The 203,502-nt window shown below is 57.6% G+C and overlaps 2 protein-coding genes across 8 annotated transcripts; one reads left to right on the top strand and one right to left on the bottom strand.

The window, feature by feature from the left end:
* Positions 1–36,194: 36,194 nt before the first annotated feature.
* CELSR1 (cadherin EGF LAG seven-pass G-type receptor 1) lies at positions 36,195–180,876 on the top strand. Of its 2 annotated transcripts, none has more exons than XM_061418859.1 (35): positions 36,195–39,819; positions 90,070–90,708; positions 111,412–111,634; positions 117,071–117,186; positions 117,555–117,643; positions 135,110–135,267; positions 136,620–136,783; positions 137,149–137,274; positions 139,374–139,540; positions 144,569–144,754; positions 145,609–145,722; positions 146,505–146,679; positions 147,247–147,388; positions 148,901–149,021; positions 150,664–150,847; positions 151,279–151,380; positions 151,980–152,074; positions 152,453–152,662; positions 153,851–154,034; positions 155,469–155,612; positions 159,331–159,535; positions 160,547–160,714; positions 162,320–162,446; positions 164,073–164,273; positions 169,357–169,531; positions 172,860–172,972; positions 173,348–173,427; positions 174,947–175,073; positions 175,755–175,880; positions 176,242–176,336; positions 176,566–176,669; positions 176,798–176,947; positions 177,338–177,568; positions 177,822–178,089; positions 178,938–180,876. In XM_061418859.1, the coding sequence occupies exons 1-35, from the start codon at positions 36,210–36,212 to the stop codon at positions 178,945–178,947; spliced, it is 9,129 nt and encodes a 3,042-aa protein (XP_061274843.1). In that variant the 5' UTR covers positions 36,195–36,209; the 3' UTR covers positions 178,948–180,876. The 2 variants fall into 2 exon arrangements, with proteins under 2 accessions (XP_061274843.1, XP_061274842.1); XM_061418858.1 differs by having other exon boundaries at positions 178,905–180,876.
* Positions 180,877–185,055: 4,179 nt separating this feature from the next.
* Positions 185,056–200,424, bottom strand: TRMU (tRNA mitochondrial 2-thiouridylase). 6 transcript variants are annotated; one of them, XM_061418867.1, is made up of 11 exons: positions 200,283–200,423; positions 196,347–196,512; positions 195,541–195,647; positions 193,694–193,816; positions 190,438–190,610; positions 189,771–189,824; positions 189,620–189,686; positions 188,309–188,409; positions 186,704–186,848; positions 185,846–185,928; positions 185,056–185,416 (listed from the first exon to the last, which is right to left on the bottom strand). In XM_061418867.1, the coding sequence occupies exons 1-11, from the start codon at positions 200,362–200,364 to the stop codon at positions 185,264–185,266; spliced, it is 1,254 nt and encodes a 417-aa protein (XP_061274851.1). In that variant the 5' UTR covers positions 200,365–200,423; the 3' UTR covers positions 185,056–185,263. The 6 variants fall into 6 exon arrangements, with proteins under 6 accessions (XP_061274851.1, XP_061274850.1, XP_061274853.1 ...); XM_061418866.1 differs by lacking the exon at positions 200,283–200,423 and adding an exon at positions 198,250–198,870; XM_061418869.1 differs by lacking the exon at positions 200,283–200,423 and adding an exon at positions 198,151–198,243.
* Positions 200,425–203,502: the final 3,078 nt, after the last annotated feature.

The raw sequence follows: 203,502 nt of genomic DNA, 5'->3' as shown, positions 1-203,502 counted from the left end.
CCCTCTGGGCTCTGCCTTGATCGTCCCATCTGCTTTATGTGTCTTCAGCCCAGCTCCCCTGCTCCGCTGCAAACCCAGTGACAGCGGGAGTCCTCCAGGCACCTCCGAGAATCCACAGCTAACCCCACACCACACCAATGCCCTAATGCACCTCCCCACCTCCAATCCAGTCCTCGAGTCTCCCAACTCAAGTGCTCCGGAAGCATTCCCTGAGGCAAGTGTCAACTGAAAAAAATTTGCACAGCCTAAAAGTCGAGAATTATGTTCTATTTGGCAGACTCACTTAGCCTAGCATGGCAGCCTTTCAGATACCTCTGAGGGACTTGTTCCAAAGAGCTCAGGAAAGGAGCCTTGGGCTTCCCTGGTGGCTCAGCAGGAAAGAATCCACCCGCAACGCGGGAGGTGCAGGTTCAATCCCTGAGTCGGGAAGGTTAGCCGGAGAAGGAAACGGCAATCCACTCCAGTACTCTTGCCTCAGAAATTCCATGGACAGAGGAACCTGGAGGGCTGTAGTCCATGGGGCTGCAAAGACTCAGACTCAGAGACTTAACAACAAAAGGATATACACCAGTTTTGGTTTGGGGGATAGATAGAGAAAAAGTAGATGAACAACAAAAGATTACTGATAATCACAAAAACAGACATCTCAAACTAAAGATTTTAGTGCTTTTTCTTCATGGATCACAGCCTTGTCAAGGCAAAGGGGCTTGTGTAACTCAAAGAACCTCTATGAGCCAGGCCATGTAGACAAACAACTTACGGTGCAGAGTTCTGACTAAACATGGTTACCTGGAGGAGGGGGTAGTAAACCGCTCCAGGATTCTTGCCTTGAGAACCCCACGAACAGTATGAAAAGGCAAAAAGATACGACCCCAGAAGATGAGGCCCCCAGGCCGCAAGGTGCCCAGTATGCTACTAGGGAAAAATGGAAGGCCGTTTACTCATGAAGAGGCTGGGCCAAAGCAGAAACGATGCCCAGCTGTGGGTGCGTCTCGTGGTGAAACTCCAGTGCTGTAAAGAACAATATTGCCTAGGAGCATGGAACGTTAGGTCCACGCGAGGTGGATGTGGCCAAGCAGGAGATGGAAGAGAGGACACTGACGTCTTAGGAATCAGTGAACTAAAATGGACCAGAATCAGCAAATTTAATTCAGATGACCATTCTATCTACTACTGTGGGCAAGAATCCCTTAGAAGAAATGGAGTAGCCCTCATAGTCAACAGTAGTCCGAAATGCAGTACTCGGGTGCAATCTCAAAAACGACAGAATGATCTCGGTTCATTTCCAAGGCAGGTCATTCAACATCACCGTAATTCAGATATATGCCCCAACCAGTAACACTGAAGAAGCTGAAGTTGAACGGTTCTATGAAGACTTACAAGACCTTCTAGAACTAACACCAAATAAAGATGCCTTTTTCATCATAGAGGATTGGACCACAAAAGTGGGAAATCAAGAGATACCTGGATTAACAGGCAACTCTGACCTTGAAATACAAAACGAAGCAGGGCAAAGGCTAACAGAGTTTTGTCAAGAGAACACACAGGTTGTAGAAACACCCTCTTTCAACAACACAAGAGATGACTCTACACATGGACATCACCAGATGGTCGATACCAAAATCAGATTGATTATATTCTTGGCAGCCGAAGATGGAGAAGTTCTCTAACAGTCAGCAAAAATAAGACCTGGAGCTGACCATGGCTCAGATCATCAACTCCTTATTGCAACATTCAGACTTAAATTGAGGAAAGTGGGAAAAACCACTAGGCCGCTCAGGTATGACCTAATTCAAATCCCTTATGATTACATAGTGGAAGTGACAAATAGATTCAAGGGATTACATCTGATAGACAGAGTGCCTGAAGAGCTATGGATGGAGGTTCGTGACCTTGAACAGGAGGTGCTGACCAAAACCGTCCCAAAGGAAAAGAAATGCAAAAAGGCAAAGTGGCTGTCTGAGGAGGCCTTACAAATAGCTGAGAAAAGAAGAGAAGCGAAAGGCAAGGGTGGAAGAGAAAGATACACCCAACTGAAGGCAGAGTTCCAGAGAACAGCGAGGAGAGGTAAGAAAGCCTTCCTCAGTGATCAGTGCACAGAAATAGAGGAAAACAGTGGAATGGGAAAGAATAGAGATCTCTTCATGAAAACTAGAGATATCAAGGGGACAAGGATGCAAGGATAGGCACGATAAAGCACAATAAGAATATGGACCTGACAGAAGCAGAGGAGATCAAGAAGAGGTGGCGAGAATTATACAAAGAAGGTCTTAATGACCCAGATGACCACGATGCTGTGGTCACTCACCTAGAGCCAGACATCCTGGAGTGTGAAGTCAAGGTGCCTTAGGAAGCATCACTATGATCCAAGCTAGTGGAGGTGATGAAGTTCCAGCTGAGCTATTTCAAATCCTAAAAGTTGATGCTGTTAAAGTGCTGCACTCAATATGTCAGCAAATTTGGAAAACAGCCGTGGCCACAGGACTGGAAAAGGTTAGTTTTCATTCCAATCCCAAAGAAAGGCAATGCCAAAGAATGCTCAAACTACTGAATAGTTGTGCTCATTTCACATGCTAATAAGGTAGTGCTCAAAATCCTTCAAGCTAGGCTTTAGCTGTATGTGATGTCCAGATGTCCAAACTAGATTTAGAAAAAGCAGAGGAACCAAGAGATCAAATTGCCAGCATTTGTTGGATCATAGAAAAAGCAAGAGAATTCCAGAAAAACATCTACTTCTGCTTCATTGACAGTGGTAAAGCGTTTGTGGATAACAAAAAACTTGGAAAATTCTTCAAGAGGTGGAAATACCAGATCATCTCACCATCTCTGCCTCCTGAGAAATCTGTATGCAAGTCAAGAAGCAAGAGTTAGAACCAGACATGGAACAACAGACTGGTTCCATATTGGGAAAGGAGTACATCAAGGCTGTATGCTGTCACCCTGCTTATTAACTTCTGTACAGAGTACATCAAGCGAAATGCTGGGCTGGATGAAGCACAAGCTGGAATCAAGATTGCTGGGAGAAATATCAACAACCTCAGATATGAAGATGACACCACTTTAATGGCAGAAAGCAAAGAGGAGCCTCTTGGTGAAAGAGAGTGAAAAAGTTGGCTTAAAACTCAACATTCAAAAAAGTAAGATCATGGCACCTGGTCCCATCACTTCATGGCAAATAGATGGCGGAAAAGGGGAAGCGGTGAGAGATTTTCTCTTCTTGGACTCCAAAATCACGGAGCCTGGGCTCCGGCGGCTCAAACGGTAAAGACTGCAGCGCAAGAGACCCAGGTTCGATCCGTGGGTGAGGAAGATCCCCTGCAGAATGAAATGGCTGCCCACTCCAGCACTCTTGTGTGGAGAATTCCATGGACAGTAGAGCATGGCAAATAGAAGGGCAAAAAGTGGAAGCAGTGACAGATTTTATTTTCTTGGGCTCCAAAATCACGGCGGACCGTGACTGCAGCCATGAAATTAGAAGACGCTTGGAAGGAAAGCTATGATGAACCTAGACAGAGTATTAAAAGCAGAGACATCACTTCCTGAAAAGGTCTGTATAGTCAAAGTTATGGTTTTTCCAGTAGTCATGCATGGATGTGAGCGTTGGACCAAAAAAAGGCTGAGCACTGAAGAACTGATGCTTTCGAATTGTGATGCTAGGAAGGACTCTTGAGAGTCCCTTAGACAGCCAGGAGATCAGCCGGTTCATCCTAAAGGAGATAACGCTGAATCTTCATCGCAAGGATGAAGCTGAAGCGCCAATACTTTGGCCACGTGATGTGACAAGCCAACTCATTGGAAAAGCCCCTGATTCTGGGAAAGATTGAAGGCCAAAGGAGAAGAGGGCGACAAAGGATGAGACGGTTAGATAGTATCACCAACTCCACGGGCCTGAATAAGCAAACTGTCTGTGATAGTGAAGGACGGGGGAGCCTGGTGTGCGGCAGTCCACGGGGCGGCAAAGAGTCGGACAGGACTGAGCGACCGAACGACAACAGACCAAGGATTTTTCGTTTTTCTACAGAAGGAAAGATGCAAGTCTGGTCTCTTTGAAATCACTCCTTTGATATGCATCTTAATTATCTCAGATCGCTGTCCGGATTTCCTCCGTCTGAATCCCCTCAGGATACAGCATGGGAGAGGGGCTGGCTACACTGGCTGAGGGCCTGATGGTCACAGCATCCTGTGTTTATTGAAATGCCAGGGGATTTGGGGCCCCCAGTATCCTTCCCCTGCATCCTCCCCCCATCATCCTCCCCCCATCATCCTCCCCCCATCATCCTCCCCCAGCACCCTCCCCCCAGCATCCTCCCCCAGCATCCTCCCCATCCTCCCCCAGCACCCTCCCCCATCATCCTCCCCCAGCATTCTCCCCATCCTCCTCCCATCATCCTCCCCCAGCACGCTCCCCCCATAATCCTCCCCCATCATCCTCCTCCAGCATTCTCCCCATCCTCCTCCCATAATCCCCCCAGCATCCTCCCCATCCTCCCCCCATCATCCTCCCCCATCATCCTCCCTCAGCACCCTCCCCCATCATCCTCCCCCAGCATTCTCCCCATCCTCCTCCCATCATCCTCCCCCAGCACGCTCCCCCCATAATCCTCCCCCATCATCCTCCTCCAGCATTCTCCCCATCCTCCTCCCATAATCCCCCCAGCATCCTCCCCATCCTCCCCCCATCATCCTCCCCCATCATCCTCCCGCAGCACCCTCCCCCAGCACCCTCCCCCATCATCCTCCCCCAGCACCCTCCCCCATCATCCTCCCCCAGCATTCTCCCCATCCTCCTCCCATAATCCCCCCAGCATCCTCCCCATCCTCCCCCATCATCCTCCCCCATCATCTTCCCCCAGCCTCCTCCCCCAGCACCCTACCCCCATCATCCTCCCCCATCATCCTCCCCCAGCACCCTCCCCCATCACCCTCCCCCAGCACCCTCCCCCAGCATCCACGCTAGGAAGGTAGACCTGACAGGCCTGGGTCAGAGGCAAGCATTCAGGTGGGCTCCTAGCAGGCCTCAGTTTCCTGTCTGTAGAATGGGTGTGCTAAGTCACTTGAGTCATATCCGACTCTTTGTGACCCCATGGACTGCAGCCTGCCAGGCTCCTCTGTCCATGGGGAGTCTCCAGGCAAGAATACTGCAGTGGGTTGCCATGCCCTTCTCCAGGGGATCTTCCCAGGCAAACGAGATCTTCCCAACCGCAAGCTCACTATTCCTGCCCCCAGGCCTTGTTCCCGCCAGGACCATCTTCCTTATTCAGACTCCACCCAGCCTGTAGGACTTGGCTCCACAAAGGCCCCCTCCACCAGCCTGGCCAGAGGTGGTCCCAGCCTCCCTTGCAGCCAGGACCCTGGGGACCCCCTGCCTCTATCAGTCTGACTGTTTAGTTGGTGGTTGTACTCTTGGAGATTGTCAGCTGACTCGGTGGTAAAGAATCCACTTGCCAATGCAGGAGGTGCGGGTTTGATCCTTGCAGAGGGAAGATCCCCTGGAGGAGGAAATGGCAACTCACTCCAGTATTCTTGCCTGGGAAATCCCATGCACAGAGGAGCCTGGCGGGTACAGTCCGTGGGGTCGCAAAGAGTCGCTGTGACTGAGCGCACACTCACGGTTGTCTTCTTGTCTTTCCCCTCACTGTCTCCATCAACCCAGCTGCGGAAAGACCCGGGTTTTTCAGGTGTGTGTCCCTGCCCCCACCTCTGGCCCTTGGCCGGCCTCTGTAGTTGTCAGAGCCCTTTGGTTCACGTATGACAGAAATCTACCCCAAACAAGCCCCAAAGGGAACCTATTTGTTCATGAAAGTGGTAAGTGCGGTGGTTGAAGTGCTCACACGCAGTTGCACACCGCGGCCCTTCACCCTAGCGGGACGCAGAGCAGAAGCCCCGGGGTGAAGCACCAGGACTTGGGGACCAGGCGGGACGCAGAGCAGAAGCCCCGGGGTGAAGCACCAGGACTCAGGGGCCAGGGGACGCGGAGCAGAAGCCCCGGGGTGAAGCACCAGGACTCAGGGGCCAGGGGACGCAGAGCAGAAACCACGGGATGAAGCACCAGGACTTGGGGACCAGGCGGGACGCAGAGCAGAAGCCCCGGGGTGAAGCACCAGGACTCAGGGGCCAGGGGACGCAGAGCAGAAACCACGGGATGAAGCACCAGGACTCGGGGACCAGGCGGGAGCTGGAAGCACCCAGGAGACGGGAGGGAGTTGAGGCAGGTTTCTGGGGCCGCCCCGGGCCCCTGACTTTCAGCCCACCCTAGGAAATTCACTGGGCGCCCAGTCTCTACCTGACACTGCTTGCCCTGGGCTTGCGGGGGTACAGGCATGGACCAGATGCCCCCGGAGTGGGGTGCCTGATGTTACAAGACCCCCACACCCCCGTCACCCCTTTTGCTGAGGAGGACCGTTATGGGCTGAACTCTGTTCCCCAGACTTCATATGTTGGGTCCTAGCCCCCAGTTCCTCAGAATGTGGTGTATTTGGAGAGGTGATGGGGGCTTCCCTGGTGGCTCAGTGGAAAAGAATCTGCCTTCCAGTGCAGGAGACATGGGTTCGATCCCCGGTCTAGGAAGAACTCACGTGCCTCAGGACCACTAAGCCCGTGCGCCACAACTCCTGGGCCCACGGGCCGCGACTGCTGGAGCCTGCACCCCAGAGCCTCTGCTCTGCAATGAGACAAGTCCGCGCGCTGCAGCTCGAGAGCGGACCCCGCTCTGCCCAACTTAGGAGAAGCCCATGCAGCAGTGAAGACCCAGCACAGCCGAGAATAAACGCACACTTATTAAAAACAGTAATAATAATAAAGAGGTGACTGAGTTAAAATAAGGTCGTTAAGGTGGGCCCTAATCCCACAGGACTGAAGTCCTTAAAAAGCAGAGATTAGGACATAGACACACACACACACACAGGGAGAGGATGGCCGTCGACACGCCAAGGAGAGCGGCCTCGGGAGCAACCAAGCCTTGCTGACACTCTGATCTTTAACCTCCAGACTGTGGGCTTCCCAGGTGGCTCAGCGGTAAAGAATCCGCCTGCCCATGCAGGAGAGGCAGGTTCGATCCCTGGGTTGGGAAGACCCCCTGGAGGAGGAAATGGCAACCCACTCCAGTATTCTTGCCGGAGAATCCCATGGACAGAGGAGCCTAGAGGGCTATAAGTCCATGGGGTCACAAAAGAGTCGGACACGACTTAGTGACTAAACAACTGTGGACTGTGAGAAAATACACCCCAATATTTAAGCGGCCTCGTCTGCGGTATTCGTTACACCAGACCTTGCGGGCTGCTTACGAGGACACAGGCTCAGAGCAGCCACCTGGCCCTCAAGGCCACCAGGCTGAGGGTCTGCAAGGCCACCACTGGCCCCTCCCCCCGCTGCTCAGAGCTGAGTCTGCCTGCCAGTCCAGAGGGAGAAAGTCTGACCGTTCTGTGTATTCTGAGTCAATCACCACGTTTACACGCTGGCCCTGGGGACCGCTTTGCATACAGCAGGCACTTAGTACATGTGGTACTTGTTGTTGTTCAGTCGTTAAGTTGTGCTGACACTTTGTGACCCTATGGATGCTCCTCCGTCCTCCACTATCTCCCAGAGCTTTCTCAGATTCATGTCCATTGATTCAGTGATGCCATCCAACCATCTCATCCTCTGTCATCCCTTCTCCTTCTGCCCTTAATCCTTCCCAGTATCAGGGTCTTTTCCAATGAGTCGGCTCTTCACATCAGGTGGCCAAAGTATTGGAGCTTCAGCTTCAGCATCAGTCCTTCCAGTGAATATTCAGAGTTTATTTCCTTTAGGATGGACTGGTTGGATCTCCTTGCAGCCCAAGAGACTCTCAGTTTGGTACTAATGCTGGCCAAATGATGCCCAGAAACGTAATTCACGTATTTCCTTGACTCTAAAGTGCTAGGGGATGACAGAGGATGAGATGGTTGGATGGCGTCACTGACTCGATGGACGTGAGTTTGAGCAAGCTCCGGGAGTTGGTGATGAACAGGGAAGCCTGGCGTGCTGGAGTCCATGGGGTCGCAAAGAGTCAAACACAACTGAGAAACTGAACTGAACTGAAAGTGCTACCAAGTAAGATGCCGCTGCTGCTGCTACGTCACTTCAGTCGTGTCCAACTCTGTGCGACCCCATAGGCGGCAGCCCACCAGGCTCCCGTCCCTGGGATTCTCCAGGCAAGAACACTGGAGGGGGTTGCCGTTTCCTTCTCCAATGCATGCATGCCTGCTATGTTGCTTCAGTTGTGTCCGACTCTGTGCGACCCTATGGACAGCAGCCCACCAGGCTCCTCTGTCCACAGGAGTATCTAGGCAAGAACACTGGAATGGGTTGCCATTTCCTTCTCCAAGGTAAGATGCACCATCAGTTTAATAACAGATTTTTAGGGAAAAAAAATGAACGCCTACCCTACATCAGAGCTGTCCTCTGTTGTAAGTTGTGTCAGCTTCTCGCAAATGTTCAGATGATGACAAATGAGCATCTCAGTGAAGGGAGTGTGGGGATAAACGCAAGATGTGACGGCTTGTCTCTGCTTGTGGCCTTAGGGAGTGGGTGTTTCCTATAGAAGAGGGGGTCAGGATAGGATCCCTGGCTCTTGGCAGGGCTTAGCCAGGCCCCAGGGAGGCGGCAGAGCCCAGACCCCAAGTGGAGACCCCCAAGTCGGCGGGCCTGCGGTGGGGGCTTGCTGCACAAACTGGGGTTCCTGGCTTCGGAGCCTGATGGAGTGCGCCACCTTGTGGGCAGGAACCGCAGTGCAGGGGCCAGGCGCCCCGCCCCCTGGACCAGCCCCTCCACCACTCCCAGTCCTTGAGGGCACCACTTGGGTCCACGCGGTCACGCCCTCCCCCCCTCAGCAGCCTGGCCTTCTGTCTCCCTGGGGAGGAGACTGGGTCTACAAGCCTGGATCCAGGCTCTGGGTCTCAGGTGCTGCGTGACCCTGGCCGGTTTGTCAACCACTCTGCGCCTCAGTTTCTCTACTTTGCAGGCCGGTGGCCAGGCCTCATTCCTTCTCGCCCTGCTCTCTGCAGACATGCAGACCTGACCCTTACAGTCATTCTTGCGGAAGACCCGTGCCTGAGCGGCCAGCCGGAGCGCTCAGTGGCGCTGGGGAAGCAGGGGCCCCCCGACCGCACCCTGGGGTGGCCGGAGGCTTTTCGGAGGGGGGGCTTTGGAGCCGAGGTAGGAATCAGGGAGGGCCTGGCGTCGGGGACAGGGAGGAGGGCATGGAGGGGCCACGGACCTCTCTGTTCTTGGGCCCCTAGGGCTGAGTGGGTAGGGGCAGAGAGCTTCAAGAACTGTAACAGAGCAGGCTGGAGGACACTTTTTTGTGTCCAAAAGTGTGTGTACACAGAAAAAGAGCCTAAAAAAGTGTCCACCAGCGCCCCCTTGTGTCAGGGCGGAAATCAGACACCGAAGAGACCAGCAACCAGAAGAAGCTAAAACAGAGGGAACCGTCTTGGAAGTGACGGGTGCAATAGATTAAAAGCCTGTGGTTAGTACCGATTACATAGGAAGGGGCCTGTAGATCTTGAGAAATATAAGCCGGACCAAGGAACTAGCCGAAAATGAACTGACCGGACATAGCCCACAACAACACCAGAGAAAGTCCTAGATATATTTTTACTATTTTTACTATCTTTTTTTTAATTTTTAAAAATTTTAAGTCCTCTATTACTCCCTTAATGTCATTTTTATAACCCACTATTACTTTGCAAAAAAAAGAGACCCTATTTTTTAAAGCAAACTTCATATATATATATCGGAGAAGGCAATGGCACCCCACTCCAGTACTCTTGCCTGGAAAATCCCATGGACGGAGGAGCCTGGTAGGCTGCAGTCCATGGGGTCGCTAAGAGTTGGACATGACTGAGCGACTTCACTTTCACTTTTCACTTTCATGCACTGGAGAAGGAAATGGCAACCCACTCCAGTGTTCTTGCCTGGAGAATCCCAGGGACGGGGGAGCCTGGTGGGCTGCCGTCTATGGGGTCGCACAAAGTCGGATACGACTGAAGCGACTTAGCAGTAGCAGTAGCATATATATATATATTTTATATTTTTTGTGACTTTTTTTTTCTTTTTTTCTGTTCTTTAACATTGTAGTTTTGAAAATCCAACCTCTTCTCTAGGTTTTTAATCTTTGCTTTTAGGTATTTGATATCAATTTTGTACCTTTAAAGAACCCAATCTTCAGTACCCATTTTTACTTGGGCGCAAGATTACTGGCTTGACTGCTCTCTCCCCCTTTGGACTCTCCTTTTTCTCCACCAGGTCGCCTCTGTCTCCTCCCTCCCCCTTCTCTTCTCTACCCATCTCTGTGAATCTCTGTGTGTTCCAGACAGTGAAGAACACTTAGGGAACTGATTACTGGCTGGATCTGTCTCTCTCTCCTTTTGATTCCCCGCTTTTATCCTCCTGGCCACCTCTGTCTCCTTCCTCCCTCGTCTCTTCTCTGTATAACTCCGTGAACACCTCTGAGCAGTCCAGACTGTGGAGTGCACATAGGAAGTGATTACTGGCTAGCTTGCTCTCTCCTCTTTTGATTCCCCCTCATCTCATTCGGGTCACCTCTAACTCCCTCCTCCCTCTTCTCTTCTCCATGTAACTCTGTGAACTTCTCTGGGTGTCCCTCACTGTGGAGAAACTTTTCATCTTTAACCTAGATGTTTTATCAATGGTGCTGTATAGAAGGAGAAGTCTTGAAGCTACTGTAAAAATAAGACTGAAAACCGGAAGCAGGAGGCTTAAGTCCAAATCCTGAGAACACCAGAGAACTCCTGACTCCAGGGAACATTAATGGACAGGAGCTCATCAAACGCCTCCATACCTACACTGAAACCAAGCACCACCCAAGGGCCAACAAGTTCCAGAGCAAGACATACCATGCAAATTCTCCAGCAGCACAGGAACACAGCCCTGAGCTTCAATATACAGGCTACCCAAAGTCACTCCAAACCCACTGACATCTCATAACTCATTACTGGACACTTCACTGCACTCCAGAGAGAAGAAATCCAGCTCCACCCACCAGAACACCGACACAAGCTTCCCTAACCAGGAAACCTTGACAAGCCACCCATACAACCCCACCCACAGCGAGGAAACTCCACAATAAAGACAACTCCACAAACTGCCAGAATACAGAAAGGCCACCCCAAACACAGCAATATAAACAGGATGAAGACACAGAGGAATACCCAGCAGGTATTGCAAGAGGACATCAGAGGGTAGACACATTGAAACCATAATCACAGAAAACTAGTCAATCTGATCACACGGACCACAGCCTTGTCTAACTCAATGAAACTAAGCCATGCCTGTGGGGCCTCCCAAGATGGGCGGGTCATGATGGAGAGGTCTGACAGAATGTGGTCCACTGGAGAAGGAAATGGCAAACCACTTCAGTTTTCTTGCCTTGAGAATCCCATGAACAGTATGAAAAGGCAAAATGAAAGGATACTGAAAGAGGAACTCCCCAGGCCAGTAGGTGCCCAATATGCTACTGGAGATCAGTGGAGAAATAACTCCAGAAAGAATGAAGGGATGGAGCCAAAGCAAAAACAACACCCAGCTGTGGATGTGACTGGTGATAGAAGCAAGGTCCGATGCTGTAAAGAGCAATATTGCATAGGAACCTGGAATGTCAGGTCCATGAATCAAGGCAAATTGGAAGTGGTCAAACAGGAGATGGCAAGAGTGAATGTCGACATTCTAGGAATCAGCAAACTGAAATTGACTGGAATGGGTGAATTTAACTCAGATGACCATTATATCTACTACTGCGGGCAGGAATCTCTCAGAAGAAATGGAGTAGCCATCATGGTCAACAAAAGAGTCCGAAATGCAGTACTTGGATGCAATCTCAAAAATGACAGAATGATCTCTGTTCATTTTGAAGGCAAACCATTCTATATCACAGTAATCCAAGTCTATGCCCCAACCAGTAACACTGAAGAAGCTGAAGTTGAACGGTTCTATGAAGACCTACAAGACCTTTTAAAACTAACACCCAAAAAAGATGTCCTTTTCGTTATAGGGGACTGGAATGCAAAAGTAGGAAGTCAAAAAACACCTGGAGTAACAGGCAAATTTGGCCTTGGAATACGGAATGAAGCAGGGCAAAGACTAATAGGGTTTTGCCAAAAGAATGCACTGGTCATAGCAAACACCCTCTTCCAACAACACAAGAGAAGACTCTACACATGGACATCACCGGATGGTCAACACCAAAATCAGATTGATTATATTCTTTGCAGCCAAAGGTGGAGAAGCTCTATACAGTCAGCAAAAACAAGACCAGGAGCTGACTGTGGCTCAGATCATGAACTCCTTATTGCCAAATTCAGACTTAAATTGAAGAAAGTAGGGAAAACCACTAGACCATTCAGGTATAACCTAAATCAAATGATTATACAGTGGAAGTTAGAAATCGATTTAAGGGCCTAGATCTGATAGAGTGCCTGATGAACTATGGACAGAGGTTCGTGACATTGTAGAGGAGACAGGGATCAAGACCATCCCCATGGAAAAGAAATGCAAAAAAGCAAAATGGCTGTCTGGGGAGGCCTTACAAATAGCTGTGAAAAGAAGAGAAGTGAAAAGCAAAGGAGAAAAGGAAAGATATAAGCAGAGATAATATAAGCAAAGATATAAGTCTGAATGCAGAGTTCCAAAGAATAGCAAGAAGAGATAAGAAAGCTTTCCTCAGCATGGGAAAGACTAGAGATCTCTTCAAGAAAACTAGAGATACCAAGGGAACATTTCATGCAAAGATGGCTCGATAAAGGACAGAAATGGTATGGACCTAACAGAAGCAGAAGATATTAAGAAGAGATGGCAAGAATACACAGAAGAACTGTACAAAAAAGATCTTCACGACCAAGATAATCAGGATGGTGTGGTCACTCACCTAGAGCCAGACATCCTGGAATGTGAAGTCAAGTGGGCCTTAGAAAGCATCACTATGAACAAAGCTAGTGGAGGTGATGGAATTCCAGTTGAGTTATTTCAAATCCTGAAAGATGATGCTGTGAAAGTGCTGCACTCAATATGCCAGCAAATTTGGAAAACTCAGCAGTGGCCACAGGACTGGAAAAGGTCAGTTTTCATTCCAATCTCAAAGAAAGGCAATGCCAAAGAATGCTCAAACTACCACACAATTGCACTCATCTCACATGCTAGTAAAGTAATGCTCAAAATTCTCCAAGCCAGGCTTCAGTAATACATGAACCGTGAACTTCCAGATGTTCAAGCTGGTTTTAGAAAAGGCAGAGGAACCAGAGATCAAATTGCCAACATCCGCTGGATCATGGAAAAAGCAAGAGAGTTCCAGAAAAACATCTATTTCTGCTTTCTTGACTATGCCAAAGCTTTTGACTGTGTGGATCACAACAAACTGTGGAAAATTCTGAAAGAGATGGGAATACCAGACCACCTAACCTGCCTCTTGAGAAACCTATATGCAGGTCAGGAAGCAACAGTTAGAACTGGATATGGAATAACAGACTGGCTCCAAATAGGAAAAGGAGTACGTCAAGGCTGTATATTGTCACCCTGCTTGTTTAACTTATATGCAGAGTACATCATGAGAAATGCTGGGCTGGAAGAAACACAAGCTGGAATCAAGATTGCCGGGAGAAATCTCAATAACCTCAGATATGCAGATGACACCATCCTTATGGCAGAAAGTGAAGAGGAACTAAAAAGCCTCTTGATGAAAGTGAAAGTGGAGAGTGAAAAAATTGGCTTAAAGCTCAACATTCAGAAGATGAAGATCATGGCATCTGGTCCCATCACTTCATGGGAAATAGATGGGGAAATAGTGTCAGACTTTATTTTGGGGGGCTCCAAAATCACTGCAGATGGTGACTGCAGCCATGAAATTAAAAGACGCTTACTCCTTGGAAGGAAAGTTATGACCAACCTAGATAGCATATTCAAAAGCAAAGACATTACTTTGCCAACAAAGGTCCATCTAGTCAAGGCTATGGTTTTTCCAGTGGTCATGTATGGATGTGAGAGTTGGACTGTGAAGAAAGCTGAGCACCGAAGAATTGATGCTTTTGAACTGTGGTGTTGGAGAAGACTCTTGAGAGTCCCTTGGACTGCAAGGAGATCCAACCAGTCCATTCTGAAGGAGATCGGTCCTGGGATTTCTTTGGAAGGAATGATGCTAAAGCTGAAACTCCAGTACTTTAGCCACCTCATGCGAAGAGTTGACTCATTGGAAAAGACTCTGATGCTGGGAGGGATTGGGGGCAGGAGGAGAAGGGGACGACAGAGGATGAGATGGCTGGATGGCATCACTGACTCAATGGACGTGAGTCTGAGTGAACTCCGGGAGTTGGTGATGGACAGGGAGGCCTGGCGTGCTGCAATTCATGGGGTCACAAAGAGTCGGACACGACTGAGCGACTGAACTGAACTGAGGCTGGAGGAGGTCACCTGACAATATCCAGAGTTGTTATATGAAAAGGAGCGAGGCAGAGAGTTAGGATCCTACGGACCAGCTCTGTCTGGTAGAACTTTCTAGAAACACTGCAGCCCCAGGCAGTAGCCACACGAGGTTAATGAGCATTTAAGATGTGGCTGGTATGAATGAGAAGCTGCGTGTGTAACGGCATTTCATTTTAATTAATTCAAATGTAAATAGTCGAACGTGGCTAGGGCCTAATGCTGGCAGACTGCACCGCGATGAGACAGGGGCGGGCATCACAAAGCTGTGCCCGTCGGGACTCCCTGGAGGTCAGGGCTTAGGACTCCGCACTTGCACTGCTGGGCCAAGGTCCAGTCCCTGGTCTGGAAACTAAGATCCCCGCAAGCCCCACCGTGAGGCTAAGAAAATGAAATTTTAAAATGTTGTACATGAATTAAAATTAACTCACATGTAAAAAGAAAGAGAGAGAGACATGCCTACAGAACAGATGAAAACTGCAGCCTAGGATTTCAAAATGAGGCCCCCAAATTAAGAAAGATGATAGAAATCATGAAAGAACAACACAATTCACCTCACGTCTCTTTTTCTTTTACACGTGAGTTAATTTTAATTCATGTGCAACTTTTTTTATTTTATTTTTTTAGCAGAAAATAAGTGAGTGGAGAAATAGACAATTTGTGAGTTGAAAGGCTCAGGGAATAGTTAGAAATACTGGGTTGGCCACAAGGTTCATTGGGGATTTTCCATATTACCTTATGGAAAAAACTCAAATGAATCTTTTAGCCAGCCCAATAAAAGGAAAAAATAATTCTGGGAATGGAAGGCGAAATTAAAAGGGACTCAAGAAGGAGTAAACAGAAAGAACACTGCCTGGAGATAAATAGAAGATCGGAAGTAGGAAAGTTTTTTAAGTCAAAAAGGAATGATGAAGATATAAAAGGCTTTGAGAGAGAATGAGAGATGTGGACACCAGGCTGCTGCTGCTGCTAAGTCGCTTTAGTCGTGTCCAACTCTGTGCGACCGCGTAGATGGCAGCCCACCAGTCTCCCCCGTCCCTGGGATTCTCCAGGCACGAGCTCTGGAGTGGGTTAAACGGCCTAATACATGACTGGTTACAGGAGTCCCCAGAGAAGAGAACCAGATCAGTGGCCCAGAGCAAGCATCAGAACCAGAATTCCAGAAAGCAGTTTCTGAAATTTAAGACAAATGAATAACCTTGGATGACGCATTGAAAGAGCACGTCTTATACCAGGAAAGTTAACCTGGGATGGTGACTAACTAAAGTAAATGAAACTTCAAAGCGAAAGAAAATAAAATCCTTCGGACATTCAGGTTAAAACAGACAAACAAACAAACGCGTCTCTTAGGAAGGAAATGCGTCGGATCAGCCTTGGACTGTTGACAGCCTCGCGTTCCACCGGAAGGTTATATCGCTGCATATGCACAAGAGGAACGGTGAGCCCAGAACATTACATTCAGAGAACACGGCCTTGAGTGGCAGAGGCTGCGGAGAAGCCCCCTCTGCGCAGGGGGACTGCTTCCAGGAGCCTTCACTGGACTCATCCTCCAGGGAGACTGGTCAGCACAGCCCCATGCTGCCCTGAGTGCCAGAGGGGTCCAGGAAGGGGCAGGACCCTCTCCCAGGAGGGAGGGAGGCCTGACTGGAGAATAGCTTTTTTTAGTAAACTTTATTTTAGAAAAGTTTTAGGTTAACAGAAAAAATTGCAAAGACAGTTCAGAGTTCCCTCATACCCACACTCGGCTTCCCCAGTTAGCATCTCATGGTCCAGTTGCGTCCACCTCTCTGCGACCCCGTGGACTGCAGCATGCCAGGCTTCCCTGTCCTTCACCGTCTCCCGGAGTCTGCTCAAATTCATGTCCGTTGAGTCGGATGCCATCCAACCATCTCATCGCATGTCGCCCCCTTCTCCTCCGGCCCTCAGTCTTTCCCAGCATCAGGGTCTTTTCCAATTAGTCAGCTCTTCACATCTGGCGGCCAAAGTATTGGAGCCTCAGTTTATGTTAACATCTTACGTTATTTTGTTACCAGGGAACCGATATCTATGTGTCATTGATCACTCCAGTCCAGACTTTATCCAGAGCCTTGTTGTTTAGTCACTAAGCCGTGTCCGACTCTGCGACCCCATGGACTGTAGCCCTCCAGGCTCCTCTGTCCCTGGGATTTCCCAGGCTAGAAAACGAGTGGGTTGCCGTTTCCTTTTCCAGGGGATCTTTCCCATGCAGGGATGGAACCTGCGTCTCTTGCACTGCAGGCGATTCTTTACCGCCGAGCACTATCTTTACCTTTTTAGCCACTATCTTTAGCTCTGTTCTTTACCCGTGAGCCAGTGTTCTTCACTGAGAAGCCACTCTCCAGAGCCTTACTTTTATCTAATACACTTTCTCTGTTCCCCCAACCCCCGCCAGGATCCCTCACGACGTCAGTCACCCTGTCTCCTTAGCTCCTCCGGCTCTGACAGTCTCTCCCACTGCGCTTGTTTCGATGGCCTTTGCTGTCCTGAGGGGTGTTGACCAGGAACTTTGCAGGGGGCCCCTTGCCTGGGATTTGCCAGGTGTTTTTCTCAGGACTGGACTGGGGTCCTGGGTTTTGGGGGGAAGACTACAGAGGTGAAGCGCCCCCGGCCCGTCCCATCAGGGCAGATGCCTTGGCCACTGTGCCGTCGACCTTGCTCACCGGGCTGAGGTGTGGCTGGCAGGTTTCCCTACGGTAACTTCCCGCCAAGCCCCACCTACTCTGGGGAAAAGTCAGAACAGTGACATGTATCTATTTAAATCTTTCTTTACATAAAGCATGATGAGAACGTAGTTTTATTACTTTATATAGCCAATACTTACAGATTTTCCCACCTATGCATAGAACTTTTATTGTGGTAAAATATTCGTAACACAGAATTTACCGTTTTAACCGTTCTTAGGTGTACGATTCAGCAATGTTGGTGCACGGCCGTCACCACCACCGACGTCCAGAACGTTTCTCGTGTTGCAAAACCGACTCTGTTCTCCACTAAACACCCCCTCCCCGTCCTCCTCCCCAGCCCGGCACCACCATCGTCTTTCTTTCTCTGTGGATTTGACTCCTGCTTGACCTTCAGTAAGTGGAATCATACGGCATTTACCTTTTCCGTGTTGGCTGATTCCATTGAGCACAAGGTCCTCAAACTCCATCCACGGTGGCAGCAGGTGTCAGAATGGCCTTCCTTTTCAGGCTGAATGACATTCCATTGTATGCAGAGACCGCACTTGGCTTACCCGTTCACCGTCAGTGGAACTTGGGTTGTTTCCACCTTCCGTCATCTGTGAACAACGCTGCTATGAACACGGGTGCCTTCAATTCTTAGGGAATATATGTGTGCGTGTGCGCTCAGTCGTGTCCGACTCTTTGCAAACCCATGCACTGTAGCCCGCCAGGCTCCTCTGTCCATGGGATTTCCCAGGCGAGAATACTGGAGTGGGTTGCCATTCCCTCGTCCAGGGGATCTTCCCGACTGAGGGATCAGACCCATGTCTCCCCGTGTCCTGCGCTGGCAGGTGGGCTCTGCTCCACCGCGTCACCCGGGAGCCCATGGACTTGCTGGGCCGTGTGGTGATTGTGAGCTTTGCCTTTTCAGGAGCTGCCAGACTGTCCCGCAGAGGCTGCGCCCCCGTGCACGTCCACCAGCGCTTCCTGGGGGTCCCGACTCCTTCCCATGCACACCAGTGGAACGTTATTTTCCTTTGTTTTCTTTTCCTAAATAGTGGCAGCAATCCTGACGGTGTAAAGTGGCACATCTTTTTAAATTTAACATTTAACATTTAACATTTCTCTTGTTTTTTGAGCAGATGTCACGGACTAGTTCCGTTTTCTTCCCTCCCCAAATTCTTGTGCCGAATCCCTCATCCCAGCATGGTGGCGTTAGGAGACGGGGCTTTTAGAAGATGCTTAGGGTTAGATGAGCTATTGGGGGGTCCTCACGAAGGGCTTAGTGTCTACCCTACAGTCCATCTTCAGGGTGGGGGTCTCTCTCAACTGTGCCAGTGCCGGGGCACGACCCAGGTCCTCCCTGCCTCCTCCCGTGGTCTGGAGGCCAGGGCCGTGCTCAGCAGTCTCCATCCAGCAGCCCTTCCTGCACCCAAAGGCTGAACCCAGCAGCATGCCCTGAACACACCCCAAACCCTCAAACTCGCTGCCCCTCTGCCCGCAGGATGCCCACGGGCAAAGCTGTTACCAGGAGAAGGGAGGAGAGGCCCAGACCGGCTCTGCCTCTTGGGGGAGAGCTTGCTTGGCGCCTCCGAGGAAGTGTAGTGAATGGGGAGCAACCTGGAGCCCAAGGCCCTGGGCTCCTGTCTTAAGGCAGGAAGGGTCAGACCAGGAGGTGGGAGGGCTGTTTGGCCGCTGGCTGTGGGCCCTCGCCTCGTGCCTTTGCCGCCCGGTCCCTGGTGCCCCCACTGCACCCCTGGAGTGACGACGTGCGGCCTGGGGCTGAGAGCACAGACGCCGGAGAGGGACCGCCTGGACCTGGGTCCTGGCCCTGCTGCCTCCAGGCTGTGTGACTCTGGACAAGTGGCTGAGCCTCTCTGTGCCTGAGTTTCCAAACCTGTTCCAACCTGTGTGATCTGTGTGATTTGTTCACACAGATCAAACAGAACCAGGGGTCTTTTGAGGAGTCAGTGAGTTTGTATGTATAAAGCGTTTAAGACAGTGCCTGCCACATGGTGAGTGCCAGGTAATCGGACCTTCGAAGTTTTAGCCAACTTTTCATTATCCATCTAGCAAACATCTACCCATCATGTGTACTTACCAGGTCTTGGGTTGGCAGAGATGAATGAAATGAAAATACAACATAGGAACAAGTAACTGCTCCCCACGATAAGCTGGAATGGGCAATCGGTGAGGGGTCCTGGGTTCGAAGGGACATGAGAGGCAGGATGGAGGCTTTCTACCTGGGTTAGGAGAGGAAGGCTTCTTGGAGGAGGCGGCGTTTAAGCTAGGCCTGGAAGCATGGGCTGGCAGTGACAGGCGCACAGAATAGGCAGCCCGCCGATCGGCTGCCAACCTGCCAAAGTCTGAGTGCCGATGGGCTCTAAGTCTGCTGGGACCCGGGATCTGAAATGACTTCGTTGCAGAGCTGAGCGAACCCGAAAGCCCACTGGAAACCTGCGCCGACTGGTAGCACCCCACGGGGTGCCCACCGTACCGACCAAGCCGGAGGCCGGCGGGGGGCACTGTGGGCTGCTGGTCTCTGGACCGTGCTCCTCTCACGTGCCTCAGCTGAACCCTGAGGCTGGGGGTCCTGACACCAACCTGACCCATGGGGTGAGACCCCTGGGGCCTGGCCTGCCCCACCCCCGTGCAACGTTTCTGCAGTCTTACCCCGTATTCAGGCCTCCAGCTCTCGCCAAGGCCCACAGCTATCACACCGCTGCAGAGAGCCAACCTGGGGCCCGGGCCCTGCCTGGGCAGAGATGGTGCCCGGGAGGCAGCAAGCCGCGCTGACTCCTGGGAAGACGGCCAACATCTGCACCAGCTTGCCCAGGCGCACCCCTCTGCCCCCGGCTAACCATGACGCAGGCATCAGGGCCCGGCCTAGCTGTCACCTCCTCTGGGCGGGGACCAGGGCTGTCCATGCGGTCTCCAGCCTTGGTGCTTCCGTGACACGGATGGGGGAGGCGTAACAACAGGAAAAGTCAGGAAACCGACAGACTGATCTGGAAAACCGACAGGAAAACCCACTCAGACCCATCAAGAAGAAAAGGAGCTGTATCAGTGAAGCTGAAGCTCCAGTACTGTGGCGGCCTGATGCAAAGAGCCAACTCATTAGAAAAGCCCCTGATGCTGGGAAGGATTGAGGACAGGAGGAGAAGGGGACGACAGAGGATGAGATGGTTGGATGGCATCACTGGCTCAATGGACAGGAGTTTGAGCAAATTCCAGGAGATGGTGAAGGATGGGGATGCCTGGTGTGCTGCAGTCCGGGCAGTCACAAAGAGTCGGACACGACTTGGCGACTGAACATCAGAGGGCCCTTTCAGAGTTACCCTGTGGGGCGGGGACTAAGCTAGGAGGGGAAGGCCAGGGGCCGTGGCTCGTTGGAGGCCATCTTTGGAGACTGACTGCCACCTGGCAGACTCTGTGTCTGAGCTCAGGTCTCTGTATGAGACACTCAGACCATGTCTGAGCCACTGTGGCCCCTCTCCTCCTCTGGGGCCATGGCCACATTCGGGTCGACTGGAGTTGCAGTGAGATCCTGTTTCTCTGAGATCTGCTCCTGGCTCCTGTTTCTACTGTGTGACCTCAGAGCCAGTCCATACAGTGCCTGTATCAGTGAGCTGTTGCTGTGCAACAAAACTCCCTCAAGCTTGGGAGCTGCAACCACAACCACTCCTTTTTTTTTTAATTAATTTTTATTGGAGTATAGTTGCCTTAAAACACAACCACTTCTTATTCCTCCTGAATCTATAGGCCAGCTGCCCGGTTCCGCTGGTTGGAGTTGGCATATCCACAGGGTAGGCTGTGCGACCCTCCCCTTGGGCTGGGCGCTGAGGCTTCGGCAGAGGGCTCCTCTCTGGCCTTCTGCTCTCTCCCCACCTCGCAGGCCCATTCCCAGGGTTGCAGAGCTTTGCGTGCTAAGTTGCTTCAGTAGCGTCCAACTCTTTGCAGCCCTATGGACTATGGCCCGCCAGGCTCCTTTGTCCAAGGGATTCTCCAGGCAAGAATACTGGAGTGGGTGGCTGTGCCCTCCTCCAGGGCATCTTCCCGACCCAGTGGTTGATCCTGCATCTCTTATGTCTCCTGCATTGGCAGGCAGGATCTTTACCACTAGCACCAGCTGGGAAGCCCCAGCACCTTGAGAGGGAGCAGACATGCACGGGACCCTTAAGGCCCAGGCTCAGACCAGCATGGAGTGGTTTATGCCATATTCTACTGGCCAAAACCAGTCATAGGCCACTGCTGATTCGTGGTGGAAAGTCACATTGTGGACACACGGACACAGGGAAGGGAAGAGGGCTGGCCAGGTGTCACTGGTCTGCTGCTGCGCCCCGGTGAGACGGAGGGGCCCGGTCCCCGGGTCAGCACGCCCAGCTTGGCGGTGTCGGGCACTGCTTACCACTCATCGCTTGGCCGGACACCCCTGGGGACCCCTGTGACCCTGCCTGATGCTAATGCCTCCCTCAGGCTGGAGGCGTCATCTGAACCAGGCCAGCTCAGGAGCTGGATTAGAAATGTGAATCTTGGCGTCAGCATCAGCTGCCGAGTTTACCTGAGATGCGCTGAGTGCAGGAGCTGCGGCTGGTTGCCGGGTGCATGGAGGACTGGAGAAAACGGGCTGAGAAGGGAGTGAAGGCCGCGGGGGGACGCCGAGCGGGAGGACGGCGAGGCAGGGAGGGCCGTCCAGCCGCGGAGGGCCCGCGCCTCCGGCCTGTCCTTCCAGCGCTGTTTCTTCCGGGCCAGGGTGCGCTCCACTCCCCACCCGGCCACCGTACCTCCCGCACCCTCTATGCTCAGGGAGCCGCAAAGCTCCTTCAGATCCAGATCGGAATCCACGGCGGTGTCAGCCTGTGCGTGGTCAGTGTGCTCAGAGGGGCGGGGAGCCGTGGGGCCGGGCGCTCCCGGGACCCGGAGCTGGGAGGCCGGTGGGGCTGGCCGGGCCCTCGGCCGGTGGCAGGCTGACGGCTCAAGCCGGGGAGAGCGGCGGTCACGCAGGAGGAGGACGCGGGGCCAAAGCTGAAGGGCAAACGGGGGCCAGGCGGGGTCAGCAGGAAACCAGCTTCCGCCTGCCAACGCTGGTGGGAGCCCGGACAGCCGGGCATGGGGTCCTCTAGGGCGTGCTGGACTGGAAGGCGGGGAGGTGGTCACCCAGTCTCAGCATCCGCTTAACGCCCGGAGACACGGGGAGCAGCGGACGGAAGAGGGGAGGGGCTGAGGGTCTGGGACTGCCCCCTCCCCCGCCCGCCGCCCCTCCCCCACCCGGTGCCCCTCCCCCGCCCGCCGCCCCCGCCTCCTCGCCGCCCCCCTCCCCTGTCCGGTGCCCACTCTGTGCCGTGGTGGGGGGCTCCCGAGGACGCCTGGAAGTGGGGCAGCACAGACAGAACTTGCCGGTTCTCTGTGTGGTGAGGCGTAGGAGGAGATTTTTCAGATCCCGGGGAGTGTGGTGTCCAGCCCGCTCTTGGTTCCCAGAAAAGGCCCAATCTGTTACCCACGTCCACCCTTCACGCAAAAATAGGAGAGTGGTCTGGGTTCAGAAAAGCCAAAGCTCTGCCCAGCCGGGTGTGGCCTGTGCTGCCCAGAGCTGGGGGCGTCTGCCGCCTCCCCCCTGCACCCGGGGTGCCCCAGCTCTCCCCGCAGCCCGCCTCCATCCCAACAGTAAGATGGGCAGAACCTTCTGGAATGGCCTCCCTCCTGCCCCAGGCTCCCTGCGTGCTCCGGCTCCCTCTTCTCCTCCAAGAGGCCATCTCCCCCTCCAGGTTATGATCCAGACGGACCCGGAGAGAAGGGCCGCCCTGGCCTGGATCACACTGTGCCGAGCCGGGCACCCAGAGCTCACCCCTAGACGCAGGTAACTGGGCAGAGCTCATCCAGGCCAGGGCCCAGCAGGGACCTGCCATCCTGACGGGCTGCTAGCCTGTGTGGGCCCCGCGGCTTGTGGGGGTCCCTCCCCAGCCCCGCTCGGGGGCTCAGCCTGCGAGGCTGACACTCACGGATGCGCCCAAGATCCAGGGGGCTGCACTGGGGGCGCCCCGAGCCTCTCCTCTTCTCCCTGAAGCCGTCCCCACCACTTTCTCCAGGGATGGGGCGGGCCGCGGGGGCGGGTAACCCCATGGCCCCGATTCCTGAGCTCTCAAAACCCCGCTGTGCTGAAGGCGGGTGGTGAGCACAGGGCCCCCATCGCCACGTGGGGCTCACACCTGGTGGGGGTTCGGCGGATGGGGACAAACTGGATTGCTGAGGGAGTGGGGCTATCCCAGGGACACCCCAAATCGGCCTGTCAGGCAGAGAGAAGTTTCGTCGGCCCGAGGCTCTGAGTCACAGGCCGACAGGCAGGGCAAGAGAGGGCTGCTGGCTCTGTGCGGCCCCTGGGCCCCTTGTCTCAGTCCTGCTGCCTCTTGGAGCTTTTTTCTGCCCAGCTTCTTCCCCGGGCATTTCAGGCCCAGCCAGGGCATCCCCTCCCCCAAGGGCCTCCCCTAACCAGCCCTGCCACCCCCGGGCTCCGTCCCACGACTCATCATGCCCGGCGGCTCCCTCCTGACTGGCACAGAGGGTGCAGAGACCCCCAGATCCCCAGAGGATCTGGGGGTGCCCCCTTCACACCTCCATCCTGAGCCCCTCTCCTGCCACACCTGGCCCAGATGCACCCTCTGCATCCCAGACATGCTCATGGGTGCCCCTGGCTACACCCCATGGCAGCCTGGCTTCCGGAGGCAGGCCGGCCTTCTCGGACTCGGCACTCTGTGATGTCTTGGCCAGATAAGTGACTGGTTAATCTGGTGACTGGTTAGTGTACTTCTTATCTCTGTCCTTAGGATCTTGCAGGAGCTGAAGTCAGCAGTGGCCTGGGGCCTGGTGGCCCGGGGAGTGTGTGTGTGTGTGCTTCTGTGTGTGTGCGTATTTGTGTGTGTGTGTGTCTGTGTGTTTGTGCGGTTATTTGCACATAGGTGTTTGTATATGGCTGAGTGTGTATGTGTGTATTTGTGTGTGTGTACATGTATTTGGCTTCCCTGGTGGCTCAGACGGTAAAGTGTCTGTCTGCAGTGCAGGAGACCCAGGTTTGATCCATGGGTTGGGAAGATCCCCTGGAGAAGGAAATGGCAGCCCACTCCAGTATTCTTGCCTGGAGAATCCCATGGACGGAGGAGCCTGGTGGGTTACAGTCCACGGGGTCGCAAAGAGTCGGATACAACTGAGAGACTTCACTTTCACTTTCTTTCACAGGTATTTGGGCTTCCCAGGGAGTACTAGTGGTAAAGAACCCGCCTGCCAGCGCAGGGTACTCAGGAGACGTGGGTTCAGTCCCTGGGTTGGGAAGATTCCCCTGGGGAAGGGCACAGCAACCTTCTGCAGTGTTCTTGCCTGGAGAGTCCCAGGGACAGAGGAGCCTGGCGGGTCCGGTCCAGGGGGTCGCACAGAGTCGGACACGACTGCGCTCACACACACTGGCACTTGTGTGCTCAGGACGGAAGAGAGCGCCATGCCCCCCACAGCGAGGGGCAGGGGGAGGCCCAGGAGAGACCCCGTCCCGAGCCGGGGAGAGGGAGGCAACCTGAGGGCCTGGGCGCATCCTGGCTCCTCCAATTCCTGCCGCCGGTCCTCAGACGGGACACCCAGCTCCCCATCTCCCGAAGGACACGCTCGTCTTCCTCTCGGGCAGTGGGGGCTTCAGGCTGCGGCTGGTTCCCCAGATGGCAGCTCGCCCACCTTCCTGTGGGAAACCTGACTGGAGACACAGGCGCCCGGCTCACGCGGAGCCCGCAGAGGGTGAGCAGGGCGGAATCTCACCCCCGGGGCTGTGTGCAAAGCTCTCTGAGGGGCCTGTGGGCTCCGGAGTCGCCCGAGGTGAAGGGGCCAGCGAGGGCCTTGACGGGCCGCCCGGCCTCTGAGCCCCTTTCCACCGGGTGAGGCTCCCCACCAGGCAGCACCGCCAGGCTCAGGGAGCCGAGCAGCGGAAGCGCTCAGTGAGGTGCGCAAAAGCCAAACTAGACGTCATGTCGCCCCCTTTACTGAAGCAGAACCGAGAGCACCCTCTTCCCCGGGCACACGGCTGGAGGGCGGCAGGAGCGGATGCCCCCAGGCTGCTTCTTCTGCGCCCTGCTCTGTGTCCATCCCCGCCAAGCTGGCCTCTCCACGAGTTACCTTCCACAGCCCGCCAGTGAGCCAAGGTGCTAGTCAAAGGAGAGACTCTCAAGCGCTGGAATTTCTGTCTAGGAGACAGATAAGAGAGCAGGGCTCCGGGGGACTGGCTGTCATGGGGCAGGTGGCCTCATCCCTGTCGCCAGGAGACTCTCGGCTGGGGCGTGGGGACGACCCACCTGGCACCTGCTCCTGCCAGGGCCCCGTGTGTGAGTGTGGACACACCCCTTTCAGGGTGGGGACCTGTACCCTCAGCCACGCTCCCTGGGCACCACCTCACAGCGGGCACCACGTTTCATCAAGTGATCCTGCTTCTCTCACGGCCACTGCTGTTCTAAAACGCACACCTGGCCATGTCCTTTCACAGCTTAAAATCCCTCTCACCTGCAGCGAAAGGCCAGACTCCTTCATCCCATCCCTGCCCACCTCTGGGGCCTCATCTCCCACCCCTCAGTAGCACTGAATGTTGTATGTTCACTCTCCCCCAACACACACGATGCTGTCCACCTCTTTCATGCTTTTGTGTAAGTTGCTCCCTCTGGCTGGAATTCCACATTCCCATTTACCTGGTGAACTCCTATTCATGCTTCAAAGCCCAGCTGCCTTTTCTCAGACCTACCCCCTCCTAAGAGGGAGAGAACACTTTCTCTTTGGAGTGACCCTGCCCCTCAGTCTCATCTGACAGTGTTTTAACGAGTACGTGGGAGTGTCTCTCTGCCTGGCAGGCCTCGGCCAGGGCAGGCCAGCACATCTGAGTAAGTGGGCCCTGTGTCCAGCACAGGGCTGGGCAGAGGGCAGGCCCTCAGCAGCCCAGATGAGATGCAGTGCCCTCCCCACCGTCTTGGCTCCAGGAAACAAATCTATAGGAGTGGGCTTGGGGGTCGCAGTGGGGTCCTTTGGGAAGGCTCCCAGCCTCCACCCTGGATCAGAGGCCCCTGTCCTCCCGAGGATGCGTGGGTCGGCGAGGCTGTTGATGACCTGATGCTTTGGCTTCTGCTGCCAGCACCGCCTGGTTCTCACCCTTTCGCAGGCGGTGTGAGCGGAGGCTTCCCCGCAGGAGCCCCAGCGCCAGCCCTGTGTGGCAGGCAGGACAGCCCCCCGCTGGACGCCCACCTCCTACTATCCCAAACCTGAGACTCAGGTCACGCGGCAACAGGAGCTACGGTGGAAGGTGGACCCAGTGGCTGAGATGGGAAACGACCCTGGATTATCCGGGTGGCTCCAGTGTGATCGGAAGGAAACCTCACGGTGGAGGGGGGACGGGAGAGCCAGTGTCTGTGACTCAGCGTGAGAGAGGCCATCGCTGGCTGTGGACGGACAGAGGGGCCATGAGCCAAGGAATGCGGGTGGTCTCCAGAAGGTGGGAAAGGCAGGAAGCGTGTTCTCCCCCCCTGGAGCCTCTGGAAGGACGCAGCGCTGCTGACACATCAACCACAGCCTCGGGAGACCCCTGTGGACCCCTGACCCCCAGACTGTAGGGTAATAAATGTGTGTTGTTTTAAGCCACTAAGTTTGTGGGGTGTTGTTACACGGCCGCAGGAAATGGATGCACCCATTTCACAGACGAGGAGACTGAGGAGGAGGCTGAGAGAAAGGACCTGCCCAAGCCCACAGCCAGGGCACCGCCGTGCCCCCTGACTCACTGCCCCACGCTCCCTGTCCTGTCCACTCTCCTTCTCCAGCAACCCCCACGGTCCATTCCGCAGAGGTGAGAGGCTGGGAAGAGCTGGCTGCTGTCATTTTTCTGGCTGCCCTCGTGAATAAGTGAATTTTGTGGACAGAGAAGCACGTGTGCCTTTAATCATGCAAAACGACCAAGTACCCAGTTTTGACAGAAGTTGAAACTTGCAGGAGCCGAACGCCCTGCCAACAGTCCCTCCCCGGCCCCCCGCCCCGGGGCCCCTGCAGCAGGTGGCGGCGGGCCCCCGGTGTCAGCGGGCTCCGGGGTTCCTCAGCTCTGTGGGTACCAGGAAGGGAGGTGCCCACCACACCCACTGCCTCCCGGGGGCAGCCTGGTGGCTCTGGCCTATTTACAGCGTTCCCATCCATCTTCGTTCCTTTTGATCCGAGCAGGGGCTGTTGCTTTGAGGCACAGCAGATCTCAGCATGCTCACTGAGCGGGCGTGACTCACCGCCCGGCCCTGGCGAGGGCTCTCCTCTGCCAGCAGGACGGGGGCCTGGGGCTCACCTGCCGCTCGCATCAGAGTCTCTGCCCCCTGCCCCCTGTACCCGCACACCCCAGATGACTCCCGGAAACCCCCGGGACCTCAGGCCACCTGCTCCCCTGCACGGACAGGGCCTCTATGAAGAGAGTGTCTTTAGCTTGTCTTTTCTTTCTTTCCAGACTGGGGACTTGGCTTTGGGGGCTCCTCGGGGCTGGCACCTCTTCCTTCGAAGCCACTGGGGGGATTTCAGTCATGCTCCCAAACCTTGCCCCTGTCTCCAGATGGCCAAAGTCCCCATGCTCACTGGAATCTGGGGTAGCCTTCCAAACCTGAGGTCTGGGGGAAGCGCAGAGCTGGCCACTTCCTTCCTGCTTGGGGTCAGGCTTGGCCTAGAGGGCAGTCAGGGGGGCCCTGTATCCTGCTCCAGCACCCCACGTGGCCGGCTCCCTCCCTGTCCCCGGGCTGACCAGTCTGGAGGCCTGTGTTGTGTTCCTGACACGTCCATGGAGCGGACGGCTGGGCTGGGCTGGGGTGAGCACACATTCTACTGTGTGTGGCAAAAATAGTGGTGACCTTTCAGTCACTGTTCCCCGGAGTCGGGGCCTCTGCCGGCGTCATCCCCCCGCCAAGGGTCATGCGCTCATCTCCGAGGGCCCAGTGAGGGGACGCACGCGCACAGAGGAGGGGGCAGAGGGACAGGGCCGGCTCCCAGGCTTTGGACCCCAGGGTGTTTTAAGAAGATATAACTAGGACTGGGGACTGTCTTCACCTCCTCTGGGTCACTCCTGTGGCATCGTGAATGGACTCACCTCGCCCACTGTCGTGCCCATCTCCCCCACAACCTGGAAAACTTTACAAGTTCAGCGAGAGAAATATACAAAGCACGGGGTGGCCCCGGTCCCCTTCTCCCCTGCAAGAGGGAGGTGGAAGCTTCCTGAGGGAGACGCGGGGCCTTATCCACCTTCATCTCCCCGCAGCTCCCGCTTCTCATCACTCTTCCCCACGAGTGCTGCAGCTGAGGCACCGCGGCCCTTCGGTGGAGACAGAGGCTCCGTGGAGGAAGGCGCTGGTGTGTGAGGCCCACGGTGTGTCAGAGTGAGGAGGCGTGCAGGCAGGAAGGGACAGAAGGGACCTGCGTCACCCACTGCCCTGTCGCCTGGCCCAGCTCTGGGGGGCCCTGGTGCCTCTGTTTCTTTCGCTCCACTTCCACTCCACAGACAAGTCCCGCCGACTCCCCTCCAAACCCCAGCCCAGATCTGACCATCTCTCCACCCTCTGCATCCCCATCGTCCCGCTCAGGACGCCTAGGTCCTCCCCACCCACCTCCATCAGCCAGCGTGCTGGTCTGACAGCTTTCATCAGCTCTCTGCCCTCTCCTGTGCTCAGCTACATGCTGCCTTCCCATCAGACCCCAGGGAAAAGCAGAGCCCTGACGGTGGTCCACAGGACCCTGGCCACTCCCCATCCTCCAACTGCACCAGCTGCAAACCCCGGCACACACACTCCTGCTTCAGGCCCTTTGCACTTGCCGTCTTCCCTGCTGGACTCTGCTTCCCCCAGATGTTCCCAAGGCCAGGTCCTCACCCCTTCAGCCTCTGGCCCTTTGTCACCTGGCCAGGCAGCCTTTCCAGATCACTTCCCCCAAATAGCCCTCCTGCCCCTTTCTCCCCGTTATTCTACTGTTTATCCTCGGCATGAAGCATATTTCTTTGTTTTTACTGCCTGTATCCTCCCACGACAATAATCGTCCACAAGGGCAGGGCATTGCCGGCTGCGTTCACCATGGTATTGAGTGGACACTGAACGAATGCATGCATGAAGGGAAGGGAAGCCCAGGGCTGGGTACGCAGCAGCTGCAGGGTCCCCTGACATTGCTGGTCAGTGATAAGGAGGAAGGTGATGGTGATGGGGAGGGGGCAGAAAAACAGAGGCCACCAGCTGCCCAGCCTCTCCCCAGTCCTGCCTGGGGCACTCCCTTTACCCAGCAGGAACCAAGGAAACTCCCTGAAGAAAGTCCCCTGTGAGCCATTGACAACAGCATGGTTGTGGCCCTATATTTTCAAAGTATAAAAATAGAGAAAAATTTCAAAAAAGACTTTTGAGTGCAAATTTGCAGAGAGGAGTGCCTTGCTTGTACTTTTCCACTCAAAAGGAAAGGCGGTTATTCAAAATAATCAACAAAAGTGGAAGAAACCCAAACATCCATCAGGTGATGAGTGGATAAACACGCCACGGCCTAGTCGCACGATGGAACATTACTCAAGCATAGAGATGAATGAAGCGCCGACGCGTGCTGCTGCGACCCAGGCGATGCTGTGGGGACGGAGCCAGACATAAGAGGCCACGTGCTGTGTGGCCCCACTGACACGAAGTGTCCGAGACAGGCAGATCCACAGAGACAGAGAGTGGATCGTGGTTGCCAGGGGGTGCTGCGGGGAGGAGGAGAGCCAGCTAACAGGTACGGGCTCCTTTCCAGGCTGATGACAGCGTTCTGGAATTAGAGAATGGTGATGTCAGGCAGCTTTGTGCATATACTAAAAGGCACCGCGTTGTACATTTTTAAAAGGGTGATAAAATATATCTCAAGAAAAGAAGAAGAGAGGTACGGGAAAGAGAAAAATAATCAAAGAAGATAATCAGCAGTGCTCCCCTGAATTGGCTTTGTGATGGCGTGGGGGTGGGGGAGGAAGCGACAATGACGATGATGACGATAACAGGAACAGAACAAGGACGCCTGCCACGGCGACTCTGGGGAAATGCTGGATCTTCAGGTGGTCTCTGCGGGCCCCGCTCGCAGCCATGCACGGGGCGGTCTCCTGCTCAGCTCTGTTCCTGCCATCTGCGGCTTCCTCGGCCCTTGGGCGCCTCCTTCAGACCAGCCGGCTCCCTCCAGGGGCTCAGGCACTGATCTGGGCCTTCCTGTCTGCCCGCTCAGGTCACTTTCATGATGAAAGTCAAAGAGAGTGAACAAGTTGGCTTAAAGCTCAACATTTCAGAAAACTAAGATCATGGCATCCGGTCCCATCACTTCATGGCGAATAGATGGGGAAACAATGGAAACAGTGGTAGACTTTATTTTGGGGGGCTCCAAAATCACTGCAGATGGTGACTGCAGCCATGAAATTAAAAGACGCTTACTCCTTGGAAGGAAAGTTATGACCAACCTAGACAGCATATTAAAAAGCAGACACATCACTTTGCCAACAAAGATCTGTCTAGTCAAAGCTATGGTTTTTCCAGTAGTCAGGTATGGATGTGAGAGTTGGACTATAAAGAAAGCTGAGTGCCGAAGAATTGATGCTTTTGAACTGTGGTGTTGGAGAAGACTCTTGAGAGTCCCTTGGACTGCAAAGAGATCCAACCAGTCTATCCTAAAGGAGATTAGTCCTGAATATTGGAAAGACTGATGCTGAAGCTGAAGCTCCAATACTTTGGTCACCTGATGTGAAGAACTGACTCATTGGAAGAGACCCTGATGCTGGGAAAGATTGAAGGTGGGAGGAGAAGGGGATGACAGGGGATGAGATGGTTGGATGGCATCACCGACTCGATGGACATGAGTTTGGGTAAACTCCCAGAGTTGGTGATGGACAGGGAGGCCTGGCGTGTGGCAGTCCATGGGGTCGCAAAGAGTCAGACACGACTGAGTGACTGAACTGAACTGAACTGGTGACTGGACTGGATAAGAACCTGGAGTGTGAGTTCCAGCAATGCCCGCCCCGTGCTGTGCGCTATGGACTCCAGTTGGCCACGGGTCCCCAGACCTTGGCCCCTCACCCTGCAGAGTCCCCAGAGCCCCAGGGAGTGTGGTCTGGCCTGCTCAGGGCAGCAAGGTGCTACCCAGCTCAGGACTGCAGGCCCCACGTGTGCACTCACCGCCCAGAGCTCGGGCCTATTGCCGGCTGCGAGCTTGCTGGGGCAGAGGCTGTGCTTGGCCACTAGAGGCCAGTGCAGCCCGAGGTGGGCCTGAGTGGGCCTGCGCCCGGCTGGCTCAGTGCGTGCGTGCATGTGTGTGTGTGTATTAGGGGTGGGGGGACCCGGGTAGAGGCAAGGCCCATTGTCGCCGGCGTCCCCTCGTCCCCAGCTCCCCAGAGAGAGGCAATGGCAGCTTGCACGCGAAACCTGTGCGCATCACCCTGTGCTCACAGCACTTCTGGGCAGTCCATGCCAGCTTTGAGAAACTTCCAGAATCCTCCCGGGACTGAGGCCTGTTGGGGATGGGCCTGGCACACGTTGGTCAGGTGCCAGTCCCTCCCGGAGCACCTGAAGGAGTTGAGATCTTCAGAGGGGCCTTCACCCAGGGACCCCCGAGGCCACACACCCCAGTCCAAGGGCCTGGGAGCCCGAAAGAAACCCCAGCGCTTGTATTTAGAGGCTCTGCAACTTCCAAGCAGAAAAGCCATCTTCTTTTTGTCATAACGTTACGCGGGTTTTTCGGGGCAGCACTGGTAGCTAGAATGTGCTCTGTGAGGATCTAAGTTTCCTCCACCCCCTTGCTTCCATTAACCTCTAATTAAGTCAAGGTCCTGCTTTGTTCCATCTTTTAACTTTCACAATTTCCACCAAAGGTAAGGGGCACAGTGAGAGAAGAGGGCACGGCAAATTCTGCTCCCAAGAAGGTTTTCCCTCTGAATTCTTAAAAAAAAAAAAGGGCACAGTGGGGCCCGGCTTGGACTTGCTTTTCCGCTTTCACCAATAGGGTGTTTCTTTTTGCTCCTCGCTGTTTAAAGATTGGCCCAGGAATTTATTGTTAAGGAACAGATTCCAGAATTCATGTGGGCTCTGGTTCGAGCCCCTGGCAAAAAGCATTTGGGGCTGCTTCTTAGAACACGTACACCACCAGAAATCCACACCTTCTGCCTTCGTTTTTCTTAGTTATGTTTTTTATTTTTAAAAAGCATTCAGTTCACGTGAAACACCTCAGGGAGCATGCAAAATATAAACCCCGGTTACGATTCCTGAGCCCGGGAGGGGAGGGGAGGCAGCCACGCCAGGCGCACAAGCAGCTTAGGCGGGGGTCTCTTCCTGCAGCGGCTCTGGGGGGCACGGAGGAGAGGCTGCCCCCTCCAGCCACGCCTGAGGGAGAGGGCCTGGGAACCGGCCGCAGCTCCCCAGGTGGTGCTGGACAGGCCGCTGCAATGGCGCACCCCTTCCCATCGCCCCGGGCGCATGCCTTCCCGTCCTGGGCCCAGTTTCACTCTCCACGAACAGTCAGGGTGGACTGGATCAGGGACCAAGCACGGACTCCCTCACTCCTCCCCACCACCCGGCCCAGGAAGTCGGATGGAAGCTACAGCCCCTACTTCTCCAGAAGCAAGGACAGTGCACACTCTGTCTACTTGGCCATTTCCATCACACCCTGGGAGGCAGCTGTGAAGCCCCGTGGTCGCATGTTCCTTGGTGGAGATTTGACAACAGCAAAGGTGACCAGAGTAGGTTTGTACCCGAGCCAGATCCAGGCCAGCCTCCTTCTGCAGAAGATCTCATTAATCCCCCAACAACGTTAGGAATCTAGACTCCTGTTATCTCCAGTTAGATGAGGAGTTAGGTCCTGGCGAAGCCCACATTCCCAGGTAGAGGCAGAATTGGAGCTCAACTACCTCCCTGCCCCCCCCCGCAAGCATTTCAGATTCCTGAATCTGTCTCGCCGAAGCAACTGGATCGCCCGGAAGTCACATCACAAGCCAAGGCCTGTTCTTAATTCCTTCCTCCCACCCCACTCTTTAAAATTTTGGACTGCAGCATACAGGAAATAGAAAAGCACATAAAGCAGATATGTAGAGTTCAGGAGGCAGAGTGGTAAAGAATCCTCTGGAAATGCAGGACATGCAGGAGACTCAGGTTCGATCCCTGGGTCGGGAAGATCCCCTGGAGAAGGAAATGGCAATCCACTCCAGGATTCTTGCCCGGAAGATTCCGTGGACAGAGGAGCCTGGTGGACTACTGTCTGTGTCTGGGTGCATGCTATGCTGCCTCAGTCATGTCCGACTCTGTGCGACCCTGTGGACTGTAGCCTGCCACGCTCCTCTGTCCCTGGGATTCTCCAGGTGAGAATACTGGAGTGGGCTGCTGTGCCCTCCTCCCGAGGATCTTCCCAACCCAGGGATGGAACACACATCTCTTATGCCTACCTGCACTGGCAGGTGGGTTCCTTACAACTAGCACCACCTGGGAATCCCGGGGTCGCAGAGAGTCCACACGAGTGAGTATACACCCCCCCCAAAAAAAGAGTTCACTGCAAGATCATAAAGCCAATACTCCGCTAACCCTCAGGTGTAGAAGCCGTCACCCCCTGCTCCCCAGCCCTCCTCTTGACCACGCTCTCATCACGTCCTTGACTATTTTTCATCTTTTCCCTGTTTTCCCATCTTTTCCCATCTTTTCACTGTTCATTCCTAACAGTGTGGCAGGCAGCCTGCTTCTGACCTCTGTGGGAGTGGAAGCTGTCCCTGCGTCCCCCTCTGGGCCCCTGGAATCAGGAAGTGGCGCTGGGCTGTCCCTGCGGTGGCCTGCAGCTGGCAGGTGTCCTGTTCCAGGAAAGCATGTCCACGCCTAAACCCACTCACTGCATCTGAATTTTCAGAAACCAGCAAGAGCAGTGCAACACAACCTTTTGTTTATTTAAACCCAACCCACCCTATTCAAAGTCCCATTGCGAAATAAGCGCTCCAGGGCTTCTCCAGCAGGGGTCCCGGTTCCCCTAAATCCCGGCTGGGAGCTTTCCAGGAGTCTGGGATGGGGAGGGTCCCAGCCTTCCTGATCTTAGAACTCCTGCCCTCTGACCCTCCCCAGGAAGAGGAAGGGCAGTCTGGGGAGGCCCTGGACCCTCACATTTAAGGGATGGACAAGCAGCACCGACTGCATTTCCCTACCGGGCTTAACAGTGGAAACTCCCAGATTAAAAGGTTCCAAAACCCATTTACGTTTTAGGTCAATAATAACGTATTCAAATCGTTGCTGAGGGGAAGAGAATGCTGGTATTTGCCTTCAGCCTAAGCACACTGTATTCGGTAACTTTCAGCCATATGGGTTGTTTATTTTTTGTGCCCCAGCTCCACAGCTATTGGCGCTCAGCTCAGAAATGCCGCCCGGGTCCCAAAACTCCATTCTAGAGACAGGACGAGTGGGTGAGGACTCTCACCCCTACGGCTGCCTGGGGAGGGGGACGGGGGGAGTCACAAGGAGGGGACTCCGTCCGGATGCCCCCGACCGCTGGGAGGCGAGGGGCTAGAGTGTGTTCTGGGACCCAGAGCTTCGCGGACGACAAGTGCATCTCCCATCAGGAGGGGCCACAGCCCTAAAGCCCCGCGGGAGCGGGAGGGTGTCTCGCAGCACGAGCCCCCCGCCCGCAGGCTGTGCCCGTAGGAAGCGAGGCAGGTGTCAGTTCTAAAGCACCCACTCCCCATCTGCGCCCCGTAGGAGGCGGCAGTGGTGTCTCAGCCCTAAAACTCCCTTCCCGGCCTGTTCCCCGCAGGAGACGGGGTGGGGCCGGAGACTGGCCGCTGTCGTAGGGTTCTGGGGGTCCCCCCGCCTCGCCCGCGGCGGCTCTCCGCCCCCCGAGCCTGCGCTCCGGGCCGCTGCGCTGCGGCCGTAGCCTAGGGGCCTCGAGCCCGAGCGCGCGGCCGCGAACTGTGCGCTCCAGCCAGTCTCACGCGCGGGAGACGAGCTCGCCTCCGCCGACTCCAACTCCGATCCCAAGTGTCAACTCGGATTGCTTTTCTTTTCCTTTAAAAGTTCCCTTTTAAACCCAAGGGGACCCTATTCTGGTTAGTCGCCTATAGAGTTTCAAAGTCCAGGAAAATTTCTCTGGGTTAAGCACTTTAGCCTCGGGCATATGGCTGTAAATCTGTAACCCCCCACCCCCACCCCCACCCAGGCAGCAGCCGCCGCTGGAGACCTGCCCCCTCCCGGGAGCCTCCGCACCCTTCACTCTCCCCTGTCGGTCCAGCCCGGGTGGCGGTCTCCACGGATCAGCGTTGCCGGGGTGGGGAGGGGGGCTTCGGTTGCTCTCAGCCCCCGGAGAGTGGAGCCACCGCCGCACTGGTGGCCACGGCACCAGGCGCCCCCCTACGCCGCTCCGCCCGCCTTTCCCGGCCCGACTCCTTCGGCCCTGCCCCCAAGGGAGGCCGGGTGGGGAGGCCGCTGGAGAGTGGGCCCTGCCCGCAGCCCCCGCCGCCGCTGCGCCCCCGCGTCTCCATAGCGATCCTCCCGGCGCGCACCTCCGGGCCGGCTCCCCCAGGGGCCGAACAATACGCGGCGGGGCCGGGGGCGGGGCCGGGCCGGGCCAGGGGCGGGGAGAGCGCGGGCGCTGGGGGCGCTGGCCGAGCGCACCGCCCAGGCAGCAGCCGGCCGCTGGGGTCTCGGCCGAGCAGTGCGGCCCGTCCCGCTCCGGGAGCGCAGCCCTGGTCCCGCCGCGGGCCCGCCCCGCTTCCCACGCCGCCCTGTCGAGCCCGCGCAGGAGCCACCTGGAACCACCCAGATCCGCCGCCACCGCAGGTTGATGCGCGACGCCCTCCCGGGACGCGCGGAGGAGCCATCTTGAAACCAACTTCGCAAACTTTCGCAAAGTGCTCTTGAAGTGGAAGCTGCGGGGGAGACCGGGAGCCCGGCCCCCGGTGTCCCCTCCAGGGCCCCCGGGGAGGCGGGGCGCGAGCCGCCCCGAGGGCCCGGCACCGGGCGCGCGGGAGCCGCCCCCCGGCCGCGCCGGGTGGATGCGGAGCCGCGCCGGGTGCATGGATTGTGCTCGGGCGCCCGGCTCGGGCTCCGGGCCATGGCGCCGCCGCCGCCGCCGCCGCCGCCCGTGCTGCCCGCGCTGCTGCTGCTGGCTGCGGCCGCCGCCCTACCGGCGCTGGGGCTCCGAGCGGCCGCCTGGGAGCTACAAGTGCCCGGCGGGGCCCACGCCTTCGCCCTCGGGCCCGGCTGGACCTATGCGCTGGACGCGGCGCACACGCCCCGGGCGCTGCGGGAACTGCTGGACGTGAGCCGCGACGGCCGGCTGGTCGGGCGGCGGCGCGGACCTGGCGCGGGGCTCCTGGGCTGCGCGCGCCTGGGGGGACGTCCGCTGCCACTGCAGGTCCGCCTGGCCGACCGCAGCGCCCAGACGGCGTTGAGCCTCCGCCTGCGGGCACGCGCGCACGGTCCCGGTTGCGGCGCCCGGCTCCGGGGCCGACGGGCTCTCGGCGCCGAGCTGCGCGCGCGAGCTGTGCTAGCGGTGCCTGGCCCCGGCGCGATGCTGTGCTTCCCGGCCCCTGGCGGCGGCGGGGCCACGCTACACTCGGCGCTGGCCGCCTTGACCACGTTTCCCGCCTGCAGCTGCCCGCCGCGCCCCGGTTCCCGCTGCCCACGCCGCCCTGTCTGCCTGCCGCCCGGGGGCTCGGCCCGCCTGCTCCTGCTCTGTGCCCTGCGGCGCGCGGCCGGCACCGTCCGGGTGGAGCTGGCGCTGGAGGCGGCCTCGGGGACGCCTTCCCCATCGCCATCGCCGTCGCCGTCGCCGTCAGGCCTGCCTCACGCCGTGGGGGGGCCGGCGCGGCGGGCCCGGCGGGGCGCTGGCGGCAGCACCACCCCGCAGTTCCAGCTGCCCAGCTACCAGGTGTCGGTGCCCGAGAACGAGCCCGCGGGCACCGCGGTCATTGAGCTGCGAGCGCACGATCCCGACGAGGGCGAGGCGGGGCGCCTGGGCTACCAGATGGAGGCGCTGTTTGATGAGCGCTCCAATGGCTACTTCCTCATCGACGCGGACACGGGCTTGGTGAGCACCGCCCGCCCGCTGGACCGCGAGACCAAGGACACGCACGTACTCAAGGTGACTGCGGTGGACCACGGCTCGCCGCGGCGCTCCGCCGCCACCTACCTCACTGTCACGGTCAGCGACACCAACGACCACAGCCCGGTCTTCGAGCAGTCCGAGTACCGCGAGCGCGTGCGCGAGAACCTCGAGGTGGGCTACGAAGTGCTGACCATCCGCGCCACCGACGGCGACGCGCCCTCCAACGCCAACATGCGCTACCGCCTGCTGGAGGGCGCGCGCGGCGTCTTCGAGATCGACGAGCGCTCGGGCGTGGTGCGCACCCGGGCGGTGGTGGACCGGGAGGAGGAGGCCAGCTACCAGCTGCTGGTGGAGGCCAACGACCAGGGCCGCAACCCGGGCCCGCTCAGTGCCACCGCCACCGTGCACATCGTGGTGGAGGACGAGAACGACAATTACCCCCAGTTCAGCGAGAAGCGCTACGTGGTCCAGGTGCCGGAAGACGTGGCCGTCAACACGCCGGTGCTGCGAGTGCAGGCCACGGATCGCGACCAGGGCCAGAACGCCGCCATCCACTACAGCATCGTCAGCGGGAACCTGAAGGGGCAGTTCTACCTGCACTCGCTCAGCGGCAGCCTGGACGTGATCAACCCGCTGGACTTCGAGACCATCCGAGAGTACACTCTGCGCATCAAGGCCCAGGATGGGGGCCGGCCGCCGCTCATCAACTCCTCGGGGCTGGTCTCGGTGCAGGTGCTGGACGTTAATGACAACGCCCCCATTTTTGTGAGCAGCCCCTTTCAGGCAGCCGTGCTGGAGAACGTGCCTCTGGGCCACTCGGTCCTGCACATCCAGGCGGTGGATGCTGACGCGGGGGAGAACGCACGCCTGCGCTACCGCCTGGTGGACACTGCCTCAGCCTCCGTGGGGGGTGGCGGTGCTGCGCCCGCAGCCCCGGCTCCGGCCGCGGACTTTCCTTTCCAGATCCACAACAGCTCGGGCTGGATCACTGTGTGCGCGGAGCTGGACCGCGAGGAGGTCGAGCACTACAGCTTCGGGGTGGAGGCGGTGGACCACGGCTCGCCGCCCATGAGCTCCTCGGCCAGCGTGTCCATCACGGTGCTGGACGTCAACGACAACGACCCCGTGTTCACGCAGCCGGTGTACGAGCTGCGTCTGAACGAGGACGCAGCGGTGGGGAGCAGCGTGCTGACCCTGCGAGCCCTCGACCGGGACGCCAATAGCGTGATCACCTACCAGCTGACCGGTGGAAACACGCGGAACCGCTTCGCGCTTAGCAGCCAGAGCGGCGGCGGCCTCATCACGCTGGCGCTGCCGCTGGACTACAAGCAGGAGCGGCAGTACGTGCTGGCCGTCACTGCGTCCGACGGCATGCGCTCGCACACCGCACAGGTCTTCATCAACGTCACCGACGCCAACACCCACCGGCCCGTCTTCCAGAGCTCGCACTACACGGTGAGCGTCAGCGAGGACCGGCCTGTGGGCACCTCCATCGCCACCATCAGCGCCACGGACGAGGACACTGGCGAGAACGCGCGCATCACCTACGTGCTGGAGGACCCCGTGCCGCAGTTCCGCATCGACCCCGACACCGGCACCGTCTACACCATGACGGAGCTCGACTACGAGGACCAGGCCGCCTACACGCTGGCCATCACGGCTCGGGACAATGGCATCCCCCAGAAGTCCGACACCACCTCCCTGGAGATCCTCATCCTCGATGCCAATGACAACGCGCCCCGCTTCCTGCGGGATTTCTACCAGGGCTCCGTCTTCGAGGACGCACCGCCATCCACCAGCGTCCTCCAGGTCTCCGCCACCGATCGGGACTCTGGCCCCAATGGCCGCCTGCTGTACACCTTCCAGGGTGGGGACGACGGTGACGGGGACTTCTACATCGAGCCCACGTCCGGCGTGATCCGCACCCAGCGCCGGCTGGACCGGGAGAATGTGGCGGTGTACAACCTTCGCGCTCTGGCCGTGGACCGGGGCAGCCCTGTGTCCCTGAGCGCCTCGGTGGAAATCCAGGTGACTGTCCTGGACATTAATGACAACCCTCCAGTGTTTGAGAAGGATGAGCTGGAGCTGTTTGTGGAGGAGAACAGCCCGGTGGGGTCCGTGGTGGCGAGGATTCGAGCCAGCGACCCCGACGAAGGCCCCAACGCCCAGATCATGTACCAGATTGTGGAAGGCAACGTGCCCGAGGTCTTCCAGCTGGACCTGCTGAGCGGGGACCTGCGGGCCCTGGTGGAGCTGGACTTCGAGGTGCGGCAGGAGTACGTGCTGGTGGTGCAGGCCACGTCGGCGCCCCTGGTGAGCCGGGCCACGGTGCACATCCGCCTCCTGGATCAGAACGACAACCCGCCGGTGCTGCCGGACTTCCAGATCCTCTTCAACAACTACGTCACCAACAAGTCCAACAGCTTCCCCACCGGCGTGATCGGCCGCATCCCGGCCCACGACCCCGACCTCTCGGACAGCCTCAACTACACCTTCCTGCAGGGCAACGAGCTCCAGCTGCTGCTGCTGGACCCCGCCACGGGCGAGCTGCAGCTGAGCCGGGACCTGGACAACAACCGGCCTCTGGAGGCGCTCATGGAAGTGTCAGTTTCCGGTGAGTGGCCGCAGGGGCTCCTCGGGGCACACCCCTCCCCCCAGGGAGCGGCAGGGGGCTGCCAGGAGCCGCCTGGCAAGCCGGCGCACCTTCGGGCAGGGCCCCGGTGGCTCTATGGGGATCTGTGGCCTTAGGTTGGATGGTGGAATACCGCTCGCGGGAGGCAGGCCACATGGCTGCTCTCACTGAGCTTACTGGGAGCAGGCCTGGGCATCTTCAAGTTCAAGACCGGGCCTTCCCAGGCTTTTCTCAGAGGGCCTGGCTCCCTGCGTTGTGCTATTGAAACCTGGCTCTGGGGTTATCTGAGTCGTCTGGTTGGCTCGATGGTGCTCTGCAGTCAGCACTCGCCCGTTGGGAAAGATCAAAGGTCACTGCCCTCCCCAGGTGCCAATTAGTTCCCGGGTGGGACCGTTGGAAATTGCTGGATGGGTCCCTGAGTCACCCTCTAAGACGGCTGCAGTTAGCTGCCTTCGTCTCTCCTTTCTGTCTCCTCCAGATAATAACAGGCGGGCTTCTGCGTACTCGTCCCTGTGGGAGCGCTTTGAAAACGTAGCCTCGTTTGATCTTGGCTTGTGCTCCTGGACAGGGGCTTGTAATTTGTGTGTAACTGAGAGGCCTGCCCAGGTTGGTGCTGGAGCCAGTGTGGGAACCCAGCCTGCCCGCTCTGGGGCTGGAGGGATGGTGTCCCGGCTCGGCCAGCCCGACCCAGGTGGGCAAGGGTGCCCTCCCTGCTGCTGACCCCCCGGGACAAGCAGGGCGGTGGGGCAGAGAGGGGGGCAGATAGAAGGACAAGGAAGAGAGAAGGGGAGTGGGTGGGGGGGGGGGACAGTCAAGAGACCCCAGGTGGCTCCTGCAGGACGTGACCTTAACTAGGAGACGAGACCGTCATCAAGAATGGCTGCGATCTGTGCAGTTGAGTCAATATTTCAGATGAGTTGTTTAAATGATAAATTATTACAATGCAGCATACCCCTGGATGAATTAGCAAGTTACTTCTCGGATTTATTTTGTTTCCACATTTTGCTATAACTCTCCATATATCAGGGATTGTGTTGCATGTAGGTTCCAGCTGTTTGCTTATAAAAGCTGGTATCTGCAGGTCCGGTTTGGAGGCAGTGCAGTACCGCGACGTTGACTTTGGCCGCCTAGTCTACCCGCAGGTGAATATCGTGGGTTTTGTGAAGTTGTGACTGTGTGTAGAGAATATGGAATAGAGCCTTAAGGAGAATTGTCAATCAGGGTTATGGATTTTCCGAGCAACGATAATTTTTTTAAAAAGTCTCTCTCTCAAATTTCCACTTTCATTTTTTTTTCCCCCTGTATCTGCTAGGTAGAGCAGAGTGGAAAATTCAGCCTATATAAAAGTGTCTTGGCAACATCATAGAGTTTTGAACTTACGTGGGACATGGTGCTTTTGTGGGAACCGGAGCTTGCTGGGAGCGAGGGTGTTTGTGTCCGAAGCATCAGGAGTGTGGCCCTCCCCGGCCCGTGATGTCTGGTTAAGGGGTTTAGGATGGATTTCAGTCTTTGGAGGTTGGGAACTGAGGGCTGTCTTGTCTACCTGGTGGGCCCACAGCCAGGACCGCACTGGAAGGTGAGCCGGGCGCTCCGTGCTGTGTAGTGAACATCCGGTGGTCCAGCTCTGGGCTCTGAAGCCCGTGGAGTCTGCCAGGCACTGAGGCCTCGTGTCCACCTCCCAGTTGGTGGTGGTCACCTGGAGCCGGACTTCAAGCACTTTTGTAAACTCTTCTTACAGCCTTGTCGCTTATCCATCCAGTACCTGGGAGGCAAGTGGCATCATGCTGTGCCCATTATACAGATGAAGAGGCTGAGACTCAGAGGTGTAAAGTCACTTCCTTGGGGTCACTCTGCTGGCGAGCAGAAGCGCCAGGCATCCAACCGAGACCCAAACCCTCCCCTCTTACCTGAGAGAGACGTTGTGAGGAATTAGTTGCTACGGCGAATTATTGCAATGCTCTGGTTTAAAGTAGACTTGTGAGACTTTCCTGACCATCCAGTGGTTAAGACTGCTCGCTTCCCATGCAGGGGGCGTGGGTTCAGTCCTCAGTCGGGGAACTAAGAACCCACATGCCTTGGGATGCAGCCAAAGAATTAAATAAATAATAATGAAGTAGGCACCTTGGGATCCTACACAGCCCTCCAGCCGTTTGACAACTAGTTAATACTTCGAAGAACAAAATACTAGAAACTGTAAAAGCTGTAACTCCCAACAGCACGGCTGTGTGTAGAAATGGAACAAAGTTAACCGGAGTCAGAATCTTAGGTTTTCTTTCTTTCTTTTTTAAGAAACAGTGGGAAAGCTGTGGTTTCAAACTCTGCTGCTTTCATTGAAGTGTTACTGGCTTCTCCGGGTTTACAGCCTTACCCTACAGCTTCTGGCGCCCTGGAGCTGGAGTTATTAGCAGCTTATAATCTGCAGTTGTTACCGCCCTGGAGCTGCTGTCAAGAGAGCCCAGCCATCCACTAGGTTTTGTGGGAGCCCTTGAGGACAGGCTGGGTGCCTTCAGGAGAGGAGCCTGCTGGGAAGGTGCACAGGATAGGAAGGGGTATGTGGTACCCAAGATGGACACGCTTGGGAGGAGGGCAGCTCCTTGTGCCTGGATGGGGGTCTTAGTATGGTCTGGGAGCCTATAGCATTGATGGTTTTGTGTAGCCCACCAAGGACAAAACCCCGATGTTCTCTGAATTCTAAATATCGTCACATTCAAATCTCCGCCATTTTTAGAAAGCATCCGGTGATACACGGTGTTAGTTTTACATGGGACAGTTTTGAATGAGATTTAGCATTCATTGGGAGGGGAGCCATCAAACCCTGAGAGATATTGAAAGACAGGGAAGCCTGGTGTGCTGCAGCCCATGGGGTCGCACGTGGAGCCCCTTGGGTAGTTCTCCTAGGAGCTGCTCATTTAGTGAACGGACGTTTTAAATACCCACCTGGGCACGTGTGTGCCTTTGGGTGTCGAGGCGTGAGTCGCACGTTACGGAGCGCAGCACTGGGGGAAAATGACCCGTGCTTTGGGCCTGAGGGCCTTTGGGGTGGTAAGGGCATCGTTGGTGGGGTAAAAGTGGTCGGGCCGTGAATCATTCAGAGGTGTCAGCAAATCTCAAAAGTCATGAAACAATGAGACTGAATAACCTTTACCCGCTTACTTCGGTGGGGAGCCGATGGGATAAAGTCGTCTAGGCTTGATAAAGGTTTAAAATGTGTTTTCTGAGTTAAATCCAGGATATCGCAGGGACAGCGACTGCCAACAAGGAAATAGCGAGGTGGGCATAGTACCAGGCGGTGTCTGGAGGCAAGCATTATGTTTCTTTTCTGCTTCTCGCCGTGTGGAAAAGGATCAGACCAGCTTAACCACGTCAGTTGTCGAGCTGCATTCTCCGGTGACATAACCGGCCCTGGAAGACTTAGGCACCTGGGGAAGCAGTTAACCGTCTCGGGGCTTCAGTAGCCCTGGAGGTAGTGTCCTGTTAATGTACTTACTTTCAGAAACGCTGGCTCAGAAACAAGGGAGTGTTTGTTTATTGAGCACCTACTGTGTGCTAGACCTACTGTGTGCCTGGCCCTGAGTGGGAGGTTGGGTGGGGACAGTGGGTAAACAGCAAAGTGACTGCAAGGGGAGGGTGGGCTGGGGACGCCCCTAACCACAGTGAGGGTGATGCGCCCTCCTGGCGGCGGGTGGGGGTGGGTGGGGCAAATCTCCCCTTCCCCTGAACTGCTGTTGGGAACATGGCTCTAGGGTGAGCATGGTGCATGGAGGGGATTCGAGAGGCTAGATGGTCAGATGTGGGAGTGAGGTGGGGTTGATCAGCCGACTTGCCCCGCCTGCTGGGAACACCTCCCCCCCTTAGCCTCCTCCCCCCTCCGCCCCTGACCTCATGCTGCCCATCTGAGCCCTAGGCCTGCTCCTGCAGCAGCCTCATCCACAGAAGGCATCCCTGGCACAGGCTGGACCTGCCTCCAGGGCCTCCGGCTTGGGCTGCTGGCACTGGGATTTGAACTCTGGGCAGCGGCTCACGAGCTGTGCTTTTGGAAACAGGCAGAGAAAGCTGGGTGACGAGGTGTGTGCAGGGGGGCCGGACCCTGTGGACCCTGTGTGGCTGGACCCCTTAGACGTTGTCGTGAAGATGGTGGGACGTGTGGGTTCAGGCCGGGGAGAGCAGCTGGGGTCACAGCCAGAGGTGCGCTGCACGGCCTCGGGGGTGACAATCTGGACCAGCACGCCGTGGGTGGTCAGTGACCCGTTGGCAGGGCACTTGGGCTGTGATGGGGACGGGGGTCAGGTCCAGCCTGGGGGTGTGGGGGCCTGGCCTGAGTGGCCTGTCATGCAGGCTGAACCTGCCTGAGAACTGGAGCTGGAATAACCACCCCGCAGGAGGAGAGAAATCAAGGGTGCCAGGCCAGGGGGCTGAGGTAGAGCGAGCGCCGGAAAGCGGTCAGCAGTGGTCGATGCCTTTTGGTGTCCAGGGGGCCTCAGGCCAAGTCACTTTGGGTTGGCCAAGAGGAGGTCCTTGGTGGTCTCCCTGAGAGCCAGGGTGGAGAGGGGCTTGCGGGGTGGACGACTGGGTCAGCGGGCGCCGGGGAGGCTCAGAGGGGAGGCGGGATGGCCGTGGGAGTGCGGGTGGAGTTGAGGGTGGAGAGGGGTCGATGAGCTAACGTGTACCGCCCTCCTGGTACTCCACCCGCCTGTGCGGGCGCCTGTCGCAGGCGCGGGCCCCTTTGGGGAGCCGTGGACTGGACCAGGCTGGGGATCAGCGTCAGGGGCAGTTGCGGGCCTGCTGTGGCCGAGCTGCGTGCACCAGGGGCTGCGGGACTGGGGTGGGGATGGGGGCCTCTGTGTCTGCTTGAGGACCTAATGCAGGAGCGGGTGGACCCGGCTCCCCCGTCTCCGCGCTGCCCGCCCAGTGACCCGAGGTCTCCGGCCCCACCCACCAGCAAGGGTGACAGAGAAACCGCTTTTTTAAAACCTGGGAGAAGTTGCGGCCACACGAGCCCCTGGGAAGGAGGCGTGGAGCTGAAGTCACGTCGGGAAAGGTGACTGGTGCTGGCGACCTGGTGACGCTGTGGGAAGTCCCCTTTGGGCTGCGCTGATGCACGCATGCACCTGCCCACCTGGGGGACACCGGCGGGCAGAGACCCGCTGAGGAACCAGCTGGGTGGGTGCTGGGCACCCCCCCGCCCCTCCAGCAGAGGCCGTGCCCCGGGACGTGTGGTGTGGCTGGGACCACAGAGCCTGCATCTCCCCCAGCACTTATGTGCTGCGAACAGAAGTTGATTTTATCATGTGGGGCAGAGAGTGCGGAGAGTGTTCCCAGGTTCGGCTTGATTCTTTCCAGCTCACAGCCCTGGGGGAAATAGTTTTGGTTTTTTCTTCTTCTGTAACCTGAACACGTAGACTCTCCTGCGAGCCCTCTCTGAACGGTGGGTGGAGGGGGATGGTAAGGAACCCTCTTCCTTCTGCGTGCTTGGTCTGGGTGGGTCACCCTGGTAGCCTGAGGAACCGTGGGTGGGGACCCCGCTTGTGGGGACAGAGGGGATAACACGGCTGAGGACCCCGGGCCGCCCTCGGCTGTGCCCTGCGGGCCTGAGGCTCGGCGCACAGCAGGTGCTCAGCGAACCTGTGGTCCCCGGGGAGGGCCGGGGGGCGCTGGTGCGGAAACAGCGCAGCCCCTCACATCGCACTTTCAGTCTCCTCTGCTCCCCTGGAGGCTTGGCCCCAGGTGGAAGGAATGGGCTGCTTTTTTTTTTTTCCCAGGAAAACTCCAGTGTCTGGATTCTCCTGCTTTTGCTTCAGGTAAGAACTTGTGGCTCCCTGGCTAATCAGGCACCTTTTAGGGAATGAACATTCCGGAGCTGGGAAAAGCCCAACGCAAGGGCTTATCATCCTCAACATTCTGTCCATACTCTCCTGATGTCCTGAATAGAGGCGGTGGTTTTGTCTTAAACACACAGACACACATGTACACACACACACACATGTACACATGCTCACACATGGATATACATGTACACACAGGTACACATGCACACCCAGGCATACACACACGCACACAGATACTCATGTATACACTTATACACACGTATATGCAATGCACATGAACACACGTGCACACATGGCACACATATACATGCACGCAGGCACACACACCTACATGCACACACATGTGTACACATATGTACATACGTGTACACATGTGTACGTAATACACACACGTGCACACACTTACATGTGTACACACACACAATCCTGACAACTGCTTTGAAGGCAAACTGTAGAATCACCTTCCCTCAGCTAGCCCACCCTGGGTTTTCCCCTTTGCTCTCACACGGAGGCGTAGGGGCCACACAGGGGCTCCCTCATGACTGGGGGCTTGTGCAGGCGCTTGGGAGGGACAGAGGATGGGGACCCCATGCCAGGGTGTCCTTCTAGCCCTTGGCTGGTGTACATCACGATGTCGGGTCCACAGTGCCTGGCAGGTCGGCAGCTGAGGCTGTGGGGACCAGCCTGTGACCACCTTTCCACAAGCTTTTCCATTGGCGCCGCCAGGACAGGTGACCCTCGGGTGAGCAGGTGAGCTGGTGTACCTCCTCCCTGAATCTCGTGGGTGAGGCTGCGGAGCCTCCGTTTTCTAGGTGGGGATGTGAGACGAGCTGTCCGGCCCCTCTCCTGTCACTGTGTCTGCTGAAAGTGTGGGCGCTCCGGGGCCCCTGTGAGGCTTGTGCCAGCTCTGGGGAGCCGGCGGCTTGTGGGCCTCCCCGAACCATCCCCCTCGCTGGCCGTACCCGCTGGCCCCCTGCCTCCTCTCTGCTGTGGCTTCGTGGTCAGGGGTCAGAGCCCGGCCCCGAGGACCAGCAGGCCTGGGGTGCAGGAGGAGGCTGGCCTCAGAGCTGGACAGGGAGTCCGGGAGGTCACAGGAGAGCACGGTCACCACTGTTCCGGTTTGCGTGCCTGGGCCCTGCCCGCGCCATCTCGCTTGGATCTCAGAGAATGCCCATTACAGAGCAGAGAGACTGAGGCCGGCAAGCTGGTTGTGGTGGGAAGGGCCAGACCCTGGTGTCCAGGTGCTTTAACCACTGTGCTGACCACCTCCTTCGATCTCCCCCTTTGGCCAGCAGCTAGGCCCTGGACGGGGGAGTGCAGGTGAGGGGGTGCCGACGCTGGAAGCTCCGTGTGGCGGCCCGTTGTCCAGGCTGGGAGGCTGAGGCCCGCGTGTGCTCCACGCTTAGTCGTGTGGGAGCACTCCCTTGCCCCTCGGGCGAGCAGGGTGGGGAGCTGCCCCTGAGCCTCTATGGGGCCTCCTGTGGTGGAGCCGCATCGCAGGGAGCTGTGGCGTGCAGGACTGGTGTGCTCCAGGTGCAGGCAGGACCCAGGGCCGGTGCAGGGGTCAGAGCCTCGGGCAGAAGCGGCGGACACCGATGAGGAACGTGCCTGAGTAGCTGTCTGATGTGCCCCGGGAGCACAGGTTCTGCAGGTCAGGGAGCCCCCCCACCTGCCTTCCCTCCCGCCATCTGTCAATCAAGCCTTTTCTTTCTTTCCTAAAAGTCTGTTTTTACTGCCGGTTCTGTATCTTTCTTATCTTTTCAGGATTTTAAAAATACCTAATCTAAATGACACTTGGTTAAGGTAAACTGGCAGCAAGTCGTGTAAACAAAGCCGTGCTCTAAGCGTTTGGAGATAAGAGCCCTCTTGCAGGGTAATAAATTTTCATCAGTGAGCTGATGGTCGCGGGACGGTTTCTGTGAAGTGCAGTAGTTCAGCTGCTGTGCGGCCTGCGGTGGGGACGGCTGCATGCGGCTGCCATCCCAGCAGCTGTCCTTTTCGGGGCTGTGACCCGTCTCTGGTGTTGAGAGAGCACAAAGTTTCAGGGGGCAGCAGAGACAGGTGCCGACTTCTGACGCTGGTCGGGCGGCCCTCTCGGGGCCCACACTGCAGCGGGGGCAGGGGGCAGGGCGGGTTGGTCATTGCCCAGGACCCCTGCTCCCGACCCTGTGTGCTTCTAGAAACGAAGGGTCGAAAGAACAGCAGTGCAGCTTGAGCTGTGGCTTGGGAAACTTTTTTCTCTTGTACTTTCTCACCTTGCACGTGCTGAGAAATGATCACATGTAAAAGTGCTTACGAAATATTTTCATAACCTGTATCTGATAAGGGATTGCTGTTCGGAATATATTAAGCACTCTAGCAACCCAACAGCAGAGAAACAGACAGCCAGATTAAAAAGTCAGCAAAGGGCTCGACAGGTACTTCTCCCAGGAAGAGAGACAGATGGTCCACAGGCGCGGGGAGGGATGCTCAACATCACTGATCCCTCGGAAAACGCGGATCAGGGCCGCAGTGGGACTCCGCCTCCCACCTTCAGGATGACCATTGTGAACACAAAGCAAAACAGAAAATACCAATTGTGGGCCAGGACGTGGAGAAATCAGAACCCTTGTGTGCTGCTGGGAATGTAAAATGGTGCAGCTGCTGCAGAAAAGGTGTGGTAGGCAGTTCCTCAACTGCCACAGAAGCCAGGAATCCCACTTGTGGGTGCATACCCACAAGAAGCGGAAGCAAGAACTCAACAGGTATTTGAATGCCCGAGCTCACAGCAGCATGATTCACAATGGCCAAAGCTGGATGCAACCCAGGCGTCCTTTGATGGATGAACGGATAGGCAAAAGTGGCCTGTATACACCACGGAATATTATTCAGCCTTAAGAAGGAAGGAGATTCTGAAACAGGCTGCCACGGGGGTGCACCTTGAGGATATTGTGCTCAGTGAAATAAGCCAGACACCAAAGGACCAGCTTTTTTGTAGGCGTATATGAGACTCTAGGGTGGTCAAATGAGTAGAGATAAAAAGCAGGGACTTCACTGGTGGTCCAGTGGCTAAGACTCCTTATGTAGTGGCCTGGGTTCGACCCCTGATTAGGGAACTAGATTCCATATGCCACAACCAAAGATCCCGCATGCTGGCAAAAAAAGAGAAAGGAAAATGCCATGTAGCGCAACTAAGACCCAGCATAGCCAAATAAATTTAATACTTTTTTTTTTTTTTAAAGAATGAGTATTACCAAGGCTGGGAGAGAGGGATGGGGGGAGGTTTTGTGATGGGTATTAAGTTTCAGTTTTGCAAGATGAACTCTGGAAATGGATGATGTTGATGGTTGCACAATAATGTGAGTGTACTTAGTACCTCTGAGCTGTAGATTTTAAAATGACTAAAACATTAAAATTCATGTGTGCGTGCATGCTAAGTCACTTCAGTCGTGTCTGACTCTTTGAGGCCCTATGGCCTGTAGCCCGCCAGGCTCCCCTGTCCAAGGGATTCTCCAGGCAAGAATACTGGAGTGGGTTGCCATGCCCTGCTCCAGGGGATCTTCCCAACCCAGGGACTGAATACAGATCTCCTGCATTGCAGGTGGAGTCTTTACTGCTGAGCCACAGGGGAAGCCCAAATTTTATGTATATCTTACGATAATTTTTTTTTTAAGTGCCACAAAGCAGAATTATTCTGGTCACTCAGGTGCTGGCCAGATGGGAGCAGGTGCCTCTGATCTGTGGTCCCGCTGCCCGGAGGGCAGTGCCCTGATCCCTTTTGTCCTGTTTTGGGTCCTGACAGCATCCAGATGGACCCTGCAGAGCCCAGGTCTCTCATTCTGCGAGTTCCTGAACTCTTAACCTCTGTCTTGTAAACAGCAAAAGGGGCAGACATGGTCATATAATTTTGTGTCTGGCACAGGGGTAAAATCTCTTTGATGTTTAACTATATATGAGAAGCCACAAAGATGAACGTGGATCTTAAGGCCCAGGGTAAGCAGAAGGGTGCTCAGTGCCTGGGTCCCCAGGTGTCCCCAGGGGAGGAGGTCAGCTCAGGGCTGGCATCCAGACCAGAGGCCGGTGCCTTGGGGGGAGACCAGCAGAGGGGTCGAGACACTGCTGCCCCTCCCGCGTGTGGGGGGCTCTGCTCTCCCCAGCCCTGCCCTGTCCCTTGGCCCCGACCCCACCACAGCTCGGCACGTGTGCTGGTCCAGGCGTACTTGGCTGGCATTCTGACACATCTAAGCAATCAGATGTGATCTCTTCTCCGTGTTTATTGGGGTGACATTCATGTAGCATAAATAAACCATTTCAAAGTGGACGCTTCAGTGGCGTTCGGTACACTCAGGATGTCTGCAGCCACCACTGTGACTTTCAAGAGAGCTGGTGGCCCGAGGAAGAGGTTCTGGGCTTTTTCGTGAACCGCCTCCCCAAGAAAGGGGAGTCTCCAGGGGAGGCATCTGGGTCAGGATGAGACCCCCATAGGCATGGATTTCAGGAGTCACGGAGGGAGCACAGTAGTGAATGTTGTAGGGTGGGGCGGTGGGGTGAGGCTTCTCAGGAAGGTCTGAAGTGAGCTGGGGCTTGGGCAGGTCCGACTGATGGGGCTCTGGGGCCCGACGGGTGGAGGGGCGTGACTAGTCTCAGAGAGGGGCTTGGAAGCTGCCGTGTCGTGGGGATTGAGGAGCAGAGTTACCCCAGGTCTCTGGTGCTGAGGTTGACAAGTCCCAGGGTCACGTGGTCAGGACCAGCCAGAGCCTTCACCCCCGCATCCTCCCAGATCTGAGCAGGGCAGAGATTCAGGGCCAGCCGAGCCTTCACCCCCGCATCCTCCCAGATCTGAGCAGGGCAGAGATTCAGGGCCAGCTGGAGCCTTCACCCCCGTCCCCCCAGATCTGAGCAGGGCAGAGATTCAGGCAGCATCCTGGGAATGCTCTGGACTGTCCTGTGTGGGATCCCCACCGGGCACGTCCGCAGCCTCCTGTTCCCTTCAGAGCTTTGCTGGGGCTGCGCACAGACGGTTTGAGCTGTGGCTTCCTTGCTGAGCCCAGTCCTCTCTGTGTCCCTTCTGCAGGGTCCTGGCTTCACTTACAGACTTTTACAGGCTTCAGCCTGGGCTCCACACCAGCCTCGGAAGCCAAGGGACTTGTGATCGGCCGGTTGTTAGACTGAGTCGGAGGGTTGGCCGCTTCTCTTTGGACCCGTGCTTTGTGGTTAGAGGCCTGCTGAGTTGGCTTCCTGGGGCTGCTGTAACAAAGTCCAGCCCCACCCCCAACAACTGGCGCCTTCAAACAGCAGGCGTTTATCCTCTCACGGTCCGGAAGCCAGAGATCCGAAATCAAGGGGTCAGCAGGTGCTTGCTCTGAAGCTGTCAGTGGAGGGTCTTCCTGCCTCTTCCGGGGCTGCTGGGATCCAGTCTGCAGGAACATCACTCCAGCGTGTCTGCCTCAGTTGCCAACCTGGCCTCCTCCTCCGGGTGTCTCTGCGTCTTCTTCTCACTCATAAGAACTCTACTCAGCAACTCTACTTCTGCTGAGTTGTTGTTGTTTTTGGCTGAGCGGCACGCAGGATCTTGGTTTCCCGAACGCGGTCGAACCCGAGCCCTCTGCCGTGGAACTGCAGAGTCTTTACCCCGGACCACCAGGGAAGTCCCTCCAGTTCTATTGACTTCAGGGCCCACCCCACTTCTCTGGTGGCTCAAACAGTAAAGACTCTGCCTGCAGTGCGGGAGACACAGGTTCTGTCCCTGGGTCAGGAAGATCCCCTGGAGGAGAGCATGGCAACCCACTCCAGTATTCTTGCCTGGAGAATTTCATGGACAGAGCAGCCTGGTGCGCTACAGTCCACAGGGTCACGAAGAGTCGGACACGACTGAGCGACTGACACTCCCCACTCCTAGACGTGCTGTGCTGTGAGTGCTCAGTCGCTCAGTCGCGTCTGACTCTTTGCAGCCCCGTGGACTGTAGGCTCCCCTGTCATGGGAGGGAGCCTATGGCTCCCTCTGTCCATGGGATTCTCCAGGCAAGAATACTGGAGTGGGTTGCCATGCCCTCCTCCAGGGGATCTTCCCGACCCAGGGATCAAACCCATGTCTTATGGCTCCTGCATTGCAGGCGAGTTCTTTAGCAGTGAGCCCCCGGGGAAGCCATCGTCTCCTGGATGACATCATCTTAATTTATATCTTCATCACATCCTCAAGGATACTGTTTCCAAATCAGGTCACGTTCACGGGTACCAGGGGTTGGGACTTGGTCGTATCTTTCGGGGCACACAGTTCAACCCACTACAGCACCTGCTGCATACTCATGCGTGTAAGTGATTTCTTTGTGTGAAATCAGGTGATGGAACTTTCCCAGTGGAACCCACAGTTTGCCCACCGGAACACCCGAAACACAGCATGGGTCTCCTTATTGTAGTGACCCATCGGGACCCTGTGCTCTTCTCTCTTCCCCTCAAACTCCTCTAATTAGACTGAGTATCACACTGGTTGAGGTCCCGTGTTGGTTGCCATCCCACAGGCCCCGCACTGTCCATGCGCTTAGGAAGCCGTGGTGGCCTTTGGATCTCGCTTCCAGGTCCCGTTCGGGCAGCAGGGGTGCAGAGTGTGTGTTCAGCGGAGGGTGGGTGTGCGGCGGGTGAGTGTGCTTTCAATGACAGTGCCCCCAGCTCTGCCTTTTGTGCCTGATGCCAAGGGGCCCGGCTGTGGGAGTGGCCTTTCTGATCCATCCTGTCTTCTAAGCATGGAAAATTCTCTACTGTGCAATCGAAATTCCTTCCAAATCTTCAGAGAAGAGAAAATGGAAAATATGAAGGTTTATTGTTCTGGGAGGTTTCCTGTGCATCCGGCACGTGGCTGTCGGAGGTCAGGGGTGTGTTTGTGTGTGCGTGTGTGTGTATGTGTGTGTGAGAGTGTGACGGGAAGTCCAGTGCAGTGAGTTTCAGCGCGTGTGCAAGGGCACCTCACCGTGGAACAAACATGACTGAGGAAGCGGAATTGGCGGCCGACAGCTCTATGTCCAGACAGCACCACTTTCTGCTACATAGATAGTGCTGGATGGAGTCCGTTCGGGAGGGAAGCCGGGGGAGGTGGCCCCGAAGCCAGGAAGCAGAAGCCTTCAGGGTGGGGACAGCTGTCCGGCCCGGCTGGCCCGAGAAGGCCATTGTGTTTGCTGCGGGAACTCGCTCTCCCCCACCTTTGTTTCTGTCTCATCAGTCTGGCATTTTTTTTTTGAACCCAGAGTGACTTTGGGACAGTGTGAGAGCTGACCAAGCTCTTTCAGGAGCCAAACCGGTGCGTGGCAGCTCCTTTCTCTGGAGCTGGGAGGCCCTGGGAGGGGTCCTCATCCCTCTTTGAAGTGACCCCCTCAGGAAAGGGCTGCCTCCACCAGGACGCCCTCCATCCCGCTTCCCCGGAACCAGTGGGCCTCCGTGTTGGTCTCCTCTGGAGCCGGCGCCCCCAGCCTCGGGGTCCGTCCCTCCTAACCCCTGTTTGAAAACCAAAGAGGGTGTCTCCTGGCTCACCGGCCGGGACACGAGTTTGAGTCAGACCCGGGGGGTCAGCGCAGGTTCTTCTGGGCGGCAGGAGGGACTGTGCCGTGTAGCTTGGGGCACAGCTTCCTGCCGCAGGCCTGGGCTGTGGCCCGTGTCCTGAGAGTTGTTTTTAAACCCCGTGCGAGCTGGCGAGAGGCAGAGAGAGCAGAGCCGGGGTGCACAGGCCATGAGGTGGCCGTGGGGAGCCCCAGGTGGGTCACGGTGGAGAAGGGGCTTCGCGGTGGGTGCGCCCATTACCGTTGTTCTGTTACAAGGTCACCCATGCGTGATACCCGTCAGCCGGGGCCGTCTCATAGTGTCTGATAGTGTTCTCAGGGTCGACTCAACAGGCCCTTTTAGGGAGGCGGCCCTCTTGGGAGGAAGCCCTTAGTGAAAGTGAAAGTCGCTCAGTCGTGTCCGACTCTTTGCGACTGTACAGTCCATGGAATTCTCTAGGCCAGAATACTGGAGTGGGTAGCCTTTCCCTTCTCCAGGGCATCTTCCCAAGCCAGGAATCGAACCCAGGTCTCCTGCATTGCAGGCGGATTCTTTACCAGCTGAGCCACGAGAGAAGCTCAAGAATACTGGAGAGGGTAGCCTATCCCTTCGCCAGCGGATCTTCCCAACCCGGGAATCAAACTGGGGTCTCCTGCATTGCAGGAGGATTCTTTACCAGCTGAGCCACAAGGGACACCCAAGAATACTGGAATGGGAGCCTATCCCTTCTCCAGAAGATCTTCCTGACCCAGGAATCAAACCAGGGTCTCGAGCATTGCATGTAGATTCTTTACCGGCTGTGCTACCAGGGAAGCCCATATATCCTTAGCGCCACCAGCTAATAACACGGGGGAAACCGTTTGGCTGCCCGAGGCTGTGATCGCTGAGCACGGTCTTGTGTGCCGTGTACAAGCGTGCAGGCAGGACAACTTACTGAACGCGAAACCCACCAGGCATCACGCGGTGGATGGGCCAGTGGCGTGTGGAACATTCTCAGCGCTGTGCAGCCATCGCTCCTGTCTAGCTTGGGAATATTGTCTTCACTCTAGCTTGTACGCTTTTTGTTTTACTTTACTGATGTTTGACGTGAAAGTGAAAGTTGCTCAGTCGTGTCTGACTCTTTGTGACCCCATGGACTGTAGTCCATGGAATTCTCCAGGCCAGAATACTGGAGTGGGTAGCTGTTCCCTTCTCCAGGGGATCTTCCCAACCCAGGGATCGAACCCAGGTCTCCTGCATTGCAGGCAGATTCTTTACCAGCTGAGCCACAAGGGAAGCCCAAGAATACTGGAGTGGGTGGCCTATCCCTTCTCCAGGAGATCTTCCCAATCCAGGAATCGAACCAGGGTCTCCTGCATCGCAGGTGGATTCTTTACCGACTGAGCTGTCAGGGAAGCCCATGATGTTTGACAAGGTACTGTTAAGTCACTAGCATGTGTTTTGACCAGTTGCTTCTAGCGGACTATCTGGTGGGAAGGGAGACTGGTGTCCACCCTCGCTCTCGTGGGGCCTGTGCTGGGGGGCTATAGCCAAGCCTGGAGACATAGCTTTGTGTCTTGACCTTTGACCTTCTGCCTGCTGCCCCTCGCTGGCACCAGAGTTGACCCGGGGGTGTCACCATATAGGACTTCAGTGCTAATGGTGAGCATGTCCTGGGCAGAGTGGGCTGGACGGTCACCTCGATCTCCCCGAGCCTGACAGTCCTTCTTGCATGACGCCCTGGACTCCATCGGAGTCCTCAGGTCTCATCCTTCACGTCCAGCCCTGTGGTCCATCCAGGGCAGCACCAGCTCATGCTGACCAGGCCCCGTCCCCTCTGCCCACTGCTGCCCGCTGTCCCATGTGTCTTCTAGGGTTCGCTTGTCTCCGCCCTTCCCTGCCCACCCCGTAACCCACCTGCCTTGGGCTTATCCAGCGCCTGGCCCCACCCCCTTCCCCAGCTCCTGCCCCTCCACCTGGACTGAGCAGGTGTGTCTGGGCCTGAGGCTGTCTCAGCCTTCATCAGTTCAGTTCAGTTGCTCGGTCATGTCCGCCTTTTTGTAACCCCATGGACTGCAGTATGCCAGGCCTCCCTGTCTACCGCCAACTCCCGGAGCTTGCTCAAACTCACATCCGTCGAGTTGGTGATGCCATCCAACCGTCTCATCCTCTGTCGTCCCCTTCTCCTCCTGCCCTCAATCTTTCCCAGCATCAGGGCCTTCATGTTTTGTTTCTAAATGGTATTCCGTGTCTCATGCCCTACCTCAGTTCCCATCTGCTGGGGCCTCAGCCTTGGTTGCTGGAGGCCTGGCCTGGCACCATGGTGGCTGCTCAGCAAGTCCCCAGACTGAGGGTCCCCCACGAGTCACCTGGGTCACCTCCCTCGGGGCACTTTCTCCTGGGTCAGATGCCAGGTGGCGGAACTGAGCTGGTGGGGCCCCTGCTGCCCCCACGGGCACCCACGCTCTGCTCCCCCCGCCATCCCGGCCACCCAGTCACCCTTCCCAGCAGCCCAGTCTCAGCGAGGTGTCCCTCCTGTGACCCTGTGGCCCTGGGACTTGGCACACGCGCCTCCCAGCCTGCTTGTAGGAGCTGTACCCTCAGGAACTGCAGAGGCCAGCCTGGGTGATGTGTTTCCAGTGTTGGGACGGTTCGTACTTTACACAGAAAATCTGACTCTCCGGGTATTCTCCAGACTTCCCTGCTTTTAAAAAAGCTAATTTTGTTAATGAGATGAGCTGTTGGGGAAGCAGAAGCCACCCTAGGTATTTCAAGCAGGAAGGAATTTGACGCCGGGAGTTGGGCTCAGGGGGCGGAGGCGGGCATCCTGCTCTCCCCGCCCCTCGGTCTCTGCCCCTGCTCCACGGAGACAAGTGGGCACCTTCTGTGGGCTGTCCATGCCCCCCAAGGGTTGGACCGGATCAGTGACTTAGGACAATCCTTCAGCAACAGAACTCTCTGCACAGGAAATCATGGGTTTTAAAATGAATCCATTCCAGCCGGGGGCCTTGGGGCTCGACGGGGGAAGGGGGAGGCCGCAGTGCAGGAGGGTGCCCATGTGGGTCCCCGCCCTTCGGGGGCACTGAGTTCTGAAGGCGACACAGGCTTGGGGGTGTGGGGTTTGGAGTGGACACCAGAGGCCCAGAGCGGCCTAGGCGCTTGCCCAGTGGGCTGGCGGGCTGGCGGGTGCAGGCAGGCATCCCGGGGGTGGGGTGGGGCTCCAGGGCTGCGCCTGCAGTGACTTGCTCTTCTCGGAGGGGCGGGGATGACTCAGAGCCGGCACCCTGGCCCGAGGCTCTCTCTGCGGCTCAGCCCGAGCTGTGAGCAGATGTTCCTCCTCGCTGCAGCCCCGGCTTCCTCCATGGAGGGACTTTTCCTCGAGGGTTTGCTGCTCTTGACACTTGGGAGGGGGAGCACAAAGGAGTCAGTTACCGTCTGTGAGCGTGAGAGCGCGGGCAGGGAGAGTGACCCTGGTGCTCGCCTCGCAGCCGGGATCTGGCCACGTGGGGCTCTCCACGTCCCCCCAGGTCCAATCAGACTCGCTGGCAGCCCAGAGAGACGGGGCCTCCGGAGACAGGAACGTGAAGCGGGCCTCGGTGGACGGAATCCCGGGGGGCCTATTTAGATGTCGGGGCTTCTGCACCACACGGCTCAGCAGCTCAGGAGCGGCTCCCGCAGTGCAGTTTAGGAACCTTGACCCTGGCGTTGGCGCCCAGCGGGGTGGGGAAGACCCCCAGTCAAGGTTAGAGGCGGGTTCATTCTCAAGGGCCTGTTCCCGCTGCGGGGCTGGGCGATGAGAGAAAAGTGGACGAGCCCAGTACAGAGCTGGCTCAGGCTGTACACAGGACATTCGCGTGGGCTTTGTTACTCTGAGGCTGTGTGAACTTTTGCTTCTGGCTTTCGCTTCTGGGCTCGTATTCCAAGGAGCACGTGGCGGGGAGAGCTGGGCCTGGGGATGGCCCGATGGGCCGGACAGAAGCGTTGCAGGCGTGCAGGCAGCATCTCCTTCTGTAATGCCCAGTCAGCATCTCCTGACTGTAATGCCCCCCGCCCAGCTTGCTGTCTGCTTCTCGGGTTTCATGGTAGAGGACGTGGCCTGGGACTCGAGTGTGTCTGATCCCTTTCCTTTCCGTGTGGATGTTTTGTGTGACACACTGGACTTCCTGGTGTGAATAAGGATGCTGGCTAAACCCCGCAGCCTGAAAGCCTTACTTAGGACGCTCCGTGGGCCTGCCCAGGGGCTTTTGAGGTCTTAGTCCCCTGACCAGGGATCAAACCCATGACCTCTGCAGTGGAAGCAGAGTCCTAACCACTGGGGCACCTGGGAATTCCCCGTCGGGACTGATTTTGAACCTGGATCTTAATCTCCCTGCCCGGCTACTCCCCTGCCCTCTCTGCATCTCAGTGACACCCCGGGGTGCTCCGTGACTTCCTCGGGCCCCCAGGGGGCTGTGACCCTGCGGGGTGCCAGACCGGTCGACCCAGAGCTGCTGTGGGTGCTGCCTCCCTCGTGTCATCCAACGTGCAGAGAATAAAATCCTCAGTGAGATGTGTCAGTTCGTGCCCCCCGTCTGGCAGACTGGAAGCCATCGGGCGTGGGGCTGGGGTGGGGCCTGGCTTGTGCCAGCTCGGGCCTCTGCGCGGAAATGACTCGCACTTCCCTGGAGGCAGCGGGAGCCCAAGTGTGTCCTGGCGGAATGCAAACCGCTGATGCTGGGGGAAGCGAGCGGAACCTGTCACTCCACGGTTCCTCGGGCAGGCCGGGCAGTGAGGAGGGAGGCCGGGCTTGTGTCGGGTCTCCAGGAGGCTCTCTCAGGCTGGGAGTGCCGGGGGGCCGCAAGGTGGTCACCGAGGGCCTCCTCTGGTCAGTGGAGAGAGTGGCTCATCCAGGCGCTGCCCCACATTGGGTGGTGCCCTCGTGGCCCCTGACCCTCCGTCTGCTCACCTGGGCCCCCCGCCCCCTCTGCTTCTGCCCTCAGTGACGCCCTGAGGTGCCCTCTTGTGCCCAGGGGCATGTGGCACCGTGAGTGCCACCCCGCTGCCCCGAGAACTTGTGGCTGTCCGTGCTGTGGGTGCCCAGCTCGACGTGAAGGAAGGCCAGTGTTTGTTGAATGGATGTATGCTGATGCGCCAAAGACATGGAGCAGAGTTAACGTTGGGTTACAAGCTGGGACCTCAGGGAAGGTCTACCCCGTGTCGCGCTCTGCTTGGGAGACCTGTGGTGTGGCGACGCGCCGTGTCCCCGCTGGGGTTTAGCAGCCTTGGCCGGGGGGTTGTCAGGAGCCTGGGCGGTGCTTACGGGCTGTGGACCTGCCGGGCTGGCCCCCTGGTCTGCAGGGAGGGAGCACCCGGCTGCGCCTGTGGTCTTGCCTTTCCCTGTATTCGTCATGTTTCTTTTATCCCACCTACGGTGCCTGAAAAGTGAAAGTGATGGTCGCTCACTCGTGTCCGACTTTGCAACTGTAGTCTGCCAGGCTCCTCTGTCCATGGGATTCTCCAGGCAAGAGTACTGGAGTGGGTTGCCGTTCACGTCTCCAGGGCATCTTCCTGATCCAGGGATCGAACCTGGGTCTCCCGTGTTGGAGGCAGACTGTTTACCATCTGAGCCACCAGCACCTAGGAAAAGACAAAACCAGAGCAGCTTACTGAGCAGACTGAGGAGAAGGTGACGCTGTGCGTTATTTATTTGTTATTTTTGGCCACACACCGCACGTGGGCTCTCAGTTCCCCGACCAGGGATCGAACCTGTGTTGCCTGCGGCAGAAGCCCAGCGTCTTCACCACAGGACCCCTGGGGAAGTCCCAACACTGTGCTTTTTAAATCTTTTAAAGCTTTATTGTGGGCTATAAACAGAAATTGCTTTTCTGAATCAAAAGCATTCTTGGTTTGTTCAAAAAGCTCACTCAGAAAATTCTTCCAATGTTGAAAAGCAGTAAAGGAGGAAGTGGGCTTCCCTAGTTGCTCAGCGGTAAGGAATCTGCCTGCAACGCAGGAGACGCGGGAGACTCGGGTTTGTCCCTGGGTTGGGAAGATCCCCTGGAGGAGGAAACGGCAACCCATTCGAGTATTCTTGCCTGGAAACTCCATGGATAGAGGAGCCTGGTGGACTATAGTCCTTGGGGTCGCGAAGAGTCGGACGTCAGGAACAAGGGAGGGAGCAGGACCTCACCGCAGACCCCAAGCCCAGGGACAGCCCCGCCGCCCTTGTGGCTGGTCAGCCTTTCCCTGCGGCCCTTTTCTCTCTGGCTGTGTCTGCGGGGAGGAGGGTAGTGGTCCCTGCTCATCCCGCGGTCGCGGTCCGCCTGCCTGCAGCCCTGCTGGGGTTGTCATGGCGATGGAGCTCTTTGTGAGGCACCTCTGGGGCCCTTGCCCTGGAGAGCCGTCCCTTTGTCCGGGGACAATGGGGCCCTGAAGGACCGTGGTGTATCTGGCTCACTTTAATGACCTTCGAGGGGAACCCCTGGGGAGGGGGAGTCCCTGTCTCCTTGGAATGAGCTGCTCCTTTCCTCAACTGCTCACCCTCGGATCCCTCGCTTTAAACGACACGTGTGTGTTTCACGGCAGAGGCCTGAGCTGTTCTGACTTCACCGCAGTGGGCCAGAGGTGGACTCTGAGGGTGGCCCAGCGGAGGCCCGTCTGGGTCTGCTTCGTGCAGAGGGTGCAGAGACAACCAGCTCACCAGGTCTCCGGCCTCTGTGACAACCGCCCTGGGGAGCACGCTCACCCTCCTGGACTGCACTGCCTCCCGCCGTGTTCCGGACGTGGGGCTCCCCGCCACCGCCGCCTGTGTGCTGGGCACGGGGTGGCCTCTGCCAGGAGCTGTGAAGCTCCAGCTGTATCACCTGTGTCCGGGGAGGCGGTGGGCGGCGGGCTCAACGGAGGAAGCGAGAGCCCCCGGTGCTTGTGCTCCAACCAACAGCCGCTGGCTCCGGGCACGGGGCCCACCCTGCCTCCAGGGGCCACGGGCCCCCTTGCTGGGCCTCTACCAGCCGACCCCTTGTTCACCCCTAGCCAGGTGTCCCCTCCTTCCTCAGAGGGCATTCCCCAAGTCCAGTCCCTCCTGAGCACCCCAGAGGCCCTCGCCTCTGTCTCACTCCCATGCTTGCCATCTGTTGGCCCCCAGAACAGCTTCCCCCCGTCGGCACTGTTGACATCTGAGGCCTGGTCATTCTCTGTGCACTGGGGGATGGTTCAGCTTCCCCCTGTCGGCACTGTGACGTCCGAGGCCTGGTCACTCTCTGTGCACTGGGGGATGGTTTTTTTTTGGCAGCACCACTCGGAGCGGGATCTTAGTTCCTTGTCCAGAGATCGAACCTGCGCCCCCAGCTTTGGAAGCTCAAGTCTTAACCACTGGACCACCAGGGAAGCCCCACCAAACGGCGTCGCTGGCTCCCACCCTCCAGGCTCTGGGCTCCCCGCCCCCAAAGTCCCAACAACCAAAGCTGTTCCTGGACGTCAGCCCAGGTGCCCTGGCCTCTCCCCCGACCCCCTTGACGTGACCACCTAGAGCTGGGCATCCGCTCAGAGGGTCCTGCCTCTCGTGTTCGGTTTGCCTTTGATCCCCTCGCCTGATACAGCCCAGGCACCCAGGGAGTCCTCGGGAAGCCCTCAGGGGTCACGGCGTGTATGGTCTGGTAGGGCCGGCTTGGGGCTGGTTGCATGGAGGCCGTGCAGAGTGATCCGTGCAGCACAGAGCTGGGCCTGTGGGTACCAGCTGGAATAGAGGCTGGCTCAGCCCGACCCCGCCCGGCTGTGTGACCCCACCTGGCTGTCCTGGGTGCGCATCACCCTCTCTGAGCCCCAGTCTCCTCATGTAAGGGGTGTTGAGACCGCCTTGCAGATGTTGTGGACACTGGAACCCCCAGTGCAGGCCCCCCAGACCCCAGAGTCCTCCGATCCTGCCCCAGGAGCCTGCGGGAGGGCTGGGGCGCTTGCACCCTCTGACCTCCCCGCAGCAGGCCCTGGGTATGCTGGACTGGAGGGACCACCCAGCACGGAGACAGGGCACCCAGAGCCCCTTAGCTTTGTGCCAGTGGCTTTAAGATGGAGCAGAGGACGAGGCTGGTCACCACCTTGTCCTGCCTGGTCCGGGGGCTATGGTGGCAGAGTTACGGGAAGGACCCTGGGCTGGCCCACTGATCCGGAGGGTCCCCGACATGGCGCTGGCATCCCTGGTCCTTGCGGCCGGCGGCCCCCGGTCACCTCAGAGCCCCCGGCTCCCCGGCGCTGACGCCTCTCGGCCTTCCCGGCGCTTTCTCAATCTGCACTGTGTTCTCAGCGGCGCCTGCGGGAATGCGCTATTTATAACTGTGCGCAGACTCTTTCCTCGAAATCTGGCATTTCTAAATTTCACCCAAACCGGGACTTCATGGTCTCCGGAGGGGAGACGAGCTCTCAGGATGGGGTGGGCGGGAGCGGCCTGGGTGGCAGCGGCTGGGGGCCGGGCCCCTCTGTCCGGGGCAGGGGGTGTGGGGCCACGAAGGGAGGTAGGACGCTCGGAATTTGGCGAGGAAGCGAGGGAGGGGAGGCACAGGAGTGTGTGAAATGCCACACCACAAAGGACTCTTGTGGGCCGAGGGGCCCCGCGGGGGCGGGAGCCCCCAGGGCAGACAGCAAGCAGGGCCACTGGCCCGTCTGACCCCCGCGTTCCCGGCCGGCGCCCCCTCCTCCCTCCCGCACGTACATGGGCTCCTGCTTAGTGTCCAGGACGTGGAGGGGAGTCTGCCCCCACGGCCCACCCTGATGGAGACGGAGGGCTGCCTGACAGAGGGGACCTGGAGGTGCTGTGCTCGGCCGAGGCGGCCCTCGCCCTGGTGTCCCCGCTCCACGGGCAGTGCCCTGGCTGTACGCATATCCCCAGTGCTGTGGCTGTGGCAGGACCACAGGGGTGGCCAGGGCGGTGCTGGCATGGCACGATCGGACGGGATTTGGGTGACACGCAGAAGGCTCCAGAGCACCCCTGGCTGCGTCCACCCCTGACGGCTGGGTCTCAGGGGCCCTGGGCTGGTGGGTGATTGTGGACGGCCAGCGGGCCAGACCGGCCGGGCACTCTCTGAGCACTGAGTCCCCCCAGCACGTTGTCCCACTGGGGAGCCCACCACCCAGGGCAGTAGGTGGATGGCCAGGGAACTGGACGGGGGCGGGGGTAGGTGGAGGCAGGGGCCCCACCGGGCTGGCCAGCACATCCCCGGCGGGCTCCTGCAGTGTGCTGGGCTGCGAGGGGTTCTGGGCGCCTGGCAAGGGAGGAAGCAGGCAGCATGCCCCCCTCACCTCGCTCACCCTGTAGCGGGGAACCCCCCGCCTGGCTGGACAGGGCTCCCCAGCACTCAGAGCCAGGGTGGGACACCAGGTGGCATGGCCGGCCAGTTTGGGGGCAGGGAGGTTCCCAAGGGCAGCTGCAGAGGCCCAGGTGGAGGGTGAGGGGCGGTGAGGGTCAGGGGCCGATCAGCTGGGCTGAGGGGCTGAGCGGTGGGGAGTGACAGGGCAGGGTCGGCACGCCCACTGCCCACTCTGAAGGGGAGAGCAGGAAGCTGGTGAGTGTCGGGTGTTGGGGGCAGCCAGAGCCAGTGCTGGGGGGGACGTCAGCATAGGGACCCCCTTGGGCGCCCCAGAGAAGCATGCGTTTGCCCACTGGAGGAGCTCGGGTGACCGTGGTCTCTAGGGGAGCCCAGCGGTTTCCCCGACCCCCCCCAGACCGTGGCAGATGTTGGGGGTCTGGATGGAGGCAACCCCCAGCTGTGGGTGCCTGGCTGCTGCCTCGATAGGCTCTGCTGGCGTCTGTCTCAGCATCTTTGGGGTGCCCTTGGGCCCCAGCCCCCCGTTACCGCCCATCTCTCCAGGGACCTCTCGGTGCCTGTTTGCATGTAGACGATAGGCTGGAGGCCTGAAAGTCTTCTGAGAGTCAGAGTGAGCTCCTGACTCGAGTTCGCGTGTCTGCACCCCGTCAGCGTAAATGGGTTGCTCTGTGTCACTGGGGGAGAGACTTCGGTGCTGGGTGTTCTGGGAGCATCCCCCAGAGGGATGGTCTTGGCGGTGGGTGGGAGTTCCAGGGAGAGAGGTCTTTCCAGTCGTGCTGGGACTGGAGCCGGGGTAGCGGGGCCCTGGTGAGCTGGACCCCTGATCTGCAGAAGGGGCCTGGTGTGAGGGCAGGGGCAGGTGTGGAGTGGGGTCTGGAAAACGAGGGGAGTAAAGACAGTCTGAGGGGGAGGAGGGACCTCCCTCACCAGGTGCGCCTGGTCAGAGCGCCCTGGGGGCTTCTCCGCAGCTCTGCAAGTCCTTCCGGAGCCAGGCTTTGCGGGGAAAGGGGAAAGATGGGTGGAATAGATTAACTTTATCTTTTATAAAAGTTCTGAAGAATCTTGTTAAAGAGTAAAACAAGCTTGTAATAATTCAGAAGCGCACAATAGTTTTCTGTTTTCTGTGAATCCTTCCATACATTTTTCTGTGGATAGAAACATACATGGAATTCTTTTCTTCACCTCCCCATCTGCCCCCCACGTGCTCCTTCAAGTGGATTGCCATGGACGTTCCAGTCTAAACTCCTAGAAGTGAAATTATTGGTGCCAAAGGTCTGCCCCTTGCCTTTGAAAAGTTTGGCCTAAGTTGTACCCAAATCCTCTGAATTTGCATCACCATGGGAAAGATGAATCTTTTTCATCCTCTCTAATCCTGAAGATAAAAATAAGTGTCTTCCTTTTTTGATGTGTCTTGAGAGAAAGGAAATCGTTTTTCCATCAGTTTATCAACCATTCCCGCTTCTTCTGTGAATCGCCCGCCTGCTTTTTCCATTAGGCTGCTCATCTTTTACTGATTTACCTTTGCTCTTTGTATATTTGTAGGATCTCCGTATATACAGCATACCTTCTTACGTCTTGCACACGTCTTTTGTAGTTTTGAACTCTTCTCTTAATGCAGTGGTATCGTTGTAGCTCGATGGGGTGACTTGATGGAACTGCGGCCGTTCTCACTCCTGGCTTCTCTGTGTCCCAGGACACCACGTCACCACCACAGACAGAGGGAAAGGGAGCCCCAGGCTGAGTCCCTGTGCAGGCTGACTGCCAGTGGGAAGCAGACACCAGCACAGCCACAGCCCCTGGCCCGCAGGCCCAGTGTCCGCTCAGGGCTCCTGGATGCAGATGCTGGGTCTTCTGGCACGTTCTCTGGCTGACCTCCTGGCTGGAAGTAGGCAGCAGAAGGCGTCTGGTGGTTGATCGAACATCACCGGACCACCGGCAGGTTGGATTCCTGGGTGCAAGACACCATTCCTAGGGCGGGCAGGCTCTGAGCCTGCTGGCATCTTAGGTCCTGTCCCCAAGAGCTCCAGGGACCCCACGGTGGAGCTAGCTGAGCCTGTACATCCAAGACCACTTCCATCACCAGGAAAGAGCCTCACTAGGAAGAGCCGCTGGTAACCAAGCCTCTGGAGGGGGTGGGGGCAGAGAAGGGGCACAGTGCTCATCGCCTTTGGAGTGGGCATGTCCAGCTGGATCAGAGGCTAAGCAAAGAGGGTGGTCTCGCTGCTCCCAGGGGTACACCTGTGCCGCTCACCCTCTGTGGGAGACTTTGCAGTCAGTCATCCCTGGCCTGCCTCCTCTGTCTTCTTGGTTTAAAAGCATCTTGTTCCTTTCTCCTCCTGTCAGGGAGCCCATGACTGTGCCAGAGAGGATTAAACAGTATTCAGACATTCTTTTCTCAGGCAGTTACTCCCAGCTGATAGAAAGATGTGTTTAGTTCTTTCTCACGGGAGGTGTTCAAATGTCAAAGGGTGATGTTTGCTTTAAAAAAACAGCATTATAAGTTCTGCCTTTGTGGGCGGGCATTAAAGTATGATGTTACGTGTGTGTCATGCGAACAGACTGGTTTTCAGCTCTGATGGGCCACCGCCAGCCCTGGAGTGCACCCGGCCAGCTCTGCCGTGTAATGGGAGGTCATGAGCCGGCCATGCCTCTCAGCCACAGGCCAGCCGACATTCGGACCCTGGGCAGGGGTCGCGTCGGTGAGTTCCACTCTGAGGCTGCAGTTGACATCCGCTTGTTGCTGAGAATGTAGGCGGGATGGTGGTGATCCAGTCCCCTTCAGGAACGGTGACATCTGACCAAGGACCCCGGGAGGCCTTGCTGTGAATTCCCCCAAAGATCAGAGAGTGCAGGTGTGGCCCGGCCTCGGCTCTTTTGTGGCGACTATGGGGCCATTCACGCCCCCTGTGGTAGCCCTCCCGCGTCATTTTGCTAGTGGCCTTTGTCCGGGCCCCCATTCAGCCCGCCCCGCCATCTGAATGAGCACAGAGCCGCCGCTGTCATTGTCCCGAGGTTACTGATCAACCGCCCGCCTGCCTGCCCGCGCAGGGCTGCCCGTTTCCATGGTTACCGCCGCCGCGAAAGTGATCCCAGAGCCCTGGGGGAGGGGCCGGAGCAGCTCCACAGAGAGAGCGTCTCCGGCAGGCGGTTGAAACCCTGCACCAGAGTTTTACTGCGAGCTTTCCTTGTGTCCTGTGTCCCCGGGGGCTACGGGCTCAGCTCTCCTGTTAGGCCAGCGCTGTGGGCGAGGGGCTGAGATGCAGTTACAGCACGAGAGGTCCTGACCAACAAAAGTCAAACTGGGGTTGGGGGGACCATCACTTCTGGGGGTCTGGTGTGTTCCAGGGGAGAGGAGCAGGGAGGGCTTTGGCTATAGGGAGGGGATGTGCAGACAGGGGAGGGGTTTCAAGCCCACCGGTCGGAAAGATCCAGAAGGGAGCTGGTGGAACCCTTGGCATCTGGCAGCTTGGGATTTTGAGCATCAGAAACAGAGGATGCTGGGAGATGGGGGCAAGGGTGGAGGGGCGGGGGGCACAGGGCAAGGTGGCAGGGCACAAGCTCAAAAGCCCCTGCAGAATTCCCTGTGGTCGGGGGCGGGAGATCGGTGAGGTCGAGTCCTGTCTCATTCCTTGCTGTTACAGCCAAAGAGTGACTATCCTTGGGACAACGGTCTTGGGGCGTGTATTCCAAGGCGCCTTGAAAATAGATGTGCAGAAGTGGGTTTGCTGCTTCAAAGACCGAGCTTGTTTACATTTTGAATGAATTACCAAATTGTCTTCTAAAAATGCATCACTAGGTGACATCCTTGCCACCGGCTCAGAAGCTTGGTAATCTGTGTCTCCCCCTAAGCTTGATGTTATCGTTGTCTAAAACGTTTGCCAATCTGATGGGTGAAAAACAGCCGTCTGTTGAATTTTTGCCCTTCTCTGGTTCCCTGGAGATGGAGCGTCTTTTCACATGTTTATCGGCCATTTGCATTTCTGCTGGGGCCTGCCAATTCCTGGGCTCCCCTCCCTGGTTTCTGCTGCGGGTTTAGCATTCCCACAATTATAAAAATGTCCCATGTTTTATTTTTTTAATTTTTTTAAGAAAGTATTCCTGTCATGTATGGCTCTTTAATTCGTTGAGTTAAACGCGGGGCAATGGTGTAAAATCAAGGTTTACTTTTATCAGTGGTCTCAATACGCTTTATTTGCACGGTCCATCCCCCGCTCCTTGAAATGCCACTTTCCTCACAAAGCGCATGCCCACAACCAGGTAAGCAGACCTGTTTCCCACCTGCTGCCGGGGCTGTTTGCCCGCACCCAGCTCGCTGCTTTAATGACTGATGCACTGTCGGTCTCCTGAGAGCCAGGGCTGCATAATTCCTCTCATTGTTTTTGTTTGTTTTAAAAAAAATATTTGCTTATTTTTTGTTTTTCGATGCGTGGGGTCTTAGTTGCAGCATGCTGGATCTTTCGTTGCAGGGCACGAGCTTCTTTCCTCTATGGTGAGCTGGCTCAGTAATTGCGGTGCAAGGATTTAGTTGCCCTGAGGCACGCAGGATCGGGGTTCCCCCACCAGGGGTGGAACCCAGGTCCCCTGCATTGGAAGGCGGATTCTTAACCACTGGACCACCAGCAAAATCCGACTTTCATTGTTCTTTATCATGATTTTCTTGGGCTGTTCTTATGGGTTTTCTCTTCTGTGTGAGCATAAAAATACCTCATAAGGCTTCAGTGAATAATAATAATTAAAAAAAAAAACTGTAGGGATCTTGGTGGGAATTACATTGTGTATATGGATTACTTTGTGTCATGGGTTAACTAGCGGGCCCCCAGAAAATACATCTACCAGGAACCTGTAGGGGTGAACTTCTTTGGAAAAAAGGCCTTTGCGCATATAGTTAAGGGTCTCGGAATGAGATGGGCTTGAACGAGGAGGGGCCCTGAGTGCAGTGACCAGCCCCGAGGACAGCAGGGCAGGACACAGAGGGAGAAGGCCATGTGGGCTGAGGGTCACTGGCAGCACCAGAAACTGGGAAGAGGCGAAGAGCAGACGCTGTTTCAGAGCCTCTGGAAGGAGTCAGCTCCCCCAGCCAGACCCTGATTCCAGACCTCTGGCCTCCGCGGCCGTGAAGGAATAATTTCCTGCTGTGTTGACAGCACCCAGTTCGTGGCAATTTGTTGCGGCAGGTCCAGGAATCCAGTACACTTTGGTTCAAGGGGTATCTTCTAGTTCAGTCACTGAGTTGTGTCTGCGACCCCGTGGACCACAGCACGCCAGGCTTCCCTGTCCCTATCTCCCGGAGCTTGCTCAAACTCATGTGCATCGAGTCGGTGATGCCATCCAACCATCTCATCTCCTGCTGCCCCCTCTCCTCCTGCCTTCCATCTTTCCCAGCACCGAGGTCTTTTCCAGTGAGTCAGCTTTTGCTTTTCTGCCTTAGAAACATGGTATGTTTTCATCTCTTTATGTCATCTCTTATGTGCTGTGGTGAAATCAATCATCTCCTCCACATACAGGCTTCATTTTAGGCTCATTTCTAGGGATTTCATGGGTCTTGTTGCTGTGGTGAGGACTCTGTTGATTTTGATTGTATTTTTAACTGGATCTTGGTGGGTGCTGTGAAGTAATGAATTTTTGGTGATGTTGCATCCAGCCACCATCACAAGCTCTCTAATTAAAATAATTCCTGAACTGATTCTCTAGGAGAGCTGTCATATTGACTCAAACAACAAAGATTTTGCTCCTTTTGTTCAGATATATCCTCTCTCTCCTGCTTTTTTCTGTCTTACTTTGTGGTCAGGTGGCTTTTACTTGCTCAGACCCTCTGTGGCCTTGTTCATTTGCTAACAGACTGGACTGGGATCTCCTGGCATGAAGTCCAAGAGCCTTGTGGTGACACTCGGTGCCACTAATAACTTGGCTCGTATCACCCAGTCAGTATTCATTTGGTTTCTACTTCTGGAGAAGGTAATGGCACCCCACTCCGGTACTCTTGCCTGGAAAATCCCATGGATGGAGGAGCCTGGTAGGCTGCAGTCCATGGGGTCGCTAAGAGTCAGACACGACTGAAGTGACTTAGCAGCAGAGGCCAGACCTTTGATTTAGGTTCTGAATTTGCAACATTGTGCTGGAAGTCAGCCAATACAATAAGACAAGAAAAAAAAAAAACCTGTAAACATAACACTGTTATTATTATGAATAATAAAATCTATTAATAATAACATTGTTATTATTCACAGATGATGTGATTACAGAGAACATCCGAAAGAATCTGCAGGTAAATGGTTAATAATAAGGGACCTCAATAGGACTGCTGGATGCTTGGGTAATATATGAAATCAAATGTGTTCCTGTGTACAAGCAGTAAATGGTAAATGAAATAAGATGTATCGTTTTCAATAGCAGAAAAGATCAGATAACTAGAAGTAAATCTAATAAAAGATGGGCAGAAAACTCTAAAATGTTATTATGAGAAGTTCAGATAGACTTAAGTACGTGAAGAAGGGATTAACTGTGTTCTTGGATTAGAAAACTCAATACTGTAGAAATGTCATTTCCCCCCAGACTGATGTATAGATTCAGAGCAATACTAACTAAAACCCACAGGATTTTTAGGGGAAATTGAAAAAAATGGACAAGTTAGTTATGAAACGTATGTAAATACATATAAAATTTACATGTAAATACATATAAAATTTACATGTAAATACATATAAAATTTACATGTAAATACATGTAAATTTGGGCTTCCCTGATGGCTTAGGCAGTAAAGAATTCATCTGCAATGCAGAAGACCCAGGGTCGATCCTTGGGTTGAGAAGATCCCTTGAAGAAAGGAATAGCAACCCACTCTAGTACTCTTGCCTGGAGAATGCCATGGACAGAGGGGCCTGGCAGACTGTAGTCCATGGGGTCGAAAAGAGTCTGACACAACTGAGCGACTAACACACACACATGTAAATTTACACGTATAAATTGCATGTTAATTTACATATAAGCTCACAGGTAAATAAAATCATATGTAAACTTTGTTTGTACATGATACCGGCCAAGAAGATCTAAGACAACCTTGAAGGACGAGGAGGGTGGACTTAGTCGGCTACGTGTCAGGCTTGTTACAAAGCCATTGTGATTAAGAGGGTCGGCCACTAGCCAGGGACAGCTAGATAGATAGGCCAGCGGAACTGACCAGAGAGCCCGGAAAGCAGGCTCTGCATGTTCAAAAGTTTAACTGATCAAGTAACAAAGAATAAATCGAGAACACAGAAGAGCTGAGTTACTCCCTGTGAGGGTGGGTCCTGTGCCTGCCGTCGAGCTTCTGGATGTGCTGCGTCCTCAATATGCTCTTTTGACCTGTCTTAAGATGTACTAACTTCCTCATCAGCTGGGCCTATTCTGCTCCATCTAAGTTGGCAGGTGCCTTGCTCACAGGCAGGGGTCCTGCACAGAGGTTCCCCCAGGCACCCGGGCACCCCGATGGCACGTCACGTCCTCACCCAGCTTATCCTTCTGTCCCTGGAGGCCTTCGGCCCCAGCAAACTTTCCAGATAGAGGGACCTGTCCTTGGGGCTCCCCGTGGGCAAGTGAGAGAAAGGACACGGACCAGGGTCACTGTTGGGGGCTGCTGCTGACAGGCAGGGACAGGGGACAGTCCCACGCAACAAAGAAGGAGCCCACCCCAGTGTCTGTAGCGCCCGGGTGGAGAAGTCCGACTTCAGGAGATGTACCGTGCGGATTTCAGCTGAGCTCCTTCCTGCACTGGGGGAAGGGTGTCCTGACTCCCTCCTACATGCAGAGGCAGCGAGTGTGAGAAGGTCCTGGAGCCCCTGACCGGACATGGGCTTGCAGCTTCACACACCATTAGCCAGTTAGGTGACCCTGGGCAAGTCACGTAACCTCCTGACCCTCTGAGGCCTGGTCAGAGTTGCCCAGGAGGATCGCATGGAGACTTGATGACGTTCCCAGGGTCAAGCCAGACTGGGGGCTGGGTCATGGTTGGTGGATGAGGAAACCCCATCTGTGTCTGGAGCATGGGCTGCTGCATCAGTGGAAAGGCTTGCATTTTTCTGTTGTTCTCAAGGCGAACCCCAGCTCCCCAGGTCTGCAGGCTGCAGCGCGTGCCCTGTGACATGGTTGGGGAGGCCATCTGGGGTTACCTGGCGTTTCACCCCAGGTCGTACCTCAAAGGTGTTTTTTGAGTAAAATGCTTATGGCCCTAGAGTGCACAGGTGAGTTTTTATTTCTCTCTTACTGTGACATAAACCGTCGAGGCTGAGAATAGGAATGTTTAGATGGAGGCCGCAGGCAGAGTGTTCAGGGGCCCGGCTCGGCTGGAAGCTCTCCCGACGGCCCCTCCAGAAGCCATTCTCCGCCTCCTTGTCAACAGGTGCACGGCCAGGCAGGACTCCGAGCGTCTGGGGGCTCTTCTGGAGGGAGGAGACCAGGGCCCCTCTCCAGGCCTCTGGGTGGGGGTGCCCGGGTGACCCTGGAGCTCTTTGCACATTGAAAGCCTGGCCTCGGGAAGCGCCCCATTTGCTTGTGGCAAATGGAGTGAGGAAGCTGAGAACAGCAGGGGAAGGGCCAGTTCTCACGCCCACCAGGCTGGGCAGCTGCACCTCTGACCTGAAGGCTCATCCTGGGAACCCCCAGCCCCAGCGTGTTTCTTCCCAGACAGACTGAACACTGCTGTTGGAGACCTGGGCCCAGGCTCATCTCTGAGTCAGGGGAGGCCGGGCCACCGGGGCCCTTGGAATCTCAGCAGCGTCTGCCCCCTGATTACAAGGGGCAGGACGGCCACTCGGCACCTGCAGAGGCCTGGGCGCCCCAGCTTGGGCCTCCTTGTCTCCCGCGGTCATTGAACCCTTCATGGTGGTGATAAATGATGGTCTCGGTGCCCCCAGAGCCGAGCGTGGGAAAGTCAGGCCCCGGGTTAATAGTTAAAAGCGCCCTCGTCAGAAAGGCATCCACCACCCCTGCTGCTGGGCCAGGCACGGTTGCTCCTGGATCCTGACCGGCTGGCCCTTTGGGTTGTGACAAGTAGAGGAATTGGGGACAACAGCCATCTGTTGGTTAACATGTTCAAACAAAGAAAAACCACTCAGGCATCTCTGACTGGTTGCACACTGAAAGAAATGGTTTGCTTCGGGAGAACTAGCTTCCTGGCAGGTAATTTTTCAGATCAGTGTATAATCAGCAGGAAGGAGGCTGGCCCTGCCCTGGGTTGTGGGTGCTTCTGGGCACCTGAGCCCATTTATCCCTTCCTGCCTCTGAGACCCCAGGTGCCACCTGCTAAAAAGAGTACCGTCTCGGTGCAGACGAGCAGGTCCCTTGTCACCAGGCACAGTGACATACGGGGACAGGGAACGCCAGGGCCAAGGCTGTGTGGACTGGTAACCTTCACCAGCTGCCCAACTAGTGCCCGTCCTCCTGCAGGCCCCTTCCCCCCGAAGCCCATCTCACGCTGGACACCTCCCCCAGCACCCCAGTCTCACCCTGGATACCCGCTCCCACTCCACACACCCCCATCTGCACCTCGGATGCCCCTCAGGCTGCGATTGTCTGCAGTTCCTCCTGTCACCCCCACCAGACTGAGGACTCCTTGAGACAGCCCTGTGGGTTCTCCTCTCCGAGATCTGGGCTCAGAACACAGAGGGCTGCAAGGATTGGCTGAATTAATGAGTGATGACAATTTTAATTAGTTTTTTTGAGTTTAGCTTGCAGATTAGGTCGTTAAAAAGGCTTATTATCCAAACAATTTTAAATTATAAATGAGTTGTGAATGTCATGAGTCGCAGTAATTCCTGAGCGAATTGCATACATCCTTTCCAGGACCCTTGGGGGAACTAAGAGGGAAATCCAATTTGTTGTTTTTAAGTCATCTCTTAATCACTTAATAACAGGAAATCTGATATTAGATTAATCTCTTCCTTCTGTTTAGACCCATGCTAAAGGCGCCACTGGGAGAACTTGGAGCTGGTGTTCTTCAGAACCTCAGAATTGTGTGTGCCTGTGTGTGTGTGTGCGTGCCTCTGTGTGTGTCTGTGGGTGTCTGTGTGTATGTGTGTGTGTGTGTGCCTGTGTGTGTCTGTGGGTGTCTGTGGGTGTGTGTGGGTGTGTCTGTGCCTGTGTGTGTATGTGTGTATGTGTGCCTGTGTATGTCTGTGGGTGTCTGTGTGTGTGTGTGTCTGTGCCTCTGTGTGTGCCTGTGTGTGTGTGTGTGTGTCTGTGCCTCTGTGTGTGTGGAGGAGGGGAGGGCTGGAAGTCCCTGGCCCGGCACACAGCAGGTGCTCCTGGGAGCCAGGAGGTGGCCTGCGGGGCTGGGGAACACAGGTGTGACCCCTGCCTTCGGGGAACAGGGCTGGACAGGTGGGTGGGAGGGACGAGAGGCCAGAGAACATTCCTGATGTGTGACTTTACCAAGTACCTGCAACACGAGAGCGTCTTAGCAGCAGAGCAGAGTGGGCCACGGCGTGCGTGCGGACTTTTGAGTCTTTCTCGAGTATTTTCACCTTCGGATGACTTCAGAGCCGACCCACAGCTCATTAGTTTCCAGGAAAGGCAGTAAGGTGGTTGCCAACAAAGGCCGCAGGAGGAGACTCCCAGGGCACCTGTGAGGAAGGAGGACTCGTCCTCCCCTGGAGCCGAACAGAGGAGGTGGAGGCGTGGTTCCACCGTTTGAATCCTGGAACCTGGTTTCGCCATCTGGACGGAGAGGAAAGAGGCCTGAAAGCGAATTGCGAGACTCAACTCCAGAAATTTAAGATGTAATACAGACAGGAGAAGAAAGGATGCCAAAACACACACTTCTGCTGTTTGCTGAAAGATATGTTTTCACCAGGAGGACCTAGTGACTTTTCTCCCGCGCATCGTCTGGTTTCTGGTTAATTATCTAAAATGGCCAGGTCTTACCCTTCTTAGGTCATACAAAATCGGTCTCTTGAAATTTAGGGTTGGAATTTTCTTAGCAAATACTTAACCAGAAAAAAGAAAAAAATCCTGCTTTTCTGCTCTGGGCAGTTTCGATGTATCATGTAAATTAATAGATGCCTGGGCCAATATTTGATCTTTTCCCCCAAAGGAAACAAGGCTTCCCTGGTAGCTCAGCTGGTGAAGAATCCGCCTGCCATGCAGGAGACCCCGGTTCAATTCCTGGGTCTGGAAGTTCCCCTGGAGAAGGGGAACTTCAATATTTATGGGCTTCCCTGGTGGCTTAGACAGTAAAGAATCCGCCTGCAATGTGGGAGACCTGGGTTCGATCCCTGGGTTGGGAAGATCCTCTGGAGGAGGGCATGGCATCCCATTCCAGTGTTCTTGCCTGGAGGTCCATGGAGATGCAGAGTCAGCCACAAGAGCGACTAAGCCCAGGGCAGTTGCCCCAGAGAGAACGACGCGTGGGGTCTTCACTCGGTTGGAGGGCAGGGCCTCGGGAAGTAGCAGAGATGATCCCTTGCTGTTGGTGGGTGGTTGTCCCCCTGATGGGGGCCAGGCCGGGTGTTTATTGTCCCGGTAGCACGGGGGTGAGCTCATAGAGAATGTCAGTCCAGCATCTCCGAGGGCCACACGGTGTGAGGGCAGCTGCCTCCCTTGTGGGGAGCCTGAGCTGCCCCCTCAGACCTGGGGAGCTCAGGCACCAAGGGGCCAGGGCCTTAATATAACCTCCCAGTGGCATTTGTAACTCAGAAGAGGGTTCAGTGAAGTTACTCTGCCAGGGACTTCAGGGCCCTGAGGGCGTTGCTGGCAGGGGGCCTGGAGGGTAACCCTAGTCCCCGTCGGATGCTCTGCCCTGTCTCTTGAGGAAGGGTAAGCCTGCGGCGGCTGCTGCCACAGGCTGGGCTGGAGGGCTGGTGCTGTTCCGTGCTGGGGCCCTGCAGGCGAGGGGGCGGGCCGGATGGGTGGCCCGCACTCTGCCCAGGTGCCAGGCCCCCCCACCCCACCACTGCAGCTCCCTCTCTACGGCCTCATTCCCTGGGTTTCTGGACTGAGAGCCCTCTCTGCAGGGGCTCAGAGCCGGGCAGGGTCCAGGGACCTCAGGCGTGTCCCAGCCTGGCAGGGTCTGGGGACCTCAGGCATGTCCCAGCCGGGCAGGGTCCGGGGGCCTGGGAACGTCCTGGGTCTTGTCTGGCGTCACACACGCTGTGCTCAGCTCTGCACTCTCTTACCTGGAGGCAAGGGAAGTGGAATCTGAGGCGGTGGCTTCCAGCCGCCTTTGTTGTAGCCCATTTGCTCATAAATAGGTACAAATTATTGGTATTAGAAACCCTCGCAGCTCCTCTCCTCATTAAGCCTTTGCAGTTAATAATTATTTTCTCTCTGGAAAGCCTTCGTGGGAAACAGCAGAGGAGACGTGGGAGGCTGCCCTTCCTCCCGGAGGCGGGGTGTCCTGGGCGTCCCCGGGCCCCACGCCCTGGGCCCGGGGCAGCAGCCTGAGCCGTGGGAGAAGCAGAGGGGGTCACGGCTCACGAGAGCAAAGACTCGGCCCCATAGCCCTCCTGGGCCTCAGGGGGAGAGCCTGCCGTCCCGCCTTCCGTGTGGGGAGCCAGGAGCCCAGGGTCACGGCAGAGATGGGCGGCGGGGCAGGGCTGGCTGGGCAGTGTGGGATCGGGGACCGCTGTGACCCGGGGGTCACGCTGCGACAGTCTTGTCTCTTCTGTTAGTTGAAGCCGTCCGAGGCCCACCCAGATTCCAGAGGAAGGGGACACCCGTTCACCTGTGGGTGGGAGGAGGTTGCCACAGTTGTGGCTGTTTTAAAACCACACATCCCTCAATCCCATCACTGCCCAGACAGGGAAAACCTCACCTCCTTCCTGTCTGGGAACAGGATCCCCATTCAAACCTGAAACCTCGGGCCTGCCGCTTCGCCCCTTTCCATCACCCCCATTGCACTCCCATTGCCTTTACAGAACTTTCACTGTTGATTTGAAACAGTTCAAAGCTATGAAATAACAAAGGACAGTTACACTCACACGTGTGCAGTGCAGCCTTCCACGCCCCTGAAGCCCCCGGGGTGTCACCTCCCGGTCCTGTCCTGGTGTTTGTTTTGGCTCTGGGCCACGTGGTCCTAGATGTTAGGATGCCAGTCCATAGCCCTCAGCTGCTTTCCCCAAATCCCAAAGTCTGAAAATCAAAGTCATTTCGGTTCAGTTGCTCAGTCATGTCCAACTCTTTGCGACCCCACGGACTGCAGCACACCAGGCTTCCCTGTCCATCACCAACTCCCAGAGTTTACTCAAACCCATGTCAGTTGAGTCGGTGATGCCATCCAACCCTCTCATCCTCTGTCGTCCCCTTCTCCTCCCGCCTTTAATCTTTCCCAGCATCAGGGTTTTTTAAAATGAGTCAGTTCTTCACATCAGGTGGCCAAAGTATTAGAGCTTCAGCTTCAACATCAGTCCTTTCAATGAATATTCAGGACTGATCTCCTTTAGGATGGACTGGTTGGATCTTCTTGCAGTCCAAGGGACTCTCAAGAGTCCTCTCCAAGACCACAGTTCAAAAGCATCAAATTCTTCGGCACTCAGCTTTCTTTATAGTCCAACTCTCACATTCATACATGACTACTGGAGAAACCAGAGCTTTGACTAGACGGACCTTTGTTGACAAAGTAATGTCTCTGCTTCTTAATATGGTGTCTAGGTTGGTCATAACTTTTCTTCCCATGAGCAAACGTCTTTTAATTTCGTGGCTGCAGTCACCACCTGCAGTGATTTTGGAGCCCAAGAAAATAAACTCTGCCCGTGTTTCCACTGTTTCCCCATCTATTTGCCATGAAGTGATGGGACCGGATGCCATGATCTTAGTTTTCTGAATGTTGAGCTTTAAGCCAACTTTTTCAGTCTCCTCTTTCACTTTCATCAAGAGACTCTTTAGTTCTTCTTCACTTTTTCCCATAAGGGTGGTGTTATCTGCATATCTGAGGTTATTAATATTTGTCCCAACAGTCTTGATTCCAGCTTGTACTTCATCCAGCCCAGCATTTCGTGTGATATACTCCGCATATAAGTTAAATAAGCAGGGTGACAGTATACAGCCTTGATGTACTCCTTTTCCTATTTGGAACCAGTCTGTTGTTCCATGTCCAGTTCTAACTGTTGCTTCTTGACCTGCATACAGATTTCTCAGGAGGCAGATCAGGTGGTCTGGTATTCCCATCTCTTAAAGGATTTTCCACAGTTTGTTGTGATCCACACAGTCAAAGGCTTTGGTATAGTCAATAAAGCAGAAGTAGATGTTTTTATGGAACGTTCATGCTTTTTCAATGATCCAGCGGATGTTGACGATTTGACCTCTTGTTCCTCTGCCTCTTGTAAATCCAGCTTGAACATCTGAAGTTCACGGTTCACGTACTATTGAAGCTTGGCTTGGAGAATTTTGATCATTACTTTACTAGCATGTGAGGTGAGTGAAATTGTGCGGTAGTTTGAGCATTCTTTGGCATTGCCTTTTTTTGGGACTAGAATGAAAACTGACCTTTTCCAGTCCTGTGACCACCACTGAGTTTTCCAAATTTGTTGGCATATGGAGTGCAGCACTTTCACAGCATCATCTTTCAGGATTTGAAATAGCTCAGGTGGAATCCCATCACCTCCACTAGTTTTGTTTGTAGTGATGCTTCCTAAGGCCCACTTGACTTCACATTCCAGGATGTCTGGCTCTAGGTGGGTGATCACACCATCGTGGTTATCTGGGTCATGAAGATCAAAAATTCATTTGGCAGCAAAACCAGACCCAGACCAGTGGGAGGCTGTTGACAGTTTTTATCCTTGTTCGTGTGACTGTTCACACGCAGTCTGCAAGAGGATTACCCATTCAAAGGCGAGATCAGTTGTTATGTAAAATGGAATATGCACTGTTTATAACTTCCATATTAAAAAACTCCCGAATTCCAGAACCACCCGGCCCCAGGGGTTTCAGGCGGAGGACCTGGCCCTGTCTCACTGGGTCGTGTCTGTGTCTGGGCTGTGTGCACGGCGCCCGCTGCGTGACCTTACGACGGCCTGCCCCTCCACTCGGCACCGTGTCGGCATTTCAGGCTGTAGCTGGTTCCTTTCACTGTTGCGTGGCGTTTCGTCTGTGAACATTCCATTCTTTTTTAAAAATTTCATTCATTTTGCCTGTGCCAGGTGTGGGTCGCCACATGCGGGATCTTTGATCTTGGTTGTGACTTGCGGGGTCTTTAGTCGAGGCTTGCAGGATCCAGCTCCCTGACCAGGGGTCAAACCCGTGTCCCTTGCACTGGAAGGCAGATTCTTAGCCACTGGACCGCCAGGGAAGTCCCCGTTCCACTGGATCTCTTCTGCTGCTTGGACATCTGTGTACCTCCTGCCCACGGGGGCGTGGTTTCCCCAGCGGTGACTGCCTTGGGGTGATCCCCCTGGAGTGACTCCCCTGAAAGTTTCTCCCCGTCGGGCCTGAGGGTTAGGTGACTCCAGGGTTTTGCAGAGTGATTGGACTGATTCACTTTCCACCAGCAGTAAGCAGCCGTGCCTCCCTCGAATGGGCCTGCCGTCACTTGTGGGAGTCTGGCTTCTTCACTTTCGCCAGTCTTTGGGTGTAAATTGGTATCTCACTGTGGTTTGGATTTGCATTTCTCCAATTGCTAGTGATGTCGAGCATCTTTAAATTTGTTTTAGGGCCAGATATCTTCCAGTTTGTGGCTTGTCTCGTCATTAATTTTTAAAATCATATTCTTTGTAAAGTTCTTCTAGTTAATATCAAAATGATACACTTTTCCCCTTTAAGATCATGATTTACATCTTAGGAAATCCTTATCTGCCTCAGATCATAAACAGTAGTTCTGTACAGTTCCTTCTGAAATAGGTTTTCCCTTTCATACTGCTGGCCTTAATTCCCTGGAATTGCTTTTCGTGTTCAGTGTGAGACGGGGATTCAGTGTCATTTGGTCTAGGGTTTCCCTGTGAGTCAGCAGGTGAAGAATCTGCCTGCCAAGGCTGGAGACACAGGAAATACGGATTTGATCCCTGGGTCCGGAAGATCCCCTGAAGAAGGAATGGCAACCTAATCTAATGTTTTTTGCCTGGAAAATTTCATGGACAGAGGAGCCTGGAGGTCTGCAGCCCATGGGGTCTCAAGTCGGACACGACTTAGTGACTTAACAACAATAACAGATAGACGGCCCCGGGCCCACCTGTGGAATGCTCCTCTCTCCCAGCGGCAGCTCGGCCACCTGTCGTTTTCCCATGCTCGTGGGTCTGATTCTGGTTTCTATCCTGGCTCTAGCTTGCTCCGTGTCAATCCCCTCCAGTTACCGTGGACTCGGACGAGCGGTCACGTCTCCTGCAAGCTGTCCCCCTCACCCTGCCTGGCTGTGCTGGTCTGTCTGTCTTCCTTGTGGATTACAGACTGTCTTGCCAGTTCTGTGAGGGACCCTTTTGGGACCCAGACAGATAAGGCAATGATTCTTGTGTCAGTTAGAGGAGAATGGCTACCCTTTCCATGTTGGCTTTTCCTATCAATGAATATGGTTGGATCATCTTTGTTTCTGCCAATAGTTCAGTTCAGTTCAGTCGCTCAGTTGTGTCTGACTCTTTGTGACCGCATGAATCGCAGCACGCCAGGCCTCCCTGTCCATCACCAACTCCTGGAGTTCACTCAAACTCATGTCCATCTAGTCGGTGATGTCATCCAGCCATCTCATCCTCTGTCCTCTCCTTCTCCTCCTGCCCCCAATCCCTCCCAGCATCAGAGTCTTTTCCAATGAGTCAACTCTTCACATCAGCTGGCCAGAGTATTGGAGTTTCTGCTTTAGCATCAGTCCTTCCAAAGAACACCCAGGACTGATCTCCTTCAGAATGGACTGGTTGGATCTCCTTGCAGTCCAAGGGACTCTCAAGCATCTTCTCGAACACCACAGTTCAAAAGCATCAATTCTTTGGCACTCAGCTTTCTTCACAGTCCAATTCTTCATCCATACATGACCACTGGAAAAACCATAGCCTTGACTAGATGGACCTTTGTTGGCAAAGTAATGTCTCTGCTTTTGAATATGCTATCTAGGTTGGTCATAACTTTCCTTCCAAGGAGTAAGCGTCTTTGAATTTCATGGCTGCAGTCACCATCTGCAGTGATTTTGGAGCCCCCAAAAATAAAGTCTGACACTGTTTCCACTGTTTCCCCATCTATTTCCCATGAAGTGATGAGACCGGATGCCATGATCTTCGTTTTCTGAATGTTGAGCTTTAAGCCAACTTTTTCACTCTCCTCTTTCACTTTCGTCAAGAGGCTTTTTAGTTCCTCTTCACTTTCTGCTATAAGGGTGGTGTCATCTGCATATCTGAGGTTATTGATATTTTTCCCAGCAATCTTGATTCCAGCTTCTGCTTCTTCCAGCTCTGCGTTTCTCATGATGTACTATGCATAGAAGTTAAATAAGCAGGGTGGCAATATACGGCCTTGACGTACTCCTTTTCCTATTTGGAACCAGTCTGTTGTTCCATGTCCAGTTCTAACTGTTGCTTCCTGACCTGCATATAGCTTTCTCAAGAGGCAGGTCAGGTGGTCTGGTATTCCCATAATAGTAGTTTATCTTTTTATTCTTTTTGTTTATAAAGGGCTTCTGTATCTGTATCTTTTATTAGATTAGTTCTTAAGTGCAGTCTATATTTGTTCTATTGTAAATGATATTTTAAAAATTGTGTTTTATGAGACTTGTGATTTAGTATATAGGAAATGAGCTAGATTTTTCTTTTTCTTTTTTAAGGCATCCTTTGAGATTAAAAAAATTTTTTTTTTTTAAATTTTGACCGCACCATGTGGCATGCTGGATCTTAGTTCCCCAACCAGGGATTGAACCACACCACCTGCACTGGAGTGCAGAGTCTTAACTGTGGACCGCCAGGGAAGTCCAGATGTTTTTGTCTTGCTCTTTAGCTACCTTGCTATGTGCTCTGGTGCATTCTGACGGGTTGCCTGCAGAGCCTGTGGAGTTTTCTGTGTCGTTCGTCGCATGATCTGTGAGTAACGATGTGACATCTTCATTCACTCATCCATGTGCATGGCGCTGACTGGGCCTCCAGGACGATGTGGAAGTGGATGTGGTGGGCACCTCTGCTGAGTGCGCTGTTTGCTGTTGTGTTTATCATCTGAGGGAAGTGTCCGTCTCGCCGTTGTTAGATAGCACCTGTGTTAGGAGTCATTGCAATATTTTACTGACTCTTTTCCTCTATTTATTGAGATGCAAATATGCTTTTTATAAAAAAGTGTTATGTTAGCACATTTTCAAATGTTAAAGTCTTAAGATAAATCTAACTTGGTTTTGATACATTGTTTTATTTTTAATACATTATTAGATTTAATTTTCTGTTTTATTTTTAATAATTATTAGATTTCGTTTTCTGTTTTATTTTTAATAATTATTAGATTTCGTTTTCTGTTTTATTTTTAATAATTATTAGATTTCGTTTTCTGTTTTATTTTTAATAACTATTAGATTTTGTTTTCTGTTTTATTTTCAATAATTATTAGATTTCGCTTTCTGCTTTATTTTTAATAATTATTAAGTTTCGTTTTCGTTTCCTTTTTAAAGGGTTACTACATTTTGTCCATGAGTGGTGTGGCCTGTACTTTTTCTTTCCAGTGCTCTCCTTGTCTGATTTCTGTCTTTTTTTTTTATATAGTTTTGTTTGTTTATTTTTGGCTGTGCTGGGTCTTCGTTGCTTTTCTCTAGTTGTGGAGAACAGGGGCTCTTCTCGTTGCTTGACGGGCTCCTCCTTGCGGGGGCTCCTCCTTGCGGGGGCTCCTCCTTAGGGGCACAGGCTCTAGGGTGTGAGAGCCCAGCAGTTGTGACTCCCAGGCTCTAGAGCTCAGGCTCGGGAGTTGGTGGTTCACCCTCTTAGTTGCTCCACGTAGGGTCTTGGTTGCGGCACGTAGGGTCTCCCTGGGCCAGGGTTCGCTCTCCTGTCTCCTGCATTGGCAGGAGGATTCTTAACCCCTGAGCCAGGGAAGCCCTCTCCTTGTCTGACGCTGGTGTCAAGGTTACGGTAACCTCACAGGATGGAATCTTTCACGGTTTCTGTAACAAATGACCACAAGTATGGTAGCTGGAGACGACCTGGATGTATCCTTGCTCAGTTCGCTGGGTTAGGAGTCCGGCACAGTCTCACTGGGAAGAAACCGGGTTGTGGCAGGCTGCGCTCCTGTCTAGATGCCCCAGGGGGAACCCTCCGCCCGGCTCCTCCAGCAGCCAGAGGCGCCCCCACCGCAGGCTCGGGCCCCCTCCCTGAGGGGGTGCGGCATCCCTGTGCCTTTCTCTCACTGCCTTCTCTTCTGCTTCTCAGGGCCCTGTGGTCACACTGGGCCCACCTGGATGGTCTCCCTGTTCCAGGGTCAGCCTATCAGCAGCCCGACCCTTCGTGACGTAGCGTGACACACTCACGGGTTCCGGTTCCGGGCCTCTGGACTGGGCCTCATCTGGGGAGGTGAAGCATTATTTTGCCCACCACGCAAAGCCACAGACAAAGATTTACAGTGCCGAATAACAGCAGGGGGTCCCCTCCTCACCTGTCCCCCAGGATCGCCACTGGGGCCCACGTCTCCTGCCCAGAGGCTTCTTGGGTCTCCTGCTTCTTTGGAACCTCCCGGACTGCCTGTGGGCTGCTCGCTAACTGCAGTGACTGAAGAGGCCCGGGCAGCGCCCCTGGGCTCAGCAGCCTGCAGGGTTAACAGTTAACAGTTAACTGGGTTAACAGTTTCATCTTTACTGCCCACTGTAGTCTCGAGCTGACCTGCCTGGGGCCGCAGGACATGTGAGTGACCCTCAGCAGGTGCCGGGGCCATGTCACCCTGATCACCCTGGAGGCCGTTGCTCAGCTCGGAGCCAGGCAGGGCAGGGCACTCACCAGTTCTTTTTTCCCCCCAATTTTTTAAAATCAGAGGATAACTACTTTACAATACTGTGGTGGTTTTGCCGTACATCAACGTGGATCAGCATTAGGTGTGTGTGTGTGTCCCTCCTTCCTGACCCCCCCGCCCCCTGCCCACCCCATCCTCCAGGTTGCCACAGAGCGCTGGCTTTGGGTCCCCACGTCGTACATCGAGCTCCCACTGGCAGTCTGTTTTACTCGTGGTAACGTGTAGGTTTCAGTGCTGTTCTTCCGAATCTTCCCACCCTCTCCTTCCCCCACTGTGTCTAAAATGTCTGTGTCTCCTTTGCTGACCTGCAAGTGCACATACCCTGAAGAAAACCAGAGTTGAAAAAGACACGTGTACCCCAATGTGCATTGCAGCCCCGTTTACAACAGCCAGGACACAGACGCAACCTGGGTGTCCATCACCCGATGAGTGGATAAGGAAGTTGTGCTATACACAGTGGGATGTTACTCAGCTATAAGAAGGAGTGCGTTTGAGTCACTAGTTCTTTGAAATCCATTTGGACCTGAGTCTTTGTCGTGGGGGAGCTTTGGCCGATTTCCTAGGACGGGACACAAGAGTGGCCTGTCTGGCTCTGGCAGGGCAGAGTGAGGCCGGACTGACTCCACGTTGGCCCCGACGGTGGAGGGAAGCCCCACCGCACTGCTGGAAGCATGGAGCCCCTGGGCCGTCCTGCCTGACGCCCAGCTCCCGGGTCTCACCACCAATCTCAAGCCGAAGAAGAGTCCAGAAACCTCCGTGTGGTCTCCCAGAGCAGGGCTGTCACCTGGGTGTGATTCTGCCCCCGTGGACGTCTGCAGAGGTCTGGAGTCGTTTGTGTTTGGGGCTGCTCAGGGGTGGGTGACCACCTGGCCTGGGAGTGCTGTGTCGCACCCTCAGCGCCCGGGCCGGCCCCCAGCCGCAAGTTACCCACCCCTACCCTTAGTGTCCGCGGGCTGCCCACGGTGCGGGGGCCCAGCCAGATGCTGAAGGCCCTGCTTCTCTGCCTTTCTCCCCCGAAACGTAACACAGCCTCTGTCCCCAGCGAGGAGTGTGGGAGGATCTGACTGCTGGCTTCCTGTTCAGCCAGCGAGGCTACGCATTGTTCAGCCATTGCTGGAAATAAAACAAAACCCAGGAGCAACAGCGGTCCCTGACAGACGCGCCACGAGGCCCCGTCGGAGCCGGGGCTGCCGCTGTGTTTTCACTGAGGGTGTGTGCTGGTCTCTTTCGCAACGTTCAGTTGACAGTGTAAACAGCCGGCCTGGCCTGAGCGGGAACTTGTGTTTTCACCGTCACCATGGGTCAGAACGTGGCTCCCAGCTCTGTCAAAGCTTCTGCTCCCCGCTGTCGGCTCATCTCCTCTGACTCAGTTCATCAGTTAGTTTTAAGAAAATCCTTCTTACAATGCCTTTTTCTTTTTTTTGGCTGCACTGCTTGCCAGATCTTAGTTTTCTGACCAGGGATCGAACCTGTGCTCCGGGGAAGTATAGAGTCCTAACCCACTGGATTGCGAGGGAGGCTCCACAATGCCTTTTAAAATAATTTCTTTCCTTTTGGATAATCTCATGCAAGATAAAACTATACTCTTTATAGGGTGAATCCTTAACTCTTTTTTCCTTTTTAATTATTGAGGCGGCATTCACATCACGTCGTAGAATGAGCCGTTTCAAAGTGGACGCCTCAGTGGCATTTGGTACGCTCAGGGTGTTGTGCAACCACCCCTCTGTCTAGTCCCCAGATATTTCCATCACCCCAGGGACACCCACACCCACCAGCAGGCCCCACGCCCGTCCCTGGCAGCCCCATTTGTTTTCTATTATCATGGATTTACGTGTTCTGGACAGTTCATGCGTGTGAAATTGTAGTGTATGCGTCTGAGACGGGCTTCCTTCCCTGAGCGTGTTTCTGAGGTTGTCAGTTCTTTGTCTCCCTGTGTCTGAGTTCGTCATATGGAGGCACCGCATCTAGTTTCTAGTTTCTTTTCTTGGACCACATCTTGTTTAGATAGGATGCATCAGTCCATGGGCACGTGGGTTTCCACTTCCTGGCTCTTGTGAATCGTCGTCGGCTGCGCCAAGGACCACGTACAAGATTTTGTGTGGATATATGTTTTCATTTATTTTATATTTCCCCTCGGAGTAGGATTCGGGGTCAGGTGTCAATTACATGTTTAACTTTCTGAGGAACCAATCCTTGACTCTTAGGTGAAAGTGCTTATGTTGACAAGAATGCGTCTCAGCTCCCAGCTTCTGTAGCCCAGGGTCAGAGTGGCGGCTGGGAGCTGTGAGAAGCCTTCCTGGAGGTAGTGGGGCCTGGTACGATTTCAGCCTTCCAGAAGGTTCTGTCCGGCATGGACACAACGCGCTGTTTCATGGGATAACTCGATATTGTGGATGCTGAATTCGACCCTGGGACAGGAGCTTCGTTCACACACGAAATTAGGAGAGGGCGTCCCTGAATCAGAGTTATCCCGTATCAGGAAGCTTTACAGTAAAAAATAAAAGTGGGAGTGAGAGGAGAAGGCAGCTTTGGGATCTTGGCTGTTTCTTTGTTCATTTCTTCATCCTTCCTGTTTGTTTGTGTATTCATCTTTCTTATTCAAACTGTAAAATTTATAACATAAAGGCTGTCGTTCAACCATTTTTCTGTGTACAGGTCCACGGCATTAAGTCCACTCACACCGTTGTGTGACCGTCAGCCCGTCCGTCTCCAGGACGTGTTCATCTTGCGCAGCTGAGACCCTGTCCCGCTTAAACGCTAGCCGCCCCCCGGCCCCCGACACCCACCGTCTGCTCCGTCTCCGTGAGCTCGGCCGCTCTGGCTGCCCCGTGTCCCTGGGCTCACACGGCATCTGCGCTTTTGTGTCTGGTCCCTCTTGCTCAGCGCTCTGTCCTCAGGTTCCTCCGTCTCATACCTGTGCCGGGACCCCCTCCTTTGTAAGGTCTCCCCGATCCTTGTGCCTCGTGAGGCCGGGTGTTTCCTGACGAGTGTCGGGTGTGTTGGCCTCACCTGATGATCTGGTGATGTAGCTGGACCTGTGCGGGTACGATGAAGCTAAGCACGGTCAGGAGGTCCTCCTGGACTCGGGTGGGTCCCGATCCAGCAACTGGTGTCCTTTTAAGAGGGGAATCTGGACACACGACCCACAGCGTGACGTGAGGCAGAGGTGTCTGCAGGCTGAGGACTGCTGGCAGGCACCGGATGCCAGGTCAGCACCAAGGGACCGGTCATCCCTCTGAGCCCCTGGGCGGAACCAACGCTGCTGACCCTTGACCTTGGACTTCCGGCCTCCGCACAGAGAGGGTTGGTGTTTTCTGAGTCCCAGGCTGCGGGGCGGCCGTCTGGACACACCTGCGTCCTGAGGCCGCAGCCATCTGGGCCTTCCTGCCTTCTCCACACTCCGTGCTGGGAAGGCGGCTGCCCTCCACCATCTAACCCCACGCCCCGGCCTCCTGGGGCCTTCCTGTCTTACCTTTAGCCAGCCCAGCTCTGTCCCCTGCCCACTGAGGGCCCCCGGCTCCGTGGGCACTGAGACACGCGGGGCTGAGCGAGCCCAGGGTCTAGACTGTGGACGACGGCTGCCCCCTGACCAGAGCCGGGCTCGTGGACGGGCCCCTCCCTCCATGAAGACCTGCGAGGCCCCCTCGCCTGCGGTCTCTGGGGTTTGTGGGCGGTGCCCACTGGTGGGTGCACTGGCCCCGAGGCCCTTCTCCTCTGTCTCTTCTCTGTGACTCAGGGACCGCGAGGGGCCCGGCTGAGCTGGCGAAAGCCCTGCGCCCTCCCGGCTTGGAGGCCCTGGTTCTGGCGCTGTTTGCAGCTTTGGACGAAGGGCTGCAGCTCAGGCCCGGGGAGTCCTGGGGGAGTTCCCTGTTCTCCCAAACGAAACAGGCTTCTGAGTGATCAACTGGACGGCTGCTCAGGCAGGAGCAGGTGAAAGGCCCCTGAACATCAGCGACATTCCTGACCAGAGCTTCTGCAAACAGTCAAGATCATCCAAACAAGGAAAGTCTGAGAAACCGTCACAGCCGGAGGAGCAGGGGACGGGCCGCCTACACGTCTTATGCGGTCCTGGGACGCCGAGGACAGGAGGCGAAACCGAAGAAAGGACAGGGGAGTGCGGGCTCCGGTGAACAGTGTGTCCATCTCGCTTCATTCAAATACACACCCCACACAGTGTGATAATAAAATTAACTGTGGGAGTAACTGGGTCCTGAATATTCACTGGAAGGACTGACGATGAAGCTGAAATTCCAGTACTTTGGCCACCTGATGCGAAGAGCCAACTCACTGGAAAAGACCCTGATGCTGGGAAAGATTGAAGGCGGGAGGAGAAGGGGATGACAGAGGATGAGATGGCTGGAGGGCATCACCGGTTCGATGGACTTGAGTTTGAGCAAGCTCCGGGAGTTGGTGATGGACAGGGAGGCCTGGCGTGCTGCAGTCCATGGGGTCACAGAGAGTTGGACTCAACTGAGCTCCTGAATAACAGGACACTGGATGCTCGGTATACAGGACCTCTCTGCACTGTCTGCGCAATTTTTCTGTAAACTAAAGCTACTCTAAAATAAAAGTTTTCCTTAAAATTTAAAAACAAACTAAAAAAGTTTTTGATTTAAAAACAAATTCAGACAGAATCCCTGTCAGCGCTGAAGTTTTTGCTCCCCATGCTACTGGCTCTCTGGGCTTGCGTGTAAACGTGTGTTGTGTGAAGAGTGACTTGCTTTTGCCCCCTAACTTCACGTTGTCTGGGTCTGCCCTGACGCCCGTGGAGAGGGATGTCACCCAGTGGGTGTGGCTGAGCTGAGCTGCACGGTGCGGACAGCCGTCCTTTTATTTTGTGGCTCCCTGTTGATGGGCAGTCGGGTTTGTGCTCCTGGAGACTCAGAAATCCAACCCAGATGATGTAAACTCAGAGCAAATTCATTGTCTCCAGGACCTGGTTGTCCAGGATGGTCCATGGTCTTGAAATAAATTAATGATAAGATTAACAGTAAGGTGCGTATTTTACTTGCCAGCACCTTTGACGTGAGTTAATATTCAGTGCTGTTTTCTGGTCATAACCTGGCTCTTTGATCCTGGACGTTCCTTCATGCTCTGCCCTCCTGGGCTCCCTGTGGGAGGGTCTGAGCCCTGGACCCCTGGGAGGGAGAGGGCAGGACAGCTCAGAGCACATCCAGATGGCCTGAGCTTTTGAGCTTAAAAGCAGCATGACCCTCAAATCTCGGACCAGAACCCATCTGTGTGTGGTTTAAGATTAAAAGGATGTTTCATAACAAGTGCTACCAGGAAAGAATATCCTATGTCTCGTATTATTACATTGGGCCTTTGCAAAAAAAAAAAAAAAAGAGAGAGAAAAGAAACACCCGCAGAAAAATAGCTTGGATGGAAAAATGAAGTCTCTGAAACTGTTGGTGCTAATGTCAGTCTTGGGGTTAAAGAGATGCCGCTGGACAAGGTTTTTCCCTTCCCCCCTCTGCTGCCCCCTCCCACCTTCCCCCGAATGTTTGTCCAGCGGCCTCTGAGTGCCGGGGACCGCTGTAGAAGTGACAGGTGCAGCAGGAACAAGACCTACAGGTTCTTGGTCCTCACGACTTCACTGGGGGAAGAACGGACATGAACAAATAAATCAGGCCGCGGCCGCTCCTGTGCGGGAATTAAAGTGGGGGTGTGGCAGAGCATGAGTCGGGGGACGCGGAAGGCCCCTCTGATGGGGGTCTTGCCGCTGAGTCCCGGGTGGCCCAGGGAGCAGCTACCAGCGACAAGGACGCCGTGTTCCAGGCAGAAGATGTGGCGCGCAGGGGCCCTGGGGCAGGGGGGTGTCTTTAAGACAAGGGAGGGTGGTGAGGATGGACCACGCAGGACCATAAGGACCGTAATGTGTGTGGGCGCTTCCCTGGCGGTCCAGTGGTTAGGACTCCATGTTTCCACTGCCAGCGGCCTGGGTTCAGTCCCTAGTCAGGGAACTAAGATCCCGAAAGCAGAGCAGCACGGCCGAAAAGAAAAAAAGTCAGCCTTTCCAGGTTATCGTGAGGACCAGGTGGAGCCGTCAGAGGGCGTTCACTGCCTGACCTGCTAGGCGGTGGGTGTGGTTACTGGGGGAGCCGGGGGCCCCTCCACCAAGCGTGAGTTCTCAGGTGTGAGACTTGGCTTCCCAGGGTCTCAGTTTTTCTCGCCTGTCAAATGGGGTAATGCCGGCTTCTCTTAGAATCCCTGGGAGTCTCAGGTTTGCACCCGAACGTGTTGTGACTTCTGCAGCGGTTACGTTTCTCTGCTGTCTGGACAGGTTTGTGACTCAGGGTTCCCCACAAGTGGCTTCTGGCTCCTGGGTGTCTGAGGAAACCCGTCCCAGGGCAGAAGCTCCCATGCTGTGCCTGCCGTGCCTTCTAAGGGCTCCCGGCAAGCTGAGTGTGGTGGCGGCTGTGCCGGGTCCAGAGGGACAGGGTGGTCTCCAGGCCTTGTCACCTCACCGCATCCTCTCGGGGGTCTGGGGCTTCCCAGGCTTGGGCCGGAAGGTGGTCCCTGGCCCCTGACCGTCCGGGGGCACAGCCCAGCTCCAGCTCTGGGAGGGTGGGGCCCGCCGGGGGCTCAGAGCTTGCCCAGATGCCCCAGGGAACCGGGGCGGGGGTGCTCACGCAGGGCACAGGCTGCACCTGCATTGTGGGGCATCCGTCTGGGCTGCCGGGACCCAGAGCCGAGCTGAGTCACAGGGATGAGAATTTGGCCAGGTGTTTCTCGGGCCCCAGAGCACGTGGTGTGGGCGGTGGACGGGAGCAGGTGGAGGTCCCTGAGCATTGTGGCTGCACCTCAGGGCTGCCCTGGAGGTGACGGAGCTGCCCTGTGGCCATCGTGGCCGGAGCCAGTTCCTGGGGCAGCCGCTGGACAGCCCGCCTGGTTCTGGGCTGGGAACCTGGGGCATTGCTCAGCCTGGTGACCCAAACCCTCCGCCGTCTCTGGCCACCAATTCCTGAGGACCTCGCTTCGTTAGTGGTCATTTGTGTTGGCTGAGAGGCCGTGTTCTCCTGTGTCTTCCTAAAGCAACACATGGTGAGCTTCTCCTGGATGCTGGGCTTCCCAGGTGGCGCCCGTGGTAAAGAACCTGCCTGCCAGTGCCGGAGACGTAAGAGACATGGGTTCAGTCCCTGGGTCGAGAAGATCCCCTGGACAGGGGCATGGCAACCCACTCCAGTATTCTTGCCTGGAGAATCCCACGGACGGAGGAGCCTGGCGGGCTGCAGTCCACGGGGTTGCAGAGTCAGACACGACTGAAGCGACTGAGCACGCACGGGTGTGTTTAGATGAGCAGGACACAGCCAGGAAGAGAGAGGCCGTCAGCGCAGCAGAGGTCAAGGCCGTACCTGGGCGGGGACCGTGCTGGACACCGTGGGCTCTGAGCTGGGCTGGGGGGGTGGGTGGGTGGCTAGAGCAGGTGCAGAGAGAGGAGAGAGCAGGGAGAACGGGGTCTCGGTGTCCCCCCGCGTCTGGAGGAAAGTGTGTGAGGCCAGAGTCTCAGGCAGTGAGGGCTGGGTTGTGTGGTGAGGGTTGAGATGCCCTGATGAGCTGGGGGGGCGGCTCCCCTGGGGGCTTCTGAGCTTGATGGGCGTGACGGGAGCTGTCCTTTCAGAAGCCGAGTGCTGGGGGAGGAGGGAAGCAGGCCCTGGGATGTGGGGTCAAGGTCGTGGTCACGAGTGGGCAGGGGCCTGGGGCTCGGGGGTGCCGGGCGAGGGGACCGGGCAGGCGGGCTTCTGAATGACCCCCCACCTTCTGTCTCACAGACGGCATCCACAGCGTGGTGGCGCTCTGCACCCTGCGGGTCACGGTCATCACGGACGACATGCTGACCAACAGCATCACCGTGCGTCTGGAGAACATGTCTCAGGAGCGGTTCCTGTCCCCGCTGCTGTCGCGCTTCGTGGAGGGCGTGGCCGCCGTGCTGTCCACCACCAAGGACGCCGTCTTCGTCTTCAACATCCAGAACGACACGGATGTGAGCGCCAACATCCTGAACGTGACCTTCTCGGCCTTGCTGCCCGGCGGCGTCCGGGACAAGTTCTTCCCGTCAGAGGACCTGCAGGAGCAGATCTACCTGAACCGCACGCTGCTGACGGCCGTGTCCACGCAGCGCGTGCTGCCCTTCGACGACAACATCTGCCTGCGGGAGCCGTGCGAGAACTACATGAAGTGCGTGTCGGTGCTCAAGTTCGACAGCTCGGCGCCCTTCATCAGCTCCCCCACGGTGCTCTTCCGGCCCATCCACCCGGTCAACGGGCTGCGGTGCCGCTGCCCGCCTGGCTTCACCGGCGACTACTGCGAGACCGAGATCGACCTGTGCTACTCCAGCCCCTGCGGCGCCCACGGCCGCTGCCGCAGCCGCGAGGGTGGCTACACGTGCGAGTGTCAGGAGGACTTCACAGGTAGGGGGCCCCCACTTCTCCCCGGGGGGCTCGGGGGCGCGGGGAGGCCCCGGTCACCTGTGCCTCACACCAGGCTTCCAGCTCACAGGTCAGAGTGCCTGGAAGTTTCCTCCGTCCACTCCCTTCCTGAGGGACATGGCCAAAGGCTGTACCCCGGGCCCCCGGGTGTTGGCTCTGCTTCCTGACCACAGCTCCGGGGTCTCCACTGACCCGTGCCATTTAAGCCACCCTCTTTTAAGTGTCTGCCTGCAATGCAGGAGACCTGGGTTCCATCCCTGGGTTGGGAAGATCCCCTCTGGAGAAGGAAATGGCACCCCACTCCAGTATTCTTGCCTGGAAAATCCCATGGAAGGAGGAGTCTGGTAGGCTACAGTCCATGGGGTCGCAAAGAGTCGGACTGAGCGACTTCATTTTCACTTTTCGCTTTCTTTGGAAGGACAGTGGAGGAAGCTTGGGCAACCAGAGCCCACTGAAAATCTACCCAGATGAAATGACATGTGTTTTGTTTAAGTGGCTTCGTTTTCTTTTAAAGATTTTTTTTTTTGATGTGGACCATTTTTAGTCTCCGTTGAGTTTGTTACAATATTGCCTCTGTTTTATGTTTTGCCTTTTTAGGCCACATGGCACGTAGGATCTTAGCTGCCCCCCGACCACAATTAGCTGCCCCTCCCCCGACCACAAGGGTCAAACCCACATCCCCTGCCTTGGAAGGCGGGGGTCTTAACCACTGGACCACAGGGGAAGTCCCTAAGTGGCTTTGAATTTAAAGTAGTTCATTCCTGATTTCGAGTTTAATTGGTTATAGTGAAACAGCATAGGAACTTCCCTGGGGGTCCAGTGGGTAAGACTCGGAGCTCCCAGGGCAGGGAGCCAGGTTCGACCCCTGGTCAGGGAACTAGGTCCCACGTGCTGCAACTGAAGATCCTTCGGGCTGCAATAAAGATCCAAATAAATAAATATTAAAAAAATTAAAATAGCATAACTGGGATAGAAACAGTGAGCCACTAATTGTTGGGATCTGGAAAGATGACGTTGGCTTTTTCATGCCTCGTTGTCGCTGTAGAAATTACTCATCTTCCCTGCCTCCAATATACGCTTCGCTTGAGACATCCTCATCTGTCACCAAAATGAGTCTTTCTAAAGGCAGCCGATGGTTGTTTTTAAAAACAAAAATCCTACCGAAAGCAGCCGAGAAACACACACTCTTGCTGTGGTCACGTAGAATCCAGTCGCCCGTTCGAGAAACAAGTGTTCTGAGGCAGATGGTGACCGTCTGTCTTTCTGGAAAGTTCTCTGAGGTCAGGTGGGACCTGACTCGGCCCGGAGGAGGCTCTGAGAGTCTTCTGTGGACCATGTCCTCGGTGGGCGTGTTTGGTGTAGACAGTGGGGAGACCGTTTCTGCACACGTGGGGCGTGGCCCGGATGGAGCCCCGGCCAGGGCTTACGGGCACAGCAGGTGTTCCCGGAGCAGGACGAGCATGAGCCTGCGGTGGGGACTCCAGGGGCGGGAGGCAGGCAGGCCGTGCTCTGCGCCGAAGAGGAGGAACCACTGCTGGAGGAGGCGGTGTCTGGCAGCCTGGGGAACTGGCGTGCGCCCCGGCCTGCTGCGTCTGAGCCCAGCCTGGTTATAACCCGCTGGCACCTCTGTGGCAAGAGAGGCTCGATTGCCCGCCGTGGCGCCCCTCAGCCGTCTGTGTCCATCTGTCCGTCCATCTGTCACGTCCGGCCCTGCCCATCTCTTCTCCATGGTCTCCCAATTGTTAACTGTAAATTCCTGGCTGCCCTGGGATCTGGTGATGAGCAGGGAAGGTAAAGGGGACCCCGGGGCCCGAGCCCACACCTGAGTCATCAGGGCTGTCGTCGTGCCCAGGAGCTGTGCCACGGACACGCGGGTGGGGCTCCACCCCTTCCTCCCCTCCCACTCCTCGCCTGTTCCGAAGTCCCTGCCCAGTTGTGCCAGCCGTGGTCAGCCCTCCACACAGTGGGGAAATGTTCCCCGCCTCCCTGCCAAGCTGGGTGTCTCTGCCTCCCTCCCCACCGCATGGCCTAGATGGGGAGTGGGTCCACAATGACTCCTGCTTCCAGCGGAGAAGCCGTGGCCCCAGGCCCCTGGGACAGAGCCTGGTGCCCTCCAGGGAGTCAGCCAGTGAGCAGTCATTTGCTAGCTCAATGAGCATTAGTTGAGTACCTGCTGTATGCCGGTCAGCGCAGGCATCAGACCTGCCCCGCCCAGTGGGGTGGGCCACCCAAGGTTGCCATGCAATCGGCCGTCTCCCTGGTGGAGACACATGACGGTAGGGGCCACATGGGGGACACTCCAAGCACCCCCAGACTCTGGCGGCTTCATCTTGAAGATGGCCAGCGTGGGGGGTCCTCTGTCCTGATTGAGCAGACCAGCGTGGCCTCGTAGCCGCAGCCACAGACCTGGGCTCCAGAAATCCCAAATGTGAGCTTGAGGCCACGTCTGGGCAGGGTAAGCAGAGGCACTGGGGACCCGTGGACCCTGGGTCCTCTCCACAGAGGCATCAGCCTATTGGTGGGAAGGACTTCCAGACTTCTCAAGTTCCGTTTTCATCACCAGAGTCATTTCTAGAGAAATTATGCCCGGGAATGACCCGGTGTGTCATCGCTGCTGAAAGGTCCTGATGGGCAGGGGCCTCATCTGAACGTCCTTGGTACTGAGTAGTCGTACGCATTTCCCTCCGAGATAAGGCTGAGTCAGACTGATTACTCCTCCTGCATCCCCCTTCCTCTCTTTCTTCCTCTCTCCCTTTGAAGCCCTGCTCTCTCGCTGGAGGTAATTGAGCCCATTTATTCCTGGTGAAAGCCGTGCTGTCGTCACCAGCGTTTTATTACTGGCTCCCGGGTAAGGCGAGCTCCGGCCTGGCGGGAGGGAAGCTGGAAGGGGCCCAGGACCGCCGGAGGACCCTGGCTTCCTGTGTTGCCGGACGGGAGATGAGCTGGGTGAAGGAAGGTATCAGTTAATTTCAGGAAAAGCTCATGAATCTGATGCTGGAAAAATACCCCGACGGCTCCCCGGGGTTTGTTCCGTCCCTTTTGGCCTCAAGGAAGTTCCAGGGCCCCCGGAGCGAGGGTTCCCTGTCCTTCTAGGGAGGAGGCATCTCTCCTTGTCATAGCTCTGCGTGAGGGCCTGGCTGGGGTCTTCAGGGGCCCCGCTCTGGAGGGAACGGGCACAGAGGACTGCAGGCGTTGAGGTCAGCCTGGCGACCTCGCATGCCGGTTTCCTGGATCTCGGTCCCTGTCCGCTCCGGCCTGTGAAGAGCGTGGCTTTGACTTGGGTTTTGGTTAAACTCCCCACGCATGTGGCCCATCCCTCCTGCCTCCTCTCCTCCGCACCTGCCATCTCTCTGTCATCACCGCCCTTGGGTTCCAGCCCAGTGCTGTCCCTGCTCTGGGGAGCTTCCAGGAGGTCCCTGGCTTCCTGAAACAGTGACTGTTGATCTCCCTGGAAACTCCCTCTGTTTACATGTTGGTCGATCTGCTTTCATTTGGGGTGTGAGCCGCATATTTCCACGACCCTCAGGAGGGCAGCAACCTGAAGATGGTACTCGGTGGGCCCTTCTGTGTGCTGTCCTGTTCCAGACGAGTCTACCCCATTTCCCTGATCCTCCTAGCAGCTCCGTGGCCCCAGTCGAAACCTGGAGAGCCTGTGGTGCAGGACATTCAAGTGTCTCATCTAGAGGTTCTCTGTGGGGGAGATTCTGCCCCCAGGGGACACGTGACAACATCCCAGGATGGTTTGGTTGTCTTGGGGGTTGGGGTGCCCGTGGCTGGAGGCCAGGCGTGCTCCCAGTGCACTCCAGGGCATGGGGCGTCTCCCACAGAGAACGGTCCTCCCACAGAGAACAGTCCTCCCCGGAGTGTTCTGGTGGCGGCAACGGGCCTGCTCTAGAGCCGGGTGAGGGTGAGGCAGGATTTGAAGCTGGTGCTCTGGCTTCTGAGCTCAGGCTCATCCACCCTGTGGACCCCTTGAGGGCGGGATGGCCGGATTCACCTTTACCGAGTCCTTTTTCTTGCTTCATTGACGTCACAACATCTGTTCAGAAGCACCTTTTGCATGCAGGGCGCTAAGGGTTCCAAGTGAAGTGCGAAGGGTCTCTGAGCGGTGGCAGCGGGAGAATCACACTGTGTCCCCCTGTTCCCGAGGTCAGTCCAGTCGCTCAGTCGTGTCCGACTCTTTGCAACCCCATGAACCGCAGCATGCCAGGCCTCCCTGTCCATCACCAACTCCCGGAGTTCACTCAAACTCTTGTCCATCGAGTCAGTGATGCCATCCAGCCATCTCATCCTCTGTCGTCCCCTTCTCCTCCTGCCTTCAATCTTTCCCAGCATCAGGGTCTTTTCCAACGAGTCAGCTCTCCGCATCAGGTGGCAGAAGTACTGGAGTTTCAGCCTCAGCATCAGTCCTTCCAATGAACACCCAGGACTGATCTCCTTTAGGATGGACTGGTTGGATCTCCTTGCTGTCCAAGGGACTCTCAAGAGTCTTACTCAGCACCGCAATTCAGAAGCATCAGGGGGAGGCAAACTCCTCCGGCCCAGGAGGACTTGCCACTGGGCGGGGCCAGGGCAAGCCTCGGGCTGTGACTCTGAGCCTGGGTCCTGCTGCCCCTCGGTGTGTCGTGTCCCTAATTAAACAGCCTGATCGCGCCTCGCTGCCATGGGGGAGACCGTGTCCACCCAGGCTGTGGTCTACTAGGCCTGCCACAACCCTGTGAGGTGGGGACGGCTGTCACCCGGTTCAGGGACACCCAGATGCAGAGCTTGGTGGGGGGCGGGCGGACCCGGGGGTCTCTTTCCTGAGCACCGATTGCAGTGCCCGACCCAGCCTCCCCACCTGGCCTCCCCACCCTGGGTTCTCATTTCAGCCTGTTCAGGGCTCACAGTGGATGCCCCCTGCCCAACCCCATGCCTCATATTTAACCTGAAGCCAAGCCTCCCGGCCCTGCCCCTGCGATCTGCTCTTCACGGGTGCCTGGGGTGGGGTGGGTGCCCAGAGGGTCCCTTTGGTGCAGAGCTTCAGCCTCCCCCACAGCCTCGGACGCCGACCTCAGCCCAGCACACCGCCCCTTGCTGGCCTTCTAGGAGCAAGACTGGCTCCTCTCACCAGGGCAGGCGGGAGCTTTGAGGTCAGCTGGGAAGGAGGGCTTTCCCGGACAGCTCAGCCACGTGCATGTCGGGGGACGAGGGGAGGGTCCTGTTTATTCCTGAGCCTCTATGTTTAGACCCCGGGCCGCTCCTCTGCGTTCAGAGGGTTCAGCGAATAGTCCTGCTCTGTGCGTGAAGCGCCCGGCTCTCCCTGGGCTCCCGACGTCCACGCTGCCGGACCCTGTGTCATCAAAGGCGTGCCCCAGCGGACTTAGCCTGGATTGGGGATCAGAGGGTCAGGGACCACTTAGTACCGTCTCTGTGGTGCTGGGTTTGAGCTTTGTGCTAACTACCCCTGGGTGGGACGTCCCGTTGTCCTAGGGGGGCCCTTCTGGGACTCTGACTGTCCCTCAGAGTGACCTCCCCCAGGCTGGGGGCCTGGACTGTCCCCAGGGTGACCTCCCGAGGGCCAGGGTATTTTGTGTAGGTTCAAGGCCAGAGAAACTGTTAACATAAAAATTGAGTCACCTTTTCTGTTCATGGGGAAAACACTGAAGTCAGTTCTGGCGCTTCTCTGATTCTGCTGTGAAAAACGATGCTTACCCCACCTCTGAGTGTTCTCTCGGCATCTCTCATCACCATAACGGCATCTCCGCGCTCCCGGGACGCACTGACCCTGTGCCCTCGTGTTAGACGGAAAGCTCTCCGTGCGTCTGAGCTGTGCCCTCCTCCTGGGGGTGACGGGCACATGACACAAGAGAAATACGTTTGCTGCGCTTATTGCCGTTTACTGGATTAAAGCTCATTTGGAAGAGTTCGCCGTCAAGTTGAATTTAGTCCTTAAACCTGAGTGTTAAGTATCATTCGAAATGAAAATCATTATCTGGCCTATAATTAAAATCTCAAATAAAGCAGAGGCAGAATCCTTTCTTAGGAAGATGTACTTTCCAGATACTCAGGATTACTCCAGTTTTCTCTCTTTGTAGCATCTACAGCTTCCTGGTTGGGGATAGCAGGCATTTCTCGAGTGCGTTATCGTAAAGCTGGGGAATTATTGCACTTCTGGGAGACTTTGTTTTCCATTAAAATCATATTCGAGGCATTGCGGTGAGGATAAATTTGGCCAGAGAGCCCCTTTCCTCTTCCATGGAATTCTTTTCCCCAAAGCTGGGACTTTTGGCACACAGCATTAGCGTCTTCCTCACTGGTCGGGGTGTCCACGCACAGCCAGATGGTTTCTGGGGAGAAGGATGGTCCTCGGGGTCCTGTTAGCTCCCTGGGCCTGCTGTCACAGGGCCGCACACTGGGTGGTTTAAAGTAACAGAAATGTATCTGGAAGTCCAAAATCAAGGAGTTGGCGGGGACTTGCTCCGGGGGACAGTCCTTCCTGCCGCTTCTTAGCTTCTGGTGGCCCGGGTGGTCCTTGGCTTACAGCTCCATCTCTGTCTTCATATGGCCTCCCCCACCCCACCCTGCGGGGCTCTGTCCCCATGTCCAGATTCCCCTCATCTTAAAAGGACACCAGTCATTGGACTGATGCTGAAGTTCCAATACTCTGGCCACCTGATGGGAAGAGCCAACTCATTAGAAAAGACCCTGATGCTGGGAGGGATTGGGGGCAGGAGGAGAAGGGGACGACAGAGGATGAGATGGTTGGATGGCATCGCTGACTCAGTGGACAGGAGTTTGAGCAAGCTCTGGGAGTTGGCGATACACAGGGAAGCCTGGTGTGCTGCAGTCCACGGGGTTGGACACGACTGAGAGACTAAAGTGAATTGAACTGAGTCATGAGACCAGGGCCTTCATCAATCCAGTATAATCTCACTTTAACTTGATTATCCCCTGGAGAAGGAAATGGCAACCCTCTCTAGTATTCTAGCCAGGGAAATCCCATGGACAGAGGAGCCTGGTGTACAGTCCATGGGGTCACAAAAAGTCAGACACGACTGAGCAATTAAATAACAACAGCTTGATTCCATCTACAAGAACCTGTTTGAAGACTAATTCCCGAGACCAGGGATTAGGGCTTAAACGTAAGGTCTGGGGAGTGGAGGGGCGCTGTTCCACTGGCCTCAGGGCTTCTGGGGGTCGGTGTGACGGCCACTTCTTATCAACCTGCTTGTCCAGCAGCTGCTGGGCCAGAGGACACTCAGACAGGCCTCTGTGGTTTACTTTCTTTTTAGACACCGGAACACAAGCGTTCCCCACATCCACCCAGCCGGCGTCCAGGTGGGTCAGTGAGCTGGGCGCAGGGCCTGAGTTGTTGAGAAACAGAGGTCGGTACTGAAGTGTCCGACCGCAGTGAGCGAAGCGGCCTGAGGACGTTCGGGCGGAGCCTCCCTGGGCCGTCCCGCCTGCTGTCCTGGGGGAGACGGGGCTCCTTGGCCGGGTCCTGCCAGGGTCTTCCCGCATACGTGCAGGCTGTGTCGGATGTGCGTGCTTCTGCGGAAAGACCTGGAAGGCGGGCTCCACAGGAGCAAGGGCTGGGCTTGCCTCCCCCCAGCTCGTGTCCTGCAGCCGCTGTGATAAAGTCCCACACATGAGGGGCTTAAACCACACGGGTTTATTCTCAGAGCTCCGGGGCCCCGGGGAGCCCCCTCCGGGTCCGGCTTCCGGGCGCTGCCTGCTCTGCGTGACTGGTGACGCTCCCCCCCCTCACCCCAGCCTCTGCCTCTGTTGCCACCGTTTCCCCGCTGACCCCCGACCCCCAGGACCCTGGTCGTTACCTCGGGCCCCCGGGGATCCAGCTGGCCTCCCGGTGTCGAGTCTCAGGGTCCCTACCTGACCCACACCCGCCCAGTGCCTTTCGTGGGGTGAGGGCACGTGCCCACAGGCTCCAGCGGGTAGGGTGGGAGCCTCCGGGGCTCTGTGCTCCGCCACCGCGCCCGGGTCCTGGTGCTCACTTGGTGCTTGTGTGGGGATGCGCACGCGAGGCCTTTGCCGTGGGCACTGACGTGGGGGGTGGAGGGTCCCTTCTGTTTCTGTGGAGGCACCACATGGACTGAGGGCTGCCCACGAGTGTTGCTGGGAGTCCAGTCTGAGCCCCTGACCCAAGAGCGGCCACCCCGGACGTCCCCACAGAGAGCGGTCTCTGCTCACACAGCTGCCCGTCGCCCACCCTGAGCCCTGCCCTGGTGTGGACAGGCTGACGTCTCCCCGGGCCAGGGGCCTGCGGGGCTGGGGTGGCGGGGCGACTTCTCTGCGGGTGGCCGGGCGCAGCTGAGGAGGCCGTGTGTGTCAGCCAGGGCGGCGCGGCTGTCCCGACTCCAAGCGGCGACTGAAGAACGTGAGTTCTTGCTCGGGACGTGGCTCTGTCCCCAGACACTGTCCCCGCTCCTCCTGGCACCGTGCGGGAAGGGGAACCTGAACCACCGGCGGCTCAGCCGCTACTCCGCGCCGTGATTAAGGTTTTAGTGAGCACTCCGGCCGAGTCTGGACACGTCGCTCTTCCAGAGTTGGCATGCTTTCCCCACAAACTGATAATGTGCTGGGCATGCCCCTTTCCGGCTTGGCCCCCACAGCTGCGGGTTGACTGTCCACCGACAGGATCTTTCCCGTGGTCACTGGGGACCCCCAGCCCGGCCTCCAGGCCTCTCCCCTCACCCCCACGCAGCAGCCTGGGGCCAAGCCCTGCACCTCCGTCTCCCCCGGGGCGTGGGGTCTCTGCCACCCCTCCCGCACAAGCCCATCCTCTCTGCGAGAGGTTCCCGGGCCCGCCCGTGCCCCCACCCTCAGAGGTGCCCATGTCATTAGAACTGAACTGCAGGCCTGAGTCTGAGATGCTGTCCTGGGGCTGGTCCTCAGGATGTTGCAGGACAGATTCCCCGGCCACAGGCTGGCCATCCCTGGGGCTCCAAAGCGGGGACCTCTGGTCTCTGGAGAGAGGCCTGCAGAGGCCCAGGAGGACACAGGGGAGCCCTGGGCAGCCCTACTGTCAGCCCACAGGGCAGGATGAACCTGCCTCCCAGCAGGCCCCAGGGGATGTTGGCGGCGGCCAGTCTGCCTGGGGTGGGACCCTCCGCCCGGCTCTGCCTCATCCTGGGCCCCCAGCTGAGCCCACATCCCTGGCTGGGGAGGACCCTGCGTTTGCTGTTGGAGGCGGAAGCACCTGGTGAGGAGCCAGGATGGGGTTCTGTGTGCTCAGGCCCTGGTGGTCAGCTCAGTGGCACCTCCGCTGGTCGCCAGGCGCACCTTGCCTCAGGCCCTGCGTGTTCATTTGGCACCTCCTGGGTCCTTAGCAGCTGCCCGCCGGGCACCACGAGGGCCTGGGGGACACGGGGCACTCTCTCTTCCGCGGCCCTGGGTCTGCTGAGGTTTCTGGAGATGCTGAAAGGTGTCAGGTGTGCTGCTTTCTCCTGGGACTGTGCCCAGGAGGAAACTTCTGCTGAGTCAGGCTGGCCTCTGTGGTGTGTTTAGGATTTATCGTGGTTTCCCGTGGCTGCAGGAATTGAAGACCAGACGGGGCGGCCCGACACAGCAGAAATTCATCCTTTCACAGATCCGGAAGCCAGCACTCTGAATCAGGGTGTGGGCGTGGCCGCCTCCCTCCCCAGCAGGCGCTGGGGGCCCGGGGCGGGTCCGTTTGCCTCCTTCAGCTGCCGTGGGCTCGGGCTCCCTGGGCTTGTGGCCACAGTGGCCTCTGCCCCATCCTCACGTGGGCTGCAAACCCCAGCTGCTCCTCTTTCTCGACTGCAGAGGGCCCTTCTGGGTAACAAGGAGGTCTCATCTCCAGATGCTTATTTTAATCTCGTCTCGCGCCATGTGACGTGACATTCACTCGTCTGCCCCGTGGGGTGATGTTCACAGGTGCCGGGGGTCAGAATATGGACACATCTCTCAGGAGCCACCGTTTAGCTGACCTCAGGTTGGCTATTTTCTGTTCCCCCCACCCCCCAGAGGACATCAGGGGGTAGGGAGAGCACCCGTTTTCTGAACGGAGGGTCCCCAAGTGTGGCTGCGGGCCCGGCCGTCCCTGTACCAGGAAGTTGGAAAGCACAGTGACTTTTCAGGTTCTCCGGGTTCCAGCCCCTCGGGTGTGTAGGTGACTCTTGACTCACAGCCAGGAGCTGAGGGTGAGTTGGAATCGCTTTTCTTTGCTGCTGGAATGCATTTTTTAATTTATATTTTAAAAAATGGGTGTGCCGGGGTTCTGGGAATTTGCTTCAGAGACAGTAGTGAAGTCAGCCCAAGGCCCAGTCCGGGACAGGCCTGCCATGGTCTGGGCTTCCGGTTTCTGGCCTCTGGGAGGCCTTTCCCAGCTGCCTTGCCCACTGGGGGAGGAGGCTCGGGGGCAGGGCCAGAAGATGAGACAGTCCAGCAGCCCTGAAACTCAGAGTGGGAGGGGAGAGGCTGGAGGAGCGGGGAGCAGGGCTTTGGGGTGCAAGGGGTGGACAGAGAGCACCTCCAGTGTCAGGAAGCCAGTTCCTTAGCAGGTGGACATGTGTGACATGTCCACATGTGTGACACACATGACAGCCCCGCGTGCCAGGTGTGCAGCTCAGAGCTTCACAGAATCAACTCATCTCATCTGCACCCTGGCCTCCAAGGGGCCTGGATAGTTCCGGGGCCACAGACAGAGCTCCCGCCTTCAGTGGGGGGGTGGGTTTCCAGCCGGGGAAACTGAGGCAGTGGTCAGGAGTCTGCTCAGGACATCTGTCCACCTCAGCGGCCTGCGGGGGCTGGCTGGGAGGAAGGCAGGGTGGATGGGCCGATTTTCTCAGGGTTTAACCTTTGCGGGACCCTGCCCTTGTCTCCGCTCCCGCTGCTGAAGCTGCCCCCGTGAGCAGGGTGGGTGGCTTGCCGTGGGGTCTGGTTCTTTAGTTGACAGCCCTGAGCTGCTGCTTAGGACCAGGTGGCAGCTGTCTCTTTATCGAAACGCTGGTGGCCTCAAGCCTCTACTCGCCCTTCCCCTCCTGGGCCCCGTCCTGCCCTCCTTCAGGGCTGGGGCTTGGCCTGGCTACGCAGCCCCCGCTGCCGGCCCCCAGCGCCTCACCTCCTCTCGCCCCATCGGGGCAGACCCGGCCCTTCTGAAGCGCCTCTTGGCGGGACCACAGTCACATCAGCATCTCCTGGTTCCTGCCCTGCCCCTTGGCTCCCAGACCTGCCGTGACGGTCACACACACATGCACACGCCCCACATCACATGTACACGCCACACACACACACACACACCACATATACACACACGCACACCACATAATAGACACATCACACAATACACACACACGCGTGCACACACCCAACATCACATATACACACCACACACGCACATTATACACACACCACATATACACACACGCACATCACATAATAGACACATCACACAATACACACACACGCGTGCACACACCCAACATCACATATACACACCACACACGCACATTATACACACACCACATATACACACACGCACATCACATAATAGACACATCACACAATACACACACACGCGCATACACACAGTATCACATACACACACCACACACAGACACATTACACATACATGCCACACACATCACATATACATGCCACACACATTACATATACATATGACACACGTCACATATACACACAAATCACATAATAGACACACAGAGATCACAGAATACACACACATTACATATACATGCCACACACATGTCACAGATATACACACATGCACATCACATAATAGACACACAAATCACACAATACACACCCACATTATATGTACATGCCACACACACGTCATATATACACACAAACATCATATAATAGACGTAATAAACACACATTGCATATACATGCCACACACACCACATATACACACATGTACATCACACAATACACATGCACACACACCCACATTACATGCACATGCTGCACGCATCACACACACACACATTACATGCACATGCTGCACGCATCACACACACACATGTACGTCACATACACACGCATGCACACACACCCACATTACATGTCCATGCAAAGAGCATGCACACACCAACAAACACTCTGCTGGGCCTCAGTTTCCCGCCTGTAAGATGGGGGCGTGTAAGAGCTCCCACACCAGGGGCTGTGAGGCTCCCCTGTCCCCTGTCACCCTGAGCTGTCAGCACAGTTGCCTTGCACACGAGCCCATGTAAGCTCGGTGCATCTGGGGCTTCTCTCAAGGACTTAAGGCCCTCCAACCTGGGGTCTGTGGTTCTGGCACTTCGGGCTGGGGTCCAGGCAGGCAGTCCCTGGCGTCAAGCCTGGGCAGGACAGGCATCCCATGGTGGGGACGTGTGTGAGGCCATGGCAGCCAGAGGGGCCTCAGCTTTTGCAGCTAAGAATGCTTCTTTAGGAGGTGGGGATCCCACAGTGGTCTCTGTGGGATTGTGCCCTTGCCACCGTGAGCAGGAGGCTGGGTCCCAGACCCTGTGGGCAGGGGTTGCGGTGCTGTGTGCAGTATGGAGCACAGCTGTGGGTCTGCTCGGGTGAGCCTGATCCTTGTTGTGGGGTGAGGCTGGCTGTCATAGTGGACAGGGGCCGCACAGGAGCAGCAGGGGGTCTTCCCCAGGGTTAGGGAGACTTGGAGCAACATTTGAGCCCAAGCAGGGCACTGGGACGCTTGAAACAAATTTGGAAATCCAAATTTATTTTAAATGAGAATTCCTAGAAGAGGAAAACTGAAGTTAAATCTTGATAAGCAAACGTAACTGAAAACATTTATTACAGTAAAATAGTGTTTCTTGTAAGATATATATATATATATATATATATATATATATATACATATACATATAAATTAAAGATAGAGGGCTCACTGAATTTGATCCAAGTTATTTGCCTGAAGTAAGATGATGATGTTGAAGCTGAAGCTCCAATACTTCAGCCACCTGATGTGAAGAACTGACTCATTTGAAAAGACCCTGATGCTGGGAAAGATTGAAGGCAGGAGAAGGGGACAACAGAGGATGAGATGGTTGGATGGCATTACCGACTCGATGGGCATGAGTTTGGGTGAACTCTGGGAGTTGGTGATGGACAGGGAGGCCTGGTGTGCTGCAGTCTATGGGGTTGTGAAGAGTCGGACTCGACTGAGTGACTGAACTGAACTGAAGATGATTTTAAGAATTAAAAACCATCACATCATGTCTCTTCCCTACTCTGAGTTCTGTGGTGCCAAGCTGGCTGTGATGAGGGTACATCCACCATGGGAATCCGGGCTTTCCCCTGAGGGCCGGCCATTGGGATCTGCCAGGTCCCACTGCATGAGGATACAGTTAAGGAAACACGGAAGAGGATTCCTGTGTGGTTTGAACAAGTCAGCGGGAACGTCTGCCTCGAAAAGTACCCTGTTCAGGTGCCCATAGGGCCCTAGGGTTGGCCTGGGTCTCGCCCCCGGAACCCAGGGGTGAGAGCCTGTACAGGGAGCCCCATTCATCTGAAACTGGCATGCTCAGAGTTCTCACTGCCTTTTTTATTTTAAAAAAGTCATGTTTATCTGTAGAATTAATTCTTCATTCATGACATCAACATCTTTCCCGACATCATTTGAACCAAACATGTGAATTTTGCAAGTTTTATAATTCTGTACAAGCAGTCGTCACCAGCTTGCACGTGGGGAAGTCCTGGCATTTTATGACTTCATCTCACAGGCACTCGTCCAGAACCTGCTGCATGCCGGGCGTTCACCAGGTACCCTCTGTGTGCTGGGCATTCCGACTTGACCCTCGGACAGGCAGTGCCCCTCCCCCAGAGCCTGGGGAGACAGAGGCTGAGGGACAGTCATGCAGTGGGTGTCACCCTGGGGCTGGGACGGGCTGGGATGGAGAATTCTGGGCCCATCAGAGTCTGACCTGGGCGCCCTGGCCCTGCCCAGGTGGGCGAAACCTCCAGAGGAATGTGGGTGCCTGAAGTGGGTCTGCATCTGGGCATCGGAGAGTCATCTGCAGAGACTAGAGAAGACGTGCCAGGCCAGAGAAAGGCGGTGTCCACGGGGTGACTGCTGATAACAGTGAGCGTGTGCGAGTGTGTCTGGGCGATGCCAGGACAGAGAAAGGTGGTGTCCATGGAGTGACTGCTAATAGCAGTGAGCGTGTGTGAGTGTGTACGCAGATGCCAGGCCCAGAGAAGGCAGTGTCCGCGGAGTGATTGCTGATAGCAGTGAGTGTGTGTGAGTGTGTTCGGGGTCTCCTCCGTTAGTCTAGTGAGTCCCGCGGCCGCCCTTCATGGAGGGTGACCGTGCGGCTGGCCTGGGAGGTGAGGAGCTGGTGTCGGCTGGGCAGGTATGTGTCTGGCTCCCCGAGGCAGAGGGTCTCTGTGGAGCGGCAGGACTGGCTGGGAGCCAGGTGGGCTTTCTGGAAAGCTCCCCTGGGTGTTCTGTGGGGAGCCAGCATATCTATGAGGCGCTGAGCCGCTGCGGGGGTCCCAGAGGCCCAGGGGTGGTCGCGGCGGTTGTGCAGATCGGGCTGGTTTAGACTGGGGTATGACCGACAGTGGAGGCGAGTGACTCGGGCTTGGGGGGTGGCTCAGGCCCTGGGGGTGGCACGGACCCTGGGGGTGACTCGGGCCCTGGGGGTGACTTGGGCCCTGGGGGTGACTCAGTTCCTGGGGGTGACTCGGGCCCTAGGGCTGCACTGGTGAGGACAAGGCAGGAGGGGTGGGTGGCTCCAGGGCTCTTGGCCACCCTCCTCCGTGGTGGCCGCAGGACCCTCCCTGGGTGGGGGACCCAGAGAACAGACCTGGTTTGGGGAGACAGGTCTGAGGCCTGGGTTTGTGGGGCAAGAATGGGAGGAGCGGGTGGGCGGGTGTCGGCCCAGAGAAGGGGCCCGAGGTGTGGCCGTGGAGCTGCGGAGCTGGCCCCTCGCTGGTCGGCTGGGGAGGCCGGAAAGAGCATCCCGGGGGTCAGGGAAGCCAGAGCCGGTGAGTCACCGGGTCCCTGAGAAACCGGGATCACAGCCCTGCAGGCTCGGGTGCAGGCCCCTGAGGCAGCGTTTACCGGGAGAGCGGTTTTAGGGCGGACGCAGAGGCCAGCAGGGGGCTGGATGGTGTCCCCCCAGGTTCATATCCAGAACCTCAGAATGTTGGAAGCAGGGTCTCTCCAGGTGTAATCCGTAAGGCTCCCAGTGATTAGTGAACATCGTCCCGGACTCGGGGTCCACCTGAACCCAGTGACTGGAGTCCTTATAAGAGAGAGGATGGGGAGACGAGACCCAGGGAAGATAGCCACGTGACCACGGAGGCAGAGATGAGGGATGCGGAGGCCACAACCCCAGGAACAGGGGTGGGGGGGGCCTGACAGCTGGAGGAGGCGGGAAGGAGCTCCCCTGGAGCCTGCAGAGGGAGGTGGCCCTGCTGACACCCCCAGATCTATGAGAGAATTCGTTTTTGTTCCCTTTAAGCCCTCTGCTTTGCCGTATTGTCACAGCAGACCCAGGAAACAAATACAACTACCTATGAGAAAAGAAAAACCTTTTGTGCTTAAAACAAATAATTTCACGGCAACTGAGCTTTATTTGCAGTTGATTTAAAGTTGCACGATGGGTTAAGCAGAGGAATGGAGGAACCCCGCAAGGCAGCACGCCCTTTCCGCAGCATGGTGGAGGCCCTGCAGCAGCGGGCTGAGCGGCTGCGGGGCCGCGGGCAGCACACATCCTGCTGGGCTGTCCTCCCTTCCCCGGGGCCGCCTGAGGACCCAGGCTTCCCGGCAGCTGCTGGAAAACCACCTGTGAGCAGGAGTACGGCGGGCAGAGTCAAATGCAGGCCTCAGAACTGAACGGAGGGCACGCTCGCTCTCTCTGTGCAGGGCCCTCCTTCTCTGGGCCCAGGCAGCTGGGAGCCTGTTGCGGGAGGTGGAGGGGTCCAGACGTCCCGTTGGCTCGAGGGCAGAGCCCGTGAGCCGCCGCTGTGGCCTTGGTGGGGGCGGGGCTGCGCTTGCCTCCCGGTGACATTGACCACCGGGGCGAGCCCAGCAGGGCAGGGTTCCGGGTGCCGTGGGGAGGGCCGGGCCAGGCCCCCCTTTGTTTGCCGTCACGGCTTAGGGAGCGCGGCCCGCCCCGGCCTCTCACTGCCGCTTTATTACTTCAGAACACGCTGTGCTTGGCCCTCGACCCGCCAAGCTGGGACTTGGAGAGCAAACAGTCCCAGACGTCACATGGATTTTAAAAGGGGAGATTAGAGAATCTGAAGTGAATGAAGAACAAATACACCTTCGGCTAAGCATTTACAATTAATGAATAGAATTTAAGAAGGCTGCGAGCCGCCCACCTGGGAAGGGGCCAGGAGCAGGGCTTAGTGTGAGAGTGTGAGAGTGTGGGTGCGTGTGTGTGCATGTGTGTGCGTGTGGCTGAGGGCAGGTGTGAGGGTGCAAATGCGTGTGTGGGTGTGAATGCTTGTGAAAACGTGAGCGTGTGTGTGACGGTGCGAGTGTCAGCAGCGTGTGACTGGGTGTGAGTGAGGGCGCGTGTGTGCATGTGTGTGAGGTTATGCGTGCCCACGTGCGCGTGTGTGTGCACAGCCTGCCTGGCGTCTGTGGCGGGCGGGGTGGGGCGCCCTGGTGACCCCAGAGCCGGCGGGGAGACCAGAGAGTCTGCCCCGATGGTGGAGCCCAGAGTGGGGTGTGCGGCTGGGTGGGCCTCTCCTTTCCAAGCAGCGTGTGAAACCTCTGCTCACAAGTCATTTGGGGGCAGCTGCCTGCTAAGGGAGAGCAGGTGGGTGTCCTGGGTGGGCCTGTGGTCTCTCCCTTCCCTGCCTGGTGGGGAGGAAGGGGATGGAAAAAAAAATCCGCCTGACCCTGCCAGGCCCTGGGGGTGGACACAGCTCTGGGTGGGGGCTCGGCCTGGGCCCCTGGCCTGGTGGTCCGTGTGCGGTTATGAAATTCAGTAAGAGCTCAGCGGTTGAAACTCTCCTGCCTGTGTTTGAGGGGCTCAGGCTGGGTCACCTTCACTTAGCAAGTTGTGTGTCCTCAGCTGTTGCAACCTGGGGAGGAAGATACTCCGGGGAAGGAGAGGAAATTCAGATTTCCCTGGTGCCCCGCTTGTTTCCGAGGATCGTCGTGCCAATTACAGATCAGTTTCACCTGCTCCTCAAAAATAAGCTCTTGTGAAGCGTTCCCTCTCAGTGACGGATGGAGTTTTCTTACACCTGTCAGTTACCAAGCTCTCGAAAATAAGAACGTTCAGAGGTTGGCCTCCCTGAGAAACAGACCCCAAGGCCCGAGATCCGCCTTCCCAGGAGCCACGCCTGGGCAGGGGCTGGGGACAGGGGCTCACGGGGCTGCCCAGAGGAGAGGCTGGGCCTCAGCAGTGCAGCAGCAGAGGCCTCTATGACCCCACATCTCAGCTCTGGCGATGCGGTGCAGAGGAGGCTGCCCTGGGCCACGGGGCTGAGCTTCCCCATCTCCCTGTGGAGCTGTTGCTGGCTGTGAGCTGCCCCAGCGGGGGCCATGCCACTGTGGGTGAGGAATTTCGGGGGGAGGGTCTGAGTGCAGGGTCGCAGCTGTGAGTGGTCGTCACCCAGCCCTCCAGAGCCTCTGTCCTGGCGGGGCATGTGGGGTACACACAGTGGGGTACCCACTCTCCACCATATCCAAGAATTAATGATCGGGACTTCCCTCGGGGTCCAGTGGTTAAGAATCCACCTTGCAATTCAGGGAATGCGGGTTCCGTCTCTGGTTGGGGAACTAAGACCCCACATGCTACAGAGTAGCTCAGCCCATGTGCCACAACTCGAGTCCGTGCGCGGCAAGGAAAGATCCTGGATTAACACAGCGAATATCGTGTGCTGTAGCCAAGACCCACCGCCGCCGAAGTTTAAAAAGCTGATGATAAATTTTAATATCACCATCCAGTTTGTTCACATTCCCAATTGACTCATATGTGACTGCTACCGTCTGAATTGCATCCGCCCTGCCCCCAAATTCACAGGTTGCAGCCCTAGCCCCCAGTAGGACTGTAGCTGGAGGTGGGGCCCGCAGGGAAGTAGTTCAGGTAAATGATGAGGGTGGGCCCCCATCCGATAGGGTCAGTGTCCTCCAAAGAAGAGACGACAGAGACCTGTGTCTCCCGGTGCACAGCTGTGGAGGACGGGCTCTGTGAGGACAGAGCGAGAGCGCAGCCAGGAGGGAGCCCTTGGGGGAGCCCAGCCGTGCTGGGACCCCGATCTCCCTGGGACTTCCAGCCTCAAGGGCCGTGAGAAATACATTTCATCGTTTAAGCCCCTGGCCTAAGGTATTTTGCGATGGAGGCCCGAGCAGACTGAGACAGTCGGGAATGTATTCGCACAGTTCAGTGTTGAAGAGGCACAGAAGGGCACCCAGGGACACCCGTGTCTGAGGACCCTGGTGACTCCAGTTCCAGGGTGACGCTGCCTCTGTGCACCCAGGCTCCTGATGCTGGGTGCCACTGAGCTCTGAGTATCCTATCTCTTCATACCCGAGAGCTCTAGCATCACAAAGGAAAGATTGATCAGTGTGACTGCACCCAGATGTAATACTTCTGTTGCTGTTGTTGAGTCACTCAGTCACAGCTGACTCTCTGACCCCATGGACAGAGGAGCCTGGAGGGCTTGCTTCTTCCCAGGCAAGAATATTGGAGCGGGTTGCCATTTCCTACTCCAAGGGATCTTCCTGACCCAAGGTTCAAACCCACGTCTCCTGCACTGCCAGGCTTTATATTTGTATTATAAAAATGTATATTATACTTGTATTTATATATTTATATTCTTTACCACTGGGCCACCAGGGAAGCCCTATAATATTTTTATGTGCCACAAATACAAAAATAAATTGAAAGTCAAACTTAAGCCAGGAGGGAGTTGTCATAGAAATGGTAGAACATAATTTCTGAAATTTACAAGGAGCTTGTATACAGAATAAAACAAGACCAACCATCTGATCGAAAAATGAACGCAGGAATCATCGGGCAGTTCAGAGAAAGGAAAAGGATGTTGCCAGTAAAATTCGGGCAGATGTTGCACCTCAGCAAAAATTAATGCAAATAAAACACCTTGGAGGTTCATTTGTCAGAAATATAAAATATTTTACAGATTGGTCACCACCCCGTGTTGGTGAGGATATATGAGTTTGTGCATCCTTTTGTGGAGGGCAGTTTGGAAATACTTATCAAGTGCGTACCTTGATTCACCACTTTCAGGAATTTTCTCTGGAGAGATATTCTTAAAACACACCAAGGACATGTATCAAAAAGTTATCCGCGGGGGCCTCCTCAGTGGCGAAGAACCCGCCAGCCGAGGCAGGAGTCACGGGTTTGATCCCTGATCCGGGAGGCCCCCATGTGCCACGGAGCAGCGGGGCCCGTACCCCGCGACTCCCGAGCCTGTACTCCAGGGTCTGCGCTCCGCAACGGGAGAAGCTACCGAAGTGAGAAGCCTGGTGACCACGACTGGAGAAAGCCCTTGCGGCAGCGAAGAGCCAGCGCAGCCAGAGACAAATAATTAATAATTTAAAAAGTGGTCTGCAGTAAAAGCGAGTTATAAGCAGCCTACCTGTCCATCAGCAGTAGAAGGAGAAACATCGGTGATTTGGGTTCTGATGGGGTCCTCTAACAGAAGACTGTGCAGCCACTGGGAGGAAAGAGGAGAAGCTCTGAGTGCCCACAGGCAGGGTCTCCACGGTACCCCTGGCCCTGAGCCCACATGCGGGTGGCAGGGCACCCCGCTCTCCTGTCTCCTCCGGTGGGACCTGCAAGAGACTGAAGATTTTCCAGGCCTCACTGTTTACATGGTGATTTTTTTTTAGTGTGTGAATGTAATACTCTTATTTTAAATGTATTCATTAAGGGACCGCCCTGGTGGTCCGGTGGTTAGGACTCCACGCTTCCACTGCAAGGGGCGTGGGTGCGATCCCTGGTTGAGGAACTAAGATCCCACATGCTGAGTGGCACGGCCAAAAAATTTTTTTAAATGCGTTCATTTAAAACTCAGTACCTGGTGAAAATATGGGTGAGAGCTGGGGAATTTCTGGTTGTTGGAAGCGCCTGTTGGTCTGCGGGTCTGTGAGGGGCTAGCGATGCCCACCCTGTGACACGCAGGCCCGGCTGTGTTCCAGGGAGTGAGGCTCATGCAGCCAGGCCCCCGCGGCAGCCTCACCACTGATGGGCAGCCTGGGTCTGGTAGGCCTCTGGGGCAGAGACGGTCAGCCTGGGCTCCCTGGTCAGTGGAAGCTTCCAGAACTCCCCTGCCACGGGGGTAGCGGGGGTGGGGGGGTTGGGGGGGGTTGGGGGGCAGTTAGGCCACAGGGAGGCCGTTGGAGCACAGCTGGGGGCCAGTGTGCGGGACAGACTTGATTACAGGATCAGAGCCCAGCATGGTCAGGGGGGCAGTGGGTCTGCGTGGGAGGTGAGGGGCTGGGGGCACTCTGAATGACCCTGGCCGGCTCCTGGGTCTCTGACGAGCCCCGGGATGCCCAGCCGTCATGCAGACATGGGTGTGGGGAGGGCACGGGGCCCTCTCAGCATTCTCAGTCTTTCTAGGTGGGGCTCTTGGAAGAGCGCCGGGCTCAGCTGGGGGTTCAGAACGGGTGGGGTGCCCCTCCCCTCCCCCTCCCCTCCCCTCCCCCTCCCCCCACCAGGCTGCCGTGTGACCCCCTCTCCCGCTCCGTCCCCCCAGGCGAGCACTGCGAGGTGAACGCGCGCTCTGGCCGCTGCGCCCACGGCGTGTGCAAGAACGGGGGCACCTGTGTGAACCTGCTCATCGGCGGCTTCCACTGCGTGTGCCCCCCCGGCGCGTTCGAGAGGCCCTACTGCGAGGTGACCACCCGGAGCTTCCCGCCGCAGTCCTTCGTCACCTTCCGGGGCCTGAGGCAGCGCTTCCACTTCACCGTGGCCCTCGCGTGAGTGCCCGCATCCCCACCCGTGCTGGAGGTTGGGGTGTGGTCTCGGGTCTCGGGGCGGCCCTCCGGCCCTGCATCCGCGGTCGCCCTGGCCGGCGTTGCCTGCAGGACCCCGTGCAAATAGGGGGTGTGGCCCCTGATTCAGGGGCTTCCCCTGTGGCTCAGCTGGTGAAGAATCCGCCTGCAACGCAGGAGACCCCGGTTCGATTCCTGGGTCGGGAAGATCCGCTGGAGAAGGGATAGGCTACCCACTCCAGTATTCTTGGGCTTCCCTGGTAGCTCAGCTGCTGAAGAATCCACCTGCAATGCGGGAGACCTGGGTTCAGTCCCTGGGTTGGGAAGATCCCCTGGAGAAGGGAAAGGCTCCCCACTCCAGTATTCTGGCCTGGAGAATTCCATAGACTGTATAGTCCCATGGGGTCGCAAAGAGTCCGGCACGACTGAGCGAGTTTCACTTTCACTTCACTTTCCCCTGATTCGAAAGTGAGAAATTTCCAGTTGGCAACAGCAGAGCGTTAACGAGCCTGGGGCCCTGTTTGCCCAGCTCCCACGCCTGTGAAGCCAGCCCAGATGCCCTGGTGCTGCCCACCTGCCACCACACAGGCACCTCTGCCATCCAAGTGCCCAGAAATAGGGGGCAAGGGCTTGGGACTCAGACTCGGCGTGGGCTCCTGTGAGGTCTCTGGCAAGCTGGGTAACAAGGGTGAGTGGCCTCACCCCTTTCAGCCCTGGTCCCTTAACCCGTAACCGGGAGCAGGTTGACTGCACGCTCGGGCCATTCTTTTATTTTTTCATCTTTTTCTCCAAAAGAATTTGGATTTAACTTTTAATTTTTAAGATCTACTGTAAAGATTTTTCTCAAGTCCAACTTAGTAGAATAAGGTGTTTTCTGTGTTTGGTGAGCATTTGGGGACGCAGTCTTTGGGGACACAGTCTTCATGGGAGTGCGCCATCCGTGTGCCCCAGAACCAGATGCTTGCTCTGAGCTGCCCTTTGGAGCTCGGGGCCTCTTGGGGCAGGACGGCGCAGCTCCTCTCCTGAGGGTCCTGCCCCACCCGGGGAAGCCCTCCCCTATCTACCCTCCGCCACTGCACTCAGGTCCTCTGAGTCCTTCACCCCCATGTCTCCCTGTCTGGCCGCTTCTCTCCCAGTTTCCAGCATCTTGGCCTGGGCCACCATCCTCCCCTCTGCTGACAGCTGTGGTGTCCTCGACTCTCAGCCTGCGCCAGGGGGATCCGGGCCCGCCTGCCACCCGGGGTGAAACCCAGCTTCTGAATACGGCACTTGGCGGCCTCCATGTGCTGACCCCTGTGACCCCGATCCTGGCGGGGGCCGCCCTCACCTCCTGATGCTCTGGCCCCGCCCAGCCCTGTGTGGGTGTTTCCTCGGCCCCTACCGCCTGCCCCGATCCCGTCTCCCGCTGCTTCCTTCAGGAAGCCCGGTGAGCAGGCCGGCCACGCCTGCATTCCAGTGCTGGCCGTCCAGGCTTGGCCATCGCCTGCTCGACTGCTGCCTTCAGCCTCCGATGCCCCTGCTTGCGGGATCAGGCTGCCGTCCACCCTGCCTGCCCCTAAGGTCCTGTGGAGGACACACAGTTAACACGGGGCTTGTACATTGGCGAGTTTTCTACATTGTGGCCCAAATCTGCTCTCTGTAAACCCATCCCCCACACTGGCTGGTGCCAGGATTCCTGGCCCTGATATTTTTTTTCCTGGTTGTCAGATGATTTGATTGGGCTCAAGTCTCTGAAGCAGATGCTCGTCCTTTGAAGCCTTTAAATGGCCCTTTGGGTTCCCTGGCTGGGATCCGGGCTTCAGCCCCAGGACTGCTGTGCCCGTGCCTGTCCACCCGCTGGCCAGAAGCTCCTCACGGGCTTCTTATCCTGCGTCCTGACACCCAGGGGCCCAGAGGCCACGAGTGGCTGACTGGTAGTTCCATGCCGACACGGTGTGAACACTTACTGTTCCCCACCTGTAGCCTGGAGATGTCACTGGGGGGCCTCCTGGCCTCCCAGAACAGGGGCTCTTCCGCCCGGTGGGGGTGGGAGGGGTTGAATTGCAGAGGGCAAAGCTTCCAGGCATTCTCAGTGGTCTGGAGTGCCGGCTGGGGCTCTACAGAGGTGGGCAGACCCCTGAGCCCCCAAACCCACCTGGGCCCGCCCACCTTGTCCAGCTCCAGCCCCCCGGTAGGTTCTCGGGCTTGGACATTCGCACTGGGTACAGATGTGTCCTCTTGGAGGGCATTCCGTTTACAGACGCAGGTCCCTGGTGAGATACCTTCTGGGCTCTGCCCAGCTCATCACAGACCTCAGCGTGGACCGCTCAGTGGCCAGCCTGCTTATCCTAATCTGCAGGCATTTCCCCGTTCAGCCCCCTTCCTGAATCTTCCTCGGAGGCCAGCTTTAATGAAAGAGCAAGAGTGGCCCTCATCCGTGAGCGTGCCTGTCCTGGATCCTTTGAGCATCGCCCCCTTTCCCGGCAACTTGGAAGGAGAGTGGGAGACACAGCTCTGGTCGGCCCCCTGGCCCGACTGCAAGGCTGGAGTGGTGTTTGATTCCAAGGGCATTTGCGAGGTTTGGGCCGTGTGGAGCCCGCTGTTGGGGGTGATTGCTGACATCTTGGTGCACGGTTCGCGGCGCCACCACAGCCTGTAAACCAGCGAACCAGGGTCCCTCTCCAGGGTGTGGAGAGGGCGCACATGAGTTGGCATGTGCTGTTGCCCTCCCACCCTCTCACAGGGCCTCCGTGCCAGGCCCTGGTCCCGGCCCCGCCTGCTCCCAGCCCAGTCCCTCCTCTGCCCGTAAGCCCTGTGCACAGGAGGCCACCGAGTGGGCACAGCCTCCAAAACAAGGGCTCCTCTTTGGCACCCTCGGCAACTCTGCGTGCCATGTGCCTGGATGTTAAGCAGGCTCCTGTGGGTGCCCACCCCCAGGTCAGAGGTGCCCTGTGTCTTCTGGCAGATTCATTGCTCCGGGTGGTTTTGCTGTCTCTGTGGCCGTGGCCGCTCACCACTGGGCATGGCCAGCAGCCCTCCATCGAGGGCAGCGCAGCCACTAAGCTGCAGGGGGCTGACCTGAAAGGTGGCCGGAAGTCCTGGGGTTGGGGAGGGGGGGTGGCCCACGGATGCAGAAACTGGCAAAGGAAGTCTGGCAGCTCCAGACTCAGAAGCTGAAGAGCAGTCGTGTTTAATTCAGCGTCCCTCTAATTCAGCGTGTGTCTCTGCTCGGGAAGTGCAATACTTTAGGTGATCATGTGACAACAATTTAGGGACAGTTTCCCATGGGCCTGATGATGGCTAAGGTGTCCAGGTGACGCCAAACCAGGGAGCGTTCTGCATCAAAAGCAGAATGTGAAAAGTCCCCCAGAGCATGGGCGGGGCCGGGAAGGAGCTGGCCCCCTGCCTGCTGGGGGCTGCGCCATGAGAAAGGTGGGCTGGGGCACCGGCCCAGGGCTTTTGTTTCAGGCAGTTTCTCTGGAAGCTGCGTCTCCCCTTTCTGGCTCTGTTTGCCCAGGGCCTGGGCTCGAGTGGGCGCCCCCGCCCGCCTCCTTTGTCCTTTCTGCTGCCCGGCCCCCTCTCCAGGCTGCGGTTTCTGTTTCTGGCCTTTCTTCTTTGGTGCTGTTCAGACCCTGCCCGGGGCCCCAGGGCTCTTCGTTAGCTCTTCCATCCTGGCAGTGCAAGGGGCCCACCCCTCAGGACCCTCCTGCACTGACCCTCTGCACCGGCTCCCACCCTGGTCCAAAGAGAAACCCACACCCGTCAGACCTGCAGAAGGGGAGCAGGTGCGGCCCGCGGGTCTCAGGAAGAGAGCCGCTGTTAATTCAGCTCCTCTTTTCTTCTGCCTGCTGGCTCCACATTTTGCTCTGCAGGTATTGTTTGGGTTGTCATTGGCGCCCGCTGCCTCTAAACCGAGGGGCTGCCAGCTGTGGGCGGGAGGTGTCAGTTCTGGGCACCTCAAGGAGGGGGAGCTGGGGTCAGATGCTCAGCGCTGGCTCCCACAGACCCCTGCCGCACGAGAGGGTAACTGACCTGGAATCAAAGAAAGGACTTTCCCCACTTAATCTTGGGGGAGAGGGACACCCAGCTGTCTCAGGAAACAGTCTTGTGTTTCTCCTGGGATTTGCGGGTTCTTTGTAACCAGGGAGTCCAGGAGGTGTCGGGGTGTGTCGGGGACCCTCGGCTCTGATGGTAGCGGCCTCCTATTGGGTAGGAGGAGATTTCTGAGGCTCTTTGTTTCTTGTCGGAGTAAGTGGTTTTTTACTCTTGATGCTTCAAGTCTGACAAGACTATTTTCACGCGTCTGTTGGTTCACGGGAGCCCCATCCATGCGTGGATGCAACACATGGGTGTCACACACTCTCCTGGACCAGATCTTTCTTGTTTGGTCTTGGAAATGCAGTTGTGAATGAGAGTCATCATCCCTCCCCTTAAAGGATCACTTGTCCTTTTGTAAACATTTTTTTATTTAAAGTTTTTCAGCCTGCGGGATCTTTGTTCCCCGACCAGGGATCAAACCCTCGCCCTTGCAGTGGAACCTTGGAGTCTTAACCACCGGACTGCCAGGGAAGTCCCAGGAGCACGTGTTCTCCTAAAGGAACAAAGAAGCAGGACAATTTCAGAAATGAAATGAGTGGCGTGATAGACTGTGGGCGGGGCACAGTTTAGATAAAACGAGTTGGGAAAACACAACTGCAGCGATGCCTGGGAGGCCTGCAGAGGCGGGGAGTTCACCCCCGGGCAGGAGGCAGCAGGTGCGGAGGCCCCTCCGGGGGCAGGGAAAGGGCAGAAGGACCCAGCGTGGCTGCGGCTGGAGCCTGGTGGTGGAGACGAGGGGCTCCGGCCTGAGCTGGTCATCGGCACCTGCTTCCCGTGCCCTGGGGGCACGCGTGAGTCTGCCCCCCTGAGCAGCAGGCACCCTGCCTGTGTTCAGTGCCCAGACATTCCCCGTTGGTAGAGCGTCTGTGTCACCCTCCTAGAGCATCATACGGAGGTGGTGGTAACCAAGCTCCCCCCAGAATCTGCTTTGCTCCTTCCAGAAAAGAACGTCGTTAATCAGGATTTGTGCTATTTGTATGTTAAGTCGTGTCCAACTCTGCAATCCCATGGACTGTAGCCCGCCAGGCTCCTCTGTCCATGGGATTCTACAGGCAAGAACACTGGAGTGAGTCGCCATGCCCTCCTCCAGGGGGTCTTCCTGACTCAGGGATCGAATCCGCATCTCTTGTGTCTCTTGCATTGGCAGGCGGGTTCTTTACCACTAGCTCCACCTGGGCTGTCAACTTCTGATGTGAAAGAGAGTCCCGGGACCAGGGTCTTGGCTGAGCGTGGCTTGTGCTGTCACCCACTCTGGCTGGACCGGTCGCCCTGGGCGCCCCGCCCCCGGCCACCTGCAGATTCCACCCTGGGGTCATTCATTGTGTGATGTGTTCTGCCCCCAAGGTTTGCCACTCAGGAGAGGAACGCGCTGCTGCTGTATAACGGCCGCTTCAACGAGAAGCACGACTTCATCGCCCTGGAGATTGTGGACGAGCAGGTGCAGCTCACCTTCTCGGCAGGTAAAGAAAGCTTCCTGTGCGGGAAGAAGCTGCCCTCGGGCTGCATCCCAGGCACCACCCCATCCTGCAACAGCGCCCTCTAGCTTGCCGATCCCTGGTTCTCCACCTGGAAATCCGTCCCATGGCGTGGGGGCGCCGGGGGGGGATCCCCGAACGCACAAAGATGTTCACTGCAGCGCTGTTTATAATGCTGTAGGCACAGCTCCAGTGTCCAGAGACTGGGGAATCCTGCGCCCTCTGTAGGATGAACATATTGACAAAGCCGTTGAAAACGTCTTCCCGGTTGCTGGGGAGAACGCGGGTCCAGAGGGTCAGAAGGCCTTTTCGCCTTGGGGGTCTGCTCACTGCTCCTCTCTCCGGCCCCGCAGGCGAGACCACGACCACGGTGGCGCCGCAGGTTCCCGGGGGCGTGAGTGACGGGCGCTGGCACGCTGTGCAGCTGCAGTACTACAACAAGGTAGGCATCCCCCCACCCGCCCCGCCGGCAGCCCCGGCCCATGCGCTGAGGTGCAGATAAGCATGCCGGGTGGCAGAGTTATGTAGGAAACGAGCATCTGTTGAGGGTCTGTGTGAAGATACCCAAGCCCCGCGGTGTGGCAGATACTCCCTCAGGGAGCGCTGGGACCCCAGAGATCACCCGACCCCCAGGGCAGGACGCAGAAAGAGCTTATTCATTGCGGCTGCCTCGGCCGAGCCATTACTGGGGGCTGAAATCCCAGGCCATTCAAACACAGTTCCAAGGCCTAAACCTTCCCTGCCTCCCTGGATGAAACCCGAGAGGCAGAAGGCTCTCCCAGGAAACGCTGTGAAGGTCTGGGCGTTTTTGGGGGGTTTCCTTTCATTTTGCTGTTTCTTGACTCCTTGCTAGTTTTTGCATCAGAATGCCCCGCTTTCCAATTGCCGGGGATTTGGCAAGCCTCTCTTTTCCTTCTTGGGGAACTCTGGGGTGCCTCCCCCTCATGGCGTTCAGCCACAGACGTGGGCCTGGCTTGGCTCGCAGACAAGGGGTCCCCGCTCGGTAAGGGATACGCCCACGGAGAAAGAGCGCTGCCTTTCAGCCTTTGGACACAGTGGGGATCTAACTCTCCACGTCTCCACCGCCCTGAATGTGTAGCCCCTGGCAGTGATTGCCCCGCAAGGTGACCCTGGTTTTTTGCCCCCACCTGAGGGCAGGCGCTCCCGTTGCCCCGCCCCAGGTAGAGGGCGGCCGGATTCTGACTCGGGTGTGGAACTCGGCGCCGTGTTTGTGATGAGGGCCGGGGTGCAGGTCTGAAGCGACGCAGGGGCTGGTGTCCCTCTCGGGAGCGTGAGGACCAGGTGGGGGGTGTCCACAGCTGCCTGGGACAGACGCCCCGCGCTTCCCGCTCTGTTAGGCCCGGGCCATGGTCTTGGCGGTGGCCGTGTTACCCGATGCAGGGCCGAGTGTGAGAGCTAAGGACGTGGGCTGGGGGCTGGGTGTTGGGTGGGGGGCCCAGAGGGAGGCAGGGCGCCCCCAAAGACACGGGGGCAGTTTCCTCGCTGCCCCGTCGTGCGTGCAGGAGCCTTCTCCTGCGGGTGTGCCCGTGGCCATTTGGGACAGTTATTAGCCAGCGCGAGGCACCCACCTCCTTCCCACCTGGAACAGCCTCTTGTGGCCGCAGTGGGAGATGAGGGGTGTAGGGGGACCCTCAGAGCTGACCTCCCAGGGCTTGAGGACGGACGGATCCTCAGCTTGGGTTTTTCTCTCTGCGGGGTCTTAACCCACCCAACCTCCTTTCCCCAACCCTTGGGCCTTTCTGACCTGATTCAGCTGCTCTGGAGGAAAGCAGGGGTCCCCCCAGGGCCCCCCAAGGGAGTTCTGCCCCACAGCCCACTCGAGGTCAGATGCTTTCTGACCCATCTCTCTGCCCTGGAGGCAGCGTGCTGAGCAACCGTAGGAGCCGCGGGGCAGCAGCTCTCAGCTGGCGCAGGTGTGAGGGCTGCCCGAGCCTCCTGGAGGGCCAGGCGCCCACAGCACGGGGCCCCGTCCACCGAGCAGGGACGGCCGGCTCTGACCTCAGGGCCTTGATGTGCTCCAGCCAGTCTGGCAGTGGACGGCCCTGATGCCCCAGGTCGTGGCGATGACTTTCCCACGTCCAGACGGGACCAGCAAGAAGCCATGTTGGTGGCAGGGCTCCTGCAAGGCCGATCCCCTCCTGGCGCACAGATGGGGGACACGGGGGTCAGTGGTTCTCTGGGGCTCTTGAACCTGTGGTTCTCTGACTCAGACGCCTGTGGGCTCTTTGTCAGGATGCTGCACACGCCCTCGAGTAGAACGAAGGGAAAGTTAAGAGTCACAGCGGTGCTCCAGGGCCACGCGGCAAGGACAAGGTGCCCGCCGTCTGACCTTCCTGCCTCTGAGCTCTCAGCCTCTGGCCTCCTCCCCTTGCCGGCAGGGCCAGGACCCCAGGGAGGGGCCGTCCCTGGTCATCCTCTGCGGGGAGGATGCGTGCGTCCGGGGGGCTTCCCGCCCAGCAGGGTGCCAAGGAGACCCCCGGGGGCCCCGCTTCACGTCAGGGAAGCACCCATGGTACCTCTTCCTTCCTGCTTGTGTGGGAAACATACCTCCCGGGGCCGGCTGAAGACTGGGCTTGGGGGCTGAGTCGGCCTCGACTCCCCAGCAGGGTCAGCTGCCAGTGGTCCCAGCTGAGCGGAGACGGGGCCTCTGGCTCGGCCTGCCCAGCCCTGGTCCCAGGGCGTCCATCGGCCTCCGACATCGCCAAGGCCTGCCTGCTCACAGCGCCCCTGCAGGCGGCCCCGAGGAACAAACTCCCTCCTGAAGGGGCCCCCGGGGAGGAGGGGCCCAGGAGACGTGGACCCCTGCCACCCCCGCTTCCGATCCTGAAGCAGACCCTCCGTGCGGGATTAGGCCTCTCCTCTGGGCCACTCAGCTGCTTCCTCTCTCGCCCGAGGCTGCTGGGTGGAGGCACCCTGCAGTTTGCACGCAGACCTGGAGGCCGCCCCTGTGGTCTGCCTCCGCGCACCATGGGAAGTGCTCGGGATTAGGGCGTCTGTCTCGGGGGCTTTGTGTCTCTCGGGGCCAAGGCGCGGGCTTGTCCAGGCGCAGAGCCCCACCCCCCCCTGGGCCCCGGCGGGGAGCAGCTCAGGCCCGTGTGGAGGGGCTGCGGTGGGGGGCTGCGGGGGCCCGTGGCTGCGGGGGGCCGCGTCAGGATGCGACCGTGGGCAGGAAGGAGGGCAGCCGTGAAGGTGGTCTGTGGGGGGCGGGTCGCTCTGCTCTGCAGCTGTTTGTCTGTCTGTCATCCACGTCGGGTCTGGTCCTCAGGGTGGGTCCTGTGTGGGAAACCCCTGGGGCCCCATGGGGCCTGCCCCCACGTCCACGGTTGCCCTGGGGCCTGTCTGGGCTATTTTACCAGTCACCGCCCCCCACCCCCCGAAACAGGTGGAAACCTCCCCAGGATGGCACAGGAGGGCTTACGACCAAAGGGGACAGGATGTGGGGCTTCCATCCATGTGGGCAGTGCAGAACCAAGGGCTGTGTGAGCCTTGAGGCCAAGAGGGACCGGGAGAGCGCAGAGTGGAACCCGGACAGAAGAAGGAACCTCCTGGCAATGCCCCCCACCCTCAGTCTCCTGTTAGGCCTCCCACTGGCCAAAGGCAGCCAGGAAGCAGAGGACGTGACCCCTTGATAGGGTCCATGCGGGCTGGTCCCCCAGGCAGAAAAGTGAAAGAAAGTGGAAGTCGCTCAGTCGTGCCCGACTCTCTGCGACCCCATGGACTATGCAGTCCATGTAATTCTCCAGGTCAGAATACCAGAGTGGGGAGCCTTTCTCTTCTCCAGGGGATCTTCCCAACCCAGGGATCAAACCCAGGTCTCCCGCATTGTGGGTGGAAGAATCTTACCAGTTGAGCCACATGGGAAGTCCCCCAGGCAGGGAGTCCAGCAAAGTCAGTTCACTTTTTCTTTCTGCTTGGGGTGGCATTTTAAGCGAGAAGGGCCGGTGGCAAAATTCCCTTTCAGTGGAGCTCAGGTGCCCGCTGGAGCTGGGTGTTTTCCTGGGAAGGTATTTTGAAGGCGGACACTTTGTACAAACATGTTGAAGTCCGTCAGGCGCAGGTGGAACCTGGGGCCTCTCTGCTCACACTGCCCATGGAGGTTCGGGGAGGATTTGGAGGGTTTGTGCTCTGGTGAAGACCTGCCTGCCAGCGCAGGAGACTCAATAGACACAGGTTCGATTCTGGGGTGGGGAAGATCCCCTGGAGAAGCAAATGGCAGCCCACTCCAGTATTCTTGCCTGGAAAATCCCATGGACAGAGGAACCTGGTGGGCTGCAGTCTATGGGGTCGCAAGAGTGGGACACGATTGAGCACCCACTCACGCACGCCCACGTGGTCATCACCTGGTCGCAGATGTCTTTTCCTCCGAGGCTGTTGTGCATGATCGATAAACGTTTTCCCCGCCAGCTTGCAGAAGGGTCTGTGTGGCTCATGCTTAAGTGATTTCTCTGCACTGGGAACTCGGGTTCAGCATTAGTCAGAGCTCTGTGGAGTGTCTGTCCTTCCCCCTCACCCTTGGGCATCAGAATGTTTGTGTTGAGACCCCCAGGGCCGTGGGGAGGGGGGAGGAGCACCCCCCTGTGGGAGCAGCAGGGAGCAGACGTCTCTGCTCTTCGCAGGGAGGACAGTCTCTCGCTGAGCACCAGCAGTGCCCCCAGCGCGGCGGGGGGGACATCTGGAGGGGTTACTTGGAGGCCTTCGCCCTGTCCAATCAGGCATCTGGGGCGCAGACACATCAGCCAGAAGGTGACTGACGGGATCCTGGGCGGGGCCTCGGCAGGCGGGGCCTGTTCTGGTCCCGGTGACTCCCAGAGGACCGGGTTGTCTCCGGCCTGGTGCTGGAAGCATCTTGGAGCAGTGAGAGCCTGGCTGCACTGCTTCTCTCGGTGCCCGCATCCTGTGCTTCTCACCTAGCAGAGCGTCCCGTGCTGAAGGTTCCAGTGACCCTGGGGGAGGGGCCGCTGGTGTGGGGCTCGGCGGGGACGGCTCCACCCCGGCCGCACTCATCCCCAGGCTCGTCCACGTCCTTCTTGACCTCTCGGGTCTGTGCCGCACATGACGTTCCAGGGGCTCCAGGGAAGTGGGCTCTGCGCGGCATGGTGCAGGGGGGTCTGATTGCCTGATTGTGGTGTTGGGCAAGACTCTTGAGAGTCCCTTGGACTTCAAGGAGATCCAACCAGTCCATCCTAAAGGAAATCAGTCCTGAATGTTCATTGGAAGGACTAATGTTGAAGCTCAAACTCTAGTACTTTGGCCACCTGATGCAAAGACCTAACTCTTAGAACAGACCCAGATGCTGGGAAAGATTGAAGGTGGGAGGAAAAGGAAATGACAGAGGATGAGATGGTTGGACGGCATCGCTGACTGGATGGACATGAGTTTGAGTGAACTCCAGGAGTTGGTGGTAGACAGGGAAGCCTGGTGTGCTGCCGTCCATGGGGTCGCAAAGGGTCGGACACGACTGAGCGACGGAACTGAACTGAACCACCCCCAGGCTCAGGGGGCTCCCTCTGCTTCAGCAGATCTTCCAGAAGACTCAAGGGTTTCCACTCAGAACCTTGTTTCAGGCTGGTCTTCATGGAGGTCCTCCTGGTGTCCTGCAGACCTCTGTGGGTTCACCCCTGGGCAGGGCTGCCCGGCCTCCGGGTCACTCCCTTCTGCCCTTTCTTCGTAATACATGGAGCAGTTACTGAGTGCCTGCTGCATGCCACGCATTGTTCTGGGTATGGGATACACAAAAAGACCAAAAAGATAAGACTGTTGTTGTGTAGGTGTGCGTGTTCCAGAGGGCGTGGGGGAGGGTAGGAAGGGAGAGACAGTGAGCAGAGGGAGAGAGAGAACTCGAGGGAGGGAGGAGGTCCGCTTTACCCGCAGAACTCTGGATCCTTTCCGTAAAGGCAGGTATTTAGGAACCAGGATTCAGGTGCGGGATGCACTCGTTGCTCCTAGGGTGTCTCACTCCCAGTCTCTTACTGGGCCAGTAGGGCATGTATATGTATGTACAGGTATGTGTGTGTGCTCATATATACTCATACTGAAATTCATGTTTCTTTCTGTCTCTACTTATTGAAAACTTTGAATTCCGTTCCAGCACCACAGAGTCATTCCAGTTTTTTTCCCCTTCCATGTTTGTAAATCTTTTCTTGCTCAGTGAGAAAACCTGTTCCCATTGCCCTCGGTAAAACTCTTCATTGTCTCAATCACCGTCGTTTAAACGGCCTCCAACCCCAAAGGGCCGCCACCTCCTTGCTCACTCTCAGCCCCCACCAGGCCGCCTCCCCAGCCACCCTTCTCATCCAGCCCAGCCTTGTGACTGCTGCCTCTCTAGGCCCTGAATCTACCGACTGACTCCAACAGGTGCTGGGAACAAGGGACCTTCATAGAGATTTGACATAAGTATTCAATTATTCAGAAAAGGGAAGAAGGGGGAAAAAATGAAGGAAGTTTGTTTAAATTTGTGTTTTTAATTTAAAGGAAATGAAAATACAAAATGCCAAAATATGTGGGATGCTGAGAGGGAAATTCATAGCATTTCATACTCATATTAGAAAAGAGCTGTGCCAGGCTGTGCTTAGTCACCCAGTCGTGTCCAACTCTGTGACCCCATGGACTGCAGCATACAAGGCTCCTCTGCCGTTGGGGATTCTCCAGGCAAGAATACTGAGGCTGCATCTCAAATCGATCATCTCAGTTCCCACTTCAGTTCAGTTCAGTTGTGTCTGACTCTTTGCGACCCCATGGACGCACGCCAGGATAGCATGGACACACGCCAGGTTTCCCTGTCCATCACCAACTCCCGGAAGGCTCCTACTTCAAGAACCTCCACAAAGAAGAGCAAAATAAACCCAAAGCAAGTAGATGGAAGGAGTGAATAAAGACAAGAGCAGAAACCAGAGATTTTTAAAACAGGAAACCAATAGAAAGAATCAATGGAACAAAGAGCTTTGGGAAAACCCGTAATGTCATCAAACTTCTAGCAAGAAAAAAAAGAGAGGGAGAGAAGATAGGTTAGTAGTATCAGGAATAAATTCTCAATTCCTTGAAACACACACACTGTCGCAAACCAACCAACACGAAATAACTAATTCAAACAACTACGTTACTATTACGGAAACTGTGCTTTAAAAACTCCCCAGGATGGAATCTCAGGCCCTGGTGGTTTCAAATGTTTCCAGAACTACACCGATTGTGTACAGTGTCTTTCAGAAAATAGAAGAGGAGGGAACACTTCCTGGGCCATTTTTTTAAGTTAATGTTCCCCTAATACCAAAATCAGATGAAGACAGTACCAAAAAAAAGCTACAGACCAACGTTTCCCATGACTATAGATACAACTCATGTACACAAAGATTCAGAGCAGCTTACATCCCTAACATTCCCAAACTGAATGGTTAACACAGACTGTACATCCACGCACCACAGAACTCGGAATACTACTCAGTAATAAGACAGGAGGAACTTCTGACACATGTAAGAGAAAAGTGTGCTGACCAGGGAGAGCCAGTCTCATGAGTTTGCGCCAGCAAAGGTCCATCTAGTCAAAGCTATGGTTTAAAGTCATGTATGGATGTGAGAGTTGGACTATAGAGAAAGCTGAGCACTGAAGAATTGATGCTTTTGAACTGTGGTGTTGGAGCAAACTCTTGAGAGTCCCTTGGACTGCAAGGAGATCCAGCTAGTCCATCCTAAAGGAAATCGGTCCTGAATATTCATTGGAAGGCCTGATGCTGAAGCTGAAACTCCAGTACTTTGGCCACCTGATGCAAAGAGCTGACTCATTTGAAAAGACCCAGATGCTGGGAAAGATTGAAGGCGGGAGGAGGAGGGGATGACAAAGGATGAGATGGCTGGATGGCATCACTGACTCAATGGACATGAGTTTGAGTGAACTCCAGGAGTTGGTGATGGACAGGGAGGCCTGGCGTGCTGCAGTCCATGAGGTTGCAAAGAGTCAGACACGACTGAGCGACTGAACTGAACTGAGCTTGCGTGCTGTGTGGTTCGATCTGTATATCACTCCTGAAAGAGGGCATGGCAGACCTGGAGCACGGATGAGTGGCTGCCTGGGCTGGGGGCGGGGGTGGGAGGGCCGTGGGTGGGGTCCTCATGCTGATGGAAACACTCTGTATCCTGACAGTGTCGGCGTCCACATCTGGGCCGTGATGTTTGCAGTTGGTGGAAACTGGGTAAAGGGCGCCTCAGACTTCGCTTATTTTTTAGAATTGCGTGTACATCTGAAATTAACTCAAGGACTTAATTAAAAGAACTTGGAAAGATGGACAAATATGTGCTGGCATACGCACATTTTTTTCCTGAAGGGCACCCTCCTCCCCCCTGAAGCAAGTCCATCAACAGCACGGATCAGATAGCTGTGCTGGGTCCTGAGCCAGCCCACGCGTGGTATCTTGAAATATCAGCTGTTTATTATTCCTGTGATTCAGTGATGGGAGGCATTGTTGCAACTCCTTCTGCAGAGAGTCCGCCGCATGTGGATGCCTTTGGGAATACGGTTAATGAGAAGGGGGGGCCTTCGTGTTCGCTTTAACTTCCTGTGACGTCTTATGTGTTTCATGCTTTCTTTTATTAAAGAATACAGCAGGAGTCATCTGGGTGATGGGCTCGTGAGCCATTTTTGTTTTCTTTTCTGAAAAGTTTTCCGTTTAGAAAATCATTTGATTCAAAGCAGGTACGAGATAAGGAAGCTAAACTCTTTTCAAGTGTAGGTTGGCATTTGCCAAGTCCATCAACCCTTCGTGATGCAGGAGAGGGCCAGGTGGGTGGTTGCTGTCCCCTGGTCTGCACGGGGTCTTCTTAGCCTCGCTCTTCCCGCTCACGGAGGTGGTAGTCTGGGAGCCTTGCAGGCGAGTCGGTGGGACGCGCTGTACACGCTCAGTTCCTGCTGGGCAGGCTCACCCGTTCCAGTCCGAGTCTGCGGTCTGGGGGGTGAATCGTTTTGTTTCTCTCTGGCTGGATTTCTTGCTTTCCTCGGCCAGTTTCTGGGGACAGGAATGGTCCCTGTTGTGTCTGGACTGGTGGGTAGCCAATCTGTGTCTGACATCGATGTTCCCGTGACCACAGTGGGAGCCCAGTGCCCAAGCGGGCGGGGCGCCCACCTGCTTCCTTTCCAAACACGCCCCGTCAGAGGGCAGAGTCACCCGCCACGGAAACAGAATCACTCAGCCCCACCCGGGCCCCTGACCCCCGCCTGCGGTGGAAAGTTGCCCGCAGCCCAGAGCTCCAGGCGGCTCCCTGTCTGGTGGCCTCGTGCCTCCACCGGCCGCCCTGTCCCACCCAGCACGCCCAGCTCAGACCCCGTCACCACCCCCCAACGCTCTGCAATGAAACACTGCCCGCCCCAAGCCCTCTGCCCTCCCAGGCTGCCCCCCTTTCTTCACCCCTGCCCCCTGCCCTCCCCAGGACCAGCCTGTCACTGCCGAGGGCCTCACGTCCATCCTGGGAGGAGGACACAGAGGGATGGGGTCGGGGCTGGACGGAGCCCACCTGCCAGCGCCCTCCCGCTCTGCCCTCCCCCCCCCACCTTCCCAGCTCTTCCAGGCTTCACCCCTGCCTGCTCCCCACCGACCCAGCCCTGTCCCCACCCCTGCACGGCACCCTAGAGGCCTGCGCACCTGAGGTGGGGGCAGGGAGGCTGACCCAGAGCAGGGTGGAGGCAACTGGGAGGCGCTGGGGATCTGTAGGGAGAAGCTGAGGGTCCTGGGGTCTCTTTGTGGCCATGCATGCTCTGGGGACAGAGGCAATCCTATTGGGGTCCCAGCAGGAGCAGAAGGGGCTTTGCAAGAGTGTGTGTGTGTGTGTGTGTGTACGTGTGAGTGTGAGTGGATGCTTCTCGAAAGCCTCTCTCTCTTTGTCCGAGAAGGTTTTCCGAAAAGATGACCTGTAGCCTGCAGACCCCGGCAGCCCAGAGACGTGTCATTGCTGACGCCGCCTTCCTTTCTCTCCTGGACTGTTCCAAGGGCCCCTCTGCGGCTCTGGTCCAGCTGGGAGCAGCCGACGTCAGAGTCATAGACTCCAGGGGTTCAGGGCGTGCACTTCTCGTGGGCCGCTTGAGGGGCCTTCCCTTCGTGTTGAGCAGCTTCTGGTCCACAGAGCCCCTAAAAGAAGGAACATGTGTAAATGTTCCAAGAAGGCACTGTGTAAATGGAAAGAACCCTGACCTTGAGCCCTCCATCTGTCACTGGAGAAGAGACCCCCTTGGAGCAAAGCTGCGTGAACTCCCGGGTTCCCAGAAAACTCGGAGAGCCTGCCCGGCCAGGCAGATACAGATAAGGGACCCGGCCTGGTGGGGACGGCAGCTCCGACGCTCCTGGCCCCCGCTCACCGGCCCCCGAGCTTGTCTGGTGAAAGGCCACACCTGGGGAGGATCTTTTCCAGAACAAAAGGCGTCCCCACGGAGATCGCTGGGGCCAGTAGGAGGTGCTTCTTCATACGCAGTGCCGAGCGCACAGGCCACGCTCGGTGGACCTCTGCCTCCCAGCCCTGGGTTTTTCCACGTCTGAGCAACTATCACAAAAGCACCTCCTTCGACCTGTAGCCGCAGTCCTCAGGAGTCGGGTCACTGCATTGCCTGAGAAATGGACAGCTCTGCGGTGGTTCGTGTTAAGGTGACCAGCTGATTCTGACCCTTGTGAAAAGTCTCCTCTTTTTAATGCTCCCCAAATAAGAAGGGTCCATTCTCACAGCACAGTATTCTGCCGGGCAGCCGGACACGTGAGGGACTCAGAGCTGAGCGGTGCTCTGCGCCCTAGAGAAGGACCGGGGACTGCCGCGACAGCGCGCGGAAGCCCGGGCTGCTCGCCGCTCCTGGTCTGCTGCGTGTGGTTTTGCCGTGTGGCCACTTGCAGGATCTTAGTTTCCCTGTGAGAAATTGAGCCTGGGGCCTTGGCAGTGAAACTCCCAAGTCCTAACCACTGGACTGCTAGGGAACTCTTGTATTTTCTTTAAAGGTGTTAAAAAAAGAAGCTATATATTTTTCATACAGGAAAACAGCGTGGCGAAAATACAGGGAGAACGGCCGTTTGTGTGTATTTTGGCTTTCTTCCCGCCTTTCTTAGCAACAGCGCAGCAGCAACAAACTTCCTGGAATGTTCCCTTCACAAACGTCCCTGTGCATTTAATCCCACCCGGGAGGCCCCGTTTTCACCTCGGTTTTACAGCTGAACCTGGCTCAGGGGTCTGGGGTGGAGAGTGGGAGTCAGGGGACTCTGCTAAGTGGGGTAAGGATGTGACCTCTTGGCCTTTTGGAGGTGATGCTCGTTGGAGGCTGTGGACCTCGCTGTCCCCTGGCCCCTACCAGCCTTGGGCCCTGTGTGTGACAGCCAGCCCAGTACCAGGGACTCGGCAGGGGGCCCGGGTCCTCTCTTCTGAATGACACTGGACTTAGCCTCTCTCTCTCCATGCTGCCAAGCTGGGCAGCGTGTCCCCTGCCCCAGGTCCCCGGCAGGCGAAGCAGGCAGGAGCAGGTGCCCCTTTCGGCCAGCCGTGCGCCCTGCCTGGTGGCCCCGTCAGGCTTCCATGCAGCAGTGTGCTGCCCACGCCCTGGGGGACACTGTGCCCATCCTAGGGTGCGGGCGTCCCTTGTCTCAGAGGAAAAGGGTCAAGAAGGCCTGGGCTTAGGTCTTAATGTTAAATTCAAGAAGTAAATATGTTTACTGCTTCAGTTCAGTCGCCCAGTCGTGTCCAACTCTTTGCGACCCCATGAACCACAGCACGCCAGGCCTCCCTGTCCACCACCAACTCCCGGAGTCCACCCAGACCCGTGTCCATCGAGTTGGTGATGCCACCCACCACCTCATCCTCTGTCGTTCACTGCTTCATCTGGGGGAACTCTGAGCTCCTGCCAATTTCACTGAAGAAGGTTCTTGTTGCCGTTTAGGCACTAAGTTGCATCCGGCTCTTGCAACACCATGGACTGTAGCCCATCAGGCTCCTCTGCTCATGGGATTTCCAGGCAAGAATACTGGAGTGGGCTGCCATTTCCTTCTCCACTGAAGAAGGTGGAATGACTTCTTTTTCTACATTTTATTGAAGTATAGTTGATTTACAATGTTGGGTTTAATTTCTGCTGCCCAGAAAAGGGATTGATAGATATTCTTTTCCACCGTGGTTTTACCCCGGGACATCGAGCATCGTTCCCTGCGGTGTACATGGATGTTGTACATCTACTCTATATTTAACAGTGTGCAGCCACTAACTTGCATCCCACCCTCCTTCTCTGCTCCTGCCTGGGTGGCTTTGGGGCAAATCCCTTCCCACAAGAGAGGTGGACCTAGCTCTCCATCGCAGAGCCCAGAGTCCCTGTGTGGAGGCCTGGTCAGTGCTCCGGGTCTGGGAGGTGCCGCAGCCTGCCTAGGGGGCGGGAGGGCATTCCCACTTGTGTGTTACAGGCGGGGAAGCTGAGCGTCAGAGTCGCTACCAGAGCATCCAGGGACTGTCTGCACGTGGGGCGCCCCCCAGACCCAACCTGGGCCCCCAGGGACGCAGCACCTTGATCTGCTGTTGGAGTTCCAGCAGAGTCCTGTTGGGAGGCTCCCTGGGCGTTTGGTTTGGATCCTGGAAGTGTGTGTGCCTGGATGTTTTCTCCTCTCGTCCACCAGTTAACATCAGAGAGAAACACCACGCCTGCTTTGGAGGAGGGCCTACTCACCTTTGTGCCTGGACCGGGGCGGGGGCTCACCCACATTTCTCGGTGTGCCCATCGTCCAGTGGGCTTCGTTCGTCCAGCCGGCCCAGTCGTCGGGTCTGAGCCTCACACGTACACGTTCCAGGCTGCATTTCCACTCTTTGTGACATTCCTCAGGCCCAGCCGTCTGTGAATTCTTTGATATGAACGTCGGTTAATCATTTCTGACACAGAGCGTGGATCTATTTCGTTCCCAAGACTTGCCCCTCCTGGTATCTGGTTTCGAGCCCCCACCCCACACCTCCTTCCCTTGCAACCAGCATTTGAAATGGAACCCCCATCCGCCTCCCTGATGAGGAATTGTCTGTAGCAGGTTAAAAGGCTGTAGAAATATGAGCGCTTCGTGGGGACCAAGCCCTATTGTGTCACAAACAATCCCCACGGGCTGCTCCGGGACCCCTGAATGGAAAAGCCCAGGGAGGGGGGGTTGCTGCCCAGGGAGAAGAAATAGCTGAAGGGAAATAAAAAGGGGCAGACCCCAAGTGACGACTTGGGGCGGGTTCGCTGGGAGCCAGGAACCCGGATCCGCACAGATTTGCAAAGCTGGTTGTTTTGGCCCCCCCCCCCCCCACCGATGCGCAAGGCATCCTTCAGAACTCTTCTCCGGGGTGGGCACGGTGGCCCTGTCCTCACTGGCCCCGATCCCGCCTGCCCGTGGTGGGCTCTGCTCGGGGCAGCCTGTGGGCACTGAGCAGTGTAGTCTGCCCCTTCTTCAGGCCCTGCTGGCTGGCCTGGGCCTCCAGCTCTTGGATCGTATGCTGTGTCCCCTTGGCCCCTGGGTGTCCACGCCAGGCCGCTGTGGGGTGGGGCTCGGGGTGAGAAAAGGGCAGGGATCCCCCGACTGGGATAGCTGCCCCCTGGGGCCAGGCCCCAGGAGGGAATGTCAGGGCTCGGGCCTTTATCTGTCCTGTGCCCGGAGCCCCTTTCGCTTGAGAAGTAAGGTGACTTATGTCCTGCCACATGGCCCCTTTATTCCTGGCCGTCTTTTTCTCTTGCACAAACTTTAAAAATTCATCTTGAAGATGTGAAGGGGCAGCTCATTTCGCCTTGCTGTCTGTTCTTTGCTCCTCCCCTCTGTGCCCACAGAGCCTTGCATGCCTTCTCCTCCCCAGCCCCAGTCTCGCCCTGAATGCTCGGGTGAACCGCTCGCATCACAGTCCCTCCTGCCAACGCGCGGCTGGCCGTGTGCGCCTGAGCCAGGCGCCGTCGCCGCCTCACGATTGTCCTGATTCCTCCCCCCCACCAGCCATCCAGCCATGCTTTGTCTTCCCTCGACCAAGATGGATGAGCTGAGCCCAGATCAGACACCTTGCTGGGGCCTTTGTTCCTCCCAAACCCCCAAGTCAGGCTGACTGTGTCGACACACACACTTCCCAAGCCTGATGGAGAACGCTCGCTGCTCTTTCTGCCTGTAATTGCTTGTGAGTCTCTCTAGGAAGGCTTTGGGATGCAGTTTATCCTCGTTTGACAGATAGAAAAAACAGGGAAGGTGAATGGTGGGTGTCCATCCAATTTTTTTTTTCTAATTGGGTGAAATTTACATAAAATTAACCATTTAAAGTGGCATTTAGTGCATTCATGATGCTGTGCAGCCACCACCTTTATCTAGATCTGAGATATTTCCATCACCCTGAAAGGAAACTCCGTACTCATTACCAGCCCCTCCCAGCCCTCCCCACCACGCCCACCCCGTGAAATCACTCCTCTACTTTCCGTGTCTCTGTCTGGACACATCACATAAATTGGGTCACACAAGGCGTGATGTGTGTTGCGTGGCGCAGAAGGCGTCTGTGCCAGGCATCTCTCACTTGGCGTAATGTCTTGGAGGCTCACCCACATTGTCGCGTATAACAGTATTTCGTTCCTTTTTAATGGCTGAATAATAGTCCATTGAATGGCTATACCACATTCCGTTTATCTGTTCACTTGCTGATGGACTTTGGGGTTGTTTTGCCTTTTAGCTGCTGTGAACAGTACTACTGAGACCTTTTGTGAACAGGTTTTTGTTGAGTCCCTGTGTTCGGTTCTCTGGGGTCTATTCTTAGCAGTGGTTTCCTGGGTCACGTGGGGCCCCAGCTCAGTACTCCCTGAAGTTGCTCAGTCGTGTCCGACTCTTTTCGACCCCATGGACTGTAGCCTACGAGGCTCCTCTGTCCATGGAATTTTCCAGGCAAGAATACTGGAGTGCGTTGCCATATCCTTCTCCAGGGGATCTTCCCCACCCAGGGATCAAACCCACATCTCCTGCATCTCTTCCATTGCAGGCGGGTTCTTTACCACTGAGCCATCGGGCAAGCCCCGGGTCACGTGGCTGCTGTGTTGAACTCTTTGAGGACCCTCGTCCATGTGTTCTGAGTCACTGCAGCTTTGGTTCCTGTTACCCACAGCCTTCCCCCCAGCTCCCTTCTTGTTCTCCTGGCGATCCTGACCACACGTGGACAGTTGGCCTGGGGGTGAGGCTGGCCGGCCTGGCATTCTGCTGGTTTAGGAGTAGTGGCCATGCTGCGGAGTCGGCGCTGGCCCCGGGATGTCGTGGCTCCTCCCCGAAACCTCCCTGTGCGTCTCTCCTGCTGGTACTCACAGTTCTTACTCTGCGGGTGCTCAGTTCTGTGGTCCAAAGGGCCGTCTCTTTTGGCCCAGTGGCTGGTGGATGTGGGAGCAGGAACGAAGAAGCAGACGCCAGTCCTTGTTTATTTCCCCCCGCCTTCTGCTGCAATGAAGTGACGCCAGACTCTGAAATCTGTCTTACCAGTGAAACCTGTCTCACGTCTGTAAGTGCTGCTGTAAATACAAATGCTGATTTTTTTTGTTTTTTGTGTTTTTCTGTCTTTCCGTTTTCCTCCTCGTTTCCGTTTGAAGCCCGTGGCTCTGAGCTGCTGATTATCAGCAGCAGTTTACAACAACCGCAGTTGTGTAGACAGCAGGTTCGTTTCACTAGCGCCTCCCAAGTATAAATGCTGTTTACGTCCTTCCCCTGAAAGGCTCACACCCATCCCCAAAAATGTAAATTGCAAGTTGTAAAGATAATACGGGGCTTGCACAGCTGGAGGACGGTTCTTTCCCCGGGATCGCACCTAATATTTAAGCGTCTCATAATAGGCACTTGGACGTGTTCTCTAAAGGGGACTGCTATTACAGAGCGAGAAAACAGGTTATTTTTTTACTTATCTAACTGTTGCTTAACCAAAGGTGAAATCTTTAAAGGAATAGCTTAGCCGACCTTGTGATCTCACCAACTGACGCAGAAGAAAATGGAGAGAATTATGCGCGAGCTGGGCCACCACGGGCAGGGGCAGTCTTCCTCTGGCTCTACCTGAGAAGGGCTCGAGGGAGGCTCCGGCGTCTCACGTTGACGTCGTCCTGAGGTCCCTGTCGCACAGAGAGGATGGGTATTCCAGCATTAAACCTTCGTCTTGTAGACAGAGAGACAGGTGTAGTGATGGCCTTGTTCGGGTCGGATGGTGGCCAAGGAGGAAGCAGGAGGTTTGGCTGGGGTTGCCAGGTATAGTGATTTAGGCTGTGCAGAGCGCAACTCCAGAGGGTAAGGCCAGGGCGAGCGAGGCCTCCTGGAGTCACACAGCTCGGCCGCCTGGCTGAGCTCCTGTTACCAGAAACCCCACGTCCTGCCTTTCGGCCCGGCATCCTCAATCAAACGGAGACTTTTTTTGTTCCTATTAAAAAACTGAAGGTTTGGAGAAAAGGAAACCGAAGGTTTGGAATGAACTGTGTAGTTGTTATTTCCCCGTGAAAAGACATCGAAGATGATTCAATTAAATTCTCTGTTTTTACAACTCCCCATTTCCAATATTATCATAAAGAAGCATCGAATTTCATCATTATAAACTCGACTGGACCCCAGACCTATCACGTGGAGGCCCTGAGCCCTTGCTCTTGGGGTTGATGGACAGTCCCCGCTGGGACTGGGAGCAAATGTTCTCTGGGGGGGAGGAAGGAGCCCCCACACGTCGCGTGCGGATGGTGAAGCGTGGTGACCCTCTGGGTTAGCCCACACGCCCCCTCAGGAGGCAGCGCTCGTCCAGGCTGTGCAGATGGGGAAGGGGCCCAGGCGCCTGGCCTGGCCCGAGCCTGCCCTCTGCATTTCCGGAACAGTGCCCCTTCCTGTATCACGTGGCTGGTGTGAACGGCGCTGTGTCTCCCGTTAGGAGGAGTCTGAGGGCCGTCTGGGTGGGTGTGCTGGGTGTCCTCGAGGGCTGGCCGGTGGGGGACTGGTGAGGAATGCCCAGGATGAGCGGGCTGCCCAGGGAGAGGGAGTCAGTCCTCGGATGTGAACCTCAGCCTCCCTGCTTGGGGAACGCACTCCTTCCAGAAGTGGGCAGGCTGCCCCCTGCGCAGTGGTCCCAGGGAATTCTTCTAAACAACCCTGGGCAGGGAGACCAAGTGTGTGAGAACCACGGGGACACCAGGGAACGCGGGGAGCTGGGGAGGACGGTGACTGATCTGGGGCACAGAGGGTGGCTGACCTCGGGCCAGCCAAAGGGGCTGGAGGGTCACCCCCGGGCCAGGAAGAGCATGAGCCCTCGAGGGGTGAGCACCTGGGGTTGCCATCCTTCTGGGCCAGATGAGGGGTACCCCGCCGGGTGTGGGAGCACTGACTGTGCAGCCCTCACCCCAGGAACCAGGTCAGGAGGTGCGTGGACATGGTCTGGCCAAGGAGTGGACTCACACGGATATTCAGGAGGGGTCCCGGGGCCCTGGTGTCGGCTGTGGGACGAGACACACAGACTAGGGGGCTGACGGCAGACCGGCCTTCTCCCCGGTCCTGGAGACGGGCATCTGGAGCCAGCTGTGTGCAGGGCCTCCCGAGGGCTGCAGGGCACGCTCCTTTTTGTCTCCGTCAGGGGTGCTGGCGCCCTTGGCTGTGGCAGCGTCACCCGCCTCTGGCTCCATCGTCACACGACGTCTCCCTGGGTGACTGTGTGTGTGAGGGTCTGTCCCGCTGCAGCACGCCCTCAGCCCAACCAGTTACGTCTGCCAGATGCCAGTTTCCAAACAAGGCCACATTCTGGGGTTCTGGGAGGGACGTAAGTTTGGGGGGCTCCCCGTTCACCCAGAACAGGTGGTTTGGAGACTAATTTAAGACCAGGCTAGTGGGGGGGGCGTGTGCCGGGGCTGGGGAACCGGCTGGGGGCGCTGGCGGGAGGTCACACTGACGGCTTTCTCATCCCCCAGCCCAACATCGGCCGCCTGGGCCTGCCCCACGGGCCGTCCGGAGAGAAGGTGGCCGTGGTGACCGTGGACGACTGTGACACGGCTGTGGCCGTGCGCTTCGGCAGCTTTGTCGGGAACTACAGCTGTGCTGCCCAGGGCACTCAGAGCGGCTCCAAGAAGTGAGTGTCCCGGGGGCGGGCCCTGCAGTGCGCCCTGTCCACAGCCACTGCACCAGAGGGGTCGCCCAGGACGGGCCGCAGCGCGGGGCACTCTGGGCCTGGAGTCCTGGCAGTCCCAGTCTGGGGTGAAGTCGCGTTTCGTCCCTCATCCCTCGATATGTCAAAGCCTCCCAGAACAGGTCCCCTTAGACTCATCTGCCTAAGCGGTGGCCAGGCCACACCCAGAGTTGTGACGGCCGGCGTGCTGAGCCCAGAAGCCCTTGCCAGCCCTGTCTCCACGGGAGCCCTGGCTTTGTTCCAGAAAGCGCTGGTCCCTGCGATTCAGGGCTGGGTCAGTGAGCCCTCTGTTAGGTCCAAGCGGCTGCATCACCATGTGGATGCCGGGGTCCGTGGGGCCCATCGTAACCCCGGGCAGAGACATGCTGACGTGGATGTTTCCAGTCGAGGGGCAAGAAGGGTCCATGCAGGACTCAACTGGGATTGCTTGGGTGGGATATTCACTAAGCTCTTTGAACCCCACGGTTAGTTGAGCCTGGTCTGCTGGGGCGTCCGGTATGAAATGTGCCTGTTTCCTAGGCTCCCCGCCCCCAGCTGTGGTGCAGGTGGGGCGCCCCCGGCTCAGTGATGGGACAGGTGTGCACCCGCAGAGCCAGCCAGGGTTCGTGTTTGCCGTGACCTCCACTCAAGGTCGTTAGGGACCAGAGGCAGGTGGCACCACTGTTCGGCTCTGCGTGTCCTGTTGCGGTGTGGACAGGCCAGGCCAGCAGGCAGGACTCGGGCGGCCACCCGAAACCTCCCGTTTGTCAGGACCTGATGCGAGGGGGTAAACTGAGGCACGGAGCGGCTGAGAGCCGGGGGCGGCCCCGGAAGCAGGATCTGCCGAGTGTGTTCCGGCCTCTTGGCCGCCTGCTTCCTTGGCCTGCCCACCTGTTGGATTTACTGCTGCTCAGGGTGACGAGTCGGAGAAGGCAAAGGCACCCCACTCCAGCACTCTTGCCTGGAAAATCCCATGGATGGAGGAGTCTGATAGGCTGCAGTCCATGGGGTCACTAAGAGTTGGACATGACTGAGCGACTTCACTTTCACTTTTAACTTTCCTGCATTGGAAAAGGAAATTGCAACCCACTCCAGTGTTCTTGCCTGGAGAATCCCAGGGACGGGGGAGCCTGGTGGGCTGCCGTCTATGGGGTCGCAGAGAGTTGGACACGACTGAAGCGACTCAGCAGCAGCAGCAGCAGCAGGGTGACGAGTGAGCCCGCAGCTGAGGCCACGGCTCAGCAACACCAGGTTATGGCAACGCCAGGGTCCCCCTCGCCAGCCCGCCATTTCAGCGGTTGACGTTGCCTCCACAGGTCCCTGGACCTGACCGGGCCGCTGCTCCTGGGGGGCGTCCCCAACCTGCCTGAAGACTTCCCGGTGCGGAACCGGCAGTTCGTGGGCTGCATGCGGAACCTGTCTATCGACGGCAGGCACGTGGACATGGCCAGTTTCATCGCCAACAACGGCACCAGGGCAGGTGCGGCGGGGGCATCATGGGGTTGCGGTGGCCAGGCAGGGAGGGCATCCTCCACCTCCTGGCCCTCAGGCCTGCCACCGACCCAGACCCAGGATCCCAGGTCCCCAGGTGGCCTGGTCGGCTGGCGGGCTGGGCCCGCGGCCCCGGGCCTCCAGACATGGGCGTTCCATGGCGTCTCAGGTCTTAGATCCTAACGGCCCAGAGGGGCCCGGGTCTGCCCGCCACCTCTCCAGCTATGTCCACGGGACGCATCTCCCTGCCGCGTGGGTTGGTGCTGAGAGACACGAGTAGACCCCCACCCCACCCCCTCGTGGTTCTCTGCTCCGTCTCGTGCTCTGAGCCCATGCCCTGCGCTCCATCTCCAGGCTGCGCTGCTCAGCGGAACTTCTGTGACGGGACCTGGTGTCAGAACGGGGGCACCTGTGTCAGCGGCTGGAACACATACCTGTGCGAGTGCCCGCTCCGCTTTGGCGGCAAGAACTGCGAGCAAGGTGAGAGCTGGCGCGGTGGGTGCCGGGTGCCCCGGCCTCCCGTGGCACGTGTGTCCCCAGGCCTGGGTCCTGGTGGGGAGCTGGGGGGGCAGGGCAGCCCAGGGCCAGGGCTGCGGGCACCATGGTGCGTGATGTTGGAGCAGAGGCCGGGCACCCAGGATGGGTCTGCAGGACCCAGCCCTTTGCGTGAGCTGGACCAGCGTGGCGTGGGGTGTCCACGAGGGCCAGAGGAGCGGGCGGGGCCTGGGTGAGCCTCCTGGGGGCTGTGTGTCTTCTCACGGGCACCCTGAGCTGCCAGGGGCAGCTCCCCAGGCCCCGCGCCCCCACGCCCCTTCTCACCACCCCAGGGCTCCGCCAGCTGGCCGCCTCCCCGCCGGACCGCACACTTTGTGGCATCAAAGCCTGGGCCTCCCCCCAGACCCCACCCCTGCTGTTGTCGAAACTGGCAGGTTTTAAATGATTCGTTCATCTTGAAGCAACATGGTGTTAAATAAGAGCAGTGATTTAGAACCCACTGACGCTCCTTACAGTTGAGGGGCCTAAAGGGGCAGACGGAGGCCACACCAGCTTGGACCCTCTCCCTGGGTCTGCCTTACAGTCAAGGGGCCCAAAGGGGCAGACGGAGGCCAGACCAGCTTGGACCCCCTCCCTGGGTCTGCCTGGAGGTGTTGTTGGTGTTGTTCAGTTGCTCAATTACGTGCGACTCTTTGCAACCCCGTGGACTGCAGCACGCCAGGTTTGGAGCTGCCCGGAGCCCGTTAGCAAGTTGATGGCCTGGGGAAGTCCTGCCTGTGGCCGCCCGCTGGCCCCCAACCCACAGCCTCTCCGTAGAAGGCAGACGCTCCTCACCCCAGCCTGCACACCCCGAGGGATGGGCTCGGGGTTCTCCTGTGGCTGTTTGCGGGCGTGGGGACCACGGCTTCCCTGAGATTCCCTTAAGGAGGTGATGAGCAGAAGTGGGCGGGCCCCGTGATAGGAGGTTCTCAAGGGGAGCAGAGTTCACAGCGCGGGCGAGAGAGTGGAGCTAGCGGGCAGCTCACCTGTGCCGGGCGGTCCACCCTGCTCAGGGCCATAGCGACGGAGCTGAGACGCATGACATGGGAGCCGAGGTGTCGTGTTACGACCGCAGTCCTTGTCCGGGACGCGGTCACTGGTCAGGGCCCCCTGCTTTGTGTCACGAGGCAGCTGACGCCTTTCAAGGCCCCAAAGGTCTGCTTTCCGTGTAGCAGGTGGGCACGGCCCATGCAGGCCCTGTGGCCAGGTTAGGTCCAGCCCCAGCTGAACGCCGCGTGCAGGAAGCTGGGGTCACGGGAGGGGCAGAGGCCCCTGGGGGACACAGCACCATCGGGCCGCCTGCCCTCGGAGTTCCTGTTATGGAGGCCGGGAGCCTGGCTCCGACTGTGCCAGAGCAAACAGCTGCCAGGGCTGGGTTCCTGAGAACAGGAACCAGATGCTGGTGCCCACGGGGCTCAGTGGCCCCCCGAGGCCGCCCCCGTCTGGCATGCCCCGTGCTGCCCAACCTCGTGGGGATGGCCACGGGCCCACCTGGGGACCTGGGCTGAGGCTCTGGGAGCGGCCCTGAAGCCTGTGATACGCAGGGGTCTGGAGGCAGAGACGAAGCGGGGTGGGCTCAGCGTCACCCCGCCCACTGGTCTGTCTGGAGGCAGAGACGAAGCAGGGTGGGCTCAGCGTCACAGACGAAGCGGGGTGGGCTCAGCGTCAGGTGTGTGTTGGGGGCGGGGGGCAGGTAGACTAGGCTCTCAGGGGCCCCCACTGAGCCCAAGGGTCCTGCGCTGTCCCGTTCTGCCTGCAAGCCCCTTCCCTTACACGGGCCTGCTTGAGAAGCCCCAGGCCTGAGCCTCACTGTCCAGGAGGGTGGCCTGTGTCCTGGGGGGTGAGAGGAGGTTTCTGCAGGGCCCAGAGTTCCTGGACTCAGAGGGCGAGTGCTCTAAAGTAGAAGTCTGAGGTCAGTTCTGCATTAAAATAAGAAAGGCCCAGGGTTTCTCCCCTCCCGCTCCCTGGGGCCCTGTCCCGCCCTCTGCTGCTGAAACGACTCTCAGGGGCCGTCTGATGCGGGGAGCCTGTGTCTGTGTCCACAGTCATGCCCCACCCCCAGCGCTTCAGCGGGGAGAGCGTCGTGTCCTGGAGCGACCTGGACATCATCATCTCCGTGCCCTGGTACCTGGGGCTCATGTTCCGGACCAGGAAGGAGGACGGCGTGCTGATGGAGGCCACGGCGGGCGTGTCCTCCCGGCTCCATCTCCAGGTGAGTGGGAGCCCCGTCCCACCCCGGGTGCTGCAGGACAGCTGTACACCCACGTGAGGCGACCAGAGGCTCGGGCCGTCCGCCCTGAAGCCGGGCCTTCCCACTGCCCTCGAGGGGCGCCTGGTCACTTCTCTCTGCCCACGCCCCTGAAGGACCAGGAGAATGTGACCACCCAGCGCCCAGCACCAGATCAGTCAGCCTGTCAACCCTGCTGGGCGGGGGCTGGGGGCGCGGAGCCCAGGGGGAGCCCCTTCTCTTCTCCCACCTGCCCCACCCCCACCTGCCTCTCACGCCTCCCTGTCCCCTCCCCCGTCTCTGCTCAGGTGCGTCTCCCGCGCAGGCGCGTTCAGGTCGCACTGAAGGTGCAGTGTGTGCCTCCCGGGTAATCACGGCCACCATTGCTTTTCCCTTATTAACCAGGAATTGTATGGGTTTACCAGGCGGCCCCAGATGCCAGCTCTGGGCCGGACCACGGCGGGTGCTCCTCTGCCCGGGCATGGGGTTTCCCTCTGTGCTGGTTTTGCCGTTGGAACAAATTAAATTGGCTGATTCAGGTGACGAGTGGGCGCTCGCGGGCTGTCATTGGCAATGGGGTCTCCGTCGGAAAAAAGTACGCTCTCAATGGAACAACACCCAAAGCCACGAACTCCTGTATTGTCTGAGTAATTAAGGTATGAGTAGCTGATTCAAACATGAAGGGTTTCTGCCAGGAACCGTGGCCAGCGCCTCCCTGTGGAAGCCTGGGTGGCAAACGTGGTGACCTCGGGGCGGCAGGGGGATCTTCCAGACCCCGGAGGCCACCCAGAAGGCCGCCCCAGGGCCGTTCCCAAAGGCTGGTCAGCTGGGGATTACAGACTACTCTGGGCTGTTTCCACACGACGCTTGTGGAATGCAGGCCTCCCGCGGCCTGTGTGCTCTGGGGCGGTCTCCACGGTGTTCCCAGCCTCCGCAGCAGCCCAGACAAGGCACAGAGTCGTCCTGCAGCCGGAACAATTTGGCTGATTGCTCTTAGGCGCCCTAAATCCACCTCCATTGTCAAGTGGGAATCACCTGGCTGCTGCTAAATGCTCTCCTAAATCCGGCGACAGACCTCAGGTGGCAAGCAGCTACTCCCAGTGCCCTGGGATCATTCTGCAGGCGCTGCTTTTGTTTGTGGTGGTACGTCATTTCATCGTGGAGCTGCTGGCTTCGGGGCTTTGTTAGCGAGGACAGCGAGAGAGAATGGCAGGGCAAGTTTAATGAGTTGACTGGGGCTTCTGCAAAACGAAGGGAAACGAAATATAAAAAGGTGAAAAACTGCCTTCTTCCGTTGACTCTCAGTTAAGACTGAAAAGTGAAATACATTACTAGCTGCGTTGTCTTTATAATCAGCTAAACACATTTTCTGTTTTCCGTCAAGATTTCTTCTTTGGCCCTTCGGGTATTGGTAAGCAGCTCTCTCAGTTAGCAGACAGGTGGCGTTTTTAGCCGTTTTGTTATTGTTTCCAGCGTAACCGCAGGACAGAGAACGTTCGCCGTGTGATTTCGGACCTTTGAGATGTGCTGAGACTTGCTTGTGAGCCCCGCATTTGGTGATTTTTGTCGATGTTCTACCTACACTTGAAAAAAACACGTGTTCACCGCAGTCGAGTTCTGTAGCGTTCTGTGTCTGTCAAGTAGGTGGCGTGTGTTCATGGCGCGTTCACATTTTTTTCTGTCCTTATTGCTTTAGGGAGTTTACTCAGCTGCTGAGAGAGGTGAGTTAATCTCCAGCCTCGACTGTGGCTCATCTCTGAGCCCCTCTGGACCTGTCCGCTCCTGCTTTGTGGATCTGGAGGCTCCATTGTTGTTCTGGTTGTCACTGTTCAGTTGCCCAGTCATGTCCGACTCTGTGACCTCATGGACTGCAGCCCACCCGGCTCCCTGTCCCTCACCATCTCCCGAGGTTTGCCCAAGCTTACTTCCATTGCCTCGGCGATGCCATTCAGCCATCTCATCCTCTGATGCCCTCTTCTCCTGCCCTCAGTCTTTCCCAGCATCAGGGACTTTTCCAGTGAACCAGCTGTTTGCATCAGATGGCCAAGATACTGGAGTTTCAGCTTCAGCATCAGTCCTTCCAACCGGTATTCAGGGTTGATTTCCCTTAAGGTTGGTTTGATCTCCCTGCTGTCCAGGGGACCCTCAGGAGTCTTCTCCAGCACCGTGGTTCGAAGGCATCAATTCTTCAGCATTCTGCCTTCTTTATGGTCCAGCTCTCACAGCCGTATGTGACCGCTAGAAGACCTTAGCCTTGACTAGACGGACCTTTGTCGGCAGAGTAATGTCTCTGCTTTCCAACACACTGCCTAGGTTTGTCATCGCTTTCCTGCCAAGAAACAGTCGTCTTCTGATTTCATGGCTGCAGTCACCATCCACAGTGAGTTTAGAGACAAGAGGAAATCTGTCACTGCTTCCACCTTTTCCCCTTCTGTCTGCCATGAACTAATGGGGCCGGATGCCATGATCTTAGTTTTTTCAATATTTAGTATTAAGCTGGCTTTTTCTCTCTCCTCCTTCACCCTCATCAAGAGGCTCTTCAGTTCCTCTTCACTTTCTGCCATTAGCATGGTATCATCAGCATGTCTGAGGTTGATGTTTCTCCTGCCTATCTTGATTCCAGCTTGTTACTCACCCAGCCCGGCATTTCTCACGATGTGCTCAGCATGGAGGTTAAACAAACAGGGTGGGAGCAGACGGGCCTGTGGTGCTCCTTTCTCAATCTTGAACCAGTCAGTTGTTCCACACAGGGTTCTGTTGTTTGTCAGGAGGCGGGTAAGATGGTCTGGTATTCCCGTCTCTTTAAGAGCTTTCCAGTTTGTTGTGATCCACACAGTCAAAGGCTTTAGTGCAGTCGATGAAACAGAGGTAGATGTTTTTCTGGAACTCCCTAGCTTTCTCTATAATCCAGTGAATGTTGGCAGTCTGAGCTCTGGTTCCTCTTCCTTTTCTAAACCCAGCTTGGAAGTTCTTGGTTCACATAGGCTGAAGCCTAGCATGCAGGATTTTAAGCATGACCTCACTAGCGTGGGGGATGAGTGTAAGTGTCCAGTGTTCAGTACTGCCCTCCTTGGGAACTGGGGTGAGGACTGGTCTTTCCCAGTCCTGTGGCCACTGCAGGGTCTTGCAGATTTGCTGACACATTGAATGCAACACCTTGATGGCATCACGCTTTAGGGTTTTGAGTAGTTCTGCTGGAATTCCATCGCATCCGCTAGCTTTATTAGCAGCAGGGCTTCCTGAGGCCCATGTGACTTCGCTTTCTAGAATGTCTGGCTCTGGGTGATGTGATTAGGCAATGTTATTAGGTGCATACAATTTTAGGATTGTTTTATCTTTCTGGAATATTGACTCTGTTATCACGATGAAAATCCTCTTTATTTTCATAATTATTTTTGCCTTAGAATCTACTTTGTCTCCTGTTAATATAGCTGTGCTTAGCTTTTGTTGGTGTTTCTGTGATGTATCTTTTTCTATCTTTCTCCTTTCAACATTTCTGTTTCCTCGTATTTCAGGTTCCTTATATTCAGCAGTGCACTAACAGTGTTTTTTTTTTAACATGCTCTGTATGTAATTTGAAGTTAGGTTCGTTACAACACTGTGTTTTTAGATTTCTAACATGTATTTTTGGAAGTGTAGTTGATTTACAGTCTTAAAGTATTTAAACATGGTAGCTTGAGTCTTATGAAACAAGGAATAATTATATCCAGAAATAAGTCTACTGGTACCTGAATCAGTCTCCTTGAAAGCTCTGTGGTTCCCATTACTGTTTTCACGTCTGTGTCTGATGGTTCTCTCATCTGGATTCCCAAGAGTCTGTTGTAAGACACCGTCCTCTCTCCTGGCGTTCTTGGTTATTTTTGATTGAATACTGGACATCATGTTGACAAGCAAGAGGCAGTTTGAAACAAGGATGGTGGTGTCATTATCCCCTGTGTTTGCTTCTGGTTGCAGCCCTCACCCTGGGCAGGCTCAGAATTCCACTTCCTCTCCTCCCAGCCGCACAGGCCAAGAAAGCTTCGCACAGCTCTCAGCCTCATCAGTTCCTCCCAGAGCCGTCTGGCAGCCGTGCGGCAGGGCCGAGCGCGTCCCTGCAGACCCCCACCCTCTGCCTGGCTGTGCTTCTGTGACTTGCAGTGCCTTGGGTCACTCTGGTGCCTTGGACAGCCGTGCGTTAAGATTCTGCCTCATTTTCCCGGGTGTGCTCAGGAGGCGGGCTGGTCCAAACTGCCCAGTCCTTCACTGGAGAAAGGGAACCATGATCTCAGCGTTGCCCCAGCTACGTTCTCTCAAAACACGAACGTCTTAGGCCGGTTACCACGCTGACTTCTGTCTTTTCATACATATATTTGAACATGGTGGCCTGAATCTTGTCCCATAAAATGAAACATTTACATCCAAAAATAAGAGCCCAATAGTCAACAGAACCTGTGATTGTTCCGATACCTAAGTCCAGGGGGCTTCGTCTTACTTGATCTCTGCCAATATTTGACGCTTCTTACCGTATAAGAGGGGCTTCCCTGGTGGCTCAGCTGGTAAAGAATCCGCCTGCAATGCAGGAGACCCTGGTTTGATTCCTGGGTCAGGAAGATCTGCTGGAGAAGGGATAGGCTACCCACTCCAGTATTCTTGGGCTTCCCTCACAGCTCAGTTGGTAAAGAATCTGCCTGCAATGCAGGAGACCTGGGTTCGATCCCTGGGTTGGAAGGATCCCCTGGAGAAGGGAATGGCTACCCACTCCAGTATTCTGGCCTGGAGAATTAGGGTCGCAAAGAGTCGGGCACGACTGAGTGACTTTCACTTCACTTCACTTCATCATAGAAGAAAGCATGTGATTCTGGAACATGTGACAGGCAACAGCAAATTAGACTTTGCCCAATTTTTATGTTCATCTTTAACTCGGTGCCCCACGGTGAGTCTGTCTGCATGGCTTTGTTCCTTAAGTGACTGCGATGTGGTTTGTATCTTGTCATCACTGCCTCAGTCCCCAGTGGAGCTCTTCCCGTCCTGCAGATCCTGAACAACCACGTCCAGTTCGAGGTGTCCCACGGCGCCTCGGACGTGGTGTCCATGCAGCTGTCCAGGTCACGCGTGACCGACGGGGAGTGGCACCACCTGCTGATAGAACTGAAGAGCGCCACGGAGGGCAAAGACATCAAGTACCTGGCCGTCATGACCCTGGACTACGGCATGGACCAGGTGAGTGGGCCTGCGGGAACGCAGGGGGACCCCGCCAGGTGCCAGGTGCTTGTGGATTTGGAGGAGTGCTTTCTGGGCTCCCCTGAACTCGGGTCTGATGTTCCTCCTTCTGCTGGGGTCCCAGGAGCCTGCACCTCATCCCTGCCTAGACGGTTTCTTGTAGCAAAGCTGGCTTGAGCCACAGCCGTTCTGTGCTGTGCGTCTGGGGTACACAGATGGATCTGGTGGGGGCACATGACCGAGGTGCCGGAGGGGCTGTGGGCCCCCGGAGAGACACACCTGTTGCAGCTGGGCAGGTGGCATGCCAGGCAGGTGACTCAGAGAACGCTGGATCTGCAGGGTGTGAGCCAGGTGACCGGAGGCATGTCAGGGGACCCCCACACACTGGAGGGGCTTCCCTGTGCTTCCTAAGAGCTCTTGGAGTCCAGGCTCTTCCCGCACCTGGCTCTCGGAGTGAATAGCTGCCGTGTTCTGAGCTTGAGGATCCGGCTGAGACTTCCTTAGGTTCCTGCCACCACGGACGGGTTTTACTTTTTTTTAGTTTATCGAACTTTCTTATGCAGTGGCTCATTGGCAGTGCCCATGACAAGTGGGAGGGTGGCCCATGTTCCCCCAGCCGTCCACCTTGGCCGGGTTGGGACACAGACACGTGTCCCCCGGCTGGTTCCCGCACCCCGCCATCTCATGCACGAACAGCTGTGGTCTCCACGGAAATGGCTGCGTGGCCCCCTGTGTGAGGCAGGGACGGCCCCCAGGCTGAGGGGAGCGCCCGGCGTGGCTGGGTTGCAGTCTCTGAGCACGCGCTTCCTAGCCAGGTGTCTGCAGGCGGTGGCCCAGCCCCTCTCTTTGCACAGGACACGGTGCAGATCGGGAACCAGCTTCCCGGGCTGCGGATGAGGAGCCTCATCGTGGGGGGCGTGTCTGAAGACAAGGTGTCCGTGCGTCGCGGCTTCCGGGGCTGCATGCAGGTACCCCGCGTGCGCGCCCTCCCCGACCCCCACCCTGGGCCTCCACGGCGGGCTCAGGGCGGCCGGCACCGCCGTGGGTGTCATGATCGTCCTGCTGGTTTTCAGCAAACGAGTTCACTTGTCTAATCGCCCACCCAACTTGAACACATCGTGTTTCCCACTTACGGCCCCCCTCCTCCCTGCCTCCCCTCGAGTTCTGCACCGCCCTCCCAGCCACCCCCTCGTCCACCTGCAGCCCTGCCTTCATGTCCCGTCCAGAGCCTCCCTCTGGCCGCCTGCAGCAGCCCCCATCCTCACCTGGACGGGCCCCACGCCCATCCCCTAGATCAGGTGTGCTGGCAGCAGCCTGAGGGAGCCGTTCATAACGATGTTCCGCTCATGTCCACCCGCCCCCAGCCTCCCACTGCGGGCGACAGTCCTTCATGCCTGCCCTGCGCTCTTGCGCCTCCGTGATCTGGCCCCATGGTGCTTTGCATGGTGCCTCGACTCCGGACACCCTCTGCACAGCCCCCCGCTTCTCCCAGGAGCTGCTCTGCCCTCCGTCTCCAGCAGCTGTTCTGCTTCCTGCTTCCTCCGTGACCCTCACCATGGAATTATCAGAACATGGAATTAGTCCGTCTCCATCCCAGATGGCCTAAACCCCGTCCTGGGGTCCACACCTGGGGAGGGGCGGCAGTGCGTGCATCCTGGCCTCACTTTTGCAATAAGGGACCCCTGGCTCCCTTTTGGGGATTCCTCCAGCCCCGAGGGACTGACTCTGGGCCCCCCTTTCTGAAACGCAGGGAGTGAGAATGGGGGAGACGGCCACCAACATCGCCACGCTGAACATGAACGACGCCCTCAAGGTCAGGGTGAAGGACGGCTGTGAGGTGGAGGACCCCTGCTCCTCCGGCCCCTGCCCTCCCCACAGCCGCTGCCGCAACACCTGGGGCGGCTACGCCTGCGTCTGTGACAGAGGTGGGCACCTGCCGGCCGCGGGGGCGGCGCCTTCCGTGCTTTAACCTGCCCCGCACGCCGAGCCGGGCGCTGGTCCCCCAGCAGCTCTCTGCCGGCGTGTGGTGCCGGAGCTGTGTTTCGTAACTGAGGAGGGGCCCCTGTGCTGTCTCTTCACCTGGGGGCAGGGACACTCCCGCTGTACCCTCCGGGCACACTGACACGAGGGAGCGGTAGTGAAGGGCACACGCTTGAGAATAACATGTTGGGTGCTCGCCTCTGACTGTCGAGGTGATGCTTGGCTGGTACCGTCAGCTCCCCCAGCCTCCCACCCTCCCCAGGCAGCCTGGGAGGCCCTCTCCTCCGTGTTTCCAGGTCGGACCCCCTGAGTGTCCGTGCTTCCCGTGATTCCAAGGGCCTCTTCAGCTTTCCTCCGCAGAGCAGCCTGGAAAGGGGGTCTCGGGGCAGCCGCAGATTGCAAACACAGGCTCACGCAGAGGGTCTCTCCCCACCCATCCCCCCTCGCAGAACAAGGACCTGCGGTGTGAGAGGCGGGTCCTGGGGTGGGGTAACACTGGCCTGTCCCCGCAGGGTACTTTGGGAAGAGGTGTGTGGATGCGTGTCACATGAACCCCTGCAGGCACGCGGCAGCCTGCGTGCACAGCCCCGACTCCCCGCGCGGCTACGTGTGCGAGTGCGGGTCCAGCCACTACGGGCAGTACTGCGAGAACAGGTGAGCGCCGCCCCCACCGGCGGGCCCGTGCGCTGCCCCCGCTCCCGACCTGCTCTCTCCTCTCTGTTACTGAACCCCAAGTAGGCGAGGTACCTTTTGATCACCTCCATCTGATTCCCCCTTCATCACCACTCGGTGAGTTTACAATAGCTTCATTACGGGGTTTAAAAGCCTCCCCAGGTGGCTCAGTGGTAACGAATCTGCCTGCGAGGCAGGAGACACGGGACATGTGGGTTCAATCCCTGGGTCGGGAAGATCCCCTGGAGGAGGAGATGGCAGCCCACTCCAGTATTCTTGCCTGGAGAATCCCATGGACAGAAGAGCCTGGCGGGTTACAGTCCATGGAGTCCCAGAGAGTCAGACACAACTAAGCGACTGAACAGCAACATATGGTTCTGGATAACAAGGACGTGTCTTTTAATTTGGCATGAAATAAATGAGAATCCAACCGGGCATCTCTCACCAACCCCTACTGAGCTTGTCTCCACCCAAATGCACAGCAGAGCTGCCCAGCCTGCCGGGTGATGGTGGGATGGAGTCAGGGAGGCTGAAGGGAGGGGCACCTCCAGGGGGTGTTCCGGGGGGGACACCAGAGGGCAGAGCCAGCGAGCAGTGATGGCATGAGGCCTGTCTAAGGAGCTCAGAGGGTCAGCCAGTCCCGGGCAGGGCTGGCACATGCTGTCCCAGGCAGCTTCTGGACCGGGGAGACTCCCAGGCCTGAGTGGAGGGCCTGCCCGCAAACTGGGAACAGAGCTCAGCTTTGTGGAGGCCACGGGGGCCCCGCAGAAAGCCGTGGGGGGATCAAGACTGGGTGTCAGAGAGCCTCCGACTCTGGGGTGCAGTGTGGCTCAAGCAGGTGGAAGCCAGAGGCCAGGGCACCGGCTGGGAGGCCATGTGGCGTCCCTGAGGCCTGGCGTTGCCCGTAGCGCAGGGCTGAGGAGGCAGGGGGAAGGGGTCCCCCCCAACGTCGATGCAGATCCGTCAACACCAGACTGGAGCCCCACCCCTGTCCCGGCCGTTTGTATTCCCCTAGTGTGTACACAGTCAGTACTTAATAATTGCTGGTTAGGTGAACAGGTGAGAAGGAGGGATTGACGCTGGTGGGCGGGCGGATGGAAAGCTGTCAGCCAGGGTAGTAAACGCAGGGCAGGGTTTCATTTTGTGGAGCCTGAAGGGCACGCGTGTTGGGTGGCGCCGGGCCACGGAGAGCCAGCCTGGCGTGAGGGTGGCTGTCACCCACCCCGTGGGCCAGGTGTCCTGGTGGGGGGTGCTGGGCAGTGTGACGCGGGAGGCTGGGTCAGGGTGTCACCAGTGTCTTCCAGACCTGGGCCCCTGAAGGCTGGGCCTGGCACGTGAGAGGCTAAGGGCTCCTGTGGAGGCAGCAGGGGGAAGCGGACCACTCGGGCGGGGGGCGCCCAGATCCAGGCCAGTTGGGGCCCAGGCCGCCAACATCCCTCTAGTGCCACAAAGGGCAGTTATGCACCTTCCACGCACTATCTGATGTCCCAACAGAATCGACCTTCCGTGCCCCCGAGGCTGGTGGGGGAACCCTGTATGCGGGCCTTGCCACTGTGCGGTCAGCAAAGGCTTCGACGCCGACTGCAACAAGACCAGCGGGCAGTGCCAGTGCAAGGTGAGGCCCGCAGGCCGTGGGGACCCAGGGGAGGGAGGGGCGGGCACCGCGCCTGCCTGGACAAGAGCACGTGACTTAGGTGTTCACGGCGTTCACCCTCAGCACCCCAGGCCTGCTGGCTCAGCCCACCCGGGGTCATCGGAAGCTGAGACATTTCTGTGCGTTTGGCTCATCTTCAGCACCGGCCGTGGTTCTCCCCGGTTGGCCGTTTTTCTGGTCTTTTATCGAACCACCCAACAATGACCCCCATTGAAAATATGAGGGACTTTCCTGGTGGCTCGGGACTTTCCTGGCATTCCGGTGGCTAAGACTTAGCCTTTCAGTGCAGGCGGTGTGGGTTCAATCCCTGGTCAGGGAACTAAGAACCTGCGTGCCTCATGGCCAGAAAGCCAAAACATACAACAGAAGCAATGTTGTAACAAATTCAGTAAAGACTGAAAAATGGCCCACATAAAACATTTTTTAAAAATGTAAACAAATAAATATGGAAAGCGTTGCCCACTCCCCCCGCCTTGGATACCTGTCGCCCTCATGCACGGCCTGTTCTCAGCCCAAATCACATGGAAACCCGGCCCCCTTGGCCTCCTGGAAAACACCATGTACCTTCAGAATATTGTGTCAATAATCGCCGTGAGCTGCCAGTAACTTGAATCCCAAAGGGAAGGTCTGTCTGTAACAGTAGCTGCTCAGAGGGACGCGCAGTCTGCTGGCTGAGTTTGCTGACCCAGGAAGGGACCCTGCCCTCACGGTGCTCTCTGCAGCCCCAGCGCTGTCTGACATCCGCGTGTTGCTTGGGGTCTGAAGAATCACGAGGGCCTAGCAGAGCAGGACCACGCACACGAGCCACGTGGTGGTGGATGGGGTCGTAGCCTCAGTGGGGGGCAGGGCAGAGGGAAAGAGGGTACTTGGGGAAAACGTGCCTAGGTTTTTCTTTTTTTTTTTTTCATAAAAAGTTATTGCAAATGCAGAAAGAACTATGCATGTTGACAGTGACATCCATGTCCCCTCCCAGGGTGGCTGCTCACGTGTAGCGTCCCCTCTAGGCCCTGGAGGACATGTGGTTGGAACCCCCAGGGGACAGTTCCGTGTCCCTGTCTGACACGGAAGCCTGTGTCACTGTGTCCTGGGCTGCCAGTTGCCCAAGTCACCGCCTGTCCCAGTTTCCAGCTGGCGACCCGTGGGCCTCGGGGGACCGAGTGGCCCGGCAAAGGCGTTGTGGCCCGTGAACCACCCAGCTGGGCGTCAGTCCAGGACTTTCCAAAACTGAAGCCTGTGTTCTTGACCATCACCCTGACCTGTCTGATGACAGATGTTCAGACGGCTTCTAATTTCTTACACTTTAAAAAAACAAAGCACAAAGCTCCCATCTGCCACCCTGGTGCCCCCGTGCACAGATCGCCACTGAGTCTCTGATCCTCTTGAGGACAGAAGCTGGCTCACAGTAAGCACTTGCTGAGATGTGAAGACACCCCTGCCCCGTCCAGCGCGGGGGCCCCAGGTGCCGTCGGCCTGGACGCCGTGGGTGGACGGCAGCCATGAGGCCGGCCGGCCGGGCTGGAACCCTGACGTCACTCAGGACACGTGCTCCAGGGGCTGGGCCTCTGCGGCACTGACGTCCAGCCTCTGTTTCTGGCTCCCGCAGGAGAATTACTACAGGCCCCCAGGGCAGGACGCCTGCCTGCCCTGTGACTGCTTCCCGCACGGCTCCCACAGCCGCGTCTGTGACATGGACACCGGCCAGTGCAGCTGCAAGCCCGGGGTCATCGGACGCCAGTGCAACCGCTGTGACAACCCTTTCGCCGAGGTCACCGTCCTCGGCTGCGAAGGTCTGCATCACCCTCGACCCGCTCAGGCCGTGTGGCAGGGACGGGCACTGTGGGTCTGCCTCTGGGGGGAGGGCTGTGTGTGTGCACGCGTGCGCTGCGCTCTCCTGCAGGGTGAGGGGGTATGTGTGTGCATGCGTGCGCTGCGCTCTCCTGCGGCGTGGGGGGGTGTGTGTGTGCACGCGTGCGCTGCGCTCTCCTGGGGCGTGGGGGGCGGCGACAGCCTCGTGGTTCAGTTGTGTCTGCCTGGCTTTCTACGGCTGGTGCTCCAGGCGGCGTGGGTCAAAGCCTGTGTCCCCCTCCCCAAGTCTCACCCCCGTGGTAGAGGCGCGCGGGGTCTGGTTCTCGGTGGGGCTGGGCTCCCTTCCGGGAGGAGCGTGCAGGGAGCACCACACACTCGTGTGCCAGGCTGAGTGCCTCCCCTCTGTCCCCAGTGATCTACAACGGATGCCCCAGAGCGTTTGAGGCTGGCATATGGTGGCCACAGACCAAGTTCGGGCAGCCAGCCGCAGTGCCGTGCCCCAAAGGGTCCGTGGGTAAGTACCACGGGGTGTGGCCTGTGGCATCCGTTCCAGACAGGACAGTCAATGGTGTGGGGCTCGCGGGAGGGCTGGCCAAGGCATCGGAGCTCACCGGATGTTCCGTGTTGAAAGAGTTCCTTTACCCAAAGTGCCAGGGTAATAAGAACTTCTTCGTCCATCGTAAACGGCAAAACCTGGAAAAAGCACAGGAAAACGTGAAGAGCACCGCGGCGGGAGGGTGGGGTCTCTTGGTAAGATGGGGGTGATGCCTGCGCCCGTGCCTCCAGGGGCCTGGAAGGTCCAGTGAGACGACGCAGGGAGCGCCAGCCCCAGGCGGGGTCCAGGCGGGCCTGCAGTGCACGTGGACACGGTGGGCGCTCCAGAGACCACCCAGCTGATTTATCCTTTCACGGACTTGCTCAGCTGCCCACCCAGGGTAACTGAGCAGCCCAGGTCAATTGTAAAGTTGCGAATGTAGGGCAGATGTGGGCACGGCCCCAGACCTGAGGGAAGAGCTGTGTTGGCTTCATGGCTGCAGCACCCTGGGCCCTGGGCAGCCGGGGGTTGGTTCACAAGTCAGCTCTCAGGCTGGACTGGTCCTTCTCTGCTCCTAGGAAACGCGGTCCGGCACTGCAGCGGGGAGAAGGGCTGGCTGCCCCCGGAGCTCTTTAACTGCACCACCGTCTCCTTCATCGACCTCAAAGCCATGGTAGGCTGCGCCCTGGGGACACGCGGGAGGGTGCTGGGCGTCCAGACCCCGGGATCGCGTGGGCCCAGGCCGGCCCTTGGAGGCCGTCTCCGCCTCCCTTTCCAGATCTCAGCCCGCGTCTGGGTCTGCAGACTCGGGGCCCCTGGGTTTGGGCCCCCCGCCCACAGCTGCCCGCACCCTGCCCTGTCCCTCGTCCACCTGGGCTCTTTCTCCAGGTGCTTTTGAGCCTGACACACCCTCCTTTTGTGTGCCATGGCCATCTGGGAGTCTGGGGGTTTTTTAAGTTCTTTCCTGAGAAGGGGGTTTCCACTGGAAAGCGACGGGCCCTGCGTCCTGGGAAGGGCCCAGGGCTGACGTGGCGCTTGCTTCCTGACCCAGAACGAGAAGCTGAGCCGGAACGAGACGCAGATGGACGGGGAGCGGTCCCTGCGGCTGGCCCGGGCGCTGCGCAACGCCACGCAGCACGTGGCCACGCTCTTCGGCAACGACGTGCGGACGGCCTACCAGCTGCTGGGCCGCGTCCTGCTGCACGAGAGCAGCCAGCAGGGCTTCGAGCTGGCGGCCACGCGGGATGCCGACTTCCACGAGGTAGGAGGGTGGCAGGCGCGGGGCCCTCAGCCCCACACATCTGGGGTCCAGGTGGGGCTGTGACCGGCAGGCGTGTCCAGTGTCCTCGGGGCAAGACCCCACTTTCCCCATGTGAGCTCAGGCCCGTTTAGTGACTGGAAAGGGGACTCCTGAGGGTTAGGAGCATCGCGGAAAAGGAGCAGGCCTGACGGGGAAGAGCAGGATGCCGCGCGCACCAGCGTTCGGGGTGGTCTACCTGAGTCAGCCTGCTGACTGCCACACTCATCCTCTGTGGAGCCCACTGTTGCCCAGCTTTACAGTTAAGGAATCTGAGGCCCAGGGGCCCAGGGCACGCAGCCTGTGAGAGGCCCCTGAGCTCCCGATCTCGGGTGGCCTGGCGTCTCCCGCCCTAGAGACAGCCATGCATCGTGTTTAAGTGATCGGTCCCTACAAAGCATCTGTTGAAAATAACCAGTAAGGAGATGCGTTCACTAGCTTATAAACTGCTCTTGTGTTGGCGGGTGGCTGGCATTGCCTCGTGTTTCTGCTTCACTCCTAAGGCCTCCTGGTCCATGTAGAGCCCCCGGGGACCCTCTCCAACCACTCAGAGCCCCCAGGGAACCTTCCTGTCCATGCTGACCACCCCCAACCCTGGGAACCTCCATGCAGAGTCCTCAGGGCCTCAGAAAGTCCTGTCACCCGCATTTCAATCCGGGCCTGAGGGTTTGGGCCAAGGGAGTTTTGTTCCCATTTCCAATTGCTTGCAAACAGAAGTTTCTCATCCTGCCTTCAGCCTGGGTTGTGGCCCCCTGAGTCCCAGTGACACCCCTGTGTCCTCACCACGCTGCCCCCCGTTCATTTGCAGTGTTCGGGGAGGGGGCGTCACCTGAACCAGAGTGCACCGGGCATCCTGGGCTGCCTCCCTGCGGGCTCAGCAGTGGCCAGGGTCCCCACGCCCGGCTCTCCTGGTGGGGTGGGGGTTGCCGATGTGACCGGGGGGTGTCCTCCCCTTTGCATCTCGGGGGGAAGCCCTGCAAGGATTCCCTGACCATGGAGGTTACACTCCAGCGCCTGTCCCCATCTCTGACGTCTGGGCCCAGCCTTGTCCCGAAGGCTCCCCAGAGCCCGGGCCCTGTCTCGTCAATCAGGCTCCTGCGGGCTGGCCGCATGTAAGCTGAGCACCGTCTGTCCGTCTGTCTGTCCGAGCAGGATGTCGTCCAGGCGGGCAGCGCCCTCCTAGCCCCGGCCACCAGGGCCGCCTGGGAGCAGATCCAGCGCAGCGAGCCCGGCACCGCTCAGCTGCTGCGGCGCTTCGAGGCCTACTTCAGCAACGTGGCCCGGAACCTGCGGAGGACGTACCTGCGGCCCTTCGTCATCGTCACGGCCAACATGGGTGAGGCCACGGCCCAGCGGGGGTGGGGGACCCCCAGGGCCCGTCTGCAGTGCCATCCCACCTTGGCCACGTGTCGGGGAAGGGTCGACGCGGGGAGGATCTTGGTGGTCTGCAGGCCTTCCAGACCTGGGGGTGGGGCTGCCCAGGGAGGCGGGCTCGAGGGTCTGGCCATAGGTCCAGCCTCCAGCCTCAGGCAGAGGCTCAGACCCCAGAGGGGCAGGGGCAGGCCGCTGGGAATGCCACCCCCCATACCCACCGCGCCGGGCTGGGGGCTGAGCCGTCCGCACAGCGAACGCCTGTGGACCAAGTCGCCTCAGGGACCCAGGACGTGCTATTCTGGGTTCGGGGCTTAAACAGTTGTCTTCCTTCCTGGGGAGGAGGCCCTGATGTAGGGCCAGCCCCACCTGCCCAGACAGGGAGACGCTGGAGGGTGCCGTCTTGGATGCGGGGCTGCTGGTCTCCCTCCTGTGTTTATTAAGCTCCCCCGTGGGGCCTCAGGTGGGACCCCAGCACTGCCCCTTCCCTGGGAGTTGCCCCTTAATTTCCGGGATCATCTGTCTCCAGAGGGCTGAGCCTTTAACCCAGAGCTGGCGTGGACCCTCGGGCTCATGGGGAGGGGCCTCACTGATGACCAGATGCTCACGCTGAGCTCACCTGAGCCTGGGACGCTGGGGTGGAGGAGAGCGGGGGATGCTGTCGTCACTGGGGCAGGAGGGAAGGGTGAGCGCCCAGGGTCCCTGCCTCCGTCTGTGGAGAGGATCTGGCAGAGCCGGCCTGCAGACTCCCGGGGCAGACAGGACTCGGGCACCCGAGGGGCGTCCGGTGCAGCCGCTGCCCCCCAGCCCCTTCGAGAGGCCGGTCCCGGCCAAGCCTCTGCCCGCACACCCTCCAGCGTCCACCCTGATGCTCTGGGGTTGGGACCCTCCCCCTGCCCTGGCCCCAGAGCGTCCTCCTGGGTGCTGCTTGTGCTGGGGCCAGCCGTCCACCTTCCCAGCCCTTGGGGCCAGCTGCCCCTGCCTCCCGCGTTCCAGGGCTCCCGCTGCCCCTGACCCTGACTGCCAGGGTGGGAGCACCCCCCCTTTGCTGTGCAGTGACTTCGGGGTACCCTTCACAGAGCGGGTGTTGAATCAAACAGCTCAGCAGCATGACCTGGGGGTTCTCCCTGGAGCCTGCAGGGGTGACCGTCGGCAGGGACACGGCTGGAGGGAAATGACACTCCTGTGGGGGGGTGAGGGCACCCCTCCTAAAGCTCCCCAGGTCCCCAGGCCCCCGGCTGTCTGATTCAGCCAGAAGTGGGCGTTGGTTCTGTTCAAAGAGGATGGTGACCAGGGACAACCCTTCTGAGCCGTTTGGAAGCATCAGCGGTCCAGTCGGGCTCTCCACGGGGGGCGGGGGTCAGGGGCCATGTGTGATGGGGCCCCCCGTCCCCCCCAGTTCTTGCCGTCGACGTCTTCGACAAGCTGAACTTCACGGGAGCCCGCGTGCCGCGGCTCGAGCACCTCCGGGGCGAGGTCCCCAGAGACCTGGAGTCCTCGGTCTTCTTCTCAGAGGACTTCTTCAAACCAGCGGAGAAGAAAGGTAAGGCTGATGGGACGTGGGGGCTCCCCCGGGGGGGCTGCAGTGGGGGGAGGAGAGGGGGCTCAGCCTGCCGTGGCCCCCGCCCTCTGCCCTGCACCCTGCAGCCTGGCGTTTGCCGGCCCAGAGGGAAAGGCAGCCACGGGGGTGCCTTACAGAAATTGGGCTGGTTTATAACTTGGTGATGGAGTGAACACCCACACTGTGTGTGAGCCAGTCCTCCTTGTGCAGTGAAACACTGCCTCTCCACGGATGTGAAACTTTAGACTCTTCCCCGACCCCCCAAAACCCAAGCAGAGCCATCTGAGTGCAGTCCTCCAGTCCTAAGTTAGGACTTGCCACACAGCTTAAACACTGCAGATTTTCTTTAAGTATGTTTCCCAGATCTGCTCCAGCTGCTGCAAACATCTCTCCCAAATAGGAACTTGATGATTCAATGGACACTTTAAAATTTGAAACCTTTTTAGTCAATTTGTTTTGTCAGTAATATGCATATTATTTAGACATCTTAAAACCTTTAAAATTTTACACTGACGTAGGATATTGTTGCTGTTCAGTCTTGTCCAACTTTTGCGACCCCATGGACTGCAGCACACCAGGCCTCCCTGTCCTTCACCATCTCCCGGAGCTTGCTCAAACTCATGTCCATTGAGTCAGTGATGCCATCCAACCATCTCATCGTCTGCTGTCCCCTTCTCCTCCTGCCTTCAGTCTTTCCCAGCATCAGGGTCTTTTCCAGTGAGTTGGCTCTTCCCATCAGGTGGCCAAACTATTGGAGCTTCAGCTTTAGCAACAGTCCTTCCAATGAATATTCAGGACTGATCTCCTTCAGAATGGACTGGTTGGATCTCCTTGCAGTCCAAGGGACTCTCAGGAGTCTTCTCCACACCACAGTTCAAAAGCATCAGTTCTTCAGCGCTCAGCCTTCTTCACAGTCCAACTCTCACAGATATTTGCTGTTAATTTTTTAATGTGCTAATTTACCAATTAAACTTTGTATGTATGCATAGGAAAAAAATACAGGGTTCAGTACTAAGACCTAAGACTAAATATTAAAAAAAGTAGGATCATGGCATCCGGCCCCATTAGTTCATGGCAAACAGAAGGGGGAAAGGTGGAAGCAGTGGCAGATTTCCTCTTCTTGTCTCTAAAGTCACTGTGGACTGTGCCTGCAGCCATGAAATCAGCAGACGATTGCTTCTTGGCAGGAGAGCGATGACAAACCTAGGCAGTGTGTTGGAAAGCAGAGACGTTGCTCTGCCGACAAAGGTCCGTCTAGTCAAGGCTAAGGTCTTCCCAGTGGTCAGGTACGGTTGTGGGAGCTGGACAGTAAAGAAGGCAGAACGCCAAAGAATTGATGCCTTCGAACTGTGGTGCTGGAAAAGACTCCTGAGAGTCCCTTGGACAGCAAGGAGATCAAACCAGTCAATCTTAAGGGAGATCAACCCTGAATATTCCCGGAAGGACTGATGCTGAAGCTGAAGCTCCAGTATTTTGGTCACCTGATGTGAACAGCTGACTCATTGGAAAAGTCCTTGACGCTGGGAAAGATTGAGGGCAGAAGGAGAAGAGGGCATCACAGGATGAGATGGCTGGATGGCATCACTGATGCAAAGAACATGAATTTGGGCCAACTCTAGGGACGGTGAGGGACAGGGAGGCCTGGTGTGCTGCAGTCCAGGGGGTCGCAATGAGCTGGACACGACTGGGTGACTCAACAACACCAACAACTATCTCTGGTTCCAGGCGTCCACAGGGGGCCCTGAAGCGCAGCCCCGCAGCTAAGGTGCGGTGGACAGCTGTGTGTGTGTATCTGCATATAGTTTAGTGTCTTGACCTAAACTCGGGCTCTTTCTCTGTGAGGGCGTCAGTGTCACCCTCTCTCAGGGCCTGTGGCATCGGGAGTCGACACGCACGAGGCCATTTGCTTTAGGAAACCCCATGGGAGAAGCTTGTGGTGCCTGCTCCCCTGCTCTGCTTGGGAAGCCTCAGCTGACGCCCCGGCCCCCTGCACGTGGCCTTTATTCAGTGTGGTATTTACTTAAGTTGCCAAAGTGTCAGTTGACCAGCACAGTCACCCCGTGGTAAACCCGCCGATTCTCTTTTGATAAGATCCCACCCCGGGCCTCTGTGGCCTCCCCCGGCCACTTTCCCAGACACCTGACTTGCCACGCGGCCGGGAGGCTGAGGACCACAACCCTAAGCTCCCCCAGCCCGAGATGTGGGTGAGACCCTCGTGGCTGGGCTTCCCGGGGTGCAGCCCGGCCCCCTGGCCCCCCGTGTCCTGCCGGCCGCTCGGGTGTCCCTCCTGGAAGACCCCCTTCTCCCCGCCCCATTGCCCTGGGGGCTCCAAGCCTCTGTCCACTCTCACCCCCGCCCCCTCTGGCATCACCAAGCCCACAACCCCCTTGCTCAGACACTGACCTTCACGCCCTGCTGACGCCACAGCCAGTGTCGGCCAGCCTGCCTCACTAAGCAGCCTGAGGGTGGCTAGCCAGGGTTGTTAACTGGCCTGAGGGTGGCTAGCCATGCTGTTAACCGGCCTGAGAGTGGCTAACCAGGATTGTTAACCAGCCTGAGGGTGGCTAGTCATGCTGTTAACCGGCCTAAATGTGACTAACCAGGATTGTTAACCAGCCTGAGGGTGGCTAGTCAGGGTTGTTAACCAGCCTGAGGGTGGCTAGCCATGCTGTTAACTGGCCTGAATGTGGCTAACCAGTGTTGGTAACCATCCTGAGGGTGGCTAACCAGGGTTGTTAACCAGTCTGAGAGTGGTTAGCCGGTGCTGTTAACCAGCCTGAATGTGACTAACTAGGATTGTTAACCATCCTGAGTGTGGCTAGCCAGTATTGTTAACCGTCCTGAGGGTGGTTAGCCAGTGCTGTTAACCAGCCTGAGGGTGACTAGCCAGGGTTGTTAACTAGGCTGAGTGTGACTAACCAGGGTTGCTGACCAGGCAGAGTATGGTCAACTGGAGCTGTTAACCAGCTGCTGACCGGCACAGCCCTGAGCAGGGTCAAGAGGATGTGGAAAGTGGGTGGCTGCCTCGGGGCAGAGGGGCGTCTGCTGGAATCGGCCGGCCACCCTGAGGCTGGCCCCCCGCCTGCGGCACCCAATCACGGCAGCAGAGGGAAGACCCTCTCCCACCACCCGCCTCCCTGGAGCCCGTGCTCCGGGCAGTGTGTGCTGGCTGGAGATGCCTCCCAAGGTGACCTCTGGACGAGGCCCAGCGGGCACCCTGTGGGTTGTTGGGAATGTGGGTGGTATGGCCATGAGCCTCCCGCAAGGGTGGCGGGGAGCTGCTTTCTGTGCATCCTAGGGGTCTCTGGGGCCCCACGTGAGTGGGGTCGACAGCCTCCCACTGGATTCTCAGGAGCACCATGCCCTCGGGTTCACCCACGCTGTGGCCCGTGCGGATGGACCACGTTCTGCCAGCCCGTCATCCATGCAGGGACACCTGGGCTGCTCCACCTCGTGGCTGCCGTGACTCAGGGGGCTGTGGGCGCGGTGTGCACGCCTCAGTGAAGCCCTTGCCCCCGGCTCTTCAGGGCACACCCAGAAGTGGGGCTGCAGGGTCCGGGGCGGTTCCGTATTCGCGCTTCTGAGGAGCCGCCTAGGGTTTTCCACAGAGCCTGCATGGATTTCACGGGCTCAAGGAGAAAGCGGTCTGGTGGGATCACAGGTGTCTGGCCCCCATCCTCACTCTGTGCTTCCGTTGCAGAGGGGCCCACGGCGAGGCCGGCCGGTCGCAAGACCACTCCCCAGATGGCGCGCCCGCAGCTCAGAACCGAGATGGAGGCCCCGTCCAGGAGGCAGAAGAGACACCCCGAGGAGCCTGGGCAGTTCGCCATCGCCCTGGTCCTCATCTACCGGACCCTGGGGCAGCTGCTGCCAGAGCACTACGACCCAGATCGCCGCAGCCTCAGGTAAGGCTGACTCCAGGAGGCGGGGTGGAGGAATTTCCAGAAGGTTCCAAGGCGCCTGTAGGTCAGAATCTCGACCACTGGAACATCTGTACAAGGACACTGCACAGTGACCCCGGCTCCAGGCCAGAGACCGCTGCCCCGCGATCTGCCTCGGCAGGCGTTCTGAGCGTGCCTGGTGTTTCTGCCGGAGCGCCCCTCCCGACACACGCCCCTGGCTTGGCCGTGTCGCCCCGGCCTGCCACCAGCTGCCAGTGGCCCCAGGCCCAAGTTGTTGTTCAGTCGCTCGGTCCTGTCGACTGCGACCCCACGGACTGTAGCACCGTAGGCTCCTCTGTCCTTCACCGTCTCCCAGAGCTCGCTCAAACTCATGTCCATCAAGTCGGTGATGCCGCCCAAGCATCTCATCCTCTGTCCTCCCTTCTCCTCCTGCCTTCAGTCTTTCCCAGCATCAGGGTCTTTCCCAGTGAGGTGGCTCTTCTCACCGAGGGCAGCTCAGTGAACACTGGCTGAAGAATCAAACGCCACCCAAGGGCTTTGAGGCCTGAGCAGAGGCAGGCACCCACGGAGGCTTGGCTCTTTTCAACCTTCGGGTCACTTTGCAGCTCTCCTGCCCAGGGCTGCGGTCCTCATGTGCGCCCCTCCCGGGGGCTGGACGAGAGGCCTCCCAGAGCCACAAGAACGGCATCTCGTTCCTTTTCCCGGACATTCCCTGCAGGCCAGGGTTATCTGGTTCTGTTATAGGTTGTGGGGCCCGACATTTGCTCGCTCATTCCTTCTCTTCATGTTGAATTTCCAGAGTCTGCCTCTGTCCCAGAGGGGCGTGTGCTCTCCTGTCTGGGGTTAAACCTTCACCAAGCCCACAGCCCTCCTCCTCCCCCAGCCCATCACATGCTCTCAAGGGCAAAGGCCCTGAGCTTGCCCGCTTGGTCCGGTCCCTCCTGAGAGACCCCCGAGCTGTGTCCTCCCGGGGCCGCAGGCGGATTTGTCCTGGGTTCTGCTTTCTGCCTACAGGCTGCCTAACCGGCCCGTCATCAACACGCCAGTGGTGAGCACGGTGGTGTACAGCGAGGGGGCCCCGCTGCCTAGCCCCCTGGAGAGGCCCGTCCTGGTGGAGTTCGCCCTCCTGGAGACCGAGGAGCGCACCAAGCCGGTCTGCGTGTCCTGGAACCACTCCATCACGTAAGGGTGACGTCACCCCCTGCCCCCAGAGCTGTGTGTCTCTGGGGGAGCTTTGCTGAGCCAGGGTGCCTGCCCGCAGGTCCCCAACGCTCCGCTGGCAGAGCGTCCTGGTCGGGGGCATTCGTCTGTGGTCGCTTTCTCCCCTTTCAGTCCCTCCTAGGGCGTCAGAGCCCTCCATAAGCACAAGTACACACGCATGTACAAACATGCACACCTGGAAACACATGTGTGTGCACACACACCCAGTTATGACCAGGCATGTGTGTGCATGAGTGCACGTGGACACATGCCTGGAAACACAGATGTGCACAGCGTGTACACACTTGCACAGGCACACACGGTGGTCTCTCGAGAAGCCCAGCCCTGCAGGACTCTTGCCAACAGGTGCCCCGGTCACCACCGGACAAGGCGGGGGCTCGTTCTGGACACACGGGGGTGGGAGTCAGAGACTGGGTCCAGGGTCCTCCTGCACTGACAGTGGGAAATCCCAGATGTGAGGGAGGGGTCCCTGTAGCAGACCAGAGTCCCTGACCTCAGCCGTCCCACCCTGGAGACCCACATGGCAGCTGCTGAGGCTGGCTTTACTGCTCAGAGGCCCCGCCCACAGCAGCAGCATCCGTCTGTGTCCAACCCCCGCATGCCACGCTTGCACCCGGGACAGAGCCTTGAGCTCGCTCCAGTGCAGCCCAGACCTTCCCTGACATTGTGGATCCGCTGACGGCAGGGTGTCTGCCGCGGGGGCCCTGCGGGGCCGTGGGCTGGCACTCCCGCTGGGAGGCAGGTTTGGCTCGGCACAGACCACGCATCATCCCCCTCCTTCTGGTTTTTCCAAATTCTAGTTAACGAGCAGCCAGCATAGCACCCGGAGGGTAGCAGGAGCTTGGCTTACAAAAGAGAATGAGGGGCCCCCTTTGACGAGGAGGGCGGCGCTGAGGTCTGTCTGGCGCACGCTGGGCCCGGCTGTCTCTCTGGTCACTTGATTAGACCCCGGCAGTAAGCGGTGCGCTAACGATCCGCCCTCCTCTGTGCTGCACCTGCCGGCCTGACCTTCATGTTCTTGGCAAACGTGTGTGAGCCTTCACATCCCACTTCACAGATGAATAGACTAAGGATCAGAGACGTCGCTTGGCTTTCCCAGAGTCAGGAGGGCAGGGCCCTGCGGCAGCCTGTCATCTGGGGCTTCCCTTCAGTAAAACAGGGTAATAATGGGCCCCGCTTCCAGGCAGCTGCCATAAAACTGTGTGCAATCTGAAGATGAAAGTGTGAAACGGACACACCAGGTCTCTTCCTAAATCATTGAGACTCAAAAGGAGACCAAAGCACAAAGTGGCTGTTTGAACAACTGACTAATGTCTCCGACAAAGAGGCCTGTGACACCCGTTGAAGTTTTACTGCGGGATGACGCATGAGACGTGAATTTCCGAGGGTGCCCATTAGAGGCCTGGGAAGGGAAGGGAGAGGGTTCACACGGTCACCGGGGCGGCCAGCCTGTGTCCTCACAGCGGGGACAGTGGCGCCTGGCCAGGGCACGGCAAGGACGTTGCTTGGGCTCCAGCGGGGCGGGAGGGCCTCAGAGGCCCCTCCTCACCCCCTTTTCCTCTGCAGCACCAGCGGGACTGGAGGGTGGTCGGCCAAAGGCTGCGAGCTGCTGTCCCGGAACCGGACCCATGTCGCCTGCCGATGCAGCCATGCTGCCAGCTCAGCCGTGCTCATGGACGTCTCCCGGCGTGAGGTGGGCACCACCCCAGGGCCGCCCCTGCCCACCTGGCCAGTGTGTCCAGGGACCCATCCCTCTGGAAAATCAGCCTGGCCCCACGCCTACCCCTCTGCGAGCTCTGCCTCTCCTTCTAAGGGCTCTGAACAAACCGATGCCACGATTGCAAACTGTGTTCTGGGAGGACTGGCCAGACTGTTAGGATTCCCGTAATAAAACCCCCCGGAAGGGGTTTTCACAGAGGCCACACTGTAAGTTAAAAACTGTGATGGCCGCCCCGAACCTCGGGCTGAAACTCCTGGAATATACACCTCACTTCAAAGCAGGGAGCTCAGCAGCCTGTTAGGTGATGCGGTTTATGCTGCACGAGACCGGGGAGGGGGGAACAATAGAGTTATTTCCCTCCAACGCCATACACACCACCCCCGGGAGGACAGAGGAGGCTCGGTCAGGAGCCGCAGAAGCGGTGGGCAGCTGATGTTTAACCTCCAGTCTTCAGTGGCCTCCGTGGGCCTCCGATGAGGCCATGGGGCCTGGGGGCAGGGTGGGGCTGGCCGTCGGGGGCGTGTGCTGCTGTCGAGGAGCCGGCCCGGGTGCCTTGGGTACCTGACCTTGTATTCAGGCCTGTCATGTGCCCCGGGCAGCCGGCCATCGTCCCTCCCGGGACGCCCGGTCTGCAGCGGCCCAAGTGTCTGTCCCGTCCTCAGGAGGTGAGTCAGCCACAAGCTGCTGCCGACCGGGCGTCAGAGCGTCAACAGCAGAGACTGCGCCTCTGGGCAGTAGGACAGCAAGGCTCCCCTGGGCAGGGGCACTTTCCAGGGGGAAGCACTGGCCTGCGGCCTGGACAGGGTTAATTGTGAATCATCTTTGTCCACAGAGGGGCGGGTTTGGGGGTCCCCAGATGGCCAGGAAGCTGGGCAGCACCAGGAGCAGCCTCGCAGGCAAAGGAGACAGAAGGAAGTCCTGATAGAAGAACTTAAATGAGAGTAGGAGTCGAGGCCCCCCACGCCCAGGTGCTTCAAAGCCAGAGGCATCTGAAGAGCCCCCAGCCTCGGGGAGTGGGTGCTGCCACACTTCCGGAGCACTCGAGGCCCCCCCCAGGCCTGGCTCCTCGCTTCCCCCGGGAGCCTGGCTCACGGTTCTGTGCCCGTTCAGAGCAGTGCTTCTAGAAGTTTCCATAGAACCGGTCTGTTTGTTTCCCAAGTGCTGAACCTCCACCGGGCGCCGGACCCTAGACGGGTGTCCGTCCTATTTTGAAAAATATTTGAAAAAAAAAAAAATCAGAGGGGACGACTGTGGTTTCCTGCAGCTCTGACACCTCTTGTTTTTTGCATGAGCTGAGACTCTGTTGGAAGGTCTCTCAGCTCAGAATTGACTCCATACCTCCTGCCAGACAGCGCAAGTTAGGCTTAAAGTTGTTTTTTTTTTTTTTCCCCACTTTTTTGTCTGTTTTTACTTTGGCAAAACACACCTAACATGAACGTGGCCATCTCGGCCGAGTCTGAGCGTGCACCTGAGAGCCACGTGGCAGCCACCCTGGCTCCTGTCCACGTGATTAAGCATCAGTGTGTCTTGATTGTACAAAAGTGCCGTCAGAGCCACGGCCCTCACGCGTTCTCCTGCCCTTGGCCCACCCGCCCGCAGCACGGGGAGGTCCTGCCTCTGAAGATCGTGACCTACGCGGCCGTGTCCTTGTCGCTGGCCGCCCTGCTGGTGGCCTTCGTGCTCCTGGCGCTGGTGCGGACGCTGCGCTCCAACCTGAACGGCATCCACAAGAACCTCATCGCTGCGCTCTTCTCCTCCCAGCTGGTCTTTGTCATCGGGATCGCCCAGACCGAGAACCCGGTGAGGACCCTGCCCTCAGCCCCCCTGTGGGGCCACCTGGGCATGTACGTGGACCGACCTTCTCCAGGGCTGGGGCAGGAGGGGTCTTCTCACCCGTTCTTGGGGCCGGGCGGCGTGTTTGCGGCTGTTTCCAGGGATGAGTGAGGCTGGGAGTCTGGTGGGAAGCTGGGGACCCAGGCCCTGCACGTGGGCATGTTGCTTTGCCCTCTGCAGGAATCTCCCTGCAAGGTCACCTTGGGAGCCAAGAGCTCTGTGCACATCAACTCTCACTTTTGTGATCCAGACGCTTGCAATTACATCTGAGAGTACACTCGTGAGACCCCAGAGTCCTACAAGCTGTCACTTGAGCCTGAAGCCATCCCTGCTGGGCCGTGTCTCCCAGCCCTGCATTTTCTGGGGAGTCATGGCCACACTCTCCGTGAAAGCACTGGTGTTCAGGACAGGCGATGCGGTGGTCCTGGGTCGGCAGGGTGATGAGAGAAGGGAGCCTGCAGAGAGAGAGAATCGTGGGGGAGAGGAGGAAGGATGAACATCAGTGTGATCACGTTAAATACGGGGAGTCTCTCTCAAGCCACCCCAGGTCACGTGGGCTTCTGGGGCATCACATGGGTTCGTGGGGTGTTACCTAGGCTCCTGGAAGTTATGGTTAGGTGATTATACATCTGATATGATGGACCTCACAGAAAAATCCAGACCAACCTACAGACACATTATAAGAAATGATTAAAGAGTTCAGCAAGGTAGCTGCCTATTATGGGGCTAGATGTATATAATCAGCTGCATTCTTGCCCACCAGCCACAGTCTATTTAAAAGGTAACGAACAAAGGAGGGGGTGGAAACGACAGCACTTGGAGAACCTGGTCGAGACTGAAGTAGTTTGGCTTCAGGAAGGAGAGGGTAAAAGATGCTGGCTGCAGCCAGAGCGGGGGCAGGGCACAGGCTGTTCTGTAGGATGTGAGGGATCTGAGTCCCAGAGGCATGGCTGACGGGGCTGGGTCGAGGTCCCTGGGGCCTGGGGTAGGGACCTGCCCTGGAGGGGAGAAAAAGGCAAGAAGGAGGAGGGAGCGTGTGGCTTGGTCCCTGGCTGGCTGCTAGTGGCTTTTCCTTTTTCCCAAAGAGGTTTTCAGAGACCAGGGGTCACAGCCCCTCGATGGGGGTGAAGGAGGAGGCACGGGCTCTGTGCCCAAGGCTTTGCCTGCGTGCTCTGGCTCTTGGCAACCTCCCTGGGGCCCTGGGGGTGGCAGCATTCCTGCTCACAGGTGGGGAGCCCCGGGGCTGGCCAGGTTGGGTAACCCGGCCCAGGGCCGACAGTTCATCATGTCTGAGTTCAGGGTCCATCACTAAATGGTGACCCCAATGGCCCTGGGACGACATGAGGGCCACTGGCCATCACATGTGCACACGTAGTGATGGCAGGAAGTTCGGAGTTTGCTCTCCTAATTCCGATCTCTCCTGTGGTGAGCAGTGGGCCCTTAGCCTTTCAGTGGGCCGTTCCAGCTGCCCCCTGCTGCTGACACAGGTGTCATTCCTCCGTCCCTCATGCAGTGAGGACTCGTGGTTGGCGCTGTGTTAAGTCTGCCCAAGACCCAGACCCTGGAAGCGCTGCAGCCTCCATCCATGTGTCAGATGCCGACAAGGGTGGGGCGTCAGGAGTGTCAGATGCCAACCTGGCACCGCAGGGGCTGATGGGAGCGCTGCGCCAGCCCAGAGGACGGCTGAGCAGGATGGTCCCGTCACTGTCCGGTGGGAGGGGCCCGGATCTCTGGTCATCTCTGTTGGCAGGCAGCCCTGTGCCACGGACAGCCACGGCCAGGTCTACGTTTTGGTAAACGGTTGGTGACAGGGAAGAGGGTGGCTAGGGCTGAGGCTGGAGGTCAGAGGGGCACCAGGATGGCATCTTCCTGGGGTGGGGGGTGGAGCCGCGGCCAGGACCGGGGCAGGGGGAGAGGGCCAGGGGTCAGGACCCTGCGGACATGGAGGGAGGGGGCGGGGGCGCGATGCCTCGAGTGTCCAGAAGGGGGCGCCACCAAGTGAGCTGGGAACAGCGGCGCGTCTGGGTGAGCCTGGACACACCGGTCTTTAGGGGCTGAGGAAGAGCAGAGCTGGGCATGAGGGACCAGCCCTCACTGCAGGAGGAAGCGTGTCTGTGAGCGTGGTGGCCCGGAGAGCATGCAGTGTTAGGAAAAAGGCACAGCCTTACTGGCTTGCTGGCCCGGGGGCCCTTGCAGGTTAGCACTCTCCCTTCTCTGACCCTCCGGAGGAGGGTGTTAGGGAGAGAGGCAGGGCGTCCAAGCAGACGACCTTGAGAGGGCTCCATGATGACCTTGGCGGTTCGCCAGGCCTGGCACAGAGGACGGGCCCGTATTTGTCAGGTTCCCAGGGCAGGTGAGGGCGCTGGACTGGCTGGGCTGCCCCTCTGCACCTGCCGGGCTCAGCACCCCTCTCCCTGCCCGCGAGTCCCTATCCCTGCGCCAGCCAGGGGCGGGGGGAGGGGGGCTGCGTGACTTAGGGCAAAACCCCTCAAGGGTGTCTTTGAGTGGTCTGAACAGAGGGACGGAGAGCTGGGGACGGGCCACTCCTCGCAACCAAACCCGGCGTGAGAAACGCTCAGGGGCTGTTGCTGGCTTCAAGCTCTGACTCACCGGCCTCTGGAAGGGGAGCTGAACGGTCTCCACGCGCTGGTGAGCACGAATAAGAGGAATGCCGTGCGCGTAATTCTGGGGCTTGGCGCCGCGCCTGGCTTTGATGGGTTTTCTGTAAACTGAAGTCCCCTCTCCAGGCGAGGTTTTCATCTCCCGGATCACTGGCAGGTTGAAATGATTTATTGTGCATTAGTGTTTGTCTTTGTTCTGTTTCTGGAAAAGGTAGTGCCTTTGGTGCAGAAGCCCCTGAATGTATGGTCCCATTACATTTTAAAACATCGGCTTCTGGCACATGGGGACTTTTCCCCCCCAAAGGTGGTTTTGTGGGTTTACTTTTCATGTGATATAAGGCAGCACACCAGTCTCTTCCCTCTTCTTCATTCTGCTGAGCCAACCATGGGTCAAAGGTGGCTCAGTGGTAAAGAATTCTCCTGCCAATGCTGGAGACGCAAGTTTCAATCCCTGGGTCAAGAAGATCCCCTGGAGAAGGAAATGGCAACCCACTCCAGTACTCTTGCCTGGAGAATCCCATGGACAGAGGAGCCGGGTGGGCTTCAGTCCACGGGGTCACAAAGAGTCGGACATGACACACACATGAGCCAGCTGTGCTTTGCACAGCGGGGCTGGGGGTTGGTATGGGGCGGACCCAGCCTCAGTCTCACCCTTTGCGGCCAGGCTGACCGCTCTGCCCATCCCTAAGGGTGGACTCTCCCATTTCCCGTGCAGCGTTGGAGGCACAGGGTGTGTCTCCAGCCATCACCTAAGGTTCTGTTTTTGCTTCTGCTTGGGTTCCCGCTTTGTGCTGCATTTGACAGATGTTAATCTTAAAAAGGGTCCCTCCCACATGTCCGGGGTTCTGTTCCTGGAGAGAACACCAGGTGGACTCAATGGCAGGTGGCACTGGTGTTTCCAACAAGCCTGGGGCCTGGGGACCCCTCACGAGGAGGCTGCCCGGGACTGAGCAGAGAGGCCTCAGCGTGCATCAAGTGGTGGCCCTCGGTCTCCAACTCGGTGTCTGTGCATCAAGTGGTGGCCCTCGGTCTCCAACTCGGTGTCTGTTGGGGCGGAAGTGTCTCTTTGGCACAGACGGTGAGACCCGGGGAGGTCGGGCTGGCCAGATAGCAGTGAGGATTGGACAGGATGTCTCAAGGGGTGTGGCTCCGCGGGGGCGTGGCTCTGCGAGGGTTGGCCCAGCTAGGTGTGGCTCTACGGGGGCGTGGCTCCGCGGTGGGGTGTGGTACCCTTGGGGGCGTGGCTCCGAGAGGCGTGGCTCTACAGAGGGTGTGGCTCCGCAGGGGTCTGTGGTACCCCACAGGGGTGACCAGGGACTTTCTCCTCCTCCCCCCCATCTGCCCTTCCTCTGCTCTCCTGCCAGTCCAGCCTCCTGGGACCTGGAGGGAAGCCTGCCCAGCCGCTGGGCCTTGGGTTCCCGGACCGGGCAGCCAGCTTCCCCCCAGCAGGACGGGTGAGGCTGCTCTGGGCCAAGGCAGAGGTCTTGAAGTTCCGTCCCTGGGCACCTGGCCTCAGGCTGGACGCCCCGATCCCACAGTGTCCCCAGTCCCGCCCCCCCCAACACTATCTTCCTCCTGTTCTCGCCCCACCTTCGGTGTCCAGGGACTCGGGCTGGTTGCCAAGGCCCCCAGAGGCCGGAAAGCTGAGCCTCGACTATGGAGGTTGACTTTCTCTTCCCGACACTCGGCCCCACCAGCCGGGGAGAGAAACATGACAAACGCTGCCCACCCTGCTTTCTTCCGTGGGAGGCAGAGGCCCCGATAAATCAGCACAGGCACGGTGATTTCTTTCTTATTTGATGGCGTGGTCACAGGGCTGAGGCTCCATCTCACCGGCCGCAGCTGGACTGCGGAGACCTGCAGCAGAGCCCGAGTGGTGGATGAAGGCCACGCTCACCATCGGGGCCACAGCCTGAGCTGTCTCCATGATACGTATTTTTTAGTGTTAAATGAAATGGCAACATTAAAACATTTGGAGCCATGAGGTGAAAATACAGATTTCTAGCTTCTAAATCTCTCGAGGCTGAGTGCACCCATCACCCCGGGTTAGGCTCACTCGTGGCGCTGACCTCGGCTGGGGGGCGGGTGTCCTGGGGCCCCAGGCACCTACTCCCTGTGCTCTGTTCCGCGTGGGGAGCCTGAGACGCTGGCACTTGGCGCTCGGCTGCACTTGGGTCAATCAGGGAAAACGACTGAGCTGCTTTCCTTTCTCAGACCTGCGTGCCCTCTTGTTTGCAGCGTGCCGGATTTGGTCCCTCCCCAGGGCCCCACCCCAGCCCCTCTCGGCCCCATGCGGTCTGGTCCTCACCCCACCGCCACTCCCTCCAGCCCGCCCCGCCCCCAGGCGCCCCCACCCCCGTCCCAAGCCGCCTGGCCGTCAGCCCACCGTGCAGGGGGAGGGCCGCACTCAGCCGCTGCCTCTCCCGCAGTTCCTGTGCACGGTGATCGCCATCCTCCTGCACTACGTCTACATGAGCACCTTCGCCTGGACCTTCGTGGAAAGCCTGCACGTCTACCGCATGCTGACCGAGGTGCGCAACATCGACGCGGGGCCCATGCGCTTCTACTACGTGGTGGGCTGGGGCATCCCGGCCATCGTCACAGGTGAGCATGCGCAGAGCGGCCACGCCCGGCCGGGGACCCGCGGGACATCGCAGGAACCCACGTCAGTGCCCCCAGGTGCTGGCAGGGGAGCTCTCTGGCCTCATCCTGGGCACCTAGCACCCACATCTGCTCACAGGAGTGTGATCACTCAGTGTCCCTGTCAGGTGTGAGCACACTGAGGGCTGGGTTCAGGCCATTCAGGGTTCTTTCTGGCACCTAACAGACAAAAACTCCCACGTCTGCCGCTTTGTGGACAGATGGGTGAGTGGATGGATGGTGAACGACGGACAGATGGGTGGGTGGATGGATGGTGAATGACGGACAGATGGGTGAGTAGATGGATGGTGAATGACGGACAGATGGGTGGGTGGACAGGTTGGTGAGTGGATGGATGGATGGGTGGATGGATGGGTGGGTAGGATGGATGGATGGATGGATGGATAGGTAGATGAGTGGTTGGATCAGTGGGTGGAGAGATGAGTGGATGGATGGATGAATGGTTAGGATGGATGGATGGATGGGTAGATGAGTGGTTGGATCAGTGGGCGGGTGGATGGAAGAAGGAGTTAATGAACGAACAGAGCAGTGGCACTTGCTCAGCACACTTTTCTCTAAACATCAGGAAGTCAAAGTTTACTTCCTGTGGGGAAAGATCCCCACTGGTATCACAACAGGTGAGCGGCACCCTCTCTCCTCTCAGCACCTGGATTCTAGGGATCCAGACAGGGAGTCTGAGGCTGGGGCAGTGGGAGAAGGGGCAGTTGCTGCCCCGGGCCTCTGTCCGGCAGCCACCCTGGGGTCAGAGCCAGGGCCAGTCATCGTGCCCCCTGGTTGCCACGGCAGCATCTCCAACTGCTCTGCTCTGCTCTCTCCTGCCCTGCTCCTGCCCGGACAGTCTGGGCAATGGGCTCTCCTGTTGTGAGCCCTCTCCCTGGGCTCCCAGGGATCCTGAGTGACCACTGTCACCTCTGTCCAGGGCTGCTGGGGGGGGCAGTGGGGCCTCCCGTGCTGGCAGCCACCCCTCTTGACCCAGAGAGTGACCCTGGCAGACACACCATGCTGCATGTCTCTGGTCAGCTCAGGAGAAAGGTGCTGAGTCAGGTGGTCTCTGAGCCCCAAAGACTGGGAAGAACAAGGGCTCAGAGCGGCTGGTTTCAGGGGCCCCCACTGCCCATCTACTGAAACCCTGAAGCCAAGACCTGGTCCTGCTTGGACACTCAGGACACTCACCTCATCTTGAATTTCATCTCCAATCTGCTCAGAGCCTCAATTATTACTTGTTTTTTTTTTTTTAATTAGCAAATTAACCTCAGAGACCAGAATGTCAGATTTTATTTACATTAAATTCTATGAAGAGGAGTGAAGAAGTCAGGTCGGAATTATTTGCCAATTTGCTTATTTTACAAAGCGAAGAGTTAAAGTTTGCCATCTGGTTTTCCAGGCTTCCCTGGTGGCTCAGACAGTAAAGAATCTGCCCGAAATGCAGAAGACCAGGTTCAATCCCTAAGTTGCGAAGATCCCCTGGAGGAGGGCATGGCACCCCACTGCAGTACTCTTGCCTGGAGAATCCCATGGACAGAGGAGCCTGGCGGGCTACAGTCCATGGGGTCGCAAAGAGTTAGACACAGCTGAGTGACTCACACTTTTCTGTGCCCCCAGTAAACTTAGAGTGTGGCTTCTGGCGTGTAATGTACCCCGTGGCCGGTCATGCGTGGCCTGGGGCCGTAGTAGTATTTGTGATGGGAATGGAGTTCACTGCGTGCACAGATGTCCCACCTGTAGATGAGCCCCAGTCCGATGGGCAGCCCCAGGGCCACGCTCAGGAGCCGATGTCCTGGCCAGCGTGGCCTGAGGTTTAAGCACAGGTGTTCCCACTTCAGGGCTTCTGAGACAAAGTATCACACACTGAGGGGCTTAAAAGACAAACAGAAGCTTCTTCTCTCGCAGGCCTGGAGGCCAGAGTACAGATCAAGGGGTAGGCAGGATGCTCTCTTTCGGAGGCCCTGGGAGTAGTCTGCCCCTCTGGTCCCCTGGCTGCGGCAGCCTGGCCTTGTGGCTGCGTCCCTCCTGTCTCTTCTCCCCCATGTCTGTGTCCAGACCTCCATCTCCTTCTGAGAACACCAGTCATTGGGTGGAGCTGCTGCTGCTGCAAAGTCGCTTCAGTCGTGTCCGACTCTGTGCAACCCCATAGACGGCAGCCCACCAGGCTCTGCTGCCCCTGGGATTCTCCAGGCAGGAACACTGGAGTGGGTTGGCATTTCCTTCTCCAATGCATGAAAGTGAAAAGTGAAAGTGAAGTCGCTCAGTCGTGTCCGACTCTTCGTGACCCCGTGGACTGCAGCCTACCAGGCTCCTCCGTCCATGGGATATTCCAGGCAAAAGTACTGGAGTGGGTTGCCACTGCCTTCTCCAAGGGCCCACCCTAAATCCAGGATGACCTCATCTTAGATCTCCAGCACACTTCCATCTGCCAAGACTGTATTTCCACATAAGGCCACATTCAGAGATTCAGGGAACACCATTCAGGCTGCTCCAAGGCAGCCACGTGGGAGTTCACGGGGCTGAGGCCACGCCGAGCCCCTACTGGGACACTTGGGACCTTCGTAGGAGAAACTCGAGCCCCCACAAAGGGCTTCTGTGCCGGCGGACTCGAGCTGGGTCCACGTGGTCACTCCAAGTGGGGCCGTCCTCACCTGCGAGCTGGAGGCGCCGAGCCCCGGCTAACACCACGGGCGCTGTTGGCCCCAGGCCGGCCCAAGGCGTGCTGCGAAGGAGCCAGCAGGAGGCCGTCCTGCACAGGCAGCCTGTCCCTCCGAGGACGAGGACTGCCCACGGGGAGAGAGGCTGCTCTCAGTGCCCTTTTGCCTCACACCCTCTCCCGGTCGACCCCGATCTGGGCAGGGGCACCGCCAGTGCAGAAACGCTGGTCCTCTAAGGCGGCGCTGGAGTCTCAGTTCAGACCGTTCATGTTTCTAACTCGCTTTAAGAACAGTTTTGGGTGCTTTCCTTTTTTTAACGCCTAAGCCTCTTGCCAAAGAACTTAAGGCGGTTCCCGGGACCTCGGCTGGAACGAGGCATGGTTCCGGCCACACTCCGGCCCACGTGGACCCCGCTCCAGCCCGGCCCAGCCTCGGGTCAGTCCCCGGCCAGCCGTGCTCCCATCATGTCTTCCACGTACTGGGCCCTGAGGACACACGCCCCCAGCCCCGCAGCCTGGTTCCTCTGAGCCTTCCAGGGCGGAGGGTCCTGCCTGGGGGGCTGGGCACACCCCAGTTGTGGGCCACCCCTCATCGGGACGGCCCTCACTCGTCCCCTGCCTGTTGTCCAGGACTTGCGGTGGGCCTGGACCCGCAGGGCTACGGAAACCCGGACTTCTGCTGGCTGTCCCTTCGAGACACCTTGATCTGGAGCTTCGCGGGGCCCATCGGGACCGTGATAATTGTGAGTGCTCAGAACCCCTGATCCTCAGAGGCGTGGGAGGCTGGGTGCCCCTCGCGTGAGTTGAGTGGTGTTGAGAGCCCATGGGTTACCGGCTCCACTGGCCATCTGGACGGGACTGGAGGGGCTGACCTCCCGGTGATGCAGCTGCGTCCTCAGACCTGTGGATTCCAGGCTTTGGACCACATCCACATTCACTCAGACCACTCAGCGTCCGCCCCCAGCAGGCTCCTGGGCCCTGAGGGCTCATCTCAGGGGCACACCCCCCGAGATGAGGGCTGAAGACCCTCAGAAGCCTTTGGGTTGTGAAGGTGTGTTGTGACAGTACCGTGAGGCTGCCACCTGACTTTGGGATTTTCTGTTGTTATTTTTTTTCAGGTCAACACAGTCATTTTTGTCCTGTCTGCAAAGGTTTCCTGCCAGAGGAAGCGCCATTATTATGAAAGAAAACGGGTCGTGTAAGTTGGTGCTATACCCGGGCAGTGGGCGGGACTGGACCCAGCCCCTTCTGAGACCCCCGCCGGGCAGAGCTTGTGAACGTGCCCGTCACCCAGCGGGTCAGCTGCTGGCTTTTCCGGGCCAGGTCAGGGGGTCACAGCAGTGGGGCTCGGCGGGCTGCAGTGGGGAGCGGGCGGCTGAGTCCGGCCGTGTCTGGGCTGAGCCCGGCGGGCCTGGGGCGGGGGGCCAGGATGGCAGCCTGGACCAGGGAGGGGCGCACTGGACCCCAGAGGTTTTCGGGGTGCAGGACACACGGGGCTTGGTGGCAGAGTCCCCGAAGGGAGACGGGTGAGCGGTGACGCCCGGGTGGGGGCGGGGGGGACAGTGACAGCAGATGGGGGAGGTGCCTGGAGTGGGGGCGGGGTGGGACATTCCAGGCCGTGGTGATGATGGTGATGTTGGTGCCGCAGGAGGGGAGGTACTCGCCCAGCGAGAGGAGAGGACGTGCAGCACAGCGAGAGTGGGGGCCCCGCAGAGAGGGTGCCTCCAGCGTGTGGGGGCTGGACCAGGGCGGGGGACCTACAGAACAGCCTTGGGGAGGCAGGGCAGCAGCTGAGAGCGCAGCGTGGGGCCCAGGAGCCACGAAATGGTCAGAGCAGGGGTGACCACTGGGCCAGGCGACCCAAGCTGGGGCCAGGAACGGGACAGTGTGTGAGGAGGAGCTTCGAGGCAACAGGAGGCTCCTGTCCACACACCCCCGGAAGAGCAGAGTCTGAAAGGGCTGTGGAGGGGTGGAGACCTCGGGCAGGGGACACAGGGCAGCCTGGTCATCGGCTCCACCGCCCTCCACCTCCTCCACCACGCACATGCACCTTTCCAAGCACTTAACTCACCTTAATGCACATGGTCCCACCACCCCAACGACCCCATGAGGGGTGCACATCGCCAGCCCCCTGACAGCTGGGGAGACGGAGGCAGGGAGCGGGGAGCCCTAGCAAGTAGCCTGCACGGGGAGCCTGACACCCCTCTTCTTGCCCCTCACCTCCTCCGGGTCCACGGAAACTCCCAGGCCTGTGCACCAGGCTCTCCACGTCACTGTGGACACGGCCCGTCCCCTCTCTTGGCCCCCAGCTTCTTGATTACCTCATTTCAGTTCAGTTGCTCAGTTGTGTCTGATTCTTTGCAATCCCATGGACCACAGCATTCCAGGCCTGCCTGTCCATCACCAACTCTCGGAGTTTACCCAAACTCATGTGCATCGAGTCAGTGATGCCATCCAACCGTCTCATCCTCTGTCGTCCCCTTCTCCCGCCTTCAGTCTTTCCCAGCATCAGGGCATTTTCCAGTGAAAAGACCTTCCCCTTTGCTGGTTAAGTCCTCGCCTGCGTTTCACCTCCCCGCTAAGCTCCACCTGCCTTTTCCCCTGTGAGCCCCGTGGTAGATGCTTGGAGAGGTGGTGGGAAGGAACGGGGTGGGGGGGGGCGGGTGATGGCGGAGGGGCGGGGCATGCCCGACACTCAGCCGTTGCCCCGCCCCCAGCGCCCTCCTGAGGACCGCCTTTCTGCTGCTGCTGCTCATCAGCGCCACCTGGCTGCTGGGGCTGCTGGCTGTGAACGGAGACGCGCTCGCCTTCCACTACCTCTTCGCGGTCTTCAGCTGCTTACAGGTGGGCGGCCGGGGAGTGACCCTGCGGGGCCGGCCCTGGGGCGGTCAGGGCTCACCCGTGCTGCTTCCTGCCCCCCGGAGAGACCCTTGACCTGCCATCCAGGCTGCGTCCTGGCTCTCCGGACACACGGGACCACGCCGCGGCTGTCTGGCCGGTGTCACCGCGGTGTGTGCGGGGCTACGGAAACGCCTCGTCGTGGTCCTGCCGCCAAAGACGAGCCTGCTGCTGCAAACGCAGCTCTGCTCGCAGCCCCCCGCCCCAGGGACCCCGGTCCACGGCCCGCTGTGTCTGTCAGGACACAGTGGTCTGCTCAGCTGGAACGGGCCTCACGCTGTCCCAGCCAGCGGGGTGTAGACCCCGCTGTGTCCTGAGAGTGCTGACCATTTACAGCCCACATCGAGGGCTTCCCCAGACCCTGACTGATGATGCGACATTGGGGGCCCAGATGCCCCGAGGGCTGGGGCCCAGGAGGGGATGGTCCTCCAGGCACCTGGCGGCAGGCTGCTTGCCCTTACCAGGCCCCTCCTGGAGAAATCGGAAGTGCCCAGGGCAGGGCAGGGCGGCCAGGTGTGGGCCCTGCTGGGCTCCGCGCGGTCTCTGGGCAGGCAGGCACGCGGGGGTGGCCGCAGCCGGGTGTCTCCCCGCGAGGCCGAGCCGCGCTGACCCCGCGCCGCCCCGCAGGGCCTGGCGGTGCTCCTGCTGCACTGCGTGTTCAACAGGGAGGTCCGGAAGCACCTGAGAGGCGTGCTCGCTGGGAAGAAGCCGTACGCCGACGACTCGGCCACCACGAGGGCCACCCTGCTGACGGTAGGGGGCGCCCGCGGGCCCCGGGGTAGGGTGGGCCAGGCTTGAGGGGACGCAGATCAGATGCAGCTCCTTGGTCTCGCCTCCCCCACCACTTGGACGTCACAGGCCTGAACCGGAGCACAGCCGCCTTCCCTGCAGCCTGGGAGGAGTGGGCTGACAGGGCCGGTGTCTGTCCCGCCGCGGCCCTTGGTCCCCTGAGGCCAAGGTCAGCGGGGGTCCCGACCAGGGGCGGAGAGGCTGCTGTGCCCAGCGCCCGGCGGGTGCAGGCAGGCTGCTGCGTGGAGCCCTGCAGAGGGGACCCAGCCGTCCCCCACGGCCCGGTGGCCTCCGCTCGTCTGCTCACCAGCCCCCCGCCCCGCAGCGCTCCCTCAACTGCAACAACACGTACGGCGAGGAGCCCGATGTGTTCCGCACGGCCCTGGGCGAGTCCACGGCCTCGCTGGACAGCACCGTCAGGTCAGGCCGCACTGGGCCCTGCTGTGGCCGCGGGGCAGGGTGGCGGGGACAGCTCCCAGAGCAAACGCCAGCTTTGTCACCTCCACCCCGTCATGTGTCCCGTTGGTTGGGCCCGGCAGGGCTGCCCTAGCACACACATGGGGCACTGGGTGAGGGCAAGGCTGGGTGGCCAGTCACGTGTCCCCCCTCCCCGCGCAGGGGCGCTGAGCCCACCCTCTCCCCTCTCCAGGGACGAAGGGGGCCAGAAACTCAGCGTGTCCTCAGGGCCAGCGCGGGGCGGCCACGGGGAGCCGGACGCATCCTTTGTCCCCAGGAGCGCCAAGAAGCCCCACGGTATGTGTCCCATGGTGGGTGGTCTCCCTTTCCGGGGGCCGGCTGCCCTGAGGCCCCCACCTCTGGCCTGGACCCAGGTGGCTTCACTCGGCCCTTGACAGGAAGCCCCTCACCTGCCCCCTCCCCAGGCCATGACTCGGACTCGGACAGCGAGCTCTCCCTAGATGAGCAGAGCAGCTCCTACGCCTCCTCGCGCTCATCTGACAGCGAGGACGACGGGGGCGAGGCTGAGGACAAATGGGACCCGGCCCAGGGCCCCGTGCACAGCACCCCCAAAGGTGAGCGAGCCCCAGGCCGCGGCGCAGATCCCAGGCGTGGCCGCCCGGCCCTGGGGCAGAGCTGTGGCGGCGGCAAACACAGACCCTTGCTCGCCGTCTGGGCAGCACAAGCAGGCCTGCTGTGGGACCCCCCCTAGCGAGGATTCCGTGAAGCCGACCCCGCCGCTCAGGGAATCGAGGCTCCCGGGGCTGGGGGTGCAGGGTGCTTGCAGCCGGGGACCCCGCATTGGGACCAGCCCTCCCTGGGTCTTGACGTCCCCCCTGGGCTTGCGGGTGGGGGGCTGGGGGTCAGCGCCCCTCTGGACAGGCTCTGCTGAGCAGGAGCGGGAGGTGGTGGGGCTCATGAGCTGAGCTGGCGGCCACACGTTGAGGGTGTGTCTTGCGCATTAGTGGACGCCGTGGGTAACCATGTCCCAGCCGGCTGGCCCGACGAGAGCCTGGCTGGGAGCGACAGCGAGGAGCCAGGAGAGCTGCCCCGCCTGAAGGTGGAGACTAAGGTCAGCGTGGAGCTGCACCTGGACGAGCAGGGCAACCACTGCAGCGAGCGCCTCCCAGCCCGGGACAGCGGGGGCCCCAGGCCCGCGGCTGTGCTGCCCAGCCAGCCCCCTGAGCAGAGAAAAGGTGCCAAGGGCCTGGGCTCCCCTAAACGGGGGGCTGGGGAGTCCCTGCTCCTGGGGGAGAGGGCCCCGGGGATGGGGTGCTAGAGAGGGACCACCCCTCCCCTGCAGGGCACAGGGGAGCCCCGAGGTGGGGAGACCAGCAGCCGTGCCCGCAGCCCCGTGTGACTATCCCTCTCCCAGTCCCCCACGTCCCCAGCATCCGGCAGGGCCAGCCTGGCTGTGACCTCTTCCATCTCCCCCAACCCCGGACCCAGGCATCCTGAAAAACAAAGTCACCTATCCGCCACCGCTGACCGAAAAGACACTGAAGTCGCGGCTGCGGGAGAAGCTGGCCGAGTGCGAGCAGAGCCCGGCATCTTCACGCTCGTCCTCCGTGGGTTCCAGCGACGGGCTCCGCGCCCCCGACAGTGCCATCACCGTCAAGACGCCGTGCCGGGAGCCTGGCCGGGAGCACCTCAACGGGGTGGCCATGAACATGAACGTGCGGGCCGGCAGCGCCCAGGCCCATGGCTCCAGCTCCGAGTGAGTAGCCTGGGCCTTGGGAGGGGCGGCGGGGGCCCCTGGCCAGCCTCCCCTCTGCTCCGCATCTGGAGGGCGGACGCCAGGTCCGGGGGCCCATGGCCAGGGTCTGAGCACAGGGGTGCCCAGGATGAGGCCTGGGGGCCGTGGAGGGGCTTCCACCCAGGAGAGGAGCTCTGCAGGGGTCAGGAGGAACCAGCCGGAGGTGGGCCAGACCCCCATCCTGGGGGCCGAGTCAGCCACAGCCAAGTCCTGTCCAGCCCTGAGTCCTGTCCAGCCCTGACATTCTAGGATGTGAGAGTATGTGGGACTAAGCATTATCTCCTCAGCCCGAGGTCATTACTGACCCATTTCGTGGCTGAGGAGACTGAGGCTGGGGGTGGGGGGACACCCGGCCACAGAGGCATGGAAGTGGGCTCCAGCTCCGAACCGGTCTGCTCATCTCACCAGATGGCCCAGGGAGGTGGGAAGACTGGGCCTGGGTCTTCTAGTACATTAACAGAACGGCCTTCCTAAGCCCAGAGCAGGAGTCTGGTTGTCAGTGGCGCTCCGTGGGCCTCTGTGGAGGACACTCAGATGGGCCTGGGTCTCTGTGGCCCTGTGGGCGGGGTGCAGTTTCGACCTGCCCCCTCCCCTGCCTGCGAGTGTCACTGCCCACACGTGAGCTTGCCCTCCGTGGAGCCTCCGGGCGTCCCCTATCCCCAAGTGGGGGCTCTACCCCCGCCCGACCTCAGACCCAGCCCCGCTGCTGGCTTCACGGGTGGCAGGGCCGTCCTCGCTGACCCTCTGCCTGCCTGCCGGCTTCTTCCCACGCGCAGAGGCAGTAACGAAACTTCAATTTGAACCATCAGGAAACCGTGAGACAAGCCCGCCACCTCCACCAGGCCTCGGTGCCGTGTGGTCGCGCTCCTGGATCTCGGAGCCCCAGGGGCCCCCGCGTGGTCAGCGGAGCAGGCCCTGAGGGCAGGGGTCCCTGCAGGGGCAGCCCCACAGCTGGCGTGACTGAAGGTCCAGACGCAAAGCCCTGAGTGGCCTGGAGGCTCCAGGCCCCTCAGGCCCCGTGACAAGTGCCAGAGGCCATGGGGGGGCTCAGACTCCCAGACGGGCACGGCTCAATCCTCAGACTGCAGACAGAGCCCAGACTGTGTGCTGGCCTGGCCGGGACCGGGCCCAGCAGGAGAGCCGCCTAGAGACAAGCCGCCAGGCCGGCTGGCCAGGACTCAGGGCCCCAGGCCAGCAGCTAGCCCCGCAGCCGTCTGCAAAGCCAGCCCGTGCCTTAAGGCAAACCCTTTCCTTTGTCGCAAAGGTGTAGATACTTTTGTATATTTGTATGGAACTTTGAAAAGGCGAAAACCTCTGTATATTTTGCATCTGTACTGACTCTACTCTGGGAGATCCGTGGGGGTGATCGCAGATTCCAGCCTGGAGTCTGGCATGCAACCAGCAGTAGGCATCCCAGGAAAGCAGAGATGGGACGTGTGTAGGGCGTGAGCTGGACAAGGGTTCCCGTGCTGCTTCCAGCCAGGAGCCTGGAGCCCGTGGGCGTCACACGGGGCCGCCCCGGATGAATTTGAGCTGCTTGCCCTCAGCTCCCACCTGCTTGGATGTGGGTATGGCTCCAAGACAGGACCGGGACCGGGCAGGACTCAGGAGCCCTTCTGAGCGTGGACGCGGGTGCACACGGCTGAGACGGGCCCGCCGGCCAGCCCCCTCAGCCCCGCGGGCCTCCCTGGCCCCCTTCCTGGCCGGGACTGCTGCAGGTGGGGCGCTCCTCTGTCTGCTCCTGTTCTCGGCGGGACTGCGAGTGTTCACACGTCCCCAATTTGGGCGGAGGGATGAGGTCTTCCAGAATGTCACATTCCTTCCTGCCAGTTTTCCAGCTCTTTGAGGCTCCGAGGATCTCCAGGCAGGCGGGGGTCTCACCCCCAGAGTCTGACCAATTACTTCACTTTGCTTCGAATGGCCAATTGTGCGGAGGGACAAAGCCACAGCCACACTGCTCAGTGGTTACCGGGCTGCTTTTGGGAAACTCACACCGGGGACCTGCTGGGACTGCCCCTCTGCGGGCAGTTGGTGCGGCGTGGCCCGAGGGGCTGTGGAACGGGGCCCAGAATCATTCAGACGCGTCTCATTTCAGTGTTTCTTTTGTTCTCTAATCGGTGCCCAAATAAACGATCTGCCCAGCTGCTTCCAAATATGAGAAGCCGTAAACTATGAGGAGAATCGAGTAAAATGCAAAGATGTCCGTCTACTGTGTTGTTCTGATGGAAATGCGAGTGTTGTTCGTGGCGTAAAGGAAAGCTTATCTGATACTGGTCTAAGACCACAAGCGAAAATGAAATGAGATCCCAGAGCCCTCACAGCAAAATGAATTATAAATGTGCCTTAGCAGGGGAGTGGCCTTTTCAAGATGCACAATAGTAACAGTACCTTCGAATGTTCACCATGGAGGAAGCATTTTCTAAGCAAAAAAGAAAGTGGAAATATTTTTGAATCTTTGAACACTCCATTTTCATATTATCCCATATTCTTCCACAACTGGATTTTGTCCCTTGAGATGTATTTAGTTTTTAATTTGATCAGAACTGTTACCAAAAGAGAAAAAAAATGTCAGTTTTATTAAGACAGGAAAAATGTAAACCTATTTTTGTGATTTAAAGACTTTATGAGAAATACTAGACACTGGAGGGTTTTTTTTTTTTTAACAAATGTGTATTTATTAATGTTCAGAACACTGGAATTGCAACACAAATGAGGAAAGAGTCTACAATAAATTAAGATGTTTTTGAATTTGTACTTCTGCTCTGCTTTCGCCCCATCCCTACTTCTGCACCCCTGTTCCCTCCCTGTTCTGAGGCAGCCCTGGAGAAGGGACCACGAACAGGACGCTGTGAAGCCTGGGGGGGCAGGAGCCATTCTAGAACTTTCTGTATGTTCTTCTGCTCATCCAGACTCTTGCACCTCACACTTCAAAATCTTCCCGCCCCAGTCTCTCTTTCCAGCCCCGCAGGGACTCCAGTGAACACGAACGGTTCCTGCGGCTTTGTTCATTTGTGTTCATTGTTTCAGGTTAGATCACCTCTAGTGATGTGTTCTTTCTCTTTTTTGCGGGGGGAGAGGAGCCTCAAATCATTTTATTTACATAACAAAGGGAAGGGTGACCCAAGACTAGAGGATTTGGGAGTACTTGGCCTGCATATTTAAATACATAAACTATATATATATATAACATATATGTGGAGTGGGAAATGGCAACCCACTCCAGTAGTCTTGCCTGGAGAATCCCATGGACGGCTGCAGTCCATGGGGTCGCGAGAGTCGGACGTCGGACACGACTGAGTGACTTTGACTACTTTGACTTGACTGTAACATATATAAGGGTATATGTACACACACACACACACACACACACACACCCCACACACGTAGTTGGGCTTCCCCGGTGGCTTAATCAGCAAAGAATCTGCCTGCAATGCAGAAGACTCAGGTTCGATCCCTGGGTCAGGAAGATCCTCTGGAGAAGGGAATGGCTACCCACTCCAGTATTTTTGCCTGGAAAATCCCATGGAGAGAGGAGCCCCGAGGGCACAGTCTGGGGGTTGCAAAGAGTCAGACGTGACTTAAGCAACTAAACCTAAATCAAAACCATATACATATATACATAGATTGTACCTTTTATTTTAAACCAAATTAATGTTAACTACCATTTTACTATTAAAATTTTTAATTGGGATATATATAATGCTATGTTGGTTTCTGCCATACAGCAACATGAGTCAGCCAGAAGATATACAAACCCCTTTCCCCTTGGGACTCCCTCCCATCCCACCCCTTAGTGAGCCACTTTCAAGCTCACTGATTCCTTCTTCTTTAATATCCGTTCTGTTATGAAGTCCATGCAGTGATTTTTTAAATTTCAAATATTGTAAGTTTAAGTTCTAAAATTTCCACGTGGCTCCTTTTTATAATTTTTATTTCTCCACTAAAGATGTCTTAAGTTTCCATGAATTACAGAAGTGTTTACCTTTACCTCATAGAGCATGGTTGTAACTTTAAATTCTTTGATAATTTGGACATCTGGGGGCCCAAAATCTGTTTTCTTTCCTCTTGGCATTTTCCTGGTTCTCTGTAAACTGGCTAATTCCACACTGAATCCTCGACACTCAACGTTGCATCATGAGCCTCTGGGTCCTGTTAAAATCCTCTGGCAGATGTTGGTTTTGTTTTAGGAGGCAGTCAACCCAGTGAGGTTCAGACCACAGCTGTGTGTCCCTCTGTGGCTGACTGCCGTGCGGCCCTGGGCCCGCCCTGCACACCTGGTGCACGGTCAGCCCGGGACCCGGGGTGGTTTACGGCCCATCTGCTCTCAGAGCCTTTCATGTGCTGCCCGGGGTCTGTTCCAACTGGGGTGAGCCAGTGCCTGTCAGCGTACGTGGAGTGAGGGGTCCGCTCTGCCCACGCTCTGCTCTCTGGGTTCGCCTCACGTACGCTTACTCCCGGGGCCCCTTCCTTAGTTCCTCTGTCCAGAAAGACGGGTTGCCCCCAGGGTCCTAGCCGCCTGCACTGCCGCGCTTCCACCCAACTGGGGCTGCCTTTGGGAAAAACCAGTGGAGCAAAGAGAAACAGCGGGGACCCCACCATCTCAGCCCACAGGGCCCCTCTTCCCGGGCCTCCAGGAGCCCTCGCCCCGGTGCTGGCCACACAGTTCCAGAGGGCGAGGCCACCCTTGGGTCAGGTCTGGGAGGATAAAGAGGAAAACCACGCAGAAAAGCCCTCCCCAAAGGCCTCTCTTCAGGTCGTCTCTTCAGTCCACCTGCGGACAATCGCCTCTCAGAGAGCTTGGCCATGAGAGCAGCAGACGCGCTCCATCTCAACCCAGAAGCCCTCCTGTGGGGGACGCGTCTGAGAAGGCGAGGAGCCCCTGGGGAGAGGGGAGCAGGCGCATCTGCTGGGCCTGGGTGTCCTCCCGTGGACGTGAATGGCGGCCCTCCACACCACCCCCAGCCCCAGCTGCTCCGGGACCCACACAAGACAAAAGCACTGAACAGATGTGAACACTGAACCCCGTCCAGGCCACGCAAACACCCTACGTAGTAACTGCCCCTCACGTCACAGCTGTTGCCTCGCCCCAACCGCCCTCCCTGCAGACACTGAAGGTGCTGGGAGGCCTGGGACTCGTGAAGGCCTCCCTGGACGTGGACAAGAGGCCGCTGGAGCCCCAGGGCTGCGGGCAGAAGACGGGCCCCAGGGGCTGACCCTGACACGGACTTGAGCCTCCCAGGAGCGGAACACAGGCCGGGCTCAGGGGTCTGTCTCGCCAAGGTGACGTGTGGGGGGCGGGGCAACCCTTCATCTGCATCGAGAGACGGGGGTTGGTGTGTCAAAGCAGCAGCCCGGACCCTCCCTCAGGATGCCCAGTGTGGGGTGACTGGCCTGGAGGCAGGGCACCAGTGGGGGAGAAGGCAGGGAAGCCCATCCACTACCAGCCCCAGCCCCTCTGAAGGTCACGGGGTTATAGCCAGGGCCCAGGGGGTGGAGCCAGAGGCCAGCCACACCCCCTGCCGACAGCTACAGCTGAGTCGGAGGAATTGCCCAGAGACCTCCTGAACACACGGGAGGCAGGCTGTGCCCAGGAGGTGGCACTGCAGGCCTGGAGGACTCGGGGGGGCAGGCAGTGCCCAGGAGAAGGTGGCACTGCAGGCCTAGAGGACACGGGGGGGGGCAGGCAGTGCCCAGGAGAAGGTGGCACTGCAGGCCTGGAGGACTCGTGGGGGCAGGCTGTGCCCACAAGGTGGCACTGCGGGCTTCTAGGCTCCCTCGAGTAGTGCTGAGCCAGGGGTAGCGGCAGGTTTATGACCCTCCTCCCACCTCCACTGGCCGACCTGGCTGGAGGCCTGGCATCGGGCCAGCAGGACAGGCAGAGCCATCAGGAGGCTAGAAAGGCAGCTTCCCTTCTGCTGGTCTGTGTCCCTGCCGACTGCCCCCACCAGCCACCGTTCCTCCCACCATGGAGGCTCCCCAGACGGCGAGAGCCCCAGCCCAACGCGGCGGACCCCGGGGAACCTGAGCCCAGGGGGGCTCCACGCCGCCCCTGGAGCTGGCAGAACACAGGCGGTGTCTCAGCTCTGGCCTCCAGCGGGGCTGAAGGTACCCGAGGGCGCTGCTGGCCTCCCTGCCCCACCCCCACCCGGCACAATGCGGAGAGCGGCTGCGGGTCTGCCTCCGCGCTGGGCTGAGCAGAGCCTCTCTGGCCGAGCCTGGCTGGAGGGCCCCTGGTCTTGGAGGCCACGCAGCATAGTGGAAAGTGCCAGACGTGTCCCCTGCCCCACCCTGGGGACGCGCCCTGCTGGGGGCCTGGAACCGGGGGAGGGGAACGTGGGGGGCTGCAGCTCTACAGATGGAGCAGCACAGAGAGAAGACCCTGGGGTGGCTGGGGCCCACAGTCCCTACGGAGCGGTAGCCTTCTCCCTGCCTGTGAGCGCACCCTGTCCCACCCAAGGCCGGGCCCTGGTCTCAGACACGTGGCCCGGGCAGCTGAGAGAGAAGACTCCCGCATCAGTGAGCCACCAGCTCTGGGGTGTTCTGGCACGGCAGCCTGGACGGACCAAGGCGTGAGCACCTGCCAACCACCTCTTGGTGGACCCGCCCAGGGGCCCAGGCCCCCTGCTTCTGCCGTGACTGGCCAGGGTGCAGGACACTCTGGTGGGGTGTGCAGCTGCCTGGACTCAGGGCAGGGCTGCACTCAGAGGGGCCTCAAACCTGCAGCGCTTCCCGGCAGACACCCTACAGGCTGGGACCCAGCTCAAGGCTGTTTACACGGCCCTGCCACAGGGGAGGGTGGGCACAGGCGTGAATGGAGAGGCAGAGAAGCGGGACCCATCCCCTCTGTGCCATCCCCTGCCTTGCCACACACCCCCAGTGCCCTGGAGCCCCGAGACAGCCCCCCAAGAGGCACCGTCAGAACCTATGTCCCAGACAGGGTTTTTATTGGACGCTGCCCCTCCTGGGGGTGTGAGGCAGGAACCCTACAAATGGGCACCTGGGACAGATCCTCCAGCCAGCACTGGAGCGGCTGCCGGGTCACCAGAGGGGAGGCAGTGCTGAGCCCCTGGCGGCCTCCCGGCTCCGCTTCCCCACCCCTCCTCCCGCGAGCTCTGCAGCAGCCGTTCCACCTCCGTCAGGGTGCAGGCCCCAGGCCCGGGCTGTCACTGGGGCCCTCCTTGGCCACGCTGGACGTTCTCTGGCCCTTCTGCAGTGTGTAGGCGGACGGCCCCAGACGTAGGATCTTCCCGCTGCCCAGGCACTCGTCCCCTTTGTAGAACACGGCGAACTGGGGGGACAGAGGCCACGTCACCTGCAGCGGGACCCGGCCTCCGGGTGCCCTGAGCAGCCTGGACCCGCGCGGCTGGTCTACTGCTGGGGGAGGGCGGGCCCCGGGCCGCCTCCCCCGGCTTCAATCCTCGCCTCCCTGGGCCCAGGCCACAGGAGGGCCAGGGCGGGGCCACACGGCAGCCAGGCTGCGTGCTCACAACTGGGAGAGCAGCGCCAGGTGCAGGGCTGGCCGTGTGACCAGCACCCCCACACCCCTCTGCCCTCAGCCCCTCATTGTCCAGAAGAAAAGCAGGCCGTCTGTCCTTCCAGAGCATGAAGCCTCTACTGAGAGCCTGCATGTCTGCAGGCTGAGCTGGTGCTAAGAAGGGCCACACACAGCTGCAGGGCCACAACCCCATTCAACCCGCCAGCCGGAGTCCCCACTCACCTGTCCCGGGGCGAGAGCGCGCACAGCCTTCACGGCCGTCACCCACACGGTGCCATCCTGATTGAGGGTCAGCACGCAGGGCACTGGGTGGAAGACAAGGATCCTTGGAGGAGGCGCTAGCCTTGCTGACTCTGCAGCCTCAGGTCTTAGCCCCGGGGAGGAGGAGCAGGAAGTGCGGACAAAGGAAGCTTGGGGCAACAGCAGCCAGAGGGGCTCAGCACCGCCCAGCCGGGGCCAGGTGGACACACACACTACCTGCCAGCCACCTGCCAGCTGGACCGAGGCCCCCACACCCTTCCCAAGACGCCCCCCTGCATCCCGGACAAAGGGGGATCAGCTGGCCTCAGTGCCCCCAGCCTGTCTGTGCATAGGCAGAGGGCGAAGAGGGCTGAATGGGCTATGTGGTCTGGACACTGAGGCCCTCCCTGCCCCAGGTCTGATCCCCTGTCCCAACTCTGCCCTGGCCCACGGGCCCTCCCTGCCCCAGGTTTCACCGCCTGTCTAAACTCTGCCCTGGCCCACGGGCCCTCCCTGCCCCAGGTCTGACTGCCTGTCCCAACTCTACCCTGGCCCACGGGCCCTCCCTGCCCAAGGTCTGACCTCCTGTCCCAACTCTGCCCTGGCCCACGGGCCCTCCCTGCCCCAGGTCTGATCCCCTGTCCCAACTGTGCCCTGGCCCACGGGCCCTCCCTGCCCCAGGTCTGACCTCCTGTCCCAACTCTGCCCTGGCCCACGGGCCCTCCCTGCCCCAGGTCTGATCCCCTGTCCCAACTGTGCCCTGGCCCACGGGCCCTCCCTGCCCCAGGTTTCACCGCCTGTCTCAACTCTGCCCTGGCCCACGGGTCCCTGAGCAGTCACCTAGCGCCATCTGGTGGCGGAAGCGGAAGTGACACTCCATCATCTTGTCGCGGACCAGGGCAGCAGGCGGCTCCTCCGCGATCCAGTGAACGCGGCCGGTCCGCAGCAGGTCCCTGTACAGGGCCGGGTGGTCCGTCCGGGGGGCCTACGGGACGGAACGCGAGGCTGTGGTGCCCTGCACCCTCAGTAGAGGGTCCCTGCCCAGAGCCCCTCACTGCACTGCATTCACAACTGTAGCAGCGAACACGCACTGAAAACCACGCTACCCCGTGGACACTCGCGCGCGTGTGTCCCTGGAGCCTCCCTAAGCCTGTGCAGATGAGTGCAGAGGGAAAGCCACTCGCCACGCGCCCTCGGCAAGCAGCAGAGGAGCACGCGGTCCACTCACAGCCTCACTCCTCTCGTCCCCGCCACACTCTGCCTGTCCAGCGCCCGGACACCCGGGCCAGCCACATTCCCACAGGGATCCCACCAAACACCACGTGGCTGGGAATAGGCTCCTGGGGCCTCCACACACCCTGGCCTCCTAGCACCCAGCAGCCCCCTCAAGGCAGGACCGAGAACATCAAGTCCAGTGCCCTCAGGCTCTAAGGAGACAAGGACACCCACACAGGAACCAGCCTTTCCCAAAGCGAAAGACACTGCTGAACATCACACGAAAGTCACTTTAACTCAATGCGATCAGAATCGCCGTTCAGACTTCTGCACCAGGGCTCTCCTGGGAGGAGATGTCCCGGCCACGGTGGGCAGGGTCACTGGCCCTCCACCCGGTCTAAGAACAGCGTGCGCTCAGCCAGGCTGCTCACCTCCAGCCCTGCCGAGACTGGGACTGGATCATTCCGCAGGGGACAGGGCCCCGGGCTTCACCCGCTACACACCAGCAGGACCTGTTGCCCGCCCCAATGCTGTGACACTAAAAATGTCCCCTGCTAAGCTGCTAAATCGCTTCAGTCGTGTCCGACTCTGTGCGACCCCATAGACGGCAGCCCACCAGGCTCCGCCGTCCCTGGGATTCTCCAGGCAAGAACACTGGAGTGGGTTGCCACTGCCTTCTCCAATGCATGAAAATGAAACGGAAGTGGCTCAGTCATGTCCAACTCTTCGCGACCCCATGGACTGCAACCTACCAAGCTCCTCCGTCCATGGGACTTTTCAGGTAAGAGTACTGGAGTGGGTTGCCGTGGCCTTCTCCAAAAATGTGCCCAGGTCCCGCTAAAGTCCCAGGTCCCAGAGCTACAGCAGGTGGCCTGGGCTGGCCCCAGCTCTGTCCTTGTCTGCTCAACAGCAACTCGCTGGGGCCCCTCGTGAGCAGGCCCATCCTGGGCACTGCCCACCCCACGTCCACAAGGCCTTCCGCACGCTACTTCAGCTTTGGGTCTGTCCGCTGGGTACAATCAGAGGAGTGACATCTACTTACAGGGACTGACGTGATGACGACCAGCGTGATGGGCATACAAGAAGAGCTATCAAGTACCTTACACAAAACCTTTGGTAGCGGCGCCAATCTTGGAGGGCACAGAGAAAAGGCCCTGCAGAGCCCCCACCCCGCCTGCTCAGCTTCGTGGGCTCTGCCCAGCCCAGCCTCGTCTCCTCCCGCCGACTCACCACGAGCACATCGCCCTTGGCACCATCCTTGTCCACCACGTACCAGGGCTCCCGTAAGCCTCCTATGTTGGCTCTCTGGCCCAAAGTGTACAGGAACCAACCTGTGGAGACAGTTTCTCGGTGAGGTGGGAGGAGTCCTCTCGCAAACGTCCCGGTGGGACGGGGCGGCAGGCAGGAGGCGCCCCTCTGTGGACCGCTTGCAGCAGCTGGGGTTAGGCTGCACCTCCCACCCCGCAAGGAGCAGTTCCAGCCACGGGGCCACCCAGCCTGCAGTGAGCAGGGCCCACTCCTTTAGAAGGAGGACCTAGTGCCCCGCTGGAAGCCACGAGCCCCTCCTGCCGAGCCTCTGTGCGTTTCACAGGCATGCCCGCTCCCCTGTACTGACCACATGGGGCGGGGGCACCAGCGCAGCCTCGCTCCCTCTGTGCCCAGTGCTCTCCAACTTCCTCTGTGTACCCCCAACCCCACCACCAGCAGCACAAGACCCAGCGGGGACAAGGGGACCCACGGTGCCCAGGCTCAGCGCTCCCCTCCTGGACCAGGCTCCCCGAGGCTCCGGCCATCTCCTGCCAGGACAGGCTGGGAGCACCCTGCAGCTGTTCCCAGCAGGGCCAGCTTCTCCTCCTGCCTCAGGTCTCGGGGAGCCCATGACATCTAAGCCCCACCCCCCAACCAGCACCAGGAAGGGGAGGCCGTCCAGCCCAAACCAAGGTGGACTTCTCTAAGGAACAAGCCCCTGTTGAGTGTCCACGTCTGAGGCCCAGCCCTCCTCCTCCAGGCAGGTCAGACCCTGCTGGGCCGAGTCTCGCCTGTCATCAGGCCCCCAGGGTGCAGCCCCACATCTGCCCTCCCACCTGGGCACCTGACCTGTCTTCCCACGCCAGCCCAGCACAGACTGGGGGTGCCCAACCCAGCAGAGTCTGCGAATGAGGAGCGGCAGCCCACCAGGAAGCGGGTGGTCCCAGCTCTTCACACCGTCCTAAGTCACGGAACTTGCACTCTGCAGTCGACCCGACTCCTTCCCCCAGGGTGGAACTTTCCTGTAGCCTTCTATTCTCCCTTGCGTGGATGAACACCCAACTCGCAGTGAGGCCTTCTGAGCCAGGCGCACTGTCTATTATTGGCTGCAATGCCTGAGGAGCCACACCTCGAGATGCAGACCCCCGTCACAGCGACACCCGCCCCTTCCTGCGGCCCTCCGAGCCCCCTGCCACTCAGCAGGGCCTGGGGCACCCCGCCTGAACCCCCAGCATGCAGGCGCCCCAAGCCTCAAGGCGCTCAGCACGAAAAGCAGCCCTGGACTGCGCTCACCTTTGTGTGTCCCCAGAACCTTGTTGTCTTCTATAGAAATAAATCGACCAGGTCGAGGCTGTAAATACTGGAAAACCAGTGCTCCATCACCAACAGCTCCAGGTTCAGAGCAGAAACAGGGCCCCATTCTTTCACATCAAAGAACACTCACCTCAAGGATGAAATTTTCAAAGTTCCTTTTACCAATAAAACAGATGCCCATGCTCTGAAATGAACAGAAGACCACGTGTGAGATGAGCGGCTGGGCGGGGGCCCCACGCTCCACTCGGAGACCCCAGGCAAGGACGGGGGTACAACACAGGGCCTCCTAGGGCTCACCCGCCCTGAGCCACCCCACCCTCCAGGCCAGGGCCCGGCTGCCCTCCTCCAGGGCCACAGACACCAGTCAGAGCCATGCACGGACCTCGAGGGGCTTCTCTAAGGTCCCAGACAAGGACCTGGCGGCTACGCTTGCGAGCGGTGCCACCGCCAAGACCTGCCGGGCCTGCCTTCACGGCAGACCCTCAGGCCAGCCGCCCAGAAAGGAAGCCAGTGCTAGAGCCCCGAGACACTGTCTGTGAGGCTGGGGAGAGGCTGGGGAGAGACAGGGGCCGGAGCAGGAGCAGGAAGCGCAAGCCAGGCCACAGGGCGAGGGCGCAGGAGGGTCAGAGATGCAGGGTCAGGGGCCCTTCCCGAGGTGACACGTCTAGGTGAGAGGAGCGAGTGGGAATGGCCGTCGCCCGGCGTCCTCGCCTCATTCTGCCTTGTGTCTCCCTAGAATGGGGGTCCTGAGGGCGGAGCCCTCGCCCCCTGCCAGCGGCAACGCCCCTCAATCCTACCTCCTTCTTCTGAAGCACATGATGAAGTCTGTTCTCAGCAGCTATTTTCTTTACGAAATCTTTCGTTAACTCCCCCAGGGGGAAGAGGGTTCTCCTTAGTGCCTCCTGGGGAACCTGGCTGAGAAAGAAGGTCTGGTCTTTAAAGCTGTCAGCTGCTTGGAGGAGTTTTACCGCTGCCAAGAGTAAAGAACAAAAGATGTTGCAGGAACAAAAATAACCATACATTGCTTTTAATAGTGTCCTCCTGTTTACTTTGACAGATTAGCCCTGGTCTGGCAGAAACAAAGATCAATAATCAACAGTACATTTCCAGAAAAAAGATCTGCCATGGTTAACAAAAAGTCCCACCCCTAATTCATCTACTGTTGAAAAAAATACACGGAAGGGAGATTTTATGTGATAAGGGAATTTATTCCGGTTCATGTGTTAGGCTATGTTTTCAAAGATTAAACATCACATGACAAAAACATTATGAAATATTAAGAAGAAAACAAAATGAGCCACATTTGGGAAAATCAAACCCTGCTGAGACGGCCTGGGCTGTGCTGTTTCCCACTGACGACAGGAGTTCACGCCCTGGCTGCTCTCCTCACCTCCCGCCCCCAGTGCATGCCGACCACACTCCCCAGCAGCGCCCGCTTCTCAACCCGCTTCCCCGCCTGGTGACAGTGGGCTGTTCAGAGTCCAAGCTGTCACCTGTCAGCCGAGCCTCTGCGGTTTCTCTAAAGGTCTGCGTGTGCGCTAAGTTGCTTCAGTCGTGTCTGACTCTGCGAGCCCACGACTGCAACCCACCAGGCTCCTCTGTCCATGGGATTCTCCAGGCAAGTGTACTGGAGTGGGTCACCGTGCCCTCCTCCACGGGATCTCTTACAGGAAACCCACACCTCTCACATCTCCTGCACTGGTAGGTGGGCCTCTACCACCTGAAGCCCCTCCAAAGGTCTGTTTCATGTGAAGACTGTTCCCAGCTTGATGGCAATGGTGCAGAGCTCTGCCTGACCCTGGCCTTGGGACGGGGTTCTCTGGGCTGCTGGGTCCTGCCTGGCATGTTACAGGCCTTCTACAACCAAGAACACTGGGTCCTCCGCTCTGCAGCTCAGTGACCAACGGAGGAAATGGAGCATGACGCCAGTGTCACGGCCTCTCTCCATGTGTCATGACTAGGGCTAAGCGAAGCCTCAGCAAGTCACACGCCGAGCTCACATCCATGCAAAAGGTACAAAGAGCCCAGGTACAGCACATGGCCCGCCCCGTCACACGTGTAGCGTGCTCTCTGTGTGGTTGGTTATGTTTTCCTTCTGTGAGCTCAAATTTGACCCTCATGTTAGCCCTATGACAGATTTATCCCCATCTTCAGGTGAGGAAACCAAGGCCTAGATAATTAAAGTGACTGCCCACAGGGGTGCAGGGAGACGAGGGCAGAGCTGGAAACTGAGCCCAATCACATGGGTTCCATTCCATCAGTTTTTACGTATAAAACAAAATCAAGTGAAAAGTGAAAAAGAGAATCCAGTCAACCAGTCATCAGGTAGGAAGACTCATTTGCCAAATGCTATTTTTTGTTTCAAAACTAAATTTAAGCAAACAAACAAAAAATTTATGATTTTAAAAAAAGCAAGCAGGTAACCCTTGACCAGGAAGAGGGACCCCCACTACGGGAGGGTTTGCTGGCACCCAGAGCCCCCTTCAGCACCTTCCCTGCTCCGGGTTGGCCAGCGTGCCACCTGCCCCTGACGGGTGAGGACACAGGCTGCCCCTGGGATAGGAAGGGCACAGGAGCTCAGGGTGGGCGCGCTGACCCCGTGCCCTCTCCCCAGTGACTAAGGCCAGGAGGCTTAGTCCAGCCCCCAGGGCAACTGAGTCAGAACAAAATAAAAAACCTGTAGTGTCTTGAAAACACGCAGAGAACAGACACTGCGGCCCTGTTTCAACAGCGACACAGGACAGAGCAGGCACCGCGCCACCAGGTCTGGTCAGAAAGGCCCGCCAGCTCTGCGCGGCAGCGCCTCTTCCAAGAGCTCAGCAGGCACGCTACGCGACACAGAAACAAATCCTTCATCTACTCCCGCCCCGAGAGCCACGACCACTGGGTCCTGGGGCCTGATTCTGCTGTGGAGTGCCCGGGCGGCAGGGCTGGGCGGCCACAGTCAGGCCCTCCCAGTGTGCGGGGCGGGGGGCTGCTTTCCTGCTGAGGGGTTCCCCAGGAGTGTACAGGTCGCACCGGGGAGGGAAGCGGTCATGTCTCCCTGCGCACCAGCGTCCCCCAGCGGACACAGTGCTGTGCTGGCGGCAGCAGGAGGCCTTCCCAACACAGGCTAAGTGGCGGCCTGGTCTGGGTCCGGTCAGTTTGTTGATCTGTGGCTTCGGCTGCCGCAAGGTGGAGAGGAGGAGAGATCACAGGGCAGAGCTGCGGCCTGTAACTGGGCTGGACAACACGGAGGACCGGGGAGGAGCAGAGACTGTGGAGCTGGGTGGACCGGGCTGTGTCCAGCCCCCGACCCAAGGCCCCCTGCCAGCGATGCAGCCAAGCTTCAGTTACCTCCTCGGAGAAGAGGACCCGGAGACCCGCCTGCTGGCCCTGCTAAGATGGGTGCAGGGAGGGGACACCTCTGGGGTCAGAGAGGGAGGCGGTGGACAGGAGGCAGGCCAGGGCAGGCCAGACCTGGAGAAACGCAGGTTCCCTACGGTCCTGCAGCCAAGGAAACTGTCTGCAGAGACGTGGCTCTGGGCTCCACGCCGTCCTTCACTGCGTAAGGATGTAAATTCCTCTCTTCTACATAAACGTGCGCCAGGACAAGCCAACAGCCTTCCAGTCGACTGCTTGGCACTTTCTAGGCTGGTGACACCTCGTGCCCTTTGACACTGAAAATTTATACATGTCATCTTCCGAAGCAAGCTGCCAGACCTGTGCCATGAATGTCAGGAGCCAGCCTCATTTCACACTGAAGTACATCACCCCTCAATCTCGACAACGCAAGGCTGAGAATGGGGTCTGTGACACTCCAACACTGTCGCCTGCTTCCCCCAGAACTGGGTTAAGTTTCCCAGCAGCCCTGCCCGGGTGCCCGCCTGAGCCAGTCGGAGGCCCCAGGGGGAGTGACCCTTGAGGCAACTCACTGTCCTTCTTTGAGGAGGAAACCAAAGCCAATGAGCTCGCCTGGAAAACACGGGGAGAAGTCGGGCGGAGCAAACTGACAGCCCGCAGCCACTGCTTCGCTCCCAAATAGTTCGGCCCTGGCCTGACACGTGTACTCACCGTTCCTAACTTCAAACCGGTTTCTGAAGAGCCCTTCCGGCCTCTTGATGTGTTTCTGCTGGAACACCTCTTCATCTTCCAGGGACGTTCTTGCGTAGTGACCTGTCGCCACCGCATCTGCGCCTGGGAGGTTTTTACAGCATGAGGGTCAGAGTTCAGGCGTGCACTTGCTGGCCTCGGTCAGTCTGAGCCCAGGGTGCTCCGTGGGGCAGAGATGCCAGGTCTCACACCAGGTGGTCTGCACAGGGGATCCGCCCCGCTCCCCAATGCCCAGATCCCAGGGAAGAGACACACTCCTGGGATTCCATTAGACAGGTGGTCTTTGAAGTCTCTGAACTGATAAAATGTTAGCTACGAGGTTTTGCTGCATCTCTAAGAGCCTTTCAGAAGTTAATGTCAGGAAGTCCCGGGGAGCTCAGTGCTTAGGACTCAGTTCTCTCACTGCCAGTGCCTAGGCTCGATGCCTGATAGGGGACCTAAGAACCCACAAGCCACACGTCCAAAAAAAGTTACCATCTATTTATTCATTCTAGCTTAAGGAAAACATCAAACACGTACACAAAGGTTTAAATACAGAAAGCTCATTTCAGCGCTTCTTATACTAAGAAAACACTGAAAACAACCAAACTGTTTAATACCAGGAGACTACGAATAAAGCACCACTGCACGATAACAGCACCACACACACACAATGTTTAAAGGCACCGGGCAAACACTTATGATGTTATCCAGCAGAGAAAGTACAGGATCCCACTCTTCTCGATGTACAGGAAAACCGGAAGACGAGCAACAGAAAGCCCTTCTTTTTTATTCTGGGAGGAAATTGCAGATGACACTTTTCCTCCTCTTCTTATGCTTGTAAGTTTTAAACTTTCTTTAATAAATGCATAGTACTTTTATCACAGTGAAGGACCATCCAGTAAAATCAATTTCTTCTTTCCATACTATGCAAAAAAGTCAAAGAACCTACCGAGGCATATACTAATCCACAGGCCTTGCATTGTGTGAAAACTTCATAGACATTCAGGATTGTGAGACTGTTTCCTGGAAGCTGCAGCAAAACTGACCCAGCACTTAACCAAAGAACTGTTTAGTCACTAAGTTGTGTCCAACTCTTTGTGACCCCCCCGACTGTAGCCTGCCAGGCGCCTCTGTCCATGGGATTCTCCAGGCAAGAATACTGGAGAGCGTTGCCATTTCCTTCTCTGGGGATTCTTCCTGACCCAGGGATCGAACCCACGTCTCCTTTCTTGGCGGCAGATTCTTCACCACTGCGCCACCAGGGAAGCCCATCAATCAGCTGTCATTCAGCTGCTCAGTCGTGTCCGACTCTGCAACCCCTGGACTGCAGCACGCCAGGCGTCCCTGGCCTTCACCATCTCCCAGGGCTTGCTCAAACTCATGTCCATTGAGTCGGTGATGCCAGCCATCTCATCCTCTGTCGTCCCCTTCTCCTCCTGCCTTCAGTCTTTCCCAGCAATAGGGTCTTTTTCAATGAATCAGCTCTTCGCATCAGGTGGCCAAAGGACTGGAACTTCAGCTTCAGCATCAGTCCTTCCAATGAATATTCAGGACTTATTCCTGATAGACTGGTTGGATCTCCTTGAAGTCCAAGGGACTCTCAAGAGTCTTCTCCAACACCACAGTTCAAAAGCATCAGTTCTGCCTGGCTCAGCTGTGATTCTCACTCCAGAGTTGGAGGAAAAATACTTGTCCAATGCTGGGTGAGCTCTTCAAATTTAAGCTTTACATCCTCAGATCCAGCAGATACATGCTGAAACCAACCTCAGCTCCTGGAAATCTCATGATTTTTAAAAAGACAAATGAAGATAATTCAAATCACTTACCAAGGTTATCCACAGCATAATTAAAAAAACAACGGAATTTGATATGCTTGTTGCAGACTATGTCAGGATTAGGAGTTCTTCCTTTTTCATATTCATTTAAAAAATCACTGCAATGAAAAGAAAAGCCTTTTTATTTCTAATTTCTAAGTGTCAAACATCCTACAGAAAAATAAATCAGGTACATGACTTGCTTAGAGATTCTCCATGTTTTATTAAAACTGTAACTTTCTGCAAGATAGTAGCTTCAGTACAGAATCATTTTCAGTATTTTCATCAAACGTTTGTTTAAAGCCAGCTGCGCTTTCCATCTGAATCTGCACTCACCAGGCACCGAGGCCCATTGTGCCATTTCCCAAAGTAAGAGCCACCGGACCCCATCCGAGAACCAACTGGAGCGCCTGCTGAGGTGCAGGTTGCACGGCCCCGCCCAGGCTCGGGTGTCTGTTTAACCAGCACCCCAGCTGCATCCTCAGCCCAGCACTGATGGCCCAGGGGCTCCATCCTCAGGGACCAGCCACAGCCGGCCTCCCAGAGCAGACCTGAGCCCTCGCTCTCTCATGCTAATTTAGCAGCAGAACATCTCAAGGTTCAAGAGACGTTAAAGAGACTTCTGGCAGGTGGCACAGTAATAGGAACAAGGGCTGGGGTGCTCAGGATGCAGGCCTGGCTTCCAACCCAGACTCTCCAGGGGCGGCCGAGGCCTCCCACACACGGTCTCTGGCACCGTGGCCTGAAAAGAGAAAGCACTGGCTGACCCCAGCAGGCCTGCCGTGGAGAGGGCCTGCGCCACGGCAGGGAGCCCTGACCTGAACACGTCGTTCCAGTACTCCTTCGCGTAGGACACCTGGCGGAAGGGGATGTCCAGGATCCGGCACACTCTGTAGGCGTCCTCGCAGTCTCTGTCAGCGGTGCAGACACCGTGCTCGTCCAGGGAGTCCCAGTTCTTCATAAACACCCCGGTCACCTGGTAACCTGGGGGTAGGAGTGGAGGGGCAAAGTCAAGAGGGGATGTGGCGTCGACCAGGTGTGGAAAGGCAGTGCCTTCCGAGCTCTCCTGCGCCCCTGGGCACTGGGCCTGGCTGTCCCTCCTTCCGAGCTCTCCTGCGCCCCTGTGCACGGGGGCCTGGCTGTCCCTCCCGCCGCCACGAGGTCTGCAGCGCTCCGACCACATCTTGATGTAAACACTCCTGATGCTCTGCTGCACTTGGTAAAGGCCTCCATCATCACAACACCCTGTGGGGCTGAACTGACAGTGTGCAACCCGGGGGTGTGAACACCCTGGAGGTGTGGACGAGATGGCATCTCTCCATCTTCACGTCCCCACACTGTGTCAGCAAATAGAGAGACTTAGCAATGTGACTGAATGAAAGAAAAGCAGAAATTCTACACAATTTTTCAAAACAAATAAAAACCGCCATTCAGTTATCAGAAAAGTAAACTCAATTCAAAAATTATTTCCAATTACCCACTAAGAATTAGATTCTAAGACATCAGACATAAAGACTGTTGGGAAGCGTAGTGCAAAATAGCCATAAAAGGAGAAAGTCCTTGGGAAAATGGCGAAGGGCCAGAAGTACGCGGCTTTGTACTACGGACAGAAAGACACCTCCTGCCTTTGGTTATGCTTGGCGCCAAGAGTTAATAATAAACAGGGATGTTACTTGTGAGAGCAGGTTGTGGGAGAAGCCCATGAGTCTATTTAGAGCGCGCTGTCCTTGAAACGTTTCTACTGATTATGTGTTAACTCCGTATGCGCTCTGCTGGCCGCATACTTTAAGCTCTTTGTTCCTGCTTCTATAAAAAAGCTTGACTGCAGAAATAAACTTGTCAGTCCTTGCAAGAGACGGTCCAAGTGTCCTTCTTTCAGGTCCGTTGCTTCCAAGTCCCGGGGAGAAAATCCCCAACAAAGACATTAAAACTTTTGGTTGCTTTATCATAGGGCTTCCCTGGTGGCTCAGACGGTAAAGAATCTGCCTATAATGCAAGAGACCCAGGTTCAACCTCTGGGCCGGGAAGATCTCCTGGAGAAGAGAATGGCAACCCACTCCAGTATTCTTGCCTGGAGAATCCCATGGTCAGAGGAGCCTGGCGGGATACAGTCCTTGGGGTCGCAAAGAGTGGGACATGACCGAGCGACTAACACACACACAGGCACACACATCTATGTACTTTGGGACCTGTTTTTCCCCTTTTCTGTTGCAGACAAAGTACCAAACCAAACATGGGGGAGACCAACTTTGTAACTGCATAGGTGTCTACCATGTATGAGAAGCGTTTCTTTTGGGTCGGCCGAATGTGATGAAAGGGCACTGGACTGTAAAAGCTTTGACACGGCATTCCAAACAGCAGAGACTCGGTGACAAAGCTTGGCCAAACTCCAAAACGCCATGTGAGCCAGGCCACTAGCCCCGTCCCAGCAGGTCCTCCCTTCTCTTCTTCCCAAATCCCCTGACCGTGCTTCCCTAACAGTGCACCCTACACTGGGCTCCAGCTGTTCCTGTCCGCGCCCCTGCAGCTACCAAAGTGAGGCACTCTGCCACCTGCCAACGCTGTCTCCACACCCATGTGTCCCCAGAGCCCAGCAGTGCCCAGCACACAACAGGAGCTTACGCAAAACAAACACACAACTCCACACCCAGAGCTTTAAAAATCCCCTCTTCCGTGGCTCGTGTGCCTGATCATCCTCCTCCTGGCGACGTGACCACTCACGTGGCTGAGGCCCTGGCGCTCCAGGAGACCACAGCGCTCTGCAGGCTCTCAGCTTTTCAGGAGGCACCTCCGACGAGATTGGGAAAGGCCTCTGTGTCGAGGGGACAGGGCCATGCTGCTTCTCTGCTGTGCCCCTCGGCTTCCCACCCGGAGGAGCAAAACCCAAGGTAGCTGGTCTGTGACGCTGCTCAGCCTGGATTCTGGGAAGGAGCGCTAGCCTCCTGAAGGAGTAAGATAACCCAACTAGCCTCCCCAGGGATGTCTGCCACATCACCCTCGACGTGTCGCTGCCTAGTCAGAACCCTTCAAGGGCTCTGCGCTGTCTCCCACGACACAGTGTGAAGCCCTGAACAGAACACACTCCACAAGCGCGCTCAGCCGGCCTCCCCTCCTCTCTCCCCCCATGCGGGGAGCTGCCCGTGAGAACGGGGTCCTTTGTCCGAAGGACACAGCTCTGGGAGCTGCCTCAGTCCTTGAGGGTTTGCTTGCAAACATAGCTCTCTGTCCCGCCACCCCAGAGATTAGGCGCTTATTTACTGCAGGCACCTGGAGTTCTGTGCAAACTTCTCACGCACAGAGAAATGTTATCTGGTGTAAGAAATAATAACAGGGAACCATTCCCATGCTCTCAAGATTTCTTGTGACTGTTTGTAAGATGTATAGGCCAACCAAGAAAAAATGTCAACTGTCTTGTCTTTCTCACGCTTTTCTGTATAAATATAAGATGCTGAATAAAGTTGGTGTCAGACTGCGTCCCTTCGTGGAGACGTGTCTGAACCTCTCGACCCCATCTTTGTTGTAGTCTCTTGCTTTAGTTTCTTTCTTAGCCCCGACGTGCACGTTCTCGGGACCTGATCGACTTTGCCGGCTGGCACCGGCACCCCCAGACCCAGCCAGCACTTCCGTGCCTGAGCTTCGCACCTGCTGCCGACTCCACCGGAAACGCTTCCTCCTCACCTCCTAAGCCCCAGCCTTTGCTCAGGAACTCCTCCTCCAAGTCCTCATACCACGGATGAGAGGATATTAGGTCTCTCATCTTCCAGGTTGCGACCTCCTCCATGAATAAACCTTGCTCTGCTCCAAACTCAAACCTTCAGTTTGTCTGGCCTCACTGTACCACTGGACACATGAACTTGGCTTTGCCAGTAGTCTCAGCGCAAACACCACCATCTCTGTGATGCTTTGATTCCCTGCCCTATCGCAATTATATATGCTCACAGCCTGCCTCTACTTTAACTGACACTTTTTGTTACACCTTTTGTGACAGTTTGGTTATTAATACACACTAATAGGCTCTACTGCTGAGTGCCTAACGTGTGCTGGGCACTGGGGTAAAGGCTTTGTGTGTCCTGTTACTTATTAATACTACCTCCAGCAACCCTGGGAGGTAGGCGGTCCCTCCATTCTACAAACAGGGAGAGCTTGACTCACTTGTCCCAGGTCAGGAACCTTGGGTTCCCTCTGCATTCCAAGTGCCTAAGAACGAAAGGCGCCTCAACAACAGAGCGTCTACAAGTGCCACTAGGTACAGGAGGGCTCCCAAGGGAGCGGGTCACACGGACGGAGAATTAGACGGGCAGTGAAGCCCGGCTCCCGACCGGGGGCGCCCGATAGACGCCTGAGAAAACGGAAGCGCTCCTGCGCCAAGAGTCTGTTATCCACCGAGTGGAAAGCACAGCCGTGACCTGATAAGCACACCGCCCGTCGGGACTGGTCGGCCACGTCGTGTGTCGTGGAGGGAAGGACCTCCACGGAGGCTGCGGCGCTCCTCAAGCCTAGGCTGAGTGTGGACGCCGCCGCCGCCGCCGCGGGAGCAAGGCCTCGGGGCCAGGGAGAAACGCGACCGCCCGGAGTCGGAGACACACTCTCCCCTGCTCGACCCCGGCGGCAACTGGGGGCCTGACCGCTCCCCGACAGGCGGCCGCGCGCTCTCCGACCCCCAGGCGCAGAGGGAGGGCCGGGGCGCGCGCCACCAAGCGGGGCTCTCCGAGAAGGGGCCGCTCGGGGGCGGCCGGGTCACTCGGCCTTCTCACCTCTCCGCCTCAGCAGCAGCGCTGCCACTGCGCTGTCCACGCCGCCGGAGACGGCGCACACGACATGCCGAGCCACCTGCATCGACAGCGGCCAATTCCCCTCACTGCCGCCGTCGCTTCCGCTTCTAGCCGGAAGTCCCGCCCTTCCCTGGAGGCGAGAGCGCAGAAGAGGCCCGGGCGGAAGCAGGTGCTCAGCGCCCTGCGTTCCTCCCTGCCCGCTGCTCCCCGGCGGGCCTGTGACCACGCCCCCTGCGCTCCTGGCTCTGGCTTACCTCTCTGCCCGCAGCTGCCAGACACAGTCAGCGCTTCCTACGCGCGCGCGTGCGACTGTGTTCCCAGAACACACAGGTGTGTGTGTGATGCCAACTACAAATTGGCACTTACCAAGAGCATTCCCAAGGTCTGAACAACAAAGGCATTTGCCATCTGCCTCCACGGATATTGAACCCCATTCTGCTAAAATAGCTCTTGACCTTCAACAACACCTGAGGGCGTTCAGGGTGGACTGAGGTGCTCTGTGCTCCAGGGAATCTGGTAGGACAGGTCTTTGGATAGTTGGATGTTTTTAGGAACAGGTTTTATAATCTCCATCCTTGCATCTCCTCGTATCTAGAGAAGCACTAAATCCCTTCAAGGTGACATCAGACCCTCAGGACTAACAAAAAGCCTTATGTAAACTGAGTGCTTCACGGCATTGAACTCCCCCTTCCCCAGACCTTATATCCTGACTCTCCCCTACTGCCGCTTTGGAGCAGTCTCTCAGAGCTGTCTGAGATGCTGCCTCCCGGGCTGCAGTCCTCATCTTGCCCCAGATAAAACTTAACTTGCAACTCTCAAGTTGTGCATCTTTTTTTAGTCAACAGTGACAGGCAGGCGCCCAGTGAACAGGCTGCTAAACGATAGAAGGGTGTGAGGTCGCCCCGGGGCTGTGGTGTCCAGCTGGGTGCTTCTGGAAGTGGGCGCGGGCCTTCCCTTAGCTGACCGGGAGGGGAGGGTGAGCACGCGGAGGGCCCGGCCCTGAGTGAAGGGCGTTGGGCCTGGGGATGAGCGTGGGGCCAGACCCAGCAGGGGCAGGGTGCCTGCCGACCCCGGTTCAGTCCCAGGGGAGATGCTCGTGGCCACAGTGCAGACAGGCACTGAGAGCCTGGTGGGGGCTGCTAGGTCAGGCATCTCGTCATCAGCGCTGGTCCTGCTGCTGTCTGCTTCCAAAATCAGTGCTCACAAATGGCAGAGAGGCAAACTGCCTTTAGTCCAATGCCAGCAATCTGGGGGAGGTGGTGGGCTCTCCGTCCCATCAACCACCTCTGGAGATTCTGCTCGGTTATGAGTTTTTGAAGGGGAACAGAGAAGTAGTCTCAGTCATTGAAATAGTGGGTCAGAGTCACCAGGAGGTTTTTTTTTTTTTCCCAAATTCAAGTTTTTATATACTTATTTATGGCTGCGCTGGGTCTTCATTGCTGCACACGGGCTTTCTCTAATTGTGGTGCCCAGGCTTGCCACTGCAGTGGCTTTCCCTAGAGTCTAGAACAGCCACTAGGGGACCAGGGCTTAGTTGCATGTGGTATCTTCCCAGAACAGGGATTAAACTTGTGTCCCTTACACGAACTAGCAGGTCAATTCTCAACCACTTGACCACCAGGGAAATCTTATTTTTCCTGTTTAAAACTGTGGAAAAGTTAGGGTTTCCCTTGTGGTTCAGCTGGTAAAGAATCCGCCTGCAATGTCGGAGGCCTGGGTTCAATCCCTGGATTGGGAAGATCCCCTGGAGAAGGGAAAGGCTACCCACTCCAGTATTCTGGCCTGGAGAATTCCATAGACTGTAAAGTCCATGGGGTCGCAAAGAGGTGGACATGACTGAGCGACTTGCATTTTCAGATAACTGCTGGGGCGGTTCACAAAATTGATTTCAGGTAGGACTTGAACCACGGTTTGAAATAAGCAGGGGAGGAAATGCACTAGAGATGCAGATGGTTTTTATTTTTGTTTATTTACTTTTGGCCACATGGCATGTGGGATCTTAGTTCCCCAAGCAGGGATGGAACCCACGCAGCCTGTCTTAACCACTGGGCCACCAGGGAAGTCCTGCCAATGGTTTTTTAAATCAGGCAAATATACACACCAAAGCTTGGCATTAAAATCACATTAGTTTCTTAAAAGGTTAACAGTGGACATTAACGTCTAAATGCGAATAATTCTTAAGGCAAGTCATTTTCTTGAGAACAGGAGTAGTTTTGAGTTCAGAGTGAAGGAATTCCCTGGCAGTCCCGCGGGTAAGTCTCCATGCTTCCACTGCAGGGAACTCGGGTTTGATCCCAGATTGGGGAACTAGGATCCCAAATAAGGAAGAAAAAAGAGAGTCTAGAGTGAAATGCGGGAGGCCCCATGTCCCAGTTTCTGAGATGAGAAGCAGGAAATGCCAACCGAGAGTGCAAGAGCAGGAGGCGTAAACTCTGTGGTTGGAGCGAAGTGCACGGGCCCTGCAGGGAAACAGGAAAAGGACGTTTCAGAATAAGGTGTCCGAAAACACCCGAGGGGGCCATGGCATCTTGCATTTCCCGGGAGAGATGATGACACCTGGCCTTCAGAGGATTTCAGGGTGAGCATTTGTTTAGCGGAGGCTGTGGGGTGGCCCAGCTGATGTCACTGGACTCTGGGCTCTGTCTGGGGGACCCCGCCCGCCTGAGGCAGAGTCCAGTACCATGCCCAGCACATGGCCTTGGGGTCAGGAGAGCTGCCACCCACCCCCACAGTGGCTGAAACAGGACACCTCGGCAACCGTGTTTTCTGCTCCTTCTTGGTTAAATGGGCGGTATTAGCTATTTGGGATCGCAGTCAGACACGACTGAGACTGAACAACCATTTGCTACTTGGCAGCTCCAAATCTTTGATCACTGCCTAACACAGGTGCATGATGGACCAGCCGTGTAAACGACAACGACATCCCAGGTGCCCCGACAACAGCAGTGTGAGCTGTGTGAATGTCAGCTGTGAAACGTGAAAGCGTGTACTCCTGAGAATTAATGGAACGTGACTATCACGTGAAGCTAGGCCTCTCAAGCTGGGAGGGTGGCCCTCTGGCAGCAGCTGAAGCTGTTCACCCCCAGGTCCCGAGGAAAGGGCGGCCCCTCCCCTCCTCTCGGTCTCCCTCCCAGGGGTGGGCTGGGGACCTGCGAGCCAGAGAGGAAAAGTGCTTTGTGGGACCAGCTGGATGGAAACCCGG

The sequence above is a fragment of the Bos javanicus genome, chromosome 5 (genome assembly GCF_032452875.1).
Source record: "Bos javanicus breed banteng chromosome 5, ARS-OSU_banteng_1.0, whole genome shotgun sequence".
Taxonomy (NCBI): Eukaryota; Metazoa; Chordata; class Mammalia; order Artiodactyla; family Bovidae; genus Bos; species Bos javanicus.
The sequence above is the reverse complement of the archived record's forward strand: the minus strand, read 5'-3'. Positions and strand labels throughout refer to the sequence as shown.

Bases quoted from the DNA above. Each gene is read 5' to 3' on its own strand.
- CELSR1 (XM_061418858.1), top strand. From the start codon at position 36,210: ATGGCGCCGCCGCCGCCGCCGCCGCCGCCCGTGCTGCCCGCGCTGCTG. The intron at 136,784-137,148 runs GTGCGGCGGGGG...CTCCATCTCCAG, and splicing joins CAACAACGGCACCAGGGCAG to GCTGCGCTGCTCAGCGGAAC. The intron at 175,881-176,241 runs GTAGGGGGCGCC...CCCGCCCCGCAG, and splicing joins CGAGGGCCACCCTGCTGACG to CGCTCCCTCAACTGCAACAA.
- TRMU (XM_061418866.1), bottom strand. From the start codon at position 198,520: ATGTGGCAGACATCCCTGGGGAGGCTAGTTGGGTTATCTTACTCCTTC. The intron at 196,513-198,249 runs GTGAGTGGTCAC...TCCTACCCCCAG, and splicing joins AGCGCCAGGGCCTCAGCCAC to GTTACCAGGTGACCGGGGTG. The intron at 195,648-196,346 runs GTCAGGGCTCCC...TTTTCATTGCAG, and splicing joins TACTGGAACGACGTGTTCAG to TGATTTTTTAAATGAATATG.